The 252,586-nt window shown below is 47.6% G+C and overlaps 3 protein-coding genes, 4 long non-coding RNA genes and 1 pseudogene across 13 annotated transcripts; 5 read left to right on the top strand and 3 right to left on the bottom strand.

The window, feature by feature from the left end:
• Positions 1–9,456: 9,456 nt before the first annotated feature.
• On the bottom strand, positions 9,457–144,375 carry Amotl1 (angiomotin like 1). 5 transcript variants are annotated; one of them, XM_085689910.2, is made up of 15 exons: positions 144,165–144,375; positions 125,513–125,644; positions 113,479–113,529; positions 67,492–67,641; positions 63,814–64,765; positions 48,922–49,213; positions 46,900–47,044; positions 46,058–46,147; positions 31,750–31,895; positions 27,725–27,874; positions 23,292–23,482; positions 19,047–19,172; positions 17,814–18,040; positions 15,528–15,803; positions 9,457–14,861 (listed from the first exon to the last, which is right to left on the bottom strand). In XM_085689910.2, the coding sequence occupies exons 2-15, from the start codon at positions 125,619–125,621 to the stop codon at positions 14,755–14,757; spliced, it is 3,012 nt and encodes a 1,003-aa protein (XP_085546036.2). In that variant the 5' UTR covers positions 125,622–125,644; positions 144,165–144,375; the 3' UTR covers positions 9,457–14,754. The 5 variants fall into 5 exon arrangements, with proteins under 5 accessions (XP_085546036.2, XP_048289639.3, XP_085546037.2 ...); XM_048433682.3 differs by lacking the exons at positions 125,513–125,644; positions 144,165–144,375 and adding an exon at positions 123,961–124,007; XM_085689911.2 differs by lacking the exons at positions 113,479–113,529; positions 125,513–125,644; positions 144,165–144,375 and adding an exon at positions 87,742–87,885.
• Positions 36,398–40,133, top strand: LOC125400405 (cytochrome b-c1 complex subunit 7 pseudogene; annotated as a pseudogene).
• Positions 89,405–96,138, top strand: LOC146894749 (uncharacterized). Its single transcript, XR_015001943.2, has 5 exons — positions 89,405–89,550; positions 89,646–89,758; positions 90,454–90,570; positions 93,547–94,650; positions 95,933–96,138. It is a non-coding gene; the product is annotated as an uncharacterized LOC146894749 (long non-coding RNA).
• A 21,004-nt stretch (positions 144,376–165,379) lies between the features above and the next one.
• LOC125400010 (uncharacterized) lies at positions 165,380–169,648 on the top strand. 2 transcript variants are annotated; one of them, XR_007231850.3, is made up of 4 exons: positions 165,380–165,490; positions 166,133–166,313; positions 168,447–168,767; positions 169,102–169,648. It is a non-coding gene; the product is annotated as an uncharacterized LOC125400010 (long non-coding RNA). The 2 variants fall into 2 exon arrangements; XR_007231849.3 differs by having other exon boundaries at positions 166,133–166,347.
• Positions 169,649–191,402: 21,754 nt separating this feature from the next.
• On the bottom strand, positions 191,403–230,125 carry Piwil4 (piwi like RNA-mediated gene silencing 4). Of its 2 annotated transcripts, XM_087905872.1 has the most exons (20): positions 229,951–230,125; positions 228,822–228,888; positions 226,014–226,142; positions 223,933–224,147; positions 219,778–219,899; positions 217,701–217,781; positions 216,828–217,025; positions 215,323–215,434; positions 209,925–210,048; positions 207,718–207,835; positions 206,198–206,309; positions 204,042–204,226; positions 201,673–201,745; positions 200,131–200,331; positions 198,919–199,022; positions 196,192–196,262; positions 194,817–194,970; positions 193,165–193,371; positions 192,602–192,749; positions 191,403–191,947 (listed from the first exon to the last, which is right to left on the bottom strand). In XM_087905872.1, the coding sequence occupies exons 1-20, from the start codon at positions 230,035–230,037 to the stop codon at positions 191,831–191,833; spliced, it is 2,625 nt and encodes an 874-aa protein (XP_087761998.1). In that variant the 5' UTR covers positions 230,038–230,125; the 3' UTR covers positions 191,403–191,830. The 2 variants fall into 2 exon arrangements, with proteins under 2 accessions (XP_087761998.1, XP_087761999.1); XM_087905873.1 differs by lacking the exons at positions 216,828–217,025; positions 217,701–217,781; positions 219,778–219,899; ... (2 more) ...; positions 228,822–228,888; positions 229,951–230,125 and adding an exon at positions 215,930–216,130.
• Positions 207,751–210,294, top strand: LOC148122434 (uncharacterized). The gene is made up of 2 exons (XR_015737757.1): positions 207,751–208,008; positions 209,405–210,294. It is a non-coding gene; the product is annotated as an uncharacterized LOC148122434 (long non-coding RNA).
• Positions 230,126–237,975: 7,850 nt separating the features above from the next.
• On the bottom strand, positions 237,976–242,010 carry Fut4 (fucosyltransferase 4). Its single transcript, XM_085689909.2, has one exon. The coding sequence runs from the start codon at positions 241,487–241,489 to the stop codon at positions 240,308–240,310; it is 1,182 nt and encodes a 393-aa protein (XP_085546035.1). The 5' UTR covers positions 241,490–242,010; the 3' UTR covers positions 237,976–240,307.
• Positions 242,011–242,117: 107 nt separating this feature from the next.
• Positions 242,118–248,293, top strand: LOC146894747 (uncharacterized). The gene is made up of 3 exons (XR_015001941.2): positions 242,118–242,998; positions 247,424–247,580; positions 247,792–248,293. It is a non-coding gene; the product is annotated as an uncharacterized LOC146894747 (long non-coding RNA).
• Positions 248,294–252,586: the final 4,293 nt, after the last annotated feature.

The following is a 252,586-nucleotide window of genomic DNA, read 5'->3' as shown; positions in this document are numbered from 1 at the left end:
GTGCGGTGCATCTTCATCTCATCAGATCACTTATTGTGATGGAATATAGCCCAGAGCTACTTTCTGGAAAGATTTATTTTGATTTTTTTTTCATTTCTAAAAATTTGCTTTCTTTTATTATTATTTTTATGTGTATTGGTGTTTTCTACATGTGTGTTTGTGTACCCTGTCCATGCAGTGCCTGAGGAAGCCAGAAGAAGGCATTGGATCACCTGGAGCTGGAGTTACAGACAGTTGTGAGCTGCCATGTGGACACTGGGAAGCCAACCTAGGTCCTCAGGAAGAGCAACAAGTGCTCTTGACTGCTGAGCCATCTCTCCAGTCCCTAAATGGTTGTTTTTAATTTTAGGCTTAAGGGTTTTTGGCCTGAATACATGTCTGTGCACCACATGTGCTCAGTGCTTACAGAGACTGGAAGAGGGAGTCAGGTCCTGGGAGTCGGGGAGTCTGGAGCTACAGACCTCTGTAAGCCACCATGTGGGTGCTGGGAACCCAAACAGTGTTCTCTGCAAGAACAGCAAGTACTCTTGAGCCATCTCTCCAGCCCCTACTTTGATTTTTCAAAAAAAAAAAAAAAGCTTGAATTAATAAAGGCTTTTAATTTTTGGCTCTGCCTCTATGGTGTTTTAACATCTTATATGAAGGAGACCTACCAGGTAGAGGTCTACCCATGTAGAAAGGTTTGTCTATTTTGCTGATTTTCTCGAAGAACCAACTCTTTGTCTCATTGATTCTTTGTATTGTTTTGTTTTGTTGATTTGAGCTCTCAATTTGATTATTTCCTGCTGTCTAGTCCTCTTGGGTGAGTTTGTTTATTTTTGTTCTAGAGTTTTCAGGTGTTCTGTTAACTCAGTTAGTGTGGGATTTTTCCAGCTTCTTTATGTAGGCATTTAGTGCTATGAACTTTCCTCTTAACATTGCTTTCATGGTGTCCCATAAATTTGGGTATGCTGTATGATCATTTTCATTGAATTTTAGGAAGTCTAATTTCTCTCTTTATTTCTCCCTTGACCAATTGATGATTCAGGTGAGCATTGTTTAATTTCCATGTGTTTGTGGGCTTTTTGAAGTTAATGTTGCTGTTGAATTCTAATTTTAAGCTATGGTGATCTGATAAGATACATGGAGTTATTTCAATTTTTTTTGTATCTGTTGAGGCTTGATTTCTTGCCTAGTATGCGGTCAGTTTTTGAGAAGGTTCCATGAGGTGCTGAGAAGAAGGTATATTCTTTTTTGTTTGGATGGAATGTTCTGTAGATATTTGTTAAGTCCATTTGAGTCATAACATCTGTTAGTTCCCTTATTTCTCTGTTAATTTTTTGTCTGACTGACCTGTCTAGTGGTGAGAGTGGAGTGTTGAAGTCTCCCATTATTAGTGTGTGGGATTTACTGTGTGATTTAAGCTTTATAAGAATTTCTTTTCATATAGGGTGCCTTGTATTTGGGACATAGATGTTCAATATTGAGATTTCCTCTTGATGAATTTTTCCTTTGACTAATATAAAATGTCCTTCTTTGTCTCATTTGACTGATTTTAATTTGGAGTCTATTTTGTTAGATATTAGGATAGCTACACCAACTTGTTTCTTAGGTCCATTTGATTGAAATTATTTTCCCAGCTCTTTACTCAGAGGTGATGTCTGTTTTTGAGGTTGATGTGTGTTTCTTGTATGCAGCAGAAGAATGGATTCTGTTTTTGTATATAATCTGTTAGCCTGTGTCTTTTTATCGGTGAGTTGAATCCATTTATATTAAGGGATATTAATAACCAGTGATTGCTAGTTTCTGTCATTTTAGTTTTCGTTGTTGGTGATGGTGTTGCATGTGTTTTCCTTTCTTTAGGATTTGTTGTTGTGAGGTCATCTATGTCTGTGTTTTTGTGGATGTAGCTAACCTCCTTGGGTTGGAGTTTTCCTTCTAGTACTTTGTGTAGGGATGGGTTTGTGGCTAGGTAGTGGTTATATCTGGTCCTATCATGAAATATCTTGTTTTGTTTGTCTATGGTGATTGAAAGTTTTGCTGGGTATAGTAGTCTGGGTTGGTATCCATGGTCTCTTAATGTCTGCATAACACTTGACCATAACCTTCTGGCTTTCATTGTCTCCAATGAAAAGTCAGGTGTAATTCTGATAGGTTTGCCTTTATATGTTACTTGGCTTTTTTCCTTTGCAGTTCTTGATATTCTTTCTTTATTCTGTATGTTTAGTGTTTTGATTATTATGTGGTGAGGAGACTTTTTTTTTAAATCCAGTCTATTTAGTGTTCTGTAAGTTTCTTGTATCTTCATATGCCTATCTTTCCTTAGATTGGGAAAGTTTTTTCTATGATTTTGTTGGATATATTTTCTGTGCTTTTGAGTTGAACAACTTCTCCTTCTATCCCTATTATTCTTAGGTTTGGTGTTTTCATGGTGTCCCATATTTACTGGGTATTTTCTGTTAAGGTTTTGTTAGATTTATGTTTTCTTTGGCCGATGAGTCTACTTCCTCTACTGTATCTTCAGTGCTTGAGATTCTCTCTTCTATCTCTTGTATTCTGCTGTTTATGCTTGTGTTTGTGGTTCCTGATTGTTTTCTCATAAAGTCCATTCCTATAATTCCCTCAGTTTGTGTTTTCTTTTTTTTAAAAAAATATTTATTTATTTATTATGTATACAATATTCTGTCTTTGTGTATGCCTGCAGGCCAGAAGAGGGCACCAGACCCCATTATAGATGGTCGTGAGCCACCATGTGGTTGCTGGGAATTGAACTCAGGACTTTTGGAAGAGCAGGCAATGCTCTTAACCTCTGAGCCATCTCTCCAGCCCCCAGTTTGTGTTTTCTTTATTGTCTCTTGGTACGGGAGAGTTCTCTGTATTCTGTCCATCATGTTTTAAATAAACGCTGATTGGCCAGGCAGGAGGTGTAGGTGGGAAAACCAGATAGGAAGTGGAAATGATGCAAGGAGAGCAGGAGAATTCTGGGAAGGAGGAAGCTGATTCCTCCCACTCCTGCTCAGATCACTGAAGCAGCAGGATGTGAGCTGCCCCACTGAAAAAGGTACTGAGCCACATGGCTAACATAGATCAGAAAAATGGGTTAATCAAGACATGAGAGTTAGCCAATAAGAAGCCTGACCTAACGGGCCAATCAGCTTTATAACTTACAGAGATCCCTTGTGTAATTTTCTCTGGGACTAAACAGCTGGGGGACCAGGCAGGACAGAAAAACCCCCAACAAACAGGCCCCCTCATGTTCCAGTCTCTGGGTTGGTTTTCAGGTCTTGAATCATTTCTTTCATCTGTTTGATTGCTTTTTCTTGGTTTCCTTTCGGGGATTTGTTGATTTCTTCCAATTTTTTGTTCGTCTTTTCCTCCATTTCTTTGAGGGAATTTTTCATTTCCTCTTTCAGGGCCTCAAACATTCTCCTAAAGTTATTTTTTAGATTATTTCTTCTGCTTCATCTATATTTGTGTGTTCAAGCCTTGCTGTTGTAGAACCACTAGTTTTTGTTGGTGTCGTGTTGCTCTTTGTGGTGTTGTGTTCTTACCTTGTCTACCCATCTCTTCCTCTGATTGGTGTAGTTGGGGCTGTGTCTCTGGTGATCAGCCTTCCAGGTGCCAGTGGATCCAAGGCTCAGATGGTTGCTCCTCGTGCTGCAGTCGGGGCCACGGTTCCAGCCATCCTAGAGGTTACTCAGTGTTCCCAGAGGTCGCTCAGCTCTCCTGATGGTCACTCTGCAATTCTGGGGGTTATTTGGGCCTGCTCCCATGGAGGTTGCTTGCTTGGGGCTGCTCCCATTGAGGTGGCTGCCCTGGGCTTGCTCCAGCGGAGGCTCAGGCCTGCTCCTTCGGAGGTTGCCCCTGTCGGGCAGAGGTCTCTGGCTCGGGCCTGCTCCCTCTGCGGTGGCCCCTTTGTATACCTGTTGGATTATCTTGACATGGCGCCTACTCGGATATTCTCATCCTCAGTCTGAAATGATGATCCTGCCTCCCAGAATCTCAGAATGAGACTGTCTCAAGAAACAGTTTTCTATACTTGTCTTATGACCTCATACTTGGACGTTACAATGGAAGCTTTGGCTTTGGGAATCACCTAACCCTCCTCTCAGATGACTGTTACTTACATGTGTCCCTTGGTAATCTGCTGAGCCTCTGACTCCCACTGTGTTTGTTGGGAGGATTAATATGCTTCGCACAAAGAGACCAGTACACCCTGAGGCCCTCTGCTTCTTCCAGGATTGCCTAGGTGATCCGAATAGCCTGCATCCACCCAGGATCAGAAACAGGCTGGGCACGGGATCCAGTTTCCTCATGAATGAGTCTTGAGCTGGCTTTTTTACAAGTGACTTCTGAAGCTAAATATTTGAAAAACAAAACAACAAACACTCCGAGAGAACCTGGGCAAGGGAAAGCGGCAACAAGGGTGATCAGTGTGAACCTCCTCTCTGAATGCAGCTGGGCTGGACCAGGGCCTGCCGGAATTATGTTGTGTAGGCCAAAGGGCGGGCCATGACATGGAAAATCAGCCCCTGAGAGAGCTCCCAGATGCTTTCTGGGTAGGCATGAGCTGCACAGGCTCGGCTGCACCGGGGAAGTTGGGGGAATTGCAGTCTCAGCTGCAACAAGACCTGCTCAACAGTGCGTGGAGAGGGGAGCCACAGTGTCAGGATGGCATGGAGGGTCCAGACCCCTTGATCCCAATGGAGGACCAGAGTCAGCACCTCTGTTGGGATAAACTCCTGTGGGAAGCTTTGCCTCGTGGGGGTAGGATAGCTGTCAGCCAGTGTCCGCAGAGCTAACACCCGGTCTTCCTGAGATTTTAGCCATCTTGTTCTGTCCTCAGTATATTACAGAACAGATGCCCAGGGGCCCAGTTTTGGCCATACAGTCTTTCAAGTCCTATCCGCTGCCTGATGGAGAAGAAAATCAGATCTTCTTGCAGGAGACTCTCTCTTGCACAGTAAGGAGCCTACTCTACTCCCTAAGCCCTGGAGAACTCCACAGAGCTGAAACTGGCCATCTTCAACAGCATTCCTTATGGAAACTGCATCGTCAGCCTTTCAGGCCCTCCAAGTGCATGATGGTGAGCATGCAACCTGTGGGTTCTTGTGCCTCTTCACAGATGCAGCTGTGCTTGTAGAACAAGGCTTCTTCCTACAATACAAGTCCACACAGATGCTCCTGTCATCCTTACCCCCATACTGTCTGAACAGCTCAACATAAGAAACAGATCTATATGTGCTATCTGGGAAAGCCATGATGAGGTATTTAATAAAAATCTCATTGCTTGACTAACATGGTCTATTGCTTCAGTTTACTATGTGTTTATGCGGAGCCCTATATATGACTACTTGTTTGTATCTATCTGCAGAAAAATCAAGGAGGAAATCCTCCAAGCTGTTAGTAATGGCTACTTACAGGGAAAAGTTTTTTGTACATTTCCATACTTTTTTTTGCTGTCTTCATAACAAATATACATAACATAAACATTCTAAATAAGAATTTCTCCAGGGTTCCAGTTTCCATGACGTAAGTCCTGAGCACATGCAGTGAGCAGCTTAAGGTATGTCACAGTTAGCTCAGCTTCTAATGAGCATCTTCTTTGAGTCCAGTCCAGGATCCCTAGCCCAGAAAAATCAGCCGGCAGATGCTCTTGTCCGTAGTTGACACGAGGCCCTTTGGGGCCAGACTGGCGCAGGTGCTGTGAGGTGGCACTGGTGCCTATGATGGACCAGGGATTCTGCGCCCTAAACTCGTCCCTCGTGAGATCCCCAGGGCTGACTCAGCCAGCAGAGCTGCCCTGTGTTAGAACTGCACTAGGTACCAGGGCCACAGCACTTGGAAAAGTCACCGTGTCTGCTCCATGCCATGCAACTTTCTCAGGGTGACCCGCTCTCGTCTGTAAAAGCACACCTTTGTTTGAAAGGCTTTGCTTTGAAGGGTGAGTGTTGAGAAGCCCAGCTCACACGGGACTGGCCAGAACCGACTCTACGGAGTTACTTCACTATGCCCAGTCTCAGCTACACAGAGCTGCTGCAGCCAGGTCCGAGAGGGCCACCGACTGCACGCGCTGGTGCAGATCCTGACATCATTCATGGCATTAGATTTATGGACAGACATACAAGGCTGACCGTAGTCTTCACCCAGATGCCACAGGAAAGCGTGGAGGCCATGTGCTGTCCCGTGAGGGGTCCCGGAGAGGACAAGGCGCGGACCCGGAGCTGTGGGAGTGCAGTGGGGCTGCCGTGGAGACTCCAGGAAATCAGAGAGGCCAGAAAGCAGAACATCTCACTGAGGATGTACCCGCAATGGGCAGAGTGATCACAAGGGTAGTCATGTGAATTGAAGCCCCGAGGTCCTAGCAATGATGCCGCCTCATTTCTGTGGAGGTCACATCCCATATGTACAAACCCCAGATGCTGGGCATTGGGTTATAGGATTGGAAGTCTTGCTGGGTTTGGTTTTGCTTTGGTCTATCTCCTTTGTATATGTCCCCACTCCCAACTCCCTCCTTTTGGAATGGAAACCTTTATCAAGTACCATTTTGTGTTGGAAGTATGCAAATGGGCTTTCCTTTGTTTATTTGGTTGGTTTTGGTTTACTGTTTTTTGAGACAGGGTTTCTCTGTGTAACCCTGGCTGTCCTGGAACTCACTCTGATCAGGCTGACCTCAGTCTCACAGAGATCCACCTGCCTCTGCCTCCCAAGTGCTGGCATCAAAGGTGTGTGCAATCACTGCCTGGCTACAAATAGATTTTTTTTTAATTTGTACAGCCTCGCAGTTAAGAATCTTAGACTTTGGCCTTTCAGTAGTACTGTAACCATTGAGAAGATGAAGCTTCCTGGAGACAGACTGTGTTATGCCTGGTGAGACCCTGAGAGCAGGAGTGGGATGCTATATGTAATGTCACCCAAAGGCGTGCTGAAGGCTCGGTTCCAGCTGATGATGTTCTTGGAGGTGGGGCACCAGTTATGATGTGAGCAGAGCTGGAAGCAGGTCCCTGGGAACATGCTCTAAGTGGTGCGGTTTCTTCTTGCCCCTTCCTTCCACCCTCTTTTGCTGTTCCTGCTTTCAGGAGTTGCCAGCTTTGTTCCCTGGTTTGCCATAGGCCCATCGTGATGGTGCCAATCATAGAGTAAAACCTCCAAAACAACAAATCGAAAGAAATGTTTCCTTCTTTAAGTTGAATTCTTTGGGCATTTTAATACAGTGGTAGAAACCCAATGCAGACGTCAAATGGGGGAGATGCTTGCTTGCTGCACTCTTTCTAACTATGGAACATTAAGGATGCCTGCTGCGGTCTGGGAATAGGTGTGCGGCATTCCTGGCGTTTGCTCAATGTTACAAAGACTTTCAGGGTTTACTGTGCTCCTCTCTGTGCCACTTCACTATCAACTGGGACACCGAAATGGAAACTGAAATGTTTTTAATGGTAGTCAGAAAAGGGAATAAAAAACCACTTTCCTATGAAATAGCCATTTCCCAGACATCTAGCCAGAAGTAATTGCTCCAAATCTGACTGAAAGATTCCATCCTAAACTACTGCCAGGCAAATCGTTCTCACCTACTTAGTATCCTTACTTGCCCCCAGCTCCAGCCCACTCTGGCCCACAGCCAACGTTCCTTTCCTTCTCTCCTCAGTTTGGTTTTGTTTGTGTGGAAGGCGTCCGTGGCTCGAGCTAGAGAGTCATTATTTGCTCCTAGGCTGTGATCGTCCTTTTTGTTTCTGGTCCTTCCCACCTAGGTCCTGAGTATCCATGACGGCTCATTAGCTTCAGACAGCATTTCCTGAAGGAGGCACAATATGTCCCAAACCTCTGTTCCCTGGAGCCAGAGCTACAGGACACTGTGAACCCCCCACGTGGGTGACAGGGACTGAACTCAGGTCCTCTAGAAGAATGGTAGACACTCTAATCACTGAGCAGTCTCTCTAGTCTATGTGTTTTCTTTACACACAAAAAGCACCTGTTTATGTCAACGGTCTGTGAAGAGCAACTGTTGAGGAGGGGCCTAGGTTGATAGTAACGCAGAGACAACGTATCAGGGTTGATGACGTTCTGGGCTGACCTTTTCCACACCCACCTATTCACACGGGGAATATCCAGTTAGATTCTACTCAGAGGGTGCGGTGATTCTGTACTGGGGTGCTGCTCTGGCTGAGGAATGCACGTGTGGGTCCCTCTGCGCCAGCACTGGGCTTTCCTCTCCAGAGTCCTGTGGAGACTGACTGAATCTAGCAGTCTCTCAGAGAGGTCCTGGCCAGTTCCTCCAAGTGCCACACGCAGGGCCAGTGTGCCAGCGTGGCAGCACCTGGCCTCCCGGCTCCCACATTGCAGCTGAGAACCCTCTCTTTGTTACACCCACCAACGAGACACGAGTTTACCTGTGTTCCTAAGAGGCTCTTCAATGGCACTCTGTCCGAAACTCCAATTGTGGAATTACTGCACTCTCCTTGTTTTCCCTCAACAACTTAGCAAACCTAACACCTAGCCCTGGAGTAGCAGCTCTCTTAAAAGCTCATTTGTCCCGTTTTATGTGACTGAATTCCTAATAAGAATGTGAAATAGCCCTCCGAGCGTGTATCTGGGTAGTAGGCGGGACAAACAAAAAGCGAGGCAGACAGCAGCTTGAGCCCTTTGCCTCTAGGGATCCGCACATGCTCTGTAGGCAAGCTTGCCAACTGTGTCGAAGACCAGAGTTGAAATCTCTGCCCTCTGCTCCTGCTTGTGCCTCAGTTTCCCGGTCTTTACAGACAGCGACTAGACTACTGTAAGGATTAAAGGGAACCACACTGTGTTCGTGGGGGTTGTTCCCTGTCATGTTGGGACCTGGGATGTAGACAGATTTCCACTCCAGAGGGCTTGGCCCCTTTCCAGTCACCAACCCACCAGAAGTGCCTTTGCCTGCTGTGTGAACTCTCGTGGGGTTTATCCTGTTCAGTGTTAGTCACTGAGGTTCCCTGTCAGAATTCTAGCGTATCTATCACCTGATTCACTACTATGAAACCACCCCCAAGCCCCCACCCCACCGATTCTCTTGTGACAAAGCAGCTACCATCTTCCCCGTGCACCTTAGGGTACGGAGCATGTCTGACTGCGGTCTGCTCCCTGGCATCTGGGCTGCTTGGGTGGATGCCCAAGGCAGAGTTGGTTCCCAAAGTGAGTTCTCAGAGGGTGCCTGGATATGTGCGGAGAGGACCCCACACCCCAGCCCAGCCTCCCACATTTCTGCTTCCCTCCTTATTCATCTTCCAAGCAGGGAGTGTGGGCTGCCAACTCCAGCAGTGGTGCCATGACTCAAGGCCTCCGCGAAGAGTCTGTGTCTGTGTGGGCTGAGAGCTGCAGCAGCAGCCGCAGGCGGGGCTCTGGCTAGCACCGAGAGGCTCTCCCACGTGCAGGGTGTCAACATGAGACATCTGTGTTTCACTATATCCTCCGGAAGGAAACAGTACAAGGAAGAAAAGAGGAGCCACCTGCTGTCCACCCATTTATTATTTACAATATTAAGGCACAAAATTTAAGCAGCAAAGAACAGGAGAATCTTTGGCTGATCAACAGTGTCCACAGCCACTGCTGAGCGGGGACTGCCCACTCTGCACATGGACCCATCTGGACGGATCTGGATGCCGCCTCTCAATATAATCCAGTGACACAAAGATGCCAAAGATAAACGTGGACACCAGAGCCTGCTGGGCAGTGCGGCACATGCCCCCAGAACAGGGGAGGGACACACACACACAACCACAGCCACACACACACACACAAGGCAAGCAGGAAGGACAGTGGCCCAGGGCACTCGGTCAGGCTGAAGCTGGTGCCTGTGCTGGCCCTGTTTCACAGAATTTGACACCGATTCTGTCAGTGCCTCAGTGAGGAGGAGGCGCCACTGGCCCTCCTAGAAAACATTTAAATACAAGAACTGTGATAAGTCTGTCCCGTACTGCTTGGCAATAAATACTCACAGGTGTGTGCGTGAGAACAGGCAAAGTCACAAGTAAACACACGCAGGCAGCAGAAATGGAGCAGCTGAATCTAGAAGCTGTTGGCTATGCACTGCCTCGGAGGGAGGGCAAAGGACACACCTCAGTCACAGCACACATGACAATAACATGCACTTAGATCTCCATTTCACAGAACCCCTACTGGGTGTTCGCACTAATGAATATGTACTTAGGGCTGTAGCATGGGCAGTGGACTGAAAGCGCATGAGGCCTGGCAAGAGAAAGGGGCTTGAAAACGAGGCCCTAGGGGTCACGTGTACAAACGACTCTTCCTACATGTCTTAGATAGTCTTCTGAAAGTGTGTGTGTGCGCGTGTGCGTGTGCGTGCGTGTGTGTGTGTGTGTGTGTGTGTGTGTCAGAGGACCACCTACAGGAGCTGGTTCCCTCCTCCTACCGCACGAGTCCTGGGGATCTTGGCTTTGGTGGCAATCCCTTTTCCACTGAATCATCTCCCTGACCCTGGAACTCTTATTCTGATTAACTGCCCTCTGTGTTCTTTTACTTGTGCTGTGGACAACTTGGGATTATTTCCAAAACTTAAATCCATTCTCAAAAGACAAGGACCTCTCACCTCACGGGGAATCAGAGGAATGTGCCAGGCCCTGGAGGCCATTCTGCTAGAACAGATAACAGCATTTGATCTGGGGAGCCCTGCAGCCCTCCCAAGCAGAAAGCTCATGGGAAACAGTAGGATTTTCTGGATATGAAGAAAAGAATTCCGCCTCATATATATGCACTTACACATACATATTGTAATATACCATTAAGTTACTAAACAAGAAAGGGCTATACTACCGAGAAGAGGAAAAAACACTGCTGGTTGGCTGGCTTCGGAAGTTTGTCTGAAGCCTATTTCCCATGGATCCACCCCATGAGCAAATGCCTTAAACAATCCTCACATTAACCAAAGACACTTAGAACACTTTAACTATTAGAAAGAGTAGATGAAAGCCGACATGTGTACTCAGAGACTGGCTGCCTCAGCTGTCAGGGAAGTTACTGGATTTCTCTGGCTTCACCATTTAAGAACATTGTCAGACCTTGCTTCCAATGTCCACGAGACTCCTTTGGCTAAAAGGGATGTGTGATCACCCGGAGAACACAGGGAAAGCCTGCACCCACTCGCGCAGACAAGGAAGAGGCCTCACGCTTGCAGAGCGAGCCCTCCCACCAGCACAGCTCTCTGCAGCCCACACAGGAGAGACCTGCCTGGAAGTCCCTTGTTGTCACTGTCATTGTCACTGTCTCTGAGACTTCAGCCTTATCTGACTGTTCACACAAGTCTCTGGGACTTGACAGGTTGCAGAAAGGGGAGGATTCAGCTCATCAGCTCTTGGAAGGAGGAGCTTCAGCCACTACACTGAGTATGTACAGGTGGCTGAGGCCAAGCAGGGGACAGCAAATAGGACACTTGCCTCTCCGCAGGGGACACTGGAGCTTCCTTCCTGAGGGTAGAACACTGGACTCTCTGTTCTGAGGTCAGAACTCACTTGGAGCAACTTTCTTGAAATCTACTCAAAGCTACATGGGCTCCAAAGAGAGACCTCTGCAGGACTGAACAAGACTGGTCTTACCAATCCCTGTCCCCTCCCCTAAGGAAAGCTGGAGACAGAATAGGCACTGGAGGCACAGTGGAGACACGTTGGACACTACAGCCGATGGCACCACCTTCTGGGAGACAGAGAACAATGTCAAGTGTTCAGCTCACTCTTAATTCTGTGAAAATTAATGTGTTTCTCCTGGCAGCTTAGTGCTATGGACCTCCAGACAGGAAGAGTTCTTACATACAGAATCATTTATTTAATGAAACCACAGTGGCAGAGACCTGACCAATACCCCTCACGTCCCACATGATACCTGGAGACACGCAGACGTCACCGCACTGCCCTCTCCAGGACAAAGCAGGATGCTGTCAAGTCATCATCAAAGCCACAGCCTTTGCCCTTTACCCCAAGACAAGTCTCAGGTTCTACGACCAGACACCCCGGGAGACCTGAAGGCTAGACTGCTGCTCTGTGTGGGTTGTGCTTTTGACAGAACGTGAAGACTCCTGTCTCCATATGAGAACGCTGGGTTGGATAGCAACAGGTGGTTTGGGCTTCGTCCTGTTCTCAGGCCCCAAGAGGTGCACAGTGTCCCTGTGCACACAAGAATCACACGTGGGGCCACAAAGCATCAGGCACAGCTCCGCACATCATGCTCAGGACTGTGCAGCCTGCAGCTGAGACTCCTACGTCTCTAAGGCCTCGCCTCTGCTTGAAAGGTTGGAGAGGGGCTATAAGCCTCGTGAGTCCAGTTTCTGCGTCTGTGTGTGCAACCAGGAGCGTCAACCTGGTCCTGTTACCAGTTACAGGCACTGTTTCTGGTCCTTGCACGCTGTTCTCAGGGTCAAGCGAGATCAGATCCTATGAACACCTCAGCTTGCAATGGCTGTGAATGCTATAGCTCCTCTGTCCTGTAGGTTTCAAAGAATTATGCAAGGGAAGACTGAAGGCCTTGGCCTTAAAGCCACATCTTCTCTCTCAACATGGAGTCTTGGACAAAAGCCACAGTACTCGTGGAGTTAAAGCCCCAAACTGTCCACATTCCTTTTGTGTTTTGACAACTGAAATGTTGACAGTTGGCTGGAACAGGGGTCTTCTGCCCAAGTGTGCAGTGTGCCTGGAACACTCAGACTAGACTTTGAGTAAACTGGGCCATGCTTCACCCCTATGCTGGGAGACAGCCTAAGTTTAGGGGGTGCAGATATAGTACAGGGCTGGAAGACCTCCCTAACTTTCCTCTCTGGTTTGTTTCCAGCATTAACTGGAGACAACATGCTCCTAAGACAGTTAGCTGCCGTCAACTCCACGCCCTATCTAAACAGTCCCCACTCCCGCAGGCATCCATCCTCCGGTCCCTCTCAGCTGGCAGACTCCCCTACACGGTCTCTCACCCCTCCCCCACAGCACACAGGGCAAGCTCAGCACCCAGGCTGCCAGAGACGTGAGACTGAAGAGATAAGGAGTGGGTGGGAGCTCTACGCCTGGTGCCCACTGCCACGCGGAGCAGGGAGAGGTCAGCCCCACCTTCTGTGTCCTGTCAGATGGCTCAGGTATTGGACAAGACCGCTGGCATCTCCTCTGCTCTCCTCTTCTGTTCTGAGCTGTTCTCCAGGCTACCCCTCTCATAACCCATGCACCACCTCAGCCTGGGAGGTCATCATTTCACCCAGGCGTTGCCCTGGGGACGAGTCCTGGAACAAATGGCCCAAACAGAGCTCCCCCTGCATGCAGTCCTTCAGTGCTTGGGTTAAGAATCAAAGACATACCGCATTTCTTTCTTCCCTTGAGGGAAAAGTAGTGATGAGGAAATGGACTTGGATAGTCTGGGAGCCTGAAGGGCCACTTGTGCCCTGGACAGCTTCTCCTGTGCTCTGCTGGCAGCCAGTGTCCACGGCAATGCACATGAGCCCTTACTATGGCAGCACCCTCAGGGGCCTGGCCCTCACTCACGGGGGCTCATTTCCATGATACTGCTGCCTTATCTAGGTAAGCTGTGCCCCTTGTTAGATGCTGGCCACACTGCGTATCGATCAATCTTGGGTTACACAGCAAGCTCACAGGAAAGGAAAATGATCACGGAAGCTGTTTGCTTACCAACAGCAACCAGGGGAGAGCAATGAACAGACCCAAAAGCTTCAAATATGAGAAAGTGGCCCAGGAGGCCTGGCAAGATCTTGGGAGCTGCCTGGAAAGCTGTGTGAAAGCCACCATTGGGTACCCGCAGCACCGGTTCATACCAAAGTCTTCCCAACGGGACCATGGGGTGGAACTGTCAAGTGTCTTGCAAGAGAGGGGATGGGAGTGAAAAATCCAAGCAGAGGCATGATGTGATGCCAGTGACTCATGAACTCCTGCTCCCCCTCATCCAGGCCTCCCTGGCTCACAGTGACATTAACAGCCACACTTTAGCTAAGCAAAGCTGGGGGTGGGGGCAATCAGGGTACCAGCATGAGCCTCTGTCCCACTGGACACCATAGCAAAGATGACAGTCTCCTAAGTCCCACATGTGAGGAAATCTGCTATGTCTCAGTAAACAGAAAAAAAAATACAACAAAATAAAGTAAGGAAGTAGAGCAGAGATAAACAAACAAGATCCTAGAAGTTAGGGTGGGTGAGGACCACGGTCACCACACTCCCATCCTGTCAGAAATACCACTCAATCCAGACAAGCAAAACTTCACACTGAGATCACAAACCAAACAGCCAAGTAAGTGACAAAACTTGCCTGTGGAATTCCCCATTACCCTGGATGCATCTTCAAAGGGCAGGCACACACACACTCAACACACACACACACACACACACACACACATACACACACACGTGTGTGTGTGTGAGAGACCCCATGATGGCACAGAAACACCACATTATGCCAAGATGGGTGTTCAGGATTTCTAGCAGATTCTTCTTGAAATAAACCTGCTAAGAGGCAAAGGGAATGGGGGGATTCCAAGGAAGGCCCAGCTCTTCTTCATCTGTGTATAAGCCAAGAATGGAGCCTCCCCAAGACATACAACTTCTCTCCAATGGAAAATCCCACTCCTATTTCTTCTCAACTCTGCTTCCAAGTCTGCACACATCTTCCTTCCCCTCTCTGCAGTTCTGCGAGCCGGCTGTTTGTAACATTATGAAGTGTTCACACCTGTCCTGGTTTTCCATCTAGATCTTCCCGTCTTCCAGCCATCTTTCCTGACAGCATGCCGGTGTGAAACTCCACAGGACGAGGCTAGATGAGCACTTCCATCATCTCCCCATCCGGGAATTCAGGCTTGTGCAGCAAGCTGCTAACACGGCCTCTGTGGTCTGCTGACTTCCCATGACCAGGAGAGTTCTCTGCCAAACAGAGGGCAAATATCAGCAGCCTGCTCTCCAGGAGCCTGCGCTCTGGGTTCCCAAGCACTCTCTGATGGGTGCATGTCTAGTGTCAGGACCCGCCCAGGAGTCTCGTGCACCTTGGTGTGCTCATGGGAGGCTGAGACTATCTTAGTGGGAAGTGCAGAATGACTGGTGGGCGGGCTCCTGGCGAAGACAGTGTCTTAGGGTTCTGGACTGAGTAGGAGTTAGGAAAAGAGGAAGCTGCTGAAGACCCAAATTCCCCTAATTCCTGTCTACTCAGATGTGAACAAGCAGCCTCATACTTCAGTCCTGCCACGCTGTTCCTACCACGGTGAACTGTCCCCTCCTCCATCATTAGCCCACGGCAAATCCTCCTTCCCCTAAGTTACTTCTATCAGATATTTGGAAGGGCAGAGCACACATATCGCCAGGTCACTCGAGCTGGCTATTTCTTTTCCTTTCTTGAGTAACGACCTAGACACATGTTAGCCCCACGACAACAAAGAGTACACTCAGTCTGTGTACTGTGTTGTCACTGTGGCAACCACTACCGAAACAGGAGCAACGGGGCTTCCTGACCTACAGCTCCCCTATAGATTCCCCCCCCTCAAGTCCCACAGTCCCACGGGGTCTCCAAGTGTGGTAGAGGTAGGGGTCACATACCCAGTTTCTCCATGGTTCCTTTGGCAGCTGGATGTTTCAGAATGGGGCTGTTGGAAGGGGCAGTGCTCAGCCGGCCACGGCTGGGGAGAGAAGCCGTGCTGGGCCAGAAGAGGTCAGTGCTCTTGTCGGTCTGCGTGCTACTGTCCTTGCTGCCTGTCTTGGCGTGGGTGCTGCTGGCTGATGCGGTGGAAGCCGGCGGGGACAGTGCAGAGGCGGGTGTGGTGGGCAGCAGAGGGGCAGACGTCTGTCCCTGATGCTCCTTCCCCAGCAGGAATCCTGAAGGCAGAAGAAGTGACTTTTCAAGGAAAATCTGTTTCCCTCTACTTCCTTTTGTAAGAAAACTTATCTTACATGACTTCATTTATTCAGTGATTTATTCTCTACACCCTAAGTCAGCACTTGTGTGCATGCTTGATGAAATGAGAAATACTCATTGTGTCCCCAGTCTCATGTCATTAAATTCCCTATGCGGTTGATAACTGTATTCCAAGTTCAAACAACTGAAAACCATGGCTGACTGGTGGGGTAGCTCAGGGGGGTAAAAGACCCAGGCCACTCAGCCCTCCAACCTGAATCCCATCTCCTCAATGCGCAGACTCAGAGGTGGGAGAAGAGGTGGGATGGAGAACTCTCTCCTGGGAGCTGCCCAGCCATTAGGAAGGCAGACACTCTCGCCTCTATCATCTCTTCAAGTCATCATACAACAGATGGGAAGACCTGAGGTCCATGGAGGTGGCCGCCACCCGAACTCTCAGAGTCGCTCCTGATTCTGTGGCTGGCATGCGGGTACCAGTTACACTGACAAGGAGGTAAACTGGTGCAGACCTGCTAACTGTTGAGATCTAAGCCCAGGCACCAGCAATGTGTACCTGGATGCACGTCACAGATCTCTCCTGGGAAGTTCCCATCAGACCTGCCTCTCACTGGGTTTGGAGCTAAGTGTCCTTGCCATGGTCTTTATCATAGCTGCTGCCCCCACAAATCCTGATGAGCTGAGGTTGTAGTGGCCACCAGTAGAGGCACTTCAAACAGATATTCTGGCTGAGAGCCTTTGACCCTCCCCCCAACTCTGTGGGTTCATATGGAAGCTCTCAGACACTGTAGGACAAATCAGCTGGATCCCTCTGAGGTCCTATATGGGAGAAAACTGACTGTGGGCAGAGCATATGAAAACACATGCCTGAGTCAGAGACAGGGGTCAAAGAAGGCCCCCTGGCATTGCCAGCAAGCAGAGGACTTGGAAGCACCCTCTCTAAGCTCACTGGCCCAGCCTGTGAGGCATCCTGTCTACTCCAGATACCTCTCCATCTAAGACCCACTCTGGAATAATTCTCAGCCTCCTGCCTGTACCACACAGGAAGACCCCTGCTCTTGAGAGTGGTCCTCTGGGCACACTCTCCCCATTCTCTCCGTGAACCTTTGCACACTGTGGAGCCGTTGCAGTCATGGCCCAGGACGGGGTGACAGTCTGAGGGTGTGGTAGTTTGAATGCAGTTGGCTCCCATAATCTCATAGGGAGTGGCACTATTAGGAGGCGTGGCTTTGTTGGAGGAAGTGTGTCACTGAGGAGGCCAGCTTTGAGTCTCCTATGCTCAGAATACTCCCTAGTGTGTCAGTCAACTTCCTGCTGCCTGCAAGACGTAGCGCTATCGGCTCCAGCACCCTGTCTGCCTGCACACCGCCATGCTCTCTACCGTGATGATGACGGACTGAACCTCTGCAACTGTAAGCAAGTCACCCCAATTAAATGGTTTCCTTGTAAGAAGTTTCTTGGTCATGCTTTCTCTTCACAGCAATAGAAACCTCACTGAGACAGAGGGGCTCTAGGCTTGACCTGCTAGGACATTTTGTGTTCTTCCTGTCGACGATACTGACAAGCATCAAGCCAAGCTCAGTAGCTCACAAACCTTTAGAATCTGCACAGTACTTTCATGTACCTGGCTTAGCTCTCGCAACCCAACATGACTGGCTTTACTCCCCATTTGAAGAATGTTCAAATTGAGATGAGGTGAGGGGAGGGCTGGAGAGATGGCTCAGGGGTTAAGAGCACTGGCTCTCTTCCAGAGTCCTGAGTTCAATTCCCAGCAACCATACAGTGGCTCACACTCACCTGTAATGAGATATGGTGCCCTTTTCTGGCATGCAGACAGAATACCATATACATAATTAATAAATAAGATATTTTTAACAATTGGAATAAGGCAGCATCCTGAGTCCCAACAGTGATGGGAGTCACCGGCCAGGACTCCGGTAGCCCTGCTCTCTGTCTCTGGGTCCCCATCTCACCTATACTCCCCTTCCAGGTCTTCTCTTCCTTCTTCTCTTCCACCAGCTGGCTGCTGGTAAGTGAAGTCTGGCGGGAATGCGTCCCAGTGGCTGCAGCAATGGATGGGACAGAGCGGGCAGGCCGTAGGCTGGAAGAGTCTGTCTTCCCAGCATCCTTACGGGATCGCTGCTGAAGGACTTTTATCATGGCGTCCTTCTCTATGATTTTAGCATGGAGGTTTTTTATTCTGTAAAAATCAAACAAACAAACAAACAAACAAAAAACAAAGAAGAACAAAGGTGTGATTAAAATGTCTTTTAGTTAGAAAACTCTGGGACACCTGTCTCAGGGGCTCTCACAGTAATTCTGGGACACAGACTCGGGTGTACCAGAAGCTGTCTGTCAAGCTGTGCCCTCCACGGGAGATCAAAGCGGGGCACCTCTCCCAGTTCCCAGGACATTGGGAACTCCCAGGAGGGCTGTGAGAATGGCCACAGTCACCTGCTGGGGACTTGGAGGCCTAAGCTGCTTGTGGATTGCACTTAGGGGGAAAGAATGGAGGTGCTAGAGGCTCATGGGAACTTCGGCCCTAAACAAGGTACGCTGTAACTGCAGGGAAATTTCTACAGTGAAAAAAGAAAGAAATGGCTAGGTTCTTGGAGGGAAGACGGCTTTCCCCCACCAACGGCAGTAAGTCTTGAGCTTTTTCACCAACTCTGGTTGGCGCTCACTGAGCCTGTTTACGGCTCAGTCAGAGAGCCCGTTTCCACTCTGCACACCGAGACTCAGGACTGGGTTCACAGGCACGAAGGTGACACCAAAGTCCCTGGAAACCGTGTGTCCACTAGGGGGGCACACCCTGACTGTTTACAGCTCTTTGTCTTTGGTGGAAATAGGTAATTTTGGCTCCAAATTTCTGGACCTTGGCGGCGGAATTTCTTTCTCGTTCCAGGTAATCTTCCAGTAATGTGGAGATTATAGAAACAAACGCCAGGAACTAAGAGGGACATCTAAATGCTGTGGGTATTAGATAACCGCCGTCTTCACTTGTCCCTACAGAACTGTTGTGTGGAGCCCCTTGCTTTAGCGCTGAGACAGTCAACCTCCTTCTCTCCAGGACAAGGTCTCTGGGGTCCTCAGGCTCATTCCAGCGAGAACAGAGGACAGAGCGCCTGGGTAGAGGGCTGGGGACGGAGTGCAGCGGCAGTTGCTATCTCCACTCAGATCTGGGGGCCGTGCATGGCCGTCCTTACGTGTACTCCATGTCCTGACACCTCCTGTTGGCCTGCACCACCTCCTCGTCCTCTGGCCAGATGTGGGCCTCCAGCGAGCTCTCCCCATAGCTGCCGTTCCTCGAGTGGTTGACGATGGTGGTGTCCCTGGGGGCACGAGACACACTTGACTCTCCAGCCCTTGCCCTTGGTCTTCCATGCAAACACAGACTGGACAGACACGTGTGTTTCACCTTCTAGAGGACACCAGAGGTCCTCCACCTCCACTATCCCACCTTGGGGGTCAGTCTCGATGAAGGCCAGAATGGGGAACTGCAAACACTTCAGGAAAAGCAAGTGAAGGGTAACATGCTAGGAAAACTCCCCCTAAAAGCCCTCTGTCGGGCCACACTGTCCTAAAGAACTAAGACAGCGCCTGAGGGCTGCACTCGCTGACCTTGGTTACTGCAGCTTTAACCCCTCATCAAACACACTGCCTTCTGCAGCAGCTGGATGTTAGCACAGGGCTCCCAATGGGCTGAAGTACAGCAAAGAAGCGACCGACTGCACAGAGCTCATCTCCAAATGGATCACCAAGCCCTACACCCAGGGATCGAGAAATGTCATGGAAACGGGGCAGAAAGACTTGCTGTGAAACAGTGTCTTCTGGACAGATCAGGGCAGTGACACCAAGAGCTCTCAAAGGCTATGGCTGTCTGCACACATCCAGCACAAGACCATGCCAGTCCACAGTCCAGCCCGGATGGGGAAGAATCATGGCTGCTGAGAGAGGAAGTCCGTTTTCTTTAGGGACAAACTTCCGGCTTGGTTGTCTATGCCCTGGTGGTGCTCAGTCCTACATGTGCATACAGGCAACACTAACTGGACTCAGTAGGTGTGTGTGTGTGTGTGTGTGCTTGTGTGTGTATGTGTGTGCTTGTGTGTGTGTGTGCACGTGGTAGTGTGTGTGTGTGTGTGCATATGTGTGCAAAGAAGAGGACATGAATCTGAGGGAGGCATATGGAGAAGGGAGGGTCCTGGAAGGAGTTGGAGAAGCTGAGGGATGGATAAGATTAAAATGCAATCTACTCCAGCCAGGCATGGTGGCGCACGCCTTTAATCCTAGCACTTGGGAGGCAGAGGCAGGAGGACCTCTGCAAGTTCCAGTCAGCTTGGTCTACAGAGAGAGCTCCAGAATAGCCAGGACTGTTACACACAAAAAATCCTGTCTCAAAAAAAACAAATCAATCAACCAACCAAACAAAAAACATTATACTCAGGTAAAATCATGTATATAAATAATGTACTAAATAAACAAATAAAAGAGACAGGATCTCAGGAAAACAATACTGAAAAATGAAAAGCCCCTGCTTCTTCTATTATGGAGGCCATTTGCTAATCTGTTGATGCTGTCTGTGTGGATGCGAGCCCACAGATTGGGTGTGCTGACACACGCAGACTATGACTGCTGCATTTGTTGAAACTGAGTGTGTGAAGGCGAGCCCACAGATTGGGTGTGCTGACACACGCAGACCATCACTGCTGCATTTGCTGCTGCCCTTAAACTTTCTCGTCCTAGCTCACTCTCCCTATCACAGCTAAAGTTCTGCCTCTAGGTGTCACCCATGTAGCTGCTGGGTACGTGTTTTGCGGGGGGAGGGGGTTGGTAGCTACTCAATATAAAAGCCTTTTACCCCTCTTAATGACAGCTACCAATGAGCAAGCACTTATTTCATGCAGGGCACGGCAAAGCATAGCTCACATGGTGTCCATTCTTACAGTGTGTTCACAGAGAGTAAAACTAGGATCGGGTGACTTCTAGGACACCATTAGTGGACTGATGGGAAGGGACCCAAGCCCAGAGACAACTCCAGAGCTCTTAGCCAGGCCCAGCATGGAGCCAAGTCACATGTGTCGTTAAGAAGGTCTGAGCAAAGATGCATCGTGATAAAACAAACACACGAAAGGGCAGGGGTGAGAACATGATGCAGAAAAGTAAACACTGTGGCTGTGGATTTATCAGAAAAGCAAACCACGGGGAAAGCAGGCAGAATGCTTTTAGCCACCACATGGAACCATAAACACCGCAGGGCTCACAGAAACAACTACACAGGGACCAAGAGCCAGAAACATTCCCATCAAGTTACTTTGGAAACATTTCTAGGGCGCCAGAGGCAAATTTAAAAATTCATGTTCACGCTGCTGGGTAAGCTGACGAGCGTTCTTGTCAAAACCAACATAGAAAGCCAGCATCTATAAACGCAAGCATTCATGAACTCCGAAGGGACACTTCTCTGCTTTGAAATTGGTGAAGTTTCGAAACCTTGCCCACACATCAAACAAAACAAAACAAAAAAACCTCCTCTCCAAAATTCTAGCCAATGCTGTCAAGATGACCTGTGCAGAGCAACAGCCATTTCAATGAGCCAGCTGTGTCTACTTGTCAACGACCGCCCATCTCCACTTCAGCTGGGCTTGCTGATAGTGCCTGAAGTGGGGGAGGTCATGAAATCTACAACCAAATACCATTCTTCCTAAAGTGTTGTTGCAATTCTGCCCTAACTGCACATGGCTCAGGGCCTTGGGAAGGGCTGGGGGATATAGGGTGGGGAAAACCAAGAGAGGGGGCTGCATCTCTTTGCCTTCTGCGGAATCATCATCCTACTGGGTGAAGATTTTCCAGTGTGGCAGCTTTGGGGTCCTCTACACTCCTGCAAGAAACCCCTCTCCCTCTCTGCAAGTGGGATCTCCACGGTGGCCTTGGTGGAGTGCTATGGTTTGTCCAAGAAACCTTCTGAAGAGGGCTAGACACTGTTCACATTTCCCCCAGGAAAAGAATTTTAGCACCGGACAGGAAAAACAGTGGACGTATAAAGACCATATTGCTTGCCTAAAAATCTGCTTATAAATGTGACACACACAGCAGGCTTGGGACTTAATGGCTGGAAACAGTCTCGTTGGTCCATGTGTCTGCAGCCAGTCAGCATGGAGACAAGTGCTTGAGGTTTCATTTTTTTCTCAAAATAGCTTTTTCCTTTGTGCCATCAAGAAAGGCATGCTGGAATTACCAAATTGGTTTTTCGTTTATTTTTTATTCTGTTTTTATAGGACTTACTTTGTGTTTTCTTGTGTGTGTGCTCTCTTGCACACACAGACACACAGTGTATGGGTGTCCACACATGCCAAAAGGGGGTAGGATGTCCTGGACTGGCGTTTGGGGCAGATGAGTATGGAGTCCATTGCTATCTACGAGAGCCTGTGCAGTTTGGGGCAGACAGGCGGGCGTGGAGCCCATTGCTATCTACGAGAACCTGGGTAGTTTGGGGCAGATGGGCATGGAGCCCCTTGCTATCTACGAGAACTTGTGCAATTTGGGGCAGATGAACGTGGAGCTCCTTGCTAGCTATGAGAACCTGTGTAGTTTAGGGCAGACGGGCGTGGAGCCCCTTGCTATCTACGAGAACCTATGTGTCTTCAGGCAGCAATACAGTTTGAAAACTTACCTTGGGTGGGGCAGATGTCTTGGCGGTTGTTATGCAAGCATGACCTGAGTTTGAATCCCCAGAACCTGTGTAAGTCTGAGGCTTGTAGCACATGCCTGTAATCCCAGTCCCCACAGTAAGGTGGAGACTCCCTGAGAGCTCCTGAGCCGGCTAGACTGGTGTATTCGATGAAAGAGTGTGAAGAGACTGTCAGCCAAGGTAGAAGGTGAGCGCCAGCGCTGTTCTCTGACACCCCTACTCCGTGTTCCAGCATATGTGTGCCTATACTTACATACACACACATACAAGTGTTTGGGTGGTGGATACATGTATAAAATATATTTGATACTGAAAGCATAAAATCTAATATCAAGTCTTATAGTTTTCCATTCCGATAACCAATTCTAATTGTATAGAAGTACACTGAATTGTATGGACTTTGGGTAATTTTTCTGTGGGATGTTTTTATTTGCAAGCTTTTTAAAAAATAATAAAATGTATAAAAATTTTTAAAAAGGCAGATCTTGTTCCTTGTGATAGGCCTCTCTGGACCTCCTTGGGCCCCCTGAACTTTTTATTTGCTTTTGAGACGAAATTTAACTGTAGCACAGGCTGTCTTTGAATCCCTCATCCTTCTGACCCAGCCTTCTGAGTGCTGAGATTCCATCGTTAGCCCATCTGCAGTCCCACCTGCCTGCGGTCCTGAGCCGTGGGACCACCTCTCACCTCTCAGCTGAGATCCCACCGTTAGCTCTGCCTGCAGTCCCACCTGCCTGCGGTCCTGAGCCGTGGGACCACCTCTCACCTCTCGGCGGTGGCAGCGGCAGCAGCACTCATGGCAAAGTGCCGTATGGTGCTTTCTTCCAGGTATTTCTGCTCCCACTTGGTCATGTCAGCCTCCAGGGCTAGAATCCGCTCCTCCTTCTCCCGTACGAGTTCCATGAGGGCAGGGGCATTATATTCGGGGAGACTGGCTGGCTGACCATTTCCATGTTTCTGGAGAAGTAAAAACACCATCATGATGCTCCAAATGGGCCACAAGACATCACACCAACCTGCCCTTCCACTCCATGAAGGGGGACACGCAGGTCTTCAATCCTGCAGGGTCTACACATCAGTATCAGCTAGGTCCCTGTTCCCTCTCTCCAACATGGATCACCTCAGTTCAGTGGGTCCCAGCCCCCATGCCACTTCCACGTCCCTTTTTTTTTATCTAATGCCCACACAGCTCTATAGAACACATACTATTCCAGTTTTGCATGTAGAGACTAAGTCCATGAGAGACCATGTTCATGCTTTGATGTCTTTAGCTAATGCAAAGCAGAGCTGGGATTCAAATCCAGGTCTGGCTCCATATCTAAGGTAGACCATGTAGTTAATATATACAAATTCAAGAACAGGATTCAGTCCTGGCCTCACGGCTCTTCCTCCAGGATTCCGAGGAGCGGCTCCAGACTGCCCCCTTGGACATCAGAGGATAAAAGCAGAAAAGCACAGAAGTAGAGTGAGATGCTTAAACATGCAGTTTCTAGCTGCCATACGGTCACCTGGGAGACACGGGGTGACATGTGATCTTTAGAAGGAGGAACTAAGGTGGATGCTATCTGGTGTCTCTGGGACGGAGAAGAGTCACATTTTAGATTTCCTCCTTAACTCAGGTAAACCATCTCTCCCTCTTCATCTCTTCAGTCTGACACTGTCATCTGTTTTGGGGTAACAGAACTTCAGAGAGAGAAGGAGAGAGAGAGAGAGAGAGAGAGAGAGAGAGAGAGAGAGAGAGAAGGAGAAGCAGGACTTTCCTGTGGGCTCATACACCTTAGACAAGTGTTCAACCACTGCACTACAGCCTGAGCCCTGTACAGTTTTTCTGGATTGTGGTTGTAAGAACAGGAGAAGCTCAATGTGCTTCCATCATTTTGCAGATGAGGAAATTGAGTCTCAGGTAGATTTCTTGCAAGGCTGTTCTCTGATGGGAGGAGACAAGCGTCCTGTCCTGTGGGTCTCATGCTGGAGCCCATGCCCCAAACCAATGAAGGGTCCTTGGCACTCTGGCCATCTCGTGTCCCACACTCTGAAAGTATCCAGGACACTGCAAAGGAACATGTGGACTCTGTTGAGGGGTGGAAACTCCGCTGTGCCCCAGTATCAGTGTTAAGACGGAGATTCTTTGTGGCATCTTGACACTGAGCCACTCTGAAGGAGGTGGCCTGGTCTTGCTCTTCACCAGGCCATTGATGACTCTGAACTTTGAAACACTATGTATGACTTCAGCATGATTCCTAAAAAGACCAGACAGAAGTCTTGTTGCCAAAGCACAAAAGGCAAGGTATGGTATGGGCTGCTTCAGAAGTTGACCCTAGGCTGCCCATGTGAGCACCAGGAAGGGGCAGGCACTGTGTGGCTTTGGCAGGGTGACTGGGGTTAGGGGAGTCAGAGGCTTTGGGCTAGTCTTTTGCAGAAAGGCTGAACTTCCTTATTCCGAGGCAACTCTTGAGTCACACTGGAAGATGCAGGTGGAACTGCTCCTGCCGGTCTCTTGGCTTTACACCTTAAGTGTGAACTGGTACCCTCTATAGCACCTGCCCCGAGAATGATAAAAAAGAATCCAAAATTTATTTGAACATTTCTGCAGAGCCATTTTAACCATTTCTCCTCATAAAATAATGGTCATTGGCAAAATCAGAAATGAAAAACCCAATTCTTATCTTTTCAATGGCAAAAGGGCCCCAGGAAAATCTGTGTGCACTGCACATCTGGGACACAGCGTGACATTGTCCTTCAGCAACACAAATTCTTGTAAAGCGATGCTGAGCACCAAAGCTCTGCTCAGCTCTGAAGAGCCCCTTACTCTACTCTCGCTAGCCACGTGCACGCAGATCCGCTATTAGCTCCCAGAGAAGACCCAATGTGCAGGCAAGGTGGTCTCCCCAGAGAGCCTCAATCCTGCCACACCCCGCCCCATGCATACCAAGAGCACTGTTCATATTGGCTTGGGGAGGCATGGGGGTGAGAGTGCATGGCAGTGGGTATACATGAGAGTGTGCTTGTACAGGGGATGAATATTTGGGGGGCAAACGTGTGTGTGTGTGTGTGTGTGTGTGTGAGGATGAGTATGTGTGACGTGCAGTGATGTGCTGAGCAGAGGCGAGCATGTGCAGGGAGTAACCATGTGTGTTGTGGTGATCAATATGTGGGTAGGGATGAATGTATACAGAGGGTGACTATGTATGCTGGCAAACATGTTCAGGGTAAGTCTGTACAGGAATACGCATGTTGTATAGGGTGTGTATGTGTGGGTATATACATATGATTGCAGCATATCTGTATGAGTCTAGACTCACATTCCTTCTTTACAGTTGTGGAACAGTCCTTTACACTTGTGTGAATATACGTCACTGTGGTCGGTTTAATAAAAAGTTACACAGCCAATAGCTAGGCAAAATTTGGGGGGCAGAGAGAATGCTGGGAAGAAGGGCAGAGCCACCAGCAGTCACCAGCAGATGCAGAGGAAGCAGGACATGCAGGAGTAGTAACTAACCACGAGACACGCGGCAGCGGGGAAATTAATAGAAATGGGCTAAGTTACAGGAGTTAGCAAGAAATAAACCTAAGCTATGGGCCGAGCTTTCATGACAATAATAAGTCTCTGTGCTGGTTTTTGTGAGCTGGCAGCCCCTCAATTCATCTACAGTTGAGTCTGGTCTCACAGCACCTAAAGATCCACAGATAGGCCACCTGCCCGCAGGGGTGGACAGCACAGTAGCTGGAAAGGAACACTTCTGGCTTTAGTGGAGCTCACTTTGTTAGCTGGAGATCTTAAGGTCTATCGTCTGCACACCGCCCCTGCACTCAGTGGGACTACGGGAGTCTCAGCAGCTGAGCAAGAGAAATTGGCTGATGGAGAAGAGACTCTGCACTGTGCACCGAGTCTAAGTACCAGGAGCCCAGAGATGAATTCATTTTCTAGGGAATGTTGGCAGCACTGTCCTCTTCAGCCAAGGGCACACTCCCAGAGGGACCTGCATGGACCTGCCATGCACTGTGGCTAAGCTGACCAGAGGACATGCTTTCAACCACTCGGCCCTATCCTAGGCAATTCCGCGGAGCGTGCCTCGCAAATGTCCCAGGCGGCTTCAGGGAGAGCTTCCCAGCTCCCTGGAAAATCAGGGGTCCTAGCTAGGGCTTCTACGGCTACACCAAAATACTAGACCAAAAAAGCAAGTTGGGAAGCAAAGGGTTTATTTGGCTTACACTTCCACATTGTTCTTCATTATCAAAGGAAGTCAGGACAGGAGCCTGGAGGCAGGAGCTGATGCAGAGGTCATGGAGGGGAGCTGCTTACTGGCTTGCTGTCCCTGGCTTGCTGTCTGCTTTCTTATAAAACCCAGGACCACCAGCCTGGGGATGGCACCACCCACCGTGGGCTGATTACTAATTGAGAAAATGCCTGACAGCTGGATCTCATGGAGACATCTCCTCAGCTGAGGGTCCTTCCCGTCTGGTGACTCCAGCTTGTGTGAAGTTGACACACGACCAGTAAACTGGGCAAGTCCCTGCATATCTGAGGCTGGAGCCTCTGGCTTGCCTGACTTGGCATTTCCTGCAGGAATTCTCTTTGCTGAGACATGTAAGAACCCTGGGCTGATGCGATCCTCCCAGTGCTTCCTCTCCGCTGAGCTTCACGACCAACTGTCACTGGCAGAGCAGATGTCTTACTACAGGGAGCCCTTAGCGCCTTCCCCCACTGAACTCAGAGATCAGTGTGACCCCTGCTCACCCTTACTTGCAGCCGCTCTTCTCTGATCTACCACAGGCTCCCCTAACCTGAACTTCTCCCCAGGGGCTGGTTCTCCACCGGCTACAGAAGAAAGTCACTCTCCCCATGTGGTCAAGTGCCTTCCACAGTTGGATATCACCTCGTCAGAATTCACCCCACAGACACTCCTCCAGAGCAGCACCCAGCTGCCCTGGCCTCGCAACACTTCCAAGGCCCTGCCCTTCACCTGTCCTCCTCCTCTGCCTCTGCATTCTCGTCCTGTGTGCCCATGAAATCAACATCCCCCATGTAAGGCCACCTAAAGTGCAATCCCCTCTTTCTGGGCTCAAGCCAGAGACCCCAGTCCCCCTGGACGCCATGTAGGTGCAGAGTCCATTGGATGGCCCTCATGGGGCTACTAGGTGGATCTGTAAGCCGCCTGCAATCTGATTCACCACCCCCTCAGCCTGTCTGTTGCTCACCTGCTGGGTCCGCAGAGCATCCAACTCCCTCTCCAGCCAAGTCCGCAACCTGCGTTCCATCTGCTCCCGCTTCTCGCATGCAGACTGCAGCTGGGTCAGGGCCTGCTGCAGCTTCTCAACTTTCTCCACATAGGCTTGCTTCTCTCGTAACTGAGGGAGACAGCAAAACAGTACAGAATGGACACCAGTCAGTCCTGTAGTTGCGCCGGAAGACAGCTGGAGACCCCAGATAAACTGCAGATGTGTGCACCGCACCATTCCGTCCCTCAGGAGCCTGTGGCAGGTACAGCAAGATGGCCACGAGGTTAGGGATGGAAGGTCCCCTTACGGCCTGATATGGGCCTTGTGAACAGCTCTGCATTCTCTGCCTCATTACTGGTTTTAATCATAGCGCCTGCGGCCACTGGAAATGAGATCAGCAATACTTAGTCTCTAAAGTTAAATGAAAAATCATAAATCAGATGTTATTTACATTATCAAACTGTATCTTATACTTATACATAGATCTGTGAAAAAAAGCCTGGAAAAGAGCCTTAAAGTACTTGTCACATTTATCTGTATGGCAGAAAGGTCATTTCTGCAAGAATAACAAATTTATTATTTTCTAGTTTTCTCTAGTAAGTAAAAAATTATTTCTATAAGTAATACATGATAAACATAATTAGTAAAACAATACATTATGTAATGAACATGCTACAATTATTTCTAGAATGGAGGAATTGTATATATATAATATATGTATATATACAATTCACATATATATACCATATATGTATATATACACAATTCATATATACACATATATCATATATGTATATATAATTCATATATATACACACATACATCTGATTTGTATGTATGCATACACACATATGTGCCCCTTTGTACATTTGCTAGTGAATGGAGTAACTTTCTCCTCTGTAGCTGAAGAGCTTCCTACAGGGACAGGAAGGGCACAGTGAACACCCGAGGCCATGACTGAAGTAGGGATGAACGTGAAATGACTGTACAAACACACCATCAGTGTCAGCACCCACAGTGCCAACCCTAACCCTCAATACTGGGCACTCTGTCTGCTCTGGGAGTCTGGCTCACATTCAGAAATCCAGGTGTTTTCTAGCTTCCTGGGAACCAACTTGAGCCAAGAAAGCATACCAAAACATTTACTGGATCCGGTGCTCAGCAAGAGACAGCAATGTTGTTTTCCTGTCTTTTTATGAGTGACTCAGCCCCACACTGAAGCACAATCACACAGGCAGGCAGCGACGTGCCAGGTCTGGCAGCCTGTTCCTGAGGGAGGCTCCACCGTGAGCCATGCCTGCCTCTGCTCAGCCTTATCAGAGCCACTGGAATGATAGAGACCTTCCGACTGCACCATGAGGGACAGCTACAACCAACTTTAGGATAATTTTCTTTCATGGAGCTTGGCTGTTCGCTTTAGCAGGCTTCTGAGAGTCTGCAGGCAGGTCCCTGGGTTAGCGGCTGTGCTGGAGTAAACACTGTAGTGTTCCACCATGCACACCTACTGACTACACAGCCAGCATGAGATCTGTCTAGGCATCTGTTAGCCAGATGTGTGTCTCCAGTGCCTGGGCCAGACCAGCTCCCGGCCAATCCCCAGTGCTAATGTCAAGGGAAGGCGTATATCCCTGAGCAAGATCCTCGAATGTGTGGCTCTGCCCCTCTATTGGTTTCAGCCTGAAGGCTGGCAAGGAGGATTTCCCAATGAGGATGATTTGTGACAGCCATGCTGCCAGCTGGAGTTTTCAGAGCACTAGGGTACCAGGCACTGTGCTCTGTACGCTGTCTCTCAGTTACTGCCCTGGTGACATGAGAAGCCGTGCTCTACACCAGCTCCACACTCTATACCAGGCTATAGACTACAGTATACACTATCCTAGGTGGACGGGAAAGCTGAGGGCAGACGGGCCACATGATGGGGTCATGGTCACATAGCCGGTATGTCAGGGAGCTTGTATGCTCGACTTTCACTAGCCTGGCTCCACATCCGTACTGTAAGAGCGATGGTGAAGTAGTACGAAGTGAGCAGTAGGTACGAGATCCTGGGATGAATCAAAACCCTCCCAAAGAAACCTGTGTAAGAACAGAGACTGGGAGTGACAGCCAAGACCTGAGCCACTTTAGAAAGAGCTTCGTCCAGCCAGCCAGACACAGAAAAGTGAGGCCAAGAGGAGACCACGGCAGAGCTTAGGAAACAGGGACAGGAGCCATGAGAGTGACCAGTCACATTTCAGGGGCCCATAAATGACTTTCACTTCTGCGAGGTCTATGAACACTAAATGGAAGGCTGACAAGATGGCTCAGCAGGTGCTTGCTGTGTAAGTCTATCAACCTGCATGCTATGACATGTGTCCTCCTCCACATGCATGCTATGACATGTGTCCTCCTCCACATGCATGCTATGACATGTGTTCTCCTCCACATGCATGCTATGACCCGGTCCTCCTCCACATGCATGCTATGACACGTGTCCTCCTCCACATGCATGCTATGACACAGGTCCTCCTCCACATGCATGCTATGACACGTGTCCTCCTCCACATGCATGCTATGACACGGGTCCACGTCCACATGCATGCTGACATGTGTCCTTCTCCACATGCATACTATAACACATGTCCTCCTCCACATGCCTGCTATGACACGGGTCCTCCTTCACATGTGTGCTATGACACGGATCCTTCTTCACATGCATGCTATGACACGTGTCCTCCACATGCATGCTATGACACGTGTCCTCCTCCACATGTGTACTATGACACGGGTCCTCGTCCACATGCATGCTGACACATGTCCTTCTCCACATGCATGCTATAACAAATGTCCTCCTCCACATGCGTGCTATGACACGGGTCCTCCTTCACATGTGTGCTATGACACGGGTCCTTCTTCATATGCATGCTATGACACGTGTCCTCCACATGCATGCTATGACATGGGTCCTCCTCCACATGTGTGCTATGACACGGGTCCTCCACATGCATGCTATGACATGGATCCTCCATATTCATGCTGTGACATAGGTCCTCCTCCACACACCATGCACACACAATAATAATACATTTTAAAAGGGAATAAATGAAAGAGTTTACAAAATTGAATTTCCTTAGTTCCATGCATGGAGACAAGCCCTCAAGAGTGATTTCACTGAGGACAACAATACAGGGGTCCAGGTCTCCCTCGCTCAGAGCGGACTCACTGTCAGCAAGGTCAAAGGGTACTTTCTATGATGACAAGGTAGATGCTCTTGGCTGCCACTCAGGATTCTCCTGCGGTATTAAAATCTGCGCTTTCACATGGGACTTGTAGGGTTAAACTGAACCTAAGGAGTACAGCCCTCGCTGCTTTCTGTTCCAGCACCAGGCTAAGCATTGGTCTGCTCTCTTGTCCTCCAAACTTGCTGGCATCTACTTACCAAGATGATGTCTCCTTAGGGTGCCCCATCACAGAGGTGCCAGCCACCTCTGCAGGGAGCCACAAGGAGAGGGTACAATCCTGCAGGTAACCCCTCTGCTCCTCTCGCCTCAGTTTACAGCCCAGAGTCCCTAGCTTACACCTTACGCATCTTTGGATTCCTCTCTTGGGGTAAAAGGGACAGTCAATGCAATGACAGTGCTAAGCTAAAGAATTGGTTTCATCCAGACTGCTAAACCAGCACTTCCTGGGTTCAGGATGTAGTGCACGGCACCAGCCCAACCCACCTGACTAACCGTTGGCCTTAGAATGGGGAGCACAGAGACCACGCCACAGCAGCTCTACTGGCACCAGCAGCTTCTGGTCACGCCAATGATTTGCAGCCCTGGGCACTCACCTACCAACAGGGTAGGCTTTGGTCCTTGCTTGGATCATGCTCTTACTACCTGCCGCTCAGATTCTGCCTGCCTCCGTGACGGGGAAACCCCTTTACTCGTTTGCATCTGGTGGCGGGGGGGGGGGGGTGGTGGTGTGGTGGTTCCTCACAACTCTCCCATCTCTCCTCTGTCCCTTTCCCACGCTGCTCTCACCTCTTCCTCCAGTTTGATGACTCTGGCCTGGGCATTGCTCAAAGCCTGGTCCAGGATCTCAATATGCCTCCGATGGTCCTCGCTGGCATTCCGCACTGCTGCCAACTCCATTTCCAGCTTTTCCTTTTCCTTCAAGAATTCTTTGTCTGGAAGGGAAAAAAACAAAAACAAACAAACAAACAAAAAAAACAGAACAAGCTCCGTCAGAAAGTGCTCAGCCTCAGGCTCAGTGCCAGGCTACACCTGGCAAGGACTGAAAATAAACATCATGCAAATAGCAGTGAGTTACTGCTGCTGCTGCCGCCGCCGCTGTTGCTGCCGGGCAGTGATGAAGGGCGAGTGAAGGAATGACTTCCTCAAACCCACCCTTGACCCTGCGCAGAATGTGCGCCCAGTGACGAGGTGCTGGGTCGCATCAGTGGGACAGTGCACGCTAAGCGTGCGCAAGGTGCTGGGTTTGATCCCAGCATAACAAGAAGGAAGCAGAAAGTGCACACAGGAGCCAGGAGCCCCACGTTCTCCTGGCTCACTTCTCTACAACACCGACGGTGATGCTCCCACCTGTGACCTGTGAGTTCACTGCATGCTCCCAACCTCCCTTGCTTGCATCCATCTTTTAAGCCTTGGGTCAAAGGGCAGGTGCCCCCTTGCAATAATATTAAAATTCCCATTCCTGGAATGGTGAACCGAGGTCTCTAAGAAGGGGTTCATTCACTGCAGCATGACGAGGAGGGAGCCTCAAGCCTGACCCCCTTCTATGAAGAGCCCCAAATCTCCCCCTAGCTCTGTCAAGAAGGGATAGGAACTTCAGATTTAGAAACACCATTGCCCTGTTCTACAAAAGATGACGGTCGCATGCCTTTGCAAGTAGAAGCTGTGACCTAATCGCCTCCTCCACCTTTCTGGTCAGTCCTCCTGAGAACAGGAAAGACCATGGCCATGAGACAACTGTTTCTTATGGAAAATATGTTTCTAGCTACAAAAGCGGTATTTTTTTTCATTTAAAAATACATTATTTAGATAAGCTTTCTACAGTATAAAAATGCTTGAAAGAATTTAACATGTGAGAATCAAGAAGTCAGGCTAGGTGGTGCAGGCCTGTAATCCTAGATACTCAGGAAACTGAGGCAGGAGGATGACAAGTTCAAGGCCTGACTGGTTTACAGCGACTTCAAAGCTAGCCTGCGCAATTTGGTGAAACCCTGCCTCAAAAGAAAAGGTCAAAGAGGGCTGGGAGTGTGGCGCAGTGGTAGAGCACTTGCCTAGAATGTGCATGCCTAGATTCAGTCCCTATTATAAGCAAAAACAGAGTAAGGAGGTGGTTACAATCCTACAAGAGAACCCCATGCAGCCATCACACTAGAAAATAATATCATGATTGATGAGCTTGCTGGCTAGTTTTTCACCAACTTTACACAAGTTAGGGTCATCTGAGAAGACAGAGCTTCACTTGAGAAAACTGTCCTGTAAGCAAATTTTCTTAATTTGGGACATTTTCTTAATGACTGATGTGGGAGGGTCTAGCCCACTGCAGGCAGTGCCATCCGTGGGCAGGGGGGTTCCATGTTGTAAGAAAGCAAACTTAGCAAGCCATGGGGAGCAAGCCCATAAGCAGCTCTCCTCCGTGGCCTCTGCTTGAGTTCCTGCCTCCAGGTTCCTGCCTGAAGTTCCTGCCCTGGCTTCCCTGATGACTGTAACCTATGAGTTAAATAAACCCTTTCTTTCCCCAGGGAACTGTTGGTCATGGTGTTCTTTACAGCAACAGAAGCAAGCTAGAATGACTGATAAAAGGTAATTAACAAAACCATACACACAATGTTTATATTTACAGAACAGAGACATGTAACTCCAACAGCAGCTAGAGCAGAATTTGATTTCCTATATCACCTGGGCACTGGTACCAACCCTCCCAGCCCCACACACTGGAAGTTGCACCAGCATGCTGCAGCGGGTGCAGGCATTCACTCAACATTTCCTTCCTCGGCAATCACTCATGAATGTACACAAGCAGCTCTCGAGCACAGAGGGCCAGCGCTGTGAGCTGAGAAGCAACTGAAGGAGGATTTCTCCAAAGCTGCAGAAAAGGTGTGTTTGGATGTGAGGCAAGGTGGCAAAAAGGGCCGAGGACACACTTGTTTGCCCACAGAGTCTCCAGGAGCGTCAGCAGGGCTCTCAGGAACTGAGCACACCTAGTGTATTGGGTAAGGAGGGGAAAGGCCAGGAGCAGGACTTGGGGCGCCTGGCACCCACTGGCATGTCCTTCTCACTGAAGTGAGCCACTCTTGCAATAGCAAGTTATGTCAGCGGGGCCGGGGGCAGAAGGCATCAGGAGACAGCTACTGCTCAGCTGGGGACAGGGTGTGCTTGCTGGAAAGGAACGTGACCTGGGTCACCCAAACCCGTTCGCAGAGCAGAGCTAGACTTCAGGTTTCTTCTGGCCCACCGCAGTGACCAGCTACCATCCTTCCTTCGCTTTCTGTGAGGTCTCCATCTGTGTGCACAGGCTTGGAAGCCCTGAGCAAGTGGGTTGTTGGCCCCACCATTCACGGCCCCCACGGCGCCTCAGCACTTCACCCTCTCTGTCAAACTCTTGGAGAGCCAAGGACAGTCTCCCAGGGGCTGGATGAAAATGATGGGAACATGGGACTTGACAGCCTTGTCCAGATCTGAGCACCCAGGGTGATTGGGTCCAAGCTCATCTGGTTATGAATCTAAGCATAAAGATTCCTCTCTTTACAAAAGGTACACGTTCCTTTTGATGCAAAGCAGTCAACCGGCAGGCTCCGCTCATGAACAGAAACTGTGGCCATCACTTAGTGCTTTCCAAACCGATTGTTGTAATTGTTATTTTACAATGACAGGTGTTCTGACACTTCAATGTGTGCACACACACATATACACACAAGCATGTGTGCGTACACACACACGGGGTGGGGATGATGCCCGCATTTGTCTTTTCTTAGATATGAGTAAACTTTATTGTCAGAAGGCCCGAATTTGAATTTGACCTGCATATGATGGTCACAGTAGCCAAGGACAGAGTCAGCCCAGGTGTCCATCAATGAGTGAATAAACTATACATACATGCGCATACACACACACAGAGTTCATGGCGTCAACTGGCAAGTGTACATCCATATAAAACTAGTGTGTTTTTTTCCCCAGAAAGAAAGATGGAACTGGGGACATGACCAGCAAATTTAGCCAGTCCCACACAGCTACACTTCACATTTTCTCTCATCTGTGGACGTGAGTGTAGGGTAAAAGGGACAACTAGAGCAGAAAACCAACCAATCACTGAGCACCCTGACTCTGAACCCACAGTAGAGAAAGAAATACACCCTGCATTTGAGACCTGGGCCAGGGAGAGAAATATCTTTATCCCCGAACCCAGGACTAAAGACATGTGCCCTGGTTCTGAAACCAGTGTCAAAGAAACACACTTTGTCCCTAGAATCAGAGCCAGTGAAAGAAATATGACCTGATCCTAAGATTAGAGTCAAAAAGCTGAAGAGGACCAGTGAAAGAAACACAGTTTGTCCATGAAGTCAGAGCCATCTCTGCCCCTGACCAGCTAAACTGACCAATCCCTGAGCAGGGAAAAACTAACCAATCCCCTTCTCCCTGGGAAAACTCCTCCCCTAAGAAGCCCTATAGAAGCCTCTCCACCCTTCAGATAAGAGCTGCCATTAATCTCTCCCTGGCAGAGGCAACCACTCTCCTGGACTCCTCCTTCCCAAATAAATCTCTTTCTCAAAAGAGTCTTGGGTGACGACCTTCATTCTGCAGTCACAGAGCAGAAGAACCTGGCTGGGTTGTCCCTTAGGGGACTGATCTGAAAATCCTTGTTGAGACGCTCCTGAGGGGGCATCAGCAAGGCAGAGCAGAACAGAAGAACCTTTCTAGGAAGCTCCTTAAGGGGGCTGAGCAAGGACAGCAGAGGAAAAGTAACAACTTTTGCTGCTGGAGGAGATCGCTACATTTGTGCACCTGGCTTCCCTTCAGCAGAGTGTTAGCAGAAGAAACATCTTGGGCTCGAGAAGAAGCAGATAGCTCGGCTAGGACGCTCCTGTAAGGGAACAGAGTAGAACTCAGCTGTAGCTGCTTTCCAGAAGAGCAGGATCCCTATATCCTGGGGGAGACCATCCCCCACTGCACCCCAGCTTCAGGCATCAGGACACCTTTCCTCCAGGGCTGAGCTGTCCCATTGCAGCTCTGAGTATATCCTGGCTTCCCGATAAGTCAGGATATCCCAACACCACTACTGTACCACATTCCCCTACAGTGAGATCGCAGATGGAAGGGACTAGCAGACCAGAAGGAAGGGTGAACAGGGACAGGAGAGTACCAGAGGGTGTGTGTGTCAATATATATACATAAGAAAATGAGTGATGAAACCCGTTATTTTACACAATTAAAGCATGATTTCAAATATCAGGGCTGGTGAGATGGCTCAACAGGTAAAGAAGCCTGCCACCCAGCCTGGTGACTTAAGTCAAGTCCTGGGAGCCGTATGGTGGAATGAGAGAGACAACTCCTGCGAATTGTCATCTGGCCACTAAAAGTGCATGATGCCACATGCACACTGCCACATACAATAAAACACTGCAAAATAAGAGATTTTAAGTAATAAAAAGAGCTTTGCATGATGGCTCACACCTATAACTCCGGAGGAACTGAGGAAAATAACGAATTCATGGCCAGTCTGGTGACTTTAGACTTGGAGCATGACTCTGTCCTTAAGTAGACTTCACACAGGCCACGAGCTCCTGGCCCACTGACAGGAAGTGGTGCTCTTGATCACATGGTTTCCAAACCATGCTATGATAGGTAATACCTATCATAGCATCTGCCATGCTTGCATTACATCACACCATCCGGGCCCGCTGTTTGAGGCGGGTATCATCTGCCATGCTTGCATTACATCACCCCATCCTGGCTGCTGTTTGAGGCAGGTATCATTATTATTTATTGTTCAGCTGAAGAAAATGGCACTAAGAATGCAAAAAATAATTCACCCACAAAAATCACCTTTGTTAGTGGGGATGGTAGAATTTGCACTCATACCCTGCTAATGTAACTATGCACTTGCCCATGTAACTGTACACAAACACACACTTCAGAATCACAGAAGACTACACAAAGGTCTCATTATAACCCAACCCACCACTGCATAGACTTAACTCACACTAGATTTTTCCAAACATCACATTACAGTCACACATGTGTCCACTCACAAGTATTAATTAGGCAGCCTGGAGGCAGCACACGGCACTGGTGACAAGCTTGGGATGGATATCAAGAAAGGTGAGTTTTGCAGCAATGCTTTGAACGTACCCCAGTGTATGCTGAGAATTCCTAGACGAGGCGGGGAGGCACAGGGATTCTTGCCTTGAGCAGTCTGTTTGGTCAGGGGGTGAACTGCCCAGAACTGAGGGAGAAAGGGTCCCACTGACCCAAAGGATGCCTGCCCCTCCATTGAAACCTGTGAAAACCAGTTGTGCCGTGGGCTGGCTCTGAAGTCGGCCAGCCTGGTTGGATCGGACACCTTTAGCAGTAGGGAAAGTGGGGCCTGAACACGTGGTGTCACCTCTCTGATACTCCATCCATCCTGGAGACTTACCATGCCCCAGGCACCAAGCCAGGAGCTTCACATCAGAGGCTCCTTAGTCTTCCCACCCGCAGACTGAGAAATGTGGAAACTGGAGCAGACAGCTTTAATGTGGGGTGTGGCTCAAGGTCTCCGGCAGCGCCACACACACCCTTGCTCCAAGACAGAAGTGGACGGAAACTAGAGCTTATTTATATATTTCTTAGTACTTACCTAAATCTTATTTGTTTGTTTTTCAAGAAAGGGTTTCTCTGTGTAGCCCTGGCTGTCCTGGAACTCACTTTGTAGATCAGGCTGGTCTTGAACTCAGAGACCTGCCTGCCTCTGTCTCCTGAGTGCAGGGATTAAAGGTGTGCACCAGCACACCTGGCTTAGGGTCCTGTTTTTAAAATTTCTCTTTGAGGGAAAGATGGTACACCACAGCCTGGCATGAAGATTAAAAGGTGAAACCTGGGAAAGTTAATTCTGGGGGTAAAGTACCCCATGCTGGGATTGATCAGGAAGAAAGAACTGTGTGTTCTCTCTCCTTAGATCTTCTGGACCCCTCAGTCATCTATGCAGCTTCCTTGAAACAGGTACTTTTCATTGTCCTTTCCTTTGTGAGTAAGAAGAAAAGCCATGGCAGATGCACATCTGTGTCCAGAGGGAAAGGCCAGGTTCTTCACACACATCTGTGTCCAGAGGGAAAGGCCAGGTTCTTCGGACACACATCTGTATCCAGTGGGAAAGGCCAGGTTCTTCAGACCCACATCTGTGTCCAGAGGGAAAGGCCAGGTTCTTCACACACACACATCTGTGTCCAGAGGGAAAGGCCAGGTTCTTCACACACACATCTGTGTCCAGAGGGAAAGGCCAGGTTCTTCGGACACACATCTGTATCCAGTGGGAAAGGCCAGGTTCTTCAGACCCACATCTGTGTCCAGAGGGAAAGGCCAGGTTTTTCGGACACACATCTGTGTCAGAGGGAAAGGCCAGGTTCTTCACACACACATCTGTGTCCAGAGGGAAAGGCCAGGTTCTTCAGACCCACATCTGTGTCCAGAGGGAAAGGCCAGGTTCTTCACACACACATCTGTGTCCAGAGGGAAAGGCCAGGTTCTTCAAAATTAAAATCTTTTGCCTCTCCAGAGTTCTCTGGCTCCACTGAGATATAACTGTGGGCTCTCACTGTAATTCATGAATTAAAAATAGTCCCAAAAGCTAATTGGAAGGAACAGGGCACAGAGTTTCTTTCCCTGTATTGTATCCGATTTACGTTATTGGTGGGTGGCTCTTGCTTTCCCAGAAAACTGGCTCTTATGGCAAGCAGACTGCTGCTGCAGCATCAAGCAAGTGGCTGGATGGTTTTTGAAATGGTATTATAATGCAGCCGGGTTCAACAAGCTGGGCTCAGTGCGAGATGATACACCGTATGAGACTGAAGGTGTGCAGGAGGCCGTAAGAAGGCTTCCCGAGGATCTTTATAATGACAGGATGTTTCAAATCAAGAAAGCCCTGGTCCAGATCTTGTCTAAGGAGCAGTGGACAGAATATGAGGAGGACAAAAGCCTACCTTAAACCCTATCTGACAGAGGTCATTCAGGAAAGAAAAGAGAGAGAGAAGGGGCGAAGAAGTGATCTTGTGGTTGAGATCCATGGATATTTCTGGTCTCAGTATATTTTTATGAAGTTGTTTCAACCTGAACCACAATTTAACAATTATTTGTTCTGCAGATGCCTCGCTTTAAATAAACATCTATTGTAGCCATAAAAAAAAATCTAAATGGTATTCTGGCCCATATTTTTTAGTAGGAACATCTGAAGAGGATGTTTTCTTAGCACCGAATCTGACTGGAAAATGAATGAAGAGAGAGCGTGCCGCGTGATTCTGCGAGAACTCCCTTGTGAGGACCCGAGCCTCTCACTGTTCACCCACGTCATTAAGACTTCCAACACAAGAACTCCGTGCTCACCCCTCAGCATGCATCTCGGGGTAAAATGGGAAACTGTCACGAGATCCCGGCACTAAGAGTTGACCTTTGGGGAAAGGGGGAAGATAAAGGAAAGCAAATCCCAAGTCTAGCCTCGGCTTTGCAACTGAACATTCGCAGGGGCTCAACAAAGCTCTCAGGGGGCTGTGCACCCCAGGCTGATCTCTCCTTCGCCTCCTTCCTTCCTTCCATCCTTTCACCCTTCCTTTCCTTTCTTTTCTCTCCCCCTCCCTCCTCCCTCTCTCTCTCTCTCTCTCTCTCTCTCTCTCTCTCTCTCTCTCTCTCTCTCTCTCTCTCTGTGTGTGTGTGTGTGTGTGTGTGTGTGAGTATCTCTTGTATCCCAGGCTAGCCTTGAACACCCTGACCTTCTGCTCCTCCTGTTTACAGCCCATGAATGCTGGGATTCCCCGTGTACTACCACACCTGAGTTACTCTAGGAGTGGAACCGGGACTGGGCAGACTGGGCAAGGACTTGCTATACTACTGCGTCCCAGCTGCTGCAGTTGCTGCCACCTCCTCCCTCCCCCTCCTCTTCTTCCTCTTTCATTGCCAGCGTGGGGAATGAGATCAGTGAACTGTGGTCCACAGTTTTATTGGGATGTGGCTCCGCCCATGTGTTTAGGAATTATCTGTGGGTGTTCCGGGGCTGCAGCTGAAGAGCTGAACACCTGTTTCCAGGCCTGCGCTTCACACCGTCTTCCCTCAGCAGAAAGAGTGTGCTTGTCGTGGCCTGGAACACAGAGTTCACCAACTACTGGTTTACATCAAAGATCGTGGAGGCCAGTTCATTGGAAACTGAGTAAATATTTACCAAATGCCTCTGAGTTCCTGGTTCTGGAAACAACCAAGTAGGAGCTTAATGGTAGGGAAGGCAGGTCAGACCCCCGCGGAAATGATTATCCATCACTGATCTGTAGCCGTGGTGGGTGTGCGCAGAGGAAAGGCTGCAGAACGCACATAGAGTGTGTAGCTGGACCGTCTAACTCCTCTCAGAAGGCTTCCCTAAGTAGCTGCCATTTGCCTGGCTTATTGGACAGCTTCCTGCTTCTGTGAGGGTTCCCTGAGGCCACATGAAGCCCAAACGGTGCTCCACTTCCTCCATCCATCTGGCTCATTGCGTAGTGGAAGGAACATGCCCCACACAAGCAGCCCAGTTTTTAACTCTGTCACTATGATGCCAAGTAAAACAACCATTCATGTGAAAATCACAACAGGCTTCCTGGAGGCAGTCAGACACCACCACGTGACTGCAGTCTCATTTCACCAGCTCTGTTCATTAGGCAAGGACAGCCAGAGCCTAAATGGACTACCATTTACTTTGACACTAGGCAGAAGATTCCTTTGAATATAGACACCCTGTAGACTGCACTCATCTAGTCCCTGTAAAGACCTGGCTTCCTCGGGGGTCCCTGCCAAGTAGATGAAGCCCCAGGATGTTCTGCCTCTATACGGCATGGCTGAGCAAGCCTTGAAGGCATTCTTGGGGAATTTGCTCCCCTGAGAGTTGTCAAGGTGTGGAGACCAGGCCCCTGTGTTGTTCTCTATGACTACGACACCCTGAAGAGCACACATGTCCAGCCAGTCAGGTCTGCCTCATCCAATAATGTCACAAGGCTTGACACAATCCCTTAAAAATTGCATAAAATGAAATTTTGTATCTCCTAACTTAGCTTCCCCATATCTAATATTTTTTTAGCTCCCTAACCTAAAACAGAAAGAAATCTGTAGAAGCTAATTTTCATAAAAAAAAATGGCTTAAAAAAAAAAGGCCCAATGACTGAGAAGTTGCAGCTAAGCTTGACAAACATTCCCAAGGGTCTGCTTTTGTGGTACCCTGCCTTGAAGTGGAGGGGAGAATGGGTGAACTTCAGTTAAGCTGAAGGACAAAGACACTCCAACTTCAAACAGCCAGACGGTCTACAGTCTTGTTCTTCAGTAATGATTTAGCTTGACACTGTCATCCTATAATCTATAAAAATTTGGTAAAACATACAAGCAAAACCATGAAACAAACAAATCTTTGAATTCCTCTAGTGACATTACATCATCATAGGCAACAGGAAGGGGGACTTCCTCAAGGTCCTCAAACTCCTGGGCACTGAACTTCCAGGACTGTCAACACTGGCAGGCCTCATGACTGAGCAGAGCCCAGAAGACCGGTGTAGCCGCCACCTTGGCCTTCAGAACTCAAGGGCAGCTACACAGAGCAGAATTCAGTCATTATTATTATTATTATGGACACGTGTATGTGTGGGTCCCTTTGCACGCACATGTTTTGCATCAGGGGGACACCAAGCTCCTGACTATCCCCCTTCTCTTTCCCTCTCTTCCGCATCAGCTGAGGTGGTTGTCAACCCCACACCCCACCCTTCTCTTCAGCATCCATATGTCCATTACTAATGTCGGGCTGTCTTGCCCTTCTCTGAACCACATGCTAGAGTCCCAGAGGACTCTGAAAAGGATGCTGCTGCCTCTTGAATGAGTGACATTGAAGCTATGATGACTAGGGTTTGGTCATCTTTGTTCTCTTTTGTTCTACTACTGGGGTTTCTGGAAGAATATCATGCAACAGAGCGTATGAATACGTAGACAGAGATGTGGTGTTCATGCCTGTAATTCTGTAGCCACATGCTGAATGAAGGCCTGGTGGGGCACACCTCCCATCCAGCCTTCTGCACAGCTCTGCACCTTCACCACGGCTGCTCACAGTGCTGCAGATGGAAGAGGAAGACTGCAGCTCAACTTCCCCTCACTTGACCCTAACTTGTACTTCCCGCACCTCATTAGTGAGGGTGACCGTTCATTATAATTTGAACAGGAATTGAACACTGGGACACTTGGTTGTGCTGTTTGGGAACATTGTAGAACCTTCAGGAGATGGGACCTTGCTAGAGGAAGTAAAGTCACTCAAGGGTGGGCCTCGAGTTTTATTATCTCCTTCCTGACCTCTCCCTGTTTCCAAACGGCTTCCTGGATGCAACCAGCCACTTCATGTCCTTGTCATCATGCCTTACTGGCCATAATGAACTTCATCCCTTCAAGCCCGGGCCAGAAATAAACCTCTTTTCCTATAAATTGTTTCTTGTCAAGGATTTGGCCACATCGATGAGAAAAGTAACTAATGCATCACCTATCTGGTTGTTTTGGTCTCATTTATTCCACACTGCCACTAACCAGTTGGCCCCCAACCCCTCCGATGTATCATTTGCTTCTCTGGCCTCAGTCACCATTTCTGACTTCTGTCTCAGAACAAGGCATTAAAGTGTCCATACATACACTAAAAGTGTCTGTTCTTCCTGGCCAAGGTTAGTCCCCCCTAGTTTGTTATCTACACTGCCTACGTAAGTGAACTTCAAAACATTACACATACACGGGAATCACTCATCTTTTAAGAATACACTGTTGCATAGTGTTAGATTTACATTTAATATAGCATAAAACTAAAAACAAGTAAAAATCTGACATAAAACTTAGGTGTTAGGTGCAGTTACTGGAAAAATCTCTAAGATAAAGAACATCATAATCAGTCACCACCTTCTGAAGGAGAAGCTTCCCCAATGAGGGTTGAGTGATGCACTGATTTATGGGTACAATAGGCCATTAGGAGTCATTTTACATTGTTCTTTTAGCAGAATAATGTAGCATGCTCTCACCTGGGATCTGTTACCTGTCTAACCACGTGTTCTTTGTCACTGACAGTGATAGGTATAGATTACATCTTGTGGGGCGGGCCTTAAACCTAATGTTTAAGAGGGATTGGTTGCTCCCACAACATTTATGACACCATTGCACCTGTGCACATATTTTGACAGACGGTTATTATCATGGCTTGGAGGCTCCCAGCCAGGTGAGACTGAGATGATTTTCACCCCAGCGACATGCTGAGTCAGTGACCGTGCTGCTGTTGTGATGAGACACCGCAGCAAGGCAAGTTAGAGAGGAGTTTGTTGTGGTTCCAGAGTTAAAAGTCCATCATGGCAGCAACTGTGGCAGGAGGAGTTTGGCCCAGGAGCAGGGACAACTGAGAGCTCTCATCTCAACTACTAACAGGAAGCTGAGAAAGCCGATTCAGAGTGGTGAAAGTCTTTAAACTCTCAAACCTGCTTCTAGTGACATACTTCCTCCAAGAAGGCTACATGCCTCCTCAGTCCCCCAAAGAGCACCATTAGCTGGGGACCAGGTACTCAAATTCCTGAGACTAGGGGACATCTCATTCAAGCCCCCACACAGATATGGTAGTTTGTAGTACTGTGAATGCTTGCTTACAAGTATAAACACTGGGGAGTATCTGCGCTGTAACTGGGGAACGTGCTAACTTCCTCTGCTGTGGAACAATTCTTCTGTACATTGTAAAGATGTGTTGCTATCATTGTTAATAGAAACTTGCTTGGCCCATTGCTAGGCAGGATTTTCGGGGCTGAGCGAATGCTGGGAGGAGGAAGGGTGGAGTCTGAGGAGTTACCAGCACACACACACAGAGAAGCAAGATGAGTGTGCCCCATTGGAAGAAGGTACCACCATGTGACAAGGGGTAGATGAGAAATGGGTGAATTTAAGTTATATGAACTGGCTAAAAACAAATCTAAGCTATCAGCCAGGCATTTATAATTAATATTAAGTCTCTGAGTGGTTATTTGGGAAGCAGTTGGCGGAACAGAGCTGCTCGTGGTCCCAATGAAAACTGCCTACATTTCTCAGTATTCAAAAGGTTTCAGGGTTCACTAAGGAAAACATCCTATGTAAATATGGAATAACATCCCAGGTCCATCTCTTAGCCACACCAGAAGACTGGGACATTTGGAATCCTGATAATACTGAAGCAATGGGAAGTGTTCTGTGAATGTTCCGGGTGGGTGGAGGGAGGGGTGCGCTGTGAAGGTTCCGGGTGGGTAGAGTGTGGGGTGTGCTGTGAAGATTCCGGGTGGGTAAAGGATGGGGGGGTGCTGTGAAGATTCCGGGTGGGTAGAGGGAGAGATGTGCTATGAAGATTCCAGGTGGGTAAAGGGGATGGGGGTGCTGTGAAGATTCCAGGTGGGTAAAGGGGGGGTGCTGTGAAGGTTCCAGGTGGGTACACTGGTTAAGAAGCCTGTCTGAATTGCTTTGCCTAGACTTAATTGCCTAACACACCAACCTTGGGATACCTCTAAGCAGTTGAAAAATGCCTGTGGCCTCTTTGTCTACGCCTTTGAAAGCCAGCGAAGCATATTTGCACCCGAATAAATCACCCCTATAAATCCAGAAGGGCCTTGATGCCTGACTGCTGATGCTTTAGCTTTGAGGCAGAGGTGAAAGTCTTCAGGAATGTGAGCTTGCCAACATCAAACCCTGCCACTCCATCAACACCAGCCTAGGCTGAGAGACCAAGCCAATGCTCATTCTATCATGTGAACTACGTGATAGACTTACACCCCGAGCACGGCCGGCATGTCTCCCTCTGTCAAGGCACACAGTTATCCTTGTGTCAGCACTGTCCGTGCAAATGACACAGAGGTCCTGACTTCTGTCTTAGTTAGTTTCTATTGCTGAGATGAAACACTATGACCAAAAGCAGGTTGGGTTGGGGAGGAAAGGTTTATTTGGCTCACACTTCCACATTTGTAGTTCATCATTGAAGGAAGTCAGGATAGGAACTTAAACATGGCAGGAACCTGGAGGCAGGAGCTGATGCAGAGACCAGGGAAGGGAGCTGCTCACTGGCTTTCTCCCTCCAGGTTGCTTAGCCTGCTTTCTTATAGCACCCAGGACCACCAGCCCAGAGACGGCACTACATACAATGAGCCAGACCCTTCCACATCAATCGCTAATTAAGAAAATACCCTATAGTTTGTCTGCCGATCTTATAAAGGCATCTTCTGAGTTGAAGCCCCTGCCTCTTTGGTGATGTTGTCTTGTGTAAAGTTGACATAAACCAGTGGGCACAGCTCTCCTCCGTAAACTCAGACGAGACGGCAAATGCATGGTATTGATATGAACGACACACCCTTCATTAAGCAGGAGTTAAAGGGTCAGAGAGTCACCACTCTTTCTGTGACCTGGGAGCCCACAGTAATCATCTCCTGCAGGACTGTGAAGGAATGTCAGGAAAAGCCTGGCTAGCATCAGTGAGCCCTGGCCAAAGGTAGAATTTAAACAAGGGGGTGGAGACTTGAAACAGATCCAGTCAAGAGTCAGCTTGGGAGAAAGGAAGTTAGGCCAAAAATAACAAAGTTTGGTGAATTTCTCTGTCTTCAGAATTTAGGGCTTTGACAAACCCATACATCAGGATACTATTATGAGAACATGCATCACTACTTCTTGAATATGCTAATTTTTGTTGTTTTGGATTGTCTTTATTTAAGCTGTGAGCACTTAGTCATGATGTTGCTAAGAATTATGACATATACCAGAATACAATTATCTAAACAGCTTTTTAAAATATGACAGTTAGAGTTTTACATTTCTGGCTCATGCAATGAGTTTGCAGAAATTCAAACCTTGGCTGATGGTTTTTCCAAACCCATTTGACGCTATCATTTGCCTCTGACAAAATTAATAAAATATGTTCCCAATAAATCTGGAGGATCACAAAGACACTGGCCCTACTCCTAAATGAAATGGGTTCAAAGGCTTCTGCAACACCAAGCGTGGGTAAGTAGCGCGGTGATTCCCATGGAGGGTGTGCAGGGAGACAGCAGCAGCCTGGCTAGACCCGGCCTCCCAGATAAAGCCCTTAGACACACAGACTCACTCTGGGACAGGAACTGGTCTTCCGCAGCTTTGTCTTCGAGCCCACCATAGTCCCTGCTGGACAGCTGCCTGTTGGCTGTCTCCAGCCGATCTACAAACAAAGCAGAAATGAGCCTAAGTCATCACCCAACAAAGAAACACGGCCAGTCCCAAAAGCTGCAGATGAGGGGGGAGATGATCAGGCAGGGGCCCAGACTGAGCAGTCTGGAGGTATTCTCCAAGCTATCGTGAGAAAAACCTGGTAGGGCTGGGAATGAGCTCAGTCCGCAGAGTTCGTTCTGCACATCATAATGACTGGAGCTTTCACTCATGTGAAAGCTGCATCTGGCGGCTTACATCTGTCACCCAGCTCTGGGAAGTGGAGACAGAAGCTCCCCAGGGCTTGATGGCCAGCCAGCCTACTTCTATCAGCCAGCTCCCAATTTAGCAAGACCCCCACTCTCCAGGGCGAAAAAAAAAAAGCAGGGTGAGGCTAGCCAGAAAGCTTGGCAGGTGAACAGGCTAACAATGAAGCCCAGGCTACCTGAGTTAATTCCCAGACCCACAAAAAAGCCAGATGCAGGGGTTGCATCTCTAGTCCCAGTCCTCTTGTGGAGAGTCAGGAGAATCACCCACAAGCTCGTCAGCCAGTTAGCCTGGAGCATGAAGTATGGCAGAAACAGCAAGAGTGACCGTGCCTCAAGGTAGAGAAAATCAACTCTCCAAAGTTCTCCTCTGAAGTAAACACACAGACACACACACACACACACACACACGCATGAGCACACATAACAAAATTAAAAACAAGGTGGAGAATGGCCACGGAAGACCCAGCAGTGACAGCATGAGGAGACCAGGTTGCACCTCGGAGATCTCTGTTGAAGTCGTGAAGTCTCCGGATCTCGCCTTCCAGCTTGTTTCTCATTGCCTTGTCGAGAGACTCGCGCTTGCTGGTGGACTTGACCAGACTCTCGTAGGCTTCTGAGATCCTCTGCAGCTCTTTTTCAAACTGTAAGACAGACTTGGCATTAAAGTGGAATTTGTGGCAGGGCCTGCGTGAAGCTGGCTGCTCAGCACCCTGCGGATGAGGCTGCATCGTGGACGCCTTTCTGTACCTTAGATTTCACATCTACTCCTTTTTGCTCCTCGTTCTGCCCTGTAAGAGCTACAGTGATCCTATCCAGACAGTCTGTCAAGTCTGGCCACACTGTCTAACTTCACCCAGTGAAGTCTCTTGGTACTGACAAGGGTCAGGGTGAAGCTAAACATAACCAAAACATCCCTTTTAAAATATTTAATTTATTTGGTTATTGTTATCATTATTATTATTATTATTGTTATTATTATTACTGTTGTTGTTGTTGTTGTTGTCTGGTGTGTATGTGTGTGTGTGTGTCCAAGGAGTCCAGAAGATGGTGCTAGATCCTCTGCAGGTGGAGTTCCAGGCAAATGTGAACCACACAGTAGGGGTGCTGGGAACTCAGGTCCTCTGCAAGAGCAGCAAGCACTCGACCACTCTCCAGGCCCCTACATAGCTTATTTTTGTAGCATGGTTTGTAATGATTTAAGCTCCAATTCCACATAAGGAAGGTGTTAAAGTGGGGGAAAACATAAGCATTCTGACCGTAACTCAGATCTACAGACTCTAAGCACATTGTTCTTTCCGGAGACCCTGCCCCTGCCTCTGCGCTGACTGTTGTCTGCGAAACAGCGCTATGGAGAACAAATGGCTTTGAAGCTAACTCTAAGCAGATGTGCAGTGGGAAACCTCTTCATGCGAAGGCGTGATGGGGGATGGGACTGCCACTGTAATTTTATTTGTTAATATTTTACTAGGTCAAGAAAGCTGACCATGGAGCCTTTAACCACTGTCACGCCACTGCCACAGCGGAAGCCTAGCATAGCAGAGTTTCCAAGGGGAAACCAACAGCTTCGAGCAGCGCCGTGTAGCAGAACAGACGAGACGAGATGAGAGCCAAGACCCGGGCCCAGCCTAGGTGCCCACCCAACAGACAAATGGGGAAAGGAAATGGACTGAACACACAGGGAAGTTTTGCTCAGCTATGAAGAAAAATGAAGTTATGGCATTTGCAGAGAAATGGTGAAAGCGAAGCAGGCCATACTGAGAACCACAGTATGTTTCTTTTCTTATAACTGATTATAGTTTTGTTTAAATCTAGGTGTACAGAGCATGAAACTTGAAAGGGCTGTGTGAAGGAAGAAAGGGACACATAGCAGGGAGACAAGATTGTGTAACAGGGTAAAAGGGCTGTACACAAACACATATGTCAAGGCTTAGTGTGTGAAAACGTCAGGGTGGAACCCACTACTTTGTAAGCCAACTACAGAAGTTAAATGACTGGAATGATACAAAAAATAGTGTGTGTGTGTGGCGGCGGGGACTGAAAGAGACTAGCCCATGAGGAAAGGCAGGCGACAGCTGAACCTCAACCATGGGTAGCAAAGCACTGTGCCATCCATCACCTTTGTCACCGGAAGGCCAGAGCCAAGTTTTCAGTCCCTCCATGGAATAGGCATGTCCTCTAAGGAGGGTGGAGCTGAGAGATCAGGTCCTTTGGTACCATGAGACTCTCCCTTAGGCCTCCTTCTACCGAGTTGGCTCTTTCCTTTGTCCACTCCTGAACAATGCCTTCCTGCTTCTTCCAGAGCTGCCATGAGTGGTGGTGTGTCCTAAATCGTGTTCACAGCACGGCTGCATGCAAAACAGGAAGTGCCAAGACAGGCCCTCAGCATCATAAGATCTCTATGAGCATCCTTGTGCTCAGAAATGAAACTCAAGCATCCTATAGTGTCCTGGCAATAATAGCCCATCATTTACCTCTCTCCTTCCCACAGCCCATCAAACTACCTCAGCATGTCACGTACCTTGTGAAGCTTGTCGGCATTGTCATAGCAGCCCTGAAGCTCCTGGTGAAGCACACGGTTCTCCTCTGTGAGGATCTCCACCATCTGCTGGGCTCGCTCCACGATTGCAAAGGCATCTGGTCCAAGCTGCTGGCTAGGGGAGGCGGGTGGAGGCTGTGGAGCAGCAGCCAGGCTCATGGGAAGAGGCAGAGGCAGGGAGACGGAGTGCAGCGGTCCACTGACGGAGGACGTCTGAGAGGACATGGGACTGTGCTGCTGCACCGTTGATGGAAAGGGAAGCTGGCATGGTCGGCTGTGGGAAAGAGAGGACCAGTCGTCAGACTCCAGAGTTAGTATGGGAGAGGAAGGAAGGTCACCAGCACAGGCATGGATGGTGGCGTCCTTTGGCCGGGCTCGCACATGCACTTCCCCACACTCAACTCAGCTGTAAGTTCAGGCACTTACTGTGTGCTTCTCCCCAGCTTTGGCTACTCAGCAAACAATGGACAAGCCGACAGGCGAACCGTGCTAGAATTCGACAAAGCGGATTGTACCCTCCAAAGAAGAGAACTCTGGAGGAGCTACTTCTATGGAAGAGGTCAGGGAGAGAGTCTCACAGGCAGAAATTTGGGCTGAAGTCTGTAAGGCAGCCAAGAGGGAGCAGTGGCTCGGATGGAAGAGTGAGATGGGAGAAAGTTGTGCTTCAGCTAGAACTGGCCAGTGCGCAAGACCCACGGCAGAAACCAGCGGCAGCCAGCATCACCGAGGAGAAGGAACCAGCGGCAGCCAGCATCACCGAGGAGAAGGAACCAGCGGCAGCCAGCATCACCGAGGAGAAGGACGCAAACCCATGCAAAGCACCACCAGCGGACAGCAGTGCCTGGGCGAGCCACAGCTGCACCTCCATAAGGGGCTAGTGGGGGCTACCTTGCTAGGAGTGGTGTGCTGAGAACTCAATCACAGGGCAAAGCCCTGAGAAGGAGGTCTGGGTAAGGCCCAGGAGAGAAGTTCTGTGTATATGAAGGATGAAGAGATAAGAAGGGAGGAAGACAAAAATATTATTTGGGGCTTAGCAAGAATTGGGAAGTGGTACTCATTAATCGAATGGGACAGTGTAGGCAATGATCTGTGCTCCAATTTGTCTGTTCTGGGGTCTACACATCCAGACTTCAAACCTAGCCTGATGACCAAAAGTACCCAATGGTGTCCTTTAAAGGATGAGCTCCTGGTGTTTGGCTTCAATGTGAAATAACAAATTTCCACCTCCTGTTTCCATCTCCTCCAAATTCTGCCTTCGCTATTCTGCTACCCTGCATCATGAGCCCCACACAGCAACCTCATGAGAACACACACATAAGCCCTCATGGGAACACATGGCACATAAATCCTCATGGGAACACACAGCACGTAAGTCCTCATGGGAACACACAGCACATAAGTCCTCATGGGAACACGTGGCACATAGGTCTCGTCTGGTTCTCCCATCCCTACTGCCTCTCTTCTACAGAGACAGAGATTTAACCTTCACGCTAATCTCTACATCCAGGCCTGGGAACTGGAGGGGAGGTGACGAGACTTGACTGACAGCAGGACAGTTGTGTGTGCTGGCATCGGCCCATAATCCCAGCACTTGGGAGGCAGAGGCAAGAAGATAACCACAAGTTTCAGGAAAACCTGTGTAGGGTAAAAAGGGACAACTGAAGCAGGAAACCAACCAATCACTGAGCACCCTGACTCTGAACCCACAGTAGAGAAAGAAACACACCCTACATTTGGGCCAGGGAGAGAAACATCTTTATCTCTGAACCCAGGACTAAAGACATGTGCCCTGGCTCTGAAACCAGTGTCAAAGAAACATAAGTTGTCCTTAGAATCAGAGCCAGTGAAAAAAATATGCCCTGGTCCTAAGATTAGAGTCAAAAAGCTAAAAAGAACTTGAATTTGACTTGCTTATGATGGTCACAGTAGCCAAGGACAGAGTCAGCCCAGGTGTCCATCAATGAGTGAATAAACTATACATACATGCGCATACACACACACAGAGTTCATGGCGTCAACTGGCAAGTGTACATCCATATAAAACTAGTGGGTTTTTTTTTTCCCCAGAAAGAAAGATGGAACTGGGGACATGACCAGCAAACTTAGCCAGTCCCACACAGCTACACTTCACATTTTCTCTCATCTGTGGACGTGAGTGTAGGGTAAAAGGGACAACTAGAGCAGAAAACCAACCAATCACTGAGCACCCTGACTCTGAACCCACAGTAGAGAAAGAAACACACCCTGGATTTGAGACCTGGGCCAGGGAGAGAAATATCTTTATCCCCGAACCCAGGACTAAAGACATGTGCCCTGGTTCTGAAACCAGTGTCAAAGAAACACACTTTGTCCCTAGAATCAGAGCCAGTGAAAGAAATATGACCTGGTCCTAAGATTAGAGTCAAAAAGCTGAAGAGGACCAGTGAAAGAAACACAGTTTGTCCATGAAGTCAGAGCCATCTCTGCCCCTGACCAGCTAAACTGACCAATCCCTGAGCAGGGAAAAACTAACCAATCCCCTTCTCTCTGGGAAAACTCCTCCCCTAAGAAGCCCTATAGAAGCCTCTCCACCCTTCAGATAAGAGCTGCCATTAATCCCTCCCTGGCAGAGGCAACCACTCTCCTGGACTCCTCCTTCCCAAATAAATCTCTTTCTCGAAAGAGTCTTGGGTGATGACCTTCATTCTCAGGCACAGAGCAGAAGAACCTGGCTGAGATATCCCTTAGGGGACTGAGCTGAAAACCCTTGATGAGACGCTCCTGAGGGGGCATCAGCAAGGCAGAGCAGAACAGAAGAACCTTTCTAGGAAGCTCCTTAAGGGGGCTGAGCAAGGCCAGCAGAGGAAAAGTAACAACTTTTGCTGCTGGAGGAGATCGCTACATTTGTGCACCTGGCTTCCCTTCAGCAGAGTGTTAGCAGAAGAAACATCTTGGGCTCGAGAAGAAGCAGATAGCTCGGCTAGGACGCTCCTGTAAGGGAACAGAGCAGAGCTCAGCTGTAGCTGCTTTCCAGAAGAGCAGGATCCCTATATCCTGCGGGGAGACCATCCCCCACTGCACCCCAGCTTCAGGCAGCCTGGCTCCCTGATAGTCAGGACACCTTTCCTCCAGAGCTGAGCTGTCCCATTGCAGCTCCAGCCTCTAAGCTGTCCTATTGCAGCTCTACCCACTCCAGAGCTGTCCCATTGCAGCTCCAGCTTCCAGAGCTGTCCTCCTGGGGCTCTGAGTATATCCTGGCTTCCTGATAAGTCAGGATATCCCAACACCACTACTGTACCACATTCCCCTACAGTGGGCTACATATGGTGAGTTACAGGATAGCCTGGACTACAGAGTAAGACTCACATGTCTCACAAAACATAAATAAATCTGACAGCAATCCAAAAGTGCTGGAGCGTAGTGCCCTGAGAGACACAGAGGCACAGGGACTGAGCCATTCTCTGTAATTTCGTTTCCAGGACGTGCACCTAACCTAATTCTCCCTCTGCATGGCCACTGCTGCCCTAACCTCCCTCTACCCCTCGGTGGCCTGTTATGGCCAGCCTTATGCTATTTATTCTTACAAATTTATACTTTTAATATTACTCATTATTTCATGCCTATGACCATTCTTCTACCTAATCATCAGTGTGTAACCTTTCCAAGGATAGACGTTTTGTAACCTTTTCAAGGATAAGTTTATAAATGACTTAACACACAGTCATTTCGGTTCATTGATTTAATCCCCAACTCTGAGATCAAGTTGGTTCCTATCTGCTTGGTTGCTTTTCAAAGAAGAGACAAACCTTCAACACTATGTGATGAAGGAGATAATGCCTGCCAATCACAATTACTTAGAATCTGGGATCATGAAGATCCCCACATAGTAACAGGGACTCTGCCTTCTGTGTGGGGCGGTCACAAAACTGAAATAACGGTGTTACTCGGTGCGGAGAAACAGGTTGTTAGTAACATGTTCCTCTCAACATGGAACAGTTTTCAGAAGCGTACTAGACACGTTTTTACATTCTACCAGCAAACAGCTGTGTCATGAATAGCGCTGATTTAATCTGTTTCTCCCCAACCTGGGCATCCACTGTTCCCACACCAGGTGCACCATTATTCTGTCTCGCTGGTGTGCGAATTAAAACTCCCAGGATTTACAGGGGAACCATGGCGCTGACATTCTGACAAAGCTAAAAACACTTCCCAAGGCACGCACACCGCCACACCAGGGCCCCTCTGTCAGCACCACGGAATGGAGGCAGAAAACCAGGGCAACTCTAAGGCACTGCCGGGGCACATCAGGGCACGCCACCTAGCCCAGGTCTCTCTCTGCTGTCCAAAACAGAAAGGTCTCCGAGCACTTACAAGAGCTCTGGGTAAAAGCATCAGAATGTAGACCTGAGTAAGAAGGAAAACATCTCAATGGTTTTTATACTAATTATTTGCTGACAGATAATATTTTAGATACCTGGACCTTGATATATCTAAGTGCTGCGTACATGTTTGTGTGTTTGGATGTGCGCACAAAGATTTGGGCACATGTTCTGTTTGTAGGCCAGAGGTCAAGATCAGATGTCACTTCTGAACCACCCTCTGTCCTCATTCCTTGAGACAGGGTCTCTCACAGAACCTGAATCCATATATTCAGCTGGGCTGGCTGCTTCAAGAATCCTCCCGTCGCTGTCCTCCCAGAACTGGGCTTACAGGCAGGTGACATCATGCCATGTTCTAGGAATCCAAACTCAATGTTCTGAGTTGTATAGCAGGCATTTTACTGGGTCATGCCCTTAGCACAAAAATGTCTTTTAAATGTTTTAAGTGAATTAACAGATAGATTTCTAAATAAATTTCATCTGTATCCTTTATTTATTAATTTTAAAAAAAAGGGATGGCAAGGTGGTTCAAATTGGTTAAGAGCATATTCTGTTCTTGCAGAGGGCCAGAGTTTGGTTCCCAGCACCCACACTGAGTGGCTCACAACTGCATGTAACTCCAGTTCCAGCAGATCTGGCACCATCTTCTAGTCTCTGAGGTGGGCACCACCACATGTGGCAAACAGATGCACGCGCGCGTGCGTGCACGCACACACACACACACACACACACACACACACAGTTTAAAAAATAGAAGGGTGTTAAAAAATAATTTTCCAAAGCAGAATGTATGAAGACCTCCAACTGAAGAGACAACCAGCCTCCAAATTACAGATCTTCTCAAAATAGATTAGTTCAATTAAGCATCGTAAAATTAAATATTAGTAAACATTAGTAAAATTAAACATTTTAACCATGAGGAGAAATCAGGTGGGTACTCTTTTAGAAAATCCAGTATGTTATAAACTAGTATAAATTCAAATTAATCGAGGTTTAAAATAAAAAATCTATTATGAAAGGGTATGCTGAAAAGTCTTACATTACATACATGTCCATACACATTTTTATTATGTGTACATGCCTATGTATGGACATGCGTTTATATATGCATGTATATGTTCTACATGTATATGAATGTGCTGTGTATGTGTATGTATGTATGTATATGTATGTGTAGTGTGACTGCATGTATGTGTATTCCATCAGAGCACATGTTCAGAATTCAGAGGATAATTTGAAGATACAGCTCTGACCTTCCACCAAGTGGATCCTTGGGATCAAATTCAGGTCAGTAGGCTTGGTGTTTGGTGTCTTTCCCTGTCAAGCCATGTCACTGGCCTTGCCCAGTACTTCTACAGGGCCAAACTGCACGTACACAAAGCAGTCTCTCCTTGGAAACCAATTCCAGAACTCAGTGGTATCAGAGAATGCTGGCACCAGAGCATGAGTGGGCAGAATGGGACGCCCATGCCACATTCTGTGCACGGAACTCGAGGTGTATCGACAGGTCAGCCGTTACAGAAAACTGTCTGACCAACACTTTGTGAAATACAATAGAAAGCGAAAATTAGTGGGTAGACAGATGAAGAATGTGGTTAAATAATTTACAAAAGAGAAAGTGTAAACATTCAAATACATAATTTCCAACATAAACAGTAACAGAAATAAAAAACGGAACAAGTTTGAATGTATCTATTAATAAGTCTGTCCAAACTTTTATGCAATATTTTTTAAAAATTTTCAAGAGTACTCTTGGGACTCTTGTTGGGTTTTGTTTGTTATGAGACAGAATCCTACTGCACGATCTAATAGACAATAAAAGTGATTGTCTCCAATTAGTGGAACTATGGCTCTTTATTTTATTTTTTGCTATTCTTTTTCATTGGATAAATATAGCTAGATTTATAAAAATTCATATTAAGGTTCATCTTCATTGTCAACCCGACTGGATTTGGAGTCACCTAGGAGACACACCTTTGCAGGTGTCTGTGGTGGATGTTCCCAGAGGAGTTTAACTGAGAGACCCACCTGAATGCAGGCAGCGCTACGCACAGACTAGGGGCCCAGACTGGTAAAAGGGATAAAGAAGCCCACTAGGCACCTGTGCTCATCTCTCTCTCTGCTTCCTGACTGCGCACACACTGTGACCACCCACACACGCTTGAAGACACGCCTCCCCCACTGTGATGGACTGCAGTCCTTCCTAAAACCAGGAGCCAAAAATAAGCCCTTCCTTTCCTCCATTTTCTTTTCTGTTATCTGGCCAGGGAGAGGCAAAAACAAATGATAAATTATTCCCTAAGCAATACGTGTAGATTACATAAAAATTAGAAAATATAAACAAAATAATTAGCATCGTTATTTTAGCAATTAAGAAAAAGAAACAATGGGATACAATAATAAAAAAAACACAAAAACAATTCCCACTTTTAAAGAGCCTTGCAGCTTGCAGTGTTTTCTCAAAACTTTCTGATTAAGCAACATGATGAACAGAGTGTTTAACGCAGGCTGTGTTTGATAGGAAAATGGAGAAAACCGATAGATTCTCTTTGGGAGATAAGCTACAGAGAACACACACATCATTTCTACAATAAACATTATGTTTATGTAAAGAAGCAACTCAGTTGTGGGGAAAATTGTCTCTAGCAGGGCATGACGGACACCCCTAATCACAGCCACGGAACCAGCTGATTGGGGCAGGACACCTTGAACCTAGGAGTTCAAGGCCAAGCTGGGCAACAGGACAAGACGCTCTCAAAATACAAACACGAAAGAGAGGAAACTGAGGCTGTGAAAGGTGAAGGAGCCAAAGTCCCCACCTGTAGCCGCTGCTCCTGCAGACAGCTGTAGGTCTCATCGGTGATCAAATTAAGGCTTTGAGTCTTAACTAAACTCAGAATCCCTGCTATGTGGGTGGGTACCACAGTCCTTCTGTTTAAAGAAGTTACCCCTTTTATGCGTTCCAGCTGGGGCTGTGTCGGGTTTCCTGGGAAAGTGACCGGAACTTGACCCTGGCTTCTTTAAATTCCCACACCGCAGAGCTACTTCTTAGGACACACGAGGCATATACTTGGCGTATCCAGCCAGAATTCAGCCTAAATGCTGCAGACATTACTGAACTCTTTTTTTTTTTCTTTTAAAGACAGGGTCTGATGTAACTAAGCCTGGCTAACCTCAAACTTGCCATGTAGCCAAGAATGACTTTGGCTAAGTTACCGACCTTCCTGCCCCCACCTCCTAAGTGCTAGAATTACAGGTGTGCACCCCTGAGGTGCCTGACACCTCTGGAGGGAAGTTTGACCTACACAGTAGAACCTAAATGAAGCTGCAAGGCCTCATTTTCACCGAGGAACCAAGGGATCCGTCTGATTTACCTTGGATGCCAGGCATTGGCTCTTTTTCACAACTGCGTAAACTACAAATCCCAATTCACACTTCAGAAACACACTGTCCAAATCCCACTCCCTTTCCAGCTACTTCTGACTCACGGTAAGAGGGGCTGCCCACCTTCTTCTGATACATCTCTTGGCAAACATGGCACTGGCCCATTGGCAGACCTGCTATTTCCAGGAGCCTCTGCTCAGGTTCCTGCTAAAGTGTCCTCTGCTTACAGTGCTACAATTGTTCATTTGTCACCCGTGGTTCCGAGCATGCTTCCCATTTGCCTCCCTCTCCTCCTTGGTATGCCATTTGCCATGTTCCCAGAGGACGTCTTAGTTACGGTTACTGCTATTCTGTTGGCAGCTTGGGGAGGAAAGGGTTTACTTCCCTCACAACTCCATGTAACAGTTCATCAAAAGCAGTGAGGGCAGGAACCTGGAGGCAGGAGCTGACTCAGAGACCATGGCTCACTCAGTCTGCTTTCTTACAGAACCCGGGACCACCAGCCCAGGGGTGGCACCAGCCATAATGGACTGGCCCTCCCCCATCAATCACCAATTGAGAGAATGTGCTACAGGTTTGCCCAATCTTATGGAGACATTTTCCTAATGGAAGCTTCCTCCTCTCAGACGGCTTTAGCTTGTGTCAAGCTGGCATAAAACTAGCCAGCACAGTGACCCTGTATGTTACCTTACCCACCCCCTACCACGTGCACACCCCAGGACATGTCTAGGGAAGACACGCTCTGTACATCTTGATAGAGAATACAGTCACAGTACAATTTGGTCAAATGACAGCTTTCCCCAGTCAGCATGAACACTCACCGCCCATTCACTGAACTGAACAAGGAGGAAGGAGAGGGTGATGCCACGTTTCTGACAAGAAGCAAGAAGCCAGCCCTCTGCAAGGAAGGCCACCGCTCCTGGCTTCTCAGAGTCAGAAGGCTTGGGCCAAACCCCTCCATCCCCTGCTTTACAGGTTTTCTACCTACTAAAAATCAAGTCAACGCATTCACAGAAGACCAGAAGACCAGCAAACTGGCAGCGGTCTTTCCTTTGATTCTGGGAAGGTAGAAAGCAAAGTCCCTCTGTTGAATGACATGGCTGAGCCACGATGAAGGGCAAAGATGTGTTCAGGCTCAGCAGATGGGAAGAAAAGCTTTCAGAGTCCCTTCACCAACCACTGCTCGCGTCTTCCAAAGGTGGGTCTTGGTAAAACAGACAGTAGTCTAAAGCCAGCACTGACCACATCCCGCCACAGACCTCACCTCATTGGGAGCAAGCTGCAGACACTGCTGCCCTTTCTGCCCAACCTGGGTCTGGTGGGCAGACCAACACAAAGTCAAGCTTATTCACAACAGAGACTTCACCTTTCTTCTCTTTCTTTCCTTTCTTTCTTTCTTCTTTCTCTTTCTTTTTTCTTCTTTCTTTCTTTCTTTCTTTCTTTCTTTCTTTCTTTCTTTCTTTCTTTCTTTCCTGTTGGGGGCTATGAACCCCCAGATCCTGAATTTCTGGTAAACAACATGTTATGTTTGCAGCTGCTCTGAGCACGAGACCCTCGGGAGTTCCTGAAGGCAGGGGAGTGGTTTCTGGTGGGTTTGGCTGGGGCATGGCTATCCCTATATAAGCTCCCCCTGGACACAATAAAGGGGGCATTCCTGTTTCAAGGATGACCAGTGTCTCTGTCTGTGTGTCCTTGTGTGTTTAAATCTCCAGGCCCTTGCCCGGCTCGCGAATGGTCCTGTAGTGCAGGTGCCACAATATAGATGTAGTGCCATAGTACACACAGTAGTATGGACGGTACACTTTTCCCTATAACTTGGCTGTGTAGTTCCTGAGTCTAATTTTGGAGCTGACATAATTTCATACCAAAAAGTTAGACACTCCTGGAAGTTCCCAGCCTGAAGCTCCCAGCAAAGTTAAGTTGGCTCCCATTGTCTCCCAGGAGTCTGGTGAGAGTCAATTACAAGCTCATCAGGTATGTCAGCTCTAGCGAACACTAGTGTTTCCATTGCATGTAGAGTCACTGAGTGTCAATGGGGTGAGGGAGTGGGGGTGCCATGTGCAGTATGGGGTCTTGGGCTTGATATGGTGCCTGCACCACCAATCTGCTGGCCATTGTTATCACCGGAACCTCCCTCTTCAGGTCAGGTTTTACTTACATAACGACGGGCTTTATAACTGCATCCCCTTTCCTTTTTGTACGATTTACTGATGTGTTTTGTCTGCATGTGTGTCTGGAGCATGTGCATACAGCACCCATGACTAAAAGGAGGTGTTAGATTCCCTGGAACTGGAGTTACAGACAGTTGTGAGCCACCACGAGGGTGCTAGGCACTGAGCCGGGGTCCCCTGTAAGAGCAGCTAGTGCTCTTCGCCACTGAGTCATTTCCCTACCCCCTCATCCCCATTTCTTAAAAGTGTTGTAAAGGCCAAAGACTGTAAGCCATGCTAGGTGTCTGCACCAGTGAGCCCTGGGGAAACTCTGCCCCGGCCACCGTACTCCACAGTCCACCCGAGTGCTCCACCAAGTGCTGCACTAAGGTAACAGAGTGTCACACATTGTAATGGAAAATCGAAACAGAGAAAACATGTTTTAGTCTGGTGTTATACATGATTCTGGTTAAAGCATACAAATCATAGGAATAAAACCCATTTGGTTACATCTAGCTTGTAAATCCCATGCTTTACAATGTTAATGGTTTACTGGAAAATGTGAGATTAAGGTGTAATTTTAGCAGGTCTAGTTTTCTTTCCTTTTCTTTCTCTTCTTCCTTCCTTCCTTTTTCTTCCTTCCTTCTTTCCTTCCACCCTTCCTTCCTTTTTAAGCACAGACAGATTTCTTAGGAAAACAAAGCTACATCTTGACTAATAAACTCCACACTGCTCTGGTTGAAAACCCAGCCATGCCTGGAATCTGTTCATGCCTTCACTTCCATTAGTACACACTACATAAGCCAAGCCCACCATGAGTGAATCAGAATTAATAACCAAATGTTTGCTTTGGGGTGGAGGGAGTCACTGTCCTCACAAGAACAGACCTGGTCTCATCTTGCCCTCACTGTGACCCTCTTTCATTGCCAGAAGAAGGAAAAGCAAGCTGGAGCCCGAGGAGGAACAGAGCCACATCCTGGAAGCGGCCCCTGACCCTGGTACTCTCTCTTAGCGTTTCCTGTCTCAGCGACGTGAATGCGTTCACAGAAAGGTCGATGATGCTGGGGCCAGTGACCACTCTTAGCAGTTCACCCAGGACGTAAAGGATATGACATTAAGCACCAGGAGCCCCCCCCCCTTTTAGTGCAACAGGACAGGTGAAGAACTCCATGAGTGACCGGGAAGCAGACACTGCTCCCAAGTTCTAGCACACACTCTTCAGACCTGTCTATATGCAAGAAAGAGCCCGTCTCAAAACATAAAGGATTGGGCTAGGTGTCCATTATATCCCAAGAAGGGCTCCTTGCAGCATCAGGTAGGAAGATGGCCAAGGGACCTCAGTCAGGACCCATCCTGGTCCAGACCTCTATACTGGGTATAGAGCATGCACCCAATAACCTGCAGCTTTCTAAATCATCGCCATTAGTGACCAACCCCACAAAAGGACTGGGCCATCAGATTCCTAAGAGCGTAGCTTGTCTTCTGGGTCATGCGTCAGGCCACACACCACAGGCCCAGGTTCAGAGCCTGGAGATCAGGCTCTGTGAAGCATGTCTGGAGCAGGCTGCATGAAGACAGGCTTGTTTACCTAGCTGGCCAAAGGCTGGACTGCTGGAGCCAGGCTGGCTCGCTGCGGCTGTGCCCCACGGCCGGTTTCCTTGGCCAGTCCACTATGGCTTCTCAGACATTTTGATGTGGCATGCAGATTCCATGCTAATCCCTCGGACATTTCTTGTTTCCAACCTCAGAACTTCAAGACATATGGGGGTCTCCACGAGTCACCAGGGTTGCCCGAGGAAGTGCCTCGCTCCCACCGATCCACCTCAAGAAACAAGGAGGGTCCCGGTCATGTGCTGCCAGAAATGGCTCTGCAAGAGCTCTGGCTGTGCTGTAGACCAGGGTTCAATTCCCAGCACCCACATGGTGGCTCTGGCTGTGCTGTAGACCAGGGTTCAATTCCCAGCACCCACATGGTGGCTCTGGCTGTGCTGTAGACCAGGGTTCAATTCCCAGCATCCACATGGTGGCTCTGGCTGTTCTGTAGACCGGGATTCAATTCCCAGTACCCACGTGGTGGCTCACGACTATCCATAACTCCAGTTCCAGAGACCCTGACACCCTCTTCTGGCCTCCAGGGCCATCAGAAAGTCAAGCAGTGCAGACATACATGCAGGCAAAGCACCACACACACAAATAAAACAAAACCATAAAAACTGCAGGCCAGCGAGGGAAAAGAGAAGTTCATTTGGAAAGATTTTCCATCATCCGCAAGACCTTCCAGAGGCTGAGAGAAATGTCTGGGGTGATCTATAAAGTGACAAAGTGATAAACGCCGGAGAAGTGATGGCTTTTGAGGGGAAAGTTCTCCTTTAGTATAAAGAGAACTCCTGGGCTCCATCATAGTCAGGCCACACCATGTGAGGAAGGATGTGTGTGCTCTCTGCTCATGAGGGCTCAGGCTGGCCTGGCGGCAGCACAGCCAGCGTTCCACGCTGTGATGGCTCATCTGCATTTAGACTGGACTCGGACTCACCCAGGAGACGCACCTCGGGGTGTGTCTGTGTGAGGGTTTCCATGGAACTGAGAGGGCAGACACACCGAATGTGAGGGGCACCGCATTCCAGACTAAATAAAAAGGGATCTAAGTAGAAAATCTTCTGAGTGTTGTCACCCCAGGGTCTCTGCACCCTGGTCCACGTCCCTGCTCTGCCCCAACTCCGTTGTACCTTCCCATCCATGGCAGACACCATGCTCTCAAACCTTGGGCCAAAGTAAATTCTTCCTCCTACCTGTTGCCTTTTGCCAGGTATTCGGTTACAGTAACAGAAAAGATAGCAATCAAATCCACCTCAAATCAAATGGCCCAGCCCCTCCTAGAAGATGCAGAGCCAGGTGGACCCTGTACCCAGCCACTGGGGTCACATCGGGGACTCTAGCTCATTCAGTTTGGCACAGACAAAACCCTCTATGATGATGACACATCCAATAATAGCGGGCAGCACCTGTCTTCTTAGGAGCTCTGCTCTTCCTGCACAAGCCCAGCACCCTCCACTGCTGGCCACGCCCACATTCTCCCCAGAGGCTACATGCCCTGCTCCTCTGAGGTCTAACCCATCAGAGTCTTTTCAGTTCTAGTTCCCCCGACTCTCTTAGCAGACACCGCTGCCCTCCTCCTGCCGCCTCCACTCCTCTCCTCCTGGGCACCCTTCCCGTGAAGGTCTCCCAGTCTCATCGGCCTGCACCATCACTGAACACCAACACGTATCTCTGCTTGAGCACACCACACTTCTCACTACCTCCAGACCAACACTAAACTCCTTAGCACAATGTCCAGAGATCCCCGACCAAACACACTCTCTGTCACATCTTGCTACATTTATCCACCATTCCCACAGCTTTCCTGTCACTTGGGGTGGCCTTCCTACCTCTACCTACAACTTGCATTAATCCTTTGAGACCCCAGTCAGTGTTGCCTCCTCTTGGAAGCGTCCTGCGTCCTCTGATTTTGAGTCATTCTATCCCATGTAATTGGGTAGTGCTTTCTGCATATCCCTACACTGAACACCACACGGAGTGGCAGTTGTGTGTTCCTTTACTGGTTTCCCCAAAGACGAGGCTTCAAGGACCTCTGGGGAAGGGACTATATTTGTGTCTGTGGACCAAAGCTGCACGGAGAGCTCACACGGGAAGAACTGCTCAACCTGACTGGCAATCTGAAGGCACGCTCACACTAAAAGGCAGGAAGGTGAAACACAATGAAAGAGCAAGAAGCTGGATGCTGGCAGCTGTGCCCTGCTCCTTCAGCTGTATGCTCTGAACACCTTCAGACCTCTGTGCCCAGCTTCACGTCTACTGAGTGAGGAGGAGGGACTAAAGGACTCCACGGTCTGGCTAATGCCTCCATCCCGCATCCAGAGTTTGCTTTCTCCTGTGTAATGTGTGTGAGTGTATGTGGCGTGTGAGTGTGTGTGGGGTGTGTGATGTGAGTGATGTGTGTGAGCGTATGTGGCGTGTGAGTGTATGTGGCGTGTGAGTGTGTGTGGGGTGTGTGATGTGAGTGATGTGTGTGAGTGTGCGGTGTGTGTGTGAGTATGTGGTGTGTGTGCTGTGTGCGAGTATGTGTGGTATGTGCAAGTGTATGTGGTGTATGTGGTATGCGTGATGTGTGTGGTACGTGTGATGTGTGTAGTGTGTGATGTGTGTGGTGTGTGATGTATGTGGTGCGTGTGAGTGTGTGGTATGTGTGATGTGTGTGGTGTGTGTGATGTGCATGGTGTGTGAGGTGTGTGTGAGTGTGTGGTGTGTGTGATGTGTGTGTGAGTGTGTGGTGTGTGAGGTGTGTGCGAGTGTCGATGAAGATCTTGACTGAATAAACAAAGGAAGGGAAAGAGGTAGGAAAGGAATGGGGGATGGGTCTATTAATATTAATATAACAGAAAAACTAAAGAACAATTTCGAACTGGAGAGATGACTCAGTCAGTCCAGTGCTTGCTTTACAAGCATAGGGACACCCGTTCAGGACCCACGGTAGAGATGGCAGAGACGGCAGAGACAGTCACTCCTGGACTCCCTGGCCAGCCAGCCTAGCCTAACTGGAGAATTCTGGGTAGACCCTTCTAAAATACAGCAAAAAAGTGGATGGTACCAGAACAATAGCACTCAAGACAGCCACTGTTTCCTGTGGTCTCCACAAGTACCTATGTGTGTATAACCAGACACACACATGTGCGCGCGCGCACACACAAACACACACACACACACAGAGTAATAACACTTCTCAAGAATTAAGACTCTCACTCATCCCCAGCTGCCCACTGCTAAGAACAGAAGACGTTCCTAGTTTCCGCCTTACACGTATCCAAGCCCATGGCTTATTAAATACTATGGACAAGCAAAAGTTTTGATAAAAAGCTAAGATGCCTCACAAAGACTAAATGACAAACATATGACTGAACTTTGCAAAGCTGAGCTTTGATAGTTACCTGGTGACCCCGTACTCTGGTGGTGGCTGATACCTCAGGACGGCCACTTCTGTTCTTGCAGGCTGAGGTGCAGGGTAAGGTTTGACCATCTCATGGAGCACTCCAGGGTGCTGTTCACTGTAGTAAAGTCCGTGGTCTTGGTTCTTGCTGACTGGGGACATCATTGGCTTTGTCTTGAAGGGATATTCGGGTGGAGGACCACGAGGGTCCAGCGCTTTGCAGGCAGGCTGGGCTGGGGACGGCCCTCCTCCGGCTTTGAAGGCCTTTCCCGAGCTCGGGAGGTGCTGCTTAGCTCCGTTCCTCTCCAGTGACAGCTGCATGATCCTCTCGCTGAGGGATCGGACGTGGCCCTGCTTTAGTTCTTTCAGGGCCTCATCCTTGTGTGCCTGTCCGCTGTTGGCCCGGTTCACTGTGGGCCTCCCCTCTGTGCGGGACTTCTGACTGGTACCTCCGGCCATGTAATAAGTGTGGCCGAGGGGCCCCTGCGCTTGCTGCTGCTGCTGCTGCTGTTGCTGCTGCTGCTGTTGCTGCTGCTGCTGCTGTCCCCTGAAGAACTGAGACTGGGCCTTGGCCTCCTCGTACGTGGGCAACTCCTCATCGTTCTGCTGAGGCTGAGCGGAGCGGCCCTGCTTCTCCATCACCGTACTGTCCCCCTGGTGTTCTTGACCCTGCGGCTCCTGGCGGGCTGACTGGAAGACCATTTGTGGGTCTTCTTGAGGGAGGGTTTCCGTGGAAGAAAAGTTGGTGGTGGCGTGGGCTGGCCCTGTACTCCCCGTGGCCTGGTGCTGAATGGCCAGCAGGTTCATGTTCTCGGTCGGGGTGCCATAGCGCAGCTGCTCCTGGATCAGCCGCTGTAACACTGTTCCAGCGGCCACATCCTCAGAACCTCTCATCTCCACCTCTGGGGGCCTCAGGAAGTTCGGGGAGTGGAAGTTGGAGAGAGGGTCCTCCACTGAAAGACAAACAGGAACCGAACTCACAGGCTGTCTCTAGGAGACACCAACTGACATTCTAACCAGAGTGTCATTTAAAGACCCAGTTCCGAAGGTGCCAGCACCTGTACCCTGCAATGCCTCAAGGGACTGTTTCTCAAATTTTCTGAGACTCTGCTCGACCCCCCCCCCACCGCCCCAATCTCTTTTCTGTCTCCTCTGTGATCGGATCACACTTTCCCTTTCCTAATAGTTCTACTGTAGAAGAAACTGATCGAAGTCTTTCCATCATAAAAACAAAAAAACTCTTCATCACAAAGCAAGCACCCACGGCCCTCTGCCAGATTGCTGTGACGGTCCTCCATCCCTGCTTTCCTCTATCAGGGCTGTCTTCTGGTTTAGCATTCAGGCCACTGCTCCAGCGCCTCCTTCCTGGCCCCATTTATACCACCTGCCTCTTCTAGTCTATGCTTCCCCTGAGCTCTTTCTGAGTCTCTTTTTGCCTCCACTGAACAAAATGTCCACTCGTTTTCAACTCCTGCGTCATGATCCTTGTGTCCCACCTCTGCACGGGTAGCTGATGGCACTTAATAGCCACCTACTTCCAAGACACCTTTCCCTGCCCCAGCTCCTGTATCCTGTGTGTGTTTTTTTTCATTTCTTGATTATTATCAAGAAATTTCACACTGGATGAATGAAGAAAGAAGAAACGAGCCCTAGTTCCTGTCCCACCTGCTCCCTGTCCAGCTCTTTCACACCCTCCCCGCCCGGGTGCAGGCTCTGCTAACCAGTTGCTGGGAGATTCCAAACAGCCCCCAAAGCCTCCTGCTTCTGACCTCTGCCTCCAAGCTCCTTTCCCTCCCTGTACAGAGACCAGTGTGGTCTATACAGTCAGTTCCAGGCTAGCCAGGGCTACGCAGAGACACAGCAACCCAACAGTAACAACTGTAACAATGGACATCCCAAAGGAAGGCAGCCTGTGTGGGTTTCACTGGCTGTCTCATTGTCCTGAGACTGTGTCCTTCTCCTGTCCAGGACACCGTTAAGTATTAGAGTTAGGGACATAAGGGAATGGAGCATTTATCCCCGAAGTCACAGATCCTCAAGACTTAAAAGTTTAGATAAAACTAAGATAAACAAACAATTCCAGTAGAAAAACTTAGTTATGTGGATGAATAATAAATGGAGAGGGTCTGAGTTGGCAGGAAAACGACTAACTTTTTTCTCCATTGGAAAGAGGGGCACAGTTGTTGGGACCCTGGGACCCTTCCTGAGATGGCCTCGCCTCTCTCCATCACCCAGAGATACCACCTAGAAAGCTATTTAAAATGAGGGGTCCCTTATTTACTAAGGTTTTGAATTTATTTTGAAGCTCTGACTTATTGGCAAAAGCAAGAAAATGAAAGCAGAGAAGAGGGGAAAGAGGGGCAAAGGATTTGAGACCAGGCAGGGGAAACATTTCCAGCTTGAGCAGAGAGTACCTGGGTAAGACGATGCAATTCTGAAGCCTACGTATGAAGACTTGAGGTTCTCCTAGAGGGAGTTACATAGAAAATCGTCTTTTTTTATGGTGTGTGGGGGTGAATGCGTGTGTTTGATGGGCACACCCGTGTGCGTGGAGGCCGCAACGTCACGTGTTGCTCTCCAGAGCCGTCCTTATTTTTCTTAACAGAACATCCTTTATTCATTCTCTGAAAATTCCATACATGTAAATGATGTACCCCTTCCCCAGGTCCCATCGTTTCCTGCCTGCTCCCACCGTCCTCTCCTTTTCTTTCTTCTTTCTTCCTTCCTTCCTTCCTTCCTTCCTTCCTTCCTTCCTTTCTTTCTTCTAACTTTTGTAACCCACTGGGTTCGCCAGCTGGGATCCTGGCTGAGGCAGCTGGACTGGTCCTGTGCAGGTCCCACAGCTGCTGTGAGTTCAATATGCCACGGCCGTGTCGTGAAAACAGCCTTTCCCGGCGCTCCTCCCTCTCCCCAGCTCTTACATCTGTCCTCTCTTCCACAGTAGCCTCTGAGCCTTGCGGTGGGGGAGAAGGCCCCCTTGGTCTTTTGGGACCTGGAGACCGATAGCTAAGCCAGTGAGTCTCAGGGACCTGTCTCTCCCCACCTCACCAGAGCCTGGCTGACAAGCATGCACCACGCCCAGCTTCTTTACATTCTGGGATCCAACTCCGACCCTAGTGACAAGAAGTGACCAACTGAGCTATTCTTCAAGCCCCAAATGGCCTTATTAACATGGTACAACATGAATGAAATCTACATGAGAGCTCAGGACGGTGACTTTAGCCTAGAGAATAAAGAAACGCCTGCAAGATGGTAGCCCCTCCTTCACCCTCAACGACATGTTCCAGCCCTCAGGGGAATCCTGAAACCAAGGACGCTGCCAAATTCAGGAAATGTCACATGCTGGAGTGCGTGCGTGCGTGCGTGTGTGTGTGTGTGTGTGTGTGTGTATAAAATTAACACAAATTATGCATGACAAGAAATTATCAGTGATAGCCAATAGTAAAATCGATCCATGACAACATTCTGCCGTAACAGTATTTTAGACTTATGAACTATTTACTTCTAGCATTTTCCATTAATATTTTCAGATTGCCACTGACCTCGTGTCAATGTAAGTGGAAATTGAAAAGTAGTGGAAATTGAAGCCACAGGCACAAGGGTTACTTATTGCAGAGGAGCCAAAAACGAGAAACTCTGATCCGCCATGCTCCTAACAACCCGACAGCTAAGGACTTACCGCTTTTCCCCCCTAGGCCTCCGCTTGCCTCCACTGTCAAAGTAGGTGCCTCATGCCTCCCGGAATAGAGCTGCAAGTCCGGGTAGAAGTAGGCGGGCTCTTCGAGAATCTGCACGGGGCTGCTGGGGCTGTAGCAGACACGGGGAGGAGCTGAGAGAGAGAAAATGATGTGTGTGTTAGTGCCAACCACGTGCCCCTCCTTCCTGGTGACTCACGTCCCCCACATGGCAACTGGCAATGAGTCTGCCTGTTTCATTCATAAAATTCCAAAGGTACTTCCCACGACTGTCACAAATCCGGCCACTCACCAGGCTGACCCACGGGTCTCGTGACCTGCTGAGGGAAAGCACAACACTGTCACCAGAGCAGTGCCCACCATCCTCTGTGGAACTGCAGAGGCATGGGCTTTGAACTGGCCAAGGTAGAGGACAGAAAGGAGCAAGTGGAGCATTCCAGAAAAGGAAAGGTGAGAAGAGCAGCTGTCTCTCCAAAAATACACGGTAGAAGAGATGGCCACTCTGCCAGGCCATGTGTCAGCAAGAGAATGTCCCAGGCTGAGACACAGTGTGCCCTGGTCCCCTGTGAAGTCTCAGTCTCACGTTTCAGTAGACTCAGGGGCTTGGACCTGGGCCTCAGCCAAGCAATGGCCATTCAGCTCCTGTATGTGTTACACGCATGCACGCACGTGCGCACACACACACACACACACACACACACACACACACACAAACACACACGTTTAGTGAAACTCAGTGCTGTACTTGGACCCACAGCTACCAAACCTGAGCTTCCACTTGAGGGACACTGACAACACATTTGCCAGGTGTATCCTCTGGCAGACCAGGCCACTTTCCTTCCCGCTCTGACACCTCTGTGTGGACACCAAAATTAAATAAAGCTCTGCAATTTTCCCCCATTTTCCTCTGCAGACTTATTATTTATAAAAATCCCTTCCTGCTTGCCTAAAAGAAAATTCCATTTTGGAAAGAAAATTTCAGCAACGGTTTTAAACCAGGCATCTGAAATTTCTCCAGGTTTTGCACAAAACCAGAGCTACTAGTGTCTCACGACACCAAGGGCCAGAAATGCAGCCTCTCCCCGAGCCGTTGGACCTCACGGGTGAAATAGCATTTGTGCGTGTGTGCACTGTATCACAGGCATGTTTGACCCAGAAAGATATGATTAGGATTTCCACAGCTGAAATACTCTTGTAAATTTAAAATAAAAAAATCTAGTTAGGACTCTCACCTTAGGGATGATTACACTAAACAGGAAAGACATAGTGTACCAAGATCAGTCTAAAGCTGCAGTCCTAATGCCCGAGGCATCTCCTTCCAGCAACATGCAAAGACTGCCCCAAGAAGAGGAAAAGCAAGGTCCCTTCCTGGGCCTCAGCTTTTACACCTGTAAATCTGAAATCCTGTGCTAAAGTTGGAGATTCTATACGACTTTGTTCTGACGTCAGATCCTGACCCAGTTTCTGGCTACAGACGGATGCCAGACTAGAGGGGAGCAAAGCGTAGGTGTGGCTGCAGATGAGAATTCGGGGTACTTCTCAAACCCTATTACCAGGCAGGGTACGGGAAACTCTGCTCTCTCTCTCTCTCTCTCTCTCTCTCTCTCTCTCTCTCTCTTTCTGTGTGTGTGTGTGTGTGTAGTGATGAAGACTAAACCTAGTATCTTGACCATGCCAGGAAGTATCCTATCACTGACTGAGATACATCTATGTCTTGTTTCTTAAAGCATATCTTAATTTTGATATAAGGTCTTATTAAGTTGCCTGGGCTGGTCTTAAACTCAGCTCAACTCTGTAGTGCAGGAAACCTTGAACATGTAATCCCCCTGCCTCTACCTCCAGAGTAGCTGGGACTGAAGCTGTATCACCAGGCTAAGGCAGGCTGTCTTTTATAAAACTCACAAAATGACTCCAATAAGCATTGGACGTTGGGGTCCCAAAGCTTGAGGAAAGTGGGGGCACATCAAGGAACAAAAATAAACCACAAAATGCCACTCACTGTCCGCCCCCACCCTGCAAGCTTACTCTATGTGGGGGTTGGAGTCAAGAGCTTGTGTGCTCCAATCAAAGTGTGGTGGTTCCATAAAGTTGTGCTGGGTCAGGAGCGGTGTGGGGCAGCATGTAACAACCTTACCGGCTATTGCCTAGTCATGTGACTGAAAGGCCAAGCTTTGACTACAACAAAAGCAATCGTGTACATGTGAACGCACATAAGGGGAGAGGGAATGTGTGCACTAGCTCTCACAACAGACCGTGCACTTTGCCATCACAGCCACAATAGCGTTCACGCTGGTCACTTTTCTCCACCTTTTTCATGGCTAGCCGAGTAAAAGGGCATGCCAAGCCACAGAAGAGCAGTCTTTAAAGGAACCTGTGCTCGGAGGACCCCAAAGACACACTGCTGCTGGGGACTGCAGACCCTCAGACCCTGAATTTTCTATGACCCCTTGCCTGGAGGCGTCAACTTGTTGTCCTATGCTTGCAGCTGCTCTGAGCACGAGACCCTCAGGAGTTCCTGATGGCAGGGGAGTGGTTTCTGGTGGGCTTGCAGCTGAAAAGTCCCGAGAGCTAGGGCATGGCCATTAGTCAAGGAGAGCCTTATATAAGCTACCCTGGAACACAATTCTTGTTTCAAGGATGACCCGTGCCTCTGTCTGTGTGTTTCAATCTCCAGCCTCTTACCCAACTTGCAGTGCATCCCATGGTGCAGGCGCCACACTCTGCCTTTTACTACATGGTCATCAACCAAAGAACTAGTACATACACACACACACACACACACACACACACACACACATCCAAGGATGTTGTGTTCAGCTGTGAGTACATGGCTGCGGTCACTCAAAGACATCTTTCACATACACTTGGGCTCATACATTCACTAACATTCTCACAGTTGCCAGGATTCTGGGTGCAGACAAAAGGCAAGAGGGCCCACAGATGAGAGAACAAGCCCTGCAAGTGAACAGTAAGAGAAAATGGGGTTGCCCCAGCACTGACACGCCCCTAGAAACCAGAGTCAACGTAGCACCAGGGAAAGTCAGGCAGCAAATGTCTACAAGGTCTTGGGGTTCCATCACATGTATCCCTGTCCTTCTTGTCCATTTCAGTTCACTGTCTTGCACAGGGGACTTCTCTAGCAAAAAAACCATTCTGTTTGCTTAAGCAAACTGCCAGACCAAGGATATTTGCAGTGAGAACCTGGAAGCAGATGCGCAGCCTGAGCAGAAAGCTGTTTTCTTTGCTGGCACTTCCTTACGGGGAGCAGGAGCTGCAAGAAGCCACAAAAGCCTTGCAGACGCAACTACCACCCAGAAGGCCCCTGTATGGCCTGGCTCAGACCCCGGGACCGACATCCCTGCCAGAGTAGGGAGAGCAAGAGCCTCTCATGACTGCTGGCTCAGCAGTGTGTGCATAATGTGGCTGTGTGGAAGGGCATCAGAAGGACAAGACCCCTGGTCTAAGGGGGTGACTTAGAGTTATCTACCTTCTTGTACCCCAGACCCTCTGCTGAGGGTTTTGGAGACAGGGACAAAGCACTGGAAAGGGGCACCGGGTTTCTGGGGAAGGGGTCTAGGGAGGCTAATGAAGCTCCCCGTGCTCCCAACTGGAAGAAAGGCAACAAAGGCTGATGCTCTGAAGTTCTGTGGAGTTTAATGCTTCCCACACCAGCAAGATCCAGTTCACCAAGAGCCATTCCTTTGCCTAACGAAACCTACAAGTCACAGAATCCTGCCGCCACACCCCTCCAGAGCTCAGGTGCTTCTGGATTGCTTTGGCGGCACTGGAAACACGTCCCTCCACAGTGCTAGACTGCCCCTTTCCTTGTGCCTGTCTTCCAGGTCTGCTGGTGATGTGACCTGACCAAGACTTTTTCTCTCACTAACAGCAGAGATGATAAAGAATCTCAGTGTTGAAGAAAAATGAATTAGGGTTAAAATGAAACCATCTTCTTAAGGGAGGAAAGAGGTAGGGCAAGGGACTGTAAGTAGCATCTCAACTCCGTTCCGTGATGGACTCCTCAGAGCTGGATCCAGCATCTATCACCATGCCAACTGAGCAGACTCAGATGGTTCCTAACACAGACACACACACACACATAGATACACACACACATACAGACACACACAGACACAGAGATATACACACAGGCACATACACATATAGACACACACACAGCCACATACAGACACACACAGACACACAGCCACATACAGACACACAGATATACACATAGACACATACAGACACACACACAGACATACATACACACTCAGACAGACACACACACACACATACACACATACGGAGGTGGGGGAGAGTGATGTGGGATGACCTTCTGTATATGTGTTGCTTTTATTGGTTGATGAATAAAACTGTTTTGGCCAATGGCTTAGCAGAGTAAAGCCAGGCGGGAAATCTGAACAGAGATATAGAGAGAGTAGGCAGAGTCAAAGAGATGCCATATAGCTGCCTAAGGAGAAAAATGCCAGAATCTTACCAGTAAGCCACAGCCTAGTGGCATTACACAGATTAATAGAAATGGGTTAATTTAAGATATAAAAGCTGGTTAGGAATATGCCTGAGTCATTGGCCAAACAGTATTGTAATTAATATAGTTTCTGTGTGATTATCTGGGTCTGAGCAGTCAGGAAACTAAGTGCAGTCTCTGTCTGGAGGAGGGGACACTGAGACTTCCCTGTCCTTATTAAGTTCCTTTCCATATATTACTACTTTTGTACATAACCTTGTGGTCGATCACTCTGAGGTCAGACTTTGTTTGGTTTCCAGGGCTGTCAATCATTAGGCTCCTCCTCTGGCTGTCCCTCAGCATCCATGCATCCTGTGAACATGTCCCCTTAATCCTCCTAGTACTACCCCCAGCTTCACACACTCCCAACTGCTTTAAATTCTCAGCCAACTTTTACATAAGTTTACCTCCTCTGGAGTGCCTCCCCTCCCCTGCACACACCTTACTTCCCTCCCCTGCACACACACCTCCAACAGCCACCACAGCAGTTTATACTTGGAGGACACACAATTTACCACTTAACTCCACAGCCCAGGACTGGGCAATAGAGGTGTTTGAGGTAGGTGCTGCTATCACCCTTGTGAGATGGTCAAGACTTTGAAGACAGGCTGTGTACGTGTGGGTTTCTGTCACTAGCCCAGAGTCAGGCATGTTCTCTAACCTCACAGAGGATAAAGCAGGGCTCTCTGGGACACTCTCAGCACCACACAGTTGAAATAAAATACTACCGATCCCTCTATGAATAGCCTTAGAGTGTCCCAGATAATTCCTTGCACCCCCGGCTCCCTAAAATGCAGGGGTGCTTTCTGTCCCCTCTGCAGCTAATACTGGTGCTCTGGAGTTGGCAGGCCACAGGCCCATTCCTCGAAGACACCATTGTCAGCAAGACAACTCCCAGATGTCACCAACATGTCAAACTCCCTGCTACACATCATCTAAAGCTTCCCATGCACCTACAACTGCTTCACGCCAGCTCATCTAGCCTCCTCTAACTTTACAAAAGACTTTTCAACCTCCACGACAAACTCTGCAGCTTCTGCCTCACCATCTACAGGGCTAAGGAATTTGCCGAGTTGCCAAACGCTCACAGCTGAACCCAACGACCTGGCACCTGGTTCAGGCTTTCCTGAGGTGTGGAATACCCCACTCAAGGAGATGCGTGCCTGGACACATGGGCTGAAAGGGAACCAGAAAGCCTAAGAACACAACTGGAAAACAAGGGATGAGCCAACTCATACGATAGGCACCTGAGACAAGGTGAGACTTGTAAAGGCAGCTTCCTCATCTTACACACCAGACACAACCCAAACCTGGATACAGCACACCTGCACACAACACGCCTGCTCACAGCACACACCTGCACACAACATGCCTGCTTACAACACACACCTGCAAACAATACATACCTGAGCACAACACACCTGCTCACAACACACACCTGTAAATAATACATACCTGCGCACACGCCTGCACACAACACACCTGCTCACAACACACACCTGCAAACAATACACACCTGCACACAACACACACATACACACAACACACCTGCTCACAACATAGACCCTTGCACAACACACCTGAAAACAATACACACCATGCACAACACACACACAACACATACCTGTGTACAACACAGACCTGCACACAATGCATCTGCTCACAACATGCATGTGCACAACACACACCTGCTCACAACATACCCGCTCAAAACACGTATCTGTGCACAAACACATACCTGTGAACAAAACACCTATGCATAACATACAACCTGCTCACAATACATACTTTACTAAGAGGAAATGTACAAGGAATAGGGTTTTCCCACTCTTTGTCCCTAAAAAATCATGATTGAAAACACAGGCTTTAGTGTGGAAAGTAATGAATGTGGCTTCCAACATTCTCAGCCCCATACACGATGATCTCCCATTCCATGGACCAAGCCGCCTGCTCCAGAAAACACGTGAGACCAATACTCTGATGCCTGTAATTAGACTCCCTCAAGTGAAATGTGTGACAAGTATCTTTACACTTGTCTAAAGTTTAACTTGGCTGTGCTTACTTAGAACTGTCTCTTGAGTCCTCATCAGTGTGAACCAGACTGCCACAGATGCTCAAGAACAGCACGGCGGGACCTGTAAGCAAAGGAGAAGGCAAGCCAGCCATGCCCTGAAAGTACCAGGTCTGCTTCGAGAGAACAATGCGCACAGCTGCCCAGGTCTGCTGGAGAACCAGTGTCTGACAAGGGAGCTCCAGGAGTCACCACCGTGCACAGGCAGACGGCTGTCAGACAGAGCCCTGAGGACAAAGGGAAACGCAGAGTGTGGGATTGAGTCACACCGAAGTGTCTCCAGGGCAGCTTGTCTGAGGTCAGAGAGAAGGGGAAGCCACAGCAGCAGACCCCACTCCGAGCATCTGTGGTATGTTCTATTAGTACTAGGGCATTATTTTCACAACACAGAGAACTGGGAGGCTACTACTGCAGCCTGCAACTGTGAGCAACTTTCCAGGCTGGAGAGATGGCTCAGTGGTTAAGAGCATGTGCTGCTCTTGCAGAGGACCTGGGTTTAATTCTCAGCACCCACATGGCGGCTCATAAGTGTCTGCAATTCCAGCTCCAGATAACTCAACGCCCTCTTCTGGCTTCTGTGGGTACTGCACACACATGGTACACATGCTGATATACACTTATGCACATACAATAAATGCATATTGGATTTTTAAAAGAACTTTTCATTTGAAAGCAGCTCATTAAATGCCCCTCATCTCAGGTGCATAGGTACTTTGTTCCACTTCCGGCAGAGGCAGTTTCTCCTAGACACGGGACTCTAAATAGTACCCAAATTTGAGATCTGACTACAACAATCATTTGTATTGCTTCAACTAGATTGTTATTAACGGAAATAGGCCTTTAAATTTTATTTTCTATTGTGTGTGCACAATAAGCCAACCACTGGCACAATCAAGCGTGGCATGCTGACCCCTGCAGCGCCACTGCTGCATTGCTTCTGTGCCAGGACAAATGTCAACATGCAGAAAAAAGCACAAGTGGGCGGGATTACTAGGGCAGGGTGCTTAGACTCAGGAATCTCCCAGCTTCCACAGAGAACTCCTGGAGAAACACTGTTCTGTATCACACACTATGGGATACGTCTGCAAGAGGTGAAACAGAAGAGGATTTTAAGATGAGCATGCTAAAAACAGGTTCTAATTAGAAATGAGTTACCTCCCAGCCCAGGCAAAGGGGGAGGCCTTGCACCTCCAGGTGAACCCTGGGGAAGGCAGACAGCGGACAGGACGGCTGAAGTCCGTCAGAGGAGGGGAACCCTGTGATTCGGGACAGCCCTGAGGGAAGGCTCGTGGGCAGAAATGTAAGCCAACCAGGATGACTTCACAGGGTGGAGGAGGGGCTCCATGACGCACTCGGGTCTAAGGAAGAGGAAAAGACGCTGTGGTGATTCATCCAACAGGAAGCCAGGACAGACAAGGGGAAGGACACTGGGACAGAGTGACTGAAGAGGAGCGAGAACTACCCTGCCACGTACAGAAAAAACGAAGGCAGGAGACGGCCAAGAGCGTGCATGCCTTGGGCTTTGTTTCGGAGATCTGCTTGGCATCACAGTTCCTTCACTGGCTGACTAGGAGGATCAGACGTAAGATTTTACCTCCGCCAACCAAGACACGGGCTATGCAGTGTTCCCATGCAGAGTGGGTGCTCAGCCAAAGTTATCTATTTTACGAAAATAGGGAAATTGAACAGCAAAATTCATGTTGACAAGATGATCACAGGGAACTGGGGAGAAGGTTCCGTGAGGTGAGTGCCTCTAGGTGAAGAACCGGATGTGGTGGGCCATATAAACCCCTGCACCGGGGAAGAGGCAGGCAGATCCCTGGAGCTCTTGATGAACTGACAGCCTGACAATTCATGTCCCCAGGTTCAGCGAGAGACCCTGTCTCAAAAAGTACAATGGAGAGCTGTTGGTGAAGGCATTCTATATCAACCCATGGTCTCTACATACACAACCATACATGCACGCATGCGTACCTGCGCACACCCCCACGTGAACTCATACAAAGATCACAAATTAGCGAAGTCTGTAAGCTCAGCAGATCAAGGCTTTCGGGCCGCACTGAGGTCAGAGTCTTCAGCTACCTAACAATCCACAATGAAACTAAACTACTTTGGCTTCTCCAAGCACTCGGGGCTAGGAGCGAAGGGCTACACTGACCATTTCCCTGAAACCATGCCTCTGTAGTCCTGTTGGCAAAGACCAAAACAAAGGAATATCTGGCATTCTCCAAAGACTCTTCCAAGTCCCCAAATTATGTGGCTACTGTGTCACGCCAGTCCAGAGCCCAGGGGTATGCACAGACATACCCAGGATGGCAGGCTCTAATGTTCACAGCCCCTCACAGCTTGGTGATAGCAAAGGTGCCATGAGGGGTGGCACGGATCTACCTTCTGCGTTGGAAGCAAACGAACAACCCTCTCCTGAACCTTCACATTTTTCTGTTCACAAGTGGCTACCGGGGTCAGGGGGGAGCCAAGAGGGAATCTGTTCTCTGCAACTCCTGAGGAGGGAACTCAGGACCTTTCCCTAACACATAGCGGGAAACTAAGTGTGTAATGCTGAAAACAGTTTCTAGAATCACAACACTGTGACAATTAACCTTTCAACCCCCAAACAGTAAGTCCTACAATGGTCTAGCCAAGATAAGAAACAAGATAGAAAAACTGGGCTCGGGAGACAGGTCAGTCTATTTTCTAGTATCTTCCTACACTAAATTCCTGACAGAAAATAAGTTCCAGGGGCTGCAGGTATGGCTTACTCAGTAAAATACTTGCCATGCAAGCATGAAGGTACCAGGCAGTCATGCACATGTGTGCAGTAGTGCACACATACACTGTCAGTGCTGGAGAGGCTACGGGAAGTCGCCAAGGGCTCTGGCCAAGGACGCTAGCCTAACACTATTCTGATAGCTCCGGGTTCAGTGAGAGACCTTGTCTCAAAACATACGTAGAGAAAACTGGGTTCTATAGCTCAGTGGAGAACACTTGGCCAGCATGCATGAAGTACTCAGTTCAATCCATGGTGGCAGAGAAAATACAAATAAATAATAAAGCAGAGAATGATTAATGACATCATCTGACAGTTGGCTTTCAGTCTCCGCATGCACACTCATATGTATGTGTGAATGTCAATCTACATACATGCACACACATGCACACAAACGTATATAGACAAAAAATATAGGTCCCATAGGGGCAGAGAACATATAGCTGGTATTCATCTGGGATTTGGTACGGACAGACCTTAAACATTGAGAAGATACTATTTCAGTAGTACCTGTTCTTGTTTCATTTCTGTTGCTATGATAAAAATATCCCTACAACAAACATCTTGAAGGAGGAAGGGATTTATTGGATTACAGTTCTCGGTTACAGCCCAAAATGAAGAGAGGTCACAGCGGCAGAACCCTGAGGCCGATGGTCACACCATATCTACAGTCAAGAGCATGGGACAACAAACACACCAGTGCTGTCTGCTGGCTGCTCACTCAGCTTTCTTTACTCTTAAACAGGGCAGGACCCGGCCTAAGGGATGGGGCCACCCACAGTGGGCTGCGCCAGTCAACAACCAAGGCAACCATGTCCCGATAATTCTTCATTGTGATTCTAGGTTGTGTCATGTTGGTAGTTCACAGAAATCATCTCAGTGCCCTCCTAGGCAAGCTGTCCACTTGAGTCTCTACCTCAGATTTGCTGTGTTAATAGTCTATGCACTTATTCACTAGACACCTCAAGGCCCACTTCCGGGGCTACGACGCCTCAAGGCCCACTTCCAGGGCTACGACACCTCAAGGCCCACTTCTGGGGCTATGATATCTCAGGTCCACTTCCGGGGCTATGATACCTCAAGGCCCACTTCCAGGGCTATGATATTTCAGGTCCACTTCCAGTGATTTGCTTCCTCTAGGGAGGCTCCACCTCCTAAGTGTTCCCAGCCCTTTCATGTTCCAGGCCCTTTCAAAGCATCTACACCAGTTTGGGACCAAGTCTCAAAAAAACCCTGAGGGGACATTTCACATTCCAACTTCTGTAATCTTTTTGCTTAACTTGTCTAAAAACAGGAAATCAGAGATCACCTCAGTGCTACCCAGCAAACGCCTCCTCCATAAAATAAAGCTGAAGATACTCCAAGCAGACTCCGGGAACATATTTGTAGTTATTGCCTTGCAACAAAAACCCCACTAACCTTGGGCTGCAGAGAGGGCTCAGTCAGTAAGGTGCTTGTCACACATAAGGACCAGAGCTCACGTCCCCACCATCCACATAAAATGTGACCCAGGGGAGAGGGCCTGCGATCCCTGCTGGGAAGGAGGAGAGCCAGGCAGGTCTCTGGAGCCCATTGGTCAGCCATTCCAATCCATCCACATTCGGTGAGAGACTGAAGACAGGCAAAGGGCTACGGAGGGAGACTCGGCCTTGCCCTCTGACCCCCACAGCCACGAGTGGGTGTGCGCACACACACCAACCACCTCAGCACCGCAAAACCTGCTCATTTTACAACTGGCCTAATAAAATCCCTGCTTTGTGCTCCTGAACTAATAAAATGATGTACGTCACTGAGTAAAAGGCACCAGAACATAAATATGTGTATTTATTTCATTTTCCCCTCCAAACTCCTAGAATTTACTTTGGAGAAAAGTGTAAGAGACTTCACAATTTTGGGAAATCTCATTTTTTAACTCAGAACTAAGAAAATATGTATTCTAGAGTAGAGCATTCAGACGTATTCTTAGCTTCCTGCTCTATACTTCCAAGGTCATGTGTAAATCTATTTATGTATTCTGAAACAGCACAGCCCTGGACTGTCTTGCCTTAATTCCCCAATGCCCATAATTCCCCATAGTGCTACAAAAAAGCATTCCTAGTGTGTCTGTCTTTACATTTTTCAACTTTCCCCTGCATCTCCAAATGAGCAATGAAAATAATATCAGAGCTACTTGGGGCTGGAGGGTGTACCCAGGGAAACAGTATCAGAGAAACTCAAGGGAGGAGGGGCGCTCCCAGGGAAACAGACCTTACCAGAGAAGTACCCCTTCCACAAAGACCCCAGATGGAGAGGACTAGATAGCGGGAACCACAGTTCCAAAGCCTTCCTGCTCCCATTCCTGAGCCACAGGACCCGAGGCTGCCCTAACGGTAGAGGAACAGCAGCAGCAGAGCAGGAGATGCCTCCTTCCTCGCTTGCTCCTGGCAAAGCCAGCCTGTAAAACAAGCTGTCTGCCATCCTGGTCTTGCGGGGCCTGCTCTGGGAAGATGCAGGAAAAGGGGAAGAAACAAAGAAAGAGCAGCCTGTCACGCGGTGCCCGCAGCAAATGAGAGCCAGGGAGACTGGTTAGCAGAGGGAGAGAAAGTGTGTAAAGAGCCAGGGAGACTGGCTAGCAGAGGGAGAGAAAGTGTGTAAAGAGTTGGGGAGACTGGCTAGCAGAGGGACAGAAAGTGTGTAAAGAGTTGGGGAGACTGGCTAGCAGAGGGAGAGAAAGTGTGTAAAGAGTGTCTCATTTCAGGGGTCATCTGCAAAGACCTGGGGATGAGCAGTTAGCAAGAAGAGGAACTTGACAGCTTACAGAACACTTTGAAAAAACATCACAGTTAGAAGGACACTGTGGGAGGGTGTGAACAAGTCCAAACAATGCAGAGAGGAACGGGGCTAGCCCCCAACTCTGGATGACCAAAGCAGGTTCAACAGTGAGACTGACCAAGGTGGGGTGGTCAAGCTGGCATTGTCAATGTTGCTTAGGAGGGCCTCCGTGCCAATTCTACCCAACCCTTCTGTTTATTCGTCTCTAGCAGCAGCCATGGGAGAATCCGTGAGCTGAGCATCCCTAGAAACAGAAGGGATCTTTCGATAAGAGCCTACCACATCAGATACCGTGCTGATCTGCCTTCCAGATGAAGAAAACAGTGGCCTGGGGAGGCACCTACAGACAGCAGTCACCCTCGGGAAGCTCTTCCACCTGGCCACCGCTGACTTCCAAGAGGGAGCTCAGCCTTCCCTTCACGAATGTGCTCCTGCCTGTCACCAAGCAGCCAACCTCACTGTGAACCAGCACTGGGCAGAAATTCCTGTAACAGTAGAGCTAAGTGCTGCAGTCTGGATTGTGACCAGCAGAGCAGAAGACCTGGACTCCAGCTTCTCACGGGTTTAAGTAGCCATTGGCTTAAGGAGGCTGGAGGTGTCCATGAGTGCTGGAGGCCCACGTCTTTAACAGAGAAAACGATAAACAGATACGGTACAGGTCTCATTGTCCTAAACTGACGGGAAAACCCACATGGAATCCTGTTTCTGCCCTGCAAGGAAACGGAGTCTACCCACTCCATTTCATCTCCGGATGCTCCTGTAGCCATCTGTCACTGCGCAAAACATCTTGGTTTAGAAGCCCCCAAACACCCCAGTCAACTGCTCATTCCCTGCCAGAACCTTCTCCACGAGTCTATGCAGCCGTAATCAAGTGGTCCCAGCATGCACAGAGGTGATCGGTTGCCTTCTTAGCGTCTGGAGAGACAGCCGCTCCAAGTCCAAAGACATCAAGGGTGCACCAGGTCATTCTTTAAAAGGAGCGGGAGAGATGGCTGAACAGTTAGGAGCAGTCTCTGCTCTTCTAGAGAACCCGAGTTCAGTTCTCAACACCCACGTCAGGACGTTTACAACCCCGGCAACTCCAGCCCAAGGATACAAAGTTGGCGGCGTCCACATAGCCTCTCACAGACGCTCCCACACACAAGCAATCTAAAAGAAAATGCATTTTAAACCCTATCTTTGTCTCTCCCACAAAACTTTTTTTTGGGGGGGGGGTGGTTTGGTTATGTAGCTTTGAAGCTTGTCCTAGAACTAGCTCTTGTAGACCAGGTTGGTCTCGAACTCACAGAGATCTGCCTGCCTCTGCCTCACGAGTGCTGGGATTAAAGGTGTGTGCCACCCCCACAGAACGTTCATACTCATTATCCCACTTAAACTCCACATTAACTTTAGAATATAAATATTTAGCAAATCCATTTATTTTGCAGAGGTCAACTGACTTCTCTCGGGCAATACGACCTGTCTCCAGTGGTACAGACCCAGACGTGGCACGTCCTCTGAGTAACACGAGAAGGTGGGGCATGGGGTGTGTGTGTGCGTGTGTGTGTGCGTGTGTGTGTGTGTGTGTGTGCGTGCATGCGTGCGTGTGTGCGTGCGTGCGTGTGTGTGTGCGTGTGTGTGTGTGTGTGACAGCGTATGGCCTGAGAGCGCGGAGGAGAAAATACAGCGACACCCACCACTCACCTCAGAAACCAGCCCCTTCCAAGTGTACCTCTTCAAACAAACTCAGTCCCCAAGAGTGTGCTTCAGGCCAGGCCCAATGTAAAGGGCCCTGCTCTGTGACCCTAGAGCACAAAGTCCTAGGCCTTTCTGTGGCCTACTGAGGCAGAACAACTTCTGAGGCTTCCTCTGGACTCCGCTACCACCCTCAGGGCGACAATTACTGCCCGTTTCCCCCTCTGGTCGCAGAGGAAAGAGAAGCACAGCTGTGGGTGGGTCCTGGCTGACTCCAGCCTTGGGGCAGCGGCCACACATCCTGCCACCTGCTGAGGTCAGCACAGCAAGGAGATCTTTCTCTACTCCTTCATAGTCTTAGCAGAGGAAAAGGCCCGTGCTACGGTCGGAACTAGACTGTGAATACAGCACCCCCGCTTCCAATACACGGATCAGTCGTATGTGACGCTTGGAGGCGTGCGCCAAGCTGAAGAAGGGGAATTTCTGTCAGCTACACATGAGTGCACACACTGTGAAGCAGTTAGCTTTCCTATCGTTTCTGTAAATTTATCGTTGCATTTATTTTATTTGTAGGGGAGAGGAGGAGCATGCCGTCAAGTTTGTGTGGAGGTCAAAGGACAATTTTTGGGAACTCGTTCCCTCCTCTCCCTTCCCGTGTGGCCCCAGGCATGGTGGTAGTGTCCTTACTCAGTGAGCCACCTCATCAGCACTTCCGGCTGGTTTAATAACAATGGTGGCATATGCCTACCACAGGCCTCCGATGTGTCTGCACTGTGCTGAGTTTGACCTATGTCTTATTTAGCTCTCACGCAACTCTGAGACAAGAAATCTGGCTTCATCCCACTCCACCTCGGAGGCTTCGGTGGCCAAAGTTCCCTGTGGTCACACAGTGAGGCGGCTGCGGAGGTTAAAATTGTTCTTAATCTTTCCTTGTTTTTAAACACATCCTAGCTCAATCTCGCCAGCCTTCTGACAGTCTTTGTGCTGCTGAATTACAAGCACTATGCTTTCTACCTGTGTTCTAAGCCACTGCTCCATGTGCTGTTCAAAAAATTTCTCCACCAGCAGGTCCTGGTGCATGTGAGCCGCGTGCCTGGGAACAGGCATAGAGATGGCTGTGAGCTGGAGACCAGATCCCATCCTGCTGCCTTCACACAAGGGTGGTTCCGGTCATGAAATCAGAAGAGGGACCAGAAGGGGGAAGGGATCCTTAAGGAAGTGGGAAGGGAAGAAAGACTGTAATGGGGATGACGTGGAGCTTTTCTGGAGAAGGAGTGGAAGGGAGGAAGAGTGGGGGGAGGGCCACCAAACAAAGTGTGTGAAAGCCAGGACAAAAACCACATTTTCATGCCTATTTACTAAAAATGGGGCTCAGTGCATAAGAGTGTTTGCTGCCAAGGTTGACAAACTGAGTTCAGTCCCAAGAACACACATAGCAAAGGAGCGACCCAACTCCCACAAGCTGCCCTCTGACCTCCAGGTGCTCTCTCTCTCTCTCTCTCTCTCTCTCTCACACACACACACACACACACACACACACACACACACACACTCTCACACACACACCCACATACATACATAATAAGTAAATTTTTTTCTAAAAATGTAAAAACGAATAAAGGTCAACACTAAGACTCGCAGATGCTAAACGACATAATTTACAATTTAAACATAAAATGTAAACATTGTAGAAGCAAGCATAGGAAGGCAGGCAAGGGACACAGGGCTAGGCAAGACATTCTTAGGAGGGATGGACACCAAAAGCACCATGTATAAAGACAAAAAAAAATCAGTTAATTGCACTTTACCAAAATTACAGACTTAGTTTTTCAAAATGGTTCCAGAAAGAGAGTAAAGGACGGAAGCTCACTGTGGGAAGAAGACGCACGCCACAGCCCTGCACACCGAGGACGCTCGGAGCGCAGGGTAAAATAAAACACCCAGTTAGGGCAGTGAAGTAATGGACTTCTCCCCAAACAGAGCATGCAGACAGAGCGCATTCAGAGAGCATGTGCAGGCCTGTGGGCCTTAGGGAAGAACAAACTTAAACCACAATAAGCTTACAGCACCTATTAGAACACCGTTGGGACAGCTTACATAGAAATCAGTGCTAGATGCTGCTCAGGAGACAGAAACGTAGGGTGTTTACACTGCAGGGAGGATTCTAAAATGAAATCACTACTCTGGAGAAGCATTTAGCGATTATTTTATTAACAGCACACAGTTACCATCTAATCTAGCCTCCTGGGTATTTATCTGAAATAGTGAAAAAATATGTCCACACACACCCTGTTTGTGAACATCCACAGAAACATCCCCGGTAATAAACAAACACTGAAAGCAACCCAGGTGTCCCTTCACAGAGAAGCAGCCAGACCACATCCAGCCCTTGGAGTACTACTCAGCAATGAAAATGAACCGATCATTGACACAAGCAAAACTCTGGGTGGATCTCAGGAAACAGCACAGACGAAGGAGCCAGTCTCAAGAGTTCCATATTTCAAGGATTTGCTTACATAAAACATAATAAACAGAATTGTAGAGAATTATGATTAGGTGAGGTATCACTGTGATTCAGGGACTGAGGGGAAGAAGGAAAGAGTGAGCGTCACCATAATCAGGGAGCAAGGAAAAGCACCGAGAGTCGGAATTGCTCTGCATCTTGACTGTGGAGCTGGATTCACAGTGCATGGGAGATGCAAACTCAGCAAACATGTGTGTGAAACCTGAAGAGCCCGGTCTGGGCTCTGAGGATCACATTCATGTCACCTTGGTCCTGCTAGGGTCCCATGACCAAGTCAGGGTCACCAGCAGCGGAGACAGGGTGCCCTAGGCCTCACTACTGTACTTGCAACCTCCTGGGAAGCTACGATCGTTTCAAATGGAATGTGGAGGCTGAGGACTCCACTAACATTTAATACGACCAACAGGAGTGGAGGAGACAGAGCTGCAGCGCTGCCCAGTGAGACCCCAAACACAAACAGGACAGCATTTGAAAGCTGCACCCAGAGACTTAACAGGGTCGTGTTCCCAATGCCTCCTTCCTCCTAAAAAGAAAAGGGGGATAATAAAACAAACAAACAATCCTGATGTTGAGCCCCGTGATAGGCTGGGAGTTCTGCCCTGAGTTTGGGATGAATGCACCCTAGGGTTTCACAAGTGACAGAAGGGCTCAACCAGGACCCAGCGCAACATCCAAGAGCACCAGCAACTTCCTTTCAGAGAAGCAGTGCCCTGGCCTACCCACCACGGCCAGGTGTACACAGAACCACTCCTCCAAAACAAAGCAAGGGCAAACCAACAGGACTTCAAAAAAGAATCCCTTGGCAAACAAACATAAAACCTCAGTAACCTCAGACAATTCCTAGCAAACTTTGTAATCAAATACATCCTCTGGCCTGACCTCCTCCCTCACCTCTTGCTTTTCAAGGATTCTGTCACCTACTGTATTCAGGTACCCTTCAATAGTAATAAAAACATTCAAAATACTACAAAATCCCTGGCCTTCATTTCCATATGCACAGGAACACACATAATCCAGCCAGAAAGGAGTGTTACTTCAGAAAATGTTAGTAAATACTAGAAATGCTAGCAGCGCTTACGAACTTCAACACATGGTGTGAACTGCTGCGGAATCTGACAGTATTCCCAGCACTTCCCTGGGTCTGTCACTGGATATTTTCAGTTCTGGGTGTTGCCCTGCACGTTCAGAAAACACACGCACACCTGGAGAATGCTCTCCCAGCGGAGCTCCTGCCTCCGTTAATTGGGCCCACCATTCTTGGGATCACACATCTGGGTGTGTCTAGCTCTGGGATCACGCATCTGACGGGTGTCGGACATCAGAAAGCATAGTGCCACACAGAGACGCTCCAGACACACAGGCTGGCTGGCAGGAGCAGGCACTCTCCACGCTCACCAGCCGAGCACCTTCCCGGGAAAGCGCTCACAGTTCTCCATGCCTGTGCTGCTGTCCACGGAAGATGCACTCCTCATGCTACAGTCTGTGCGTGTTCTCGGTCCACCGGAGCCCGCAGCCCACATCTTCTCAACAGAGCCTTGAATACCTAGACATGAGGGCATCCTTCACAGCACCTTCTCACTTACTTGCCACCTGGATGAGTTTCCCTCATCAAGAAAAAATGTGGCATGCAAGACAAAACAAAAACAAGCTCACTAACAACTAAACATCACCTGTGCACACACACCAGGAACCCACCAAGTAAAGGGTCTTTAGAACACTCTATTCTATGCCTGCTCCTTACATGACCACACACACACACACACCAGGAACCCACCAAGTAAGAGGTCTTTAGAACATTCTATTCTATGCCTGCTCCTTACATGACCACACACACACACACACACACACACACCAGGAACCCACCAGGTAAGAGGTCTTTAGAACACTCTATTCTATGCCTGCTCCTTACATGAACACACACACACACACACACACACACACCAGGAACCCACCAAGTAAGAGGTCTTTAGAACACTCTATTCTATGCCTGCTCTTTTCCGTGCTGCTCAAATGTTTGCCTCCTGATGCTTTGCTTTTCTTCCACAGTTCAACTTAAGTACTGTTCTCTCGTTATTCCAATAAAAAGCCAACGTGGGGAGAAACCATGCAATGTTCAGAGCACAGTCCTAGTACTTCTGTTTCTCTGGAGCCGTCAAGAACTTGAACCCCAGAGAACCTTAAGCACCAGTGTTGGACTGGGCACTGCCAACCTGAGCCCCATATGGTAGGCCGCCAGGAAGAATCTTAGGCAGTCTGGCAGGATCCACAGCCTAGTTTTGGAAGCAGAAAGCCAGGGACGTTCCATCTTCAAGCCCTGACATTTCACTCCCTGAAAAGGAGTCTTCTGAATTGTAGCTGTTTAATATTACCCTAGTCTGCTGTGCTCACTTCTGGAGAACAAGCTGACACTCTTGAGGCAAATGGATTTTTGCTGTATCAACCCTCCACCACCACCAAGGCCTTTTATAAGCAAAAACCACCAAACTTTTAATAGTCTTCGAGGAGGAAGCTAGAGCCATGTGGAAAGAAACAGGAAGCAGAGGGACCAAATTCCATCCAAAATGTAAGCACCAAGGCCCTTGGGATCAAGATCTGTGTCCTGAAGCCGCAGTCCAGATAATAGAGACAATACACCCACGACAAAGGCAGAAAAGCAAACATTTTCAAAAAAAAAAAATGAGAAGAGGGGAAAGGCCTAGGATTCGTGGCGAAGGGAACTCGTCCCCCAGCATGGTTCCCTAGGAAGCAGTACCAGCGGTTCCTCTGGGCTGTCAAGAGCCGTCGTGGACCTGGGTGCCACTCTCTGGCCTGCCACAAATGTCACGTTCCAAGAAAGTTCAACCAGCTCCCCCTTGGAACGTTTACATTTCCTCCCAGAAACCAGATTCTTTTCAAGGCAGTGCCAACAGGCCAGGGAAAGCCGGATCCAATCCCCGATTTGAGTAAGAAACTTGTTTGGGAAGAACAAAGAAGGCGCAGGGGCGGAGCGGGCCTCGAGCCTCCCGGCCAGGGCGCGTCTTGGGGTCCGGGCTGGGCGCCCCGTGCGCCTTTGTCTGCGCCGGGACAGCAGCACCCGCCAACCCTCCTGTCCCACCGGCGACCGGGACCCGCCAACCACACGGGAAAAGTCAGTCCCGCGTCGGGGGCCCACGCGCGGACCAGAGTCCCCGATCTCCCGTAGGGATACGCCCCGTGGGGTACTGGGCACTTGGAGGGTGGCACGAGATTGGATTCTGCTTTGTGTCTTATTGAACCTTCTGGATCCCTCACGGGACACTCGGAGGCCCCGGCGCCGACCTGGCCGCCCAAGTCCCCACATCTGGAGTAGAGCTGATGTCAGCCTGGAATCCGAGGAGGAACCACACAGACCTCTCGGCCCAGTCCAGAAGAGCCCTCCCTGAACCCCCGGCTTGAGCAGGTTACCTCTCAGCACAGGCTCGCAAGGTCCCCGGCGCGACTTTGCCCTCCGCATGGGGCGATCATGGGGCGATCCCGGCAGGGGAATGGCGGCAGGGGGATGGCTGGCGGCTGGGCGCGCGGCGAGGGGCGCCCCTGCGCTCAGGAAGTAGAGAGATGCCCAGCTCTCCCTCCAGTCCCACCCACCCCACCCTGCCGCCCGGTCCCTGAGCGCCCCGCGCTCCCGGCCGCCAGCCGAGCTGCCCGGGAGGGTCGCTAGTCCGGTCCCTGTAACCTTACACTCCACCCCGCCCAGGCCCTGGCCGCGGGGCCCTAGAGCCCGTCCCCAGCTTCCCGTCGCCCCTCCCGGGACCTCAGAAACTGCCAGGGCTCTGGCTGACGTGTCTCCCTTAGACCCTTATTTTATCCTCGGCTGCCTTTGAATTCCTGACACACTCACCATTTCTGTCTGAATGCCTTAGACTCCATCCCTGGGATCTGCCTGGAAACTCCTGACTAGGTTCGGTTTAGGGTCAACTTTTCTCCTACGTGGAATTTCCAGGTAAAAGTGGCCCTACTTTTCTCAGCGTTCCCAAGGCCCTCGTGCTTTCATCAGGTAGGGGGATCCGGATAGGAGGGGCTATGTAAGCCCCTCTGAGAAGCAAAATGGCCTAAACAGACCTTACTGACAGCCTTAAAAGTTCAATAGGTTCCTAGGACCTTACATCCTGTGGCCCTTATCTGTTCAAGCCGAAGTAAAGAATTTTAGTGTTAGGACAGTGTTTATGACTCTGTCCCACCTCTGAAATCAGGCTCTCTTTCCTTAGCAACACTCCATACCCAGGCCCACTGTACTAGATTACAGTCCTTGCCTTTAGAAGCCATGTTCTGGGACCTTTTTGGTCTTCTGAGAGGTGGGGCCACAGACCAAGCTCTTAGAGGGCTAGGGCATATCCGGGCTTCTGTCTGTCTCCTCCCTCCCTCTCTTCTTCCCAGGCCATCAAAGGGTTCCTGTCTGTGTTGTGCCAACTCCTTAACTCAGCCGCTCACATCTTTACTCTCTGAGCTTCATCAGATTTCATGACAGCCTTCAGATTTGGTAACATCGGCTCCGCAGACAGAGGGCCCAAATGTAACTGGCAGAGCTCTGTCTCAAGCAGAGGCTCCACTTAAAGTCACCTGCCTTTGTAAGACACGCAAAGTCAAGATATGTGCACAGAAACGGCAGAGCGGTGGGTCCTCACTTGTTAAGTTTGGACTGGAGAGTCTTGTCGGGAAAGAGTGCAGGGGGGAGGGGTGGAGATCAGATGAGCAGGAAAAAGAGGCACTGGCTGGCAAGGGCAGTGGAGCCCAGAAGGAGCTGGCAGGGTTCGCGAGCTTGGCGAGAAAGTAGAAATGGGGGAAAGAGTTTCAACTACAAAGGAAGAGGCAACACGCTTGCCTTGCGGAAGATGAGCAAAGGCACAAAGTGTAGGCCTGGGACGAAAGGAAGAAACGGCACCACACCTTGGCTTGGCTGTTGAGGAGGCTCCTGTCAGGCTGTGAAATGACTTCTCTAATGTCACAGAACAAGTTCAGTAGCAAAGCCAGGGGTGGAACCCCACACCCCACATGTGCTTCCTTGATGGGATTTCCCTCTGGATGCTGTGAATACCATGGATTAATAAAGAAACTGCTTTGAACCTATAGCAAGGTAGAACTTAGCTGGTGGGTGGGGGGCACGACACACACAACACACACTAAACTGAATGTTGGGAGGAAGAGGGCGGAGTCAAGGAGAAGTCAGGGAGACGCCTCCGGAGAGAGATGCGCTGAAATATTGCTGGTAGGCCATGACCTCATGGTGACGCATAGATTAATGGAGATGGGTTAAATTAAGATGTAAGAGTTAGCCGATAAGAAGTGAGAGCTAATGTGCCAAGCAGTGATTTAATAATATAGTTTCTGTGTGCTTATGTTGGGACCGGGCGGGACAGAAACCTCCATAGGACACTTCCTACCACATGGTGTCCATGTTGAGTGCTGGCTTAGGAGCTGAGGCTGTGCCTTACAGTCAATGAGGGAACAGTTGCTTCAGTGGTTTATCTGGACCTTGACAAGCCGTGGTAATGAAGAATTACAAGAAGAGGTAATGAACAGAAATGGAGGGGAAGAGGCTAGTCTACACATTCTAACTCCCCTACTTGGTTCTGTCCTTGGAGGGAGCAAAACTGACCAGTTACAAGCACCAGCGCTAGGATACAAACACCTGGCATGGACAACATCACAGGTCAGCTGACTGGCATTGGACAAGACACCACCTAATCGCTCTTTTTTAACACATAATTAATTTTTATTTTGTGTTCAATGGTGTTTTGTCTGCAGGTATGTCTGTGTGAGGGTATCAGAAGCTGTGGAACTTGAGTTATAGACAGCCGTGGCTGCCATGGAGATGCTGGAAATTGAACGCGGGCCCTCTGGAGTATGAAGGAGACAAGGTGGAAGCATGCAAACCATTTCACATGGAAAGCATGCAAACCGTTTCACATGGAAAGCATGCTCCCAAGGGAAACAAGGGCTGGAAGAGGCTGGGGAAAGAATAGGGCTGGGAAGTGCTAAGGCTACTCCAGCATCCAGCTCTGCAGTTCTCTAGGGCACAGTCTGCAAGCTGAGAATCTTGGGAGTTCGTCAGTGAGTCTGGCCCACACTCTGCACTCCTCGGTTGACTCCAAGTGGCCACACGCATGGCAGTCTAGACAGAAAGCCCTGCTGGAGGCCAGCTGCCCTAACCCTGCCTTAGCACTCTCAGCTGCTAGTAGTCTGTATCTTCTCCATGTCTGTGAATCGATTGCTCAGAAACTGTGGGCTGAAAGAAAAGGTGCCAGCTCCAACAAAGCTTTCTCTGTAACAGATCACAGATTCCAATGCCTCATTTGAGCCGAAAAGAAACAAGATATAATAATAATAATAATAGTAATAATAATAATAATAATAATGGTGGCACACACCAATGACACCAGCTCCAGAGGGGCAGAGGCAGGAGAAACGCATCAAGTTCTGGTCCCACATAGAGAATGACTCGTAAGACTTGGCCTAAAATAATGTCTTAACTAACAGGCAAAGCAGTTCATACCTGTGCTTCTGGGGGAGGGGGTGTATATACTTACACTAAATGTCAACATCCTTTCTGCAGTGACTCACTCTTTCACGTGCTAATCGCTACAGACGGGGATGGGGCCATCTGAGTGTCCTTCGGGGACCAAACAGGCTGGATATTGGATATTGCCATTAGGATACCAGCAGCCTGAGGGTAAGGCCTGAGCACTAGCCTAAGTTCTTCCCCCTTCTAACCTGGGAGGTTTAGACCACAAACCACAGTTTCTTCCGCCTCAGCCTCTGAAGCTTGTTTTGAGGGCTGAGATAACAGACCAGTATCCACAACTTAGGAAGTCAGCGAGAGTCTTTCCTTTTTCTTCCAGAATTTCAAAATACCAAGGACTTTCAATACTTTATTAGCATGCAAACACCCTCCATCCGCACGCATTCAGCTCCCATCTGCACACACATCTAAGTTTTTATTAGCCTTGGCCTTGCTAGGTGGACACCAAGTAGCCGAAGAGGAAGGCCCAAGTGAAGGCTAACGACAGAGGAGTCCACAGACAAAGCCATGCAGGGAATCTCATAGCCTCCTCTGAGATGGGCACTACAACCTGTAGGGCACAATGAATGACTATTTAAAGAACAAACCAATGGAAGGTTTCAATCAGGCAGCCTTAATTAAAATGACTTGTTTTGCTTCTAGAAAGATTGTTTTAAAGTTCCAGTTCCCCGGTACTTTCCAAAGTGTGATTTCTGAGCCACAGCATGTAGGAATTTGAATTCCCATAGCCTATCTCTAAATTCAGAACATCTCAGCATAGATGTTGGAGCTCACAAAGAGTCCCTCCTAGGTTTATTGGGGTGTTGGGACTCTCAAAATTCTTTCAGAAGTACTGGCTACACCAAACTCAATTTGCTAAAGGTAAGGAGTGGTGGCTGACACACAGAGGCCCCAAAGAGGAGCTACTGAGGTACAAGTGGACGTGCACTCAGCACTGAAAGGGCCCCAGGACTGACAAGGGGGTGTCTGTCATTGCTGCTGTTTGAGGGGGCCCCAGGACTGACAAGGGGTGTCTGTCATTGTTGCTGTTTGAGGGAGGCCCAGGACTGAGAAGGGGGTGTCTGCCATTGTTGCTGTTTGAGGGGGGCCCAGGACTGACAAGGGGGTGTCTGCCATTGTTGCTGTTTGAGGGGGGCCCAGGACTGACAAGGGGGTGTCTGCCATTGTTGCTGTTTGAGGGGGGCCCAGGACTGACAAGGGGGTGTCTGTCATTGCTGCTGTTTGAGGGGGACCCAAGGACTGACAAGGGGGTGTCTGTCATTGCTGCTGTTTGAGGGGGCCCCAGGACTGACAAGGGGGTGTCTGTCATTGCTGCTGTTTGAGGGGGCCCCAGGACTGACAAGGGGGTGTCTGCCATTGTTGCTGTTTGAGGGGGGCCCAGGACTGACAAGGGGATGTCTGCCATTGTTGCTGTTTGAGGGGGGCCCAGGACTGACAAGGGGGTGTCTGCCATTGTTGCTGTTTGAGGGGGGCCCAGGACTGACAAGGGGATGTCTGCCATTGTTGCTGTTTGAGGGGGGCCCAAGGACTGACAAGGGGGTGTCTGTCATTGCTGCTGTTTGAGGGGGACCCAAGGACTGACAAGGGGGGTCTGTTATTGCTGCTGTTTGATGGGGGTTGGTTTTGTTTTAAGCAGGGTCCTTGCAAGATAGCTCTGATGTCCTGGTGTCCATTATGTAGCCTAGGCGAATGCTGAACTCATGGTCATCCTGTTCTAGCCTCTCAGGTGTTGGAAATGTGGAGATCTTTTGTTCATGCTATAACAAAAGAAGCCTGCCTGCAGACCAGAGTGTGAAGCGAGCCACTAGTCAGCCACAGAGGCCAGTGGTGGCGCACACCTTAAACCCTGCACTTGGGAGGCAAATGCAGATGGATCTCTGTGAGTTCAAGGCTGCCCTGGGCTACACAAGATGGATCGAGTCTCAAAGAGAAACAGAGCCAGACAGGGGTGGCTCACCTTTAATTCTAGTACTTGTGAGTCCATGGCTCTAATCCCACACTAAGAAAGTGGAGACAGGAAGGGTATGGCTGGGGAGGAGGAGACAGGAGCTCCTAGCATTGAGTCTGAGGACTTGTAGAGACAGGAGACCCCATTTGGTCTGAGGATTTCGTAGAGGTAAGAACTAGTGGCTGGCTGCTCTGTTTCTTTGATCTTTCAGCATTTACCCTTATATCTCACTTAAGGTTTTGATTATTAAAACTACTTAGAATTCATGCTACAGGAACTACAGTGATACCCCACCATACCCGACTGAAATAGGCTATTCTAGAAAAAGCCATGGACACAAGAAATGAAAGCCCTGCTCCTCAGCATCTCCCCTTTTAATCTCTTCATAAACATCCAATGGCCACATTCATACTGGATTGGATGGACCCAGGCACAGTAGCGTCCTCATTTGGTTTTTGGTTTTTGTTGTTGTTGTTGTTTTTGCTATTGTTGTTTGGTTTTTCAAGACAGGGTCTCTCTGTGTGGCCCTGGCTGTCCTGAAACTCATTCTGTAGACCAGGTTGGCCTAGAATTCACAGAGATCTGACTTCGTCTGCCTTCTGAGTGCTGGCATCAAAGGTGTGTGCCATCACTGCCTGCCTGCATCCTCTTATCTGTAATTTCATTTTCTGTAGTTTCAGTTTACCTAGTCAACTGCAATCCAAAATACTGCATGGTAAGTTCCAGAAAAAAATTTTCATATGCTTTCTGAGTACCCTTGTGGTACTGGACAGCTCACTGGCCTTCTTTGTACGCTGTATCCATGCAGGATGCATTACCCTTCCGTCAGTTATTACAATAGAAGGCACTCTGAACCAGGGAGAACAATGGATTGTCTAAGTGCCCTAGTTTATTCAGTTATTATCGTTACTTTCTTAATAAGCTTATTATATAATTTAAACTTATCATTTGTATGTATGTGTAGGTGAAAGCATATGGCATATAGACACATGAGTTACTTTTCTCATTTTCATAACCAAAGATCTGACAGGACGTAATTAGAGACAGAAAATATTCATTTTATGTCACGTCATTGCTAGGTGGGGAAGGCATGGTGGTAGGAACGTGAGGCTGCTTGGTCACATCTGGGAAGGGGTGTTCAGCTTTTACCTGATTTTGTCTTTTCCTGTTTTATTTAGCGAGAACTCTAGTCCCTAGGATGGCGCTACCCACATTCCAGATGGGTTCTTCACCCTCAGGTGTTCTCGGGGAAAGCCCTGACGAACACAGGCAAAGGTATTCTTCGCTGATGCCGACGATGGAAGCGGCCACAGTAGGCGGCTGGCACCCACAGGAGGCTTGGCGCAGGCCTTCTTTGAATAAGGGCGTGCGCTCCACAGAGAAGAGATTCTTTCCAAGGTTTTCATTCTCCTGTGTATTTTGTAAAGATAGCAGTGGATCTTCCCTCCCCACCTTGTCTCCAAGCATACCGTCACATTCCTGAGTAAGCCTTTCATCACGCATACCGCCTCTCAAGAGGCAGGCATATGCCCTGCCCCCTACTTGGGAAGTGTTGAGAGCTGGCTCCACGATTCAGGGACCAAGGTCTACAGGGTCCGGGTGATGAGCGAGGAGGAGGAGGCGAGAGAATCTTGCCAGGGCCAGATTCATCACCATGGAAGAGGAGAAGCAAAAGGGAAGGAGCACGGGGAGGAAAAGTGGGCAGACATCCAGGGTGAGACACCTCTGAGTCCTGGAAACTGGGCCCAAGGACAAGGCAGACGCTCCTAAGAAAACGGCGACACGGCAGAACCCAGTCCTATTTCACTTCCTGCTGCAGTGATGGACTCCTTGAGCACAAGCAGCTTGGAGAAGGAAGGGTTTATTCCACCTTAGAGCCTACAGTCCGTCACGAACGGAAGTCAGGGCAGGAACCTGGAGGCAGGAGCTGATGGAGAAGCCATGGAGGAACACGCTTACTGGCTGCTCCCCATAACTTGTTCAGTCTGCTTTGTTATACATTCCAGGACCACCTGTCCAGAGGTGACACCACCCACAGCTGGGCTCGGCCTCCCACATCAATCGTTAAATAAAATGCCCCTCAGACATGCTCTCGGGCCCATCTGACGGAGACGGTTTCCTAACTGAGGATTTCACTTCCTAGTTGCCTGGAGCTTGTGCCAAACAGACAGAAAATCAACCAACGCAGAATCCATCAGCTGGAAATCTGCTTCATTTGAAATCCACTGGAGGACTTAGGGACAGACAGAAGGCCAGGCTCTGAGCTACCTAAATTGCCACAGGTAATTTGGCTCAGTGACTAAGTTATGGGTCTGAGGCCTGTTTGTCAGGATGCTTTCGGTTTCACACCCTCAGTCTCTTGCCTCATCAGCTCCTCTTGGGGGTGTTGTTATCTAATATATGAGTAGCCTGTAATTGGAGCTATTAAAATGTGAGAGACAGAGAAGATAAGACCATGGCGAGAGAATGCATCTACCACAAAAACGTGGGAAAAAGTAGAGGGGGTTTAGTTCTAAAAACTGGTCACAAACGCTGAAGGATGCTGAACAGGGCATGTAGCTCTGGATGAGAGCTTGGCACACAGTAACTATTCAGATGGTTGAGCTGTCCTGGTGGTTACTGACGATCACTACAGAAAGCTCAGGACCACTAGAGCTGGGGGCAGTTTTCACTGATTATGGTTTGATTTCTCCGGGTTAGGGTTTCTCAGCAGAGAAACTATTGTCAGTCTCACTGACTGACAATAGGCTGATAGCTTTCATTGTGAGATACTGCTCTATGCATTGTAGCTGGAGAGTCAGTAGCAGGTCACCTCTTGAAGCCTGGTCAGGAAAAAAAGACTGGAGAAATGAGTTGGCCTTTTAAGAGCACTAGATGCTCTTGCTCAGACCAAAGTTCAGTACCCAGTACCCACATAGTGGCTTACAACAGTCTGGAACTCCAGTTCCAGGGAATCCACCCTCTTCTGGCTCCTGCAGGCCCTGAACACTCATGGTGTACATACATACATGCAGGAAAAACCTTAAAAAGAAAGAAGGAAGGAAGGAGGGAAGGAAGAAAGAAGGAAAGGAAAGATAAAAACTCTCTCTAGGCATTGCTAACTGTACCTTAGGGTACTTAGTTGTCTTTGGCTGAGAATTGCTGACTTAGTTAATTAATTGGCATTGTTTAATAGAGAAGGAAGCCCCTGGGCCTCTCTCTCTATTGATTCTTCCTTGACAGAAAGCAACCTCAGCTGTGTTTGCCCTATGATTATATCTCACACAAAGAAAACAGTTTATTGCTTTATTCCTAGTAGTGACACACATTTGTATATATAAAACTGAAAGCACACTGAGTTTCTAAGAACACCAAGCCACCGTTAAAAGCAAGGATTTGAACCTTTCATGGTGGTACAGGCCTGCAATCCCAAGAACGAAAATTCTAGGTCAGGGCGACCTAACACAACCGACAAGAGTTTTCACAGTAAGAGACAACTTGGATCACGGTGTTCATGCTGAGGGCTTACGGGGGATTAGGTTCAGCTTGGGTGTTTCATTCGGAAAACCTATCTTTTTAACCTAGAGCCAGAGAACAATGGAAGGAACCGGCCTCTCTGTGACCGGCACAGTTTATCTCTTTTGGAATGGGGGCTGCAGACCGGCAGCTCTGACACCTTGAAAACCACGACAGAGATGGAGGGAAAGCCCCACTGTTCCTAATGGTTCCACCACTGGGAAGTTCGGGTCATTTTATAGCATAAATCTGGAGGAAATGTTAAAGTTGACGTGATAAATGTTCTAAGTTATCTATCTAGCAATCAAAGTGTGCGTCTGTGATAGCGCCAGCATCGTTCTAAGAGCAACAGAGGCTTGAGAACAGATGGTAGGGACGGGAACAATTTGACCTAACTGGGGAATGTGAATCCCTGCACAAAGCAACTCACAGATTGGGCAAGGGAGTCTGGGAACACAGATTCAGTTGAAACAGGAACCAGGAAAGACCCATGATACTGGGTGCTGGGACGTCCCTGGTGAACCTTAGTAGCCTGGGAGCCATCTGTGAGGCTTGTGAATGCTGACTGCTGGGCCCGTCCTCGCTTTTGACTCAGTAGATCAGGATGGGTCTTAAATTTGCATTTCCGACAAGTTTCCCAATGATGCTGAGGCTGTCTGTTGAGGTATCACACAGGACGAGAGCCGCGGGTTCGGGACACTGGGCCCCTCTTGTCTGGCTCTCAGAACCCCAGTCTAAATGAGGATTCAGACAGATGATTTTGGGAACAAGATGAGCAAATCCCAACTTCTTGAGCTAGTACACACACCGTCTCCCCCATGCTCTGTGACTGTACACATGATCAGTGCAGGCTACCCAGCAGGGCTGGTTATCTACGAAGATGAGGATTATTCAGACATTAAAGAGACAGAGCGGGTTAACTCACGGTTATATCCTTCCTAGTTCACCTCTCTAGACAGTGTCCAGGACTCCAGATCTTACTGCCTAGAGCAAAGGCCTCTGCAACAGATCCCCAGGGGGTGGGTGATGAGCCCCCAAGGTAAACACAGTCTCTTCCTCTTATTCCAGGAAGAAGCAAGCTCTGTGTTCCCACAATCACACCACACATCTCTCTGCATATTTTAAAACAGACTTCCCACTCCAATGGTTCTGGAATAGGCTTCCTCACCCCCTCATTTATTAGTTATTTGAGGATGACCTTAACTTACACAAAACTCAGGGTTTTCTCTTTTTATTAGTGTGGTGACCTGCATATAGCCTCAAGGGGCTTTGTGAGATTCAGGAATCACAAGCAAAGCTGTTCACACAATCCGTTCACAGCTCATCTCCAGATTACTAGCTGGTTGTAATTAACTTGTTCTTTTATCAAGTAGCCATTGTACTGGTGTTTAAATTGTTGCCAGGGCAGAGGGCAGGTAGATACAGCTTCCTTTTTACACTTCTTGAGTTTCGGGAACTTGTAAGAAATATGAAGATGGCCGTGTTGATTTGAGATATTCACCATCCTCATTCCCACAAGTAAGGAAAATATCCTAAGATATCCTAAAAGACAAACCTGGGGACCAGTGGGCTAGGTTAGCCATTTTAGGCGAACAATAAATCAGAATTAATTTGTGGGCTGATAGCAACTCAGACAGGGGTTGAGACAAAAGGGTCTGATGGCCACTAACTGAGCCATGTATAAGTCATGCCATGCATGAGGCTGTGTGGTCAGTGCAGAGGCCAGGTTCCAGGGCAACATTCCTAAACAAAGCACTCAGAAGATGCTGGGCAGGGTGGCAGTGGAGCCAGCCCCCAGACACCCCTAGCCTGGAGAAGGGAGATTGGCATATGGGATGATGCTGGCTCCGGATATTTGAAGAGCCGAGACTCCTCGGCATTTGCTCCACAGAGCCCTGATGCAGTATATCACATACGGTAATTGGCCATCCATTCATGGATCACAAATTCAATGTCAAATAACCAATATTGTAAATAATGAACTAGGGCATCATAAAAAAATTCAAAAGCTGGACATCTTAAAAGTGGGCAATTGATATGGCTGGAGAGATGCTTCACAGTTAATGTGTTCTGCTCCTGAGCAGGATCCACACAGCGTAGCCTCCAACAGCCTGTCAATCCAACTTCTGGGCTCTGGCATTCTCTTCCGACCTCAATGGGCACCAGTACTCATCTGGACACATCCCCGCCACACATATACATATAATTTAAGATAAAATGTGTTTTACAAGCTAATTTTTATTCCGTTGAGTTTCTGCTTAATTAGGGGTCAAATGGAATATGTATCTCTCTCTCTGTGTGTGTGTGTGTGTGTGTGTGTGTGTGTGTATACAAACCTGGGGACCAATGGGCTAGGTTAGCTATTTTCAGTGAACTAATAAATCAGAATTAATTTGTGGAGAGAGAGAGAGAGAAAGAGAGAGAGAGAGAGAGAGAGAGAGAGAGATAGAAGGCAAAGGGTGGGCAATTGGGTAAAGGAGACAGGAAATAAAGTTTTAAGCCTCTGAAACCTGGCCACTAACCACCACTGCACAACAGACAGGGTTTTCTCTGGAGGCAGGAACCCGTTCCCTATCACACGACATCCTGTCAGATGTCCTGACGGTGCTAAGTGTGAAGTAAGGAGGAAGTCCGGGAGCTCACTCCCATGGGAACATTAAGATGCTCTGACTTCTCCAAAATGGGAACAGTTCAGCCTTGGTTTTTGTTAAAAGAATCGGGAAAAAAAATCAAAATCTTAATATCGAAGAAGACATTAATCAGTTCAGAGGACTTGTGAAGTCCATCTTTACTGTCAACTGAGAACCGCCTAGAAGACACTTCTGGGGAGACCTGGGGGTGCTCCCAGCGAGGACTAACTGAGGCGCTCCATCCTACGGGGTTCTCGGACTGGATAAAGGGGGAAAGAAGAGGCCATCTCAGCATCCACATTCACCATTCTGTCCCGACTGCAACGCAGCCGCCGCCTCTTTCCCGTCGCCGTGCCTGCCCACCATAATGGGCCACACCTAGACCTGGAAGCCAGAACAAGTTCTTCCCTGAGCTGCTTTTGCCAGGCGTTTCATCACAGCAGTCGGAAAAGTCCCCGTGCAGGATTCTCCTGTGTTTGCACAGAATGTGGTACACGTCAAGCCCCTGGACCAGCCCCAGATTTCTGTAGGGAGAGGTTTGTAGCTTCAGTTTTCTTACTGAGGTGATAAATGCCCTACTGAAAATCAAGTTTGATCACTGTAGGCCCCCTAAACTGAGCCAGGTGGGCATCTAACCCAGAGATGTGGCACCAAGTCATCTCTGCCACATCTGATAACACAGAGAAAATCCAACACAAAGAGCAGGGCTGACCCAGAGGCGGTCCCATAGCCAGGACTGCAGGGTAAGGCTGAAGGCGACTGGGGCTTGAATTCCAGATTAGCAGCAGAACTGTTTACACAGCATGGCCCAAGTATTCAGGGGGCTTATCATACCCACAATAAATAAATAAATTTGCAGTGCTTTTATTTTCTAGATCTGCCAAACCCTACTCGTCAAGAGTATATCCTTAAACCTTATAAAGGGTCAGGATAAGGAGTTGTTGGCAGCCTATTCATGGGCCATGAACTCCAGTCAACATGACCAGCAGTATGAATAAGTGGACAAAGACATCATAGGAGAGCCCACGATGGAGTAAGCGGTGGAGTTTCAGCCAAGACACTGACAACTGTGAACCAGCAACAGCGTTTGTAACAGAGGGGAAAGAGGGAGTCAGTCGTTAGCAAACATGTGATGATGACTTTGTCCCACTGACCCTTGCTGAGTCTAACTTCAGTGCCTCTTCAGAGGGTGACAAACAGATTCTGCCGGGTATCAGGCCGCAGCGTTTGGGAAGGCACACAATGGGGTAACTATGTAGTTTTCTGGTGATCAGTCACACCCCCACCACTCTGAACTCAGTCCTTGGACTGCAGCGAGAGCTCAAAGGACAAGCGTGTTAGCTGCTCTAGGGTCTCACCCACAAAGCCTAGTGTCCCCCTCAGCTCTGAGACTGTGTCCTGACAGCCCTCATGCACCACCAGACTGAAAAGCAAAACCACAACCACTTAGCCCTCACCATCTTGACCAACCTCTCCCTGCTAGCAATCCTAAAAAGTGGGCACAGCCATGCATCTCAGAAAAAGGGGTTCACTCCCAAAAGTATCTTGTTGGACACTTCCGTCAGCATGTGACAACAGAGGCTACACAGGCGTGCGCCTGGACTACCTGGTAAGGCCTGTTGTTTACCAATTGGACCCCGCTACTGCATGTTACCGTACAGAACACTCTGGGCAACTATGAACACAGTCTTGAGTATTTGGGGAGCTAAGGGTGACACAGGAACATCATTTCTGCTCGGAGTCTACATGGAATAGGAGCCTGTTTCTTTAGCTAAATGGCACAGCTTTGGGTGTGGTGGTTTTGCTTTTCCTGTTTCCTTCCAACTTCTCTCCATTCGGTGTCACTAGATGAATAGAATAGAGGAGAAACAGCGTGGACTTCAAAGGAGAAAGGATTGTGGGAGTGGGAGTGGTGGAAAGAAAGGGGGAAAAAGCAATAGTGGGACAAGCCTGCAGATGCATCTCTGTAAGTTCAAGGCCAGCCAGAGCTACACAGTGAGACTTTGTCTCAAGGTAGAAAGATAGATAGATAGATAGATAGATAGATAGATAGATAGATAGATAGATGATTAAAAAATTTCACAATAGATTAATCCATTTAATTTAACTTAAAAACAGTGGGCTGAGAAGACGAGAACAGTGTTTATAAAATGTGGGCTGTGCTGTAGGTGTGCTCATTCATCCAGACCTACTGATGCCCCTGGGCTGGGGACACACAGAGAAACCCTGCCTCAGCTTGGGTCCCTGCATTTAACCGACACCAGGGTCTGTCTGACAGGGACCTGGCACTGTCTGCCTCCTCCGTCTCCACAGTGAACCATCAGTTTGCGGCCTCCCTTTGAGTCCAGGGAGAAAACAGCTTGGAGATTTTAAGGGGGAAACTTGTATTTAAGAAGAAAGTTTGACTGGGGATGTCGCTCGGTTGGGAGAGTGCTCCCTCAGCATGCAAGAACACATGTGTGTGATCTCCACCACCAAGTAAAAGCAGCATGGTGGCACACACCAGCAATCCCAGAACTCAGAAGAAAAGAGTTCTTTTCTTTTTTTGACAAAGAGGAGGATGTCAGAGCATCCTCAGTGTCCCTTCATGACCTCAGATGGGGATGTCAGAGCATCCTCAGGTCCCCTCTATGACCTCAGATGAGGATGTCAGAGCATCCTCAGGTTCCTCCATGACCTCAGATGGGGATGCCAGAGCATGCTCAGGTCCCTCCATGACCTCAGATGGGGATATCAGAGCATCCTTAGTGTCCCTCCATGACCTCTGTTTCAGCTCTTACCTAGTTTCTGTCCTTCAGCGACTACCACCTGAGAGGTGGGAGCTGAAATAAGCCCTGTCTCCCCAAGCTACTTTTGGCTGTGGTGTTTTATCACATCAGTAGAAACCCTAACTAAATATTTAGTTTTCACAGTGAGTTTGAGGCCAGATTTGGCTACCCGAGATCCGGTTTCAAAAAAGAGTCTAAGCAAACTGACTAGCCAATAGCAGAGCTTTCTCATTTCCTGAAGGTCTTGAAGACAGAGGACTCCTGGCAGATATACACGTGTGTGTGTGTGTGTGTGTGTGTGTGCACACGCATGTGTGTCCATGTGTATTGTGTGAGCACGTGTGTGTGCATGCGTGTGTGAGCATGTGAGTATGTGTGTGTGCACGTGTGTGTGCATGTGTACAGGCACAGTAGAGCACACCTGAAGTTTCAGCACTTGGGAGGCCAACACAGGAGGATCAAGGCCATTCTTAACTACATAGCCAATCTGAGGCTTGACAATCTGATCGCACACAAACACCAGTTCTCAGCAGCAGATGGTATGGAAGCCTGCCCTATCCCCAAACCAAGCCAATACTTCTCCTCACCCCACAGCCACCCTTGTGCTGCTCCCAGACTCCTTCCCCTAATGTAGCAAGAACCAGAAGCTGCCGTAAATCACTTCTTGTTAAGGTGCAGCCTGGACGCAGGTATGGGAGCCACTCTGTGAAGCATTTCAAACGCTTTCAAGAGAAGGAGAAAATGGCGTTTCTGCCAGGTGGCCAGCAAGCCTGCCCACAATGGGCCGAGGGCTCAAAGGTTACAAGGAGAAGAGAATTAAGGAGAAATAAATATTCGAATACACATGGTGTTGAAACAAACACGTGCCTGTGCTCTGGGGATGGATGCTCATCTCTAGAAATCCTGTAAGGGCTGTGCTGCAGCCGACAGCGAGAGACAGCCACGCCAGCCCTGAACATCTGTTTCCCCCATTTTGCCAAGGAACATTCTTTTTTAAATCTCCTTTTATAATTTGACCTGCTCTGCTGGCAGGGGGCCCTAGGAAGGCTTCCAACTAAGGATGGAAAAGGGAAAGAAGGAGCAAGAGGAAGTGAGAGGGGACTGGCCTGAGCAGACAGAGGCTAAGCACAAAGGCTTAGGAGAAGGGAAATGGGGGAAGGAAAGAGAAGGGGACTGAAATGGGGAGAGAGGGAGAGAGGGAGAGAGGACAGGAAGAGGAGGAGGAAGGAAGGGAGGAGAGGAAGGAGGGAGGAAGGAAGGGCAGGGGAGGAGGGAAGGGAAACAGGCAGGCAGGCAACATGGGACAACATGTCAGCTTAATGCATGCGTCCACCTGACAAGACAGGGCAAGGGGTGTGAGAGACACACACGGGGCACCACCTGGAAAGAACCTCAGCAAGAGTGTGCCCAGAAACCGCGACCATAGCACCCCAGAAAAGACCAGGCCAGTTACTCACACTCCTCAGGCCCAGAGTGTTAAGAACAGGCTCAAGAGTGACCTTTCCATGGAGGCACACTCCTGCTGAACATCCAGGAACCACTGGCCACGACGGATTCATTCCTACTGGAAACATCCACCTGGAGCAAAGGCTCTTTCCTCCCCTCTGTAGGCTCCTTCCGTTCTTCCGAATTCTCTCCTTCTCAGCCCATTGTTTCTCCGAGCCCAGACTGTCATCTCCTAGGCAAGTCAGAGCCTCACTTTGTGACCAAATCTGGGGGAGGGGGGAGTGATTCCCTTTAGCCCTGCTGAGCCCTGCCCTGACTCCACCATCTTCCCATACAGCCAGCCCCCCCGCCCCCCCAGTTTGCTCTGGTTCACAAAGGTTTGACTTCCTTTGCATGTGCATCAGCATCACCAGGAACCAGACACACAGAGGGGGAATTTCCAGCTCCTGGCCTTATGCTGCATCTGCACCGCAGGAATCTCAGAGAAATTTCTGCAGCCGTTGCTTTCTACAATGTCATAGGAAAGCCCTCCAGAGCACACTGATCATTATTAGATGGCCTAAAACGTTGGGCTTTGGACATTGCTATCTATTCAACAAATGAGTCTTAAACAGCTACATACAGCCAGGCCTTTGCTAGATATAGCCCCCCGCCAATATTTGGGGGGAGTATTTTCAGGACCAGCACCCCAAATCCATGATGCTGAAGTCCCAAGGCCCTCAAGTAAAACGGTGCGATTTTGCATATGACCCACATGTGTCCTTTGCAAACTTTGAATCATGTGTAGGTTGCTCGTAGCATCTAATACAGGCAAACACTGTTAAACGGGGTTACAGTGTGCTGCTTCAGGAATAATGAGAAGTGCGCATATGTTCAGTAAGGATACGGTTAAAAAAAAATTCTGTCCACAGGTGGTCGAGTCCATAGATGTAGAATCAATGAGTAGAGAGGCTCGTGTGTGTGTATCTGTGTATTGTGCATGGGTGCATGGGTGCACGTGTGTGCATACATGTGTGTGTGTGTGCATGCATGTATGTGTGTGTGCACGCGTGTATGCATGTACACATGTGTGCGTGTATGTGTGTGTGTGCTGTTGTCATCTTCATTTTATCCAACTCTCAAGTGAATCTACCCAGAATAATAAGGTGTATTCTCCCCAGGAAACTAAGATTGATTGCAGAACCAGGAATTATATGTCTAATCTTCTAACTAGCTCAGTAGCCTCTGGCAGATAAATCCATCCCTCTGAGTCTCTGTCTTCTTCTCCATAAAATGCAAATATCTTAGTGGGCTTTCCTGAGTTGTCTGAGAATGCAAAGGGCCGCCGTGTCCAGAAAGAGAAGTCGGCAGAGGGTTCTGCTCGGTGTAGGCAGCAGTAATCATGTGAGGCCCTCTCTGATTGTTCTGCTGGAGCCAGGAGGCTGGACCACACCCTGCCATAGGGCGAGGTTTCCTGCGAAGGGAACTGAATTTTCCACTGTCAATCATTGGAGAAAATTTTCATCTGGAGTAAAATCTTTCCCCCACCCCCAAGCTCCCTCTGATGCCTCCAAGGAGGACAGCTAGACCAACAGGCTTCCACAGGGTGGAGATAGCTGGGCTTGATTCCGGGGTGGAGTCAGAGGAGAGCTCAGGCTAGGCAGATGGCCAAGTGGATCTCACATCCCAGAATGAGTTGGGTTTCTGCAGTTATCAAAATGACCAGGCCCTTTCTGAAATGGCAAGAGGAAAAGGGCACCAAATCTTCATGCCTACAACCAGCAGAACACAGGACAATGGGAACCAGCCAGGTCCTGAGCAAACCAAGGCCAAGCCTCTAAGTTTATATGTAAGCAAGGACAGTAAAGGCCATGGCCAGCATCAGGTGGCCACCATTTTTTGTAGAAGAGAGGTCATGGACTGTTTATCATGGTGTTTACTGGATCCAGTGTGCCACACTGGCTTCCCGATCTCCGGACACAATAGTCAGCACCCCCCCTCCCCGAGGATTCCAGGACACTGAATTGGATGGTAACTTGAAAGAATGTCATAGCTGCTTAAGTTAAGTGACCTGATGAATCCTTGGAAATTGTTATAGTGGGGATACCAATGTAAGGGTGTGGCTTAAGTCCCACTCTGGTGAGCTGGTCTGGTTCCTTACATGAAGTCCTAGCACAGAGTAAGTGCTGGAAAAGCCTGGTTCTCTTAAATCTTTGTTCATCTCATTCATATAATACGAGCGACTAAACCAGATCTGTGATGTATTTCTCCCAGACCTGAACTATGTAAGATTTCTTGAGTCTTGACACAGAACGGGGAAGATGTGGCAAGCGGCAATATTGTTTAAGTGCATATGTAAAATGTAAAAAATTAAATGTTTACAAATTTTAGATCATGCTGGAAGGTGTCCGAACACCTGCCTAGGGCCAGGAAGATGCCTAAGGTGAGTTGCTGCTACCAGCTGCTGGGTTCAGATGTAGCTCGCCACTATGGCCTGAGGTCAGCACCATTATTATCCTACTGCCTCAACCAAGGTTCAAGAGGAGTGGCTGATGGGAGTTTGGGGAAGGGACTGCTTAGCAAATTGTAATGCTCAAGGCTAAGGAAAATAAAAGAGAATGAATCACCCAGGGCTAGTCACAGGCGGGGATGCTATGGTCCCTGTGGCGGCTAATTTGAAATGCTATCTTGATTGGATTAAGAGACAATCACTAATGTCCCCAGTCCCATCCCATATGCATCCAGAACCTCCCATTAGCCCAGTCTGGGTGGAAGCCTAGAAATATATTGCAAAAAGAAATCCTCCAAGGCACAGAACAGAGGTCTGGAAATATGTCTGAAAACAGCTGACACATGATCTTACTGATTATGAATGTGGGTGCTGGTGAACCCGCTGAAGACCAGAAGGCGAGCAAGAAGTAAGCTAATATCCAAATCTACATGGTCCGTCCTCTCAGCCTCCAAGACACACTGCCCATGATTTCTAAGGACCACTGCCACCCAGTACACCTCTTTCTCTCTCTATGCTCCCCACCCCCTCTGGGAAGAAACTCTCCCCCTCCTTATCCAGTCAGTTTGCAGCCTGCTTGGAGCTGGGGGTGGCGACAGGACTGAGATTCAGGCTGCAGGGAACAGAGGAAGGCTGGGCACGACTTTGGGGCTATGCCTTGTTCTTTCCGTCTCTCCTCCCTGTAAAATGTGGATGTGCTGTGGAATCTGAGCTAGCTCCTTCTGACTACTGCATGGATCTGCCCTGGAGGATCCCGAGAATGGAGAAACTGTCCCACAGTTATTGACTGCTGATGCTTGCTGGGAAAGGGAAATTAACCTAGACCCTGTTTGAGCATTTACATGTTGGCCTCCGACAGAGCAGCCCAAGTAACAAAGACGCCAAGCTTGGCCATGGCCAAAGTGAAGCTCGGGTCACAGCGTGACTGAGGGAAGCAGGGCTGCTGGAGACAATCTTCTGTGTATCAGTTTCTGTCCTTCCTGCACAGAGGGAGACTGTACTGCTGAGCCCTCCCTTCCAGGGAGACAACAGCAGGTTCTCGGCTGGACACACAAGAAAGAGTACTTCTCTCTTCAGACAGGATGAAGCAAGGGTGAGCATACTCTTTTCCCAGCACCCCTGGCTCACTTCTCTATTAAATGAAGACAGAAAGTCCAGTGGAATTTATAAACGCTGAGACTTCTGTATCCCATGGTGACACAGAAGGAGGAAAGCAGCCCGGATTCTCAAGGCCTGTGTGGAGTGGAGCCTTCTAACATCCCAATGTTGGCTCAGTCACAAGCCAGAAACAAGACTTTGCTGTGTTATACCACTGGCATTCAGGTTTAGCCTATCCAGAGTCAAACATACGGACATGTATACAGCGCTCCAAATTCCTCCCTCGTTTGAGAAAGATGCTGTGATCGGGTGAACATTTAAGTTGCTATTTTAAGGAAGTCACACAAATGCTATCTTTCGTTTCCCCTTAACTGGTCCCACACATCCTGCCCAGATAAGGCAGGCAAGAATAGCAGGAGAAAACTCTTTCTCATGATACACTGGCCCACAGGGGAGTTAAGGCCGATGGTTCCCAAGAAGGCTGTTCTTAGGACCTTGCCTCTGCTCTCTCAGGGTGATTCACAGGGTCTGAGCAGACAACAGCCAAGAGGCTCACTCAGGGTGCCAGAGCAAGAGGCCACTGCACAGGACAAGCAATCAGGAAACAGAATGGGGGCAGTTTGCTCTGGGTGCCAGTGGGTTTTTTTTTCCAATGTACAATTTTTCTAAAATAACTATGTATTCCTTTATACTAAAACATTAAAGTTCTAAAATGTCAGGATTTTGTTTGTTTTATTTTTCAAGACAGGGTTTCTTCTTGTAGCCCTGGGTGTCCTGGAATTTACTATGTAAATTTACTATGCAAATTTACTTATCAGGCTAAGCCTCGAACTCAGAGCTTCTCCTGCCTCCTCAAGTGCTGGAACTGAAGCCCTACACTATCATGCTCACCTGGCTAAAATGTCAGCTTTAAAGATACAGAATGAACTGAATGATTGCAAGAGACAAATAGAAGACAGAGGATCACAGAACAAGACTCCAGTCTCCTCTGTAACCATAGAGTTTGAGGATGAGAATGTCGTCCATCATGGTGGGAAGACATGTTGACCGAAGCTGTTTGCTCACATCTCAACTGAGGGGAAGCAGAAAAAGGGCTCACAGGCTTCTCCTTTTGATTCAGTCAGGGACACCATCCACAGGGTTTACCATCACCTTCAGGGCAGCTCTTCTCCCTAAGCTATCATCCCTAAACAGACATGCCCAAAGCTATGCCTCATAACACCCTAAGCATCCCTTAACCTAATCAAGTGAACAACAAAAACGAAGAGCCACATGACCCGGTCGCCACCCTCAGTGGTATCTCTTGACACTTTTGCATCCAGTAGAAATCAATCTTAGAGCTCTAGAACTACCAGGAAAGGAAGTCCAACAAAGGTAACTCATTCTCCCTGTACCTACTCAAAAAGTAGTTATTAAAGATTTGTGTATGCCCAGCACTGTTGTAACAACAAAGGGAAGACCGCAGTCTGTGAAGTGATGGCTGCTTTGCCTGCACACTGGACTGTGTGATTCAACGAAACAAGAACAACAAAGCAAAACAATATTGATTCCTGGGTCTCCCCTCCAAGGTCTGTGCTGCAGAAGCTCAAGAACATGGACTCGTCTCAGGATTTGAAAAGACTTTGATGCTAACATTCAGCCAAGGCTGAGAACTTTTATGTGGTGATTTGAATAGGAAAGGCTCCCATAGGTTCACATATTGGAATGATTAGTCCAAGGCTAGTGGAACTGTTTGGGAAGGATTAGAAGGTAGGGCCTTGCTGAAGAAAGTAGACTTTGAGGGAATATCAGTCCCATCTCAGTCTCTGGGTCTTCTCTCTCTGTCTGTCTCTCCTCTCTGTCTCTCTCTGTCTCTCTCTGTCTCTCTCTGTCTCTCTCTCTCTTCCTTTCACTCTCTCTGTCTCCTTGTTGTGGATCAGATGAAAGTCCTCAGTTACTGCTTCAACACCATGTCTACCTGCGTGCTTCCAGTCCCCCCCCTCCCCCTCCCGGCATCATGGTTATGGACTCACCATCTCAAACTGTAAGATCCAATAAACTTCCTTCTATTAGTTACCTCTGTCATGTTGCTTCTTCACAGAAAAACAAAAAAAAACTAAGACATCCTAGGAGTACATGGCACCTGGAAACAGAGCTGAAGGATGAACTCAAGTTTCAGGGGGCAAAGGAGAAGGAAGAGGGAACAAAGGGGTTTAGGGAACTGGCCAGCACAACTAGAGTGTAGATGGGAGGGTGCATACCTGAGAATCTTTCTGTGCCAGACCAAGGGCCTAGTTTACAGTAGGGCCAATTACAAAGTGCTTTCTGTCCTTCACTACCTAAACTTGACTGTACTGAAGCTTACTCTGTAGACCAGGCTGGCAGTATCAAACTCAGAGATCTGCCTGCTTTGGCCTTCCCTGTGCTGGGATTACAGGTGTGTCGCCCCACACCTGGCTGTAAACTCCTCTTTAGTTCCTTTTCACAGATTGGAAGCTAAAATGGCTGGGATCTTGCCCTGAGGTCACCACTCCCTATATTCCATTTCTTAGTTCATTTATCTCTTGGGACATAGGATTTAGCTCCATTCCACTTCCTGGTGCTCTTTTTCTCCTCAAAATTTACATTTTGTAATTTATCCTGCTCAGTTTGCTCCTTTTCATTATAAATCTTCCTAAGCACAAACACTAGCAACAGCATGACAGAGTCTATAATACTAGGCTACTTTGAGATTTCTTCTGCCAACAGAATTAATTCAAAACTCTTCACATTAGCCTAAGGCAGACTCTTTGGACAAGGGCAAAAGCAGTCACATTCATCACCAAACTATCACAAGAATAATCTCTAGGAAACATACTAAAATTCTTCTCCTCTGAAACCTCTTGATCCAGGCACTCACAGTTCAACAAGCCATATTCAGTACCACTGTTTTCCATGCTCCTTCTAGTATGGACCATAACAGCATTTAAAATATTCAGCTGCTTTTCTAATCCGCAGTTCCAAAGTCTGTGTTCTTTCAAACAACAGCATGGTCAAGCCTATCACATCAATACCCCAGAGTCTCTGGTACCAACTTCTCTCTTAGGGTTTTTTATTGCTGTGAAGAGACACCGTGACCATGACAACCCATATAAAGAAAACATTTAATTGGGGTGGCTTACAGTTTCAGAGATTCAGTCCATTATTATCATGACAACATGGTGGCATGCAGGCAAACATGCTAACAGGGATACATCTTGCAGGCAACAGGAAGTCATCTGAATGTCACACTGAGGAAAGCTTGAGCAAGCGAGACCTTAAAGCCCCTCCCACACACAGCGACAGTTCTTCCAACAAGACACACCTCTTAATAGTGCCACTCCCTTTGGGGGCCCTTTTTTTTCAAGCCACCACACAGGTACAGAGTTCTTAGAACCCTTGGAAGGTCCCAAGAGGTGACAAAATCCTTTTCTAAGTCTATTCTAATCAGATGACTAGAAGCTGACTCAACAGAATAATCCTATCTTTAGCAGTTAGGAACTGTGGCTTGGACGCAGCTCTTTTCAGTCCCCAGTGTCCAACCTGACCTCTGGGAAGGGCCGAAGACTCCATCAGTCTCCAAGGTGGTTTGAATGAAAAGTGTTCCCCACAGGCTCATGTACTTACACAATCCTCTCCCAGCTAATGGCACTGCTGAGGGAGGTAATGGAGCCTTTAACACGTAGTCTTGCTGAAGGAAATATGTCACTGGGGTGGCCCTTGAGGATGTCTAGCTCTGCCCTACTTCTAGCTTTGTTCTCTGCTTCATACATGTGGATGGAAATGAGACCCCTGAGATTCCTACTCTAGCTGCCTCCTGTCATGCCTCCCCCACCATAAGGGACTCCCCCTTTAGAATCATAAGCGCAGATGAACCCTTCCCTCTGTGAATTGCCTTCATCATGGTGTTTTAGCACAGCAATAAAATAGAAATTAATATAATCACGATGGCTGACGATTATCTCTATCATACCTACACAAGATAGAGCCTCTCTAAACACTAAATGGAATTAAGAGAGATTTTGGGTTGGCCATCATACCCCCATGGTAGGAAGCAGCATACCCCAACTCTCCATGACAGATGGCCCTATGGGTAGGACTGCTCCTTATCTTGCCTCTGTGGCTCTTCATTTGACTCTTCACTCATATCCTTTATAATATCCTAGCAAATAAAACCATAGCAAATAAAACCAAACCATTTTCTGAAGTTCTATTGACTACTATTGAACTTGAGTGTAAGCAGGCTTTCTCTGGGTCACCAACCGGCTCCCAAATCATGACACAGAGATCTATTTAGTTATGAATGCTCTGTCTTATGTTTGTCCCACTAGCTCTTATAACTGAAATTAACCTGTTTCTCTTTATCTGTTTTTGCTAAGAGCTTTTAGCCTCTCCCTTCCTTTCCTCCCTCCCTCCCTCCCCCCCTTCTTTCTTCTCTTTCTTTCTTTCCCACTCCACAGAGTCTGCTGGCTGGTAGCTGCCTGGCGGGTCCCGGGCATCTTGCTCTCTTTCTCTCTTGTTCTTGTCTTTCTCCTTTCAAGCCTAGATTCCTCCTCCTACTTATTCCTCTGCCCACCAGCCCCACCTATCTCTCTGCTGCCTAGCTATTGGCCGTTCAGCTTTTATTAGACCAATCAGGTGTCTTAGGCAGTTTAAGATCTTTACATCTTAAACAAGTGCAGCATAAACAAATGGAACACATCTTTGCTTAGTTAAAGTAATAGTCTTCAGTGCAGGAAAATGTTATAGAAATCTTCAATTTGTAGTTAAATGATTCCACTTTGAAGTATAAAGTCACACTTGTAACTGGCATCAAAGATGAAGCAGCCTTGTGTGACTGAACCCATGCCGTGCATTAAGTCTGGTAATCCATGGCAGGGTTTAATTAGCTGGTAGACAGCCATGTGAGATCTGCACTGGACAGGACCATTGCTTGGTATAGGAAGCTTACCCAGTGGTGTCAACAGGGTGGTGGGTAGGGAAATCATTTCTTCTAGCTTCTTTCTACTTCTTGGTATGATCTAGTCGGGGCTGAACCTCTGCATCTGAGCTCCAGACACTACAACTACTCGGTGAGCTCACTGTTGCAAGAGGGGTGCCTGCCCTGCCGTGCCGACGCCAGGTGCCAGACACTCTCATGCCCCTTCTTCCCGAAGGAGAAGCAGGAATTCCCTCTGACCTGAACCGTGTGAAAGAACACATCCAGGCTCTCTCATCCAGAGAGCAGCTCTGTCAGGGAGAACAAATGCCTCGGGGTGTCAGAACGCAACCAGCCTGAAGCATAAGCACATCCAACAAACACCTTCGGCTTCCGGCCCCTCACAGCACCTTAGGAAACGGGAAGCAGAAGACTCCAGAGAGCATAATCAGAACCTATATATTTCCGTTGTTTACAAACTGTCCAAGCTACAGATGGTTCTTGTTACTGTTGCTATTGTTGTTTGCAGCCCAAACAGAGGAGTCCCCTTACCTCTGTCTGAAAAAGCTGGCTTGCCTCAGGAGAGCTGAAGAACAAAGGTGATTCTCTCACCCGAAATTAAAGAGAAGAAAGGTCATTTTCTCATGTACTGTTCATTTGGGGAGCTGCCTCTGTTAATAATGCCTCAGCAGAGAAACCCAGTCTGTTAATCCCAGAGGTAGATGTGGAGATGAGAGGGCACGCAACACCTAGGCCTCCAGAGACATACATTATCATTCAGCAGAGACTACTGGCAGCCAGACAAGCAACTTCCTCTGAGCAAGCAGCGCCCAGCTTACCAGCGCTCCTGCCCAGCTCCCACACAAGGGGCTGAACTGTATCTGCCATACTGTGCCACGGTGCATGGTGACATCAGGGTGGAAGGGTACAAGTGGAAAACAAGACCCAGTCCCTTCTCTCCAATAAGCTGCTTCTGGAAAGTGCCGTGCATGGCACTGCATTTACAAAGAGGATTCACCACTGGGCCTGGAAGAGAGGCTTTGCCCAAGTGTTGGATGGGAGATTCTATAGACAGAGACGCAGCAGTCTCACAACCTGTGTGAACCAGTTTTCCGCACAGACAAAGCTCTCTCCCCCGTCTCAGAATGCAGCCTTGGAAGTCAGACTATTTGTTTGTTTGGATGGTTGCTTTTATTTTTTATTTTTACTTTTCCTTATTCTGGAGACAGGGTCTCATTCTATAGTACAGATTAGCCTCACAGTCACAGCGATCCTCCTGTCTCGGCCTCCCAAGTGCTGGAGTTTCAGGCATGAGTCACCACGTCTACTTTCTGACCTATTTTGAGTGCTTGGCTCCAAGGAGGGGACGCAAGTCGCTGCTAGGATGGAATTTCCCTCCCAGGGCTGTGGTGTATCATAGACGAGGCAGGCGACAGCAACAGCCGGTCTCTGGCTCTGAGGACAAACACTGCCGTGGGCAATCTCTTCTTCATTATTACTGCCTTACATCATCCCCTCAAATCTTATTTCAAGACAGGGCTCTGCAGCTGGTAAGAGCCTTGGCAAAGCAAACACAGAGCAGAGAAGGGAAAGGAACCCATTACAGGCCACCAAGTGAGGGTGAACACAGGGATGCAAGACTGTCCTCCCTTCAGGCAGGGAAGTCTGTCTGTCCCTATTCTCTAAAGACCACAGGCACAGAGGATACAATGTTCAATTCCCAATGCCTACAGACTCAATGAGAAGTGAACATTAGGGAGGAAGGGGACACTAAGACCTGTAATTTAATGACTTTGCAGCTGCTTCCAGAGAAAGACCCTTACAGGGTCCTTTTTCCTGCTAGTACTCCGCATGACAGAGGCAGACACCAGCAACATCATGAGGGAATCCAGGATGATCACAGAAGCCAGGTTTGGAAGTTCATGATGCTGCAAGTAGCAACTGACCTAGGCACACGGCACACACAGCGCACACCCACAGATACACACAGACACACGCGCACACCCTTTGTTTTGAAAGTGCTGCAAGTAGCAATTGACCTGGGCACATGGCACACACACCACACACACACACACACACACACACACACACACACACACACACCTAAAATGCTCCAACCAAGCAAAGCCCGGTGGCCAATCTCAGAGAATGGAGCCTGCACCCAGCATGTCTCCTGGACTTTTCCATGCATCTTCCACAAAATTCCCTTAGGACCTTCGCAGTTCTACGGCGGAATTCCAGCAGTGAGGAGAAAAAAAGAAATGCCTTACCTAATTCCTCCAGGCTGTAAGGTGCGGGGTTGGCATCCACAAAATCACTGTCTGAGGGAAGAAGGAAAGAAGAAAATAAAAATTGAGTCTGCAACCATGCAGGACCAATAAATCAGGCATCCTGAAGAGCTCAGTTCCCTTAGAAAAGAGCGGGGCTCTCTTTCCAGCGATTAGACTCAGTAAACCTGGATCCACGCGGGGTTTGAACTGCCTCATCCACTGAATGTGAGGACTCGCTGAAGAAACTTGGGGAGCGATTTGGTCTAGGAGCTGTCATCTGGAAGCTCGCAGGTGCGCACGGACTTTCCTGGTTGGGATCGCGCAGTCCCTAGGGGACAGGGCTGAGACTCCATCCTTTTCCCTTATCCCCTGGAGCGCATCGCTGGTTCCAGACGGCCCGGCGTAGACACCTCAACTCTGAGAAACCCCAAAGTTTTCCTAGATCGCGGAGGCTCGTGGACGCACAGCGACTGAGACCAGAGCTCCATGAGCCCACCCGGTCCCAGGGCCTGCATGAATCCCGGCCCCGTTGCTAGGCTACCTTGGCCATCACGAGATATGCGCGCGCGCTCACGTGCGCGCGCTGACTCCCCACTCCCCGTCAGAGAATGTGTTCCCGCACCCTAACCCTTTTGCTCATTTGTTAAAATTTCGAGCCTTGCCAGCTTTGAACGTATCCACTGCTCCTCTGCATTGGATCTGCCGTCCTCCAAGTGCCGGGGCTTCGGAGAGAATTTTCAGAACTGGGCACTGTCTTGGCAGCCAGGACGGGCGTTCTAAGCCCTCCGCCCTTCCTTCTTTTTTAATCTGCATTCTGACTGTAGCCTGAGCATTAGTCTCTCCTCTGAAGAGCCCCCTTGGCTTAAATAGGCTAAGTAACTTGGTCCCCATTTCACCATTTTACGGACAGGGAAGCAGTACCTGAGTAACTCGGGGCACACCGAGATAGATTTCCCTGTTGTGATAGGCAGGGAAAGAAGTCAGCCTTTCTCTAGTGTACTTTGACTGGTTTCAAGCACAGAATGGAGACACGGACGTTTCCATCCGAGTGTAACTAGTGTCTGATAGCTTCCGACTATGGGAATCTCCTGTCTGGATCACTGAGCAATGTGGGTACACCTGTGGGTACACCCTGTGTATTTTCCCCGAGTGATGGTGATGGCTCTGCCAGGTACGTCTGATGTTTGGGATCAGAGGGGTTAAAGAGAAGGGAGGAGAGAGGGATCCTGGCTCTCTCTTCTTCCTTAAAGGACTGGTGGTTGGCAGTTCAGAGCTTCTGGGGCCTTCTATGGCTCAAAGGGGCCAGGGCTGTAGCTGCAGGCCACTGCAGCCCTGTGTCTTGCTCAGAGTGTTACCCTGTAAACAGGTAGATCTCGGTTTCCATGGTCAGCTTTTAGTTACATAACACTGTGGAAGACTAGAAAGAAGCGCCAGCCTGCATTTCTCACAGAGCCCCGAGGAGAGGTTGTCCTTCCCCGCCCAGGCAGCCGTTCTAGAACCTTCACTCCAACCTCTTATGACTGTTGTCTTATGAAAGACAGAAGTTCCAAACTCAAGAACTGAATATATGGGAATGCATATTTACACACCACTTCACTCCTTACACACGCACACACATTCACCCCAAGACCCTGCCACACACCACTCTGCCCTTTCACACACACCCCAGGCCCTTCCATACACCACTGCGCCCTTACACACACACACACACACACACACACACACACACACACACCAAGATCCTTCCGTTTGCTCCCAGCAGCAGCAGCAAGCTAGCTTTTGTTTTCTCTTCAGCCTCCTCTCTGAAGGTGTCTTTGAATTCTCTGCTGTCTGACCCTGGCTGCTCTTCACAACCACAGACCATATTCCTGCTCCTCCCACTCCCTTTGGCCACATCCAGACCCTCGCGTCCTTCTGACTCCTGAAGGTATTGCCATCTGGCTTGCTGGTACTTTCCTCAGTCACACCCCTGTGTTTATTCTAGACTTTTCCATTTGTACATAGCGGGTTCTTCTGCCCCTCCGTCTGCTCAGCTTTTTGACATTCTCTCTCATCCTTGCCCTGCTACCCAGTCAGGCCCCTACTGTCATAGCAACACCATCCTTAAGATTAAGGCTGGTACTGAGCTCTTCAACACCTCCTACCTCTACAGTCTGCCCCTTTATTTAGTCCCAAGTCTCCTTGACTCTAGCAGAATTTAAATGAACCATTCTAGCTCTTCCCCTGTCCTGCACTTGGCTCCCTTCTGTCTTGACCTCCTAGTTTCAGGACGATTGCTATCATTTCTCATTTATTTGTCTCCTTGTAACAAATAAAGTCTAATGGTTCATTTTCAAAGGTGCCTCAAGCCAGCTACGTCCAGTTACAAATGAGCAGAGACACTAGAGGCCTGTTAATGCATACCACGTCAGCTATTCCTGCGTACACAAGCTAAGCTTTGCTCCTCCACCAACAGACCCAAGCTGTAAGTCTAGAATAGAAAGTGAACAATCAAGCTAGCCTAATAACCTGAAGGTGTGACAAGGCGTGTACCCAGTAAGCTTTGAGATAAACAGGGTTTAAATGCTGAGATGATCCTACAGATGGCTTTGTTGAGAAACAGACAAACCTAAGTGAAGAGAAACACAGGACCTGGGTGACATGTAAGATCATCCCCTCCTGATTACACAGCCAAAGAGGAGAGGAGGAAGAGGCTTATGGAGCTGGGGTTTAAAATCTGTTTTCCCATCAATCAGCATGCCTGCCATGTGGGGCAGGTGCAGGACCCCAAAATGTAGTGAGCTACCTGGCTCCGGTGCCCTAAGGAAGTGGAGTCTCCATTTCTCATACCCTCAAATTCACCCTTCCTCAGCTCTCTAACCCAGCGACCACGCCGCACATCCCTGCTGCATTTTTCCCCTGTGCTCCTTGTCTATGAAGGAACCACCTGTCCTGATCCAAGACCGGTTCCATTGTGAAGTAGCCCTGATGGACACGGCTTCCCCTCTCCACCTGAACTGATGCTTGCCTTTGTCCCTTCTGTCGAGGCTATAGACATGCCAGTTCCTATATTAACTCCCATCTTCTTCAACTTCCTGTCCCTCTCCCCTTCCTTCCCTCCCCCTCTCTCTCTCGCCCATCACAACAGAATTCATCTAAAGAATAGTCTGTGTCAGTCTGACTCTCTCTTCCTTTTACCCTCAGAGGCAGGCCAACAAGCTTGTCTGTATGCTGAAATGCCCTGTCTAGCCAAGGTAGAGCCCGGTCTCACCCTTGTCAATTACACAGCCAGTTCCTCCTAATGAGGACTTCAAGGTCTCTCAGACCTGAGTCTAACACCCAGCTGAACCATTTGCTGGCAATTTCAGCCAGCCTTTATTTCCCATAAAACTGGAGGTTATATTGTCATCTAGTAACTGTTGCCAGAGTACAAGTTCATCCAGTAAATTCCAAGAAGAGAGATGGCCTGTTGTAAAGACTGAAAAGTTGTGGGTTATTGTTGGATCTGGTGTGCCTTTGTAGCCATGCCAATGGGCTCTATTTGTTTACTTACAAATTTTAGTTACGGAAAGAAAACACTTACCACAAAATATACTCACATTAAGAAGGAATGGTATTCATTGTTTCTAGCACTTGGCTTGTGCTGCACGAACTGGGCTGAAAGCTGGTTGCATGGCAACAACCTTACCCTCTCTGAATAGTGCTATGGTTTAAATATGATACCCTAAAACCCATTGTATAGGAATTGTGACCTCCAAGTTCTGTGTTCAGGCATAAGACCTTGAAGAAGTGATTAGGATTTGATGAACTTGTAAATGGACCTCGCTTGGTGACATTAGTGGCTTCCTAAGAGGAGGAACTAAATTTGAGCTGGCAGTCACACAGTGGCCCTATATGGTACCCTCCAGTAGGTTCAGACTGCAGCAAGAAGATCCTCATCAGATGCTAAGCACATGCCAGCAACACACGCGTGGGCCAGCCTCCAGAACCACACACGGGCCAGCCTCCAGAACCACGAGGCGAGAACATTTTTATTATGCATCGCCAGTCTCCAGTGCTTTGTTACAGCAAAGGGATCTGATGAGGACAGCGTAACAAATGCACAGGGTGGTCAGAATACGGAGCCTGCCACGCTGTTTGGCCGAACTGCTCTAATCCGCAGCGGACTCGCTCTGTCACCAAAACGGCGGGTTACAAACCAAGGACTTTCCTCCTGGCACTTCAGTCACTGGCATTTCCCAGGCACCAGGGAGCTAAGGAGAACACATTTTTTGAAGTTTCAATATTTGCTACTAAAAAACTTTTCTGGAATATGACTCCAGTTTTCCATCTTATGAAGTAAAGTGAACAATTTTTTTATTTTATTTAGGTAATTGAAATGTTATGCATGCCAGGCATGGTAGCAAATGCCTTTAATACCAGCACTCTGGAGGCTGAGGCAGGAGGATATGAGCTACAGGCCAGTCTGCACTATGAAGGCAGACTCTGTCTCTAACAAAGATGTGCATTGGGAATGTGCCCTGCTTCCAGCACTGTTTCAAGAGCTGCATATTCAGAGCAAACCCGTGCCAGCCCTTCTGTTGTTTCCTTCCTTCCACCCTTCTTTTTTTCCTTTTCTTTTTCCATTTCCGTGTGTGTGTGTGTGTGTGTGTGTGTGTGTGTGTGTGTAGACCCAAGGCTACATGGGCAATCATGTCAACAATCATCCTTCATCCCTCCTCCAAAACCGTATTCAGTGAGGCAAAGTCTCTTAGTCAAATCAGCTCACTGACAATGTCCACTCTCACTAGCTAGTTTGCTCTGGAAACTCATCCTCGACCTCTGAGTCTGGAATCACTGTCAGGCTGCCATGCCCATCCAGCAGTTAGGTAGGTTCTAGGAAACTGAATTCTGACCGTCGCAGCTGATTGGCAAGCAATTAACCACTTCCTATCACTTTCTAAAAAGGGTTTCCACTGCGGAGGGCCTTGTTGGCTCCCGTGGTCACATGCCAAGTACTTACTCTAGAAAAGCATGGTTTGGGAGCATCGCTGAGTTATAATGGACACTGCACATTCAGAAGCTATCTGTTATGAAGGGGACACTCGCTCAGGAATGACAGCTGCCTTGCAAAGGCTCAGCTCCCTGCAGATAGTACTTCCTCACTAGATTGTTGGGAGAAGCAGAGCGGGTGTGGTGTCTGGCAGCCAGGGGCTGACTAAACATTCATTCTCCAATGCAGGGGTTCCTAACACTTCAGAGTGCTACCTTTCTATGTACCAGCAGAGAGTGGCATCCTGCTGCACTGGCCCCTATAGACAGTAAGAGGGAGTCCCTCTTGGTGTTTCAAGGGCAGCAATATTAAAAGGCTAGACACAAAAGGAGAAAGCAACAAAGAGAAACTCTCTCGGTGGCACAGGTAAAGTTTTCCATAAAACTAGAATAAACAGAATGAGGGTTTCTCCTGATGCTGTCACCGTCACCCTGATGCACAGCAAACCCAGTGGGCTTTTGGAAGGTACCTTTGGACCCCACCTCCTAGTGTAATACTAGTTATTTTCCTAAGCTTTGGAATATTTGTAATTAGACAAGACTATGCCATTTGATCGAGGTCAAGGAAAGAGACATTCAGTACACACAGGCACAAACAATGGAAGCCTGCTTCCCATCTGTCCGAACCTCCAGCCTCAACCGCAACTGCAACCCCAGCTATTCATTCCTCCACCCTCGCTGTTATCCTCTGAACATATTTAAAAGTGAGTGTGAACTGCGTGTGGTGGCCCGAGCCTGTAACTCATGCCTGCCTCAGCTACGAGAATCCCAGACTGAAGGCTTACCTTCACACAGTGAGTCAGAGGTCAGTCTGAGCTATCTAACAAGACTGTTTCAAAGAATAGGCAAACATAATATAGGTGTAAATTGCTAAAAAAAAATAAGCTAGGTATAATTAACACAAAAGCTAAGTTGTGCTTCCATGCATAAAACAAAGAATACTTTTTAAATCAAAGGCAACATATTTCTAAATTAAATTTTGCTTCAGTCTCAATTGCAAGCTAAGCTGTTGGCTATTTTCTGTTTAAAGAGCAGGCAAATATATTAAAACTCGCAGAAAAGAACATATGCCCACTTTTCAAATGCTGTACAGTTTTAAATGAAATTTAGATGATTAAAGGAGTGCAACCTCAGAGATCTGAAACATTCCATGAGAATCTTATTTCTCACTATTGAAGCACGCTTACACGGCTACACAGGGTCTCCCTCCACTTCCAGAGCTAAGAACACATTCCAAATGCTTTCTAGAATGGCTGTGAGTGTTCCTAGCAAAATGCCCAGTTCCACTGTCCCCGGGGACCCCAGCAGGAGTGTGCCCTGAGTAGTGTAGGAAGGTTGCTAACCCCACCCGAGTGAGTCTCTGCGGCTGAGGGAAGCCTTCTGGAGGCCCTGCGTGAAGGAAGGGCAAAAACAGTTTGTATGAACGGCTTTGAATCTGAGAACACACCAAGAGCGACCCATCATTTACATAGAGGAGAAAAGGCAGTAGTGTCTTACAGTAAGCTTCTAACATTGGCAGTGGTGAGGGGTGAGGCTGGGGGTCACTGTTCAATGCCACATGGAAGCCATCTTTTGCCAGTTTGACAGAAGGTGGTGTCATCTGGGAAGAGGGAACCTCGACTGGGAAAACCCTTCCTGCAACTGATTGGCATGTAGGCACATCTGTGGGGCTGCTGCTTGATTAACAATTGAGGCGGGAGAACTCAGCCCACTATGGGCGGCACCATCCCTTGGCAGGTGGACCTGGTTTATATAAAAAGCAGACTGGGCAAACAGAGGAGAGCGAGCTAGTAAGAAGTATTCCTCTCTGGTCTCTGCTTCAGTTCCTGTTTCCAGGTTCCTGCCTTGAGCTCGTGCCATGGCTTTCTCTCAGTGATGAACTATAGATTGTAGGCTGAACCTCCACCCCCCACCCCCACCCCACCTACAGCTTGCTCTTGGTCATGGTCTTTATCACTGCAACAGAAAGCCCAAGGACACCTGATATGCTACAAATTATCCTGGCAAAGAAAAGAGCTACACACTGGGTGTGCTGGCTTGTGCTTGTGCTCCCAACACCTGAGCGACGAAAGCGGGAAGATTGCCGTGAGTTCACTACCAGCTGCAAAGCAGCCTGGCCTACAGAGTAAGACACCGTCTCTATGGAAAAGTCCTCCCAACAAGTCAGGCTGGACGGTGGGCAGAGCTCACTAGTATCTGAGCAGCCTTCCCAGTTTCTTGCCTGGGGAGATCGCCAGTGAAGGACAGAGGGAGCCAAGCCCTCCTGCTGCTGCCTCGCCTTGCGGCACCTCACTTTGCCTGCCTTTCTGCAGGTATCCCTCTGTTGCAGTTAAGCACAGGGTACAGGGGAGGAGCAGCCGTGGCCTCCCTACTTTCTCTCCCTGGAACAGGGGAAGACGATGTCCGGGCGGTGGCTTCAGCAGTGCGGTTTCCGATCTGCCACCTTGTCCCCATCCGCACCTCCGAGGACAAGCACAGACCCACCCAGAGCCTCTGTGCTGCGCTTTGCCGCTTCGCCGTTGCTGTTGGTTTTTGTCAAAAGGCCGCTTGCGACTACTTGGTGACTGACCAGCTCCTGGGCTAAATCAGCCTGGGTGTCATTCCTCCTCCTCTTAGGGTTTAATACTCCTTCCTTTTAGCTCAATCTTGCTTCACGATCCTTGATAAAAAGGAGGAAGAAAATGGCTGGTTTCCCTCCCTTTAAATAAAAGCCAAACCTCAGATAACTGTTTCAAGTTTTTTTTGTAAATCTGAGAAGAAATAAATGAGCAGCATAGGTTCAGAGGTAGTTCTCCATCTGAAGAAAACAACTGTTATCCTTGGCAGAAACTGCAGGGATGCACCCTAGGAAAACACTAAATATATACATATATATATATATATATATATATATATATATATATGTATACACACAAAACACACACACACTTATATATATATATATAAGTATATCTCCAAATACCATCTATTAGCACAAGAGACACTGCTAACAAAAGCAAGATTCTTTTTGAAGCATACAAGCTTGGATGTGTCCAGCCCCTTCTTCCCACACTCCCATGGCCGAGGATGGCACGAAGATGAAAGCTCCGCCCTCAGCACCGCATCAAAGGAAAGAAGAGCAGGCTGCGCGGAGATGCTCCTTGTACGCAGGCCCAAACCAGAAAGAAAACGACTCCAAAAATACACACAGAAAGAGGGCCCTGCAGAGGAAAATCGCACGCTCCCGCTAACGCTCAGCTGGACCCACTGAAATCAGACAGAATAACCCATGCTGGGACTAGGAGCAAAGGTATTTTCTGTAACTGAAATCCGCAGGCAAGCCATTAGGAAACACAACGCGCACAGGAGGAGCGGCATGAATGCCAATATGCAGCGAGCACTCTGGTCACAACCCCCACCCCAGCGTCCTGAACTCGAGGGAGGACTACTCTCCTAGAGATGCCCTGAGTCTTCCTGGGCTGCTGGGGTGCCTCTCTCTGTCACACTGACATGGCTTCCTTAAGGGGTCAACCACCTCAGCAGTCAGCTCCGTGTACCTGGGGTAGAGACAGGCAGAGGCCCACACCCTAGACCTGGCTTTGCCACTCTTCCTGGGAGGGCCCAAATTGTTCCTACACTGTGCGCTTCTCTGTAAAATGGAAAAGAGGAATTCATGAGTAACGGGACTTCTATGTCCCAGCCCATGGGGATACAAGACACAAGGCATCAATAGTCACGGACAGTGGGGCGTTCGGAGAATGTGGCCTTTGAAACCGGCAGAGAAATTACAGAGTTCTGGACTATAAAGACACGAGCCTAGCAGTGCTTAGCACACATATGGCACTCAGAAAATGGTCACTTCCTTTCTTCTCCACCAAGATTTGGCTTCTCCCTGACCCTGACACTAAGGGAAATCCTCCTGTTTTGATGACCACAGCGGAGATCTTAACCACTGACCTTCTGGGATTTGCCGCCTATTGCTGACAGGCTTCCCAGTCTCTGCCTCTGCCCTAGGAAGGAATGCAGGTAGGGGGTGGGGGAAGTCCCCTGCCTCCACCCCAAACAGCTGAGAGAGTGCAGCCAGAAGAGAAAATGTCTTGTGAGTGCCCTGAAAGGCCAGTTTACCCTATACCAAATTCTAAACCATGAGTGGTAGACTGTAGCCCAGCCCAGACCAAATTGTAAGGTGACACTAGGGAACAGGGGACTGGCCAAACTCTGTACTCCTCCTTGTGTTCTGTGTGCCAGCAACTACATACAGTTTCATCCAGAAATATGCCAGGTGGTAAATATGTTTGAAAAATCCTAAGTCCTTTGAAGGTCCAGGCTCTTTGAAGTATTTGAAAGGGCGTAGGAAGTAAGAACAGGAGAGGGACTTTCCTTCGGAAACTCCAAATCCCTACCGCTAACACCACACACACAGCCTGGACCCAGGGCCTTCCTAGCCAACTTCCTGACAACTGCCCAGAGAAGCTCTGAGGATAATGCAGCTGTGTGTGCACCTGCTGGGAAGGTCTGTGACTCAGGGTGACTGAACCTCACCCACAGAGACGGAATTTTGAAGACTCTAAGAAGCCAAGGACAGGGCCCGAAGGCCTTGACACTTCAACTTTCCTTGGAACTTCACTAGAAAGTCAAATCCTGCCCTGGAGATCAGGCCTCCAAGATAGCAGTAGCCAGTGGCTGGAGGTGGGGGAGAGAGTGGTGTCCTCGGAGACAAGCAGGTGAGCCACAGCCTTGGGATGCGTAAACAGAGACAGATGTGGGCACAGGTGAACATCTGAGTGTTTCAACATCAATGTTTTCTGCCTCTACTTCTTTTGTCAACAAAGCAATTAAGTTCCTAGCCGTCCAAGTCTGCCACTGAACCCCGAGAGTCTCAGGTTCCATAGGCAGAGAAAGAGGTGTTGGGCAGTGCCTGGACAGGCCTATGAGCCTGGGGTGGTGCACATCCAGGCTGCAGACTCAGCTCTGCCATTTATCCGAGTGACCCTGGGCAAATCCTCAACATTCCAGGCCTCCTTTCCTCATTCATCAACTGAAATGATTTTTCTTTCAATAAGAATTGTTTGAGATAGTCTATATCCATACGAAAAGGTCTCAGCCGAGGGTCAGGAAATAACACATAATTAATAATGAAATTTTGTAATTTATCCAGCTTAGACTTAGCTCTGTCATGGAGAGGCTAGTACAATTGGTTTCTGAACACGTTTTTCTCATCCTGTTCCCAGTCTTCACCAGGCTCTACTTAGTCCCTTGAGGACATGCCCCGTTCCTGAATCTCTGACCAGGTCCTCTGGAGATCACCCCAACACCAGATCCACACAAGTTCCAGTCAGGCTGACCCTTGTCACTGGGCTGTGTCCTCCAGCATCATTTTACTTCATCTGCCCCTGACGTCCCCATCACTACAGACTGATGACCTGAACTGAGACCTGAGTTCTCAACGAAGATGGTGCTAAGCACCATCAGCACCAGACGCTCAGCACGTACCTGAGAGCTGGACTTCCCCAGTGGGCAACCTCAGTACCAGCTCTACTTCCCTTCTTATGGCCAGCTTTGCCCCAAGGAGTGCAGATCTGTGAACTCACAGAGCACTGTGGTAGTGAGATCACAATAAGTGAGGCCACGCCCATGTTACCATGGTCACTGAGCCTTCCCATTCTAAAAATCTACAGATGATTCTATTGCATGATTCCAAAGGCACCCGTAAGTCCCACTGACTCCTGTTCTCCCTTCTGCTTTCCAGACCACTGGCTGAGATGCTGTTCATACAATGAGAGCAAGGTGAAGGGGTAGGAGGACGGCAGAAGCGGAAGGGCTCTCTCTCACAAAGACAGCCGTCCAGGAATCACCTACTGTGTGGGCATTGTATGCGTGTGTGTGTGTCTTATGGGATGCACATGTGTGTGTTTCATGAGATGCACCGGTGTTTTCTCCCGCCCATATGATGTTCCTTTCAGAGCAATAGGGCTGCAACCCCATATCAGATATCCTGCATCAGATATTTGTGCTATGATTCATAACAGTAACAGAATTATAGTAATGAAGTAGTAATGAAATAATTTTATGGTTGGGGGCCATCACAACATGAGGAACTGTATTAAGGATCATAGCATTAGGAAGGTTGAGAACCACTGCCCTAAGGCATTCCCTCTGGTTGGCTTGGTAGGAAGAGGTACACTGTATAATAATACAGAAGCCCTGTCCATGCTCACTGGTGTAAGTTACTCCATCTCAGAGAAGGGGCATGTCAGAGTGATGTCTAATGATCCAATTCTGTCTGGATACACACACACACACACACACACCCCGCCTCCACCTCCTCTTGGCTTTTCACTGCCTGGCGTCTGCTCTACTCTCTGTGATAATCTCATATATACACATCAGGAGGCTTGTTCTTAAAAGCAAAAGGCATGGTCCTCAGGTATCGGTATCTCAGGTATCTTGGAGCTCTTCAGTGGCCCCAGCCACTTCCGTAGAGCTCTAGCAGCTTGGGGACATGGAAGGGTGACAAATTCAACAGGACCACAGCTCTGCCTCAGCTGTCTGCTGCCTCCGTCTGCATGCTCCACTCCAGAGAAATCTCATAGTGAACTCAATAATCGGACAAAGAGAAAGAATGGCAGGGGAGCTACCTACCCTACACTGCTAGCCTTGGCTACCCTGTCCTCTGCCTCAGGGACTGTAGGCCACTCAGAGGACTCCATCAGAGTGAGATCCCAGTTCCTGACACACAGTGAGAGCTCAGGAAATGACAACCTGTCATTGTCACTGTTGGTCCCCATCCGGACGCTGCAAGAGTTCTTAATCCTTGTCTCCCCCAGGGCAATGGTATTTCTTATAGTAACATAGGTAACAATGAATGCTTTGGGGATCTGAACATAGGTCTGTCTGACTTCCAAGTCCCAACTCAGTAGGCTCCACCCAGCAGCCCTTGAATAGCCAACCAGTCTGGGCAGACGGGGAGTGCAGACAGGCTGGCGCAGCGAGGGGCAGGAATGGGAGATACCAAGTGAATCAGGACCATGAAGAGTGGCCATACCCCCTCTGGTGCTGGGGAAATGCTGAGTCCCAGTGTGTGACAGCCAGCTTCCTTCCTCCAAAGACCAGTTTTCACTGAGGTCCATGCTTCTGCCTGGTTCCTCCTGCATACAGCAGCTCTCAGAACAAATGCCTGAAAGACAGAAAGAAAAGGGTGTGTGGTGTGGGAGAATTATCTGTATTCTGTCAATCATATTTTAATAAAACGCTGATTGGCCAGGCAGGCAGTATAGGCAGGAAAGCCAGACAGGAAGTAGGGGTGGAGTAAAGAGACTGGGAGTATTCTGGAAGCAGAACCTCCCTAGCCACTCCTGTGCAGACCACCGAAGAGGCAACATGTAAGCTGTCACACTGAGAAAGGTACTGAGCCCATGTGGCTAACATAGATAAGGATAATGGGGTAATATATGTTATAAGAGTTAACAAGAAGCCTGACCTAATGAGTCAATCAGTTTATAACTTTATGGAGTCCTGTGTGTAATTTCTCTTTGGGATTTGCCGGCTGTTGGGGTACCGGGCGGGACGGAAACCCCAACAAGCCGGCCCTCACACTACATATGGCGCCCAGACGTGGATAACTGAATCCACAGAAAGCCTGAGAAAGCTTGGAAAAGAATAGAGTAAAGCATGGCTTCTTGGTGGCAGCAATTTCTCAGGTCTACTTTGCTTGCTAGAGGCAAGCAAGCGCTCTCATCTGAGAGAGGCTTCCTGACTCAGCTTTAGTTGCAAAACCTTGCAGCTCTTTAAAGAGGTCCTGCCACAAAACACTTAAATGTTGTTGATGACAAGCTGAACGCATTCTTTTCAGTTTTCAGCTGTAGCAGGAGAAAAGCTGTGCTGTTTTAAAATGCCGGCTATCTGGGCTGTCCTGCCAGAGCAAACTCTGACTCTTTCAGGCAGGCAGTCCGACTGAGTGTGGTCTGTGAGCAGAATGCTGCAGCTTGCTTGCTGGCAAGGACCTTGAAACGCCATAGAGTTGTGGCAGTGAACACAGCTCTGGCTGGTACCTCAGCCTTGAGGCTGAAAAGCTAAGGAATGAGCTGGATCTAGCCGTCAAAGTCACAGCTCTCCATATTGCTTAGTAAATTAAAGACTCATATGGTCAGAAAAAGAAAAATATACAGTAAAGAGAGATTCAAAGAGGAAGAAAACCTCTAAATGGTTTACAGTGTGTATATGCAGGCTAAAAGTTAAAGTTCTTAAAGTTAAAAGGAAAGAAAGAGAGTAGTTGGGTGTGGTGGTACACACCTTTAATCCCAATGCCTGGGAGGCAAAGGTATATTGACCTTTGTGACTTCAAGGGGCAGAGGTAGATTGACCTCTGTGACTTCAAGGTGTGGTAGTACACACCTTTAATCCCAATGCCTGGGAGGCAGAGACAGACAGATCTCTGTGAGTTCAAGGTGTGGTAACAAACACCTTTAATCCCAGCACTGGGGAGGCAGAGACAGGAGGATCTCTGTGAGTTCAAAGACAGCCTGGTCTACAGTGTTATTCCAGGACAAAGATATACAAAGATCCTGTCTCAAAAAGTAAAAGTAAAAATAAAAGAAATAGAGATTAAAATAAAGCCACATAAAGATGGAAAATGCACAGAGAATCTTCATACTGTATGCTATTATGCTCTCTTTAAATTGTTTGATTGCTGAGGAAGGAGCAACAACTGCTAAAAGACTTTTGTTTATAAATGCTGCTGAACAAACCCAAGATAGGAATTTTGAAAATACCTTGGCTTCAAAACTGAAGTCAAAAGGTATGTTACTTTGGAGAAGAGATTTTGCTTTTGTTTCCACAGAAAATGAGAGACTCTGGATTTATTCAGAGTTAAGAATAATCACCTTTGACCAAGGGAGGCCACCTGAAAAATCTCCAACAGGAACAGATGGCCTGGATGTCTGAATTCTACATCCAGAACATATTCAAGACTGCTGCCTGAGATGATCAAGACTCACAGGATACTCCAGTCAGGACTTGATTATAACTCTAAATTTTCTTTAGGTCCCCATAAGATCATCAGCGCCCCCAACCAGCAGGAAGTAGCCTGAAATACTACGCCCACATTCCCAACAAATGGACTATGGGTATTTTCTTTTGTTTAAAAAAAAAAAAGAGGGAAATGGTGTGGGAGAATTATCTGTATTCTGTCAATCATATTTTAATAAAACGCTGATTGGCCAGGCAGGCAGTATAGGCAGGAAAGCCAGACAGGAAGTAGGGGTGGAGTAAAGAGACTGGGAGTATTCTGGAAGCAGAACCTCCCTAGCCACTCCTGTGCAGACCACCGAAGAGGCAACATGTAAGCTGTCACACTGAGAAAGGTACTGAGCCCATGTGGCTAACATAGATAAGGATAATGGGGTAATATATGTTATAAGAGTTAACAAGAAGCCTGACCTAATGAGTCAATCAGTTTATAACTTTATGGAGTCCTGTGTGTAATTTCTCTTTGGGATTTGCCGGCTGTTGGGGTACCGGGCGGGACGGAAACCCCAACAAGCCGGCCCTCACACTACAGGTGTGGATTACTACTAATGCCCTCCTGAGGGCTGACGCCTTCTTGTTCAAATGTAACCAATTTCCAATCCACTCTAGGATTTTGGCTTGCAGGCTTACTGTGGAGATATGGGCATGGCCTGAGGGGAGATTGCCAAAGTCCCAAAGCCACATTCCTCTGTCCTCTTGGTTAAGGAATGTTCCTGAAGCAGCTTTCACCACTCCTGGATCTTGGGCAGAGAACTTCCTTTTGACTTTCATGTATTTATTATAGACTTCTAGAATTTCAGGGAAAGCAATGGGGAGAGAGGGAGGAAGGAGAGAGGAGATGAAGGAGAAAACAAGGTGGAGGAAGGGGAGGGAAGGAGAGAGAATATAGTCGTGTGTGTGTGTGTGTGTGTGTGTGTGTGTGTGTGTGTGTGTGTGAAAAACAGACCAAAATTCTTCAAATGGTCATTAGGATGGATTTTTTTTTTTTTGTAAATTTCTGCAGTTCCTTGGAGGCCTCCATAGTAGGAAGAGAACTGCAGTAAATGTCACGTTAAAGGGAGACTCCAGAAGTCCAAAGGGCCCTGGGGACCAGCTTCCCACATCCATCTGCAAAGCCCAAGGCTTGTGTCCCAAGGCCTCCTGGCTTTCATGAGAAGGTCCAAGCACCACACTGGCTGCCCTTGAGAAGGCATGCTGGGAAATAAACTGCATCTTGGTTGATGACAACTCATGGCCAGACTTTTCCTCAGATTACAAAGCAATCTTCCTAACGGTGCTGGGAGCAGGGCTTCAAATGAAAGTGGTTTTTGAATAATTGAACATGACTGAGTCGCTCATCTGTGAATGTGGCAGGAGAGAGACCTCCACCGTGGCGGAAACCCTGAAGCCTCATTGGATGGGCACAGTTGATGAGCCGCTGTAATCAGAGCAGATGGCTCCATTCGGTCTCTAAACCTCTGGAATGCTGTTCGGAGCGGCCCTGTGGGTCCTGTGCAGCCTGCAGGGCTGGAGACAGAGCAGAATTGTTCCTCTTGATGTGCTGCTCCTGGCGGTTGCACCGAGCAAAGCCTCTGATGAAGTACCAAGGGGGATAAAAATCACGATGCACTCACCAGGAGGCTCGCCAGAAACCTGTGTTCAGCCACGTGGGTGGGTTTAGTGCCTTGAGGTTTTAAAAGAGAATCCCAAACAAGAATGAATATGACAGGTGAAGTACCGGACTTCAGAATCCAGGTCTGAGCCTGACTCTGACATTGACTTTGGACAAATGTCTTTCCCCAGGCTAAAGTTTTCCGCTCTGACTGAAAGAACTCAGAATTGCTGCTGTTAGAGGCTGGTCCAGGTGCCCAGAGTTTGCAGGCTGGAATAGTTTGCTTCTACACATGTGCTGATTTGAATGATAATGCCCCGTCATAGCCTTATAAATTTGAATGCTTGGTCCCCAGGTGGTGGAACTGTTTGGGAAGGATATAGGAGGTGTGATCTTGCTGGAGGAGGTGTATGACTGACCTTCAGCTTGTGAATCAGATGTAGATTCTCAGCTACTGCTCCAGGATCCGCTTGCCTACCACCATGCTACCCACCAAGATTATCACTGACTGTCTTTGGAACCAGAACCCCAATAAACTCTTTCTTTTGTAAGTTGTCTTGGTCATGCTATCTCTTCACAGCAATAGAAGAGCGAGACACACGGGCAACCTCTCTCCTGTGTCAGAGGTTGAGGAAGCTGCATTATTTGTTCATTGGCTAACTGAGTGTGTAATAGCCAACTGAGCTAGAGATTGCCTACTATTGAGCAAGAGACATTCTCCACACAAACTAAGAATATAAGCCAAGTTAGGTGACATAAGCCTAGCTCAGCACTTGGAAAATGAAGATGGAGGAGAAAAGGTTCAAGGTCATTGTCAGCTCCATAGAAAGTTCCAGACCAGCCTGGACTGCATGAGGTATCACCTAAAACAAATCAAAACTAAAAACTAAAAATATGTTTCTGAAATAAATCTAATCCTGGGTCATGTTTACAATAGCACCATTTAATGGCCCCAAATAAATATAGAATATTTATGTCTTTATTGATCATTAGATAATATTGATAATACTAATATATCCTGAAAAAGATTGGGGGTTTTTTGGGTGGGTTCTGTATAACAGCCTTGGCTGTCCTGTAACTAGATATTGTACTGAAAAAGATTTTATTTACAATAGACTAGAAATTCCAAATCACCTTCTAATTAATCCTTGCAGTACCCTTGAGGAGCTAAAAATTCTTAAGAACTTTGTTTGACTTTTAATTGCTGATCAGTGAATAGTGTTTCAAGTCAATTCCTCTTCCTACTGCCCCACTAATGCAGACATCCCTGACTTCCAGAGGTTAGATTTGCAGGATACTGTCTTCTGGCTGTGTGCTCTTAGACTCAACCCCATGAATTTAATCTTAGCCACCTGAACTTTTCAAATCTTTCTGTAGGCCCCACGGATATTTATGATACCCGAATTTCACACCTCAGCTAGGAAAAGCAAAGTATCAAATAGGAAATGAAATTGTATGACTCAAATATTACGAGGAAGGTTTGGGGTCGGTCACAACTATTACTGAAACCAGCAGTATCCCTTGAGTCCCAGCGAACCCTGGGGTTTCTCGTAAAACTCTAGAGTTATAGAAAATAGTTTCCAGGGCTCTGTCCATATAAAGCAACTCATCTAGTGTTTTCCCTAAGTATTTAACTTCTTCCCAAGTAAAGCCTCAAAGACTGAGTTAAAATTTAAGAAAGTCAGAAGAATTTAGTGGCAAAGTCATCGCTACAGCTCTGAGAACAGGGAGCGAGGATGGTGTGGCAGCACAAGACGGAGCATGCAGTAAGATGCATCCATGGAACCCGGCTGCACTCTCAACAGTTGCCTTTATAGAGGTGAACCATCTGCGCACACGGACTGGGGGCTGAGACACCGGATGCTGTGAAGATGCACTTACTACTTAAACGCTGGTTGAGTAAACGGAGGAGTAAGTGATAATGGTGAGCCAGTGGGGATCCCAGCCAGACATTGCAGCTCCTAAACTCCCAAGGGAGATGTGCTCATTCTGATAAGGTATGGCGAGCCAGGTGAGTAGAAGGGGTCTTCGGATGAGTGGGAATTTAGCATCATGACTCAGCTCACTTAAATTTGACATTCTCTTGTCTTGCCCGTGTGCCTCCTCAGTGAGGCATTCACCCAGCGTCCCTGGGCCAGAAGCCCGGCCAGGCTTTGTTGGCCAATCTTGTTCACAGTCAGGCAACATCTGGCTGTTGGAGATTCTCTGAAGTAGGATCTGCACGGTGTCCCTGGTCCATCTGCGCTGATTCTCACAGCCTGCACTGTGTCCCTGCTCCTTCTTTCCCATCTTTTGTTGTAACCAGTGTTTCTGAAACCTGTCTGATGATGTCACTTGATTCATTGTTCCCAGGGGAACCAGAGGACTGTTCAATGGTGCAGGCCCAATCCAGCTATGGCTGGGGATGTGCAGCTCCTGAATCAGCTTCCTTCTTGGTCTTTTGGCCATTCATAAAGCTTGAGCAGGATTATTTTGGATACTTCACCATCCACACCTTGCTAACTACAATTTACCCTTCCCCTCTCACTTTTAGCCTGGTCCTGAGTCGCCAGAGTCTCCCACCAGCACCTATTCTTTTCATTTATGACACTGTGGTACAAGTCCCCTGTGTCTGAAAGGTTTAGTATACAGTTTGCACCTTGTTTGTGTTGGTGCGTTTGCATTTTTGCGGTGACTGTCCCAGAGGAAATGATACAGGTATATTAAATGATGTACTTAGGAACAAATGAATGGGTGGTTGTGTTTGGCACGAGCCTATCTCAGTTTAACAGGTCTCTTTGACAAGGATTCTGTTGGCAACCTCACCCACATCCTCTGCCTTGGTGATTTCTCTGCCTCAGCACACTGATACGAGATTCCCCTCAGTATGCTGTAAATATGACTCATTGCCATTGATTAATAAAGAAGCTACTTTGGGCAATGGTTTAACAGTAAAGTCAGGCAGGAAATCTGAACAGAAATGTAGAGAGAGAGTAGGCAGAGTCAGAAAGACAACATGTAGCCACTGGAGGAGAAAGACACTTGGGCAGGTATGGCAAACCACGAGTCTCATGGCAAAATATAAAATACTAGAAATGGGTTAATTTAAAATGTAAGAGCTAGCTAGAAATATGCTTAAGCTATTGTTTAAACAGTATTACAATTAATACAGCTTTCTGTATGATTCTTTCAGGTCTGGGCAGCCAGGAAATGAACAAGCAGCCTCCGCCTATAGCACAGCGTATCTACCTTGGCTTCAGCCTGGTCCTGAGCCCTGTCTGATTTAACTGGCTGAGATCCCCCAACCCATGATTCCACTTCATCTGCCATTGGCTTGGCACGTCCGATACCTGTGTACACACCAGCCTCCCAAACGCAGCTGAGTCATACCTGAGATCCTAGTCACCAGGGCCATTTCTGCTGCTATGAACTTGATCTAGAAGTACAATGCAGAAGGCTTACCTGCACTTTGGTTATCTACTCTGCCATTCTGTGGCTCCATCTGTCAGGGAGTTTATAAAGTACCATGCCTGGAGACTCAGGTGGAGAAGCAGGAAGTGTATTCTGTGACTAAGGGAGTTAAACACCCATTGGTTCCAAGGAATGGAGACAGAACCATGTCAAGCAAGAATACTCGCTAATAATTTGATCTATAAATTAAAATACATACAAGTGTGTACATGTACACATAAATGCATGCACATAAATTCACCTATTCATTGAATAAATATTTACATAATGTTCCTGCATTCTAGCCCCTGGCATAAACACTTGGAGTCAAGAAGGATAGATTGTCTTCAAAGACTTTTGAGAGTTATTGGGAAAACACATCTGGACAGATCAGTACAGAACAATGTACCAAGTGGAAACATGGAGGCACACACAAGGGAACACAAGGGTTTGCAAACAGTAGAAACAGAAGTGGGAAGTCGATCTGGAGCTCTTACTCCCAAGCCTTGCCTTCATCATGATTCCCTAGTAAATGCCATTCAGCCTGAGCTGAAACCCTACCAGGGATGCAGTGCTCCATGCCCCCCCAGCTTTCCTAGGGATACAGTGCTACCTGCTCCCTAGCTATCACAGGGATACAATGCTCCCTTGCTCCCCAGCTACCCTAGGGATACAGTGCTCCCTTGCGACCCAGCTATCACAGGGATACAGTGCTCCCTTGTTCCCCATCTGACACAGGATACAGTGCTCCCTTGCTCCCCAGCTAACCCACTGCATCTGTGAACATCTGACAAGCAATTCATATTTAGATTTCCAACAAAATACTGATAATACCCTACACTCTGACTGTTCCAGTACCTCCTGGACCTTGTTCTGTTTTTAAAAGGCTGTCCATGGGTAAGATGGACATCTCTTCACGAATAACAAGATCTTACCCAGTTCTAGTATTCTCCATGCTTATAAAGCTAGGCCTGCTTCTTGGATGAGTCAGGAGTAGGAAGAGCAGCTTAGGCACGGGTGGTGACATAAATGTGCGTGGTCCCACCCAGCAGCTGAAAGACACAACTGACTGAAGCAGGAGAGGGAGGAGACCACAGTATGGGACTGGCCTCCTTGATGGCTGAGTTCTCAAATACCTAAGATCCAAGTTTAGATGCCAGGGGGAAAAAGTCGAAGGTGACCTGGGCCACAGTTGAATTGTGAGTACTCTCCTCTTTGGACAGCCTCAAGAGTTTATTCTGATGAGTCTCAACATCTAAACTTGGAAGATTCTTTTCTCTCTAGCTCAGAATAACCAAAAATGTAGAATAGATATTTGGAGTCTTACCATTCAAAAAATATAACTCTGCAGCGCTTAAACTTTGGGGAAAAATGTGAATGTATATTGTGAATGATAGGGTGGTTAGCACTGAGAAGAACTGAACCCCTTTTCCATCCGCAATGCTTGGTGGCTGAGAGCTGGGCTACCTATTCCCTGGGCTTCTTATTTGTTTCTGAAAATTTTCCCAACAACATAGAACTGAATATTCTCAATAACCTGAAAAACATTATTTCAGACTAGCTTATCCAAATGGGTAGGATGTTTTCAAAGCTTCAGTGGAATTTATTGATGTTAATATTTTGAGTATGCCACTAAATAATTTATAACACTCTCTAAGGAGCTGTGGTAGGAAGCAGATTTTTAGGAAGCCGAAGGAAGTTAAAAAGTTATGTCGGGCGGCAGTGGTGCACGCCTTCAATCCCAGTACTCGGGAGGCAGAGGCAGGCAGATCTTTATGAGTTCAAGGCCAGACCTGTCTATAAGAGCTAGTTCCAAGACAGGCTCCAAAGCTATAGAGAAACCCTGTCTATAATAATAATAATAAAGTAATAATAATAATAATAATAATAATAATGAGGTGTTGAACTCAGGATTTTCATCTCTAAAGCCAGTCCATGGAGGGCAAACCTGGAAGCCTCCATCACAACACCTTCCCATGCTGACTGCTTCCTGGTTCCCTTGCTTTCCCGAACTCCTTATGCTCTTCCAGCACAGTCCTTTGCCACTGGAGGACCACACACACACACACACACACACACACACACACAGACACACACACACGTATACACACACACACAGACACACACATACACACACGTATACACAAACACACACACACAGAGACACAGACACACACACACACACAGACACAGACACACACACACACACACACTCGGTGATGTTCTCACACTAATGTCACCTCCTCAGCACCAAGTCTTATCTTTTTTACCCTTCCCTCTTGCAGGGAGCATAGTGACCAGGCTGGCTCAGGTAATGCTGCTGAGTAGAGGCAGCTATACTATACTGTAAGCTGAGAAACTCACCTGCTCACATACCAGGTTAGGAAGCATGATTTTCAAGTGTGTCACTTTGATTTGCACTGTATTTGTCTAACTCTGGGAAACTGTCTTACTGTGCCTGTCTAAAACACCTGATGGTCCTAATAGAGACGAGCGGCCAATACAAGGCAGAAGCTAGGAAGGTGGGGCTGACAGGCAGAGAGAATAAATAGGAGAAAGGAGGAAGAGGAGGAGCAAGAGAACAAGGAGAGGAGGACGTTAGTGGTCAACCATCCAGCTACAAAGAAAGAAGTAAAGAAAGGTATACAGAAAGAGAGAAAGATAAAAGCCCAGAGGCAAAAGGTAGTCGGAATCATTTAAGAAAAGATGGCAAGAAACAAGCCAAGATAAGGCCAGGCATTCATAACTAAGAATAAGCCTTTGTATGTGATTTATTTGGGAGCTGGGGGTGGGTCCCTCAAAAATCCAAAAGAGTAAAACATCACTCAACAATAGCACAGTTAGAACGGCAATAATAGCAAAATCTCTGCCATCAAATTCCATCATCCTGGTAGGTCTATGTCCAGTTACAAATTGATAACAAAGAGAAAGGAAAAGTGTTTGAAGAGACTGGGTTCTCACAGTGTTTTCTTATTGTGTTGACCCAGCAGGAGACTCTGCCCTGAACTCAGTTCTTCCCGTGTGTGGAAGAAGGCTCACAATGCTTCTTCCATCTTGAACACAGTTTGGGGGAGACTAGATGCCAGCTAAAGAGTACACAAAGCAACATGCAAATGTGCAGCAGCCCATCTTTGCAAATTTGCTCAGAGACATCACTTGCTATTCAGCATTGAAATTCAAGTTGGCTCTTCAGGCTGTGAGGTGCAAGTCTGTGGGAGACAGGGTAAACGGTGGTTAGCAGCAAGGATTGGGGCCGGCTCTGAGGCTAAATCCACCGTCGTCACCCACTAGCAGTAGTCGAGGAGGATAACCTACCCGAGCCCGACTTTCTTTTTTTTTCATTTGTAACATGAAATCATATGTAACATATGATCGTCAGGTCATTATAGGACTCAAATGAGAAATGTCTGTAATGCGCCCACTACAAATGCTGACCACATTAAAACAAGAAAGAAATCGACCACTAAGGGTAGCCACTGCTCTTGGTTGCCATTGGTAACACTTAAGAGGGTCTTGGTCCTTTCGGTTCCCCGGGGAGTCAGCATGAACTGGGAAGAGTCTTTGAAGGCACCCATTTACCTTGGTGGAAGGGCTGATGGCTGGAGTCCACTTCTCTGGAAGAAAATCCATGGAAAAAGTGGGTAAGAGTGCAACTGTCCCGTGTGCCAGTTCTAGACGGGGAGGAGGAAAGCAAGCCAGGAAAGAGCAGCAGAGGCCAAGGGGCGGCACAGTGCCACAAGGGCTTGCTGGGCAGAGCCATAAACAGCATCACCGGACATGGGGTGCTGGAGACCACTGCAGAGGATTAACTGTCTCATTAGAGAAGGCCCAGGGCTGAAATCTGGAGACAAACAGCCACGGCTCTGATTACAAACCAAGAATAGAGTGTTAGCAGATCTTCCAGCGTGAGGCTGTGGCCATTCTCTAACAATGACAGGCATATCTGAGTTGGAGGGGAAAATAAGTTACCATTCAAAACAGCACCAGGAGGGTCATATATTATTTTGAATTTTCTGATCTCTGTGTGCTTTAGCAATCTTGGCTGAATATAACAGAATGCCACAGACTTAACATTTAAGCGACAGCAATCTATGTCTAGCTATTGTGGAGGGTGGGGAATTCTAGAGCAAGATGCCAACTGCCTAATTCTGTGCCACGAGGAGGCCCTTTTCCACTTGCTCCGTGTGTCCTCACAAGGTGGAGAAGGAGAAGGGAGCTTCTGCCTGTCCCCTTGTCCCTTTTCTTACAAGGGCCCTTACTATCGTGACACCTCACTCCATGACTTCACATAAACCCAAAGGCCCCACCTCTAACCACCACCACTGGGAGGGCTAGATCCTCACCATGTGAACTGGAGTTAGGAGGGAAGCAACACTCAACACACAAGTATTCATTTTAAAAAGTAATACAGGGGAATTTTTTTCATTTTTCCATTTCCGTGTGTGTGTGTGTGTGTGTGTGTGTGTATGTGTGTGTGATGTGTTTGCATGTGGGGGGGAGTGCATGTGCACATGTGTCTACCTGCACACAGCAGTCAATGGTTGTCAGGGAAACAGGGTCTCTCCAGCAGAACCAGAGCTTGCAAGTATGGCTCTCCTCTCTAGCAGCTTGCTCTAAGGTCCCCATCGCCACTGTCAGCTGGAGTTACAAGCAGGCTGCCACGCCCATTCATCATTTTGCGTGTGTTCTGGAGATGCAAACCCTGGCCTCCACACTCCTGTAACCGACGCTCTCACTGCTAGGCAATCTCCCCAGCCCCATCACTTCAGTAATATATTTTATTTACTCTACATAGTCAAAATAGGATTTCTCTATGTGATCAGTAGAAGACATTATTAATGTAAATACCAGGCTGTCTATCACACAAGATTTGAAATCCAGTGTATATTTCATAGCACATTGAACTAAATTGTGCTTCAAGGCTGACTAGCTACTCAAAACCAATATTCAACACCAAGGGCAAGATGAACACCATCTCCCTGCTCTTTCCAACTGACGAGACCTTTGAGAAGTCTAGATTCTTGCAGCCAGAACAGGACTTTGGAGATGTCTGGGATGTGGGGACACCCCATCCTCCTGCCAGCCTTCCATTCCACTCTAGGAAACCCCGTACTGCACTGACATCCACCCTGTAGGTCAGGTGCCGGAGGCTGACTTAACACATGACTAGGACAAGCTATGCACAATGCAAGCTCTCTGTGCTCTCCACGCTGAAGAACACACCTCTCAGCTCACTTTCTTACTTCAAGCACATGGTGGCTTTGCTGCCCTCTTCCTGCTGCTGCTGTCCCCCCTCCCCTGGCCCTATCAACCACTGGGACACATATCTTCGCAAACAAATAGACATGCCTATGGTCACCTGGTATGGAAAACCTCACCCAACCAGAGGCGGACCCGTTGTGAGGTAGGCCAAGTAGATATGTCAAGAACACTTGCTCAGGATGGAAAAAGCATCGGGAGAGACGCACAGAGTAGAGCAGAGAAGGGAAGAGTTTTCACAGGCAGGAGCACTAGAAACCAGACAGAGAGTTCTTCAACCTCTTCCCCAGACCAGGCGTCCAGCTTTCATTAGAACAAAATGGCTCCCCAGATAAAAAATGCTATACAAAAACCTCCTATATGAGGAGCTCAGAACAATGAATTCCTACCTCCTGTTGCCAGTCACAGCATGGGAACAGCTGTCCTGCCAATACTTTAATATTGCACTTTAATATCTGGTGCAATTTCTCACGGTCATGGCTAGGATAGGTTCTTTGTAGCCTCTTATGTAGAGGAAGCTTGGTGAAAAAGGCCTGCCCCAGAAGTGAAGATTTGTGCACAAATTGAACACAGTTTGCTCGCACCTTCCCTTGTGTTTAATTGAGTTCAGTTTCATGTCATCACAGCAGAGAAGGGAGAGCTCACTCTGGATTGCGGTACCAGATCACTATATGCTGAGAAGGCCTCACCACGATGACCTTCTGGGGACCCTGCAATGCTTTTCATCCCCTGCAGCAGAAGTTCTCATCTTGCATCAGGACTTTCTAGGGGACTTTTAAAGTATGCTAATGGACTGAATCCAGAGCAACTTCTGGGGGTGGTACCCAGGCCTCCATGTCTCCTAAAAGCTCCCCAAGCTATTGTAATATGGATGAACCGAGTACAGAATAAGACCCCCTACAGGCCTATGTTTTGAGCAGACATTATTTTCCATTATGAAAGAAATGCACATGAAATGTTTGTTTGTTGGCTTTTAGGAGCACAAACAGTGAGTGTGACCCAAAGGAGCAATCTCCCTCACCAGTAACACCCAAACAGTTTCCTCCCAGATGGAACTGTTTCTGTGTCTTGTTTTCATTTCCAATGGTTTCCTTTGCATGTGCAGATGTGGATGCGCACATAACATCAATAATAACATTCACCGAAAAGCTGAAAGAAAGCAGTGTGCTCTTGTAGCTGAAATAAACTATTGGTCAAAAACATTGATGCAAAGCTAGGCACAGTATCATGGACATCTAATCTCAGCACTTGGGAGGCAGAGGCAGGCAGATCTCCGTGAGTTCAAGGGGAGCCTGGTCTATATAGTGAGACTCTGACTATATAGTTGTAGTTGAATTGGTGTACGCAAAACTAACATTCCAAATGTGTAGGGAAAGGCTAGGTGGATAAATCTACCCTATGGAATGCAATTACAGAGCAAGTGGCTCTTGGGTGTGGATACTCAACCTTCTTCCTAAGTAAAATAACGGGAATATTTGGAGAGCCCTCAAAATATAGTTAACAAAATACAAGTTATACTGCAGAATTGCAGTCGTTAAAGTATATTAGTGCTGTGAGACTGTAAGAATTGGCTGGAAATCATGCTGATTTATAAATTATAAAGTAGTTTATAAATAGAGTCCAGTTATAAAAGAAAGGCACACCCACACTAAGCTCACACAAAGGAAGGGCCAGGAGGAGCCACGGACTTTGAGTTCAGACCCTTGCAGAGAAGAAAGGGAAATTTCATACCAGGTTGTTTGTTTGTTTGTAAGACTTTCTTTATGTACCCAAGGCAGGCCCCCAACTTTCAGCAACTCTCCTATCTCAGCCCTCCAAGTGCAGGGATTTCAGGCATGCCACCAAACCCTGCCCAACTTCCTTTTGCCAAAGTGCAAAATGAACTCAGTGAAGGAGATTTGACCCTTAAAAAAATGGTGCTAGGAAATTTTGACAAATTTACACTTTCCCTCCAAATTAACTTTGATTTAACCTGATACTTCATAAAAACCAACGCAAAGTAAATAAAAATGTAAATGCAATATGTAAAGCTACAAGTCTTTTAGAAAAAATAGAGGAGAATCTTCAAGAATTGTGGTTCGGTAAAAGGTTAAAACTTAAAATATTGAGCACAATGCATCAGAGAAAAATGTGAGAGGCTAGGATGTGACATGCTTGAGGGGTATTTGATAAAAATGAAAACAAGGATACATTGAACTTTATCAAAATTAAATACTTGTTTTAAAAAAGATTATAGAGTTGGGGAATACACATGTATGTATGCGGTAAAATTTTGGCATTTGCTAAAGAGGCAAACTACACATGTCAGTGAAAGCACATACTGACAGCAAATAGCCACATTAAAACCCACTAAGCAAGCACAGAGTAAAACCACAGTAAGAGATCATGAGTAAAATAAAAAATAGTGATAATGCAAATGTAGGCAAAGATATAGACAGATTCCATTATCACGCACGGCTAGTGGCAATATAATAACCCTTGCTCCTGAAAAATAGTTTGGAACTTCGTTTCCCACAGGAATCAAATACACCACCTTCATCATTTATGGCAGAGAAGTGGGCATTTCCTCTTATGCAAACACTTGTAAGTGATGACAGCGGCAGTTTTATTTGGTATTAGGGTTTGTATGTAAAGTGTCCTCCCATAGGTTCACACATTTGAACACATGGTCCCTAGCTCATGGAGCCATTTTAGCAGGTTGTAGGACCTTTAGGAGGGGTGAATCTCACAGGGGAAGCAGCTCCCTGTGGAAAGGCTTTGGGATCCTATAGCCCCACCCACTTCCTGTCTCCTCTCTGCTTCCTGACTACAGCTGTGAAGTGACCACTGCTTCAAGCCTGTGCCACACCTTTCCTGTCACGAGGGACTGCGTCCTGCAAACAGTAACCAAAGTGCTTCACAGCTGAGTGCTTGGTTGAACCAGTGAGGAAAGTAACTAATGCATTTGTAGTAAACAAAAAACAGAAGCAGCTTTCAAGTTCTCCAGCGGGGAGGAGAACAGATAAGCAGCCTGCTGCAGCGTAGCTGTGCCCTGCAGTGCCTCTCCCTAAAGAAAGGATCAACAGCGATGTGTGCAGAAATTCGGCGGTCCTCATGCTTACAGTCCACCTGGGCAAAACCAGCACTGCATGAATTCCTTCATAGCACACTCACCAAACAGCATGATAGACACAACAGGGCTCCGAGGAGCTGAAAATGGGAGGAGAAACGGGTCTGCCTTATGCCACAGCCTCATATCTTATTGAGGTAGTAGTTAGATGAAGCTCAGGAGACAAAATCGCACATAGTTAAACACACACACACACACACACACACACACACACACACAATGGAGTGCAAGCAGTTGTTGAAATCGGAATGACTGTGGACTGTACCAGCATCAGTGACCTAGTTCTGATACAGCACTGCAATTATGCAGAAGGTTAACTCTGAGTGAGGCTTGGTGATGTAGACCGCAGACTTCTAGGTCTATAAATATTTCATAATAAAAGATGCAAAATACATGAGGCAGCCATTCTTTAATGGTCAGAATGTCTGTAGCATGCTTGGCCTAGAACTCTTGTGTGACTGGGCCTAATGAAACCTGCCTGCCATTAATTAATCAATAGATTAAATTTTCATAGATTAAAATTTGTTATTCACAAGGTATAAATAAAGAGGGTGGCCTGGACATTTACCTCGTGCCCTCCAGAGTGATGCTGTCCTGACTCTGGCTGTCTCACCAAAGCAGAAGCTGGGAGCTGGAAAACTGAAATCTTCTGAGGACCTGGATTCAGGATTCCTGTTAAAGTCACCCAAACTCAAGGTCTCCCTAAATAGAACTCTGTGTGTGCATGAATATTTGTGTGTGTGCATGTGAAGGACAGGGTTGATGCTGGTGTCTTCCTCTCCCACTGAATGCAGAGCTCACTAGTTCATCTAGATGGGTTGACTGGTAAGCCTCAGGGGTCCTTCGGCCTTCACATCCCCAGATCTGGGATTTCGGGCACACACTACCACCACACCATGCTTTTATGTGGGTGCTGGGGTCTGAACTTAGGTCCTCATGGTGTTTGTCCTTTACTAATGAAACCACCTCCTTAGCCCCAGAATTTTAAAAGATAATAATGGCTCAAATGAGTGAGCTTTGAACTACTCAACATCAGCTACACAGTTAAGAAGAGGGTTAGAAGATGGCTTCTAAGAGATCAAAGCCACATGGACTCACATCGCCCAGCAAGATTTGGTAACCTTTAGAAACGCATTTGGGATGGTAAGAGGAAAAATCTGGGTATGAGAATGGATATTAACAAGTCAAGTATTCAGTTGAATGTAAATTTTAATTAGAGGATCGTTTTGGGCACTGTGACCATGACTATAATGCCCTGGGTTTATCAGAGATACCATGGCTTTGGGGTGGTGGCAGCATTCTTAGATGTACCATAGCAGCATGATCATTGCCACAGTTACTCATGTTTACTCACGTAACATGTATTGAGTGGGAGCCTGTGCAACTGTTAGTTACCCTACAAGCATCATCTTATTAATCTTCACAAGATCATGGTGCAATGACATCATCATCAAGACTTGAAAGATTAGGGAAAGAAAGCAAGAAACGCCTCCATAGTGTCGTGGGTCAGCCAACTAGAAAGAGCAGAGTCTTGACTCTGACTCTAGCCATTGGACTTCAAAATCACCGCTCATAGCATCTCTGTCCATCTCCTACATACCCAACTCTCTCTATGTGGAGATTACAGAAGCTCTGCCTTGCCCTGTCCTTTAGACCCCATCTCATCTTCCAAAACTTTTATTTATTTATTTATTTTTATTTTAGGGGAAGCAGGTACAACAGAGAGAAAATGAAGTGAGGGAATACCCCAACAGAAAATGATTGACACCCGTAGGAAAAAAAAAAACAGTAAAGAGAAGGATTATAAACAAGTCTTAAAGAAGACACAAAGGTCAGTAGCTAACAGCAGTGACATAGGCACTGCTCACTCAAGCCCCTCCTACATTCTCAATGGCTACTGTGTCTGTTACACTTTCTGCTTGCTTGCTATCCTCAGTGTTCTGTGAAAGTGTTCCTCATGTTGGTTGCTGTGCCTCCTTCCTGTTGTGCCACAAACAGGGAAATATCACACACACACACACACACACACACACACACACACTCATACACACACACGCTGTTACAGTGAGCATTTACAAACCTTCAGAGAGAAGGGAAAGAGAAAAATAGCTAACAGTTCTTAACTGCCCAGTGTGGCCAAGACCAGGCCACGAGTGCATAGGTCCAGCCTGGTCTGGTGGCACAGGCCTGTGACCCCAGCTATTTGAGAAATTGAGGCAGGAGGATCCTATCTGGGCTACAATAAGTTCAAATCCAGTTTGGGCAGCTTAATGAGACCTGCCTCAAAATAAAAAGTAATACCAGCACTCAGGACGCTGAGTCAGAAGGTTCTCTGTGAGTTTGAGGCCAGTCTGAGATACACAGCAAACACCAGGGCAGGCAGGGTTACATAGCAAAATCTTGCTTCATTTTAAAAAGCTGGTCTTAGTATCCCTCAGGACTGTGTCAAGTACTTGTGTGTGGGAGTCCTATGGCAAGAGGTACAAGGTCTGCAGGTCAGTATTCCCAAATTCCATTCATTGTCTATTGTCGTCTCTGTGACAACCTAGAGATGCCTTTATCAAACCTTCCAAAGGTGGAGGATCTCTATGAGTCAATCAGTGACAGTGTAGCTCAGGGACAGTGTTGCAGGGAGAGTTTCCTGGTCTTTGGAATTACTGTATCTGTGCATGCTCGTGCATGAGCACGCGCGCGCACGTGCGCGTGCGCGCACACACTCACTTCATGCCCATTTCCTTAGAAGAACTTGCACAGACAGGCACTTGGCTATGTTTGCTCACTTCTGCTACGCATGCAGCCGCACAGCCGTTGTTTACCTGAGGTACCTGCATGTCAGGGCAGGGATCCTGGGCCCCTTTGTCTCCTGCTACATGCCTGAGGAAGAAGGAAAGCATTCAAGCCAGCTAAAGAACAAACCGTGGCTTGCCACATAGCTGCTGTCCTTCTGCACCCCAACTCTGTAGGGGTTGGCTCAAGTCAGTGGTCAAAAAGGCAAAGGAAGGATGGAGGCTGCCAGCCCAACACTGGCCACTTCTAGCCACCTCATCAGTTAAAGCATAACTTGTAGAGAGGCTCCCAAATCAAGCCCCAGTCTCAGCGCACTGTCCATTATGAGACACAGAGTTGAACCTCCCAGCCAGTGTCGGCTCCCCTCCCCCGCACCCCACTCCAACCAGTGTCTCCTGACTTACTCCATTATCCCATTATCCCCGGGGATGCCCTCCAGAGTCCCTTGAACCCACTGCCCCGGAGTGGAAACTTACTAAATAAAAACGTGCTTACCTGAGAGAAGGTTCTGGTGACCAGCCGTGGAAAAAACACTTAAGTTCTAACAGCGGTGACAGGGACTCACTAATAAGTCAGCTCAGATTTAAAAGGAGAAAGGTGACTTCATCCCTGGTGCCGTAGAGTTTAAAAAGAGCAACGAGTGCTCGCTGACCGAGCCAACTCTGCCTCCCTCATCCGCAGTGACTCCATCCAGAGCCACAGTCATTGCCCAGACACGCTCAGCCCGCGCAAGGTGGAGCGCTGGAATCCTGGCTCTGTTGTTTCCAAGCCTCTCAAGGTCCCGAAGCACCAATCAGTAGCCTCGGCCTCGCGGGTCCGGGTCACAGGAGAAAAGTCAGGCACTTTCTTCCCTGGGCCATGTCATTATCTCCCAAGAATCCAGCTCTAAAATACCAGCACTCTAGGGAAAGAAAACAGGTAGTTAGCCATCTGAGAGGCAAAAAACCCTGGGAAAGTGTCGGGGAGGAGGAAGGAGAGAGGGAGTCCTGTCTGGAGGAGGGTGGAGGTAAGAACTCCTTGCTGAGGTGTTCTCGGAGCTCCTGGATGTGAGAGCCCACCAAGGTGGCAAACTTTGACTGGACTTTGCAGGGGAAAAGTATTCATTTAAGCAAAGAGGCCCGTCTAACGGAGATGGCTGGGTTTCTTTTTCTTTTACTCACACAACTGTATGTGTCGTCATTTGTCATATTGACAAATCCGTCCTAAATGTGCCCACATTCTACCAGAAGGGGAAGGACATTTACATAAGGAAATGTGAGGTTTGTGTGCTGAATAGAGGCTGCAGCAATTGGGCTTCTAACATGGGAGTCGGGTCATGCTGAGTTGTTGCTCAGTGGGCCAGGAGGCACCTGTTGATGCCAACCCCGTGGTCTAGCTGGGGTGCCGAGTGGTGATGGCACTCAGTGGTAATGGGACAGAGGGTTGAGCTGAGCAGCGGACTGCCTCGTTACCTCTGTGTCACGGGAACTTAAGGGGAATCTAGGGCACTGGACATGGATTCGATTTCTTGCTGAGCTATTCTGAGGCTTTGCCATCTCTCTGTGCCAACTGTCACTGCGGAGAAAACAAGAAAATATCTCTATCCAATCAAATATTGCATGTGAATTTAACAGTAAAAGTGGGAGTTTGAATTCTGAAGGGACTTGGAAGGCTTCTGTTTAGGGTCCAGATAATGTCCAAAGAGAAGAGGGTTGGAATTTTATCAATGATAAGCTCTTGTGAGGCAGGAACCTTTTTGTTCAGTTCATCATAGCCTCAGAGTTTAGCTGAGAGAGAGGTATCAGCTCAGTCCTTTCCATGTTTCTCGAATAAACTTGCTGGGAACGCTTAAAGTCAGCATCCTGTCAGTAAGGCCGTCCTAGAGGGCAGATGCCGGTTTTGTGGGATGCAGGAGACCCTGGTCCTCAGTGCTGTCTCAGCTTTCAGGTTCCCTACCAAATCCAGCGGATTGAAGGAGGTCAGTTTCTGGACCAGGACCTCCTTTCAGACCTCATGTCCTGACACTTACGGGACCTGGGACCAGGACACGGTCCTCAAGGGTAGACAGCCTACTGGTTGCCTTTGTGGTCTATTAAAATTTTCAAACGCGATGGAAGGGTGGGCTGACCCTACAGTGAGCATGCGCAGACAGCTGGCCCTACACTGAGCATGTGCAGACTTGCCCGGAGTGGTTTCAGTGACCAGTACTGTCTCTGCTTTGGTCCTTTGTGACTCCTAACTGTCTCAAACATGTCCCTTGACATTTATGAGTGAAATTATTTTTAAATTATAATTTACAAGTTCTTTCCTGATAATATATAAAAATACAAACGACCAGTATGCTAATCTCGGGTCTGGCAACTTTGTTAAATTAAGGTCAAGAATGTCTGAGTATGCAATCACGACATCTGATGTCATGTATGCCTTTCCGAACAGCAAATGTCCTTTTCATTTATTAACGACTAAGGTCCTGCTGTCCAATATGAAAAAAAAAAAACATGTTGATAGTTGGTGTTCTTGCCTTGCTCCCAATTTTAGAGAAAGAATATTCAGTATTTCACAAGTATGATGTGGGCTGAAGGTCTTTTGCAAGTAATTTGCCAAAATTGAGGTTGCTGCCTTCTACTTTGGGCCTGCTACAAGCATTCATTACAAATGGGCAGTGAGCTTCGCTGAATCTATAAAATGACTATTTGATGTTCTACCCTTACTCTAAAAGGTTACTAAAATTAGTGTTTGAATATGAAACCTCTAAATTCTAATATTGATACTTTGTATTTTCTTTTCTCTTCTTCTTGAATGGTTGTTCAAGGATATATATCTATTTTATTAACATTTAAGTTCTAACTTTTAGGTTGGATGGAATCTCAGGAGGAAACTGAGGCAGGAGAATTATAAATTCAGAGAGAGCTTGAACTATACTGTAAGACCTGGTCTCAAATAAAGAACAAAACCTAGATTTCACCTTAAGTGGTTTAAAAATAGATATATTTTCTTCCTTCTGCTTACTTTGGATTTATGTTGCCTGACTTTCTCTTTTTAGTATCTTAAGTCTTTGGTTTCATACTCTTCCATTATAGATTATTTTGAAGCTAAAGGTGTCCCCTAACTAACCTTTGTTTTAACTGGAGCCACAATTTCAAAACATTATATTTTGTTCTTTTGGTTCAAAATGTTTCTGAGTCTACTTGTTTCTCTTTATTACAATGGGCTGTTTAAAGAGATACTATTCGATTTATTTTTCCTAACACCTTCTTTCTTTCTTACAGATATCAGACAATAGACATATCTCTGTGCCTTTTAAAAATCCATCTTAACATCACCCTTGTGTTGAACCTGTTTAATCTTACAGAACCCTAAGCCTGGGTTTCTGACTTCTGCCTCTTCTTTGTGGGGATGCTGTTTTAATTCTTCACTTAACTTGAGAGTTTGAGAAGATCATCTTCAACCAGAGATGTGTCGGCGGGCATGTGCTGTCTTTGGACACACGTCCTGCCTGTTTGGGAACAAAGTGAGTGAGCAACAACATCTGTACTCACCCTGTTGACCTGTCTGTCCAGAGGAGTTGACCAAGAAAGCATACAACAAGGTTCTTTTGTTTTAAACAAGGTTTTATATAGTCCAGGATAGCTTAAACTATATATAACCGAGGATGGCCTTGAACTTCTGTCCTGTCTCTACCTCCCTGAAAGCACCACCGGGTGGGGGTTGTTTGTTTCTATTTTATTTTGGTTTTTTGTTTGTTTGTTTAATTTAACATAAGTCTTGATCCAAGCTACACAATGAAAACCAATTTCCTCACTGTAACATAACAAAAAGAACCTTATTGATGTTTATGAAATATTTGTTCTTTGGCGTAACTCAAGACAATTAACTCAGAATTGCTGGGAACTAATACCTAAGCAATGTTTTCCTTTTAGAAATGCTTTAAGTGTGGGTGTGCATGTGTGTGTGTCATACATACCAAGGCACATGATGAAGGCCGGAGGATAACACATAGAGACTGATTTGATTCTCCCCTTCTACCATGTGGGACTTTGAAATCAAACTCAGGTCTCCAGGCTTGGCCTGTAACACCTTTACCCCCTGAAACATCTTCCTGGCCCCCGACATATTTCTCAGGGTTCTCTAGATAACTAGAATAGGACCCAGGATGATAAAGTCAATGGGAAGATGCTATCGGCCCACCTCATGGGGTTTAGTGAAACTGAAAACAGCCTGTCTGGCCACTTCTAGGGGCAGGACCAAGGCAAGTGCTAGATCTTGTGTCACACATGCTTAGACTGGCGGCTGTGCTTGACCATTCACTGGCTGAGTGACCCTGACACACGGGCTGCACACGTCTGACTTCCACGTGGTCAACAATAAAAGAGACAAATGGCAGAAGAGGTCAGTGATCTGTGATGACATACTGTATGGAGATAACACAGTGGCCACCGCAGCCCCCTATCTGCTCCCTCCCCACCCTGCACCTACCTCCTCCCAGAGCTGCAGAAACTGCTGTGGGCAGGTCTGGCTAGGTTCTAGCTATCTCTCCTTGACCCTGGCCACGTCAGCCTGGATTAGTGGTCCTGGTTCCTGGACCCAGCATTCGGGTTCCAGTTTCTGAACTTGATCTGGCTCTTCTTTCAGGGCCAATTTTCCATCACCTGTTTCTACCGCTCAGCGCCACAGAGCCCTGGGCAGCGGGTGCTGCTGCAGCAGCTGGCTCTCAGCTGCAGGCTCTCTAGCAGAGTCTCCGGCTGGCAGGGAATACAGCTAATTTTAGACGTCCTGGACTCACATCTGCCGAGAGGCAAGGCCAGGCAGTTCCACTTACCTCCACAGGATCTCCTGAGGGCTGCAGTTTGCAGGAAGCGGGAAGGCCTATGAATCTACCTCATGTAAAGAACATGAGATACATATAGCTGGGTGCCTCAAAAATCGATTTGAATTTGCTATGCTAAAGCCCTTACTGACCTGGGATGGGTTGTCTCCTGCCTGCCCTGGGATCGGAACAATCAAGTGTGATCAGGAACAGAAGGAAAAGTCTGGTGTGTTAGTGGATGGAGAAACCATGCGACAAGAGCCATGCCTGAGGAGTGGTAATGCTGTTCCTGCTTCCGGACCAGGCTCCACACAGAGCAGGTGTCCAGTGATGGCTTCACACGCAGATGTGGAGTGAGGCAGGCGCTTCCTGGAGAAGCTGAGCTGCTCCCAGAGCGTCAGAGGGCACAGTGCTGCCCAGGGGATACCATGCACAGGTTTGGAATTCTTGGAGCTGAGGTTATGTTTCAGGAAGTAAAATGTCTGCCACAAAAGCACGAGGGACTGAGTTTAGATCACTAACACCCATGTAAAACCAAGGCGTAGTGGTTCTTACCTGTAACCCCAGCACTTGGATTAAAGGCGAGAGGCTGCCAGTCTAGCCAGTTAGTGAATTCTGCGTTCAGTGAGAATGATAGAGGAAGATACCCCATGCCAACCCTGGGCTTCCACATAAACATGCATGCACACATGCACAAAGCACATATACACATAAAGCACATGTACATACAAAAATATACATACCACATATATACAAACACACACATATATATCCCATACCTACACCACACATACACACATATATACAAACACACACATGCACAAAACACACACACATTTATCACACATGCACACATACAAACATACATATATACCAAACATACAGGACACATGCACACATGTATACAAGCATACACATACACAAAACACACACATACCATACATATACACAAACATACATGTAAACCATGAATACATATGAACCATACATACTACACATATACCACACACATACACAGATGAAAACACATATATACACAAACATACACATATACCATACAAATATGTATGCCACATATGTACCATACACATATACACATACATCACACATACACACACATACACAACCATTCATACTTATACACAAACATACATCTTTATCACCCACTTCAAGGCCCAGGCAACACAGCATCAGACAGAGCTGGAAGACAGAGAACTGTGAAAAGTTGTCATCTGGGTACGGCATGGCCGCTGTAACAATGATCACACAGAAGATGCGGCTTCATGTACAAGACCTGTGTGCAAAGGTATGTGAAAATGGGAGTCCTGGCTGGGACGAGGGTTCAGAAGGAGTGGGGGAGACTGGAGAGGGTAATGAGAGAGAACAGAATCACAATATGTTGTGTATATAATAGGAAGGAAAAGAAAAATAAACGAATGAAAGAATGTTGGTTCCGAGATGCAGAGAGAAACAAAGCAGGAAAGTACAAAGGTCAGGCTCTGGAAGGGGTCCAGCTGGATTCTCCAGGCAGCACTGGAAGTCATGTGACCCTTGATCCATAGTTTGCCTCTACACGGATTAAATACTCCTCAACAAAGCTTGTTAAGTGCCTGTTATAGAGGGCAGATGCTGGGACACTGTAGTAAGCGATGCAGACGGGTTTCTTACCTGTGTGTCTCTAACAAGCCTAAGAAAACCAGAGCAGGGGTAAAAGCTATCCTACGAGGTGGGCGGTGCTGGGTGCTGTGAAGGAGGAGGCAGGATGGAACGAGCGTCACCGTCACCGTGCAGAGCACTGTGTTGTCAGTCACGACAGATACCCCAAGGACGTTCTTTATTTCCAACATTATCACCTGCAGGAGGAACCACAAACTGAGATTACCCAACCCCCACCCAAGAGCAGACCATTCAAAAGAAATGCCTGACATTCCAACCATTGTAGATAGGATCACCTGCCAGCTCACTTTCACCAGGACACCCCTAGACAGACGGCAGCCAATTAGAGGTTCTGAACCTCAGAAAACCCTCAACCCCCACTTTTACTACTATAAAATCCCAATTCTAGTTGAGCTCGGGGCTCTCCGGTTAATCCAACACGTTGGACATGAGGAGGGACCGAGTTTGCAAACTTGATTAAAATAAAGGCTCTTTGTTTATAAATTCGGGTCTCTTGGTTTCCTTGTTGGCTTTTGCAGGGCTGCGCAGATTTGGGCATAACAAGCACCAGATGGAAGAAAGGGCAAGCTCTTCAAACACACCAGGCAGAAGGATCAGCCTGTGAGCAATCCCAGGCAGACACAGGTCTAAAAACAAGAAAGAGGCCTGGGTGGTGGAAGGCAGTGAGTCAATAAGAGCCGTAAGAGAGAAACGCTGCTTTGGACAAGGCCTGGAGAAGTCCCGAGTGTTAGGACGGAGTGGGCAGGGTCTGCTCCTATGGTGAAAGGGTGACTAAGGAGTAGATGCCACTGGGGCACCCATGAGATCTTTAGGATGCAGCCATAGCCCGAGTGTTAGTGGCATTGTTCTGAAACCCTGGTAAAAGAACTTTTCCTGGGTTGGGCATGGAGTCCTGGGGCAGAAGATTTTCCAAGAATGTTTTGGGGTCAAACTCTAGTACTGCTCCTTGACCCCAAACAAAACAAAACTTCCTTCTAAGTCTGACATATGCTGAACCCTGGAGTCTGTTTCCATGGAAGGCTCTACGTTTGTGGACAACGGCTCAGACTGTTCTGTCCTCTCTAGAGTGAGTTCCCATTAAAGTGCTTATCAGTTGTTTTTCTGTTAACTTGAGTAAGACTAAGATGTATTCTGGGAATCTAGCCCCCACCCCCGCCTTCTCAGAGTGAAATGTCAGTATGTTTACTCCATTGTTTGATGTGATAATCCTTCCAGTCTCTCTGCTGAATAATCTCACATTATCTTTTTCTGTGAGGCATCCTCACCATCACCATCAGTAAGATTTTAATGAGACATTGGGGGTGTGCTTTCAGCTGAATTTCTGCAGCATTTGCCTTGACATTTCTCAGGTCAGAGGCCAGTGAACATGCTCAACCTTCCTTGAGTTTCTGTGAGCCCAACATCCTTCTTTATGTTTCTCTTCTGTTGTGTTCTAATCTTTGACCCAGCATGTGATCCTAACTGGGGAACTTCCCCTAAAATCCAACTGCCACCAGACTTCAGGATAGGAGCAAGAGAAAGTCTGTGCCGGGTTGACTTGTGTCGAGTGGAAACCACACTCTAGAGCCCAGACACTGTATCTCCGAATGTGGCCTTATTTGGAGACAGGTTCTTCATTACAATGAGCTCACTAGGGTGGGTCCTAATCTGATTTGACTAGAGTCCCAGTAAAAGTGGGAAATTTGGAGCCAGACACCCACACAGGAAGACAGCATCTGATGGTAAAGGCAGAAATCAGGGTGGCAGACAGATTTGTCTCAAATCGCCAGAAGATAGAGAAGCAACATGTCCTATAGAAGGACATGGTGCTTCGCCAACTTCCAGGCCCTGCTGTGGAAAATTATTTTAAGGTGTGTTCCTTTTGCTTATCCTGTGGGACATTTGTTTTGTGATGTAAAAGAGTGTTGCTTTTATTTCCGCTGCATTTGTTTAACTCTGTAAAGTCGTGTTACTGTGCCTGTCTTAAACACCTGATGGTCTATAAAGTGCTGATCCTCCAAGGGAGAGGCAAGGGAGAGAGAGAGATAGGTGGGACTGGCAAGCAGAGAGTACAGATAAAAGGAGAAATCTGGAGAGAGGGAGGAGAATGAGAGAAGGAGAAGGAGGAGGTCTTCAGGGCCAGTCACGAAACTACAGCCAGACCAGAGTAAGAAGGAAAGAAAAGGTCTGCAAGAATAGAGAAAGATAAAAACCCCAAGGCCAAAGATAGATGGGATAATTTAAGAAATGCTGGCAAAAAACAAGCTAAGCTAAGGCCGGGCATTCATAACTACAAATATGCCTCCATGTGTAACTTATTTGGGAGCTGGGTGGTGGGCCCTCAAAAAGTCTAAAGAGTAAAACAACCAACAACAGCCCCAAACCATAAGGCAGTAGATTTCTACAGTTTAGGCCACCCTGTTTGTGTTAACTTATTACTGAAGCCCTAGGAAGGTGGTTGTGCTGGCTAGTTTTATGTAAATTTAACACAAGCTAGAGCTGTCACAGAGAAGGAAGCCTCAATTGAGAAAATGCCTCCTTTACTTCAGGTTGCAGGAGTCTGTAGGGCATTTTTTGAATTAGTGATTGATGGGGGAAGGCCCAGCCCATTGTGGGTGGAGCCCTGCCTGGGCTGATGGTCCTGTGTGCTATAGGAAAACAGGTTGAGCAAGTCATGGGGAACAAGCCAGTAAGCAGCACCCCTCTATGGCCTCTTCATCAGTTCCTGCCTCCAGGTTCCTGCTCTGTTTGAGTTCCTGTCCTGGCTTCCTTTGATGATGATGGTGTGGAAGTGTGAGCCGAATAAACCCCTGTTGACGGAGGTTTCTGTCTCACCCAAAAAACACACAGAGATCTACATTAATTATAAACTAGTTGGCCCACTAGCTCAGACTTCTTTTAACTCTTATAACTTAATTAGCCCATAATTCTTGTCTGTGTTAGCCAGGTGGCTTGGTACCTTCATCAGCAAGGCATTCTCATCTTGCTTCCTCTGTGTTTGGGTCACATCTACAGACTGAGCTTTCCTTTTCCCAGACTTCTGCTCTTGTTGTCCCACCTCTAGTTCTTGCCTGGTCGCCCCACCTGTACTTACTACCTGGCTACTGGCCAATCAGCGTTTTATTAAAATACAAGTGACAGAGTACAGACCACTGTCCCACAGCACTTCCACTCCCCTTTTTCAAAACAAGAACTCTGAATCGAATCTCCTTTATTTAGCTTTTCTACTGACCATTATCCATAACCACTTATAACCAACATTCTGAACAAAGGCAAACATCCATAATTCATTTTTTGGGAATGTAGGCATAGTTTTCCAGGCTACTTCCTGCTGACTGGGGGCGCTGATAAACTTATGGGGACCTAAAAAGTTTTAGAATTGTGATCAAGTCCTGACTGGAGTATCCTGTGAGGCTTGATCATCTGAGGCAGCAGTCTTGAATCTGTTCTGGATGAGAACTCAGATACTTGCGCCATCTGCTCTTATCAGAGATTTCTCAGGGAGTCTTCCTTGATCAAACCTGAGTTTTCTTAGCCAAGAATGAATCCACAGCCTCTCATTTCCTGTGGAAACAAAAACAAAACCTCTTCTCCAAAGTAACATATTTTACTTCAATTTTGAAGTCAAGGCATTTTCAAAATACCTATCTTAGATTAATCCAGCAACATTTATAATCAAATATCATTTAGCAGCTGTTGTTCCTTCCTCAGTCATCAAACAATTCAAAGACAACATAATAATATACAGTATCCAGACTCTCTGTTTATTTCCCATCTTTACATGGCTTTATTTTAAACTCTATTTCTTTTATTTTTAATTTTTGTTTTTTTTTTGAGACACAGTTTCTCTGTGTATCTTTAGCTGTCCTGGAACTCACTCTGTAGACCAGGCTGTCCTTGAACTCAGAGATCTACCTGCCTCTGCCTCCCAAGTATTGGGATTAAGGGTATGTGCCACCACACCCAACTACTCTCTTTCTTTTTTATTTTAAGGACTTTATCCTTTTTCTTTTCTTTCCCAAGCCTACATATATTTTTAAACACACTGTAAATTGTTTAGAGGCTTTTGCATCTAAACTATCTTTACTGTATCTCTCTTTATCTGACCACATGAGTCTTTAATTTGCTAAGCGATATAGCTAAGATTAAAGTTGTGATTTTGATTGCTGGATCCAACCCATTCCTTAGCTTTCTGAGAGTCTAGCATCATGGAAGAGGTACAGACCGGAGTCTTTGTTTATTGCCAAAACTCTATGGAGTTTCAAGGTCCCTGCCACCATCAAGAAACTTGCTATTGCCTACTCATAAACGCCATTTAAGTGTTTGGTGGTGGGGCCTCTTAAAAGAGCTGCAAGGGTTTTGCTTCTAAAGCTGAGTCAGGAAGCCTCTTTTAAATGAGGTGTACTTGCCTCTAACAAACAGAGCCCACCTGAGAAAAATGCTACCAAGAAGTTATGCTTAACTCTCTGTTCTTCTTTGTCTAAAATTATTTCCTGACCTCTCTCAGGTTTCAAGTGGATTTAGCAGTCCACACTGGTGCCAAATCCCTTCCTCCCCAACTTGCTTTTGGTAATTGTGTTTCATCATAGCAATAGAAACCCTAATAAGATAGTGCTTCAAAACCTCTACAGGGGACACTCCAGCTGTGAATGAAACATGTCATGGTTCCCAAAGATATGTTAGAAGCTCTGGCCCCTGATGTGGGAGTCCCATCTGTGTTGTGTGATTACCATTAATGAGGAAAGAAACCACAGAGCTTAGGTAGGCAGGGAGACCTGGGCTGAATGCTGGGAGAAAAAAGGGTGGAGTCGGAGAGACTCCATGGAACCACCATCGGAGATAGGCGTGCTGAAATTTTGCTGGTAGGCCATGACCTCGTGGTGATATATAGATTAATAGGAATGGGTTAAAATAATATATAAGAGTTAGCTGATAAGAAACTAGAATGAATGGGTCAAGGGGTGATTTAATTAATATGGTTTCTGTGTGATTATTTCAGGTCTAACACAGCTGGGCAGCTGGGAACCAAACCAACAAACGGTCTCCTCCAACAGGCCCCCTAGAAGGGAACTTTCCAGTGTGAGCTATCTTCCCTTGCAGGTGAATTAGTACTGTCATTTCAAGGATGAGTTTCTGTGACAGTCTTGGTTGCTAACTTGACACATCCTGAAAGAGGGAATCCTTGGAAACTGCCTCCATCAGATTATCCTGTGAGCCTGTCTGTGGGGCATTTTCCTGATTGCTAGTTGATAGAAGAGGGCTCAGCCTATGGGAGGTACCTCACCTGAGCAGGTTATAGGAAGTAAGGCAGTAAGAAGTGTTCCTCCACGGCATCTGCTTCAGTTTCCTGCCTTTGGGTTCCTGCCTGAGCTCCTGCTCTGGTTTCCCTCAATGATGGCCTATAAACTATAAGCTGAACCATTTCCTATGCTTGTTTTTGGTCAGTGTTTTACCACAGTGAAAGAAACCTAACTAGGGCTGTTCTTGGCAAAAGAGCAAGCTCAGTTCTCTCTCTCTCCTCCTCCTCCTCCCTCCCTCTTTCTTCCCTTCCCTATTCCCTCTCTCTTTCCCTTCTCTATACACACACTCACAACCCCTTCAATGAGGTCAGTGGCCAGTGAGCATGTTCAGTCTTCCTTGAGTTTGTGTGAGCCCAACATCCTTCATCCTTAGACTTCCCAGCATGGAACCAACAAAAATGCCCTAGTGAGACATACTACCAAAGCCACGAGACCATCTTTCATCCAGAGAGACCCTTTAGACCTTAATCAATGAAAACAGGCAGACTGAACTGAAAAGACCAATGAGAGGACTTAGCAAAGATCAAGGAGTCTAGAGTCGGTCCGGAGCAGAGAGGCCTGGCAATTTTTATCCCCTCTTAGCTGTGAGGTGACTCTCGCCTTCTAGGGCTTGCTGACCTTCTGCTGTAAGGATTCTCTCAGCCTGAGGCTGTGGGGTAATGAGAGCAGAAGCAGGAACACCCTGCAGGCAGAGCCACACTGATGCGGGGAGTCTTTGACAACTAGTATACAAGATGAGAATTACATAAAATTCAAAATTCACTAGGAAAGTTTTTACAGGGGTGTTGGTTTCAAAACCAAAATGCTATTCTTTGATGACTCTGGCAATGGCTTCCAGTTGTGCAGAAATGAAGCAAGAGGAGACCGCTGACCTTGAGGAGTTGACAGCACCGTCCTCTCTGCTTATCGCCCCCCCAGTCACTTTCAGTACAGTGTGCCCAGAAGTTGCCTAAGGGGACAACAGGCTCACAACCCCCAGGGCACACCCAATCAGAAGCATGTCTGTATTTTACTTAGTATAAGTGGTTGTCCATTCTAGCTCCAAATACACACGGTGGGACTTGCTTCAGACTCAGCCTTTGATAGAAGTTTGGGTGCTATTTGTTGTTGTAATTTGGGGGCTTGAGTTTCTTGAGGCTATGTTTCTGATAGTTCAGCTGGTCCTGAACTTGCCATGTAGTGCGTCAAAGGCTAGTTTTCAATGTCTCCACCTCCCAAGTGCTGAGAATGCACGTGTGAGCTGCCATGCCTAGGTGCTCCTGTTTGGTTCTTTTTTTTAGAGGATGGTTTTGATATGGAGCTCTCTGGCTTGCTATACTTTGCTGTGTAGACCAGGTCGACCTTAAATTTATGATGATTCTCCAGGCTCTACCTCTTAAGTGTTGGGATTACAGATGTGAGCCAACATGCCCCATGCCTAACGTGAATTTTCATCAACCTAAAATTATCTAGAAATGTTTTTAAATGAAAGCCCAGCTTTACCTTCAGCTGCATCCCACAAATTAGCAACAGAGTCAGCCTCCCACTGAAGACCAAACAACAACGGCAAAGGTGGGCTTGAAACCAGCTGAGCAGTACACCGTTGCCTTGGCAACCAGGACATGAGAGAGCAAGAGAAGAGTCTGAGGGACAAAGATATTCATGAGGCGAGCTGTACACCAAAGCTTTGCCCTCGGGTTGTTTGCCAGCTCATAGACAGCACAGGAGAGAGCCCAAGCCACTATACAGAAAGCAGGGGCTGAGTGGAGGTTTGGGCCTTAATGAAAGTCAGGGCTGCCCTAGAAGTCAGCAGCAGAGGGATGACGAGCACAGGCGAGTGGCATTGTGAGATGCTTTCCTTTCAAAGCCTTTGGCTAGACACAAGTGGTATCAGGAAAGGGCTGGGGACCTAGAACTCCCCCAAGGCCACCACGTGTGGTGCACACAATCTGGGCATCAGGTTTCTGTCACCACAGGCAGAGTCATACCTTAGAAACACAGTGGATCCAGAACTACGGAGATGGCACAGCACACTTGACTGCCCGGCCTCCCATGGGTTAGCCTATGAGTCAGAGCTGGCCAGGGTTGCCATCAGACCTTGGTTACAAAGTTAAAAAGGTGTCTGAAGTATGTCTCGTGTGTTGAGCCATCGCTGGATCCCCATAAACAAATCTTATTTTTCAAAAAGGCAAGAGTTGCCAGGAGCAGAGATAGTAGCATACTTAGAACACAGTGGCTAGAATTCAAGCTCTTCAGTCTGGAAAGCGCTTTCGCTTCCGGGGAGGCCCCCCCGGGGACAAGGTGCAGAGAAGCACCTGGTTAAGGACCTCTTGACGAAACAGACGTGATTCCACATTGTGTTACTTTTCTCACGGCTGTGACCAGACAAGAAGCCTCTGGGAGAGGCTGAGAGGCTTTGTCCTGGTTTCCACGGTTGGGCTGCCTGCGGGGAGCAAGCCAGTGGTCACATGGTATCTGAATTCAGGAAGCAAATAGCAAACAGGAAGTGTCCCCCATGAGGGCTCAAGCCACCCCTCACCCTGCCACCCACTTCCTCCAACTATGCTCCTCCTTCTGAAGATTTCACAACTTTAGCCTTCCAAAGCAACACCACCAGTCCCTTGGAGACTTAGCGTTTAAGTGCATGAGCTCTTGGGAGTGGTTCACATTCAAACCACAGAGTAAGCCATGTTCCTACTGCAGCAGAGTCCTGAAACCTTCCACGCGAGAGGCAGAGCTACCTGGGATCGCATCCTTCCATCAGTTTTAGAAATAAATGTGATTGTCTTAGAAGATAAGACCAATGTGTGCATTTCTTTGATGGATAACTGACCAATAGAAAAGCTAATATTGTACATTAAAATTGTGTGAGTTAGTGAAGATCCCCTTGCCAAAAGGAAATACAGAAAAGACATTTGATAATTACTTGTGAGTGATGAGTTATACTCAGCCAATGGCTTAGAAGAGAGAGGGAGAGTCATGACTGATTCAGAGATTTCTGGTTTGGACAACCGAGTTAATTTACTTGTGACAAGTAATCACAGCATTGAGCCTTGTCTGGCTGCCTTCCAGAGTGTAGGCTTCTTAGCCGAGCAATCCAGAGCCCCAGGAATTTCCTTCATACCTGCTCCATGCCTGCATGTTCAGTTCCTCACTGAGGTGAGTGCTATTTCCTTTATGATTTAAGAGGCACTTCTGATCCCACACTAGGAAGTGGAGGAGTTACGGACTTACGTCTAAGTGGGTTTCTTATTCTAGACCAGAAAATCTCTTTGTTTTAATTAATTTTTTTGGCCAAAATACAGAGAGAATCATTCCATACACATATGCTATTACATCTAATTCTTATTCACACTCTCTACGATGCCCCCTTCCGCCAAGGCCACTCCTAATGTCCCTGGAGACTTTCATGTCACATATATTCCCTCTCAGTTCCCCCTACCTCTTCCTGCAGACCTCTTCCTCCTCGCGACTGGAAAGATGGCTCAGTGGTTAAACACTTGCCATGTAGGGATGAGAAAGGGAGTTCAGATGCCCAGAACCCACATGAATGCTACGTGGGAGTGGTGGCCTGCCTGTAATTCCAGCCTCAGAAGGTAGAAATATGCGATGCCCAGAGCAAGCTAGCAAGTGACACTTAGTCGTATCAGTGAGGTCAGCGCTTGCTGAGGAGACTCTGCCCCGGTGAAGAGACAGAAGAGGGACACAGGCCCTGGGCACCAGCCCTGGACCTCCACACGTGTGTGCATACAGAAATTTAAATCTAGATTTAGACCTGGAGATCTCGTGAGCTTTTTTAGGAGACTGTGCTTGGTGTTGAATTTAAAGCAACTTTGAACTGGTTCTCAAATCAGCCAGATCAGATGGCTCAAAAGAATAATGGCAGGAGGTGGAATTTACCTGTGTGTTCAGGTCCATCATCCCGAGTGCCTTCTGCACGAGGTGGAATTTACCTGTGCGTTCAGGTCCATCATCCCGAGTGCCTTCTGCACGAGGTGGAATTTACCTGTGCGTTCAGGTCCATCATCCCGAGTGCCTTCTGCACGAGGTGGAATTTACCTGTGCGTTCAGGTCCATCATCCCGAGTGCCTTCTGCACGAGGTGGAATTTACCTGTGCGTTCAGGTCCATCATCCCGAGTGCCTTCTGCACGAGGTGGAATTTACCTGTGCGTTCAGGTCCATCATCCCGAGTGCCTTCTGCACGAGGTGGAATTTACCTGTGCGTTCAGGTCCATCATCCCGAGTGCCTTCTGCACGAGGTGGAATTTACCTGTGCGTTCAGGTCCATCATCCCGAGTGCCTTCTGCACGAGGTGGAATTTACCTGTGCGTTCAGGTCCATCATCCCGAGTGCCTTCTGCACCAGGTGGAATTTACCTATACATTCAGGTCCATCATCCCGAGTGCCTTCTGCACCAGGTGGAATTTACCTATACATTCAGGTCCATCATCCCGAGTGCCTTCTGCACGAGGTGGAATTTACCTATACATTCAGGTCCCATCATCCCGAGTGCCTTCTGCACGAGGTGGAATTTACCTATACATTCAGGTCCCATCATCCCGAGTGCCTTCTGCACGAGGTGGAATTTACCTATACATTCAGGTCCCATCATCCCGAGTGCCTTCTGCAGGAGGTGGAATTTACCTATACATTCAGGTCCCATCATCCCGAGTGCCTTCTGCTCTGGTGGCTGAACTGGGCCTGGTTCTGCAATTAGAAGCCTGAATACAGGACCTGTCTTAGTCCCTCCCACCTGAAACCCTGTTCTGGTTCCGCAGGGATGAGAACCATGAGCTCCTCTCTCAGGCAGTGCTCCTGCTGAGCATGGGGACTCCCAGTAAGAATAAGGAGAGACAGCGGGATACCCCGTGTTCTTTTTTGGGAGCCAGGAGCTCTGCTGGGGGTCTTCTACTTGCTGCCCCCAGAAGCAAGCAGGGGATTTATAGTACCAGGCCCCTTCCTTCCAGTCTGAAGAGAGCCAGCCACACAAACCATATCACATGCTCCCTTCCTCTTCAGCCCTCAAGTGAGAGTCAGGGATATTTAAATCAGCTCATCCCATCTCTGGAGGATTAATTCTGCAAATGGGTCTTCTGGCCCAAACCAGCCAAAGCACACATTGTGAGAACAATCACCAACAGAATCTTAATTCAGAATTTGCAAAATATTAGGCTTGTGTTCTTTCTACTCCATTGTAGGCCTTGGGGGTATTCATTTCACATCTGAGAAGATGGACAGGGCTGTGTGGTTAAACTGGTCAGGCGCTGTCCCAAGGCCACAGAATCCTTCAGGACCCCCCCCACACACACACACACACACATGAAGGCAGGGTGAGTTGAGTCAAGCAGGGACCAGGGTCGGGATGACCTGGCAGAGATGGGAAGGAGCTGTGGCTGAGAGTTGGGTGGGGAGAGGGGATTTCTCAGAAGGAAGCTACCAGAGCCCTTCCCTCCCTTTGGTGCTAGGGGCTCATTTAAGAACCACAGAGGACCTGCCTGGATCTGTTTGCACACGCCTTCCCTGGTCTTCTGAGGACAGAATGTCTGGGTACCATGCCCACGGCTGCTGGGACAGGTCCAAGCTCCACCTGGTTACCCTGGAAGAAGACTGTCTGTCAATCATCCTCCAATGCCATGTGGGCCAGCTTTCTTCAAAACCGCCTCCAGAGAGGGCCCTGGAATGGTGCCTCTTTGTTTGTCTGGCTCTCAGGAACTCTGTCCATAAAATTTGAATAGAGTCCAAGGCAGGCGGGCAAAGCTCTTTCTTTCTTCTTACAAGAGGATGATGGCCCCCACCCTCCTGCACATGCGTGTGTATAAGGCATATATATATTCTTTTGAGAGATGCCTGGGCTTGTCTTCCACTTCTTATGGATCTGCATCTCTACCATAGCTGGCTATCATCATGGGGTTAGGCCCATGCCTCAGAGCTTGTCTGTGATCCCAGCATTCCAGAACATGAAAGAAAGCAGGAAGGAAGGAAAAGAGTGAAGAAGGAGTTGGAACACCCAACCGGTTGGTCACATTACCTCAGAAATTTAAGGGACAGAAATATCATCATGGGGGAGAAATCTGGGACTGATCAGGAACCAGTATTTCCACATTTTTTAGTTTGTTTTCGGAAGCTACAGATGGGGACATTAATACCTGTCAGCCTGACTCATAGGGGCTGTTGCAAAGACGGCAGAAGATGGCAGATGAAGCAAGATGCCTTGCAGCTGGGACCTGAGCATCAGTGGTTCTCATTAGGAGAGCTGCATCCCAATCCTGCACTAGTCTGGGAAAGGGAGAGGGGAATCCATGCATTGAGCTCCAAGAGGAAGCTCAAAAGAGGAAGGCAGGGGGCTAGGAAGTGTATCTCAACTATTTTGCTGTTCTTTGAACTGGAGTCGTGGTGGGTGGGCCTCATGGCAGTAGTTCCTGGAGCCAAGAGCCACACTAAATCCCAGGCCTCGTGAGATCCTGCCTCTGCCCTATGTATCAGACACCTGGTTAGGGAAGGTTTGTGTGTGTGTGTGTGTGTGTGTGTGTGTATGTGTGTGTGTGTCTATATGCAAATGTGTGAGTGTATGTGAGTATATGTGTGTGTGAGTATGAGAGTGTACATGTATATACAAGTGTGAGTGTATGTGAGTATTATATGTTTATGTGTGTGAGTGTGTGTGTCTGTCTCTGTGTGTATACGGAGCACCTGTATGTGCACGCATGTGAGGGTCAGAGGTCAATACTGGATGTCTCCTGCTGTAGCTTCCCACTTAATCTGAAGTTCTCACCAGTTGTCCAGTAAAGCCTTGCTTTTCAGTGCTGGGATTTGATGTGGGATTTCCCTCTGTGTGCTGTTTTTACCATTAATGAATAAAGAAATGGCTTTGGACCTATAGCAGAGCAGAACTTAGGTAGGCAGGAAAGATGGAACTAAATGCTGGAAGGAAGAAAGGCAGAATCAGAGAGATGCCATGGAGCTGCTGGAGACAGACGTGCTGAAACTTTGCTGGTAGGCCACAACCTCGTGGTGATATACAGATTAATGAAGATAGGTTAAATTAAGATGTTAGAGTTAGCCAATAAGAAGCTAGACCTAATGGACCAAGCAGTGATTTAAATAATACAGTTCCTGTGTGAATATTTCAGTTCTGGGCAGCCAGAACAAACAAGTAGCCTCCTCCTACAAATTGGCACCATGACCAACTAAATGCATGTAAAACCTGAGAGGGCTTGAAAAGGAATTCTAGACAAAAAAAAAATTACAGAGTTTAACACAGCTCCTTGCTGTTTGCTGGTGGTTTGCCACAGCTCCTTTAAGAGAGGTTTTCCTGACTCAGCAGCAGCAGTAGAAAAAAATAGCTGCACAGTTTTAAAATGCTGGCTTTCTGGGCTATGCTGCCAGTGTGACCTCTGGCTCTTGCAGGAGACAGAGCATTTGGATGGGGTTTGTGAGCAGACTACTGCAGCTTGCTTAATGGTGGACATGGACTAGCTGTGTGCCTGAAATTGGGGCAGTTTGCATGACTCTCAGAGGCAAAAGCTGCTTTGCCATGCTGAACTGGGGGAGGGCAAGCAGGAAGTACCTTATTTATCATAGTAATGGCACAGCTTAAGTTTTAGACTGGGCAGGCAAGCAGGAATTGCCATATTTCCCCTAGCAATGGCTCAGCTTAAGTCTTTAAGAAGTGCTTAGCATTTTAATAGTGCTCCTGGACAGTAAAGAACTACAAATACACAGTAGGACAGATTTAGACATAAAAGACCTCAAAATGGGTCACAGTGTTGGATAAATGTACATAGACTTGGAAGAGAGAAGAAAAAGAGTGTAGAAAGTTGGAAAAGAAGTAAATGATTTTTTTAAAAAAGGGTAAAGTCTTTAAAGAGACAGAGTACAGATAGTCATAGATTAAAGGAGTAAAGATAATAAAATAAATATTAAAAAGTAATAGAGTAAAAACAAGCCACATAAAGATGAAATACACACAGAGAGTCTGGATTATGTATATTATTGAGTTTTCTTTGAACTTTTTTGACTGTGAAGGAGCTGAGTACAGAGAGACATTTCATTGTATATGCTGCTAAGCTAAACCAGCATATATACTATAAAGGTGTCTTGACTTCAGAATTTGGGTCTAAGGATATGTTACTTTGGAAAAGAGATTCTTCTCTTGCTTCCACAGAAGATGAGAACCTGTGGAATGCTTCGAGACCAACATGGTTTGATGGAACAAGACCCTCTGAAAGGTGGCTGTGAATATCCCCACAAAGAAAATACTTTGTCCAACTACTGACTGAGATGAACTTAGCACACAGGATACACCATGAAAGATCTGATTAACAGCTCCCCCAAACAGCAGGAAGCAGTGTGGAAGAAAACTATGCCCATATTCCCAAATATTGTTTATAAATGTTCTTTTACATTTGAAGGGTGATATGCTATAGAGATTTGCATTGGTATGAATCTTGGTTTATTGATATAAATTTAAGGTAAATTTTGTTATACTGTATATGTATATTTCTGCCCTTGATTAAGATACTGTGTTTGTGTAGTTCATTTAAAAAATGTAATGTATAATTAAGAAATATAGGTTAATAGATAATCATCTACAATAGTCAAGCTTGTAGTCATGTATGTTAGATTTTCTAAATGTCTAGAGATATGCTTCAGTTAGATATCAAATCTTTCAGAGACCTTCAGAATATGGCATTTAAAATGTTTAAGAACTTAAGACTTTTCATGACAGTGAGACACATCTGTTCCTGGTAGCACTAATTACTTCAAGAGGAAGATGGGCATCAAAAAGGCTCCTTATGGAGTTGGTTAGCATTTAGGCAAGAAACTGCTCTTGCCTGGACTGCTTCCTTAACAGGACATGGAGGACCCACAGAGAAATGACTGCTAAACTTGCCTAAAGGTGAGACGATCCTTTGGGGTTCCTGCTTCATGAAAGAGTCTGCGAGACATTCTTTTGGATACCGAAGAAAGTGACTGAACTGTTTTTGAAATTTCCTGCTTCATGGAAAAGTCTGCTGGATACTATGGGTCTGTGGACTGAAGATTGAATGCTCCAATGGTACAGAAAAACTTTGGGTGACTGTCCAAGCAGTGAGATGTTTCTGTCATATAGAGTTTTGGAAGTTGCTTACAATGTACTTCCTGTTTACTTAGGCAATATATCCTTCTGGAGTCTTTGATGAATTTGAAGAATAGATAGGAAGTAGATATAAATATTTTAACTGTAATTCTTACTTGATACCTGTTTTGTTATATGTAATTTTACTATGTTAAAGTTAAAGTCTTCCTTTTTATTTAAACAGAAAAAGGGAAGTGATGTGGGATTTCCCTCTGTGTGCTGTTATTACCATTAATGAATAAAGAAACTGCTTTGAACCTGTAGCAGGGCAGAACTTAGGTAGGCAGGGAAAATGGAACTGAAGGCTGGGAGGAAGAAAGGCAGAGTCAGAGAGATGCCATGGAGCCACTGGAGATAGATGTGCCGAAACTTTGCTGATAGGCCATGACCTCATGGTGACGCACAGATTAGTGGAGATGGGTTAAATTAGGATGTAAGAGTTAGCCAATAAGAAGCTAGAGCTAATGGGCCTAGCAGTGATTTAAATAATACAGTTTCTGTATGATTTTTTTTCAGTTCTGGGCGGCCAGATTGAACAAGCAGCCTCCTACGGGGATTGCATATGCATGCTGCTTTTACATGAATGCTAGGGATCCAAACTCTGACCCTCATTCTGACTCAGCTACTTTAATCATGGAGCCAATTCTCTATGGAGAGAAAATTTCACTGGCAGAGATGGAAAGAAGTTGAGATTATTTTAGAGAATGGGCCTCTTCAGAGAGGGTCAGTGTGGTAGCTTGCCCCCGTGGGATCATAGAGAACGGCACTCTCGGAAGGTGTGGCTTTTTTGGAGGAAGTGCGTCTCTGTGGGAGTGGGTTTTGTGGCCTCATACATGCTCAAGCCACACCCAGGGTCTCAGTTAACTTTCTCTTGCCTTCAGATCAAGATGTAACTTCTCTACTCTCAGCTCCTTTCTAGCGCACGTCTGCCTTCACACCACCACGTCCCACCATGACGATAACGCACTAAACCTCTGAACTGTAAGCCACCCGATTAAACGTGTTCTTTTCTAAGAGTTGCCATGTTAGTGGTGTCTCTTCACAGGAACAGAATCCTAAACCGGAAGACGGTGAATGTGGAGTGGCAGGAACTTCAGCATGGGCGCTGGAGCAGAAAGCTGGGGAGCACAGCTCACTCACTCATTCATTGGTAGCTCCTTCAGACAGTGAACGCTGATTGGTCAGCTCCAGACTGGTAGGCGGGGCGGAGCTGCTCATAGAATGAGAATGAGGGCAGAAATGGGGTTGCTGAAAAACCAGCTCTAGGACCTGTCTAAGGCATCCACACAAAGCCAGAGGGTTCACTAAAGGAAAGGGCAAGCTAGCATTTGGTTTCTAAAGCCTGCTCTGCTGTGATAGAGAAGATAAGCAGGACTTTTTAGCAGGGAGCGCGAAGCCTCAGAGAGCACAGGGGCAACTGGGCTGAGAGGGGGCTAATGCCGTGGATAGCTGGGTCCCTTGGTGAATTCGTACCTGGATGAGCTCTTCAGTTGTGGAGCGGTAAGAGGAAGAGCAGATTGCTGGGTGTGTGTCCCGAGGCACTTCCTTTTCCCTCTCTCTGTTTCCTGGTTGCCTCAGGGTCAGCAGCTTTGGTGACCCGAGTCCTCCTTTTTCTCACCACAGGCCTGTAGCAATGGCACCAGCGGACCCTGCACAGAAGCCTCTGAAAGCAGATGAGCCTCTGAGTCCAAATAAACCGTCCTCCTTCCATAGTGCTGCTTGGGATAATTTGCTGCATCCACAGGACTGACTGACATCACACACAAGACTCTTATCTAGAGCTAGAACGAGGATGGCCAACCAGGTGAACAACAGGAAAGCATGCTCCCGCGCCAACGGTTAGCCAAGCTTTCCTACCTCCCTTTTTAATCTTTTCCTCCCTTTTTTCTCCCCTTTTTTTTTAATTGCCCTTCCTAGACCCTCCTATTTCCCCTCTGCCTTCTTAAGGTCAGTCTTCCTCGTCTGCCGTTGAGGCTGGGGGAGGGGCAAGCAGGGATCTTCAGAAAGCAAGACTTTACTCTTCCAGATTATTCATGTTCCTGTTTACAAGGACAGAGTCTGGGGAAAGCAGGACTCCACTTTGTGCGAGCCCAGAGACACGCAGGGAGACTGAGAAGCCATGCTCGGGAGAGAGTAGTTGTTAGCGCCCAGGTGTGCTCCTGCAAACTGTTTGGTGCCTGCGCTGGGAATGTTGTGTTTACTGACTGAACCTCTAGAGAATGCTGAAATTTCAGAAGGTTGTTGGTTCGTTCCTCTTGCCTCTGGGCCGGACTGTATCTTACCCACTCCTGGGGGTTAGGTGGACTCTAACAGATTCTAGAAATAGCCAGGGAGGAGACGCTGCTGCACAGATTGTCACTGTCGGTACTAGAATGCGCACATGAAGCACTTTCTCTCAGTCTCTGGCAAACAGAGGCTTGTGACTTCAAGAACATCCCACCCTCGCTGAGGGGTCGACACTACACCCACAGTGGATGCTCGAGAGTATAGGAGGTTGGTTCTGAAGCAGAGGTGGGGGCTATTGAATTCCCTCTGGAGAAATGAGCCGGTGGGTAGACCATGAGGTTGGTGACAGAATGCACCCAGGAGGCCTCTGAGGCAAGAGTTGCCTACGTGCGTAGGGTTTAAGACAGAAGAACCCTGCTGCAAAGTCACGTTAAGTTTGTCCCTGCATGGCTTCCATCAGCCAAGAAAGGATCCAGCTTAAAAACAACCAATCAAAAACCTATCCCCTGAGGTGAAACGTATCTAATGGCTGTCCATTGTCGCTCCAGCTGGGTCTCCCATGTGCATTAGTAGCTAGGTTTCTCTGTCTAATGAGCACATCAAGAGAGAATATTTGTTCTGGCTCACAATTTTACTGTTTCCAATTCAAGATCTAGCAAACTCTGCGCTCTGGGCATTGTGTAGTCATGTCAGAAGGCCACGACAGGAATCGCAGGGCAGAACAGCTGCTCATCTCACAGCCGGGAAGTCAAAAAGGACAAGAGGCCAGGATCCCAGTGTTTCCCTCAGCGTCACAGCCCTATGACCTCACAGGTCTCTCCAAAAGAGTTCACCACGCCCCCTAGTGCCGCCCTGACACCTTGTCCTTTAGAAGGGGCCTTCCTTGTCTTGGTTTGGTTTGGCTTTTTGAGACAGGAGCTTATGGAAGCCAGGCTTCCTTCCCTATGTAGCAGAAGATGGCTTAGATTTCAGGCATCTGCCTCTGCCTAATGAGAACTGAGATAGCAGGTATGTGTTATCACGTTTAAGCGGTTCTAGGGTGGGACTTTGCCCAGGGTTTAACGTATGACAGATGTCTTAGTTACTGTTTTAGTGCTGTTAATAGACACCATGAGCAAAGCAACTTATTAAAAAACAAACAAACAAACAAACTTTTAGCCGTATAGTGGCGGTATGCACCTTTAAACCCAGCACTCGGGAGGCAGAGGCAGGCGGATCTCTGAGTTTGAGGCCAACCTGGTCTACAAGAGCTAGTTCCAGGACATCTAGGGCTGTTCCACAGAGAAAACTTGTCTCAAAACAAACAAACAGAAAACCTTTTAAATGGGGACTTAACAGTTTCGGGTTAGTTCATTATCGTGATAAAGAGTAAGGCAGCAAGAGCTGACAGCCCATATCTGATCTGCCATATGGAGAGGGAGAATCTAGGCCTGGTATGTGCCTTTGGAACCTCAAAGCTCAACCCCAGTGACACACTCACCCCAACAAGGCCACACCTTCTCATCTTTCCCAAACCATCCTCCAACGGGGAACCAAGCATTCAGCTATGATTCTATAGGGACCATTCTCAACCCAGCCACTACAACAGGCAAGCTTTCTGCCAGCTGAACTCTAGCCCCAGACCCCTGGAACAAATCTTTAACACACGGGCTTTGGGGAATGTTTGAATGTTTTGGTCAACATTCAAACTATAACAAGTGGTTTTTCACAGGTTTGATATCTTTGCCCCATCAAAAGCCAAGAGCTGTGAACTGTGAGAGCAGCTGTCAGAGTCCTTGTTGGAGGCTGAGAGGAAGAGACAGAGACTGAGGATCAGGCCACAGCACCAGCAGGCGTGAGTCTGGGCTGCACAGTCCCCTCCCAGCTCAACCCTCTTCACTCCTGTGAGGGAAAGCTAGGCTCTGTGGGCAAGCAGCGCAGACTTGAGACGTGACTTCTGGGCCAGTATATCCCCAGGAACAGATATCAGGGCCAAAGTACAGTATAAATGGGTCCTAAGTGTGACCTGCAGGGATGAGTCTCAGCTCCTAAGGTAAGACATTTGCTGTCATCTCATAAACAGGGTTGGGTTGACTCTTCCCTTTCCATCCACCCACCTTGTAGCCACTAAACCTGCCATCCCAGGAGCCTTTGCCAGTTCAGTCCTGTTTGACATTTTACTACCTAAAAGGACTATACTGGCCCCACGCAAGGGGATTGCTTCATGCATCCATAAGTACAACAGACATCTGCTCCAAATGGCCTTTCCCAAATGCCATTCTGGGGTGTAGTGCTCTTACCCTACGCGGAAGTCCTATTGTCCCCTTAGAGTGCACGTCACTGGCCACAGTCTTTGTCTCTTGTTTTCTTTTGTTTGTTTTCTAAAGGGATTAGCTCGCAGGCCAGAGAAGAAGAGAGCCTCCTGGACTCGGGATCATTGATCTCCATTCATGTCATGGCCATTCCTTCAAGCAGTAAGAAAGTGAGTAAACTTGAGGTGTCCACGCCTAGGCTCCCCATGGCCTCTAACTGTGGGGACAGTCTAAGAAGCTGGAGCAAACTGTAAGAACTCCATCTCAAACATGCTTCTGTCTTTCCCTCGGATCCTGGAGGTATTCCCTGCTAAGGACAGCTCAAGTGGGGCTCTTTGTACCAGTGTACGTCCTATGGGGAAGTGGTCTCCAGTATTCGAGAAGTTGAGCATTGGGAACGGCAATGTAGAGTTGCAGGGCCTTGCTGGGGAGATCTTGACCTGGAGTCTCCCATCTCCCGTACTGAGGTAGAACTTTACCAGGGAGAGATGAAAGAACACAGGGTGTGTGGAGGAGGCTTCCCACCAACACCTGCTCTCCAACAGACAGAAGGCAGAAGAGAGGTGGGCTAGGACATTTCTGTGGATTGTGGTGTGTGTGTGTGTGTGTGTGTGTGTGTGTGTGTATGAGAGAGAGAGAGAGAGAGAGAGAGAGAGAGAGCAAACCCAAGAGCTGCTGAAGAGATGTGAGCACAACTTGTCTGTTTTAGCTGGACCCACCCCTTCAGCTCTGGCTGGTTGGCTGATATCACAGACTTCTTTAATCAGTGAGATTCACACACACACACACACACACACACACACACACACACACACACACACCTCAGAAGAGCAGCAGTGCTGGGCCTGAGGGAGGAGGATGGAATTCCAGCTGAACTGTGGCAATTCAGAAGACGATTATCATTTTGAGTGACACCTGCGGGTTGCTCCGCGGGTTATGACTTAGCAAAGGGGACTTTTCCGAGGCAGAAGGAGCTCGGCTTCTGCTAGAGCTAGATCACGGGTGATTGGCCAGCCTGTTTTCTTTTTCTGTGGAGCCTTTGTGGGGATGGTGGTCCTTTCCCAAGAATCCACTGTTGCTCAGCCCAAAGGGCAGTGCTGACAGGAGAGATCAGGTGCACATGGGTAGACTGAGGGAAGAGGGGAACCAGAGCCATGCATGCCATGCCAGGAACGAGCATGGAGACTCCTAGACCATAGGGAGGCCAGGGCTGCAGGCTGGGGACTCAACATGTCTTACTCTAAAAATACCTGACACATTTTCTCCACAGAACACAAAGAACTTATCCCCGTTTGAAGGTAGGAGCAAAGAGTGACAACCCTGAAATAGATATCTAGTTTGAACAAGAATCAAAACTGACTAAAAGTGGGCTCACCGAGCAACAATAGGAGGCACTGGGGACACCAACTGTCCACTGCTCTATAGCAAGAAAGGTTCACAGATCTCCCGGGGCCTGGGGAAGGGGCGCTGTTCAAAATTCCCAACTGCTTGTTATTGGAATTTTTCTCCCACCCATGTTCCCTAAGTTCTGCAAATTTCTGCTATTCTCCCTTCAGTCCTAGCTCAGCCATTTCCACCTCCTTGCTACCACAGGTCATTCTCACCCCTCAACATGGCTTCAGGGCAGAGAGCGGTCTCTACCTGTGGGCTTGTCATTGTTCACACTCCGTCCACGTCACCAGCCCCAAGATCCTCATAGCCGTCACTGGTGGTCCATAAGACCAGCGTGGAATGGATATTCAGAGAGCACCATTGGCCTTGAATTAAAAGCTGGTGGAGCCCTTGGTCTCTCGAGGGGGGCTCATCAGGCTGCGCTTCCCTGCCAGTTACTTCAAAAGCAAACGCTGGTTGTTGGAAACTCGCTGATTTATTTATTTTAGAAAGGAGATGGATAACTTCACAGGCGTACATCAGAGCATAACCCTATACATCCCAAAGTGGCCATGTTGGGTTCTGACCTAGTTCGAAACAACCTGAATACTCTAAAATAAACCAAAAGAGGGCTATTTTTATTTTTTCCTTTTGTGTGTGGGAGGCACCTACATGTGAGTGCAAAAGCACCTTGTGTGCACTGTGTCTGTGGAAGCCTAAGCTCAGTGTAGGCTATTATCCTCAGTGCTCTGCTGCCTTAGTCTGAGGAGAGTCGCTCAGTCAAACCCAGAGCTCATCGATGTGGCTGGTCTTGCTAGCCAGCCTGCTCTGGGGATCCCCTCTGATTACAGGCCTTTCTGGCATTTATGTGGGACTCTGGGAATCAGAACCCTGGTTCTCACATTTGCTGCATGAGCACTTTCACCTCTGACCTCTCTACCTATCCTCTTACTTATTTACTTCTTCCTGAACAAAATTTGAGGATTGTGTTCAGACATTGGAAGAATAGCCCTTAGCATGTGGACCCTGCCAAATGTCCTTTCCCTGTCCCCCAGCTGGATGATACTTCCTGCTGATGAGAACACCCACCCTCTCATTCTTCATTCAAACTGACACGACATAGATCTCAAAGGCATTTTCCCAGCTCTCTGCCACGTGGCCCCTGCGGGCCTATGGTTGTGTCCCATGCTCCTGAAGTTCCACATCCCTTCACAAAATAAGTAGATGGCTCATACTTCATAACACACACACACATACACGCACACACACACACGGGGAGGGGATGAGGGGGACTTTTAAAGGTAAATTTCTTGTGTCTTGAGCACCTGGCACAGACAGAAGTACCATTTTCCTTATTGCCAATGAGAAGAAGAACTTTTTATTTCAACGCCAAGGAATCAAAACATTGGCTAGGCCCATTTTCCCCTTGTGTTCGAGTATCCAGACTGCTACAGGGACCTCTCTGCTTCAGGATACGGCCTGTGAAAAGGGGCCTTCACACAGCCTGTTGTCCCTGTGACTGGGACAATGAGCCTCATGAAGGGTGAGAAATGGACAGAGAAGCCCTTGTGTTTCTTCTGAACCTCTCTTCAACGACACAAACTCAAAGTCACCTCCCTCTTTCTTCTCCAGCTGCGACGCCACTTTCAGGCCCCTGTTTCCTTTCCTTTTTGTCTTATTTGTTTATATTTTGTGTATGAATTCTCTGCATGGACACCTGCAGGCCAGAAGAGAAGATCAGATCCTATTACACATGGCTGTGAGCCACCATGTGGGTGCTGGTATTGAACTCAGAACCTCTGGAAGAGCAGAGGTTCTTAATCCCTGAGCCATCTTTCAAACCCCCACCCAACCATGTTTTCTTATCAACTTCCCCTCCAGAATTTTGAAGAGAAAATAAGGACCTAAGTATTTCCTTTGTCCAGAGTGTGCTCTTGGGTTTCAGAAACTTCCAGAAGTTCTCGGGCTTAACATGAAAAAGTAACGTGGTTGCCTCGTGTCATACATGTTGACCTTTGCTGCAGACTTCAGGTTATTCAGCTTCCTCTTGAGAATTTCAACGTCTTCCTCTAAGAGCCTGACCCTCAAATGAAGCACTGTGCCTGCCTGGCTGCTGTGTGGAGCCATAACAACAGATCTCTGCAAAACTCTTCTCAGGCTGATGACTGGACTGCCCTTGTGTTCCAGAGGCAGTGAACAAGGATCTGGCATTGTCTATGTGGGAAGGAAAAGAATGCTTGAACCATTTATGCTGGAGCATAACGAATACCTGTGGAGGGGAATCCCTGCCTCTCTCTGCCACTGCCATGTTGGTTAGGCTCAACTCGTTCCTACATCTCCAACACCACTATGTTCTCATTTACTTTCTCCTGGGTGACCACAATGGTCTGATTTCTCTTCTACATCTCCATCCCCACTGGGTTCTCACTTACCTTCTTCTGGATGACCATGGTAGTCTGATTTCTCTCCCCGTCTCTACTCTTCCTCCCCTCTATTCCCACCCTATTTCCAACCCAGCAGTCATATTAGTATTTTTCTACTGCAAATCTGAAAGTGAGAGCCTCCATTCATGGCTCTTAGGTTCCCATCCTTCTCTGAATCATGAAGAATTCTGATCAGAACTTGAAGGTCCCTGGCCCCTCCCTGCCTCTGTAGTTTACCATGTTTCTCTTTCCCCTTTTCACCCAATAGCTATGGAACCAGACTTTTCCTTTGCACAATGACGCCAAGCTATTCCGTGACTCTGGAATATTCCCCCTTTCCAGTCTCTCAGATTGCACGCATTGGCTTTTAGATCTAGGAGACTTTCCCAGCTTCAGATCTGGGCAGGTCTTTCGGCATAGCTCTTGTAGAACCTTGTACGGTTTCTGTACAATCTGTGGTAGTCCATCCGATGGGTGGTTTAGGGCATGTTTGCGTGTTCACCGACATGTCCCTGTGATACAGTACAGTACCTGGCACTAGGAAGACCCAGACACATCTTGGGAAAGGCAATGAATGTGAGCCAAGGATGGTTGTGAGGAGGGTCCTGGCTTTTTTCCCCAGTTTTTCACTTCTAAGCTGTGTGGTCTTGGTTACCGTGTCTTGATCTCAGTTTTCTCACCTAACAAGGTGAGCAATGGAGCTGGGTTGTAGCTCAGTAGGCAGAGAACTCGCCTGGCACAATGAGCCCCTGGCTGCATCCCCAGCACTGTGTAAACTAGATGTGGGATGCATGACTGCACTCCCAGAATTCCAGCAGTGAAGGCAAGATCAAACGAAGTACAAGGCTGTCCTCTATTATAGAGCAGTTCGAGGACAACCCAGGCTGTATGAGAGCCCGCCTCAAATAAGGTTAATGTTAATTGGAGGGGGAGTGGGGGGAGTGGGAGGGAAATGGGAGGAGGGGAGGAGGTGGAAATTTTTAATAAAAAGATACATTTTTTAAAAAAGTTACTGTTAATCACTTTGTCCCTAGGATTGCTGGAGCCAATGATCAGTGTGGCTGGCCACAGGCCAAAAGGAGTGTTGCATTATGTTGCCGTCCTGTGTCTTGTGTCGTGGTTTGGGTTGGTTGTTCAGCCTGACTCTCAAACTGCATGCTTCTTAGCCTTCAGGACCTCCATTCTGTATATCCAGGGGAACACTGGTGCCCGTGGCCGGCTTGACTCTGGCTAATGCACGTGGAGTGGGAGAGCCGGGAGCTGATGCAAGTGAAGAGTGTTGGCTGCAAAGGGAGCCGGGGTCTTTCCTACTAAACTGCACCTTTGTCTCACTTCTCCAAGGGAGCCCCTTGTCCCTGCACCAGGATAACGTGACACCTACTGTGTCCCCAGGATGAGGGACCCTAACCATTTCCCCCTTTCTCTTTCCTCTTCTCCCCGGACCCGTGAGTGACGCATTGTTTCTGTCAGGCGTCAGATCTGTGGCATCTCTGAGGAACGGTTCTCCTGAGACTCCAGTGAAGGAAGGGCCTGCAGCCAGGCTGCAGGGTGCAGAATAAGCCACAGCAAGGCCGATGCTCTGAGCTGCCTCTCAGGGTCACTGTTTGTAGATGCACGGGAGCCATGGTAGGCCAGATGCGCAGCTGCTCATTCATAGCCTACATAGCAGACTCAATCCGCCCAGTCTCTTAGGCTAATAAAGTCCAGTTGACAGTTGGGCAGCATCTCTCCTGAGGCCCAGGGTCTTCCAGGCTCATATCAACATAGGCAAAAAAAAAAAAACCATGTTCTCACGGCTGTAAAGCTCAGCCATCCTTGTCCCGTGTTGAGCAGCAATTAAGAATGTGCCCCTTTTCTTTTTTAAAAAAATATTTATTTATTATATCATGTATACAATATTCTATCTGTGTGTATGCCTGCAGGCCAGAAGAGGGCACCAGACCCCATTACAGATGGTTGTGAGCCACCATGTGGTTGCTGGGAATTGAACTCAGGACCTTTGGAAGAACAGACAATGCTCTTAACCTCTGAACCATCTCTCCAGCCCGAATGTGCCCCTTTTATTAACACCTTACAGACAACTAATTAGAGACTGCAGAAGAAGGGGAGGGGATTGATTACTCAGCAGTGAACTCTGGCCATGAAAACGACAGAGCCTGGGGGCTGAGGCTGCAGCTTGGTTGGTAAAGTGCTGTTGAACAAGCACAAGGATCTGGGTGTGGATGCCCAGCCCCACCTGAAAGCCAGGCATGAAGACATGTGCAGGAGGCTCCAGGGGTCACTGGTCAGTCGAGTCACACAAACCGCCAGGTTCCAGGTTCACTGAGAGGCCCTGCCTTGAACAACAGGGCAGAAAAAAGTGAGGCAGTGAGCAGCAGTAGGAGAGGTTTGATCATGGTTTCTGGCCTCTACAGACATGTGCGTGTACACACGAGTGCCTGTGCACACACACACACATACACACACACACACACACACACACAGAGACAGAGACAGAGAGATACAGAGAGGATCACAGAGGTTTGAAATGGGGAGATGATTCAGTGGTCAGTGGTCAAGAGCCCTTCCTGCACAGGCCGAGGATCTGAGTTCAGTTCCCAGCACCCCATATCTGGGGACCAAAACCACACTTCAGCTCAAGGGGTCCAATTCAACTGGCCCCGGAAGGAGCTCACATACATGAGCACACACCGGCACAAAGACACACATATACACATAATTTAAAAATAGTAAAAATAAAATTTTAAAAAGAAACCACAGAGGCTGTTTAAGAATTCTGCACACCATGACACAGTCTCTCTCCCTCACTGCACGCCCTCACCCTGTCTCTCTCCCTCACCCTGTCCCTCTCCCTCACTGAGCACCCACACGCTGTCTCTCTCCCTCACTGCAGGCCCTCACACTGTCCTTCAGTCTGTCTTCCCATCTCTCATTCTCCTGTGCTTGTCTCCTCTGCAACAGTGATCATTTTGCTTCAGTTCATCCTCGCAAATCAGGAGAATTTCCCTTAAGGGAACAGAAATGTTCTGTAGGTTCGTCCTACGTACACGTCCTGGCCACAGGAGTTAGGATGTTCTTCTAAAATCCCAGGGAGCCACACCCTGCTTTTCCAGTGCTAGAGTGTCTTCCACTCAACCCCAGCCACCTGCTTGCTCATCTCCTTGTTGCTGGCAGAACCAGCCCTGTTTGTCTCTTCTCTCTCTTGGACCCACTGCTCATGTGGATGTGGCTATCTGTGGCTAGAGTAGACAGACACACGCCATAATCATTGCTGGTAGGGCTCCTCCTGTAGTGGCCATGTAAAGAGAGAAGCTTGGGGAGGGGCTCAGAAAAGGGGGGCATCCCAAGTGATTCTGAACCCTGTCAATCAATGTCTGTCGTCAATGGCCAGGGGTCATCTCCCAGTTCATCCGTGGCATTGTTTAAGAGCAAAGCCATTTGGTAAGTAAGGAAGAAGCAGAGCAGGACATGTTTTATGGGGTCCCTCAGGTCATGCCGTGTGCTGCAGGCACCAGGGACTTGACTTCAGTCAGAATCGACCCTTGTCAAAAGGAAGTTAATACTCTGTGCCCATTAGTCTACCACTAAGAACAAAGCTGACTCCACTGAAGGCTTCGGTAGCTACAGGAAGGCAGGCCAGACCCAGAGAGCTCAGGTCAGAGACAGCCCCAGCGGCACCTTAGAAAATTGTTCCAGGAATTGCGGAGGGGCGGGGGCTGCTTGGAGCAAGTGCAGAAAGTAAAGAGCGCTGGCCGAGTGATCCTAAGCCCTGATGGAGGGAGAGATGTTCCAGCACAGAATGTACGGCTCACATTCTGATCGGAGCAGAGTGAGACACAGAAGCTAAGGGGCAGGGCCATGTTCTGAAGCACTCTTACCGATTCTTACTTGAGAAGAGCTGGTGTGAGGCCGTCTCCTGTGTCTTACACAGTTGCTTTATGTGCTCTGAGCCAGGGTGCGGGTGCCCTGCCAGCAAACGCCCCTGAGTACTTCGTGGAGTTCAGAGATTATTCCCACATTCACACCATGAGGCCTTGTAACCCTGGATCGGGTTCTGAAGTTCCCAGGACTGTAAGTCACCTCTCCTCAAACATCGTTGAGTCACTGTGACTCGTGTGTATAAGAACACTCGAGACCAGCTCATGTTAGACCCTCGGGGTCATGAGCAACTGTGACCAGGGGCTGATCATCTCTTTGACGTGGTGCCAGAATGATTAAGGGCTCAGACACGCTCCCCAGGGGCGGAAGAGAGGGCTCGGTGGCTAAGAACACACGTTGCTCTTCAAGAACTTGAGTTTGATTGCCAGCACCCACACGGGGCACCCCACAACCACCGGTACCCCCAGTTCTGAGGGATCCAGTAGCCTCTTTGGGCCCCCAAAGAACTTACACACATGCGCACATACATTCCACACACGTACATACACATAATCAGAACTGAAAGAATATCAGCGTTGAACTTTGGGCAACACGGCCCTTGCGCTGTGTACCAACAGACAACTGGGCTGACCTCGGTATGAGCAGGACTTCAGCTCGTTTGCCATGCAGAAGTCCGCGCTTTGGCTGAGTCTGAGGTCAGCCTTTCCCCTTGGGGTTTGTTAGGAGTTTCCTGCTCCAGCTTCTCAAAGCTTCCCCGTATTTTTCTCCTAGCTGTCAAGCTTTGCCATGCTTGAGTTCAGCCTAATGAACCTTCCCTTTTCTTTATAGCTTCAGGTAAGAATCTTTTATGTTTCCCAGTTAGGAAGCTCAGCTCTCTTAACTCAGCCTCCTGGCATGTGGCACCAGAACCACTCAGAGACAAGGGTCTCTATGTGGTGACATGTTTTGAGAATTTTGAAAAGCTCAGGCTAAAACACACTATTCCACTTAATCAAGTCTATAACACACTTTGGCATCTGGTAAGATACATAGTTCCTTCTTAATATTCTTAGCATCATAGTGACTGTTTATGGACTTTTATTCTCCCACATGAATTCTAAAGTAAAGTATGAAGCTTTATATTAAGATTTGTATTGGAATTGCACAGGTTGATATTTTGAGGACAAATCTTTGCCATATTGATTCTTTTCTCAGGAGCACAGTTCATTAATATCAACCTAGCAAAACTTCAATGACACTGATATTTTCCCAGTCAAAAGGGTCACAAATCCTTTGCTTTGTGTACTTAGGCATTTGATTATTTTCAGTGAAAATTTTTTCCAGTTAGTGTAAATATTGGCTTGTAAGAGCAGCACTGGATGCAATTATGGTTCATCTCTAGAAAATGCTAGTTCTGTAGATCTGCCTAGACTTTATAATAGACCACTATACTAAGAAGAAACTATTAGGTTTCCCTCCTCCTCCTCCTTCTCCTCCTCCTCCTCCCCCTCCCCCTCCTCCTTTTCCTTCCTCCTTTTCCCTCTCCCTCTCTCCCTCTCTCATTTCTGTTTTTGTATTTTTGAAGACAGAATCTCATGTAGCTTAGGCTGACCTTAAACTTCCCATGTAGCAAAGACTGGACTTGAACTCCTGTTCTTTTTGCCTCTGTTTCCAAATGTTGGGACTATAGGCCCATGTCCCGCACGAGCTTCCTGTTCCTAACTTGAAAGGCAAAGCCACAGTTAGATCCATTATAGTACACTAAATGCTGTACACAGTGTGGGAGCTTTTAAACACTTTTTGTGAGGTCAAGAATTTCCCGTTTTTCTTGCTTTAGTGTTTGTTGCCTTTTTAAACCACAAACCAGTGCTGAGTACTCCCGAGCTCCTGTTCAGTGCCCACGGCCCTCATCTATGGCCTGGGCCTTTTAACCTGCTATCTGATAAATAACACGATTGTCTTTTTCTCCCAGAGCTAAGTCTTCTATGCATTCCTGGGGTCAATCAAGCTTGGCCTTATTTTTAAAATATTTCCTCTGTACTAATCTGGATTTCCAAAGATTTCAGATTTGTTGCGCTCTAGATGGGGTGGCATATCCTGTCTTTGAATAGCTTAGGAATGAAATTATATTGTCTCATAAAATGAACGGAACGGCTTTGTTCCTGGCTATTATCTGGAACAACGTGTATGAGATGGGACAATCTGTTCTCTGAGTGTAGCAATCTTTCCTGCTGCTCTCCTTTTTGGGGAAGATGCTTTGGTGACCAACACTGCTTGCTCTTTTTCTGTTTGTATCACACTGGCAGAGTTAATACACCAAATGCCAGCTTCTCCTCTAAGCTACAGTGTTCCCAGCTGGTGTTTACTTAGCCAACACAGCCGTCTGTTGGGCCTTTGCAATTCTTACCATCTTATATACAAGGAGAGATGGTGAAGAGGGGTCAGATTGCTTGTCCAGCTCATTATAAGTAGCAGAGCCCAAACTGAACCCAGTCAGTCTGCATTCCAACTGCAGAACTCACACTGGCTTTTCCTACTCTTTGTTCTGCCAAAAAACTTGCTTTTTTGACTGGGAGGGGGAGGGCGGTAGTGGTTTATCTAGACAGGGTTTCGCTGTGGAACAGCCCTGGCTGTCCTGAAACTAGCTCTTATTGACCAGGCTGTCCTCGAACTCACAGAGATCCGCCTGCCTCTGCCTCCCGTGTGCTGGGATTAAAGGTGTGCGCCACCACTGCCCAGTTGCCAAAACTTTGCTAATTCACATATTCTTTAAAATTATTTAACAGTGTTTCAAATTTCAGAGTCTCACATTTTGACACCTGCCAAACCTTAAGTTTTTCATTTTTCTTGTGCCTCCTTTTGTTTATTTATCTACGTTACTGTTATTGTTGTGTATTGGTGAGTGAGGACTGGGGTGGTACATGTGGAAGTCAGGGGACAACTCTGGAGTTGGACCTCCTCAACTTCAGGTGTGTTTTGGGGAGCCCGCTGCTCCTTTTACAGAATGGGAACTCCACGTAAAACCTGAGAGGGCTCAAAAAAAAAAAAGGGAAAGTGAGTTTAACACAACATTTTGCTGTTTGCTAGGACGTGCTGTAGAGAGATTTCCTGTTTCAGCATTAGCGGCAGAAAAAAAGCTGCACCGTTTTAAAACACGGCTTCCTGGGCCCTGCCACCGGTGCAAACTCTGGCTATGGAGCATTTCTGGGCCCAGATGTTTGTGTGCCCACTTGGGGTCAGGAACAAAGTAGCTGAGACCATGCCCACGGCTCAGCTCTTCCTGCCTGGGGAAGCAGCGGGATCAGGTCTACTAGAAAGTGGCGGTTTTGAAATACCAGTTTCTGGGCTGTGCCGCCATTGCGATCTCTGTCTGGCTCCTGCGGGAGACAGAGCTTTAGAATGGAACATTTGGAGTAAAGTGCTACGATTTGTTTGATGGCAACTAGACTTGCTGTGTGTCTAAAAGGGGGTCATTGCATGCTGCGGCTCAGAGGCACAAGTACCTCTTCCATGCTAGCAGTGCAATGTGCAAGGCTCAGAGGCAAGAGCAGCTCCGCCATGTTGGGCTGGGCGGGGCAAGCAGGCAGTACCTGTTTTTGACCTAGGAATGTCACAGCTTAGATTCTTAAGCGCTTAGTGATTTAAAACTGCAAAGGAAAAATGCTCCCGGATTGTTAAAAAAAAAAAAAAAATTGCAGATTCACAATAGGACAGATTCAGACATAAAAGACCTCTAGATGGGTCACAGTGTTGGATGAGTGTGCTTAGGCTTGGGAGAGAGAAGAAAAGAAATATAGAGAATAAAGTTAATGCCTTAAAAAAAGGGTAAAGTCTTTAAAGAGACAGAGTACAGATAGTTATAGACTAAAAGAAATAAAGAAAAATAAGCCACGTAAAAATGGAAAATTCACAGAAGGTCTGGATTATGTATTTTATTGTGTTTTCTTTAAAACTTTTGACTGTGAAGGAGCTAAGTATAAAAAAAACCATTTCATTAAATGGGCTGCTAAGCTGAACCTGCATATATGTTCTAAAGGTACATATATGCAATTCTTGACTTCAGAATTTGGATCTAAGGATGTGATACTTTGGAAAGGAGGTTCTTCTTTTGTTTTCACAGAGGATGAGACCCTGTGGATTGCTTCTACCCCAATATGGTATGATAGACCATATCCTCCTGAAAGGTTGCTGTGAACACCCTCAAGAAATTACTTTGCTCAACTGCTGACTGAGATGAATCTAGCACAGAGGTTATACCATTAAAGACCTGATTAACAGCGCCATTATACAGCAGGAAGAAGTTTGGAGAGAAATAACTGTGCCCATATTCCCAAATATTGCTTATAAATGTTCTTTTACATTTAAAGGGGGATATGATATATATATATGAATAATTTGCATTGGTATGGATTTTAAGGTCAATTTTGTTATATGTCTATGTATTTCTGATCTTGATTAAGGTATTGTGATTGTGTAGTTCATTTAAAAATGTAATGTATGATTAGAAAATATAGGTTGTTAATAGATAATCATCGATAATAATCAAGCTTGTAGCCATGTTAGTTAGATTTTCTTGATGTGCATAGATATATTTCAGATAGGTATTCTTCATATCTTTCAAAGACAACAGAATATGGCATTTAATGTTTTAATAACTTAGAGCTTTTCATGACAATGAGACACGTCTGCTCCTGGCAGCACCAGCTACTTCAAGAGGTAGATGGGCATCGACGAGGCTCCTTATGGAGTTTAATAGCCATTTGGGCAAGAAATTGCTCTTGTCTGGATTGATGCATAAACTGGACACAAAGAACCCACAGAGAGAGGACTGCTGAACTTGCCTAAAGGTGAGATGATTCTTCAGGGTTCCTGATTCATGAAAGAGTCTGCGAGACATTCTGTGGGACACAGCAGATAGTGACTGAACTGCCTTTGAAATTTCCTGCTCCATGGAAATGTCTGCTGGAAACTATGGATCTGTAGGCCGAAGATGGATGCCCCAATGGTACAAAAAAAACTTTGGGTAACTGTCCAGGCAGCGAGATGTCTCTGTCATTTCTAGAGATTGGAAGTTGTTTATTTCTTGTTTTCTTAGGTCATATTATATCCTTCTGGAGTCTTTGATGGAGTTGGAGAATGGTTAGTTATAGTTATAGTTTTCCTTAGTTATGATAAAAGATAAAATAGATATAGATATTGTAACTGTAATTCTTGCTTTATAACTGTTTTATTATATGTAATTTTGCTATGTTAAAGTGAAAGTCTTTTTTGTTTAAACAGAAAAAGGGGAAATGATGGAGGAGGGTCATCTATGTGTTTCTTTTATTGGTTAATTAATAAAGAAAACTGCTAGGCCTGATAGGTCAGAACATAGGTAGGTGGGGAAGACAGAACAGAATTGTGGGAGAAAGAAGCAGAGTCAGAGAGCCACCCGCCATGAAGCTGCCAGGTCAGACATGCTGAATCTTTCCCGGTAAGCCATGACTTCGTGGTGCTACACAGATTATTAGAAATGGGTTGAGTCAAGATGTGAGAGTTAGCCAATAAGGGGCTGGAGGCAATGGTCCAGGTAGTGTTTAAATGAATACAGTTTCCGTGTAATTATTTTGGGTAAAGCTAGCCGGGAGCCGGGTGGTGGGACGCAGCCCACTGCTCCTTTTACACCTGCCCAGTGTGCTAGACGCCCCAAGCTGTTTCCAGTACTGCCATAGGAAACAGCTGAGGAACGTAATGTTCAGTATACACATCTAAGGCCACAAACTCCCTGGGAATATCAAATTCACTGTATATTATAAACCTTCCAGTACATAGTACCTTTTTTTTAATTTTTAAGAAATTCCCAGTCTAATGTTTTTTAAGGCACATACTGACTATGGCTGTCTCCACGAATGTCTTACAATATCAGTTTTTTGCAAATAGTGGAGATTGACTTTGTACCTCTCATTAAATCACATTCACAACTTCTTTAAAAATTATCTCTGTGGGAGCAGTGAGAGCTCTCAGTGACCAGACCACTGGCTGCTACGCCTTCAATCCCCAGGACCCATAGGGAGGAGGGAGAGAACCAGCTCCCACAAGTTGTCTTCTGACCCTCACAGACACAGTGTTGGCGCCCTCCCAACACACACACAAGAAAGAAAGAAAGAATTTCAATAAAATTATTCTTACTATTACATCTACATAGAATTTGGTTTTTGTTTGTTTTCGGTTTTTTGGCACAAGGTCTCCCTCTGATCCATGATGACCTTGAACTCTTGATTCTCCTGCCTCAGCTTTTTGGTACTGGGATTTGTACCATTTTGCTCAAAACGTCTGTCTTTTTTATCAGTGTTTCAGAAATTCCTGTTAAAGTCTGCTTGCTTTGCAGTTAAGTAAGGGAACATAAGATTGTTATGTAACACTGTTTCTTATATTTACATTCCAGGTCGCTGTCGTGCATGTGTGCTTGCTCATGTGTAAACTTCAGGTCACTGTCATCACATGTGCTTGCTCATGTTGACATTTCAGGTCACTGTCGTGTGTGTGCTTGTTCATGTTTACACTTCAGGTCGCTGTCGTGCATGTGTGCTTTCTCATGTTTACATGTCAGGTCGCTATCATGTATGTGTGCTTGCTCATGTTTACATGTCAGGTTGCTGTCATATATGTGTGCTTGCTCATGTTTACATGTCAGGTTGCTGTCATGCATGTGTGTTTATTCATATTTACACTTCGGGTCGCTGTCATGCATGTGGGCTTGCTCATGACTGCTACATCTTGACTGTAGATTTTTAGAAATATATGATATCTTTACTTTTAGTTTTTGTTTTACTTTGATATCGATAGACCTATCATGCATTTATTTCAGGTACTAATGCAAAGTAAGTGTCTCCTTATTTCCAGATGTACTTTTCTGTGTATGAGTGCATGCTTGTATGAGTTTGTGTGTGCCACATAAATGTAGGAGCCAGCAGAGGCCAGAAGGAGGCATCGGATCCCCTGGAATTGGAGTTACAGACAGTTGTGAGGCACCATGCGGGTGCCGAAAACCAAATCCAGGTCCTCTGCAAGAGCAGTAGACACTCTTCCTCACGTTCATCTTAGACACTTTCTGTTTTCCAGTTAAATGTGCTTCATGGAGGCAATACAGCGCTCAGTTATGTAGATAAAGTCTCAGTCTTCTAGAACGCTGTCTTAATGGTGCCCTTCAGTGTCTTTTTTCTACCTTACATGGCGTTTTCTACTTATGTTCATTTTCCCTTCTCCTTTACTCTTTTAAACTGCATAGGCTGTATCCTGCTAACTAAAACAAGCCAAGCATTAGCCTAAATCTGTCTCCATGCTTTGAGTTCCTATACAATGAATCACAGCCTATGTTTTTGTAAAAGCAGACTTTTAGCCAATTACAGACTTCTGTACTTCAGCCAATCACAGACAGACGTTGATCAGGGTGCTGGCTGCTCTTGCTGGGGACCTGGGTTCAATTCTCTGCACCCATAGGGCTGCTCACACCATCCGGTGCCCTCTTCTGGCCTCCTCAGGCGACAGGCATGCATGGGAGTGCACAGAAGTATACGCAGGAAAACATCTATACACATTAAAATCGATTTTAAAATAATCACACACAATTAAAGCTTTCATCTTCTAATCAAGGATAGCATAACTGTTTCTGGCCTCCTTCATAACAAGATCAGACTTCCCTCCAAATGTGCTGTTATGTCGTCCGCATTGATAGCTAACCATTGGTTTACAGCCGATACAGTTTGGCATTACAGAGCCACACTGACTCCTCTGCTCAGTTTCTTTCTCCAGCGGGCTTACCGTCTATCTTGCAGAAGGGCAAGCTCTAGAAGACCTTTCTACAACCACATACTGGGTCTTTATTATCCTTGAAGTCTTAAATTGCTCATTCTTGAAAGACGAATTAGTTTCTCCCAGAATACCCGCTAGCTGCATCATTCATTTCTCTTTAGGCTTTAGAGATCTGGTCTTACTTTCCCCCTTCACCACATAGAATGTGGCTGCTCCCCTGTAGGTGCCACCCGTCTGTTTCTTTCCCGAAATGTTGACAGTTTCCTCCACACTTGGTACTATGCAGTCTGAGGATAATGCTCTAGGTGCATGAGGAGCCTGTGCTAGGTTGAGAAGGCCCTCGGAGGCTGGTGTGCTTAAGTGTTTGGTTTCTAGTTGGGGAAATAGGAAGGATTAGGAGGCATGGTGCTATTGGAGTAGGTGTGCCACTGGTTCAGGCTCTGAACCATTCCCAGTTAGGAGCCTGCCTCTCCCTCTCTCTCTCTCTCTCTCTCTCTCTCTCTCTCTCCTTCTTATTTGTGGATCAAGATGCCTTCACCCTGCCATTATGAACTCTAAGCTCTGAAACGGTAAGCCAATTAAAATCATTCTTACTAAGCTGTCCTGGCCACGGTGTCTGATCACAGTGACAGGGAAGAGACGGAGCCAAGGCCGTGTTTTATTTCCCCGATGAGCACACACTTCCACTCGAGCACTTCTGGGCATGTCTCTCTGCACTGGCTCCTGCTCTCAGCCCTCTCTGAAGTCTCTGTGGTGTGTGTGGTAGTGATTGACACCGTCTGTGCACGGCACTGCCAGGGGTTCGCTCAAGCTTGGCTTTCCACTATTTACCCTGCTTTCAAGTTCGAGTTTTCATAGACTTAAAGGGATTTGTGATCATTTGAATATAGAAACTTTGAGTGTGTGCAGTTTTAAAAGCATCCTAACACTTGAAAGCACATAGTAGATTGAAACAGAGTTATGATCTTTATAAAGGCTTCACAGAAGCGGACTTTTAAGAAATAACAAAAACATAAATGACCTATAAGCATTTTCAATTTATTTTTACTTCCTAACCCAACAAATACAAACATGAAAGTAACGCCGCCATCAGCAAAAGGAGCCCTCTTTGGTTTGGTGGGATAGGCTAATTTTCCTACAGTGCCACTCTGAGAGCACAATCCAGAGAATTGGGAGAGAAATTGGCAATGTATATTATCAGCTTTTAATGTATTAGAAATTTTTGGAGCTAGAGAGATGGCTCAGTATTGAGAGCACTGGCTGCTCTTGCAGAGGATCTGGGTTCAATTCCCAGCACCCACATAGTGGCACACAACTCTCTGTAACTCCAGGTCCAGGAGATCAAATGCCCAGTGCCTTCTCCTGGCCTCCGGGGCATTGCACACACCTGGCGCACACACACACACACACACACACACACACACACAGACATACACATGCAGGTAAAACAACTCACATAAAATAATGTTAATAACAAAGATTAACATCTTTAAGTGTTAGAACTTTTTGATTCAGCAATTTTTTTCCTACCCTCAGGAAACCACCCCCAAAACACATGGGGAGGAAACTTGTATACTGTGTTTCCACAGCAGGGAACAGTTTACAATACGATAAAAACAGGGGCAGGTGTTTGTTACATCCACACAGTGAACTATTGGTCAGGAAAACATGCCTACAGAAAATGTGTAATCAAATAGAAAAATATACAGACTGTAACCTGATGTGGAAAACAAAACTTACAAAGCTACCTGGACGGGTCAGCTAAGGGGCTACACTGAAGCAAGCCCAAGTGCTCACCAAGTTTACCTCTGGCTGCTGACTTTTTTCTACTCTTTTGTATTTTCCATGTATTTTAGGGTGTACACCTATAATTCACAATTTAAAATTAATGGTTACACAAAACAAAAGACATTTCGATGCACAGCCCACTGGAAGGCTCTGTATTTTCTGTTTTATTTATCTCTTTATCCTGTCTTCTTTGGGAACGAGTCTTCTCTACATCCTTCCAGGAGTAGCTGCTGGTTATTCTTGGTCAGTGGACACTGACCAATCAAAAGTGCTAAGCTCAGGTTAACATGAGCACCGAAACCCTGAATTTGACAACAAGCCTCAAGAGCAGTTGGCACTTAGTGTTTGAGATCTTGGAGTCTACTTGGAAGGCTTATGAGAAAATTTTCCCATGGGTGATTGCTACATCAAAACCCGGCACTGAAAAGGTTATGGAGTGCCACGGTCCACAGCTTCCTTCAGATTTCATGTTTTGATTGGTAGACATTTTGAGACTAAAAGTAATTTTTATTTAAAAAAAGAAGAAGAAGAAGAAGGAGGAGGAGGAGGAGGAGGAGGAGGAGGAGGAGGAGGAGGAGGAGGAGGAGGCTGGCTTCATGGAGAGAATTGGGTCAGCTCGGATCTCCCAAACAGCAGACACCAAAAGACACAGATGTCAGTGACCTTAAACAGCCAGTTGAGTATGCCCTGTTAGGGTTTGGATGTGAACTGCACTCCACCAGCGGCTCCACCTCTCATTCCCAGTTGGTGGTGCTAAGGGGCGGGACCTAGCTGGAGGAAGTGGGTTGCTGAAGAGGCGGGTCTTCCTGTTTGGTCTCGGCTTCTGAGCCACCTGCCACTCCTTCCATGATGCACTGCCCCCTTCAAACTCTGAGCCAGAAAAAACCCTTCCTTCCTTAAGGTGCTTATTGTCAAGGATTTGGTCACAGCAATGAGAAAAGGAACTAATGAATATCTGGGAAAGAATGTGATGCTTGAAGGAGAACTGTAAGATTCCGAGTCCAGCACAGTGCCTCTCATACAAATCTGTTGACCAAACTGTCGTTCCCTGTCTTCTCATCTGAGCTGATAATGTGGTCCTCTTTAGTAAAGCCAGCTACATTGGGTTTCACATTTATTTTCCTTATCATAGCTATGGAACGGGTGTAGGAATTTTTACAAGATCCCCTGAAGCTCACGGTGGTTAGGTCGCAGAGCTACCAAGTGGTAGTTCTAGGACTCCAAATCAGGGCTGGGCACATGTGTCCTTTCTCTTCATATCTGGTGGCTTTAATGAGAAGCTAATTAATGTATGCTTATCTGACAGGAGGCAGTCAGATAGCAGGAGAGCCGGAACGGAGCTTAGATTCTGTAGACCAACTGTCATTAACGCTGGCAGCATACGGAAACGTGGTATTTTTAAATATCAAACCTGGTATTAAAACCATTTAGACACCCAGGCTTCATCCGTGAAATTTCGTGTGTGTGTGTGTGTGTGTGTGTGTGTGTGTGTGTGTGTGTGTGTGTTTGGGGTGGGAAGCATGTAGCTAAATGGTAGAATGCTTAGCTAACACATTTGAGATCCTGAGTTCAACCCCAACAGCACTGAAGGAACATCAAAAAGCTGTTCCTATGGTTTTGTCTCCCATAGTGCAGTCTGCTTCTCATGGTGTAGACAGGGTAAGAGAGCCCCAGAAGAGAAGCCTACATATCCCCTGGCCTGTTGGAATCGAAAATTCAAGTGAGGATTTCTTAATCTCATGCAGCCTGACCTCTCAACATAGCAATGGAAGACTCGGCTCAAAGAGCAGTGTTGTGCGCCCTCTGGTGGATGCAAGCAGAAAGGTGTCCTTGGCAAGGGCTATAGACACCAGCATTGGTGAATCAAAGGGCTGCAGGCAGATTAATACATAGAAGGTATTTGATCAAGATGGGGGGGGGGCTCTAGATCACTTTTGCTTGCTCATTTGTCAGCTTGACACTAACTAGAATCACCTGGAAACCAGAAACCTCAATTAAGGAATTAACTCATCCGACTGGCGCGTGGGCATGTCTGTGGGGGCATTTTCGTGATTAATGACTGAGAGAGTGACAAGCCACTATGCGGTGTCGCCCCTAGGTAGGTGGTCCTGGGCTGCATGAAAAAGCTGAGCAAGCCAGGAGAAAGAACAAGCCAACAAGCAACGTTCCTCCGTGGTTTCTGCCTCTGTTCCTGTTGAGTTCCTGCCTTGATTTCCCTCAATGATGGGCTGTGATGGGGACCACATGAGTTCTCCCTCCCCCCAAGTTGCTTTTGCTCGTGGTGTGGTGTTTATCGCAGCGACAGCAAATTAGGACATCCCTTAAAGTCTGAAGGAAGAAAATGGATGATGCTGACCCCCGGCAGGTGACACCTCCCCACACGAGGTACTCCCTTTGTGCACTCTGGGGTGGGGAGGGCGCTCTTCCATTTGACAGGTTTCACTAGAGTTTTGTGGTCCTCCCCCAGGTGTCCTCAGAAAAGCAAGAGGACAGGTCCATCCACACAACCTGTCGATCTCCTCGGCTCTGCTGAACCTTATAACTAATCTTCAACTTCATCAGCCACGAAGTGGTTGTTACAGCCTCCTGAGTATTAAATGTGAACGTCAAACTTGCCGTTGGTCACAACAGAACTCCCTACAGACAGGATGGTTTTGGCCACGCGTGCTAGTGCACACCTGAGGAGGCTGAGGCAGGGTTCCTGATGCAAGTTTCAGGCCAGCCCGGATTTCATGACAAGACTGTCTCAAGACAGAGAAGCGGGGAGGTGGAAGAGGAGACAGCCCGCTTTAGCTCCTTCTACAGAGAGATGGCTCAGCTCTTCCTGCATGAGTAGGCAGCAGGATCAGGTCTACTAGAAAGTGGCGGTTTTGTAATACCAGTTTCTGGGCTGTGCCGCCATTGCGATCTCTGTCTGGCTCCTGAGGGAGACAGAGCTTTAGAATGGAACATTTGGAGTAAAGTGCTACGATTTGTTTGATGGCAACTAGACTCACTGTGTGCCTAAAAGGGGGTCATTGCGTGCTACGGCTCAGGGGCACAAGCGCCTCCGCCATGCTAGCAGTGCAATGTGCAAGGCTCAGAGGCAAGAGCAGCTCCACCATGTTGGGCTGGGCGGGGCAAGCAGGCAGTCACATTGACCTAGGAATGTCACAGCTTAGATTCTTAAGTGCTTAGTGATTTAAAACTGCAAAATAAAAATGCTCTTAGATAGTAAAAAAATGTTTCTGGATTAAAAAAACTACAGATTCACAATAGGACAGATTCAGACATAAAAGACTTCTAAATGGGTCATAGTGTTGGATGACTGTACGTAGACTTGGGAGAGAGAAGAAAAGAAATATAGAGAATAAAGTTAATGCCTTAAAAAAGGGGGAGTAAACTCTTTAAAGAGACAGAGTACAGATAGTTACAGATTTAAAAAATACATAAAATAAGCCATGTAAAAATGGAAAATTCACAGAGAGTCTGGATTATATACACTGTGTTTTCTTTAAAATTTTTGACTGTGAAGGAGCTAAGTACAGAGAGACATTTTATTATATGGGCTGCCAAGATAAACCAGAATGGATATAAGGGTATTATGACTTCAGAATTTGCATCTAAGGATATAATACTTTGGAAAGGAAGTTCTTCTTTTGTTTTCACAGAGGATGAGACCCTGTGGATTGCTTCTATCCCAATATGGTATGATAGACCACGCTCTCCTGAAAGGTTGCTGTGAATACCCTCAAAAAAATTACTTCACTCAACTGCCAACTGAGATGAACTTGGCACACAGGTTACACCATGAAAGACCTAATTAACAGCACCCTATACAGCAGGAAGAAGTTTGGAGAGAAATAACTACGTCCGTATTCCCAGATATTGTTTATAAATATTCTTTTACATTTAAAGGGGGATATGATATAGATATGAATAATTTGCATTGGTATGGATTTTAAGGTCAATTTTGTTATATGTATATGTATTTCTGATCTTGATTAAGGTATTGTGATTGTGTAGTTCATTTAAAAATGTAATGTATGATTAGGAAATATAAGTTGTTAAAGGATAATCATCAATAATAGTCAAGCTTGTATTCATGTTAGTTAGATTTTCTTGATGTGCATAGATGTATTTCAGATAGGCATTCTTCATATCTTTCAAAGACTACAGAATATGGCATTTAATGTTTTAATAACTTAGGGCTTTTCATGACAATGAAATGATGGAGGAGAGTCATTTGTCTATGTGTTACTTTCTTTCATTGATTAATAAAGAAACTGCCTTGGCTTTTGATAGGACAGCAACTTAGATAGGCGGAGTAGACAGAACAAAATGCTGGGAGAAAGAAGCAGTCAGGCTGAGACGGAGAGCTGCCTGCCATGAAGCTGCCAGGTCAGACATGCTGAATCTCTCCTGGTAAGCCACGACCTCATGGTGACACAAATTATTAGAAATGGGTTGAATCAATATGTAAGAGTTAGCCAATAAGAGGCTACAGATAATGGGCCAGGCAGTGTTTAAAAGAATACAGTTTCCGTGTAATTATTTCAGGTAAAGCTAGCTGGGCAGGCCGCCGTTCCTTCTACAGGTGAGAAGGGAGGACTCCAGCAGGGGAGGAGTGCTGGTGAGAAGGGAGGACTCACATGGGAAGGAAGGGACTGCACCCCTTTAATCCCAGCACTTGGAGGCAGAGTGGAAAGGGATGGGTAGTACCTGCAGAGGAAGATGATTTCTGTGTAAGGACATATGAGAGAAAGACCTGTTTATATGTCAGTGGGTCAGGGAGGAAAAACTGGTGATCTACAAATAAAGATGCCACCTCTTTGTGGCTGGCAGGGGTGGTTCTGGAACAGAGGTACCAAGTCATCCACTATGGGCTTCTTAGTGACAGGGAGGCCACAGCACGGGAGCCCTGCAGCTGCACCTGGCCAGGTCCTCTCCTGTGGCTTCTGCCTTCCCTGAGTGGGAAGTCAGGCTGGGCTCCAACACAGGGCACTGCTGCTGGGCCAATGAGATCCTGTCACAGACCAAGCACTGGGTCCTACTTCAGACACAGAAAATCCATTGACAGAGAGGTCCAGTGGGCGTGTCTGTGACACAGTTACTTGAACTTCAGGTTCAAGTCTCTCATCTTCTCAGTAACAACAAACGCATACATGATGCTCAGATCGCCTTTATTTTGCAACAAGTACTTAAACCACTCTACAAATATTGCTCCACAATATTTAGAAAAACTCTGATAACCCCAGGAAGTTAAAAGTCCCACTTAGCCACCATCAAAAGACCAAGCAGACATTGTTTTAGGACCTAGTTAACTGTGGTGATAGATCCTAAATGCCACAGTGAGAATTCACTTAAGCATCTGCTTAAAAAAAAAAACACAACATTAAACAAGGACAAAGTTCAAGGACATAGATGTATGAAAGAAGCCATAAGAAACCCATTACTAAAAATTAGGTTCAACCCTCTTTAGGCAGCAAGAGCCTTGAGCTTTAGGTAGATTTGTACAAAACACTGCTTTTCTTTTCCTTTTTTTTTTTTTTGCGTTTTTGCATCTCCATCAAACCCTGTTATTGGCCCAGTGCTTACAGGTAGAAGAGATTATTGGTTAATTCCAAACTTGGCTCTTTATGAATGCTTTGTGCCACCAGGAAGGTCAGCTTGTGTGCATACTGGCAGGGTGCAGGGACGCTGATTATGCCCTGGGGAGGAAAAGGAGAGACAGCAGTGTAGAGAAAAACTTGTTTGCCTTTCAAAGTGATTTTTTAAAAAAAATTAATCGCCTTTTCACCTACTGGCTACTTACCAATGGAATGTGTCCTAGATAAATGATAACTAAACTTCACCAGCAGAAGGCAACCCTGCCCACTGGAAACTTAAAGCTCGCTGGCAAGATGGGCTGGTGGGGGCGGGGTTTGCCTCAACAGTGGAAGCTGGGAGATACACGTGCCCACCTAAGCTTCCTGTGATCTCATGTTCTAGAGGGTTCAGAGCAAACCTAGGCCTAATGCACAGGCAAACAGGCAGACCATGACTTTTAACCTCACCAGGGACAGTCATGTTTGCTTCATGTCTCTCATGTGTAGTGTGAACTGACAAAACTGTTTTCCCCAGTCTTGCCTGGGGTACTGAGGGGGATTAAAGTCCTGTGGGGACTGAACCTGGGGCTGCTGAGACGCCTCCTGCTGTTTTACTTCTTCGACTGAGTGGGCTCCTCCAACCCTGAATTTAAGGACTCGTGTGCCCACCCCTCCCTGTGAAGTCAGGAGTATGGAGCGGGAGGGGGAAAGGACATGGCTCGTCCCAGGCGCTAATCTTTAGCGTCACCCTTACTTCAGTGAACAACTGTTACTCACCTGCCAGTTGTAGTAGAGATGGCACAGTTTGAAGGTCAGTCTCTGCATGTGGTCGGGCTTCAAGCCATTGTCGTCATAGATGACGTTATAGTAAGTGGGGTTAACAGTCCCCCGGTTAGTAGTCTGGCTGACCAAGTAGAAGTCATACCTGCAGAGAAACGGGGGGAGAGGGGGAGTGGAGAAAAGGGGTCACAAAGAAGGGTCAAACTGAAGCAATCCACTATGCATGCTTGCAAAAGGTCAGTCTGGGGGCTGTGAGGTTTGTTAGAGAGCCAAGAACTGGCTGTGTGTGCAAGTCTGAAGCCCGGAGTCGGGGCCTGCAGCATGCATGTCTACACAATCAAACTCAGACGTGGCTGCATGCCTGTCGTCAGTCTCAGCACTGGGGAAGCAGAGACGGCCCAGCCAATGACTCATCTCCAGATGCAGTGAGAGACCCTGTCTCAACCTAGAAGATGGAGTGCAATCTGAGAAGGTATCTGCCATGAAACTCTGGCCTCCACACGAGCAGGCACACCTGTGTGTGTGTGCGCACACACACACAGTTTCCCAGTGACACTTGCCACTCAGTGCGTGTTGCTTCCGAGTCCACAACAGTGCCGAGCGGGGGGTTCTTCACGGTGCGGTCTGTCTCGGAGAAGAACCGCAGCAGGCATCTCTTCCTGACCACAACCACTGAGAGTCTGCTGCCACCGCTGCTGCTGCTGCCAGTGCTGCTGCTGCTGCTGCTGCTGCTGCTGCTGCTGCTGCTGCTGCTGCTGCTGCTCCTGCTGCAACCAAAAAGGTGGAAATAAGGGCACTGAGGCCCAGCCCAACAGTTTTGGGTCTGTCTGGTCAGTTTGTAAGAGAAACAAATGAAAATTCATTCTAAAAACACCGTAAAACAAAAGAAAAGTCACCCACGACTCCTCATTCTCTAGACAGACATACAATTATTTTTAGTTAGGGTCTATCTGGATTGGTAACAAAAAAGAAGCTGCCAGTTTGGCTGTAGCTGCAGGTGGCATTTCCAGTATGCTGTCTGGCTTTCCCAACGCTGTACCATTCCTCTGTGGCTGGTGATCATGAGGCTTTGGCTGACCATGGTGGGAGTGTGACCAGACCCAGATCTGTGTTGCCTGGGAATGAGACGATCCCTAAGAATTTTGAGACCCAGTGTGAGAGCTCTTGCTCTTTCCCATTCTAGGATTTTCCTTACATCCTCCCTTCCACAAAATCACTGAAGAAAACTGCTCACACCACCACCAGATCTGGCAGTAAAAAATGACCAGGGCAGCTGCATGATCTAGACAGTCTAGCTTCTGCCTGCAGAGAGATCCCTCACCCCTGTTCATGACTTATCTGGGTACTGGTGACTGTACCAGTACCTCTGTCTCTGTGTTAATTTCAGAATCTCAGCTCCCCACCCCCAGTGGAGTATTAGTACATACACAGCATCTTTGATATCCTGACCCCTGCCAGCTCTTGGAAACACTCTGCAGCTGCTCCCCTCTCGGTGCCTTACTCAAGCCCCCCAGAACCTTATAGCACCAGGATATCAATATTAGACTATCTGAACTACACTCCAGTCTCAGGAAAACCCATCCACGTAGGTTAAAGCACAGAAATACAGCAAAACTTCATTGCCTAAAAAACAAGTCATATTCACAAAGCACTCATTCAGGACAGTGGCTGTACATGTTGTGTGTTGTGAGTGTCAAAGAGAGAGAGAGAGAGAGAGAGAGAGAGAGAGAGAGAGAATACCTGGATCATGGCCGTACATGTTGTGAGTGTCAGAGAGAGAGAGAGCGCAGAATACCTGGATCATGGCCGTACACATTCTGAGTGTCAGAGAGGGAAGAGAGAGAGAGAGAGAGAGAGAGAGAGAGAGAGAGAGAGCGCAGAACACCTGGATCATGGCCGTACAAGTTGTCAGGGTCAGAGAGAGAGGGGAAGGGGGGGGGGCAGAATACCTGGATCATGGCTGTACATGCTGTGAGTGTCAGAGAGGGAACAGAATACCTGGATTGTGGCCGTGCATGCTGTGAGGGTCAGAGAGGGAACAGAATACCTGGATCGTGGCCATACATGTGGTGAGGGTCAGAGAGAAAGAGGGAACAGAATACCTGGATCGTGGCCATACATGTGGTGAGGGTCAGAGAGAGAGAGGGAACAGAATACCTGGATCGTGGCCATACATGTGATGAGGGTCAGAGAGAGAGGGGGAACACAATACCTGGCACCTGAGCCACACTCAGCCACGCTGCTCAGTAGCTGCGGGATTTCATATTCCAGCACTGCCTTCAGCTGCCCATTCCCTACACCATCTCGGTACACGATTATCCGCGAAGGCAAATCATGGTTGTGCTTGTACCACTTGTTGAGAGCTCCTGGAGTGTGTTAATGAGAAAAGAGTCATCGGTCCAGGGCTACCAAAAATAACATCGCCTTTAAATAACTCTGCTTTTGCAGACCACGGTAAAATGAGATGACTTAATTTGGGGTTGTATCTGCAATAACATAAAAATGGCAAACGGGACTATTCCTTTATCTCTGCTATTTGAGCAATCACAAAGGTTTCTGTGACAAAATATACTCTTAAATTTAACATATTTCTTTAGCCAAATTTGAGTATTGAAGTGAGAAAACAAAATTTAATTCATGCAGTAGACAAATGCCTGGAACCAAATTAACACTAATTCAACTTTAAGTCTTCGAATCTGCTCGAGACAAGCTGGATGTGTTGCTATCGTCTTCTTCCCTAATGAGAATAAATACGAAAACACAAGGCAGTGACTCCGGCATTCTCTCACAGCAGCTCCTCACGCCGACTCCCGAGCTGAGTCTCACAGATGGGACGGAGTCTGAACCATCTCCACCCACTCTAACCATAACCTGAAACAGGGTAGGCACCAGATGGCAACTCCTCCACGAGAGAGGCTCTCAGTGGAACGGCTAAACATGGGCCAAGTTTTTAAATGAGGAGAAAGTCACAGGATACAGTAATTCCTTTTTGTGTGTATAGTGCATAATTTACTTCAGGAGCCTTTACTGCCTAGGAAAGGGGTTCGGTTTGACAGAAGATAATCATACTTCCAAGAGCAAGCCCAACAAGGATCGTCAAGTTCACTTAAAAGACATCCCAACCCCTCAGGTTTCGAGACTGGAAACCACAGATGAGAACAGAGCAGCTACGCGGATGGATCAATGATAAAGGCCAAAGTGGCTGGGGCTGGAAGAGGACACAGCCCCTCACTCCCTGTCTTCCCTGTCTTCCTCCAGTATACCACACTTCTTCTTCGAGCACGCCCATCCTTAGGACTAAAGGCTGGTCTTCCCGTGCAGAATTAATGTTGCCTCCCACCCTCATTTCTCAGGGCAGGCCGCACTCAGCCTCAAACTGTTGGCTAGGGCCACCTGCGTAACCACACGCTCTTCGCTTGGGGCGCTGTGCTCAGCACACACAGCGATGCAAACACTACACCGTCTGTTGGCCTGTCAGTCAGCACACAGACGTGAGATCTCCAGCAGGGTGAGAGCTGAAGGTCTGAAGACTTGCTGCCAGCAGTCTGTGGATTTGGGGTTTCCCCAGAGCCCACCCCATCAAATACCAGTCATGCAGACTTTTAGGCAATCTGCAATGTCGGCTGCCCTTCTCTGGAGAACACATCGGGAAAACCACCTGAAATAAACAAAACGCGAACGTGAAACATAACGTCCAGACCCTACTACAACACACCCGTTAAGTTATAGACAGATGCCAGCCGCAAACACTGCGTGCTGTCTACTACGACCATACTAAATGGTCCCCTTCCTAGCCTAAAGTCATCCTTCAGGGCTGCCATCTGCATTCAAACCCTGACCAGGTCACAACAGCTATGTGACCTGACACAAATCCAAACTTGAACTTCTCCACCTGCACCAGGAGTTTAAAGGGCAGTAGCTAGCACCTCCTTAAGATAAGAACGGCCTGGAACACAGGCATTGCAGACACAGGCCCACACCTGCACTGCAAACAGAGTGGGCTAATTTAGCACATCGCCTGCTCATGCAAGGTTCAGAGATTCCTCAAGCTTGAACCCAGTCCCAGCCATGACTCTTCAGAGTTACCATCTCAACAAGACAGCGGGTGATTTTGACAGTGGTTAATTATAGGTACATGGGAAATGAAAGTCAAGACTTAGGGTGTCAGGACATGGATATGAAGGGTCCCCTCAAAAGGCTTGAGTGTTGGAGGCTTGCTCTTTCGCTTGTGGTGCTAGGGAGAAGCGACTCTATCAGAGGGTACAGCATCGGACTGACTCACAGAACCGAGCTGAACTAACAGGTAAGTGTGTTTGAGGAAGGAGGCTTTGCTGGATGCGGGCCACTGAGGACACACCTCTGAAAGGTAGTCTGTCTCTCCTGACCCAATCTCTAATGCATGTTGCTGTCTCCACCTCCTGCTGCCCTGAGGTGAGCAGCTGTGCTGAGCGTAGACCCAGATGTTCAACCTCATCTCAGGCCCAGACAATGGGGCTGCGAGACTGCCTGACACCTCTGCCGCATGAGCAGAATCGGGTTTTCCTCCTGTAAGAGCTGGTCTCAGACTTCTCACACCAACAGGAAGTGACTAACGCGTGGTGCCATCATTGTCACAGTTCCCTATCTGTACTTAAGGTAACACATTCACAAATGCTTCTCAATCTCGAGAGCAGAGCAGGTGCTTTCTCAGCTCCGCTTGAGAAATGGCTGATGTCCTGACAGGAACCGCACACCACCCGGAATGAGCTGTGTCCGGGCAAGCAAGGTGTTTACTCTTCCTGTATCTTAAAAGTGCAGCTCCACACCTACCACTAATTTAATGGAGTAAATCAAACTGCTGAGACCAGGAAACAAAAAATTTTGTAAGCAGCTGCTATGGCCTCAAAACATATTATTTAATTAAAAATCCTGAAGCAATCCTAAGACTACAATGTAACAAGAGCCAGAAGCAATCCTAAGACTACAATGTAACAAGAGCCAGAAGCAATCCTAAGACTACAATGTAACAAGAGCCAGAAGCAATCCTAAGACTACAATGTAACAAGAGTCAGAAGCCTGTTGTAGGCTTTTCTACCCTTGCCCCGACTTTAACCGCCTTTTGCACGCCCCACACATGGAGCACGTCCAAGTGCTGACAAGGAAGAGAACTGCATGTACAGAAACATGCAGTTCAGGTTGCAATGCTGACGCTCTGATCCAACAGAGTCCCACAGAAGCCTTACGAACTAGTCAGTCACTCTCACCATTTAATGGGTAACTATGGGGCTTGTAGGTAACTAGACAATTGGGCCTCAGCTGCAGAGGGAAACGCAGACCAGGTAGAACTGAAAGCAGTCTGTTTTCAACGCTAAGGTGTTTTATACAGTGCACACAGCGCTTCTCCCCCACACTCAGAACAGCAGGCACAAGGCTTCCCAGCATTCAGGATCCAGGGATGCAGCTGGAGTAGAAACAATAACTCACCCCAGCGAACATGTGGAATGGCTTTAAACTGAGGCTTCATTTTACTCTACTAGTGCCATAGAATTCATTAATTTAACTATCAGCATTTAAAATAGGAGTAAATGATAAAGACCGGTATGCACATCATAAGTTCTTCAAAATGTAATTAAAAATCGGGTGGAGGAGCAGGCGAGGTGACTCAGAAGGTAAAGGCTCTCAACACCAAGCCTGACGATCCGAGTTCAATCCCAGGCCCCAGATGGTACCAGGAGAAAACCAGCTACTGTCTTCTCCTGCAAGTTGTCTTCTGACCCCCACACACCTTGGCATTTGTGTTTCCATACACATACATAAATTAATAAAATATTTTAGAGTGTAACAGAACAATAATGAGGTGAACTGATAAAGTACATTGAAAATATAATTAAACATCTATACCAATGGTTCTCAACCTTCCTAATGCTGAGGCCCTTCAATATAGTTCCTTATGTTGCAGTGACCCCAACCATAAAACTATACTACTTCATAATTGTTGCTGCTATTATTAATTGTAATGTAAATATCTGATATGCGAGTCCTGTGAGAGGGCTGCTTGGGGTCGCAACCCACAGGCTGAGAACCACTGGCCTATGCTATTAATATGTGCTACTTTAAACTTTAAAGCACATTCTAACAATAATTTTAACATATATATATGCACACATACATACATATACATATATTGGAGAATTTCATAATCTGTCCCTAGATGAAGGTAATGAATGGTTGCAAAGAGAGAGAATTGTAATTCTCCAGGGTAAACCACTGAGAGCTTATCCAGTCCAAAGTTGTCATCCCTAAACACATACTCACATAAGCAGTCCCAAAGGTACCTGGTGATCCTGGAGTTAATGCTGGCTACAAACCCGACAACTGCCACATCCTTGTTGAGGGCATCCCTGCAGATATCAACACCCACCACCATCAGGGACTTCAACTGTTAAATGAAGGCAGTCATGATTTAATGGCATGAGCGTATTTCCCCCAAACAACGGCATTTAAAAATCTCTCCAGTTAGCACATTATTCAAGTTAAGCTAGATGCCCAAGAAATCAAGCTCCAGATGGGACAGATGATTACACCAGACACCGAAGAAAGAAAGGTGGAGGAACATTATGATAGATACTTCACTGAAGGGCCTAAGTGGCCATCTGCCTTCTGGGAGTGGGTGACGGGCACAGGGGGACAAGGAAGGTGACAGTCCCTCCATCCTCTACCTGATCAGGAAGATCTGAAGATGAACCCCACTCCTGTTCTCCCGACTGCTGGCTGAGGCTCCTCACTTAGCTATGACCACATTCGCCATGGCTGAGGAGGTACGAGGGACAGGCCAGCATTGCTACTTCCCATCCTCACTCATCAGGCATCTGGTGAGTACCCACCACAGCGTGAGCAGTTCAGAGAGCAGGCTGTGTTCCCTCGGGGTGCAAGGCCACTCTGAAAGGGCACACTGTACTGGACATAGGTCCAGACAGCAGGCTATGTTCCCTCTGAGAAGGCACATTCCGCTGACCACACATCAAAGTAGAGACCATGGGACAGGGCTTAAAATGGCAGCCAGGAGAATCCAAATCAATCCTCTCCCAGTTCTGTGACACCTGCGAGTCTCTCCCATGAAGTTCATCAGCAGCTAAACAGAAGCTCCCTGAGAGGAGGGGTGTGCCTCACCCCCTTCTGGAACTGCTCTGCCAAGGCTTGTGCAATGCCTATCCCAGGGGAGCTCAACCACACACACACACACACACACACACACACACATCAGAAAGAGCGGACCACAGGGGATCACAGGTTTGCACGCCCATTGTATTAACAGCTAGAAGCAATTTGGATCCAACCGAAAGTATGCAGGAGACACTTGTGGGCTGCTTGCACACACCACAGCAATACATTCTCTAAGGAAACTGGGCATCTTCAGGAGATCTGAGAACTAGCCCTCTGCCCCCAAGCTATCAATGGGCAACTGAGACGCTGGGATCACATGATACTATCGCTAATAGGATCTGGAAACTATTGGTCACGACAAAGGAAACTGTGGCGGTCCTCACCGGAATCTCCACGGCCCACAGCTCGCCGCCAAGCTTGCAGGTCATCTGCATGGCAATCTTGGTGGCCACACTCATCATCATTCCTTGCTTAGTCAGCGTCCGGGACAGCACACACTGGCTTGGGGTCGGGCAGTCAGAGCTCAGGTATTTTTTAATGGAGTCATAGTAGTTCTTCTGATTAGAAGGCAGAATGCACATCACCTAAAAGCAAAATGACACCAGATCAAACCCAGCCACTTACTCTTTTGAACAGCTTATGGGCAACATGTAAATGTAGGTTCTGCAAACACCCTAGAGGCTATTTAAACACGCTCTGTCTCTGAACAGGTCTGGTGGGAGAGTCAGGACAAAAGCATGGATTCTCTAGATACCATCTGCCCTGTGTGCCCAAGAAGCAAAAACAAGCACGGCTGTGGATCCCTGATAAATGAATCCGTACCACTTGAAATGCCATTTCACTCGGCCAGTTTCCCTCCGATTGTACCCATCACCCTGGCAAAGTCAGCTAGCTATACAGGTATTCAAGCTGTGGATACAGCCATGATTCCTCCTCATCCTCTCCGGAACTGAATCATCTCCTTTTTCTTGCATGCTCTTTCTCCAAAGGTTAGCTGGCCACCCTGTGGTTCTGGGGTACAGAGGCCTTGTTTTTAGGACATTTGTATCAAGAGCAGTTGAGAGTAATGGGTACCCTGTGATGTACACTCAAAGGTTCCAAACAAAATATAGAAAATGTCAGGAACCCTGGGTTCTGGGAAAAATCGTGAGTTTTTGTGCAAAGCATGTTTGCAGTTTTCTTCACAGTTTTACGTTTATTAAATTTAATGCTCTTAGAGTGAGAATTATTTAATATACTATCCATTGAAGTGTGTGTGTGTGTGTGTGTGTGTGTGTGTGTGTGTGTGTGTGTAGCAGACAGAGATAACCGCAGCGGTCTGCAGGGAAACTTAACAGTCATGCAGGCAATTGCATGGCTCAGCTGTGGGGGCCCAGGCCTGAGAGATGAGTAAACTGCAAATTTTTATTGTAAATAGAAAGTTTTCTACTAACAGGGAGGCTAATCTTAACTTTCCTGGCGTGTGATAAAATCATGCTTAGGCCCCAGTCTGCAAAGTCAGCAATACATGCATGCAAAGAAGGAATAGAGACACACATACACATATACACAGGCAGGCAAACAAGAACCCATGCACACACGGGTGTGCATACAAGGGAGTAGGCACATACACAAGGGCATGCACACACCACATACACATGGGTACACACACACACACACACACACCCGGGCAAGCATCAGCTTCGGCCTCCAGGTCCCTGCCCTGCTTGAGCCCCTGTTCTGACTTCTTCAGTGATGAACTATGATGTGGAAGCATGACCAGACAAACCCCCTTCTCCCCAGTTGCTGTGGTCATGGTGTTTCATCACAGCAATAGTAGCCCTGACTAAGACAGACAGCATGTTCAGAACTTTTTTTAAGACTTCAGACCTAAGAAAGTATAAATAGTTTAAGCATCTAAAACCCAGAGCACAGGCCACACTCACCAGCTGAACATCAGGGTCTACGTGTAGCTGGATGGCTCGGAGGAACGCTGCCGGTCTTTCGTCTACTTTTATGCTACACAGAAAGATTAACTGTCCTTTAGTAACATGCGATCATGGGGCATTAGAAAAAATACTGATGGGCTCTTCAACAGACCAGCCACCTTATGAAAAAAAAAATCCTTAGAGGAAAATGAAAACCTCTCAAGTCTAGTTTCTCCAGTACATATGTCAAAATACTCAATGACCATTCGGTTAGCGTATTAAAATTGGTATAAGTAGAAATTTTCTCAATTGTACAGAATCCCCTTAGTTAATAGTTCTGCTACTCAAAAATGGGTTAAACATGAACTTCTGAAACTTCAAACCCATAACTTAAAATGTCTGAAGCAGGACTGAGATTTGCAAAATGCCTCAGGAATCAATTAATGGCCAAGGTTTTCGACTAATCCACACAAATCTCAAAAGAGGTGGTGGCGGCCGTGTTTGGTCTTCCCTGGAAACAGTCTGTCAGTCAGCAAGTATTTTCAATTACATAATTGTATCAGGGGCCAGAGGTTACAGGGTGGGCATTGACCAGTCTAGTCTCTGTACATGAAATAAAATTGTCTGCTCCCCATAGGCAGTGGGGAGGAGGGAGAGGAAGAATCTCAGTGCTCAGTGGCCTCAGTGCCGGAGGCACTCCTGTCCTCTCCCAACAGCCACCTGAAGGACTGTAAGCCCTGCTTCAGTAAGTCAGTGGTTTGGACTTTCCCAATGCCAACCCTCACACCCTAGCTCAGACACATGCATTGACACCAGGTAGACATTTTAGATGAAAGAGGCCGGGCATGTGACTCTAGCAGGCAAATGATACTGCACAGATGAGAAAAAGTGGAATAAAATAAAGGCTTCCATATAAGAAAAGTCCAAAGTCATATGGGCACAGACTTGCTCGCTGAACCTGTGTGACCCACAGACTGTCCGAGCAGCCCAGGTTTGCTGACTGTGGCGGCGACCTCTTTCCTGCTGTGTTAACTCCTAGCGTAGAGACACCAGAGAAGGGGGAACCCAAATCTGATGACTTGTCAGCAGATGCGGTGAGAAGAGGAAAATTCTAATGTGGTTTTAAGAGGAGACTTTGGGAAGAGCTGTGGCTTTGGATGCTACACATGCTGCTGACGTAATTAGTTAGTGTTTGCGGAGTAACTTCCCACAAGACGGTAAGAATGAGCCTGGCTCCCGACAAGTACATCAAGGTCAATTCCAGGGCTAAACGATATACAGTTCTGAGCTTGACTGTGTCTGTACCCATGTAAGTCTAAGTCCCTTTCTTCTTCATTCCTGGCAGCCACCCGAGGATCTAGTGCACCGGAGTTACTCAACACGCCACAAGGATGACCTTGGCTTTTCGTTTGTCAGAAAGCTTCCCTGACACGCATCTTACCATAACTTTGGGAAGCCTAAGTGCTACCAAGTCAGCCAGGAAGTGCAACGCTCCCTTTTTAATATCATGTTTGCTGTTAAGTTTTATAAACAACTGGCCTGAAGGGTCACAGCAGAGAAGACACCACGTGGACCATTCACAATGTAGACCAACTGACAGCGAAAGATTCGGAGGGAATGAGACTCACCCATAAAACAAACTTTAACAAAGATAGTAACATGTATTTTAGGGTTCTTAAAGATTTACGTATTTTTGCTTTCTGTACATGAGTGTTTTGTCTGCATGCATGCCTGTGTGCCGGGTACCTTAAGAGGCAAGAAAAAGCCATCAAATCCCCTAGAACTTGAATTACCTACACACGTGAGCAGCCATGTGAGTGCTGGGAACTGAACCTGGTCCCAGTGCTCTCAACTGCAGAGCCATCTTCAGCTCCCAAATTTTAGCTTTATAAAACAATTAAATAAATATAAAGTCTATCTTCTTGTGACTATTTTTGACTTTTTAAGAAATATTGCTCCCCTCCCCCCAAACAGAAACATTGACGGTGGCCTGGAGAGATGGCCCACAAGTTAAGAACACGCATTTTCTTTCAGGGGGCCGAAGTTCATTTCCTAGCGCTCCCATTGGGTAACTCAGAACCACTTCCTGACCCCACCTCTGCCTTCCACTGCCATACACATTATTTTATACAGTCAATTTTTTAAAAATAAACATTACTAAAATGAATGCTTTTTTTTGAGACAGGGGTTATCTGTGTAACAGTCCTGGCTGTCCTGGAACTCACTTTGTAGACCAGGCTGGCCTTGAACTCTGCCTCTGTCTCCCTCTGGGATTAAAGGTGTGCGCCACTACCACCTTGTTTAAAATGAATGGCTTATAAATATGCCAGGCATTATTTTCAACTTTCAAACCAAATTAATATTCACAAAGTTCACCGTATCCTCACATTTTGGGGTAGCTCACGTTAAATCCCATGGGCCCGCCAACTCTCCTCAAGCAGCTCAGGAGGCCTTCGATCAGGTTCTCAGCCCTGCTGCAGCATATGACCATCCATCTGTTCAAAGGCTCAGAACTCAAAACTCTGCAGGAGCGCATATCCTTGGACCAATCAGCAGCAGACGTGGGGTGACACTGAGGAAAACCGAGGTCCCGAAAGGGCCGAAGTTATTCAGAGAGCGATTTAAAAACGCTTGTCACAAGAACAGCTAAAGGTTATGGGTGAGACACTATGCCTCTCTCAGGACACACGGGTTTCCTGGATGCAGAGGCATCGGGAGTCAGGCAAGGTCTGATGGGTCCAGTGTAGGTCACCGTGGATGGGACATACTGCTGGTGTCTGACTGAAAAAGAGACCTTGGCGTTCCCTTCCACCTGTTTGTCTTTTCTCAGAGACACTAGGGTTGCAGGCTGTCCCCTTGGGACTTCTTTTTTTTTTTTAAATATTTATTTATTTATTTATTGTGTATACAATATTCTTTCTGTGTGTATGCCTGAAGGCCAGAAGAGGGCACCAGACCTCATTACAGATGGTTGTGAGCCACCATGTGGTTGCTGGGAATTGAACTCGGGACCTTTGGAAGAGCAGGCAATGCTCTTAACCACTGAGCCATCTCTCCAGGCCCCCTTGGGACTTCTTGCTTAGAGCATTCAAAAGGATGACTATGGACGCTCTAAAGTTCACTGTGCTCTGGTAGATTAGGCCCACAGGCAGGTGAGACTTTTAGTGAGGAACAGCTACACAGCAGAGCAAAGAGGCCGACAGTGGTTTCACACGTGTGCTTGTGTGCATGTTTGTGTGTGTTCAAAGCCCCAGGCATCCCAGTGGGGAGGATACAGGTGTAACTGCTACACCTAGCTCTCCATGGCTGCCGGGGATCTGAACTCAGGATCGACTGAACCATCACTCAGGGCCAAGGCTACTAGTCTCTGCAGAAGCAACGTGATGTTTCTCAGTTTTTACAAACTGAAGATTGGCAGCAGACAGAAGTGCTGAGAGTCAGGCGGCAGCGAGGACAAGGTTAGAATGCTTTGTCATAGCCGAGCACTGAGCGCCAGTCACGGCCCTCTGCATCAGGTGTATGGCTGGGACGGAGTGACAGGAAACTTAACACACAAACGGTAGCGAAGGCTGACCCGTCTATGTGCTTACGCTGGGAACCACGTTCATTCCCGTGTGCAGTGAGCCCTGCTCGCTGACCGCACTGCTGCTGTTGCTCTGTGGAGACCACAGTCCAGGACAGTCCTCAGACCTTTAGTTCACTTGAACCGTAGGGCCTGGCTTCAGAAAAGGCGTAGGTCAAGAAGCTGATAACACAGCCGTCTGTAATCAAGTGGCCATCGACATTTTGATGCCCCTTTCATTTCTTCAACCAAAGCCTAGATGACGTGTGATTTCTTTGTTCATGCCTCAGCCCACTTCTGCCCAAGCACCGTGTCCAGGGGTGAGGTCTGTATGAATCACTGGCCATCTATGTGAAACTGGACAACGTCAGCTGTTAAAGTCACCCTCTCTCCGTTAGGATTTACCTGGGTGATCATGCTTGCTTGTTTTATGTACGTAAGAGTGACCGCTGCTCACAGGCAGCCATGTGTGATTTGCAATGGTTTGAAACAGCAATTATAAAAGTACCTGAACAGCCAGGTCGTGGTAATACACACCTATTATTCCAGCACTCAGCGGGCAGAGGCAGTGGATCTCTGTGAGTTTAAGGCTGGCCTGGTCTACAGAGCAAGTTTAGGACTAGCTCCATAGATACTAAGAAACCCTGTTTTAAATAAAGGAAGGAAGGAAGGAAGGAAGAAGGAAGGAAGGAAGGAAGGAAGGAGAGAGAGAGAGAGAGAGAGAGAGAGAGAGAGAGAGAGAGAGAGAAAACCAAAAGTAAAAACAAAACAAAACTGAGCCATGCCCATTGGATACCACTAAGTCCACACAACTAAACTGACACCAAAGAGAAAACCAAAAGAAACTCAAAGTCTTAGGACAAAGACAGGAAAGGCCATGGCCTAACACATACGCCAAACCCCATCACCCTGGTAAGTGAGTCATCGTACACATTTTCAAACAAACCCTTCCAAATGAAAAAAAAAAAAAAGGCAGCTCACTGTGTGGTCCTGCAGCAGTATTTTCTCAGAGGGAACGACTCGGCCAGTCAGGGAGAGCTGGCTTCCAAACTGCAGCCCCCAGCTCTCAAGCTCAAAGCGAGCCATTTGGTTCCTGTAAACAAAGTCATTTCCAGTCAGTGTACCTCTGCTGAGGGCTTTTAAATATCACAGGTACAATATTATTGTGTCATTACTGCTGAATCATTCAGGGGTGATTTTCTATCCTTTAGAGCTTCTGGCTTCTATTTCTCATGATATCTATAATATATATATATATTATATATATATATATATTATATATATATTGTGTCAAACACTGTGCCCACAGAGGACAGGAAGGGAGGGGAGGCTTGCAGTGGGGCACAGGGGTTCCAAGGCAAACCCAGTTTCACTGTATGATGACCCTGAGCAGGTTTTCTGAAGGGCACAATGTAGATACTGTTAGATACTGTATCATACACTTGTAAAGATTAAAAATGGCAAGACGTATCGTTCACAGCAGGGCTGCCTGCTGCTGCCAATGAGATACCATCCCAGAATAAACCATTTACCAGAGGCATTATGTGGAGTTGGTATATACAGATTTCTCCTGGGAACTATGTTGGCCTGGGAGCAGATGGGGAAGGATAAAGGATGGGAAGCAGGAATATAGCTTTATCTTTCAGATGAGACATTGCTGTGGTCTGCCCCTCTGAACGCTGTGAATCCATTTTATCACCATGATTAATAAAGAAGCTTCTTTGGCCTATGGCAGGGCAGAATACAGTTAGGCAGAGAAACCAAACTGAATACAGGGAGAAAGAAGGCGGAGTCAGGCAGATGTCATGTAGCCGTCAAAGTAGCAAGATGTGAGGCAACAAACCACGAGCTTCATAGTAAAATATAAAATAACAGAAATTGGTTAATTTAAGATGTAAGAGCTAGCCAGAAATATGCCTGAGCCTTTAGCCAAACAGTGTTGTAATTAATAAAGTTTGTGTGTGATTATTCAGTCTGGGCATCCAGGAAAGGAAAAAGCAGACAGTTTACAAACCATGGCTACGGTACATGTGAACCCACTGTGGGGTGGCTACCTGTTCTAGACTAGTCTATCAGTGTGGAAAGAGGAGGGGCTCAGGGGCCTTCACTCCTCCTCCTGGTGCCTTGGGCAGTCAATGGCTGCTGGGAGAGGGGAATCATACTCCTCAGTGGCGTGGACACTGGTGAATTGTCCTTGATCAGATACCCACACACACTTCTGTAGGCAGCTCAAACTAAATACAATGAGACACCAGAAAGGCGTGGAAGTAAGAGGGTTTCTTGGGAAGAGGTTCAGTGGGACAGACAAGAACAATAGCAGACTATGACCAAAGAACATTATATAACATTATATATGCGTATATTTCATGTACTTGAAATTATTAAGAAATAAATATTTTTAAGACACAAAAAATAATTTAGCTTCAGAAAACTCATAGGCTACACTTGGTGGGAGGAGAACTGGGGAGGCCAGCCTGGTCAAGAGAACCTGTAGCCTGTACCTCTGGATGTCATCCACAAGCCGGGCCAGTTGCTGCTGCCGCGCCATAGGACTGAGCCGAGTTTCTTCAGCCACTGCCCTCATCAGGTGGAAATCTGAGGTTGCCTGGCTAGACATGCCTGAGAGGGGCGGGCAAAGAGAGCAGAGAATGAGACAGACAGAAGGGCTGGGCCCTTGGGCAAGATTCCTGTCTACGGAGCACTGCACAGAAGGAGGCAAGCCTGGGCTCATTACAGTTCTCATAGCTGAGTGCGGTGGCACACAGGAGTTCTGGGCCAGCCTGGGCTACAAAGTGAGTACAAGGCCAGTCTAAGTTACATGGTGAAACGCTCTCCTCTCTGCAGTGCGATGTTTTTGCTCTTTTCTCTTCTGGCTATTTCTTTTCTTTCATTTTTTTTTTGGGGGGGGGGAGACTTTTTGAGGAGTCTGCCACCCAGCTCCCCAAATAAACAACACACGGAGACTTACTCTTAGTTATGAGTACTCGGCCTTGGCTTGTTTCTATCCTGGCTACCTTTTGCCTCTGGTTTTTTTCCTTTTCTCACTTCTGTAAATCTTACTTTCACTTTTCCTCCATGGCTGCCTGTGTGGCTGGGTGCCTGGGTGCCTGGGTGCCTGTGTGCCTGGGTGGCTGGGTGCCTGGGTGCCTGGGTGGCTGGGTGGCTGGGTGGCTGGGTGGCTGGGTGCCTGTGTGCCTGTGTGCCTGGGTGGCTGGGTGGCTGGGTGCCTGTGTGCCTGGGTGGCTGGGTGGCTGGGTGGCTGGGTGCCTGGGTGGCTGGGTGGCTGGGTGGCTGGGTGGCTGGGTGCCTGTGTGCCTGTGTGCCTGGGTGGCTGGGTGGCTGGGTGCCTGTGTGCCTGGGTGGCTGGGTGGCTGGGTGCCTGTGTGCCTGTGTGCCTGGGTGGCTGGGTGGCTGGGTGGCTGGGTGCCTGTGTGCCTGGGTGGCTGGGTGGCTGGGTGGCTGGGTGCCTGTGTGCCTGGGTGCCTGTGTGCCTGGGTGGCTGGGTGGCTGGGTGGCTGGGTGGCTGGGTGGCTGGGTGGCTGGGTGGCTGGGTGGCTGGCCCCTGATGTCACATTCCCTCATTGCTCCTCGTCTTCCTCGGTTCCCCTGCTATTTATTGTCTCTGTCTGCCAGCCCCACCTACCCTTGCTCCTGCCTCGCTATTGGCCATTCCGTTCATTATTAGGACCACCAGGTGTTTTGGACAAGCAAAGAATCACAGCTTCAAAAAGTTAAACAAATGCAACATAAGCAAAAGTACACCTAAAAATAATATTCCCCAACACACACACCTCCCTCCCCCCACAAAGAAGTTTTGGGCTGGAGAGATGACTCAATTGTTGAGAGCACTTGTTACTCTTCCGGGGGACCCAGGATTGATTCTCAGAACCACAGCTTATAACCATATGTAACTCCAGTCCTAGGGAATACAATACCCTTTCTGACCACCTTGGGCACCAGAAACACATGTGATACACATAGGCAAATCATCTGTATACATAAAGTAAAATAAATAAATTTGGGGGCTGGAGAGATGGCTCAACAGGTAAGAACATTGGCTCAGGCAGACACTCGGGCAGGTTCTACCACACGGTGAGAACCGACACCTGCGCTCTACCACACGGTGAGAACTGACACTCGGGCAGGCTCTACCACACGGTGAGAACTGACACCTGCGCTCTACCACAGGGTGAGAACCGGCACCTGCGCTCAACCACGCGGTGAGAACTGACACCTGCGCTCTACCACGCGGTGAGAACCGACACCTGCGCTCTACCACACGGTGAGAACTGATACTCAGGCAGGCTCTACTACACTTTTTGGAATTTTTGGAACTACACACAATTGCTTTTTGGAAACTGCTGCATGAAGAAAGTAAGGGTCACTCTGATCTCAACAAAATAGCCTGGTCAAAAAAAAAAAAGAAAAAAAAAGAAAAGAAAGAAATGTCACATGATTTCTTCGACTCGTAAACTCCACAAACACAGCAAAAAAGCAGGTTGGCCTCTGGAACTTAAGCAGAGGCTGCTGTGACATCAGCCTACAAGCAGACTGCGTGTAGAAAAGAGGTCCCAGAGGATATCTCCTCCTCCCACTCACCCAGCTATTGTCTACGCCACTTAAAGGGCCCCTTGTCCCTAGCTACAGGAGCACTCCGGCATTCAGCTAACGTAAGGGGAGGCCAGTGGAGCTCGCACATGAAGCTCACCTGTGAGAAAGCAGAGCTCCGGGATCAGGTGGACCATCCGAGGCTCCGCGTTATCATTCCTCTTTCTTTTCAGCAGACTAACAAGCACTGGCTGATTTAGGTCAGATAAAGTGATATTGTATTGCTATAAAACACAAGACAAAGGAGAGGACAGCAAATGTGGGTACAGAGCCGAGGGGCATCCTCGGTTACATCAACACCCCCCGCCCATGGGTCACTAAGTAAACCTTTCTACTACTTCTTACAACTTTCTTTCCAGGACTCATTTTTTTTCGACCTTTAATTATCATTTATTTTTAATTACATTTTAATTTAGTGTACTATATTGTGTGTATGCTTGTGTGCGTGTAAATGCATTGAAGTCACAACACAGCTGTGTAGTCTGTTATCTCCTCCCATATGTGGATCCTGAAAATTCAAATTGAGATCACTGAGGCTTGGCAGACAGCGTCTTTACCTGCTGGGCCATCTCCCTGGCCTTTGTTACCCTTTAGACTGCAACGCCAGTTCTAAGACTTACTCCCCTACTTCCTCTGGGTTTCCTCCAGATTCAGAACAGCCCTCAGCTGTCTGTATACACACTATGGCTGAAGCATATGCCCATGGTTTTAGGCATCGAAACTCACCTTAGCAATGTCTACACACAAGCTGCAGGCCAAGGCTACAGTGTACTCAGTTTCCCGAAAGAACAAAGGGGTCTCTGATACCCAGGATGGGTATATGCAGGATGGTAGAGGCAGCTCAGAACTGACAAGAGGGAATTTGAAACCCAGCTTTTCTGTCCACCTTTACTCTGTGAAATGAGGATGCTAGCAGTTCCCAGGTGAAAGAGTCAACCGTTATGCGGTTTACGATGAGTCCTCGGCAGCTGGTTGGTCATACTCCTCTCTGTCCCCTTCCTAAACTTGAATTTCACCTTGCCAAAGGCCCATTTCCAAAGGCGAATTAAGACTAACTTCCAGTATAACTAATGACAGGCTAGAATTATACAGTTACAAGCTACAAAGTACCCCGGTGTTGGGAATATTATTTTCTGGTATGTTACTTTTGTTTATGTTGTGTTTGTTTAACTCTGTGAAGCTGTGATACTTTGTCTCGAACACCTCATGGTCTAATAAAGCTCTGAACGGCCAACAGCGAGGCAGGGGAAAGGATAGGCAGGGCTGGCAGGCAGAGAGAATATACAGAAGGAGAAACCTGGGAGAAGGGGATTGGAGGAGGAGTAGACCGAGAAGGAGGAGGGCACAGATGCAGCCACTCGGCTACACAGCCATCCGTGGAGTAAGAGTAAGATTTACAGAAGTAGAAAAGGGGAGAACACAGGGGCCAAAGGGTAGACAGGCTAATATAAGGTAAGGAAAGTGGGCAAGAAACAAGCCAAGCTAAGGCTGGGTGTTTGTAAATAAGAATAAGAATCCATGTGTGATTCATTTGGGAGCTGGGTGGCAGGCCCCCCAAAAGAGTCCAAGGAGCATAACATCAAATTACAACACCCGGAGAATTATGTTTTACTGGCCGTCACAATTATAATTAAGGGCATAATATACAAACTTTTCTCTAGTCCAATAAGGACTTTTATTCTTTAGGATAAAAACCAATTCAGGAATATGGGGTCCCAGTCTCAAGCACAGCAAATGCTGGGAGAAAACGCTCAGAGCAGCCTTTCTTGGAACTTTACTGGTTCAGTATAGGAGGCTGGAGCGCTTTCTTCCTCTCAGGAATTAAGGTGGACACAGAAACCGAAGAGAAACAGCCCTTGACCCTTGACTTTTCTGGTGACTACATCATCTACATAGCAAAGCTGCACACGTGACAGGGGACGGGCCCTGCATGACCCCTCACAACAAAGCCGCAAGGAACCAGACAGTTCCTGAGGGCTCCACCGTAGCAGGGCTGGGATTGAACCCTTCACTCTGCGCCACACCACAGGGTGCTGGGCTTAAGCTGGTGAGTCAAGGGAGCTTTGTGAAGGGGTCCAAGAACAGAGCTTCGTGAAGGGGTCCAACTTCAAGAACAGAGAGAAGTCAAGAGTAATAGAATCCTACAGAACAGCTCTGCCAAACCCCAGGCCACTTCAGGAAGAGGGTTTTCTACTCGTGGTGCAAGGCCAAGTATTCCTGACGTGGCTGCCCAAAGGTAGATTTTCACCTTCTCCCTGAACCCAATTTTCTGAGAATTTTCAAATTTCCGCTTTGAAACTAAAGAGAAATTTAGCCTGCATTTACTAGTTCAGAAAGTAGGACGTTTGAAATCTAACATGATTCTGTCTCATTTCCTCCTTAACTATACAGAGATGCCAATTCACCACAAGAAAAAGGAACGGGTCTTTCCATGGTGCCCTTTTTGGAAAATGACAGGTCCTAAAATACATTTGCTCAAATAAGAACCAATTTGCTGATGTGGTGAAAGAACCCAGCCGTTTAAGGGAGTCCAGGTTTAGAGCACAAACTCGGAGCAAGCATTACGCACGAGATACCTTACAAGCCACCGTGCAATCAGCGCTCCAAACGCCTCCGCGGCTCTAAAGAAAATGTGCCTCAGAGACAATGCCATCCACTCATGCTTGCTCGCCTTCTGCATGAGTAACAGCAAAGCCAGGAAGCTTGTCGCAGAGCAGGCAGCCCTCGACCCTGAAGCAACAGCCTGACCTAGTGATAGAAGGGAAAGGTACGGTGGCTTCACGCAGGTATCTCGGGAACACGCACAGAAAATGGGCCATTTGTGACGAGCAAGTAGGCAGGAATGCGACAGGATGGCTGAGTCGGGGAAACTGAGGGAGATGAGGCTACAAGTTGGATGGGCCACACTGTGATTCTACAGAGATGAGAACGAGGAGGGTAGCAAGGGTCTCCACCACCTGCCTGTGCACACAGTGTGCAGAAATTAGGCTAAAGGCACTGGCAGCTCTACACCGTGCTTGCTCTGACACGGCACCATGGCGGTCGGCACGGCTCCGTAACAGCGAGTTTAGTTAGGGCCCTCACTGAGCTCTGAGCGTAGTGCTTGGCCTAAGATACACAGAGGCGCAGCTCCTCATTCCCAGGCTTATGTGCTAAACACACACCTGGGCAGTATTTACAGAATGCTTTCTCCGGTGGCCGAGACAGGAGAGACGTGAAGCAAGGAGACCACATCACCTACCCTAGTGGGGCCCCACATTAATGCGGTGGACTAGGCTAGGGAGGTCCCCAGAGAGGAGGTGATGGGAAAGGCAGAGAGCTCATCCCGGACAGCTCACTGAGGAGGTGAGGGAAGGAGGAGGAGGAAGAAAGCAAATGGTTTTCCAGCTGCAATGCACGCTTCTAAGAAGTGAGGGAGTAAGAGGGAGTGAGAGACCCGACGGAGGCTGACGTGGGACATTCAGGCAAATACACACTCAGGGAATGGAAGTGAGTGTGCAGTTCAGAAACAGAGGCAAGGCGAAATGACTGGACCTGAGCAGACTCGGATTACGACGGGGAGAGCACCATAGGATGGAGGAGCCATAGATGGCCCTTAAGGAGCCACAGATGGTCCTTAGGAAGGAAGAAAACAATGTCAAAAGAGACTGACACAGATCAACCTGAAACTCAGAGGACAGTCACAAAGGATGTGACCAAAGGGTTAGACAGGTGGGCGTGGCCATAGATGATTAATATCATTATAATATACAAAACAGCACTGTTAATGTAATCAGCCATTCCTGTCAGCGTGGATGCCAGGATGCATTCCCCCTGTCTGGCTATAACTTTCTCCGCCAGTCAGTTTTTTACCTCCCTCCACTCTGCCCTTCCTGGTTTCTGACAACTTCTGATGCACTAGTTAAACCAAAAGACCAACTGTTTCAGATTCCAGAGAAAAACTGCTGTGTGTGCCTTTCTGTGCCCCACTCCTTTCACTTAACACAGTGATCTCAGGGTCACAAGGTTACCGTGGAGATGTGCTAACTATCTACCTATGAAAAAACAAAACAATTACTGACAAGGAGGGGAGAAAAGAGCCACTGAAAGCCACTTAGGCTAAGAAAGGGTGAGTGACTTAGCCCCTCATGGTGCTATTTCTGCAGAAACAGAGCCAGAGGCATGACCAGCGGCTCTTCCAGGAGGAGGAACTGAAGAGGACCTGCGGCCACCACAGCCATCTTCCGAAAGTGGCTAAGGAGGAAAAGAACATTTCCGGGAGATGTGTGAGGGTCAAGACTACTTTCTGTTTATTAACTCCTCTGTGAGACTGGAGAGGCCTACCCAACTGCAGAGAAAACACCTCTGCCTGGAAAGAGAGGACAACAGGTGTGTGAAAGACCATGGAGCTTCCAGAGGCAGCAAGAGAGTCTGCCAATGAATTGCACCTAAGTGTCCGCTACGGAACAGGAACTCAGGCGACAACCCAAGGTGTCCAGAATAGTTCAAAGCAGCCAGACAGTGATGGCCCATGCTTTTAAACCCAGCACTGGGGAGGCAGAGTCAGGCAGATCTCTGTGAGTTCGAGGCCATCCTGGTCTACAAAGTCAGGGCTGTTACACTGAGAAAAACAAAACCAAAAAAAAAAAAAAAAAGTTCACAGGCAAGAGAGAGGGCAGACCCTGTCCCCAGCAATGAAGCAATGAATGAGTTCAGGGATAGCAGGCCTTCTGAATCAGCACCACAGGCCCCCAGGGGACGCACTGTCTAACTGAGGGCTGAAGGTTCTCCAGGAAACTTATCCAGGAAGAGGAAGTGATATACATGAACATGCACCGGACAGAGGCTGAGTCAGGAGCCACAAAAGCCAGGACTCCCCACCCACAATGCTTTGGAAGATGGGGTTGGGGGTCGCCAGATCAAAACACCACAGGATGCCTACAACTGTCTCTTAAGGCAATGGAATCACGGAAACAATAAAGCTCGGGTGTAACATGATCAGATATGATTTTAAGGCCGATTACTACAGAAAGAAAGAATACAGGAGCCAAGCCAGAGACAACGAGGATGGATAAGGGACAAGTAGAGGATTGTGTAGGGGGCGGACTCGCCCTGGCAGTTCAGGGAATTCGGGAAGAGTGCTGTGGTCTACATTTGTGAAATGTCCCCTACAGACGCCAGTATTTGAACATTTGATACCCAGCTGGAAGCCTTGTTTTAGAAGGTTGTAGGAGCTTTGGGAGGTGGGGCGACATGAAGTGGGTCACGGGGTGGGGGCGGTCCTGAGGTTTTATAGACCAGCTCCATGTCTGGTGCATTCTGCAGTGTGACCAGCCAGCTTCCTACCGTGCCCAGTACCCCCCTACCCACTTCTTCCTCACCACAGAGGAACTGTAAACCAGAAGAAACCAGTCTCCCCTCACCCTGTCTCTTGTAGGAAAGGTCACAACCACAGGAGAAGTAATTAAAACAGAGAATGTGGTCTCTAGGTTAAGAAGGGAGGCAAGAAGCATGCCTACCTGCTTGTAGTAATCCACGTACGTGATCTCAGAGCCGTCCCTCTTCTGAAAGGCTTGTGTGGGCTTCACAGACCAGTCGATGTCGTCAATACGGTATGTTTTGTTGTTGTATCTGGCAAATTTGAGACACTCTGAAGACACTTTGCCAAATCACCCTTAGGGTATATGGCTACCACACTACAGACTTGAGCTAACTCAAAATACAAGATCCACTCCTGAGGTTATGGAAGGCACACTATAAACATAGTCACACCTTTGTACCACACAACCAGCTCCTAACCGAGGAGAATGTGGATTCTTCAGATTTCTGCATTCTAACTGATACACTCAGCAAGTCAGAACCCACAGTGTTTGTCCTACTGACAGACTCTAGTTCCAGGTAAGTCATTCTTAAATTCCCAATGATGAAATCCCATTCGGCTTCCCTGCCCTCTTCTGGGGTCATTTATTAATTCCCTGGTAGTTTTCATGTGTATATGTATATATACATACATATATATACATATACATATATATATATATATATATATATATACACACACACACTCAATACATCTGGCCAATCACACAATTCTGGAATCCTGATGATTTCTCATCTTGGACTGACCCTCTGCCAAACAAGAACCAGTGAACGAGCTGGACCATTCTAAGCTCCTTTTCTCTTCAGCACTATGATCTCCTGTGGCCTGGCCTGCAGCAGAAACCTCCAAGGCAGGTTTCCCAGAGCTCCAGGTACCATAAAAGGTGTCTGCAAGCGTGTGGGAGGCTAAAGCATCAGAATATACACGGGAGGGCAGAGGAAGCATTCCTGTGCCCGGCAAGGCGAAATCCAGCCTGGCTGCCCCTCTGTGGCTCTGCCCAGGAAACCACCTCTAAGATGAAATTCCAGACTAGGCTAGTTGGTCACTGAGATGGTCCAGAAAGGAAATCACTCTTTGGCAAGCTCTTGAGAACCCAGGAAGATTCCTAAGCTGCCGGAGTTTGATTTGGCTCAGTGTTCAATGAGGGTGAACCGCACTGTTAAGTGGCCCAGCCTGCAAAGGTGAGAAGCACGTCCTTGGTCTAAGAGGCCTCGGAATCTCAAGGGGTCTGCAGTGGAGCACACATTCTGTCTTGTAACACAACAGAATGGCCATGAAGAGGTGGGTTCCAAGCAAAGCCTGACCGGGAGTGGCCAGAGAAGGGGGATGGTTCTCAGATAGTGGACAGAGCTGGGTTTGGGGAGGCAGAGATGTGAAAGGGGACACTGGGAACCAGGCAGACATACTGGAACCTCCCAGTGCAGGCTATGGAGGACCAAGATGACAGGATATGTCATATAGTCTTGTTGACTTGGGTCGGTTCAGACATCAGAGGCAACCACAGGAACAGACAGGCTTGCACAGGGGCGAGCTAACTGACACCCCTCTTTACCCCCCAGTACTCTGGCCAAGTGACAGGGACATTCTGGATCCCAAACACTCCGAAACGTGCGTTCTAGGTAGCAGTCAGGGGCCAGCCCTTACCGGGTGAGGACAGTGAGCCCCACCAGCTGTTTCTGGCACATCTCGGTGAAGTGGGACGTGCCGGCTCTGAGGCAGAGATCAGTCATGAATTCCAGAACAGTCTCATTTCGCAGGACTTTGTAGCTCACATCAGCATTTAACAGGAGTCTGCTTTCAAAGTGGGACACAGAAACGGCAAAGCCAGGCCACAGGGACAATCTTCAAAAACAAATAAAAAACAACAAACACAGTGCTGAATATTTAAAATATACTGCCGGAAAAACCTATAATGACTCTAACGCGGTGAGCTTCCATTCTAGGTCTCTGGAGATCATGGCTTTGTTGTTATTGTTGTCGCTGTCTTTTGCTTTTGTGTCATTTATTTCAGTTACTGACTGAAAACTCTAACTTTTTACAGCTGGGGTTTCTTTAAACAACTTTAGGATAAGATTCCTGTGAATAAGAATTTCGAGCTGAGCCCTGGCACTTAATTAAGACCCTGCACTTCTAGTAGGAGCTCTTCTTGGTGTTGCAGAATGCTCACCAGAACCTCTGTCAGCTGCCCTGGCTATGCTAACTGCCCTTCGGCACAAGCACAGGATGCCAGATGTATTTCAGAATAAACGGGTCTGCTTCTGTTGCTGGCGGCTCTCCGCAGAAAGCTGAGTTCCGCGTCCCCTCTAGAACTTACAACCTAGCACACAAACCAAAGAACACAAAGTTCTAGCTTCACATCTGTGCTTACTACTCCCCAAAACAAACAAAACAAGAAAGAACACTTGAAAATTTCAAAAGTCCATTACATTGCATGTTCCAGACATGTGACACCTCACGCGGGCAGAGCGGCAAGGTATCCTACCATGTCACAGGAATAGAAGACATAAAGACACCTACTTGTACTGGGGGATCTCCACTGGTTCTGAAGGCTTATAGAAGTTCCGTCCAATCTGGTACATTTTCAACTTTTTAAAGAGCCTGGAAGTGTAGTTTTGGAATCTGATAAGTATTCATAATAGCCTAATTCAACCTTTGGGGGCTGGGGTGATGGCTTAGTGAATAAAGCACTGTCACATGTGTAGAGGCCAAGTAAGGCAGGACACAGGAACACAGAGCTATCATCCCAGTTCTCCTGTGGGGAGACAGAAGGGAGACACAGAAGACTCCCCAAGTTCATGGGCCAGTTGTCCTGATGTCGGCAGCAGCCAACAAGAATGAGAACTTATCTTATACAGGGAGACGAGGACCAACAGAGGAGGCTGTCTCTTGACTTCCACACACTGAAGCAAATGTGTGCCCTCACACATGTATACACACACACACACACACACACACACACACACACCCCACTAGAACAAACACTAAATATACATGAATTATACGCCCATACTTTAAAATGATGTGGTTGACATTTTTATACATCTAACTACAATATGGTCAAGTCTGTGTAATTATAGTTCTCTGACCCCTCCTATGTTGAAAGGAAGAGGCTATTCTTGATAAGCACTCAAGCTCCCTTTGTGCCCCACATCACTGTGACACTATCTTCAGCAACTGTCTATCCTAGCCACCTCTGGGAAGGGGTGGTGGTGTCCCGTGTGTGGGGAAATGTTAGCAGTTCTGAGTCAGAACACAGGAGCACCAGCTCTGGTGACATGCCTACTGGTGTCACGGAGGCCAGTCTCCCATACGTAAAGCGGGTATGTGTGTGTGGCAGTGCCAGCTCTGGGGAGCAAGGAACAGGACTGTAAACACAGTGGAAAGCGCCTTCCACACGTCAGCTGGCCGAGCACAGTCCTCTCATGGGGCACGGAGGGTCAAAGAGACCGGGTGAGACATTTGACTAACTATGTAAGGAGGAAGCTGCTTTATGTGCTCAGATCATCTGGAAACCCCCAAACTTCCTGACCTCCTCCCCCTCAGTCTGTTGTTGAGCAGGAGGTGGCATCTCTACAACAGGGTTCCAGACACAGCATCCTGACACACACAGTGCTGTGTGGAATCTGACACATGCACACACACACACACAATGCTGTGTGGAACCTGACACATGCACACACACACACACACACACACACACACAGCGTGCTGTGTGAAACCTAACACACACACAGTGCTACGTGGAACCTGACACATGGGGGGGAGGCACATAGTGCTGTGTGGAACCTGACACAAGGGGACACACATACACACATAGTGCTGTGTGGAAACTGGCACATGAGGACACACACACACACACACACATAGTGCTGTGTGGAACCTGACACACACACATATATACAGTGCTGTGTGGAACCTCACACACACACACACACAATGCTGTGTGGGACCTGGCACGCATACACGCACATGCACGCACGCACGCACTTGCTTTAGAGTGTTCATGTATCATCAGGGAGGCTTGCTCAGTTTTCTTGTTTCACCTCCAAGCCCTACCAATGGAAAATCTGTTTCGACTAAGTGTAGAGAGGGGCCAGGGATCTCGCACTGGTCAAATCCCTTCATCCCCAAGGTAACTTTGGACCACATGCCCCTCAGTCCATTCTAAAGACTGTCAAAAGCTTACATGCAACCAGTTCCTTTCCCGCACTCGTGCTGGGAAGACCTATGTGGGGCTTGGGATGGAGCCAAGTCAGCACACAGCTAGTGACAGCCATGTATGTCCCAAACCAGCCAGCTAGTGAGAAACGAATCCACCATCTGGCCAATTCCTATTCAGTGACCTTGAGTCTGGGGTCAGAGTGAGGCAGTGCACAGGAAGTGAAGGAAAGACTAAAAGCAACATGGCCTAACTTTTGGATAAGACTGAATAATGAGGATTTGGCTCAAAGGGATGGAAGGTGTCCCATCTCACTGCCAGAGTACATCAACGTTGGTGAAAAATCATCCCCGGGCTGCTGCTGGCTCGTTGCCCATGCAGCACGGAGCTATCCTGTCAATACCCGGGCTGTGCGCTGAAGGTCAAACAACTCACTTTTTGAAGATGACATTGAAGAAGTGAATGCACACTGGAGAGGTGGAGGGCAGCTGGCTGGTGAAGGTGAGCGTGATCCTCACAGTCTCGCCTCTTTGCGTGTCACTTGTCAGTTCTGTGACCTGGGAACAGCAGCAGATAAAGGGTACAGCAAGTGGTCAGAACACAGATCCTATGCAGCAGCTATGTACGCGTGAGCAACGGAGCTGAGGGTGTTGGTGTGTGGGCTATTCCCATCCACATCTGGGGTTCAAATTAAAAGCCCGATAAAGACATCCCCTCAAGAAAATTCCATGTGTGCACACATAGTTAGAGAAGCAATGTACATATTCTTAAGAAGCAGCAGACTGCCTGGCCCCTTCCAAGTTCATGAATTCATGAGAAATTTCTCAAAAAGCGTATTCACAAAGCAGGAAACTGGGGGAGAGGAAATCCTTAAAGGAAAGGACCAGACGGGAGGAAGAGGAGGACGAGGGAAATGGAGCCGAGAAAACGTGGGTGCTAGGATGGGAAATTTCATTCTGTTAATAAAAGCTTGCAAAGGGTTGGTGAAAGTCTTAGGGATCGCCCAAAATGGAACTGTTCTAGCAACGTAAGGACCACAGGGACAGGCTCTGTATCAACTGCTCAACTAAAGGAAACCCGAAGTCACCAGAGGCTGGAGAGATGGCTCTACAGTCACCTTGTTCTTGCAGGGGACCAGAGTTTGGTTCTTAGCATCCACACTGGGCTGCCCACAGCTGCTGTAACTCCAACTCCGTATGATCTGATACCTTCTTCTGCACTGAGGTTGTGCACGCGTGCGCACGCGTGCACACACACACCACATATAATTAAAAATAAATCTTTAAACAGCTACAAAGAAACCTCTAAACCATGCAAGGCTCAGTACAGAATTTTCAAACACAAACGTTCCCAAATCAGCCGATAAACGTCAATGACCAGGGATGTTTCAAAGGGTAATGGATTCGAAGTCAGCTCATTAGCAAGCATCTGCATAGTCACATCCACCTTCTTCTAGTTACAGGGTCAGTTTTTATAGCAGGAACTGAACTGCACAGAGCCAAAGAGAAACTTGTCCTTCTGCATGGGATGGGGTATTGCCCTGGGGAGACTCCTGGTCTCAGACAACTCACACAGAAGTGGCAATGTCCACTTCACAGGAGCAGGAGGGACATCCTGCTCCCAGCCCCACAGGGACCACAGCCAAGGATGTGGACAACAATAGGTGTGGGAGAAGAATCGCAGGGAGCTGACAGCAGGCAGTCTTGGAAACTTCCCAAGATCAAACACTTCGTCCCCCCTGATCCCCTCTCGGCAAACACCAACAGCTCCTGCACTTCCTCCATCTCTTCCTGGGCCCGCCCCCTCCTGTTCCCAGGCTGCTAACCTCCCACTGCACATTTCCCCCCTCCCCCCGCCCCAGCCCGCCACCTGAGCAATCCACACGGTTCATAGCATCCACACAGCAATGTTTCTAAGTGACTTCAGCTGTCCTGGTACCACCATCCCACACGCTTAGACTATGGATGCTGCGTCTTCCTGTCGACCGTGTGACCCGGAGGAAGCTGTTCCAATGCTTGGAGCTTCTCCACTATCTCTAAAGCGGGAGCGAGGCCAGCTGGAGCTACAGGACTGTGCAGATGAATAGGACACTCCAGGATCTTTATCTTCCTGAAGGGCTCAGGCGTCCACAAAGGTCAAACAGAGAGCAGCGCTTTGGGTTTATATTCAAGTCCTTTTGACACACTGCCCAGGCTATTCCATTTCTCTTCCCACCTCTCTCAGGAAACCTCAGTAGCATGTGACTGGGAGACTCTCTTGTGGTGCTTCACTGATCTGTAAGAGACAAACTCTTCTCCCTACCTTTACACAGAAGGACCTTCAGGGCCACTTCCACACCTCGCTAATTAAACTTCGATGACCAAAGTTTCTCAAATGCGCCCTTCCCTTCTGTCGTTCAGAAGGCCATTCCCCACTGTCTTCCTCTCTGACCCTGACATCCTTCGGAAGACACTAATCATAACTCTTCAAGAATCCTGCTCTTCACCATGCTCCGAGTTCTGGCTCTGAGGTAAGACCCTCACGCTCTCTGAGCTCCAGGAGTGATTAAAGGGTTAAACACATGGTGCCATTAAGAGCCCGGCAGGGCACATGGCCAACAAATGTAGTCTGGTAGATGTAACAGCAGCATAAAGACAGTTGTGATGCTGATCCGAAGACCTGCCGAGCATAGAACTCTACACTTAGTAAGAGCGCAATAATGTTAGTATAATAAAAATACTAATCCAACACTAATTATTACTACGGCCCTCAGGCATCCGACCTCACTGTGTCCATCTGAAACTCTGATGCTAAGCTGAAAGCCTCTTAGAGAAAAAGACCTCTGCAATATCTGTCTTTATGTCCTTCATGGTGCTAACACCGTAAGTGCACAGTCAACTCTACAAGTACACAAAGGTGGAAAGAGATGTGAGCAAATAAACCTCCCAGCTCGCAGATGGAGTCCGGGATAATACTGGAAGGCCACGAGGCAGCTGGAAGGTGGCTTCCAGAAGTATGGACAGGAATATAATGTATGCAAAGGAACTCTCCAAACCCTGATAAACACCCTAGAAAGGTAGAGACTGGCAGGGATGGAGGGTTATATGTCCTGAGTTCAACACTAAGCGAACAGAGCAGAGTCATTGTTAGGATGCTCCCTGTAACCGAGTGACAGGACATAGAGCAAATAAGGGACACAGTAAGCTCTGTCTGCACCCGGCGACACCTAATCTGGGGATACGGCCAACAGCCCTGACGAGTCACATGGTCTGTCTTACAGCCGACCTCGTCACCTGCCCCTCACTGACGCCGTCCCCAGCATGCAGATGTGTCTGACACATAGGACAAGCTAGTTCTGGGCTGACATGAGCAGTGCTCACCTATTCCTGGCATGCGGCTCACAAGTGACTCTAACACCACTGAAGCTTCTCAGCTAATGCTATAAAAACGACTCCAAGGACAAGCGGATCTGAATCCTGACAAGATCCTGGAAACACACCATAAGAATACTAACAAGAAGATATGGTGCATTCATCGACATGTCATGGGACAAAGGACTGGAAGGGGAATAAAATCATTCTCAATGCAGATTCCGGTGATCTGAGCCACCACATCTCACCACTTGGCGCCATCCATTTTAATGTCTTACAAATTAATGCTCAGAAGCTCATTTCTTAGGTAAAATCCCAAAGCCTTTCTTGGTTAGCAAGGTTAGCTATCCTAAGCTGTTGGCACCACAGTGCTTAAAAATGTGGAGCTCGCTGACTGAACTTTCTCACTGGAAGCATCAAAGGTCTCATCCTGTGTTCTACTGTAACTCTTTAAAGCCAGGCTCTTTTCTCTCACAGTAGTTCAGATCTCGTTTTAAAACAGAATATTGAGAGACCCATGCCTACGGATATCCATTTACGGTATGGTATCATACGGTATGGTAATGTTGAAAATCTGGGGGGAAAATGGGTAAAGGAAGACCAAACACTAAACTACTTCAGTGGTCTCATTTTGCAAACACTTTTAGAACTGACACCAGTAACTCATCTTTCCTGTGACTCAGTGAGGGATGAGAGAAAGGAGCTGGAGAGATGGCTTAGCGGTTAAGAGTGTTGCCTGTTCTTCCAAAGGTCCTGAGTTCAATTCCCAGCAACCACATGGTGGCTCACAGCCGTCTGTAATAAGGTCTGGTGCCCTCTTCCGGCCTGCAGGCATACACACAGAAAGAATATTGTATAAATAATGAATAAATATTTAAAAAATGGACACGGAATTATTTGGCCACACAGGCACCCTGCACAGGGGCAGGAGCGTGCAGAAATGCACAGCCTCAGAGCCGTGGAAATGGTGATTCTATGGGTTCCACCTGCTTGGAGAAGGTTTCCAAGTTCATCTGTCTTAAGAATGTGCAGCTCTTGAATGTTTAGCATGCTGGAGCATCAGTTTTATCTACGATATCAATGGTGACATCTTAGGAAACCTTTGGGCTCTTAAGCAAGGGAGTGGGCATGGGAAACACTCCTTCAAATTGTCAAGAATATCAAGGATCTTCTCTGCACATACAGAATAAGCAAATATATCCATGTACACACACTGAGTGAAATACTGATCACACTGTACCTTTTGGTCCAGCTTTTCTGAGAGAAAAAGGCTGGTGCCATCAAATGCTTTTGTCTTGTCCAAGAGTTTGCTGTGACTATAAAGCAAAGCCATCTTCAGCCTCCAAGAGGCTAAGTCTGGGCTATACGTGACATGGTACTGGTACAGTTGCCAATCCTGGGGAAAATCTAAACTAAAGAGATTCGTAACCAGCCGCAGAGGTATTCCGCTAGAACCTGGGGAAGAAAAAAGGTATTTTTCATCAGAGGAGCACACCATATTAATATTAATCACATTTTTAAAAATTGCACATGGACCGTGGTTGCTATAAAGTAGGGGCTTTTGATCAGTGGTATGGGATTAAACCTTTGCATCTTCAACCTGGCAATGCCACTGGGAGTTAATGTGAGCTCATGTGCACAACAGACCTCCAAAGACAGAGACAGATGTGATTTCCCAAGATTGGGAGGAGAGGCACCTAAAGGAGACTGCCTGGACCCCCGGCGTGACACCTTCCAGATGGGTCTCTGTGACTCAGGTAGCCGACAGGCTCAGATTCTGCTCTGAGATTACAAACCCAGCAGAAACAAAAGCCTAGCCCATTCTCGCCATGAATGATACAACTCCCAACCTCTAAGACACTGAGCTAATGAGAAGCAGGCTGTAGAAAATCCTGACGATGCTCTATCAGTAGTCAGAACACTGTGGAAGTCCCCCAAAGAAGTAGAGGCAGGCCATGAGTCAGAATCGGGCACTCCTGTACAGAAGCAACGTGACTTGTCCTTCTGTTTTGTACGGGCACATGGAGCCCATGTGTGCTTCCTGGAACGCCTTCCCCTACAGACATTTCTGCTCTCAGCTTAAACATCTGCAGGACAAAATCAGAGCCAGCCAGAACATAGCTGGCTGTTCAGAGGATGTCACAAGCTCCTCCCCAGGACAGAATCTAGACCGGTACCAATGACTTTTTTCCTCACTTGTCTTGACAGAAAATGATCAAATTTGTATCTTTCTACTACACATAGACTAGTGTGCTTTTTTTTTTTCACGGAGAATACATGGTACTTGTATACTTTAGTGTCCTCAGTCTGGGCCTATGATACACGTGTCTGGCAGAGGCCGGAGATAAGTACGTCATTTTTGCCTAAGGAAAAATTTTGTTCTCCCGCATTCTTAGTGAAGGGTGACACATGTGAGCCAGCCATCACTCAGAATGAGAAACGTCAGTCTAGACTGAGGAACTGGCAGAGCCTGGGAGATCATCTGCACCCGTGTTTCCAGGCAGCAGCAGGCACTCTCAGTGCCCAGGTCAGGAAGGTGTGTAAATCAGTGCGCGTCTCAGAGGGAGGGGCTAAAAGGACTTGATTCTTATCATTTGTGTGCTCATCTGCATGCATATGCGTGTGGGTGTCCATGGGGCTAGACGGCTGTGCACCTCCTTGGAGCTGGCGTTACAGGTATTCGTGAGCTGCCTCACACGAACCGTGGGATCTGAACGCCAATCTTTTGCTAGTGTGGTGTGTGCTCTTCCCCACCCAGCCCTCTCTCCAGCTCAAGGTCAGCAGAACGAGCCCGCAGCACCAGCATGCAGGGAGGTGAGCACCTTCTGGGAAATGTTATGTCAGCTGTGCGGCTGCCTGCTAGATAATTCCAATTAGTGAGGAGGGAGCCACAAAGCTTCCTGCAAATCCAGAGAAAACCACAGACCCTGCTTCCAGAAGGTGTGTCAGTTCACACCTGTGTATGCCATTTGGGAAGGAGCCTAGAGTGTGAATAAAGAGGTGCCCCCATTGGCTGAGGTTTCCTTTCTACAGCTAAAATCCCCACAGGCTGATTCTCCACATAGGGTCAGGGCTGGAAGGAGAAGATGCGTCTCCCTATGTCTTCCCCAAGTGAGAAGAGGGTATCTTTCCTGAAAGTGAGATTTGGTTTGAGGAGGTTTTGTGTTTCTGACACTCAGAGTACCCAGACAATGTCTTCAAAAGAACAGACAGTCAACAGCTCTCAGGTGATTAACAAACTTACCAGTTTTAGAACTAGAAACGTAAATTCTGTGGCAAGATTTGGTAACCTTTAAAAAGTAACAAGAAGGGACTGGTTACCTGTTTTACAATCTTTCACGTGTGCCAGCTTCTCCCTGGTACAGACACTCAAATCTACAAAGTCTCGTCTGCCTTGGCCTCTTTCCATGAAGGAACGTCCACTGTCATCAGAAGAGACAGTGACCTCATCTGGAAGAAGAAGATAACACACTATGGTAGACTAACTGTGCGCATCAAAACCACACTGACAGTCCAAACGGCTCTTCCTGAGATGTCCTGCACTGCCAGCTCACCCCTGACGATGCAGGAGACTTCAGCCTCTGCGCTGAAAATTACAGAGGAAGCGTGGATGTTTAGCCAGAAATACTAGTGTTAGCTTTCATAATACCATCGACTTCCTCTTCTTGGCTCAGCAGACCCGCTGCCTCCTTGTGCCCAGGTCCACCTGCTAACAAGTGACAGTGACCTCCTTCTCCTTCAGTTCTAGGGTAACTGTACTCTGAAGAGATCCAGGCTACCACAGGGGATCTCTCACTTTTATCACTGAAAACAGAAACCACCCAGGCTTAGCCATCAACAATCACGCTAGATTGTTCCTAAAGAAGAGAAGATGGGAAAACAGAGTCCACCTCAGCATCTACCATGTGCATTAGATCACAGAACAGTGAAATAAGTGCTTCCATCTAAGCAACTTGTTTGAGAACAGAAGACAGTCGCCTTTTCAACGTCTTCAGCCCTTGGAAGGTAACTTTAAACCATCAAAATGCCAGGACTTTGTGGCAAAGTGGCATGCCTAGTGGTGTGCTGAACCTCTGCCTCTGAGTTCACCTGTCCTGTGAGGAAGTCACTGGATGCTGTGTCCCCAAGAGCTCCTTTCACCTGCTCTGAACTTCCATCGGAACCCTTCTCCATAGACATAGAGTCTCTCAGGAAGATTTAAAACCACAATGAAGAAACCAATTTTAAAAAACCTTCATTTGCCAGGTGGTGGTGGCAACATGCCTTTAATTTCAACATTTGGGAGGCAGAGAGGCAGGCAGATCTCTTTGAGCTCAAGGTCAGTCTGGTCTACCGAGAAAGTTCCAGGATAGGTTCCAAAGTTACAGAGAAACCCTGTCTCGAAAAACCAAAAACAAACAAAAACAAACCCCTTCATTTAATTTTCAGATATTGTATGAATTTGAATTGATCATCTACATCTCCCATTGATCTAGAATTCAAGTGATTTTTTAGGCAGTTTTAAATTCATCTACGAGGGCCAAGGAAGCAGCTCAGTGGTTAAGAGCACTTCTTTCCTTGAAGACCAGGGTGTGATTCCTAGCTGCCATATCAGGAGGCTCGCAATTACTTCAGGGGGAATCCAGTGCCAATGCCTCTGACCTCACACAGACACATACAATACACACAATTAAACATAAAATCAAATCTTGTTTTTAAAAAATTCCAACTACTACAGAGAGGTGGTTCTCAGAAATGGGGAGGCTGAGGACTGGGGAGTTACTGTATAAGAGATAAGTCTCGATTTTCCAATACAAAGGAGTTCCAGAGGTGGTGGCAGCAGTAACTGTTCAATGTAAGTGCGCTTGAAACCCCAGGACTGTACACAAAAGTTAAAATGGCAGTACTGGGGAAGCAGAGACAAGTGGCGCTCTGTGAGTTCAAGGCCTGGTCTACAGAGCTAGCACCAGGACAGCCAGGGCTACACAAAGAAACCCTGTCTAGAAAAACAAACAAAAAGAGGAGCTGAGATGAAAAAAATTAGGTTCTATGTATATTACCATAACTTAAAGAAATCCATAAAAATTCAGTGTGCCTTCAAAGATGAACTGCTTCCATCCTGAGTCACATACAAAGTGAAATGGTGTTTGAGTGGCAGGAACAGATTAGCCAACTTGCCGCCTCTCAGAGCTGACCTCCTGTGTCCACACAGTACGTTCTCACTGCGGTACACATCACCTGGGACTGCATACGTGGACCGGAAGGCCCCGCTCAGGACAGGTGGGCACACCAGGGTCCAGGGGCCCCTCAGTGCTTACAGCTGGAACCCAATGGTGTCACTCTATGGTCAGAATAGGGGACATGGTAGACAGGTTTTTACCCGGGGATATGAAATGAACTACGTTCTCAGATTCACTTCAACCCTCTGGAGTTAGGGAAAAACGAATGTCTCTTATCTACGCCCCTCGGTCTATGGCACTTCCTCACGACAGCCCAAGCAAAACCCAATACACCTGGCATGTCAACTCAAGCTGTGTGATCTAGAGGGGACAGGAATCCTGAGACTGAACCTGCCCTGACTGGTGGGAGGGAGAGGAAGGTGGTGGTGTGTGGCTGGTCTCTCCCACCCTGTAAATGAATGCTTTGATCTTTGTGCTCTGTATTTTTGGAATGTGTCTTTCGAGGGCTGGAAAATGTAACTCAGTAGGCAAAGGGCTTGTCTCTTAGTATGCATGAGACCCCAGATCTAATCTTCAGGGCCATGCAAAATGGGTGATGTACACTTGCAATTCCAGTACTGAGGGGCTGGGGTAGACGCAGGGGAATCAGAAATCAAGGTCAGCTTCAGGAATACAGTAAGTTTGAGGCTAGTTGGGCTCTGAGACTCTGGCTCAAGAGTGGTGAGGTTCCAGAATTATTCCCTGAGCAGAAAGAATCAGAAAACTGGCTTCCCCGTCTGGATCCCTGTGTCTCAAGCATGACCAGGAAGCTCAGAAAACACACAGTGAACATGTGAGGATGACCCATGTGAGGATGACCCGTGGGAAAGGGAACAGAGCCGTCAACGGAGCCTGGTGTCTCAGGGCTTGGTGGGTCTCTCCGCTCTGCTCAGGCTGAAGGAGTCAGGGAAGCAGACCCAGCCGCACTTACCTGACTGGGAAATGTCACTTGCCCCACTGCTGGACGCCTGGCTGTCCCTGGGACTGGAGGACGCGGCCTACAAAGCAGGGAGAAAGTTTGCTCAGCTTTAAATCAACTCACAACCCACAAGGTTACCAAAAGGCAAGAGCGGTATCATGTCTGATATAAATTACCACGATCCAGCAGCCGAAAACACTAAGAGGCAGAAACCCTGGAGGGGCACGAGGGAGGAGGTCATTCTCCCCTCCAGGCTACGGAGAAGCTGAAGCCCTCTCCCCTCGCCAGGCTTTTATCGTGAGCCGGTGGGCATCTGAGCACGAGACAGATGACAGTGTTAGAGCCCTGAGGGTAAGAGGTGGAAGTGGGGCCCTGAGCCCAGGGGTGACCCCTGTAAACGAACAGAACCAAAACCAGTCCACGAGCCGGGCGGTGGTGGCTCACGCCTTTAATCCCAGCACTCGGGAAGCAGAGGCAGTCGGATCTCTGTGAGTTCGAGGCCAGCCTGCTCTACAAGAGCTAGTTCCAGGACAGGCACCAAAAACTACATAGAAACCCTGTCTCAAAAATCAAAAAAAAAAATCCACAAAACCAGTTAGTAATATGATTGGCTATTAATATTTTCTCTGTAGAAACTTCTCTTTGCCCAAGAAATTACTATACCTTGGCCTGTTTGTTTTTGTTATTTTTTTAAGAGCAAAATCAAGAGAACACTAAATGATAACAAAGGCAAAATGATGACAGACTGCGGGCTCTGGTCTGAGGCTACGTTTCTCCAATTCGTGGGTGTGTAGTCGCTATTCAGGACTGATTCAGTCTGACCACCCAAAGCCAGCAAACAGCCCCACTCTGAGCGCTTGCTCAACCAACAGCAGTAGACTCTAAGCCACTTCTGAATTGGACAGGACTTCTACTATGGTTACCAAACCGAATTATCGCTAAGAAAGTGGAAGGCAGTTTCACATTTCCTATCCACAGAGCTTTTCGCCCTTCCAGGTCTCAACAACAGTATCTAGCCACTTGGGAGAAAAACAAAAAAAAAAGGTGGAAATCCTGGGAAGCAAAGAGAAGTTAGGGAAGAGAAGCAGGCAGGGGGAAGCACTGCGGGATGGCCACAGGGAGGACGGCGAGAAACACTCACCATGAGATTTCCTGGGGTGCTCCCCACTTCCCTGGCACCATGGCGGGGGCCCATGCCTCGTGCCCTCACTCGAGCCCGACCACTCATGTTCCTGAGCTCCTGAGCCTCTACAGAGCTGTCTTCTCTTTGGTGAGGATACAGCGAGGCTCTGACTCCTGAGACCCGGGCGGTAAACAGCAAGCAGAGCGTGGGCGTGTGGCGCACGTCGACCCCCAGACTGCGCAGGAGCAGTAGGGCGGTGGTGGGCCCTGAGTCACATGGCAGGAGATCGCTCTACCTCTGTCTCTCTCCTCCCCTTCCTCTCTCTTTCTCATTCTTTCTATCCTATTTTTTTCTCTCCATGCCTCTTCATTTGCTATAAATGCCCAGCTTACAGTCTTTATCATTTTGAGAATGCATCTCTCTGCTCCTGGTTTTTAGAAATTACCCCAACCATAAATATATGTAGAGCTGCATGACATAACTCTCTGGACCTGATGGGAAGCTTGTGCGGAGCTTATAAAATGCGTTCATCTGGGTGCTGTTAGGGTGTACCCTGAGAAGATGGGCGAGCCAAGTGTGGAAAGTTAGAAGATGGACCATTAGACTAATGGTGCCCTAGAAATGAACAGAGCAATGTCAATCGATCTTAAAGAAATTAGGCTGGAGGCTAGAGAGAGCTTAGTGGTTAAGAGTACTTGTTGCTCTTTCAGGGGACCTGGGGTTGGTTCCCAGCACCCACACAGTGATTCACAACTGTTTGGAACTCCAGATTCAGAAGACCTGGCACCCTCTTCTGGCCTCCTTGGGTTCCAGTGCACATAAAGACAGGCAAATAAAAACGTTTTTAAAAAATCGAATTCAGGCCAGAGTCTTGGAAACTCTAAGAGATGCACAGCTGGTTGAAAGGAGAGCTTCCAGGGTGACTTCACTGGGGACAAAGCTGCTTTGTGACCGTGGATGAGTCACCATAGTTAAGCATGATCTGTCTCAGCCTGTGAAGAGCAGTATTTATTGTACCTGCGTGCACTGTGTTTGGAGGTCCGTGCAGATCCCCTAAGCGTGGCCTGTGTGCACTGTGTTTGGAGGTCCGTAGGTCCGTGCGGGCTCCCTAAATGTGCTGACTGCTGTGTAGCACTTTTCTCTGGGACGAAAACCTTGTGTTTTGGAGGAAGTTCCAAGTGCACAATCAGCAGCGTCTGGATAATCGACAGAGGATTCGAGAAAGTATGTGAATCCCTGGGTGTTCTGAGGGGTGAACCTTCCATCCTGCAGACAGGTTCTTGGGCTCAGGAAATAACCCAAAGGCTTCACGAGGTTCCTACAACTGCCCATACATTAGGCCTCTCTTTCTCAACCATGTAGAAGCTGTAAGGAGAGCTGAAAGACACCTTCAAACCAGGTGAGCTACCTGGAAGAGGCTCTAACCAACCGAAGGGCCCCCACCGGCTGAGCTGCCTGCAGGTTCTGCAGTAAGCTCTGTGTTTCCAGTTTCTGTGAATGGTCACCCATGCTGGGGTGGATTTTTTTGGTGATGCAGCCTCTTGGATAGGAGCAGGCTGAACCATTTCCTTCCAGCAACAGGAAAGCACTGCCAGGTGTCTAAACAATAAAGAAAAAGGACATGGGAAGCAGGAATTAAAAGCAACAAATTTGAAAGCAGAAAATTTAATTCCTCCAGTGTCTTAGAACCTTCAGAAGCTAGGACAGTAAAGTCAAGTGTACAGTTGAAGGCTTAAATGTAAAAAACAAAAACTCTCTTAGCACACCAGGTTTTCCATATAACAATATGGATTAAAGCCCAGAGTTTGAAGAAAAATAATTATTATTTAAGGAAAATCACTCATATATAGTCTTATGTACCATTGAAAAGAAAAAAATGGGAGGAAAGGGAAGAGAGAGGAGGGGGAAGTGGGAAGGGAGAAAGAGAGAGAGGCAGGAGGGAGAAAAGAGAGAGAGGTGAAGAGGAAGGAAGGGAGGAAGGAAATGACAGGAAAATGATGGGGCAAAACACACCTCTCAGTTCCCAGGGAGAAAGAGCCAGTTTATTCTGGAACCAAAATACAGGGGACCATGGCCTGTAAACATGGGTCTAGGTTACCCCCGGTTCCAATGTGGAAACAGGTTCATGGCATTCTTTATGGTAAAGAAAGTTACAATTCACAGCATGAAGCACGATTAATAAAATCTCAGGGTCAGAAATTGAGCTTCAGCCTGAAGATCCAAAAAGCAAACCAGCCAGCCACTAACTCTTACCTCAACCTCAGTCTGAAATGGCGATCCTGCCTCTGGGAATCTCAGAATGATACTGCCCTGAGAGCTGTCTCTCCCCTCGCCGCCGCCCCCCCCCCATCTTATATTCTTCTCTAGGGCTGGAATTAAAGATGTGCACCATTGGGATTAAAGGCATGCAGCACCCAATTTCTATGGCAACTAGTGTGGCTATTGGGATTAAAGGTGTGTGTCGTTGTGGCTACTGGGATTGAAGGTGTTTGTTACCATTCTCTGGCCTGTAAGACTGACTGTTTTACTCTCAGATCTTCAGGCAGGCTTTGTTTACTAAAATACAATTGCAATGCCACCTGAGAGGCAGGTTTCTGAAAGATGAAGGAGTCTCTACCACAGGCCTCAGATGTTACAGTTTAATTGGCATGTGTAGACACACATTCTTCTCAGGAGGCCCCATTCACAAAAGAAATAGCCGCAGATCCGCAGGCAGTAGAAAAAGAAGAAGAAAGAGGGAAAGGGGTTTATAATATATCTTGGAAAATCAACCATCACTCCTCCTGTACTTGTTACCAGTGAGGGGTCACCCAATCCTGATCCGATCACGTGACTGTTGATGCCAGGAGGCCAGGACCCACGGTTGTCACTGTGGCAATGACATGAGGCAGTATGAGCCTGAAGTGTCCTGTGTGGACCAGGATCTTTGCAGAGCCCAGGTCAGTGGAACCTCTGGCAAAGAGCATGTGTTCAAAAGCTGTGTCCTAGCTCCTCCCCAAGAAGGCTTGACAAACTGTAGGACTTCCAGCATTACCTTGAGGCATTATTATTTGATCACCAAAACAGTAGGTAGAAGTAGAAGCCTTTTAAAATGTTGATTTAACCTCAGGGGAACCAGAAAATCAGAGGGTAGGTAGGATGGCTGTGTCTAGTTGCTAGGAGAGCAAAATCCCCTATGAGGATTAGTCATTTCGAAGGTGCTCCATGAGCACAGCTCTCCACTATACATATATAAAGTTAACTATAACTCTAGTGACAACGCTCAGGAAGTCAACGTACTGAGACCAGAGGCAGCAATGCTGACCTTTTCTGGGTAGTATTAGAGGAATTTAGTCTGTAGTTGGGGGGTGCTTCCCTAAGCTGCAGGGCTCTGATGTTTCAGGGTTTCTGTGAGTGCTCTAGACTGGCTTCACAGTGCTGATATTTCCTCCTATAACAGACATTTACTGTGGCAATCGCATATGTTGGAGTTATTTGCTGTCAACACGGAAGCCACAGATCTCATCTTAAGAGAAAGAAGAGATGATTTGTCCTAGAGCCGCTTGGGGCAATCACAGCTCAGGAACACAGACTTGGGTTATCTAAACCCCAGGTTCTAGTGTGGAAGCAGCTTTGCAGCTTTCATAGTTTTTCTTTTGAAAAAGAAAACAAACTATCTTTCTTCATTTTACATACCAATCCCAGTTTTCACTCTCTCCCCTCCTCCCATCCCCTCCACCTCCCCTTCCATCCCCACACCATCCGCTCCTCAGAAAGGGTAAGGCACATTGCTTTGGGCAGGGTCCAAGGGATCCCAAAATCAGTGCAAGCAATAGGGATAAAAAAGTAGTATTCAGCCAAGCAGTGGTGGCACACACCTTTAATCCTAGCCCTTGGGAGGCAGAGGCAGGCAGATCTCTGTGAGTTTGAGGACAACCTGGTCCACAAGAGCTAGTTCCAGGACATCTAGGACTGTTACCCAGAGAAACCCTGTCTTGAAAATAACAAACAAACAAACAAAAGTAGTGTAAGTCCCAAGTCCCGGTCTCTGACCTCCATCTTTGGAGGCCCCGTCCCTGTGCCCACCAAGCCTTGACTCCTCTCTAGAGCAGTGTCAAGACAGCCCGCCAAAATCTTGACCACTCCCCCAGTCTATTTAAACTGCTTCCCCGGAAAGTTTCTGCGTGGTCCCCCACCCCCACTCCCCACCCCATTGCATTCATGGAGCTTTCCTGGTTCCCCTGGTTACACTGGAGAGTGTGTGGGGTAAGGGGAACACTCCTCCATTGTTGGTTGGAGTACAAACTTGTACAGCGGCTTTGGAAATCAGTATGGCAATTTCTCAGAAAATTAGGAAACAATCTTCCGCAAGAACCAGCAATACCACTTTCGGGTATATAACCAAAGGAAGTTCATTCGTACCACAAGAACATGTGCTCAACTGTGTTCATAGCAGCATTATTTGTAATAGCCAGAACCTGGAAACAACTTAGATGCCTCTCAACCAAAAATTGGATAAAGAAAATGTGGTACATTTACACAATGGAGTACTGCTTGGTCGGCAGGAAAAAATAACAGTATCTCAAAATTTGTAGGCAAATGGCTGGTTCTGGAACAAACCATATTGAGTGAGGTAACTCGGACCCAGAAAGACAAATATATGTACTTACTCGTAAGTGACTTTTAGACATAAAGCAAAGAAAAACCAGCCTACAATTCACAACTCCAGAGAACCTAGACAGCAAAGAGGACCTTAAGAGAGACATTCATGGATCTAAATAGAAAGGAGAAAAGGACAAGATCTCCTGAGTAAGTTGGGAGCATGGGGGTCATGGGAGAGGGCAGAAGGGGAGAGGGGAGGAAGGTTGGGGAGTGAAGAAAAATGTATAGCACAATAAAAACAATTCAAAAAAGAGAATCTGCTGTAATGAACCTGGGTTTGATGTTTATTCTTTATTCAGATAGTTCCTACTTTGATTTCACTTCCATCTGCCCACAGAAGCTGTTTCATACTACACAAAGGTTTCTTCTCAGCAAAGGGTACAGTAGACAGTGCTCTTTACATCAGCACGGTGAACGGTGCTAATCTTTAAATTGGCGCGGTGGACGGTGCTAATCTTTAAATCGGCGCGGTGAGCGGTGCTAATCTTTGAGACAGCACGGTAGACAGTGCTCTTTAAATTGGAACAGTGGACGGTGCAGATCTTTAAGCCAGCATGGTGGACAGTGCTCTTTACGTCAGCACGGTGGACGGTGCAGATCTTTAAGCCGGCATGGTGGACGGTGCTAATCTTTAAACCAGCGTCGTGAACAGTGCTCTTAAACCTGCCCTCACTCTGGTTTTCTTCCACTGTCTCTTGCCCTTCAACCCTTCCATTCCCTCTTCTCCCATCCTCTCCCCACTCTCCTGTTCTTCGGGCTCATCGTCTCAGGCTCTCTTCACTTGATCTCACCGCCTCCACGTCCACTCTTCATTCCCCAGCCAACTTTGCACTTCTAACTCATACATGACTGAATCTTCTTTCCTGGGCTCTGCTCCTGTTGGATGTCCCTGGTGGTTCTGTTTTCTCCTTTAGTGCTTAAGTGCATTGTCACCATGTGTGCACTGAAGAGGAAAAAGAGAATCCCTAGTATTGGTTTCAAGTTCACATCTTCCTCTCCTGGAGATCCTGTGCCCTCTATAAAAAATAAAGCTTCCCTTTCCTGCTGCCAGTCTACCACTCCCCCATTAGGTTCCTAGTCTTTTTATTCTACCCAAACTTGAATTATCTAATGTGGTGGACAGAAGCTAGTAACTACACTGTTGAGAACATAGGAGCATGTGGGGAAACAAGTCCAATTGAAAGACAAGTGTGTGCCCTTGCAAACCAGCACCATAAAAAAGGACCAGCTAAGGTAGGCCAGGTGCAGCTCCACACAGGCAAACCAGTGCAGAACCAGGGAACTCATAAACTCCACCCTCCCAAAGACTGGATTTGCTGAGTCGGGCAGTGGTGGTACGCTTGGGACTTGGGAGGCAGAAGCAGGCTGATCTCTGTGAGTTCAAGGTCAGCCTGGTCTACAGAGCAAGTTCCAGGACAGCCAGGGCTACACAGAGAAACCCTATGTCTAAAACCCAAAAAAGAAGAAAGGAAAGAAGGAAGGAAGGGAGGGAAGGAGGGAGGAAAGGAGGGAGGGAGGAAGGGAGTGAGGGAGGAAGTGGGAGAGAGAGAGAGAGAAAGGAAGAAAGAGAGAAAGAAAGAAAGAGAGAGAGAAAGAAAGAAAGAAAGAAAGAAAGAAAGAAAGAAAGAAAGAAAGAAAGAAAGAAAGAAAGGCTGAATTTATTAAGGGACATTGTAACTTAAAGGTCCCTGAGAACAGGCAGGAGTAACCTGAAATGTATACTGTGTCCTTACTCACCAAACTGAACACTTGAACACCAAGAACTTGACTTTTTTTCTTCTCCTGGGTATCTGGGAAGTTAAAACACACACACACACACACACACACACACACACACACACACTAATTGACGCTAAATCCCACATTATTTCCTCCTTCCCCATTCCACCCCCTGGTTTGTTGCCAGTTTCCTGCTCCTAGGTGTGAATCCACCTGAGGGCAATTAACTCTCTAAACTCCGGGGAGCCAATTAGCAGAATAAGAGCAAGTGGACCTACAGGGTCCCGAGAGCTTTCGTCTAATCCCTTATTTTGCAGTTCAAGTGACAGCAGCTCAAGGGGTGTGACACACACAAGGCACATTACCATCACCTTAGGCAAGTCTTTAGAGGGTATGGGCCTTGGCGCCTCCTCTGTGGGGGGTCTGGGCTAACTGAACAATTTCTAGGCTCATCCTCAGGGCCAGGGCTATGTTGAGGGTGTTACTTCATCCACCTCTGTACCTCCATATGTGATTCCTTCCCTTCAGTTATAGTTGAGACTACCAAAACACAGAAAAGCTCAATAACCTGCCCAAGATCAGCAACTAGGGAATATTGCAAAGCTGGTCTAGGAACCCACTAAAATCCACCTCCAGAATTCTTAAATCCTAATTATTAAATCCCTTTCAAGGGATGCCCATCATGTTATACTTTTTAAACAAAAAAAGTTTAGGTTGTCTATAAACAACCTAAGAGCTGAGTTGGTAAACTTTGGTTTTTGGTTTTCGGGTTTTTTTGTTTGCTTGATTTTGGTTTTTCAAGACAGTTTTCTGTGGCTTTGGAGCCTGTCCTGGAACTAGCTCTTGTAGACCATGCTGGCCTCGAACTCACAGAGATCCACCCGCCTCTGCCTCCTGAGTGCTGGGACTAAAGGCGTACACCACCACCTCTGGGCTGGTGAACTCTAAAGCTAGCAGCTAGTATCCCTGTTGGTTCTGCCTCCTCTAGGCTTCTCCTGCTGTCCTATAGCAGAGGCGGGTACAGGCATAAACTGTCCAGCCCGCAGAGTGCATAGACTGTCCAGCCCTCAGAGTACAGGCATAGACGGTCCAGCCCGCAGAGTACAGGCATAGACTGTCCAGCCCGCAGAGTGGAAACTAGTCACTCTGGCTATACAGAAACTGTCTGCTAAGCTCTGTCCAGAGCCTTCAAAGACTTGCTTTTGCAATGGTACAGCAGCTGACACTTTGCCTAGGCACATGTCATTCCTCAGGATGGTTCCTTACTGTCATTCATGTGATAGAAAGGAAGCTACAACTCAAGAACTTAAATGACTGCCTGATTTAGGCCACGGAAGTAGAAGGTGACCAAGCCACAGTCTTAGGTTTTGGCTCTCAACGACAAGCTCTTTCCTGAAGTCACCTTGGCACCCTAAGTGTCTTCCTCTTACTGTCAGGCAGGGGCTTGGGAACACAAAGGAATCTAAGCACTGCCAGCAAGTTCTTCTGGCTTCGGAGACGATCCTTCCCGAGTCCCTCAATGGAAGGAGGGTCATCCAAGGGTAAAAATTTTACATTTGGGATCAACTTGGAAGGAAAAGTTATGCCTTAAACAAAGTCATGACAATCACAGAAAATACATTTAACATACATAGCACATCCAGAAGCACTCTTCCCCATAATAATCATTCCGCAAACATAGGCTAGTTTTACATAAATTTAATGCAAAAGGTGTAGGTAAAACAATCCATAACAATTTAATTACAAAGCTTTACCAAAATAATTTTTTTTTTCAGGAAAAAAGAAACCACAGGCACTTCTAGTCTGAAAATACAAGCTTAGAAAAAAAAATTGTATGATTCTGAAATATGGCTTAGCTTTAAGAACTTACTTGAAATACACAATGTGATATGACTAACCTTCCATTTTCAGATTGGTTCTGTAATAGATTTTGATATTTAATTTCAAGAAATGTAAAATGCATATGAAGGCATCGCAAACTCACTGCAAATAAGGACATATATATGCACACACACACATATATATGTATATATATATATATATTTAATCAGCTGCCTAAATCATGTGAGGCATCATTACTTCCTTAGCCCAGGGAAAAGTCAGGTGTTCTCTCTTCACACTTCACAGAAGAGGGACTCTATGCTCAGAGTCACCCCTCAGCCCAGTGTTCCCCCAGCTGGAAGGCAGAGTTTACCAGATTACCAAATCCTAAACTCTCTCCTTCTGCCCAGTGTAGATCTCTAACAACACTGAGACCCATGGTCAACATTTCATCAATACTCATTTTAAAAACAAAACTTTTAAGCTAGGTGTGGTGATGCACACCTTTAATCCTGGCCCGCGGGAGGCAGAGGATGGTGGGTCTCTGAATTCAAGGCCAGCCTGGTCGAGGAGAAGAGAGTTCTAGGACTCTACAGAGAAACTCTGTCTTGAAAAAACAAAACAAACAAAACCCAGAACTTTTGTTTTGCCTTTGCTCGGTGGCTGGTGTTCTGTAATTGCGGTTCTGCCCACACTATAACACTTGAGGGAGGAAACATTATTCACAGCTTTTAATTACTGCCTTTTCCTTTATGGAAGAGAAAGAACAGAAACACCTGGACCTAAGCTCTTGGACGCAAACCTGATCTAAACAGCAGCAGAACTCTAATCTTGGAACCTGCCCATAACAGTGACAGAGGGTCCTAGCGTGACAGACAGCGTGAAGCCTTCTGATTTATGAATGATGCTTTATTTTTGTGACCAAAATCCCTATTCACTGTGGCAGTGGTAGATCAGAGAAGGCACTTCTTACACCTTTCTGTACCTCCCTGGGGAGCTCAAGCCCAGTGTTTGGCACACACAGGCACGCCCTGACTTCTGTTGAACTTGGAAAGTCCAGGAGTGTATTTTCAAGATTGGTCCACAGATAGGCTCAAAGGCACTAGAATCAGTGTACTGAGATACAGATTCAGAGGAGAACCTGCAGATTTTAGCATTTAACAAAGAAAAGACAACTAATCTGAAGGCACTACTTCAGTTCCATTTGACAACAACAAGGACAGAAACAGAACAACCATATAACAGACACACAAAAAGATTTTTTTTCCCTTTTGCACAAACCCATAGTTCATCAAAGTCTCTTTTACTGTTCTCTCTGCACAGCACTGCCAATGCTGCTTAAGGACTAACATTCTAGTTTAAATTTCAGATCCAGCCGAGACACGAAATAAACAACTTTGTGGACATGACACTAACATTGATGTCTCTTCCGTTGTAAACACTGGTTAGGAAAAGGGCAAGAAGATACATGTGCTTCTTCATATCTGTATTTTTAATGCTTTCTTAATCCAGTTTATAGGGACGTATGAAGACAGAAGAAACAATTAGGAGGTGATCGTTCACATTATGAAGGGATTTCCCATTTATTCCTATTAAATACCGTCCTCTCCTAGGGCCCTGAATTTGACGTGTTGCTTAAATGCAGCTTGTCAGGAATAGGTTTCTAGTGCGAAGTGAGGTGCATCCACATCTTCACCTTGACTTTCGGCTGAGGATAATCTTGCCTCTTATTTCTATTCACAGGCTGGGGACACCAACAGCTGGTGAAGGAAATCAATGGCTTCTATTTTCCAGGATCGGATGGTTTGAGGAATCCAACCATCAAAGAAAAACCCACTCTGGGCACAGTCCTCCCTCCATCTCACACTCAGCAGCTTTCAAAACCAGTGGTTTGCTCCTCACTGGTCCAAGCAACGGTGGGCTAGAGAATTTAGAGGCCGCATGGCCAGAAGGAAAAGCCACTTCTTCACATGGATGGCAGTAAGGAAGAGAGCCTCCATCCTCACTCAGGACACCACTGCCCCCAACAGAGAGCCAGCCCAGCTCTCTGTAAAAAGTCACATGGGTCTGGGAATTTTCCCATCCCATCTTTGTGCCAAATAATATTAATCGGTATCTCATCTTTTTCCCATCAAGCAGAATTGGGCATTTAAAAACTTCAGCCGAGATGTAGTCAATTCACAGCAGAGTGGCCTCACCGCTCAAACCAGCCTGCCAAGTTGCGAATACTCTTGGGCTGGTCCCCAGAGGTCTGCACAGCTTGGCATGTCCGGCACCACGGCTCATCCCAGAAGGAGGTAATGTGCACGGCATAGCTCCGGCGCCAGTGGAAGTAGCGGCGATAGACAGCCACGTTTCGGTCAAGAAAGAGCAGGTAGGCTGCCAGGGAAGCAGCACTAGGGAAATCATCCACGTGGATGAAGGCACCACGAGGCACAAAGCGCTCATAGTTGGCACGGTCAGGACCTAACACCACGGGCACGGCCCCGGCCAGGAAGGCATTCCGCCACAGCTTCTCAGTGATGTAATCCACGTGCTGCGAGTTCTCAAAGGCCAGGTAAAACTTGTAGCGGGCCACAGTGTGCAGCAGTCCGCTAGCTGGCACCGGCTGTCCGGGTCCCGCCCGACCAAACACGTCCACAGGCACATGTCGGCTCAGTTGGTAGTAATAACTGACCCGTGCCTGGCGTTCATCCCAGTGGCTCACAACCCAGGCCACCAGGCCCCGCTTGCGGGCCAGCTGGGGGGCCAGACCTGATGGCTGGTCAGTTGGGTGACTTCTGGGGTAGAGGAAGCCATAGGGCACGAAGATATCCGAATCGGCCCGGTAGGACAAGGTCCAGTTGAAAAGATTCTTAGCCAAGCCTCGCAACCCAGGGGAGTGGGTGGGTGATTCGAAGTTCATCCACACCCAGCGCTGACCCGGAGGTCTAGAGCCTGCTAGCATCGCCGCTCCCTCATGGTCGTCGAATACGCGTAGCTCCAGAGCCTCGTCCGTGCGCACTTGGGCACCCCAGGGCGGGGGCCAGTCGGGGGGTCCGTTCACCAGATCGCGGTGGTGGAACAGCACTGCTTGAGCTTCCCCGTAGGCCGCGCGGTCGGTGAGCAAGCGGCAGCCGCTGATGTTGAAGCGCAGGCTGCAATCAGGGGGAGGCCTGGAGTAGCCGCTGCGCCCGGCAAAAGGTTCCCACCAGAGCAACACGCTAACTGGGCGCGGCGGGGCTGGGGACGCCCAGGGCAGCTGCGGCAGCTGTCCCCAGCAGATGCAGGCGGTCAATGCTGTGCACAGCAGCCCTGCTGCAGCCAGCGCAGAAGAGCTCAGGGGTAATCCCCAGCCTCCGCGCCGTGCGCGTCGCCGGGCCCCTGGTGTCCCCATGCAGAGCCCAGGAGCCGCCGCCTCGGTTCGCCACGCGTCCACCGACCGCGAGGGGCGGCACCGGCTCTCATACTGCCGCTCGCGACCGGCCCGGGCCGTGGAGGGGACGGGCGGGGCATCCGCAGGCCCGCGGGCGGTGCCGCGCCCCTCTCAGGTCCAGCTCGAAGTGAGCCCGGCGGACAGCCTGGCCTGGCGCCACCCTGTCCCTCCCAGACACTTCGCCCTCAGACCTGCGGGGCCGGGCCCTGCCCGGGGGCGTTTTCTGCTGCGCCTGCGCTGATTCCCTTGTACAGCAAGGGCTCCTGGGCTTCTCGACTGCTCCCGGTTGGGGTCTCACCCGGGGTCGCGCCTCTCGGTGCGAGTGTGTCCACTGTGCCCGCGCCTAGGTGGCCTGAGCCCTCACCTTTCAGAGTAGTGGACTTGAGAGGTCCCCAGAAGTCTCTAGGCGGTGGTGTGGGTGGATGGGGTGGGGTGTGAGGATGCGATTGCACTCCAGAGTTCAGAGCAGAAACAGCTTCCTTCCGTATTGCCCGGTCCTTGGCCAGTGACGCCCTGGGCGAGAGGGCGGGGGTGAGAATGGCCGCGGGGGGGGGGGGGCGGGGGGGAGCAGGACTCAAGTCCTAGAAAATGAACTGTAGACCAGACCTTGGAGACCTGCAAGACAGGCCAGCTGTGGAGTCAGGCACGAACTCAGAGCCCTGTGACAAGTCCTAGAAACACTCCAAAGGGAGCTAGTGGACACATCACAGTACAGAAGGCAATAGTGTTATCTGCGTGATGGAAATACATTTTTCTTGACCCCCCCACCAAAGAAAGAAAAAAGGGGGAAAAAGGATTTTTAAGGCGTTTATTTCACTGAAACGGATCATGCACACGACTTTACCCAATAAACAGTCTAAGTTTGCTTCAATTTCTCCACCCCATATATTTACAGTCTGATTTTTTTAGGTTTATTTAATTCTGTGTTTATGGATGTTTATCCCGTTGTGTACTGCATGCATGCCTAGTGCGACGGAGTCAGAAGAGAGCGTGGGATCCCCATGATTGTGAGCCACCATATGAGTACTCTGTGAAAGAAACAAGCGCCCTTGAGCATTGAGCCACCCATCTCTCCAGCCCCCCAGACAGACAGGTTTCTGAACGTGAATATTCAATGTAAGGATGGCACATAAGAACTTTTAAATATAAGCAGACAAGTCACAAACGTGTGTGAGGAACACACTGCTGCAGGGAGACATCCCCAGGTTAATTCTAACTTCAGATACTCTGATTTGCATAAGAAGTTTGATGCCCACTAATGTGAGTTGACTGGACAGCTTTTGTATAGCCCTTGAGTCATGGAACTTCTATCACGCGGAACCCGGTGAGCTATAGGAACTCGGTTCTCCTTCCCCGGCACAATTGCAGGCCAACAGCATTCTTTGTGCTACGGAGCTGAGGATGAACCGCTGCATGAATGAAGATTAACTGCTTTTAAGCACTTAAGAAATAATTTCTACTCCCAGGAAGGTAATGCAAAATACTCGGGACTATAAAATGATGAATAAGTGTTCTATGTTCATGATCAATGTTCTTGCGCCCAAGTTAAGGCTGCGCTAATTCGTCACGTGTACCTAGGTGGTTACAGCTAGGTATCCGTATCTGCGATCACATGGGAAGCTTAACCCCAGGGCTAGACCCTCTCTTATTGAGTTATTCAGCTGTTATTAGCTGGAATTCTAAAAGCGGGGGCGGGAGGTGCTGATTTAATTCGAGGAAGCAATTTTGAGAAGAGTTTTAGCTCCAGCCTGCAGTGTGTTACATAAGCTAGGGAGAACCTGTTGGGGGGGGGGCTTCACATCATCATCACAGGAAACACACCTGAGCTTGCTCTTTGGGTGTGTTTTCCTTGGTTTATTTTAATTTTTGAAAGTGTTTATTACATTTTTATTCATTTGTTTTGCGTTGATGCAGAGGACAACTGGCAGAAAGGGAGTCCCTCCTCCTACCATATGGGTCCTGGGAAATCAAGCGTAGAATGTAGAAGTTTCTAGAAGTGTCTTCTGGTGGCTCTTCCTAACAGCACTCAGGAACAGGGTGGGAGCTCCCACTGTTTAGACTCGTCTGTCTAGAGTTTTGTCTTCCCAAACCTACAAACATTTTATAGTGTTTCTAGGGTAATGTTTTAAATAAAAAAAAATGAAATTCAACAATTTTTATTCGAAAATAGAAGTTTCAGTAATTTCCCACTGTTTGTAGTCAGGGCCTCCTGTAGCCCAGGCTGTACTGGAGTTGACTGCACAGCTGGGCACGAGCCTTGAATTTCTGATCTTCCTGCTTTCATCTCCTAAATCCTGGAATTGTAGGTGTGAACCGCTAGGCCTGGCTTGCTTTTGGTTTTTATTAACATAAAAGCTATAAAGGTACAGGCCACATGTGATAATTGAAAGGGGTGTGTTGGTTTTCCTCTTATGCCACAGGCAGTTGTGGGGAAGAGATCACTGAAGCCCGGGGCAGGAAGAGGACCACTGGAATAATTCAGAACAGTTACCATGAGGGAAAAGAGCTGAGATGTTTGTGCAGGTGTGTGCCCAACCTGGAGGCAAGAAAGTGATGTGAGATTCATAACTGAAAGTGAAATTTTGTCACATGTGAGGGTAGATATATGGACGTAAGGGTTCCTGATGAGCTGGCCTGATCACACATGTAGACTCTGGTGAACAGGCATGTTGGTTCAGGAAAGACAAGCTTTTAGCTTCAGTTGTCCTCTTGTATATCCCCGAAAATCACTATGCCATCAGTAAGGGTTGAGCTGAGTGGAGCTCACAGCAGGAAAGCTGCTCCTTTAGACCAGATCCCACAGGCTGCAGGGTCGGGCCACGCCTTCCGGCAGCTCTCTCTGCAAGAGAGCAATCTGTGCAATATGATTTGACAGCTTTCGACTTATGGCATCTGGCTCTTCCGTGCTCTTGCTCACATATGCTATACTGAATTAAATCATGTGATGTGAAGCTTCCTGGTAGCACCACACAGCCCCCCGCAAAAGTCTGACATGTATTTTGTTGCTCTGTAGAGGCTCCTCTGGCTGCCTCCATCATCCTTTCCTGCCAGTGTCCCCTCCTCTCCCCTCACCTCTTTCAGTGAAGATCCTCTCTAGATTTGTTTGGTTGCTTGGTTGGTTTCATTGTGTAATCCAGGCTGTCCTGGAACTTGCTCTGTAGAGCAGGCTGACCTCAAACTAAGAGATCCCCCTGCCTCTGAGTCCTCAGTGCTGGGATTAAAAGCGTGCGCCACCACTGCTGGCTACTCTGCAGGTTTTAAATGGAAGCTTTCACCCCTTTGCACGATGCTATCACATATAGTCACATATGCTGTATTGCTTCTGTTTAATGCTTTTTCTGCCACCTTAGTGCCTGCTCATGGCCTGGAGGTCATGAACAGCATCTCCTGAAGAGAGTTACGTGTCAGCTGCCTTTCCAGTCTAGCCACTGCTAATATTTTTTTCTCTGTATGCAACAAAAAGTACTGTTGGCATTCACATGTGAGCCAAAGAGGGCCTAGATTGTGGCAATAGCTGTGAGGATGAGGCAGAGTCTACAGAAGGCACTTGAGCGGTACTCTAGTTCTTAGGAAGCCTTTCTGGATACCTGCCCACTGTAAATTACCCTCTTGGGTGTGACCATGTGCATGCTGTTCTATGGGGATGGAATGGTGTCTGCTTCAATCATAACCATAGCACCAAATTAATTACCTAGCAGTTGGCATCACCTCAGTGACTACCAACTGATGGACTATTCACTGATGGTGAATGGGGGCTCTTAGTGTAGGGCTGAAATCACCTGTCAGTATCCGTTCTCTGAGAAAGTGGCTGTGGGAATGGCTTACTGGGACCTTAAGACACGCCATAAGCTTTCAGTGGAAAATGATAGACGTGTGTCAATTAGAATTCAAACTCGTTCAGTTAGGTCACTAAGACTGATGTAGCCCAGACCAAATGCACGTTCATCCATCAATGGCCAGGAGATGTGGCGACTCCTTCTAGAACCTTTTCAAGACAGAAGAGCTAGAAATGACCACATCTCAAATTACATGGAACAAAAATGGGTAGAAAGTAGTTTCTTAAAAGATAAGAGGGAAGGGATGCGAGTCAGACAAAGATGCGCCTTCCCCCATATGTGAGAGACTTTGCTCGACGAAGAGACTGGACTAGATGAGTTCAATCTCCCTGGGAATCGTTCTGACTTGTACAAGGAACATCTTTCAATTGTCTGCATGAAGACAGCAGCCAGGTCAGCTACAGAAGAAGGCTTTTGGTTTTATATCCTGCGTCAATGGTCAAGTGGAGGGAATCAGTTCAGAGCGTGCAAGGGCTGCCTGCTGCTTGTATTCGGTGTCACATAGGTGGGAAAGGCAACTCTGTCCTAAGTTCAAATTCGTTCTTTTGTTCTTCCTTCATGGAAATAGTTCACTGTACTTTCCTGTTTGTTTTGTTTTGAATTTTGAGGCAGGGTCCTGTGGAGCCCAGGCTGGCTCAGTTCACTGGGCAGCCAAGCCTGATTCTCCTTCCTCCACAGGTGTATGCCAACCACACCCATTGGGAGATACTTTGAGCTAAGGCCAACCTAGCTCTTCCTAAGACTACCTTAGTGTAAACCCCCTAGAGAGAGATGGCATTTCCTGTGGGGACCCCAGAATATGTTCTGACGCCTCAGTCTGTCCCTAAACTCTATGAGAGTCGGGCTGCTCTCAAAGGTGCTGATATTTGTTGGTTGGATGGAAAGTTTCTGGAACTGAATGCAGACCTCTCAAAGGCATCTTGAGTTGCTTTCCCGAAGGGAGAAAGAGGCAGTTCAAAGTCCAGTTTTACATCCGTGATTATGTTGTAAGTTATGTGCTTATCCTAAAGGGGAAGGGCCCGTGAGCAGGTGTGGCAGGAGAGGCAATCAGTCAGGGTTGTTTCCTGTTTCAGGCACACATTTTTTATTTGTCTGACTGGGGAAGTGGGTGTGGAAAGAAAACTGGTTACAGGCTATTAGGAACTGCTTAGGATGAGCTTCGACCCACAGCTTACTCTCCTCTGCCCTGTTATACCTTCTATTGCTGCTGCTGGTGGTGGTCATGGTATGTGTGCTGATAGGTGTGTATGATGCATGTGTGTGTACATGTGAGTGTGGTATATGTGTGTGTATGTATGTATGCAGGCGTGCATATGACAGGTCAGAGGACAACCCTGGGTACAGGCCTTTGCTTTCCACCTTGTTTGAAGTGGATCTTTTGTTCCCCCTGCAAGGCTCCCAGGAGCCCTTCTTCTACCATCTTGAATCGTGCATCCTGGGATTGCAGATACATCTACTTACTTTGACTCTACATTGGTCCTATAATCCTACACAGCAATCTGAACTTTGCATACTTGAGTAGCAGGCCCTTATCCACTGAGCCATCTAGCCCCTGCCCCGTTACATTCTTGATAGAAAAATAAAATGAACACGTGTGCTTTTTTTTCTTTTTTTTTAATATTTATTTATTTATTATGTATACAATATTCTGTCTGTGTGTCCTGTGTGTCTGCGTGCAGGCCTGAAGAGGGCACCAGACCCCATTACAGATGGTTGTGAGCCACCATGTGGTTGCTGGGAATTGAACTCAGGACCTTTGGAAGAGCAGGCAATGCTCTTAACCTCTGAGCCATCTCTCCAGCCCTGCTTTTTTTTTCTTTATTCAAATGAACCATTTCACTAGCCTTAAGTTGTTAGTCAATGTAAGGATTTGTTGCCTTTAACTCACAGTTTCCAGATTTATGCACACATGTTCTGAGTGTACTCTTTCTTGACTAACCAGCCTTGCAAGGACTTTGAGTGTTCAGAACAACAGAGATAGGGAAATTTGAGGCTAAATCTGAAATACTTGCAGAGTTCTTACCATCCCAACCATTTGCCTCTGTGTTCTTCCACACAGCTCCTTCGCAATCACAATGGGATGTAGGATACAGGACTCACTCAGAGCCAAGTTGTTCTGACTGGGAAGGGAGCAGAAGCCCAGCCACCTTTGAGGAGCCAGAGTCCTGGAAAGGCGCCACACAGAGATGTGCTGAGATTCTCCCGGACTCAGCAAGGTGGGCCTGTGCTTGCCCATGCCTGGCGTACACACCCTCGAGTTTGGTGATGGCAGGGCAAGGAGAAAGGGGGTGTACCTTCCACGTCAGTGCACTTTGGTGGGGACAGATGGGAATATCTCTGAAGCTCATCACTACTGGGAATTTTAGTTACTTTTTTGTAAAAACTTTTAAGTGACAACTTTTAAAAGAAGGGTTTCTATGGGTTTAGGGTCGTGGCAGCAAGGAATAGGTGTGGCAGCAGGAGTGAAGGCTGGGAGCTCACATCTTCAAGCACAAGTGTGAAGGAAAGAGAAAATTGGAAATGACCAGAGCCTTTAAATTGTCAAAGTCACCTTCAGAGACATACTTCTCCAACAAGTCACACCTCCTAGACCTCTCCAAACAGTGCCACCAACTGGCACTCAAGTATTTGAGCCTATGAAGAGACATTTTCATTCAAAACACTACAGTATATATGCAAGGACTTGGAGAATACACATTAAGAAGCATTTTCCTGATTGATGGGAAAGTAATTTCATTATGAGCATCTATCTCTGTCAGCCAACTGTAACATTTACTATGTAGTATGTAATGTCATGAAATTCTGTAACATATACTATGTAGTATGTAATGTCATGAAATTCTTAATAAAAAAGAAAATTATTTTAACATTATAAACACCCATGGATATTATGTACACATGTTACTGTCACACAGTACAGCACATGGCTTGGACCTAATGAATACTTATCAAATAAATGAATGAGCATTGCTATTAATTTTCTTTGTTTGTTTGTTTTTGACACAGGATTTCTCTGTAGTTTTGGAGCCTGTCCTAGAATTAGCTCTTGTAGACCATGCTGATCTTGAACTCATGGAGATCTACCTACCTCTACCTCCCGAGTGCTGGGATAAAAGGCATGAGCTACCATTGCCCGGCATAATGTTGCTATTAATTTTGTACTGCATGAGGTATTAGTTAGGTGGTTCAATTTCTGCAGGTGTTCAGACAATGTGAAAGGCTTTAAACTGTAAGGTGTTGACTAAGATTGCATGTGTGCCTCCTACATGTTGGATAAAAACGATAATGACTGGTAAACTCTAATAATCAGCAGTGTTCGTTCAACCCTTGAGTTGGCACAAATTCTATTTCAGGAATGCAGACCAACCTGACTTGGTCTTACTGTGGTATCTGCCCCTCATTGCATCTTTGCGTTGTCCCACAAGGTGGCTAGCCCCTCACCTGGACACCCACCTGCCGGTGCTCTGCAGATGGGGGTTTGGGAGGTTTGGGTCTCAGCTAGCCTCCCCCCTTGCCATCAGACCTCCAGCTCCCTCCAGACCCAGAGCATACATCAGGGAAGAGAATGGGACAATACGCCCTCCACTAGGTCAGATGATTCTCCTTGATGAATGCGTCCCTCTCAGGCTCCATCACACCCACTCCTGTGGTCCTTCCTCTGAAAGGGAGCTGGGACACTTAGATATCAACAAGCCCCTGCTGGATTAAAGCGAACAAGATGACAGAACTATAAATTGTATTGTATGATACAGACAATGGCAGAATTGTCTCCTTGGCAAGCTCCTTGGCAAGGGTGAAAAACGTTTTCTGAACATTCAGCTTGCAAATCTGCATAAGGTGCCAAGCACACGGGGCGTAACTAAACACAGAAATCTCTCCCCTCCCAGCACACGGCATCACCTCATTCATAGAGAAAATTCCATGCAGGAATCTGAAGGGTTGACCTCAGAAGCCATGCGTGGTCCATTCCTCAGTAACTCTGCCACCCTGGAGAAGTTCCTTGGTTACCCTGACTCTTGCATTTCTTCTATGCTGATCAATACTGTTTTGTGATTTGAACTTGATTTGAAATGGGGTGTCTTTCTACTGCTGCCCAAACCACCCTCTCACCCGACCTCAGCAAGGGTTGTAAGATGGCTAAACAAAACTTCCAGGATAAAAGAGCAAATTCCATATGCAGGGGGCAGTAGCCAGAGCCACCTATTCTCTGACTTAGTTACAGAGACGAAATGAGGAACCACAAATTAGAAGGAAGCCCTTCGGCTACACACAGGCTGTAGGCAAGAACCGTAATTAAAATAGGCAAGGCTAAAGGCAGCTGAGAAGTTCTTCAGTTTCAAAGCACAGGGAAGTCCACCAGCCAGTGAACCCTGTCCATACACAATGAGGCTGAATCAGAGTTTTAGTCCCTTGTATTTTTTTCCAGGTTTATTTCTGTTGTGGTAAGAACACTTAACGAGAAGTTTTTACTTGTAACAGGTTTTTAAGCATATGAGACAATAGTGCTGTCTGTAGCTACATATGGCTCTACACAACTAACTCTCCCTGCACGTGCAAAGTTTAGCTTTGGTGGTATGGTAACAGTGTATGTCCATGGTCTGTGCATGTGTGCATGCAGGTGCACAGGTGTGAGTGTGCAGAGACCAAAAGGCCTAACAAGTGTCTTCCCGGGTCTCTCTCCACCTTAGTTATTAAGACAGAGTCCCTCACTGAACCTAGAACTCAAAGATTAGCGAGACTGATGAGCCAGTGAGTCCCCGGAATCCTCCTGTCTCCACTAGCGTTACAGAAACATAATTCAGCGACCAGTTCTTATGTAGGTACCTAGAATCTGAACTCAGATTCCCATGCTTGCAAAGCAAACAGTTTATTGTCTGAGTCATATCCCTAGTTCCTGTTGGTTAGCTATGCCCCTCCCACCCCCACCTCTAGCACCTGGTATACCAAATGTCATTCTCTTTTTCCGTGTTTGGTCATTTAAATTCTTAATAGAACTAGAATCCTGACAAACTGGTCACTCCAGGAAATGGGCTTGTTTCGTGTACCATTATGTCCACTAAACATTTGTTTGACCTCTACTTCCCTGTGGTGTGTGTGTTAGAAACCAGCTTGCAGCATTGTGTGTGTGTGTGTATTTGGATGTGTTATAAGCCAGCCTGCAGCACTGTGTGTGTGTGTTAGAAACCAGCCTGCAGCATTGTGTGTGTGTGTCTGTGTTATAAGACAGCCTGCAGCACTGTGTGTGTGTGTATGTGTTAGAAACCAGCCTGCAGCATTGTGTGTGTGTATGTGTGTGTATGAAACCAGCCCATAGCATTCTGAGAACTAAGGAGTTAGGAGTTGTGACGACCAGTGTTTCCTTGCATCCTAATTACTTTGTCTTCACCCAAAGTCCTTCTGACTTTACTCCTTTCAAAGCATGAACTCCTAAAGAAAATCAAAGTGATTCTCCCAGTAGATGGGAAATCAAAATATCAGCTTAGAAACATTGGTAGAAGGCCCTACAGGAGAGACATGGTTACTCAAGGCAAAGTCATACCATAACATAGTATATAACATAGAAAATACATGAAATCATTGCAGCATGTGAAACCACAGCTAAGGCAAGCATTTATCACCGAGGGAAATGGTCATAGTAAACGGCTGTGTGGGAAAAAGTATGAGCTATAAAGTGTAATGTATGTGTTTATAAATGCAAAGACCCAAAGCTCTCCGCGTAACCTTGCACCTCTGAACCCAGTCCAGTTGTGAAATGCAGGTGTGGGGGTCACAAACCAGAGCATTTTCAAAGCCGGGCAGTGAAGGCCACTTTTCCAAATGCTTTCGGCCCAAACGAGACCGAGTAATCTTGTTTGGGTTTTATGATTTTACTTCTAATCGCTAGTCTGTGTGGCTCTTGGAAGCTCTGGCTAAACTGAGAGATGAGCACTAAGCCCTCACAGGGAGGTAAATCGTGGCGCTGCAGGGCCAGGAAGGACAGACCACCGCCAGGCGGAGGACAGTTTGCAGAGCGCATTCTTACCTTCTCCCTTGCTTTGAGGCAGGGTCTCTTTCTGTTCCTCTGTTCCGTTCTCCAGGCTATCTGGCCCACGAGCTTCTGGGACAGTCTCCTGCCTCTGTCTCCCACCGCACCGTAAGAGTGCCGGCGGTACAGATGCTCGTCTCCTGCCTCGGTCTCCCACTGTGATGACGATACAGATGCCCACTAGCACATCTTCTTCATACGGATTCTAGGAATCGAATTCAGACCCTCGGCTTGCACAAACAAGTGCTCTACCCACTGAGCCGTCTCTGACCCATGCTTTGCTTTGAGATGTTTTGTTTAAAATGCAACAGCAAAGTATTGCATCAAATCATAATTTTTTTTTTTTGATTTTTTGAGACAGGGTTTCTCTCTGTAGCTTTTCGCCTATCTCTGCCTTCAGAGTACTAGGATTAAAGGCATGTGCCACCACCACCCAGCTCAAATCATAATTCTTAAACTCACCCAGGCGCTGGGTGTTGAGGTGACTTTGTGACTTGATATTAGAAATGATGGCATGAAAAGCCTGTGTGTCTGCCTAAGAAATGAGGCAGTGGCCTAAGTCCAGTATTTAGCTGCAAAAGCAGTCTGGCCCTGGAGTCATGAGGACAGAAGACAGGGGGCAGTGCCTGGAGCTCTGGGTTGCCAACATGAGAGGCAGATCAGGGAAGGCGACAAACCTGGAAACCCATGGTGTGGGGTGGGGTGGCTTGTTTATTAGCAAGTGTGTCGTGAGCATGGAAATCTCGGAGCATGTTTATAAACTCACTTTGGGAACCTAAGTAGGAGCAGGGTGTCAGTCCTACTGGGTGACTGAGTCAGTGGGTCTTCTCTCTACGTGCACACACTCACAGAGAGGGAGATGGGTGGAAAGAAAGTTGGGAGCTGGAGATTTTATACCTGCAGGGTTAGTCGGTGCTTTTCCCTAAGTCTAAGCAGTTTTGGGGGGTTCTTGACTGTAAGATGCAGTCTCTGGGTTTCAGCTTCTGGCTCACGGTGCTGTTTTTGAAGCAATGAGTGATGGAGAGTTCCGGAACATGGTGGTGGTTGCAAACACACCCACACCCACCCCCTGTCTCTCTCACACACATACCTCATTCAGGATGCTTTAACTAAGTGGAAAATTTTGTATTAAGTCTGGAAAAGGTTGGTTCCTGACTCAGACGCTGTTTCACAGTGTGGATATTTTTCAGCAGGGGC

The sequence above is a fragment of the Myodes glareolus genome, chromosome 4 (genome assembly GCF_982192425.1).
Source record: "Myodes glareolus chromosome 4, mMyoGla1.1, whole genome shotgun sequence".
Taxonomy (NCBI): Eukaryota; Metazoa; Chordata; class Mammalia; order Rodentia; family Cricetidae; genus Myodes; species Myodes glareolus.
The sequence above is the reverse complement of the archived record's forward strand: the minus strand, read 5'-3'. Positions and strand labels throughout refer to the sequence as shown.

Bases quoted from the DNA above. Each gene is read 5' to 3' on its own strand.
- Amotl1 (XM_085689910.2), bottom strand. From the start codon at position 125,621: ATGCAGGAGGAACCAGGCAGAAGCATGGACCTCAGTGAAAACTGGTCT. The intron at 67,642-113,478 runs GTAAGGCATTTC...TCTCTCTCTCAG, and splicing joins TTACAGCCTGGAGGAATTAG to CTCCTCCCCGTGTCTGCTAC. The intron at 19,173-23,291 runs GTGAGAGGTGGT...TCGTGCCCCCAG, and splicing joins GCCGCTGCCACCGCCGAGAG to GGACACCACCATCGTCAACC.
- Piwil4 (XM_087905872.1), bottom strand. From the start codon at position 230,037: ATGAGTGGTCGGGCTCGAGTGAGGGCACGAGGCATGGGCCCCCGCCAT. The intron at 226,143-228,821 runs GTAAGTGCGGCT...TTCTTCTTCCAG, and splicing joins AAGTGACATTTCCCAGTCAG to ATGAGGTCACTGTCTCTTCT. The intron at 201,746-204,041 runs GTGAGGATACGG...CTTTCTGTGTAG, and splicing joins AACGTGAGCTACCCCAAAAT to CATAAAAGTAGACGAAAGAC.
- Fut4 (XM_085689909.2), bottom strand. From the start codon at position 241,489: ATGGGGACACCAGGGGCCCGGCGACGCGCACGGCGCGGAGGCTGGGGA.